The 280,922-nt window shown below is 44.4% G+C and overlaps 1 protein-coding gene across 2 annotated transcripts; it reads left to right on the forward strand.

The window, feature by feature from the left end:
* The first annotated feature begins 36,699 nt into the window (after window positions 1–36,699).
* Window positions 36,700–224,934, forward strand: GLI2 (GLI family zinc finger 2). Of its 2 annotated transcripts, none has more exons than XM_033065373.1 (14): window positions 36,700–36,729; window positions 84,956–85,118; window positions 157,295–157,400; window positions 183,738–183,940; window positions 185,613–185,804; window positions 195,586–195,787; window positions 197,851–198,064; window positions 199,610–199,723; window positions 203,152–203,283; window positions 206,836–206,985; window positions 210,528–210,692; window positions 215,067–215,348; window positions 218,369–218,705; window positions 219,748–224,934. In XM_033065373.1, exons 2-14 carry the CDS (start codon window positions 84,986–84,988, stop codon window positions 222,102–222,104), a joined length of 4,587 nt encoding a protein of 1,528 aa, XP_032921264.1. In that variant the 5' UTR covers window positions 36,700–36,729; window positions 84,956–84,985; the 3' UTR covers window positions 222,105–224,934. The 2 variants fall into 2 exon arrangements, with proteins under 2 accessions (XP_032921264.1, XP_032921263.1); XM_033065372.1 differs by lacking the exon at window positions 36,700–36,729 and adding an exon at window positions 37,040–37,104.
* Window positions 224,935–280,922: the final 55,988 nt, after the last annotated feature.

A 280,922-nucleotide genomic window follows, 5' to 3' on the forward strand; every position in this document is an offset into this window, starting at 1 on the left:
TAGTTCTAAAGCCTCTACACTGCCTGCTTTTAGACTTATTTCTGGGCCCAAAATAACAGGATTGCCCAGAGGAAGCACAGGGAATTTCTTGGGGTGGAAGTGTCTTCAAATGGGGTGGATGGAAAGCTCTCTGGGGACAGCACCACCTCGTATTTTGTCTGTTGAGTGCCCAGCTCACCAGTGACTTGCTCTGGGAGAAGAGATCTTGCCAAAAGGCATCTGGGTGCAAAGCAAAACAGTTTTAGAGTAAAAGAGCTTGAGAGTTTGCTTTTCCTGAAAGAAGGGAAAAGGCTGTAAAAATAAAAATTTTACTCGGAGGGGAGAGGGCTGCTGGATTTATTTATTTTTTTTAAACAGCAACATCATGACCCCTTCCATGTTCGTGTATCATTACTTCTGTCAAAACTTGAACTATCTCCTCTGTGTTCAGGTTTGCAACATCAAAAGGACCATAGAATAGCATTCTTTGATGTTAAATTTTTCTGCTGATGCTGTCTGTGGTCAGGTAATACCACATGATTAATGTGAAAAGATTCAATTTGCTTATTTTCCCATGTTCACGAGCAAAGCAAAGATGCAGTGCATCAGTGGGATATGAGATACAGTCAATCAAGAAAATCCTCAGAATTGGAAAACATTTTTGGCTTTTAAAAGATTAACCCTGATGCATTTTCTTTGGTTTTCTTTTTATTTATTTTATTTTTTTAATGTGTGTGTTTGCATAATTGCTTAATATTAAAGAGAGCGTGGTTTGGTCATTTAGTTAGTAAAATCAGGCCTTGGGACTGGGAAGAACTGGCTCCTCTCACTCAGCTGTACTATTGGCCAGGACAAGAAAGTCACTTTGCCTTTTTATAAAATAAGGATAATGGCTTCTCCATTGTAAAGATGTGAGATCTACTGCTGAAAAGCAGTACATGAGAGTTAGGTAATATTATTTCTGGCTCTCCTACAAATGTGCTTAGCGTTCAGTTTTCCCATCTGTAATGTGGGGATGTTAGAACTAATCTACCTCCCAGGGTTGTTTTGCTTAATTCCATAAAGTACTTGAAAACCTCACATGGAAAGAGTTATAGGAGCACAAGGTTTCTTAATAAAGCTCATTCATGAGTAATGTATTTTTGAAGTAAGTGACTTGAACCTTCACCCATAGTTGGAAACCAACATGAGCCAAGTCTTCTTTGTTGTTCAGCGAAGGTTGGTTGATTTCCCCCCCACCCTTACATATTTAATTCTCATACAGCTTCACATCTCTGGTTTCTGGCTATGATTGAAAGCAGAAATTCCAAATACCACAAGAGAAGACTGGGGTTTTTTACTTTTTTTCCCTGACCCTTCCAGAAGCTGGAAGTTTTGAAACCTCTAAGAGCCTTCCCTGCCCTCCAGTTCTCAGCCTCCCACCAAAGAGAGGTGTCTGGAGGAGTTTTCCCTGAAAACTGAGACTTCCCCAGACACAGCCTGGACCCTGCACCCTTGGGCACACAAGTGGTGCAGCAAGGCAGACAGACACTAGGTGCCCTATCAGTAGGGATCTCAGCATGGATCTCAGCAGGGATGTCAGCAGGGATATCAGCAGGGATCTCAGCAGGGGTCTTAGCAGGGATGTCAGCTGGGATATCAGCAGGGATGTCAGCAGGGATCTCGGTAGGGATCTCAGCTGGGGTATCAGCCGGGATCTCAGCAGAGACATCAGCAGGGATCTCAGCCAGGATCTCAGCCGGGATCTCAGCAGAGACATCAGCAGGGATCTCAGCCAGGATCTCAGCAGGGATCCGAGCTGGGATCTCAGCAGGGATCTCAGCCAGGATCTCAGCAGGGATCTCAGCTGGGATCTCAGCAGGGATCTCAGCAGAGATGTCAGCAGGGATCTAAGCAGGGATCTCAGCAGGGATCTCAGCAGGGATCTCAGCTGGGATCTCAGCAGGGATGTCAGCTGGGATCTAAGCAGGGATCTCAGCAGGGATCTCAGCAGGGATCTGCCCTGCCCTTAGCGGTACAGGAGCACATTCACATCCCCGGCACTGCTGTGGATCGCTGCACAGAGCACGGGCGGGCGCTGCACAAGCGCTGGGGCTGAGATGCTCCTTACGTCAAAGGGCTGCGAGAGAAAATCAGCCAAAACTCATTTATCTCACTGTCAAAATTCCTACTAACTGGGGAGGAAGCGAAGTTGGACCAGGCTGGAGGCTGCCAGGGAGCCTGGCCATCACACCGTGGGATGCATTACAAACCCGGATTTGCAGGATCTCTGCCTGCAAATAATCCACACTCGGAGTGCTCTGCACATATCATTGGATGTGTGTAACAGAGGGACGGTGCCAGGAGCACAGAAGCTAACTTGGTGCTGGGGGAAGTTTTCAGTCGGTTTTGCCAGGGTTTCCCTCGGTGGGAAGGCACGGACGGATTTCTCCTGCCCCCTCCTGGTGCAGCCCTCGAATGTGGCTCTGGCAGCAGCAGGCTGGAAAAATGGCACCTTCATTTCCAGGGGATTTGCACCTGGCATAAATGGCAAAGTTGGTCTATTTTCATGGCACGAAAAGAACGTGTTATCATTATTTTTATTTTTTTACTTCTTGGTGTTGTAAATCCAGTTGAGCTCTGTGAAACAAAACTGAAGCTGGGTCTCGTCAATGCCAGTTGAGTGTTTCAGGTGTATGATCAAATGTCTTTCATCATGGCAGTACATTGCCTTGGGAAATATTTCTATATTTCTTTTTAAGCTAATGTGATACTTAGCCAGCTGCAGAAAAATGTAGTGCAAATAATTTCAAGAAGGTAGATAAGATAACATAGTCTTTGACCAAATATTGTGACTGTATTCTAGGGGATAGCTTTAAATCCAAAGTTTGTCCTCGAGAGTGACATTTGTCAGTCAGTGCAATGGTCCCATTCTGCACTTGAACAAGAGGCAGCCCCTGGGCACTGCCCTCCATGGAGGAGCAGGGCTGCTGGGCAGTGCCAGACTCCCGAGCTCTGCAGCACCACTGGGTGCACTGACCAATGCAGCCTCAGCTTTTGCAATGGTTACCCACCAGTAAAGCAGTAAATCAGTGTCTAATCAGTCAAAACAGCCACTGTATGGAATCACTTCACACTTAAACCCTTTTGGCTTGAGTACAAGTGTGAATACAGTTAACACAAACTGAAACAGAGCTGCCTAAAAGTGGACATCCTAAATCTGGGCTATCATTCTCTCTTCACATCTGCATTAACTTATTTCACTTTGTAAAATTATTATCATTCACAAAATCAGGAAAAGCTATACAGGGATTTTCAGGCCTTTTGGTTATCGTATTTTAAAATAAATCTAAGATCTTCCTGACTCAAAATTGTGTTCTGCTCTTGACGTAAGTTCTCTGGACATCAACATGTTTCTAAAAAAATATTCACAAATGAGAGATTTTTAATCACAGAAAAAGAACTGATGAGTTTCTGACTGTTAAGTATCTGTTCCCTTATCATGCCTAACATTTGTCTATTGAAGATGTTGAGTCTTCTGAATTTTCTAACAATTTGGAAACAGCTTACATATATATATACACACACACACACACATATATATATATATATATTTATATGTAACTATCAGCCAGCTGTGGTTGTGCTGCATTTTCAGAGGCTGTTTGTATTTCCTGGAAGGTGTTAAACTTTCCATCAAGTCCCTCCTATATGATTGTCTACACTGCACAGCCATATCCCAAGCTGAGCTGAAGTTGGTGCTCAAGAGGGTGTTACATTTCTTCAATATAAGTGTTTGAAAAACATGTCTTGCAGCACAAATTATATAGATTTGTCTCTTTATAAATAATACTTTTTTCTGTAATGCATTTTGGCTGAGGAGAAATCGAGCAACTCAGCTGCTCTCTGGGTACCAGGCTCTCTGTACAGAGCTGGAGAAGGGTGGGTGATGCTTTGTGGTGCTCATGAGAGAGGAGAGAGTCTGGCTGCACAAAGCCTTCTCTGCCTGAATGTTTTTGGTGGTTTTTTTGAGGGAATTTTCCAGAAAGTAATTCCTTTCAATGAGTTTCTCTGGACTTTTCCACTGAAGCTTGCATCTGGCCAGTTTTTGAAGGGCTGTGACTCTCTGATGCATTTTGATATTATCTGGATCCACCAGTGTATCTGTTGAAGCTGAAATGCATAGAAAGGTCTGAGCAAAGCCACAAAAATTTTGGGAGGTGAATCATTTGTTCACCACTCAAAAATTCTGTTATGGGTGGACTTTTGAAGAAAATTTTTCCATAAATTTATGTTTATATGCAACAGACCACAAAGACAAAACAATTTCAAATCAAACAAAACAGTTTAGTCAGACTGATGAAAATAACTTTTTTTTTTCCATAGTTCTTTCCATCAACAAACAGACATGAACTTCACTTCAGGGCAGTGTGAATGTTTTTTCTCCCTTCAAGTTCACCTGGCAAACTGAAAAATTAGTTATTTGTACAGGCCTAGCTGTGAATCATCTTGACTCAGATGTGTCCCTGCTGGGGAGGACATGTTAGCCCCTGCCACCTTTCTGTGGTGCTTTGAATTTTCAAGTTCACCAGAATCCAATTTGGCCTCAGATGACCTGAAAAATGCCATTTCTCAAAAAGCACTTGAACTGCTACAGAGCTTCAGGGCAGGTGAGTACTGAGATAGGTATTAGATAACCAGAACCTCAATTTCTGATCTCTCTCAGACACTGGGATAACAAAAAACAGGCAGATGTACCTCCTAGGGTAACTGAGCTATAGAAGTTTTGTAACATCACATAATGTAATGTTCAAGTTTTCATTCTATTAGACCTTCTCCATAACAGATGTCCTCTCTATCCTCATTACTTTTAGCATCACAACCATGACACTTACTTGAACCAGAGCACAGAAATTATAGTAATAATTGGGGCCTCAGAAGGTAATCTAGTCCTATCCCTCCCTAAGCAGAATCAGTGGAATGGAATGGAATGGAATGGAATGGAATGGAATAGAATAGAATAGAATAGAATAGAATAGAATAGAATAGAATAGAATAGAATAGAATAGAATAGAATAGAATAGAATAGAATAGAATAGAGTATTCCAGTTGAAAGGGGCCTAAAATGATCACCTAATCCAGCTGTCCAGCCAGTTTGGAGTTGATCCTTGTGGGTCTCTCTCAACCCAGAATACTCTGTGATTCTTTGACCAAAAGTTAAAGCTTGTTAAGGACATTGTCCAAATATTCCTTAAACACTGACAGGCTCGGGGCATCGACCGGCTCTCTCGGAAGCCTGTTCCAGGTAAGGAATTGCTTCATAATGTCCTGTCCAAACCTCCTCTTTGAATAGTTTTGAAGCATTCCCATGTATCCTATCACTGGTTCTCGGGGAGAAGGGATCAACACCTTTCTCTCTGCTTCCCTTCCTCAGGAAGCTCTACAGAGCTAGGAGGTTGCTCCTTGGCCCTCTTTTTTTCCAAGGAACTAAAAGTGTTTGTATAAACAAGTCTCAAAAACTTCAAGGATTCTACAACTTCCCCAGAAAATTAGTCTGCAATGCTTGAAACTAGAAACAATTATTTCTCTGTCTCTTTCTGTCTCACATTTGCTTTTGGGTTTTTGGGGGGTTTTTTTTTTGGTGGCGGGGAGTGGATTTTTTCACCCTAGATGTAGAGTTGTTGGAGTTGTAGTACCATCAGGATGTCCAGTAGTTAATTAGAGTCATTTTATTACTAATTTTTAGCTGACTTTCAAGTTTGGTTTAAAAACCTTTCCCTCTACTACATTACATGGTTCTACCAGATTAGAGGTAACTTTCTTGCAGACATCCAGAGATTCTGCACTCAGAGAAGACCATGCAGTCATCACATTTTCTCTCCCACATTTCATAGACTTTTATATTTTGTGCTGTTACCCAATACTTTGCATTTGAATTAAGCAATCCTTTTATTTTGGCTAAAATATATTTTCTGGAAAAGCATCTAATTTTGATATGAATACATCAGGAAATGGATAATCAATCATTTCCTTTAGAAGTTTGTTGCAGTGGTTAATCGCTGTCACTGTTTGAAAAATTGTGACCGTTTTGAATTTCTGATTTCAACTTCCAGTTACCGGTTCTCATTATGCTTTTCTCTGCCAGATGTAAGAACCCTTTAGTATCCAGTACATTCTTTTCTGGAAGTAACTACTCAGTGCAATCAAGACATCACTCATCTTTTTTTTCACAATAAACTCAGTAGATGGGTCTTTAAATCTCTCGCAGTCAGGTGTCTCCTTCATTCATCAGGTCAGTCTAACTCTTGTTCTTTCTTACCATTTCAGTTGTTTATAGAGGTTGGTAAAAACTGGACCAGACTTCTGTGAGCTGTTGTACTGTGAGAGGATAAAAACCTATTCCTGTTTCCTGCTCCTGTGTTTGTGGGTATATGGATCATGGGAACAACTTGTCCTCTTTCACTCTTTCTGGAATTAGTATTTTTATGGGGTATTACTTGCCCACTGTGATTCCCTAGCCATCCTCCAGAATCACAGCATTTCAGCATGCAGGGTCCTATCAGGTTTATTTTGCTCTCTGCGTTATAGACCTTTGTACTTGACTGCGTTTCATTCAAATGGGCTCCCTTTAACAAGTGACCCAAAATACTCTCAGCATTAGTATTTTCTCCTCATCGTTATTTACCAGGCTGCTAATATTTGTGTCAGCCATCTGTCTATCAGTGCTGACTTTCTATTCCCTTGCAGAGCATCAGTGAAAGCGCTGAATAGCACCGAGCATACTTCAAAGCCCTGCGGAAAGCCAGTAAAGAATCCTCATTTGATGATGATCTGATTGACGCAGCTGGGTTTTGAGTTATGCTAAATAGCCATGTCTTAGCCATTTAACATAAGTTTCCTTCATGTTATATAGTGTTTATCTAGTAAGTATGTCATGCACTAAGTCTAAAGCCTCGAGAAAGCCTGCTACATCTGTACAGTTGGCTTTTTTTTTGCAGGCAGAACATGAAACCAGTTTTATTTGAGCTATTTTCCATAAACCCACATTGACTGGCAGTAATTAAAATCTTGTTCTTTCATGTTTTAGCAGTTCAGTCCTGTCTTAGTTTTTCCACTTTTTTTACCTGGGATTGATGTGAGGTTAGCTGCTCAATAACTCCCCTGTAATTGCACTTGGTTTCCTGTTCTCCCTCTCTCCCCTTTTCTCTCTTTATCTCTATCTCTCACTTTCTTTTTTTCCCCCCAGGTTACTACCCTGCTTCCAGTCACCTGGAATCCCTCTGATATTAAAATGTATTAAAAATTAACATTAGCAAGCCAGAGTTCTCCTCAGTCAAATATTTTAGGACCCCTGGGTGTTATTTATCCAGGCCTGCTGATTTAAAAATGTTTATCTCTACTGGACGATGTTTAACATCCTGCTTATTTCCTAATGGGCTGGAAAGTACTTATTCAACCTTGGTCTCATATAAACACCATCAAGATATTACTTTTCAAAATACCAAATGGAAACATTTATTGAACAAGTCTGGCTTTTTGTATTGTTGTCCACAATTCTATTGTATGTAATTCAAACACTCCTCACAAAATCCTGCTCAGCATTGCCATGGGCCAGTTTTTCACAATCTCTTTATTTTCCAATATAAGTTTCTCTTTGTTTCAAACAGTTTCTCTATTTTCCCTATTTGTTGAATATTTAAAACACTTTTAGTTTACCACTGGATTGGTAAACGAAAAGTGTTTTAAATATTCAACAAATATTTAGCCTTAGCCAGTCTGTCCTTGATGATGCTGATGGACTGACTATTCTGAAAGAACTTCTGATTTCCATTCATGTTTTCCTCTCTGATTTCTTCCTCCCACTCACTGTTTTCTCATAATTTTCCTCAGCTGGAGGATATTAGCCATTGGGAAGTACCAGCTACAATTGTCTTAATTTTGTCCACTTTTAATTACCAGCTCTTAGGATAATGTCACTTGCCAGCTGTATGACTGCTACATTCTCTGTTAATCAGAATGAGTTGCGAAATGAGTAGTTGATGTTGGATGCAGCATCTTTTCCTGATGTAAATGCGTAAGCGCAGGTTGTCATCCCATCACTTCCTCACTCTCATTTGGATGAACTGCATTGCACCAGGATTAACGAGATCATTCAGATTTCTCCAGAAACATGGGTCAGGTCTGGGAATCGTGCACTGGATTCAGGCCTGAACCTCACCTTCTCTGGAGGATAACAGACATCAGGCTTTGCTTTTCGTTTTGGCCTTATCTCACATTTGCTTCATTCCTCTCTGCCTAAATTGCTCCATATTCTGATGCCTTCCTCAGGGCTCACTGCTGCAGATGGTGTATTTATATTAACGTAAAGATTGCATTCCATTCCATCTTTCAAATGAGATTAATATATTTTTCAGGCCATTGTGGTTACCCGACCTGACCTCCCATAAACGCAGCCTATAATTCTTCACCCGGATTCCAGCATCTGGTCCTATAACTCATACTTGGAACACGGCATGTCCTTTTTAGAAATGCATCTCGTGGACATGTAAAGCCTCTGTCACCTGGATATTTTTCCTTATTTAGAATAAAATCCAGTCTCTTGATGATGTATAAACATTGCACTACCTATAAGTGTGCAACAGTGTCATACTTCCAACCGTGTTTCAGTACCTGCCTTCTACCTACCTAAAATACTGCCCTTAGTCTCTTCCAAGTGGATATTGTTCTAGCCATGAAGATGGGATCTGGAAGCCACTGAGACCTACAGATGCTCAATGAAAGATGTATGATTAAAACCAAAATAATCCAATTACATATGGTGCCAAATTTCTTAGACACGTGTAGGGGATGACTGTCTGTATCTCTGATTGCTATGTTTTACGTTTCTGTAATGTCTTTCCAGTGAGGATGGAGATACAGCTGCTGGAATTAGGAGGGCATAGCCAATTGCTCTGTAAAATGGACACACGTTTTTGTATGTATGATTAGTGTCAGAAAACAGGAACTGGAGTAGAGTGTTCAACATCTTTGCTAGTACTCTTGGGGTTTGCACTTATTTTTTATTTCATTTAATTTCTTTTTCTGTGGTGAGATTTTACACTGAACCCTAATATACTCCTGCAGAATGGCATTCTCCTGGGCCTATTTGAAATTCTTGATCTTTTCTGCATCTGTTTAAATCCTGCGTTCACGCACGTACAGTACAAGGTCAACCCTTTTGTTTGTTATTTTTATGGAGTTTAAAGAAAGTCCAAATACCTGACCGAGATACCTGTCTGGTGCAGCCTTGTGACAGTTGCAAAATCTTCAGGCTCGGAGAGTCACATGATTAAATGTTTTTTGAGGAACAGAGGGAACCATAAAATCAGGGGTGCACTTTGCAGCCAACGGGTGGTTGGGGCTGGCTCAGCAGCGACAGAATGCAGAAGGTGCTGAGCTGCCTGCTCAAAGGAAACAGCCAAGAACATGTTGCTGACTCGTGCTCCAAACAGAGCCCTGAGTACAGGGAGGTTAAGAGCTCACAAAAAAACCACAAAGCTTAGCTCTTCCTTAGGTTTATCACCTTCAAATTCAATCTTACCCCACTGCATAGCTGATCAGCTTCAGGAGACCAAAGGGTGTGCAAGTAAAGATGACCTGCCAAGATTATTTGGGGTTATTTCTGCCAAAGTTACACTTGATTCTAGGACTGGCACTTTCCAACTCAATATTGAACAGAGACTGCAGTGTTATTTGAGGTGTCAAACTCCTAGGGGGTTGCTGCTGATCTCAAACACAAAACTGGGCTGCCTGTTGTGCAACTGTCTGCACTGCTGAAATCCCAAGAACTTGCTCATGAAAGGTCTAGTTTTGGAATGGCTACAGTTAGCCCTGAAATTATAATTACTTTCAATTTTTATCTGCTTGTTTTTGTTTTTCTTCCCAAAAGATAAACTCCCTTCAGACATTTGAAGGGATTTTGTTATATTTCTGCTACATTTTATTGGTGTGAATCTTTGGGGAGAGGCTGATGTCTAAAGGAAATTTATTATTAAGAACTAGCTATACTGTTTCCCAGCAGTGAGCTTGTTACTGACACATCTTCGTCTAAACTCTGTAATTGGTAATTATGTTTGTCTGACCTACATTCTTCTGTGTAATTGTACTGAGATATGGTATCTTTCAATTCCTGAGTAAAAATGTCCACACCAGTTGTGAAGTGTTGCTGGGTGGAAGCTTTCACCCTCAAAAGGCAGTAGTATTTTTGTGGTGGAAGTTGCATTTTTTTAAAATGTATGTAGCACTAGAATCCTATAGGGGTAAAAAGCAATGCAGAAATAAGTTAGATATAATGACATGATTTTTCAGAACCTAGGAAACTAATGGTCAATTAAGTCCCAGTGGAGGGTGTGTATTAGCTTCCTAATTTGTTTTGGATCCATGGCTGGAATGTGTGCGCACAGGCTATTCAGTCCGGAGCATTCATGTGAAAGATCCTTTGGGTAATTTAACAACCACAAATGGTACTTCCATCTAAAATTGTTATTGTGTTGTGTTTCTGCACCAATTGAGCCTTCAGTAACAGATCTGATGATGAGGTTATAGAATTCCCTCTCCTATTGATTTTATCATTGCAAAAAGGAAAATTCAGATTCCTTATAAGGTTCTTCAGAGAATAAAAAGCCTTCCTTTCCACTTAACAAAAAAAATTTATTTCCCATAAATAACATGGGAAATATCTTTCCTACTGCTTCACCTCAGAAGTTTTTCAATGTTTTGCACCCATGAAGATTGGAGGAGCCAGTGGATTATTAGCATTTCCCTGTATGTGGACCAGATAATTCGACCAAAAACTTTGTTTCTGAGCCTTTCACTCTCTGGCTTATTGACCCAAAAGTTTTTCATCTGTTCCTTGGGGGCTGCTGAGAATTCTGATATTTTCTCCATCTGTTTCTCAAAATTTCCCTTGTGAGCACTCGGCATGTTTCCCTGTTCCTTCCAGATGACCCTCTCTTGCTGTTCCCACTGGGTGTCATAAACTCCATGACTCCTTCCAAGAAACGTTAAGGTGAGTCGCATTTTATTTATTGTGCTGAGTAATGCCATTAACGCATTCCAAATTGATCCATCAAAGAAATCAGCCTGGAGAGCCTGCTCAGTGAGCAACTTGAGGTCAAAAATCTAGGTGGGGCACTGCCTCTCACCTGAGCACTCTGTGAAGTTGTTATTGAAGTGTATCACCCAAAATACCCCTTTGGACTCTGCTGGAGTTGCTGGTCTATTCCATGAAGTCAGCCAGCTGCTCCTTTTAGAGCACCCCTCTGAAATGTGAGCACAGGACAGGGAAATTGTTGTCCCACTGGATCATTCGTCTGGAAGAGACATTATTAATAAAGGGTGATAGACTTCCCATTGATTTGGGATGAAGGGATGTCCATTTTATGGGTGGTTTTTCTCATGTTTTGAGCCCAGTGCTGAGCCTGTGAGCACAGCCTGGTAGAGGCTGAATCTTGCTTTAGGGGAGCTGCACAATGTTGACACTTCCAATGGCTGCAGAGAATGCAATCAGTCTAAAGGAAACCAAAGAAGTAGAAAAACCCCCAGAATCAGATCATTCCTTGTGATGTATTACAAATATAAAAGCTGCCGTCTGGAGCTTTTCATAAATTGCTTATTTGTCCTCAAGCTGTCTGTGGGGGACAAGAGACAGATATTTGTTCTCTAAAAACCCAAAGAGGTAAATTTAATAAAAAGTTATACTAAACCTATTTCTCCTTACATATTGTGCTAGGTGACTTGAAACTCTGTTGTTCTTCTTGATCCTGTTTTCTTCCAGCTGTGCATCCACCTTGGTGTGCACATACCATAATGTTTCATGATCCAGCCTTTGGGAGAGGGGGGAGCAACCCTGACAGGACTCCCAGCCACACGAGTGCTGGGCAAGCTGGAAGCCTGGCACACGGGGGAGAATGGGAAGAACAAGTCCACAGAATGACAGTGTTCCTGGTTACCAGGGAAACAATCCTAAATTGGAGCTTTTTTTTCAATCAGAATATTTGTTTTCATTTGAAATATTTTGATAAGGGGTTTAGTTCTTGATTTAAAACTAATAATTTTCATGGGAATGTCTGTTTTTAAATTCTTACCTTTTTAAAAAATCAGTATTTATAACATACAGATTTCATTTAGAAAAAATATGGTGAGCTAAGTCATCGTATTCTTTTCATAAACACCTAACCTTGTACATAATTTCACAGAATACAGCGATCATTGATGAGGCTGGAGGGAGTTAGAGGGGTCTACTGGTACAGAACAGGATCAACCACACCTGAATTTCCCCCACCAGGTATTTATTTAACATGCCTGCAGGAAAGCTCCCATTGTGGAGATTCCTCAGTCATCTTATGTTTCCCTACCCCCACAGTTAGTAAGTTTTTCTGATATCAATCTTATCTTTATCACAATTTTAAAACGGTTAAACACAAATGTTGACTTCACTCTGCAAAGCAACCTTTTGCATGTTTGCAGACCATTATGTATCCTCTGCCTCTTCCAAATACAGCAATGTCAACATTACTTTCTTGGTCAGAGGTCTATAAAACCATGACCTCTCATGCCTGTTCTCTTCATGCTCTGTATCTTTCTGGAAGTGTCATGCCCACGGCTCACATCAATGGTTTTATCCCAGCATGCACATTTCTGATTGCAGAAAGGATCCTACTTTTTAAGCAATATCTGCATCTTTTCCTTTGAGCTGAACAGATATCTCACTATATCCAAAACTGTGTGTTTAAACATATTTTACCCTTCATGCCTATATAACAACAATATTTTGACAATGTAATTCGTCAGTAGCATCCTCCTGTTAAGAGCTATCATCTATAATCTGAAGAAGTGATACAAATCTTAAGTACTCATAACCCTCTTGACTTGTTCATCGAAGATGATCTTACGTAGCCTTCACACCTGCCATTTCTCTGGCATTTTCCTCCACAGTATCCATTTGATGCTCATTAGGTTTTCAAGTTATTTTCCCAGCTTTTTAACTATGTGTGCAATCTTGTATTCTAAATAGGGTTGTTTATGCCCCATGTGTTTCAGTGAGTATTTTGGTAACAGTACACAAGCAGGCGATATATTTGTCCTACACATCTTTGTCCCAGCATTCTGCAGTTCCTTCCCACTCGTGCCTGAAAATTGGAGTACACTGTTTTTTTTCCTTCATCTCATCATTGTTGTTGTATTTTTTTTACCCTCTAGCATTTTTAGAACATAACATATTTTCATGTAAGTAGTGTTAATTATGTAACAGTAATTTATCTCAGATAAGATCTTTTATTTTTGTTTCAATTTGGCAATTAGAATGCAGAAAATTTCAGGCTTTGAACCCTGCCTTTTATGTCAAGTTGTCTGCCCACAACTGATGAGTATAAGTATCTTATTTGCTTCAGAAAAGGAAGTGAAAAAAGTACCATCTGCAAATTTATTGGGAATTTAAATATCTTGAAGGTATGGCTGAAGAAACAGACCACAGAGTAGTCCAAGAGTTGTTCTGTAATAGTGACCACAGAGTGCTTGGATTCAGCATCCTAAGAACCATTATCAAGGGCATCGAGAATAAATGTAGGTATTGCTTCAGACATAGGAGGTTAAAGCTACTGGCCAGTGTCTGATGCACAGAGAACTGCATGGAAGGGAACCTAAATAAACCTCTTTTGCTCAGGCATCACAATTTACTGGGGTTCTTTGTAGAGGTCAGCAAGCATGTGATAAGGGAAAGCAAATACATGCTACCTGGATGTCTAAAAATTATTTTTAACGCTTTTGTAGGAAATGAATAATGGTTGGAGAAGAGGAAGGACTGTTGCATGAATTAAAATAGCTTAAAATGTGAAAAATAGCAGAGTAAATGGCAACTCTTAAAGTGGACTGCTACAGGGATATGTAGAAATGTGAATGGCAACTCTCACAGTTGAATACTAGAGAGATCTGTTTTAACTTCTGATCTATAACCATCCCTGTGTTCTAATTTAGTCCTTGATCCAGGACTGTTGGTTGAATGGTAAGTTTTACCTCATTTAATCTAAATATGTTGCTTCTGCATGAACCTCTTCTTTAACGTGGCTTCCTAGAGATGGTGTTTGATAGGGAACCAAAACCAGTGGGGACTCAGTGCTCTGCTGCTTCGTTAGGAAGCTCAAATTTTAACTTCAGTATCAATTACAGCAGACAATTTAGTGCTGGGTACGCAGACAAATTTGATCCAATATTCCCTGGCTGCCTTCCTGCAAATCTGGATGTTGATCTTGTGTCATCTTTAGGAAATGGATGTTGCATTATCCTTAGGAGATCTTGCTGTGGTGCTACAGAGCAAGCATGCTAGGCTTCCCAGTAATGCTGAGGTGATCTGTTGTGCACTGCTTTATTCTTTTAATCTTAAGGAAAGCATCTCTAGATATTCATCTATCTCTCACCATCCCTCAGAATACCTTAGTGACAGAATTATTTAGGAATTCTTTCCATGTTGGTAGAACACTGTAAGTCCCATGTTCTCTATGAACTGCCATAGCACTGCTGTGCTATGCAGGATGTTACTCATTGCACTGTATCTATTGTTGGCAGATTTGACTGTCCTCATCAAACCAATCAGCTGACAAATAGAATGTATTGCCTTGAACGTCAGAGTAGATTTTTCTAACTAGGTCTAGCTACTGAGCATATGCAGGAGCCAGAATAGCAGTTGCCTGCCTTTATTTCATCCTCCTCCTCTGACAAAGCTAAACTAGCTGAGGCTCCCTACCCAACATGATCTTTCAGGCCTTTTAGCATCCTCTATTCAAACAACTCTGACTCTGATAAGGAGTAATTGTAGCTTCTTCAAGCCTTCTGGGAAGGGATGGTGGAGAGGAATTACCTGGGGTGGGAAGACCCTTGCACATATATGACTCAATAGGTATCATGTATTACCAAGAAAAATACCTCCAGAAATATTCAAATATGTACCTTTCTGACCTTGAACAATCACAGAACAGCATTCTCACGACACCCTCGGCTGCACATCTCAAAAGGAGTATAACTTCATCAGTGTCCACTAAAGCAGAGCATTTTAAACTGTTACTTTGCAATGCTAGCATTGCTGGCTCTCTTGGGGTACAGAAAGTCCCAGTGACACAGAGCATGATGACCATCACTCTTACAGCCAGGCAGTGGCAGATCTGGCTCAGCAGGGCAAAGTTTTGGTTTGGGACCTGAGTGTTTCAGAGAGGGGGACACTTCCCAAGGATACACAGTGCTGAGGGCCATGAGAGCACCATAGTGCTGTGAGTAATGGATCTATTTGGTGTTTTCTTCACATGGCCAGGCTTAAATCAGTCACCAAATTTGGGCTGAGTGAAGAGCATTTCTACAGCAGGTACCAACGCCTGTTTCTGCTTCCTACGGCTTTGTCCTTAACTGCAGCACAGTGCACGGTCCATTTCCCAAGCACTTTATGTTCCAAATCTTGTCCACTGTATCCACCTATATTAAGTGGCCAAATAACAGTTATCAGCATTACTAATCTGAGATCACCCACACAGTTTTACCTACAAATGCCCATGAGTCACAGTGAACCACCCCCCACCCCCAACAAGCTGTGTCATTAACTTATCCTGTATCTGTCATTTTGCATGGTCCAGTTTTGAAGTTTTAGATCTTCGATGAGAAAGTTTAAGTTGGGTTTTGAGAGCTGGTTTGTGATTAGAGATGTTTAGGGCTGGGGGGAAGGTAAAGGAGGAACATGTTTCTTTCCTTACTTGCCTTTTGTAGAAACCTGGTCCTGGTGACCCAGCTATAATGTTCCAATTCACTTCTTCCTCTCCCTTGAAGGACTGTAGCTCTTCAGCAAAAGGTAAATAACCCTTTTCCTCTGACCCAGAAATACTTACATGAGTCATAATGTTCTAAATGTGCCTGTTGGTGTAAAACTACACGCTGATGTGAAATCCTTCTTTGGCTTTCAAGGTTGTTTCAGAACAAAGAGGATTATAATTCTTCACAAATGTTTTACTTTATTGTCCTTAGAACTGGGGATGTAAGGACCTATATGTGATTTTATTAACAGAGAGCAAATATCTGACTGTTTACTTCCAGTCTCGTAACTGCACCCTGATGAGGAAAGGAAGGGGAGATGAGGAAAGGAGACTGCAGAGATTTAAACAATTCTGACAAGGACAGGAAAGAAATCAGTGCTTCTAGAGAATCTCTGTCTCCTAAATTTCTCTGTAGTGCCTACTGGACCATCTGTAATCCCCACAGAGCAGGATCTTCAGAACTATTGGAAAGGCCACCGAGAATTGAAGTCTTCTATAATTTGTCTTTGTGAGCCAAAGAGATTCCCCTCAAGTACCTACATGTTATTCAGAATAAGGTTATTCTGACTCAGTTAAGCAAAGGGAACTCACCTTCTAATGAACTCAGGTGGACACAACACCATAGTTAAAACTTATCTTAAAACTTCAAGTTCCTTGAAACAAACTCCTCCGTGAGTGGAATTAGAGTAGGAGAGAAGGGGGCAGACCAAACTGAACAATTGCTGGGAATATGAAAATTATATAGGGCCAATAATGTGTTTATCATAAAGAAGAGCTGGCTAAAAGCTGTGGGAGGACAGTGACAGCTTGCCAGGTTTTCTTGTGGTTTTTTTATCACTATTTTAAAGTTTCAGAAAAATTATCTGTTCTACAGAAATAATGCTTTTATGAACTTTAAAATGTATGGTAGCCAGCATAGTCTCTTGCAGCTCTGGAGGTGTTCTCTTTCTGTTTCTGGAGAAACTGTTACCCTGCAGGTCTCAGGTGAAGCCCCTCTGTAAGTACAAACAGTCTGCCCCGTGTGGGCTTTGCAGAGCTGGGAGATGGTTAATAAGCTTGGCAGCCGAGATCTGAACCTTGAGTGACTACAGGAGGGGAGGAGGGGAGTAGAGACACCAAATGGCTCTGTCATAATTATTCAGGAGGTATTTAAGGTAGTGCCATGGTCTCTATTGCTTTGTGTTCCACATTTGTAAGCAGAGCCATGGAAGATAAGAGTTCCTCATCCTACTGGAGATCTAAACTGGAGTTGTGAGTACAGGTAAGCAAAGTGTGAGGCAATCCTCAGTGCACCAAGATATTAGGACTAAAGAAACAATTGGATCATGATAGACCTCAAAAATTGCAGGCAACTGTGTTAACATACATGAAGGTTTTAAAGGTCTGTATGTGCCTCTTTCTCCTGTATCAAAACCCACATTAGAGGCCATAAAATACTGTCAGAAACTTAAGAGCAATAGCAAAGGGTGTGAAACAAACTATAACATGTTTCTGGATAAGAGCAAGAAAGAGACAATTCTGCTAATGTCCAAGGACCTGTGATAGGCAGAAATCTCCATTGGAGAAAACTCACCAATGGCTCCTGGGAAGTAGATTATGGTCCAGAGTGCAGAGAGGGAGGGGAACCAGCAGCAACCCTCCCAAAGCTCCCTCCACGTTCAAATATGATTGTCAGCTTGAAATTTGGGTCTGTGCATGGATACCCTGACTATGAACCAGATTTAGCAGTTGGGAAGAGAGCAGTACATGATGTTAATGATCTGCTACAGGCATGAAGCAGAGATGAAGAGATCCTGCTTCCTTATTCTTGTGCTGATTTTATAGAACGGTAAATTGAAGAAGAAAAGAGAAAAACTGATCACAGAGAACCTTGAATTGTGCTTACACCTGAAGGTGCAGGGATCTGGGTTTTGCTATGGAAGAATGATCATTAGAAAAGATGTTTTTGAGCCAAGATCAAACAGAAGGGCTGTAAACAGCAAGAGCAGTGTGATTTTTTTTTCCTTTATAACTGTTTTTGTGCGTACTGTAACTGCTGTACATTGGTGCCATCTACTGCCTGGCCTGGGGCTGTCCCTGCCTGGATCTCTGAGAGCATCACCAGACACAGGTGTAGCAAAAGTGCAACAAAGATAGAAAAAACTTTACTCTATTGATGTCCTGACAAAACAAGAAAAATCCTAACTCCCTGTCCTGATGAAAGCTGTGCTGATGAGAACAGAGCTGTTAACCAGTGATACAGCTCACTTACCTTGGGGGTAGGAAGGAAACCGTGGGTGAGCATCCCTTTGGCCTGAAGGAAACATAAAGGAATCGGTCCATGTACTATGGCACAATAAGTCTCATCTGATCCCATACAGATGCCAACAGCAGTCAGACACTCTGAGAGACAGGGGAGGAGATCCTTGCACAATGCTGAAGGTCTATGGCTGCTTCCCTGGGGTCAAAACAGAGGTTCATGTGGCATCTCTGCCAGGAGACTGGCACTAGAGCATAGCCCCCAGCTCACACCCTGCAGCCACTGTGACTGTCACCATGAGCAGGCTACTGTGCACTTCTGAAACTCCTCTTTGCATGCCAGGGCTTCTCTGTAGCCATGTCTCACTTCTAAGGTCATTACCATAACCCACCCATAAAGCTTTCATGGTGATCCATTACGCTGCTGATCACAGTTGCTGTAAAAATAATACATGTAGGGGGTGTTTCCATCAGCTGGTCTGAGCTGTACAGCACAGCTCACACCATCACAGCTAGCTCAATTGAGGCTGCTCCAGCAAACTTTGTCTGTAGGGAAGGTGGGAGAAGATCAAATGTGAGAGAGGTTTTGATTGTACGTAGGGTTATGCTATCAGGGGACTGAATAATGAAGCAGCTCCTCACAAATGGCAGATTGGCTCCTTAAGTAACCATAGGAATTGTGAAACCTCCCTTAATCTAGCAAAATTATTCAGATTAAACTTCAGTAATCTGCATATCTTGAGTTGACCTATAGGATCATTATCAAGAGCCATTTTGCTGCCTCACATTCAGCTGCAGTGGTGTTTTCAGTGAGCAGTGGCATCTGAAAAAAGATCCAAAAATTCTGGCAAGGGCAAAGAGAAGCAAAAAGAGAAGGTAAAAGTTTCTAAGACAAGAAGAGTCTGATCTAAGAGAATAGAAATTCAACAGAGTATGCTTTGTGCCTTATATCCTCAGAAAATCTTAAAGAGGAATGCTTCATAAACTTAAAGGACTGTAAATTTAAAATCTGAAATTAAATGTCTTTATATCACATATTGGTGATGTCATTGACTGTTTAAAGAAGTGTCTTAGAGGATGAGAAGGAATGATTGATTGTCAAATTACTCAGACACTCACTCAGGTGTGCACTGCAGCATCCAAATCCTCAGGAATTGCTCAGGCTGGTAACAGTGCTCCCTTCAGGTGGGACAGCCACAGGGATCAGGAGCAGGACCTGGCATCCTTCCCTGCTAGAACAGGAATAGGGTTAATGCTCCTCTCAGGCCAAGGCATTTGTTCTTATTAGCCATCAAACTGAACATTTACGGGGCCCTTAGCCCCACTGTGGTTAAGGGTTTCATCAACACACTGTGTGCTCTCCTCCTCTCACAGGCAACAGCAGCCAAAATCCCAAATCCCAGGTTTGTGACCAGCCACCAAGCCAGTGCCCAGGCAGCAAGAGCACAACCAGCAGCAGCAGAAAAATGCCATCTTCCAAGAGACCTGCCCAGAGGAAAAGGGGGAAGAGTACTTGAAGACAGATATGGTGTTTGCCTGACTCACAGTTCAAGGTGATGTCTCATTTAATGACACAAGTGACTATTTATTTTGCAACAGAGATTGTTTGAAATATTTTTAATCTGTGGGTAAATGCTGACTTTTCTAACATGTTATTCTGAAGCCTCGTTTGATCTTTATGTTTACAAGGTAATCTCATAACCAAAGACTATTTAAGTGCCTATGGAGTTCCTGAGTTCAAGAGGATCTGTCTCAGTTTCCTCTGCTTCAAATGAAAATCAATACCCATCATAAATATCCCAAAACCAGTTCCTATCCAAGGATAAAAACTTTTGTAGGTAAGAACGTATATATTTGTTGTTATGGAAATTATAATTTAAAACCACACAAATAAAAGGGGTTTCATTCTCTTCTTTAGAAGTTATGGAAAATTACCTTTCTTAATATTTCAGTTTTATACAAACTGAACATAAACTCTTTCTGAGAACGTGAGAAAAAAGAATGAACATTTTCTCAGAGTTGCAAACCAGTGGAGATTGCCTTTCAGGAGAAGAAACTTGAGTTTCCCACCGGGAGCTGATCCCACGTATGACTTTTAGGAAGACCAGCCATGGCCACCAACAGATACACTGTCAGAGCCAAACATAAACCTTTGGGGGAATGTGATCTGCCAAGCAGCTGCCACTGCTGAAAACTTTCTTTGTAGACCCTGACATCTGGCTTCCTCAGCTGCCAAGCTTGGCCTCCTCCAAGGTGCCACAGGAGACATTGCTGCAGCAGGTAGGAAACTGGGAGGACAAAGATCACAGTCTGATGTGACTGGGAAGTAGGAGATGAGCTTGGCTGGATGTAATGCACTAATTTGCAAGGCTTTTGTGACACCTTTTAATTTCTACAGGTTTGTTCATGAGTTTGCAGTTCTATATGTGTAAATTATTTTAGTAGAAGGTGGGAAAGGGGAAGAAAGGAATGGGAAGGGTCCCACCAGAACTTTCAATCTAAGTTAGTATATTCAAAAGATTGATATAATTTGATGTGGCTTCAAACCAGAGCTCCAAACCCAGTGCCTCCAGTGCCATCAAAAAGGATGTGCACACCAGTATTAAAGGTGTCAGCAGAACAAAATTAGATGGGACAAATGCATTAGTGGTGAGGGTTGACAAGGCAGTGGTCTCTTGAACCACCCTGAATATTGTGGAGTGCTGACTGGAGACTCCCCTGAGCTCTACAGAGCAGTGTCCTGGAGCTGAGCTCCCTGCCAGTCTGCAGTGGTTTTGTTTGACACAGACCATGAGCACTTCAATCCTTTATAAGGTGTGGGTGAGATCAAGCTGAGACTTTTTCAGATACTGAGTAAGCCAAAATTTTAATTTCAAGAGGGGGTCACTTGAGACCTGAATGGTGAGACAGGGTGAAGGGAAGTTCATGTTGCTACACTAGGTGTGACTGCAACGTCACAGTGAGAACAAGGTGTTTGTTTTCCCTGGCTTGCCAACTGCTAGCTGTACAGGGAAGGAGGAAAAGACCAAGATGAGTCACTCTGTGAAAGTAGGATTTCTTACCCCTTCCTCTGAAGTGTCTGTTCCCAGCGTGGGAGACAGGCTAGGTCACTGATTTCAGAGAGGAAACTACTTTGAGTTGAGTCTTGGCACTGTGCAAATATCAGTTTCCCAAAAAGGTTTAAATGGTTCTTTGCTTTATAATAATTTTTTGCATATAATTGACTGAACTGCTTTGTTCAAAACTTGGCTCCTGCCTAGACCTCAGTGAGGAGGAAAAGTAATTGCCTGAGTTTAAATAGTCCCCTGTTTATAATCCAAACACTGCAGCATGGAACCATTGCATGAGAACTGGGAAGTAAACCTGACTACAAGCCAGCTCCTCACAAATGTGAAACAAATGTCAGCCTTTCATTATCCAAGACAAAACATAAAGCAAACAGCTTCTGAGGTAATTCACTTTTTAACCTCATTGAAGGATAGAGGTTTTCCTTGCAGTGCAAAGGAGAATATTTACTATAAATACTTTATGATGGTGAAATCATAGAATGGTTTGGGATGGAAAAGATCTCAGACATCATCTAGTTTTATGCCCCATGCCTTGGACAGGAACACCTTCCACTAGACCAGTTTGCTTAGTGCCCCATCCAGTCTGGCCTTGAACACTTCCACACATGGGGCATCCACAGCTTCTCTGGGAAATTTGTGCCAGTGTCGCACGACACTCAGAGTGAAGAATTTCTTCCATTTATCTAATTTAAACCTGCCCTGTTTCAGTTTAATGCCATTGGCCCTTGTCCTATCACGGCATGACCTTGTAAAAGCCTCTCTCTACCTTTCTTGTGGGTCTCCTTCAGTTACTGGAAGGTTGGTACAATGGGTCTTCAGCAAACATCTTTTATATCCAGTATAGAGAGCTATCACCAGGAATTATGAAAGGTTAAACAGCACCTTTTAATATCTACCACAAGATGGCAGAGTTGGACTTAGAACAATTACATTTTTGTGTAAACTAGTAACTCTGAAACTTCACACTAAAAAAAGTCTTTGTGTCCTGTAGAAAAAAAACAAACAAACAAGAGCCACTTATTAAAGAAACATCTTCCCCTGGCATGGAATTGCACATCTGTGTAAAACCAATAGTAGTAAACAAACTGATCAGATCTGACTAGAGCTGAAGTTGGACAATGAAATGTGAGCTCCCTCCTGAATACTCTGGCCACATTGGCCACAGTGGAGAGAATTACCTGGATGGTGACATGTAAGAGAACTGAGGAGTGATTTGGTGGTATTTCTTTGTTTTCCAGGGTCAGACAAAAGCCAGCCAGCAGCAACTGAAAGTTAATTCCAAAGATGCCAGAAATGCACATGATGCAAACAGCCAGTCTTACCATTAAACTTCCACAAATACATTTACCATAAACAAAAAGTTTCTCACTTCCTGAGAAGTGCTGACCCTTATAGATTCTCTCTTGTAAGCTACTCCCTCCAAGAATACTGCTATCCTACAGCTCCAGTAGTGTCTCCCACACAAAAAAAATTTCCTGTCGTCAGGGGTATCCTGAGAATCACATTTCCTGTGCTTCAAAATGGTGCTATGATCCCCAGGACGCTAATCACCAACAGAATGGTACAGGATCCTATGGGGAAATTTAGCTCTGTATACACATCTTAGGACGGCTCAGAATCCATGTGCAGTCTCCCTTAGCTGTGTGAAGTTTTGTTGCTGGGTAGCTAGAAGGTGACTTGGGCTGTGTTAGCACATCCACAGGATGCTACATGGTGACTTTTAACCAAGTTCTGTCTGGTTCTGATGTAGATACACAAGAGCACACACAAGGAATGTTAGGAACATCATATATGGAACAAACATGTTATATGTTCTATGTTACACATTTATGGCCAGATTCACTGTTCTGGGGAGGTTAAAAATGCCAACTGAATCCATGGGGAGCCTTGTCTGTGCAACCCCCACTTTTCTAAAATAGGTCGTTGCACTCTTGCCAGGCCTCACAAAGGCTTTTTTAGCCATCTCAGTGCCTGTTAAGGTGCGAATTTCACTTTCCCACTAGGTGGCAGATTGTCATAGTTGAAATCCTCGTTCAGGTCCATTAATTGAGCATCATCTACTTGCCAGCTTTGTAGTTGAACTGTTTCATGTACGAATACATTGGGACCAGGATAGGTATGGTGATGTGCTCTTCACCAATTTGTTTAGAATTCAACAAGCTCGTTTACTTACTGATGGATCTCACCTGAGCTCAGTCTGGCATTGCAGTACCTACACGGCAGGACACATGGTTCCTGAGAAATGATGGGCATACATCAGAGGCACTTGGCATCTCCACAGGACCTACACAGCTCCTCCAGGGCTCTGCAGGAAGGAGTGTGTTGGTCAAACCACTCTCCTACAGATCTAGCATGTGTGTTGTGGCTCTTTGGGATTTCTGGACACAGGGCATCTCAAAAAGCCCAGCACTATGACACAAAACAATTTTTTCCTTTCTGAATGCTAAAGGATTTGAATGTACTAAGAGCTGGTAGCTCTCCTGGTTCCACACTCCAGAGTTTTCCACTGCCTTTTTCCCTTGCAAGTGATGAGCTCCTTTCGTTTGGGCAGGTCCAAGACTTCAAAAAGCCCCAGCAATAAAATCTGCAGTCCTGAGGTTCCTGTGCTCGCGTGAGGTTCTCCAGGTTCCAGTTCTGGCTTCAAAATTCAAAGCAAACTCTTCTGTCACTACCAGATTTTTCTTGTTTCACTCAGACCCAAAAATTGTTACAGACCCCTGGAAAGATAACCTTGACACACATCTAGGTGCAGATTTTCTCCCCTGGAACTTTTTATCTATAACCTTAAGAAATTCTACTGGAGCTTGTGCTAGTGTCACTCACTGAGTTTAATGGATTTTTTTCCTGCTTTAGTTTGGTGCAACAGTGATGGCAGCTGGTCCTGGTGACTTCTCCCTTACCCATGAGTAAGTTTGCTACAGTGCTCTCCTGGCTCTGCAGTCTGTGCTGAGGAAGTAGACGAGCTGGTTAAGGATCAAGGTATCTCCAGCTAAAAATGCAGCACAGATTTTCCCAACAGTCTTGGGGATTTAAGGTCCATTAGTCACAAAGTAGGCACTGGCATCTGAAATTTCACTTCTGAAGGAACATGTGTGAGCTTTGCATACAAAGGCAAATAACAAATTACACTTCTGGATGTGTTAACTTTGTCATGTGCTGTTGCTTCAGCAGTGGGGGCCTTTTAACAGTCCCAGAGAGGTGTGATGTACTCACACCTATCTGTATCTGTTTTTCCTAACTCTATTGCAAGTCTTTCAAACTTTCATTTGAGAGGATCAATGCTTCCTAATAGGTTTTCAAGGGCATGAAGCAATCTCCCACTTTCCTGTGACCTAGGTAAGGACCTTGGCATCTCACAGAGTCATCTGGAGCCTGGTACAGCTGGGCTGATCTGTTGTATTGGGGTAGCATCAGACACATAAAGGTCACACAATCTCTTTTTGAGAGGAGAATGATGCCCCAAACTCGCTATGTCCTGGAAGATTGTGATCTCACTTCTTCACACAACTAATTTGAATTACTCCTGTTGTGGTGGATTAGCTCTGACTGGACACAATAATCAGGACAATTCTGGTGGCCAATGCTGCTGGGAGCTTCCTTGCCCTTGTTACATGATAATCTTTTCCATGCATTTTGCAGATGTCAAGTTGCCTAAGCAATTCCCTGGGTTGGTTTGTTCTTTCCCTGCCCCTGGATCCTAGTAGTTTTTCAGTGTAAAAGGTGGATTTGCAGATCCATCTCTGGGGGAGGGTTTGGCTCTTCAGAGAGCTGTACAAGTCCAGAAAATACAGCGTGTGGAAATACTTCATTTCCCCCAGATGTAGCCTTTCCTTCAGGCTCCCAGCCTGCTTCGAGCCCATTCCCATTTGTGTCCATCTGCAATTTGCTGCAAGTCTTTTGTTGCCAAGTATTTTTGACTGCATACAAACAGAAGGTCCCTAGAAACTATCTGAATTGATCTAATGGAAATCTGAAGACTGTGGCAATGAAAAGCCCAGTTATATGGCAGTTACAGGTTTTCTGTGCATAAAAAGCTTGTGACTAAAAGTCCAATACTTCATAGACTGCAGAAGTGGGAGCTTTATATCATTTCCAGCTCACTAATAGTGTTGCCAACTCTCATGATTTTATCATGAGTCTCATGATATTCTTCTTAAAAGCTTAGTTTCTGAAGTCAGGCAATTACATGAGAATCTTTCTATCTCTCTCTTTTTTTAACATTCTTTTCTTAGCAGCAAGTTTCTGGCCCTGATGCTTCCAAGGGGTAAAAAAAGGAGGAAAGAAGAAAAAATCCCAAGAACAGTGAAAGCTTTAAAAGATGACCAAGGTTTGTCCTGAAGACTCAAAAACACCAAGAATGCAAACCGAAAGAAGTACATAGATATTACTGTTTGCTTGTTTCTTTTTAATCTTGTGGGCTTTTTTAAAGCCAGCCTTATGTCCAACTCATGATTTTTGAATGCCTGGGATTGGCAACTCTATTTTGACAGACTTAATGCCTATGTGTAGCACTGGAAGTCCTGTTATGGTATTTATTTTTAGAAAAACTATTTTAGCTCATTTGGCACATTCTTTATAGCTTCATCTACCTCGTGGAGTTAGACTCATGGGGCCAGATCCTTTGCTGGAGCAAATTAGAGCAAGACCCGTGATTTAAACCATCTGGAGATCTGCTCATGGTGCAGTCATCTGGCTTTACTGGCAAAGGGATACAAAATATAGTCCCAATAACATTTTTAAAAACTCCATAAACTGTGCCTAAAATAGTCTTCCTTCGTTCTGGAGCAGATGTGGTACATACAAAGAACTCAGGATGGAAAGCTTCAGAGGATTTCCTTGCTGCTTGTGTGAGTGCATCCCCATAGCTCACTCTATCAGGGCTGCCTCTCATGGGTTTTGTACTCTCCCCATGCACTGCACCCCAACTGAGCTGCTGCTTAAGCATGTCTGTGCTGGGTGCTGTAAAATCATCCTCACAAATGTGATTTCCATACAGGGAGATGCCTACTGTGCTTCCTTCTCTTCATTACCTTTTACCCATTGCAGTGGAACCATGTAGCCTGGCATGAATGAAGGAGCCCCTGAGAGTAGCTCAGATTAAAACTTCTTTGTGCTGGGCTCCCCAAACCCTCTGAGGTCAGACAAGGTCAGTGCCACTCCAGAGTTGGATACCTCAGGGGCCACAGAGGAGCTGCAGGAAGTGGTCTTGGTGACTCAGCTGATGGCAATCCTCCTGCTGGGTCAGCAGTGAGACGATGCCCAGCATGATGTGAGAAGGCAATGTTTGCTTGGGCAGCCTTCAGATAAAGCACAAGGTGGGGTCTCTGACCATTTATTTCCAATCCATTTTGTAGGAACAAAAATTGGCATACCCTTTCAGGAGACTGAAGTAGTCAAAGCTAATTCAAATCTAGGAAAATGGATTTTAAAAAAACAACAAACCACAACTCATTTCCAGCCCTTTACCCATATGTTCTACAGTAAAAGTCCCCACAGCACTGTGCAGATCTCCTGAATGTCACTAAACCCTTCCCCTTTACTGGCAGCACTTCATGAGGCTGAGCTCCCCTTGCTGAGCTGTTACCTGTGTTGACTGGAGCTGTTTAAAGCTGCTCTTCAGTTTCTGTGAGTGTTGTTGGCACTGCACTAGAAGTGTGTGAGCCCCTCTCCTGCTATTCAGTGATTCCAGTGATGGTCACTGAGAAAATGAAACATCAATGCTCAGAGTGTCTGCAGTACCTCCTGCTCCCTGTCCCAGCTGCTTTGTGGAACTGTTTCCCACTGCACAGGAGCTCGTTCTGAAGGTGGTGGTGGGAAGGAGCCACAGCTCAGCAGCTCAGCTGCAAATGTTCCATCTCTGAACCACACTCGTGGCTGGAGCTCTTTGCTCCCAGGAAAGGGCTGTATCTAGGATGACCCATTTCCTCAGGGACTGTAGCATGCAAGGCCTAGGGCTCACTGTGGTCTTTGGAGCTGCTGGGTTTGTTTATTGTGGGCTTTCTCGTGGTTCTGCTTGCGTCACTCCTTGACTGAGTTATTCTCCTACAATGCAGTTGGAGGTTTCCACCTTTGGACTACAGGGTGTGCACTGTCTCAGGTTACATCAGCTCCAGCCTTTTTCTGTGTTTGCTTTGCATTTTTCTCTGGACTCATCCAGAACCTTAAGATTAAATAACTTTATCCTGGGCAGTTAACTCATTAGAAAAGCTGGAGAGAAAGGGTATAGGCTAGAGAGCATTTGGAAATGAGGTGGGCTGTGCCTAACACCCGTGGGAGAGTGAGGGACCTAAGCCAGGTTGGTGGAAAATGCTCTGCTGTCATATTCTGTAGATTCACCCTCTTTTTGTCATGGTCTTCTCAAGTGTCACACACTTCACACGGCAGCTGTGATGTTCTGTCAAAGTTAAGGCAAAGGCTGGGCAAGGACAATCCTTCAGTACCTGAAGACTTTTACTATGATTTATTCTTCTGTGGTCAGAAAGGGAAAATGTAATTTAGTGGGGTAAGAAAATGTTGACTAGGTTTGTGTTCACTTCATAACACTGAGGTTTTCAGACAATTTGGGGAGAGTGTGTTGGGAGAAGTCTCAGGATGTAACAAACTCCTGGGCTGCACTAGGATCCCATGAGTTACCAACCCACTTCTGGGGGACCCTACTGTTGCTTAAGGGTGCTGCAACCAAGTGACAGAAGGACTTTTAACAGTATTCCTTCTGGTATTTGGAATATATCCATAAACTGGGACTACTGGGCTGTATTCAGTGTTTGTCAACTTCTTTAGATGATCTTTGAAGATAGGGCTGTTGTTCTCTGCACTGATTAGAATCTGCATGCTCAGTGTGGACCTGTTCATGCCATAAGCTCCTGCCTGGGGGAAGCTCTGCTCTCCTTGGGGCTGCCTGGGTGAGTCATTCTCACCATTTAGCATTTGGGTTATGTCATATCAGCTCTGCCAGCTGGAATTGAGAAATTTGCAGTGATACTAGAAGATTAATTGTCCTATTAAGAGGTCATATTATCAAAGAACCAGATTTGCCTCACATTTTTATATCAACATAATACAATGGGGTTTTTCCTCCATGTTTTATGCCAAATAATTATTTGATTGCTGATCCTGAGGAAATCAAAGGTTAATAAACTACACATTAGTAGCACAACCTCTCTCCTTGTGTGTAAATTTGCTACTAGTATATTTTCTAGGATTTGTTCACTCCAAATTTTGGAAGTCTTTAGGAATGGAATTTATTTCACCTTGGTTTGTTTATTAGTTTAAATATTGTAATTTTCATTTGGAAAACTTTAGTTGAATCCATGCATCAGAAATAATGGATTGAAATTAATGGATGGTTAGGAAGTGGTAGAAATTAATCTCAGACTTTTGGTGAAAGTTTATGTGGTCCTTGCTATCACCTTCTGCTAAATGCCATTGTTCTGTAAATGTATTAATAGATCTAAATTGTCTCAGATAATTAAATAGCTGCTGCATTTAGGAGAAAGGCATTATCATTGTAGTGTGATTCCATTGTATAGAAGTTGCATGTTTATCCTGTGTATGGTTATGTGACCTAGTGGATGTATTATGTTCCACTGAGGACTTTATTCCATCTGTTCCGCCCATGAGACATGCACAGATCACCTCCTGTGTGTGTGAAGCTGGGGGATCTAGGCTGTTCTGGAAATGTTTGGAATGTTTCTGAAAGAAAGAAATCATATCAGTATTATTGAGCTCCCTTTCTGTGCATATTCCTAAAAATCAGTAGCAGAGAGAGATGCTTTAATTCTGTGGAAAGGTTTGATGCTGTGTGCGTTTCAATGGAAATAACTTCTGTCTCTGTGGATGTGTTGCTTTACAGCATCAGTCCCCTAAGTATATGTAAAATGTATTCTGCCAGTAAACCACTCCTTGTGTAGTCAATATGCATATTTATTGGTAAAATATATGCACACTGTCATCTGTCCAATGTTTTACATGTTACCCAATTTCAAATGAATAGAGTAAAACAACTGCATTGGGCTGTGGTACATTGGTAAAAAATATTTATTCTCATCACAGGAAGTTCTGAAGCTCATGAGTGACTGTGGTTCCTAACACCAAGCCCAATTAAATAGGGTATAGAAGCTTGCCATGGTGGCAGTTTGGGTTGTGTTCCCTCCATGCAGAGCACAAAGTAACACATTAAGTTCAGCAGCGAATCCAGAGAAAAGGGGCATCCAAGCATTAATCATTCATTGCAGTGCTTCATGAAAGAAATCACAGTGAAAACAAAAGCAGGAAACTCAACTATTCTGAGCAGCACTTTGAGATAGCACTAGTTTCAGCTGCCAGGTATTTGCACTATCAATCAAAATATATTTATTTATCAGTTGAATCATATATTAAAACTCCCAGCTATGCAGAATAAGAGGCAGAAGAGAAATATTGAATGTATACATACAAAAATACTGAAACCTACTCTTTCTAGAAATAATACATAAATGTCATTTGCTGACAAGAAAAACAGATTGTTGTAAAAGGAACTCCAGCAATGACCTGACATCAGAATCACAATTTCCTGTGTCACAGGTTAGTGAGAAATTGCTTCTTTACAGCCTAACAATTCAAGGAATAATGACCTAACATTGTTCCACTGTGAATTGGGGCCAAGATATATATTTTTGCAGGTAGCAACAAATAAGAACAAACCTTTCAAAGAACTAGAATACATAAATCCTAAAGCACACCGGAGAATTCACCAGTTTTGACATAAGTAATCTATAAACAATATAACCAATTTGAAATATATTAGGTATGATTGCAAATGTTCCTTGTCTCTTCAGCAAAACTGGGCTGGACCTCTGTGGGCAGTACATAGGAGGGCTATCATTTAGGGATTTGGGGTACTTCTGATTCCAGATGTTTGTGCTTCTCATTTATTCAACAAATGTAATGGAAATTCACATTGGCTTGATAGAGTTTTCAGACACCTCCTGCTGTTCAGTCAGCAGTCTCATATATCTGTGTCCACATTCTTTGCTCATCACCGTAAGATGTTAGTCAAGATTTACAGCAAAGGATGGATATTTTGGATGCTTGACTTGAGATAATTCACAGACGACTCATTTCCGAAGAAGGCAGGCTACCCCTGAAAATCTGAGTACTGAAAAACTGGAGCCCTTTCCAGAACTCTTGGTATTTATACAACTTTGGCTGTTGTTCTGCAATGCCTGGAGGTGTTATCTGGAGAAAGGAGCCCTCAGTACACAAGAACTCTGAGATGTCAGTGATGTGGTCATATTCTTATTTCTAATCCTTTTATTCCTTTACAACCTCCTAAAACTAGGACTAGCACAAGAGTCCATGCTTTTGCTGAAATGTCATCCAGCATGGAGCATTTGTAATTCCTCCAAAAGACTTAGAAAAAGTGATTTACAAAAGTAAGTAAAATGAGATCATTTTGAATGCTTTATATACCCTTAAAGTCAGGGCAGAATAAAGCAGACTGAGCTCTGGCAAAGGATTCTTTGTGAGACAGTATTATCTAGTAGCCTGAATTTGGGTCTATGAATTGGGATTTCCTTTCTAGCTGTATCAGGGATTCTTTATCTGGCCTTGGATTAGATAAGCATTAGAGATCCTAATTAATGGTTATACAACTATGAAGTTTAAATGGATAAAGTTTTTTTTGGCTGGGGGAAAGCACAAACTTTTATTAGGGACACTGGCCACAGTAGATAATGTTTCAGCAGTCCAACATCAGGGTAAATCAGTGCAAATTATTCATCAGTATATATACACTGTGTATATGCAATATGGTTTAATGTGTACAGCACCAGGTTATTCATTTTGTACTGACAAGGATTTCTATTTTTCTGCAAAACCTAACAAATTTTCTCTTCCTGGAGTAGAGTGAAAAGTCTTCTTGTTAGTTTTCCCTCGTGTAATATAAATACAGCTTCCAACAAATCTCATTGACTTTATATCAATGTCCGAGCTTTGCTTCCTGTTCGTTGCCAATTCCAGTTTTTTGCAGTTCTTCACACAATGCCATTTACAGGTATCCATCCCAGTTACCATTCTGTGCATTCCTGTGCCTGCTCTCTTCCCCTCCTCCCTATAGGGAGACAACAGATTTCGAGTAACCCAATCAACCCCAGGCAAGAGAGAGTTGTTATCTGGGCCCTCATCAAATCAAGCATTTTGTGGGGACAGATGAAACCCAAAGGAGCCCTGCAGGGCTGCTGTGCTGCCCTGCTCCCTCCTCACCCCCCCAGGCAGGCAGAGCCCTGTAGCCCATCTCCTGGCTGGCAGAGGGGGCTGCACTTAGAGGGACATGGAGAAGAGGAAGAAAGAATGAGAAACTGCAAAGTATTATGAGAAACGACCATTTTTTTTTTAACATCCATGCCAAAGAGCAGTGCTTCCACAGGGTCACTTGTTTTCCTTTCCCCACGTAAGCACAATGCACTGCTGCTTCTCTACAACTGGAAACACTGTGAGAGGCATAACTTACCCCTGAGCTTTTAATATCAAACTTTCTGTAGTTTGAGCTTGGAGTTGCCAGCCTTAGAGGAAATTGTGTTTCATTTTTCAGACCTGAGTGAGGAGGGAGCTCTCACCATGTGACAACAGGCTGGGTCTGGCAAGAGCAGCCACAAGTGCAGCAATTCTTGAAAACCATGCAGACATGATGGGCTCCATGCACTTTGAAGAAGCTTCTGTCCTTCTGCTAAGACAGGTAAGGATGGTGTGTGTATCCCTAGTCCACTGTGAATGCTCATTCAAATGGTCTGCTTATCATTTTACACGCAGAAATTTCAGTGTATGTAGTCATGTGAATAAGGTCTTGTTCTAGCAGAGCATTTCAGTTTGAAGTTCAGTAAGATCTTGCATGCTCTCTGAAATGACAGGCAGGCTTCCAGGCAGGTTTTGGAGTAAATAGAAGTACCACCTTCTTTGCTGATATAGCATAGAAGTATCATTTCATAATCACAGAAAATCATTAGAAGAGTTTATGGTATTAGTTCAATATTCATGGTCCAACATAGATAAAACCTGTCAAAAATGGATCCTTCCAATGCAGCAAAAAAACCTCCCAATCCCCCCCAAATCAAACACAAAAACAAGCAAACAAAACCAAAGCAAAAACTAGAAGGAAATTAGCATTGAAGTTATAATTTGAATAGACTTTGGAGAGAGGTAAAATAAAATAGGGCTTAATCAAAATGTAGCATGCAGGAAGATGGCACCTGCCTTGAGAAACTTAACACTGAAGCTTTAAACAAGAGACAACACATACATGGAGGCAGATAGGAATCAGAGCTGCATATCATCCCCATGAGTATTGTCTCATTGTCTACCCACAGTTACAATTTCCCCCAGGTAACAGGGAACTTTAAAAAAGGAAAGGAATTTACTGTGCCAAAAAATCTTTCCCATTCTCATAGTAAAATTCTGAGCCAGCATTGCACATGACATTGTTAATTCATTAAATATCATTGTGATTAATTACATTCGGTAGATAGGAGGTGCATTCAGGTTCAGTGCAACTTCATTGACCCCAGAGCTGGTACAGCTGTTTAAATCAGGGCAGAACTGGTCATGTACTACTTCCCACTTGGACTTAAACCAGATATCATAAAGATAGGAGTTGTATGAAACATGGTTTTAGGCTTCTATCTCCTAGTGATCATCCCATATGTAATTATTTTCTACATTCTAAAGGAGAAGCATATTTAAATGTGATTTTTTTTTTCCTTGGTAGCTTCTACCTGTGAGTATCCTTTGGAATACTCAAATGAACCTTTTAATTTATCATAAGGATTTATGAAGATTTATAGAAATAAATTCTATAGACACGCAGAACAGAGTGGAGCATTCCCCATTGGTTTTTCAACAATTTTCTTTTAAGATGTATTTAATAAGGAATTACTATCCTTTTTCAGAACAATATCGAACATTTTAACAGCCACATTTTTGCCTTTTGAAGCTAGTCTAACTTTCAGATTCTTTCCATTGACCTAACAGAAATGGGACAGATCCCAGATTAGCAATCCTGGACTTGGTGGTATGTCAGTCTTTCATCATTGTAAGAGGGTTTTTTTAAAATTGTGATTAAAAAACCCTCTTTCCTTAGTCCTGAACATTTTGGAATGTATCTTCTATATCCACATGATCGTGCTACAGCAAGATACAGTAAGTGCACGTTGTCATGTATCTTTACATCCCTACTTGGTTTCATCCCTATCAAGTTGTACAAGAGCAGGAGGGGAGAGCAGAGGGAAGGTTTGCACTTTGACCCGTTGTTCATATTTTGGTTCTTTTATGTGTGCCAAATGTCAGTCATTCTGTCGTCTATTTAATCTTGGACACCTATGGAAGATTAAGAGAGGGCAGTTCAATGAGCAGAGCAGGAGAGGGAAGGATAGATGAGCTACAGCAGGCAGATAATGTAAAAACCAACTCAAAGTTCTCAAAAAGCTCCAGCCGTCGCCAGCCGTCATCCTTCAGACAAAAAGGAGGAGTTTCCATTCAGGCTTAAAAATCTCCATCTTCTAAAAGATTGACATGTGAGAATTCTAGAAGGGAAAACTGTCCTTCTTCATATAACTCTGATTTAATCCTTTAATTCTTTCTTGTTTTGATTTTAAATATGTTCTTGGCCAACAGTCTGGATGTACACGTTTATAACTGTGCAGCAAGAATTTAGAACATATCTAGTACAGTAATTTCACGAATACAAGCCGCACCAATTTGACTAAGATTTTGCTCCTAAACCGGAAATGCGGCTAATAATCAGGAGCGGCTAATACAACCTCAGAAGTGCCTGCCAGAGTGCTGAGCCGAGCAGCTGCAAAGTCGGCATTTTGCGATTGTTACAAATCGCTACTTTGTTGCACCGCGGGTGGAGCCTGGCTCCGTGTAGGCAGAACGGGGGGCGGGGAGAGAGGCGGGAGAGCTCTCTTTCCTCCTCTGCCACAGCCCAGGGGAGAGACGGGGGGGGGGGCCCGGCGCCGCCATTGCTGCGGCCCGGGGAGGAGAGGGGGGACCCGGGCTGGCCCTACCGCGGCCGGGGGAGGGGGGGGGGGGGACCCGGGCCGCCCCTACCGCGGCCCGGGGAGGAGAGGGGGGACCCGGGCCGCCCCTACCGCGGCCCGGGGAGGAGGGGGAAGCCGGCGCCGCCATTGCTGCGGCCCGGGGAGGGGGGGGGGAAGCCGGCGCCGCCATTGCTGCGGCCCGGGGAGGGGGGGGGGGAAGCGCGCGCCGCCATTGCTGTGGCCCGGGGAGCCGACGGGAGCCCCGCGCAGCCATTGCTGCGGCCCGGGGAGCCGACGGGAGCCCCGCGCTGCCATTGCTGCGGCCCGGGGAGCCGACGGGAGCCCCGCGCAGCCATTGCCGCGGCTCAGGGAGCCGACGGGGTGCTTTGTCCCCGCCCGCCGCCGCCGCGGCAGGAGCGGGGAAACTCCGTCCCTGCCCGCCGCCGGCGCCACGGGCGCGGGAAAGCTCCGTCCCCGCCCGCCGCCGCTGCCGTAGGAGCGGGGGAAGCTCCGTCCCTGCCTGCCACCGCGGGGCAGCGCCGACCCGGGGTGACCGAGCCCAGGGGCAGCGGCGGCCGGCCCCGAACTGCAGCACCGGGCTGGGCCACCTGGCCCCGTCAGCGGCCCCTAGCGGGCTGAGCCTGCACAGCCTTAGCTCAGCCAGTAAACCCCGCCCTCTCGCGGTTCTGTTACTAATTGCACGTGGGTCCTCGCTGCGAACGACAGAGCGGCTTATATTCGTGTGCGGCTTATCTATGGACAAAAACCAAAATATTTGCCAACACCCAGAGATGCGGCTTATAGTCAGTGCGGCTTGTATTCGTGAATTTACTGTATTAATGTTCTGCCAGCTTGTTTTGATCCATCCAAAACCCCATTATTCTAACCTATCTCCCAAGCTGCTGGGTCATCTTTCCCGAGTAAAGTAACCTGGGAATAAAAGTGGGCTTTGTTTTTTGGAGATCAAAGACCTTTTTTGATCCTTCTTTTGGTAACCATAGGCCCCTCTCCCTTGCATGGTGCTCATCAGGTGCAATGAAACTCCTCTCAGCACAAAATTGTCCACTTGGATGGGGTAAGGTTGTGCTGCTGTGCCAGCACCAACTGCATGCGTGCCATGGAGAGAGGAGGGAATTTCTTTGGAAATAGTGAGTGCATATTAATGCATGACTTTGACCAAAAAAAAAAAAAAAGTTGTAGTATTGGTGGTCAGCAAAATAACCTGCCTCACAGTCCTTCCTGGGCTATTTGAATGGATTAAATGGGATTTGGGAGTGCATGGTGAGCCAGTTGCCACCCTCATATACCTGCCTTCTAATGATATCCAAAAAAGAAAAGGAAAAAAAAAAAGAAAGAAAAAAAGCTATGTGTGCAAAATTTCAGACAGAAGGCACCCAAATTGGTAGCTGGTTTTTAGGATTAAAATTGTAGTATGGAGCAGTCCAGCCAGGTTGCTTTGCACAGGCTAGAAGAGGAAGGTTTCTGAGTGGTTTGTGCTCATTTTCCACTTGCCCGGACCTGGGCTGCGTGTCGGGCAAATCCGCTGGCAAATGTTAACACTGCCCAAGGGACTGAAAGTGAAGCTGGGGGCTGATGTGGCATGCGGTTGCCATGGTACTGGCCATAATCCTGCCGGAGTCAGATACCCTGATGATACGGCGAGTTTGAGCTTGCTCTGGGGTACAGCGCAGTGACCCTTCCCAGCAGCATCTGGTTGTGTTTTAAACTTTTGATAAATTCCATAGCCAAAGAAATCAAAACAAATCAAATAACAAGCCCAGCCTGGCCAAAGTCCAAGTTCAGGCTGCTGCGTTTCTCGTTGGTACTGTTGTTTAGTGTAGATCGGAGCAAAAGCTACGATATGCGGGGTGGGAGCGGGGCACTTTTTGGAGATTCTTTCTCCCCCTCCTCGCAGCCGCAGTCCTAAAACACGAGGATGAAACTAGATTATCGTGCTCCGGTGAGGTTGCTCATGGCGTTTGGGGAGCAGAGTTTAAGGAAGGCGTTTCTCCCCCGAGATGTTCCCGGCGGGTGAAGCCGCCCGTGTGCGGGGATGTTGGCGGAGCTCGGCTGCCTCCAGCCCTGCTGCGGCGGGGGCTTGAAAAAGTCGCGCGAACTCGCGGGGAAAAAGCAACCACCAAAGTTGGAGGAAAACCACCCCCAGCTGCATCCCCGCCTCTGTGCGAGCGAATCTGCACAGGCCAAACTTGTGCTGCTCGGGGAGGAGGGGGCGGCTTTCCCCGAGCGGGGGGATCCGTGTGGGCTCGCTGCAGATGCGCTCCAGCTGAGCGGGGGCTCCCGGCGGGGCCGGGCTGGCGGAGCGGACCCCACCGCGCCCCGCACGCAGCCCCGCACCCAAAACCCTGCGGCCCAGGCGAGATGGGGATGGAAGGGGGCGATCCGGGATGGAAGGGGCTGGGGGGAGGAGAGAGAAGATCCGGAGCGGTGCGCTGCTCCCGCGCCAAAAGGGTGGGAAGGTTTAGATTTCCCTTTTTTTCTTAAAGGGCGGGTGGAAGAGAAAACAGACCCTAGAGCCAGTTTTCCTCTTGTGTCAGGGCTTGAAAGCGCTCCAGCGTCTTCCTGCAGGCTGCTCAACTTCACCCATCGTGTGTATGCATGCGTGTGCGTATCTATTACAGACATAAAGTAGGTGTACGTGTGCGCGCCGTGTCCCGCCGGCGGCCCGGGCGGATGGGCAGCAGGAGCCCCGCAGCTCCGCTCGCCGCCCCCGGCCCTGCCCAGCCCTCCCTCGCTGGCCGCCCGCCTCCGCGGAGCCTCCGCGGCTGCAGCCCCGAGCACCGCGCTGCGCCGGCATCCGCGGCGGCTCTTGGCGAGGAGCGGAGCGGAGCGGAGCGGGGGAGAGGCACAAAAGGGAAGGACGGAGGGAAAGTCCCTCCCACGCCCCCCTCCCCCAAGTTTATGATGGGGGTCCGGAGGAGCAGCGCTGCTCCGCGGCAACCGCTCGTCTGCTGAAAACTTGCTGCTCCGCTTTTTTGGGTAAAGTTGATGCTTATTGTGTCTTTTCATTGTGCTTTTTATTCTTTTTTTTTTTTTTTTTCCTCCTCCTCTTCTCCCGCTTTGGTTGGAGCTGCCCTGCGCCGGTGGGGGGTGTGTGAGGAGGGTACAAATTTGGCGAGGGTCTCTGGTCGCCGCGGGTGCCCGAGGGGGGCCCGTCCCGTGTGTCCCCCCCAGCTCGCAGGTGAGCGGGGCGGACGGGGCCGCGCGTGTGTCCGCTGTGTCCCCCCCGTCCCCGTCCAGACCCCTCCGGGACCGTGCCTCCATGGCCATTGTTTTTCCCGGGGGCTGCGGTGACAGTCCCGGCTCCGGGCTGCTGCCGGGACCGCCCTGCCCTGGGTCCCGGAGCACGGCAGGGCTCCCCAAAGCCAGCATTGAGTTTGTCCTTTTTTTAGAAGAAAAATGAAGTTGCCCCCTCGCCTCCTTGTCATCCCCCCATCCGGGAGGGGCAATCTTTCGACAAGTATATTTGCTGAGGAATTTAAAAAATTCCCTGCTGCAACTTGATCCCTGTGTGATGAGGAGCGGCTTGGAGAGACCCGGACTCCAATCCTATTAAGGACTTAGAGAGTTGAGAGTTTTTCCCCCGGACTTGGTGGCTTTAAAACAATCAGGGAGGAGGGGAAGGGAGATAGGCTCATCTAGATGCCTTTTCTGCCTCAAGTGATTGCCATCATTTCCTGGGAAACCTGACTTTTCCAGCGCGGGGGCTTAGGGTGATTTATCGGTGGTCCTGCTGCCGGCTTTTCCGAGGTTTATTTATTTATTCATTTAGCTAACCTGCAGCCAGGGCTTCAAAACTTCCCGTGGCGGGGCTGCGGCTGAGGCGCGGTGCGGTGCGCGCAGAGCGGTGCCCGGACCGGCACCGGCACCGGGACAGGACCGGCTCGGCCCCGCTGCACGGCCCGGTGACCGAATGTCCGGGCGGGGGGGTCACCGCCGGCCGGGCCAGCCCAGTGAAACTTGTGTCTTTCTATAGCTGCCCTCGCTTTTCATACTGCCCCAGGTGCTGGAAAACTTAGTGCGCACAGAAATTAGCATTTTATTGGCGTATGGTGTTTATATTTTTACGGCCACAGATAAAGACACTGGTTGTAAAATCTTGTCTACCCCTCTACCCCCTACCAATCCCCTTCTTTTTTCCTTTTTTTTTTTTTTTTTTCAACGGAGGCTCTTGGGATGTACAAGAATTTGAAAGTAAGCGTTACTAGCATGTGCATAAAACAGCATTTAAACAAATATTGTATTGGCATGTGCTGTGGAGTTGGTGCCAAAAAAGTTAAGTAAATAAGCCATGAAATTCAAAATACACACAAGTGGAATAGACTGATTTGTTATAAGACTTGCTGATTGTATCTGTTTGTTTTAGCTACCTTGCTTTAAGAAAAACTTTGGAGGTCTTTTTGGGTTTGGTTTTGTTGTGGTTCTTTTTTAGTTTTAAACCTAATAAAATTAGCTTCATTAGAAAAGAAACTACATTCTGGAGAAGGGGATCTTGCTAAATAATTAAATAATTGTTTATGCTGCTGGGATGTTTGAATTGCATGATAATTGCTGCATACAGCAACTACGGTTGGTGAATTGGTTTGGTTCAGCTTTTCTGATGGGTGGATATGGTAATTTGTATTTTGGTTGGAACTTCAGGAAATGGTGACACCTGTCAAACTTTGAATTGCAATAAAAATGTGGTATTGAATGTTATTGCAAAACTGACAACTTTTAAGAAGCGAATGAAATTCATTACGGCTTTTCCACTGTAAACATCTTTTGGAAATTTGTCATTTGATTGAAAGCATGACCTATCTGTAGCACTGAAAAGTGCCTGATTCACTGAAGATGAACTTGTTAATCTATAGGTATGTGTATATCCAACCTCTGGTGTGTGTTTGTGAAAGAGTTGATCTTTTTTAAAGCAAGTTGAGGTAAGATTCGCTGCATCTTGAATGTTGCTGTTACTTAAAGTATGTGACTTTGAAGTGCTCAGAAATGCAACTGCTGTTCTTCAAAGGAAAACAGATCTCGAGGACTGTTTCCAACTTCCTTTCAATGTCTGTCTTTTCTTCCCCCCAGTGTGTCAAAGGGGATGTATACAGATGGACAAATACTATTTGTGTTAGGTCATTCAATTAGAGAAAAATTAGAGCCATAGAAGAATTTGAACTAGATGCATATGTCAATATAAATCTAACATAATTTCATTGAAGCTGCTCCAGGTTATACTTGGATAAAAGAGAACAGAATTTGACCTCAGACATCCAATACATAGCAGCTTGCATTCCCAAATGTCACACTGAAGTTACATTTAGAAAAGGCAGCCTTCTGGCTGCATATATATATAATGAGCAGTATTTTTGTCATTGTTTTAAAAACCAGCTTGAACTTCTATGTCAAAGAACCTATTTTGGTTATGTTTTCTGTGATTCTCATGATCTTACAAGTTTATACCACTACTTCCCTTTCAGTGGCACAGTTGTATAGAAGCTGCACAGGCTCTGAGACTGTGTGATCAGCTGTATACAGAAAGGGTTATGTGTTGTGTCTGACTTGCAAATATGTTTATTATGTTTATATGTTTATAAACTTTATTTCTATTGAGAACATTTGAATTTTTCAGTCCTCTGGACCCATCTTTTCTTTTTTTTTTTAATTTAAGAATAGGGAAGAGCATATGACCTAATAGCAGTTGCATTGTTCTCATTCCCTGTTAGCAAGTACGGAAGACACTTGGTTAACTGGCTGCCCTGGTTTTGGTGGCCTACTGTAAGCCAGTTGTTTGCCCTGTAGTCTGAAAGGTACACAGATACTTCATGCTTTTGTACTCTGAGAAGTGCTCTGTTCATAGGGAAGTTTCCAGTGCAGATTAGTGGAGGCAGTGGATTCAGTAAGCAGTCACCAAAATCTGTATGCATTTGTGGAGCAAACACCTATCTATTGCCCCATCACAAAGCCTCCACTTAATAATCTGGCCAAGGATTTCAAGGCAGTGAGTTTTTTCAAAGAGGCTACTTAGGAACATTAGATGTGACTATAGCATCAAACTAATTAGTTGCCACTCCATTTCTATGAAGCTTCTAGGGCTTTATAGAAATGCAATATTTGCACTTCTCACTTGCTGCTAAGGCATTGAGGTTAAGCAGTCTCTGCTTTTTGTCTGCTTTCTTACTGATGGGAAAGATTCCAGGGCATTGTTCGAGAGCTGCACAAACTCCTTATGTACCTGGGTAAATATTTTAAACAGTTGCACATTTGGACAACTTGCCACAAAGCATTAAGTGGTATTTAGGGTTTGCTTCAGCTCTGTTGCCAGGACTCTTTTAAAGAAAACCAAAACAAGTGTAGGTTGTAGGTATTTGGGAATTAATTAATACAACACTAAATAAAATGACGGCAAAGAATGAGTACTTGTGTGAATGGCAGCAAGAAGGGGTTGTGTTAGAAAGGCAGAAAATACATGTGTGCCTGTGCATATCTACATTTATGTACACACATTTGTGTGTGTGCATGGAATATGCACAATCCATGGCCTGTATATACAGCAGATTCCGTATATATGCATCTTCTAGAAACTAACTGGTGTTTGGTGTAAAAGGAATGAGAGTTGCATAGCGATCCTGATAATTCAAGAGGCAAAATTGCAGGTTTCCCTTGTGAACAAGTGAAATAGTGGGTAATCAGGTCAAATTTTCTACAGACCAGTTCCAGTTGGGAGTGAATACATGTTAGACGTGTGTAGTCGAGGAGCGGCCACAGAACTTTTGTTCATTCACTCTTGGCTACTGTAAAACCACACCCTATACCCTTTAACTTCTTGTAAACAAAGTGAACCCAAATACACTAAAGCTGAAATGTGTTGCACAAAGGGAACAGCAAAATTGTTGTTTAATTCAGAAGGTCAGAGCTGTAAAAATTGTTTGGGATTTGTGAATATTCAGTACCACAGCAAAAAGAGGCCTCGGTGCCTGGAAGTGGACACCCAAATTAGAAAAAAATTGAAAACAGGCTCCCTTGGGCTCCTATTGTAATGAGTGGAAGCGTTTCTGATACTGTCATGGGCATGACTGACCAAATACATTAGTCACTGGTGAATCTTTTCTCATAGTTTCACAATTATTTGTGATTGGCTGTCACCTTTCTGCAATTACAAATATTCTAAGAGGAAACAATACAAATTAGAACTGTAGGTACCAGGATCTTTGTACTGGATGTATTTCTTTTTACTTTCTAAGTGTTCTTTTTCATATGAAAAGAGTCTTGCAGCTTTATCCTTATTCAGGTCTTTTCTTTTTGTATCTACTGGGGAGAAAACCATTAATTTTGAGGAATGGTGAGAGTAAGCCTTAAGCTGTCTTTGACATTTTAGTTTAACTTGAATAGGTTAATTTTTTTTTTTTTTTAAAGAAAACAAGTTGGTGGGAAGTGTGTTTTAACTGTGAGCGCCCGATTTCGACCATTAGCATAAGAAAAAAAGTTTTAGTGCATTTACTATTGTATTGAATGAAGAGTTCCAACAGTCAGGGAAAAGAAAGTAAAAGGCTGTAAAGAAATGATGGTCTATTCAGATTATTCAGCAGCCCAGAGCTCTGGTCATCTGCCTCTGAAATCTGTGATCGGGATATCACTTTTATCTTCCTGTGCCTTTCTCTCGCCTTTTTCACATGTTCACTTTTGTCAAGGTTTATTGATCACGTTTTCTTCTCTGCAAATCTGTGGAAAATTTAATGAACCAAAAACAGCTGAGAAATAAAAGGAACTTTTTATTCATTAGCCACAGATTGAATTTTGTTCTACAGTCACTACCCTCTTGCCTCCCATGTGCCTCATTGTGTCACTCCTGGAGCAGTTACAGTATGTACAGTGGAGATGGCCACATTATTAATTCTCTTCCAGGGAAAAGTTTGTTTAAAGTTGTGAACTAATGGCAGTCCCACTCTGCTCCTTGGCTTTTCTCTGCCTTCCTGACATTTGGATTCTTTACTGTGGTGCTTCTGTCACTAAATACCTTTAAGTGTGTATTCCGCAGAGCATTTACCTCTTCAAGAATTAAATGTATTTGCTGCCTAGCAATTAAATCCAAATTTAAATGATTGCAGATTAGTAGTAGTTATTTACAGTCCTGATTGTTTTGGTGCTGTGATCCTTGTTCATTACACATCTGCTTTGCCGTGGTGCTGCCCCAGAGTGCTTTGTGATGCAAATGCTTTTGTTAACTTACAAATAGTTTCAGTATCTAGATCATCTCAGGTGACATATTTAAGTCGCTTCTTTTTTCCCAGATGGACTTAAAAAGCTGTAATTAAATGTGGCTTCCAGTATGATTAAGCTTTGCTAACATTTTCCATGGAACGATTTACTTGAACTCTGGCACTTTCTGAACCTGTCACTGGAAGATTTTTCAATAAACGCCCCTTTTAACATTAATTTCATTTCATTTCGTGCAGCCTGTAAGTGTAAGGAAATGAGTTAAACTGAAGCATATATCTGCCCGAGAGATTACTTGGAAGTTTCTTGATTCTAAAGAACTTTACTGCTACCCCATGTCAAATGCTAGTCTAAATCCCAGGGGAAGCAAAACCATAGAGTTCCGTAGAGTAGTCCCAAATACTGTCCTAATGAACAGTAGCATCAATCCCGATACTTTTAAGGGATGATCTACAAGCCACAGAAGGGACTCTCGACTTGAGTTTGTAATTTCAGCTACAGTGATGGCACATCTGTGACTGCATCTGGGTTTCTGTGAATGGAGTGACTCTCTGTGCTGTAGGAGTAGACCCTTGCAAGCTTAAACTGCCTGTAAATCTAGAGAGAGGACTTTGTGCCCAGCAGAATGAACCCTGCTGGGAAAATCTGGGCTTCTGGCGGGGTGGGGACAGAAATAGTAATATAAAATCTTCTATCACCTGTGAAATGTAGGATTTTAGTGTAGATGGCTCATTCACATAAACTAGTGAAGTCTCTCCAGAGGAAGATGCCTTCTCTGGGATGCTGTGTTGCACAGCGTGGGTCCAGCCCCTCAGAGGTGAGCATCCCGTGATCACAGCCCTTCACCCCTGCTGTGGGGTGGCAAATACCCCCAGCTGGTTCTTCTGGGACCATCTGGTTCTTCCCAGAATCTGCAAGGGATGGGCAGCTGCACAGCTTAATTCCTGCGATGGCAGTGCAAAAACTTCCCGTGTTACAAATGCAATTCAGAAGAGTGGAGATGCTGTAATATTACAGTGCTGTGGCTTAGATTCATCATTAGGAGCTAAAATATCCAGTCTCTGGAAGTGAAATCCTGTTTTGTTTAAATGTCCTGTATGTTTAGTTATTATATTCTATTCAAGCAAGCAGATCACCTGGAAATTGTTTAGCGTTGTGTTAAGCAGTTTGAGTCTATCGCTAAAATTAACTGAAAACCCTTGAAAACAATTCACCATTTAGTTTTTTTTCAGTTTGGAAAGTGGCATTCCCAGCTAGAATCAGTGTATTGCTCCCCTCCATGCTGACCTGAGGAGCTGTATTAGAGCCCTTTATCACAGTGTCTTTAAAAGCAAGGTCTGTTGATTGCAGCGGTGTTAAAAGAGCATCAGTTCCCAACACCAAGATCGCTCCTTTTCACAGCGATGCTCAGCAATGCCCCTTTGTGCAGGGGACAATGCAATAAGTCACACAGGACTTTCTGAGCCACCTCTATAAGAACTGTAAGGGCTGCTGAAGTACACTTGTGTTAAGTTGAATTGATTGAAATTTAATGGCTGTTAGTAGCTATGAATGGTAATGATTTTCTAGAGTATCTTCACCATGCTTGACATTAATAACTGTAGAGTGTGTATGTGTGACGCTAGTATGTTATTCATTTTTAAAGATGCTTTCTCCCAGCCCTCTTTCCCATAATTTAGTTGTTTTGATGCTTCAGAAAAAAAAAAAATCTTGTGCTTCGAAGAGCACGTACATCTTGTCAACATAATTTTGTGCTCAAGATTTTTATTTTTTCCAATTCTAACATAAATCAGACTACAATATAGTGAGAGTGATGAATTTGTTTTACATGCCATCATGAATTAATGTTATGCAAATAAAAGCTTTACAGGTGCCATGATTTACTTAATAATTTCAAGTTCTAATATTTAAGCTCATTCATTATGTTTGAGTAAAAAAAAAAACAACACAGCATGTTCATATTTTAAAACGTGAAATGTGAGATTTGTGTGCATTTGCTGTGTGTAGTTGCTGTGTAAGCACATTTGATGGCTAAGAAAGAATCAATCAGTGTTTGCATTCGGCATCCTATGCCTGTAGATGTTACAGAGACATTTCAAAGAGAATAATCAAATATTTGTATCTAAGGAGAGGAAGACGGTGGTAAAATATCCTTCACAGACACAAAGAAGCAGAAAACTGCCGAAGAAAAGTTTTTTTGCCTTCAGAATTTGAGCAGGGCAGCACGATTTTGCTATGCAAAGCGGCCTTTATTTCATCCAGAGCATTTGCTCCCAGACCTGGTGAGGGCTGGAGGCATCCTGGGTCACAGGTGAATGTGAGTGTGATCGCAGGGTTCCCAGGCTTTGATATCATTTTTAGTGTGCTTCCCAAAGGCTAAGGACAAGGGAGAGAAAGTTTGACACATAAATACATCTTGAATCTCTGAAGATAAGAATAGATTTTGACTTTATTTCTCAAAAATTGAGGTCACAGTGGTCTGATGACAGGCTGAAAGCCCATCACTCAATTTTTTTCCTGTTTCTTACTTTTCTTTGGTTTTTTTTTTCCCCAAATGAACAGACAGATTCTTATTTTTGATACATTGTACACATTGAGTTGGTGACAGCATATTCAGGTTGTGAAGTTTGTGGCCCTGGGATCAAGGTTTAGCACCAGCATTCAGGCCTCCCTGTGTGAGTGGTAGTAATTTTACTGATAATGCCATAAAAGAATCAAACCTCTTAAATTTGGTAACAGTCAATTAAAAGTTACATGTTTCTGTGATTCCCACAGCTGATAGTTGTGGGAGTAGGCTCAAGAATTGCTCCTTGACCTCTTCAAGCCCAGGGGACCATTGGCCAGGGAGCAGAGTGGTACTTGGCTTTTAGTAATTTTGACAACTTCTCCTTTTGCTCTGTGTTCTTGAGGAACTCAGAGGAGAAGTTCATTCAGATGTGCCACTCAAGCCAAGGATTTAGCTGGGTGTTAAAGGGCCATTTGGGAAGTGGCACACAGTGTATGTACCGTGATCAAGTTAATTATGTTGCTTTGGCAACCCCAGCTTTGGTATTTCCTGACTGGGACTCGTTGATGGAATCATATTCCAATATCTGGCGTCATCAACACTAAAATCTTTTACAAAACCAGGTCAGTGTTGTAAAAAAGTAGTGGAAAAAAGAGATGGAGGATTTTTCTGAGAGTATTAACAATTCATTGTTTTACAGGCTTTGTGTTGAAGTAAGTTTCTGTTTAGAATTTGAAAGTATAATTCCATTGTAGGAAATACAGTAGCAATATAATTGCTTTTCCAGTGGACTCCAAGTGATTGTTTTAGAACTCCTTTTGTGGAGAATTTCAGCATTTTGAGTTTTTATTTCAATTCACAATAAGTCAGATTTGGAAACCTTAAATTTCTTTGTAACTGCAATAACTGGATTCTTAACTTTGCTCTCTGCTTCTCAGGGCTGTAAGGGAACACAGGGTTGAGCACAGCACATGTGTTACTGAACCATGTCCATGGCCAGTTTTTAATTCTTTGATTTATTGTGTGTGTTGTTGGGGTCTTTTTCCCACTTTTTTCGGAGAAAGGGGAATGAGGAGGGAAAACACTGTGCATATTGGGATTACATTATCTCAGCAAAGCTTGCACTTCTTTAGAGACCCTGCTGCAGCACTCTAAATCTCCATTTTCTATTTGAGAAAATATTCCTACTACTGCATTTTACTCCAAGGCCTCTGGCAGGGCTTGGTGAAATTGAAACTATGTGTTGGACTTCTGAGAAATTCACTGATGCTGGAGGTGAGTTCATCCCTCTGGGAGAAAGCACATGGGGGACGTGGGCGGTGAAAGGCAGGTCTAGGTCTGTGTCGAGGGGACGGGGATGAAACAGGGCAGTGCTGCAGCTGCTGGAGGTTGCACCATTCTCGAGGAGTGTGCAGGCTGAGGGATCTTCCTCTTCTCCCTTCCACAGGACATTTCCAAGGTGCACATGGCAGGGGGATCTTTGCCAATGCATTTGTTTCCTTCAATCTCTTCTCAGGGTGGGGGACACCCAAAAGCCAGACTCCATCTGAGCTGCTGAAGGTGGGAGATGAGATGGGCTTTCTTGGTAGAGAGGAACTCCCTGCTTGTGAGTTGGTGTTGCTTTCTGCTGCCTGCTTTGGGCTGGCCCTGGCCCCTGTGGCTTCCTCTGGACCAGTTGGTGACTTTCCAGGGAGGCACTGCCTCAGATCAGGCTGGAAACTTTTAGTGCATTGGGTGCAGTCAGGCGATGACATGCTGCAGCTGTCAGGCTGGAGGAGGGGGGCACAAAACAACTTGGGACCCCTAACCCTGGTTATTTTGGTGTCTTCCTGCTTTGCTGTCGAAGATGCAGCTTTTCAGCTTAAGGGGACCTCCTGGCATCACCCCATTCCCTCCTCCTGTTACTGCATGTGGAGTAGCTACTACTAGGAGTAGTAGTGCATTCATGAGGTGTACCAGAATCAGATCTCCAGTGAAGTGTAGGACCCTGCAGTGGAAGTGAAGAAGGCAACCACTCAGGATGTCTTCAAAGTGACTTCTCCCTCCTTTCCTCAGTCAGTCCTTTCTCCTGGCATGGTGCAGCCCAGGGGCTGCCACCTGGGACTGGCAGGCTGTCAACCCTGCTGTAATGAAGGGGGAGCAGTTGTGGGGGGTTTATGTGGCTGTTTCCTCTCTTTCCATGTGTTGTTGGGTTGCTAGGATGAGGTCTGTGGTCCTGGTGTGCTTTCTGGGTGTGCTAAACCACTCATCCCACAAACCTCCCATGTAGGCTGGACTGGGAGTCCTTGGTGCAGCAGTTCAAACAGAGTGCAGTGCTGCAGGTGCTCTTTTGCTGGCGGATTGCTTCCAATGTCACACCTATCCTCGCCTTAATGTCTGTGCTGTTTCAACATCTCATGTGAGCTAATGCAGTTTAGGCATCACCCATTTCTCTCTCCCTGGAGGTTACAGATTTCCAGACATCCTTGAGATGAAGTTTCAAGGTCATCAGTGGCATTTTTAGGTCACAGAACTGCAGGACCTTGTCTTCTTGCCAGCTAATCAAATGACTAATTAGTTAATATATCGCTGCTGTTACCTTTCTCTCTAGCTTTGGTTCAGCTCTGCAGGATGAAGCCTGCTAGGAGATGACATCTGAGAATTACTTGATTGGAAACTTAGAGGCAGATATGGTCAAGAGACTTCATATGAGCAATCACTAGTGCCTGTGTTAGTCTCTGTACCCCAATTCATCCACATGTATCAAATGCATCTGTCAAAGCACAATATTTAAAAACAGCATTGCTCTAAGCCTTTCTGTAATTATGGCAGTGAATACTCAAAATATGCAGCACTCTTAATTCTGTTGTAATTTGAGTAATTTCCCCAAGACTGTATTTTTAACAGAGGTAGCTGTATACATATATTTTAATTTATTTTAATCTATGAGCAATTTTACATCGGGGCACTTTATCCTGCACCCTCTTAAATGCTCACAAATAGGGACTTGGGCACAGTGCAAGCCTTTGTGCGTACCACAGCTACATTAACCCACTTTATTTCACACTTCTCTCAGGTGTTGATGGCATCTGGTTGTGACAGATGCTTTCTGATAAAGCCTTCAGATCAACATGCCTTTGGAGACACCAGTGCTCTGTGTTGGTACTTGCAGACTGCTGTATCCAAATACTCTTCTTTAATTGTCTTATTAAGTAGAGAATTAAGCTGTGTGCTTTGACTGTTTTGGTGCCAGTGATTCTTATTGCAGGCTTTGGCACGGCACCACGTTGTGTTTTAAAGAGACAGCATCACTTTAATGATGTGGGAATTGAGTTGGAGGATAAAAATCCGCTGAGAAAATGGCTGACTGAAAGTGCGGTACGTAAAATCTGATTTTATGTTCTTCCCCTCCGACTATTAGGTGGGAGGTTTAGTTCAAATGCCTGCGATGATTTAAGAAATAAAAAGCAGAAATTCTCCCTGCTGCCAGACCACAGGCTCCTCAGCGCCAGACTTGCAGACGAATGTCACATGTTGCTGTATGTTTTGAAAGCATACCATGTGTTATTCTTTAGCTGTCTCAGTCTTCCCCCCCAGCTATATCATCTTCCCCCTAGCCAATCTCACAGAAAAACTTTTAATGAAAAAAACTTTCCTCTTTCCCCTGTCCGGCACAAACCCCAGGATGTGTTCCCCTGTACCTGTCACTCCATGTGACGGTCTCTGCCAGCAAACTTGCAGAAGTGATTTTAACTTGACTTCATGTAACTCTGCCTCTTATGCTTTAAATCAGGCACTTTTGACACTGATATTGCAGCTTATGTTGTGCGTTAGGATCAAGAGCTCACAAATGACTAAACATATGGTTAAAACTTTTTTTTCATGAAATATAATATGTTTCAGTTTAACTCGGCTGTGGGTCTAGATAACAAACCTCCACAGTTTGCCATGAGAATAATTGCATTTCCAGAAATAATTTTTTACTCCTTCTTTTCTACTGTCTTGGATTAATGTTTCCTCTAGCTAATGACAGGACTGGACATGCAACCTGGATTAGAGCATAGTGTGAGTAGTATGAGCTGAACATGCTGGCATCTCACTTTATTGCCTACAAGGTTAAGTGGTTTACTGTGAGGTAGCAAGAAGTAAACTGAAAGCAAAAAGGGAAATTAGTCCAGATCTCTTGGGTTCTGTCAGTGACCAGTGTGGCTCCCAGGGCATTTGCATCTGAAATGTTGTTTTGCCTGTCCCCCCAACCTGCAGCAGTGGAGCTTTCCCACTTACGGCCAGCTTGTGGTTAAATGGGAGGTCAGAGTGCAGCCACCCCTTGGTGCCTGGGTGTCACTCTGGCAGTGTGGCCACGGGATGCCGCTCCTCCTCCTGGTCTGCAGTGCCAGCACGAGCGTGGCAGAAAAGTTGGCAGCAGCAGCCAGGCGCTGTGGCTCTCGTGAATGGTAAAGGCTGCTTTGCATTAGAGCTGCTCCCTGGGGCTGCCTCCTTGCAGGAGGTCTGCTCCCAATTTCAGCAGGGGTAGGAAGCAGCCAGCACTTGTGCTCGACATCTCTATTAAGTTCACCGTACCAAGGAAAAAAACGGCTGCTCAGGAAAGCCGCTACTTGCAGAAAAGAGCGTTGAGTTGGTCCAGTGGCAGAACTTCAGATCACATCTCTGATAAACAAGAAACTGCTGGGAAGTAATGTTAGGATAAAGGATAGGGCTGGAAGACCAGAGCAGATGGGGCAAGGGATCATATGTGCATCACAGCTATGTGGGCTAGTAAGACCTCTGCTGAAAATTCATCATACTTCATTTGTATTCCTTCTATTTTTCCATTTATTTATTTTAAACACTGCCATGAATGGGATTTATGCAAGCACCTGCATCTAGCTGTACCTTGTAATTGTAGCTGGTATTTCCACCAGTCTATGAGCTTAGGTACTGGGTGTGCCCATCTAATGTCCCAGTTTGCAGGTAGACTGGTCATACTGGGGACTGAATGAGTCTGCTTACTTATTGTACACAAAACCTTTAAATGGATTTAAATCCATGTTGAAAGGCTGGATCACAGCCAGTGTCTTGAGCGTGTTGGGCTTGTAATTCTCATTTCAGTAGAAATGAAAGATTTATTGGTTTTCTATGAAAACATTAATAGAAAGTTTGTGTTTCACGTTTAGGTATAATTATGAGTGTGATGCTTGAATGATGAGGTGTACAGTATTAAGAAAGAAACCTGGCACCATCCCACGTGAGTGCAGGGTTTCCACCAGGCCGTGTCTCTGACAGATCAATTTGACAATTCCTGCTTTGCTGGGACCTCCTCCCTCACCAGTCCCTTGTGTTTCCTGGGGAGCTGCAGTGCTCAACTGGACTCAGCAACCCAGCTGTGTTGTAGTGGTAGAAATATTGCAGGGACACACCAAGTGCCTGTGCTGGCACCACCAGCCCAAGGCAGAGTGACTCCTGAGTACTGAGTTGACTGTATAGCTTGTATCTGTGGGGAGGAAAAATGATGTCCTGTTTCCTCTCTTAAAGTCAGTGGGAACTTCACCAGAGTGCCACAGCTTCTCAAATACGATGGATGGTGGCTTAGCCACTTCATCCACCAGCTCCCTCAGGACCCAGAGCTCAGTCCCTTAGAAATGTCAGGAAACGTGGCAGCTCTTTGTATCCCAAGAGCCAGTGAGTGATGACTGCTTTGTGAGACCAGGTATGACCAGGAGGGCACTTCCTGCCTTGTGTTACAGTTCCCTCTCACGTGGACCCCTGTGACCTGTTTGTACAAATGTGTTAGGTCTGGAGCTGTGCCTTGAAACCATCCAGAGGTTGTGCTGGAACAGAATGGTGACTTACCCTGCAGCCTTGCACAACCAGTGGAACACACTGTGCTTCCCTGTGCTTTGTCTGCATACAAGTAGGCAGACACTTTTCAAGATAATTGGAAACTGGAAATGTCCACTATTATTGGGATTTGTGTGGTTGGGACAGACCTTTCCTTTGTAACACTGTCATGGTGGCACATGAGAAGCTACCTGAACCTGATCCCCTTGATTTATGAAAGAACTGGTTGTAAGTTTGATTATCTCCCATGGGGCTTCTCAGAAAGCACTGCTTTCCTTGCCCTTTTCCTTATCTGAGGGAGCCCTTCCTGTGGCCTGCCAAGATCACCTTACTTTCAGGGCATGTGTGGAACATGCATGTATTACAGATGTAGTTGGTAACAATGCCTGTGTGGATTATCTTGTAAAAACTATTGCATTACTATGCAGGAAGTTCACAGAACTTTCACTGTCTATTTTTATAAGGGAGATTTTGCCTTAAATTCATTGCTCTTTAGCAGAAAAGCCAATGCCCCAAAAGAAGAGGAGTCTGAAATGTGAAGTTACCAGCTCTCTGCTCTGCTAGACCTGTACAAAACCACATTTAGTTCCCAAGCAGCCACTTGGCTCATGAGTAGTTAAGGGCCATAAAGGAGTCCCCAAGGAGACAGATGCACAGATAACCTGGTGGCAGCTGGGAAAATGCTGTGGGGGAAAGAAGGGATGCAAGACACCAAACCTGTAGGAAACCAGTCTTCATTAGTTCTGCAACTTGTCTGACTACTTGCGCTCTTTTATTAACTTTTTATTATGGTAAAAGTGACTAGACTAAAAATAGTCTAGGTGCCAAGGGGATAAACAGTGAATTAAAAGGATTAAGTTCTGAACACTTTACTGCTTTTAGAAAGATGTTATTTGATTTACTAGCTTAAGTTAAATGTTCATGGTCAAATTGCTTCTTAACTTAATAATGACTTTTGTGGGGTAAAAAACCCCATCTGTTTAGGTGTTTTAGAAGGACTTAATCCAGAATACATCATAACTCTTTAGGCCATTATGGAAGAGTGGAGCAGCTATCCTTTGTATCGTAAGCTAAATGAGTGCTGACTGGGATTTGAGTCTTCTGGAAGTCAGCATGACCTGCACGTGGTGTGGGGATTGATAACAACTCAACATGTGAGATAGCAAGGGAACTATTCCCAGTGTTACCTTAGCTATGTTGCCAGCTGTGATATTTTTGATTGTTTCATTTTTCATAAACTCTTGAGATACTTTAAGATAACTTTTTGTTGTTTTTTTTTTAAATATAAAAGTTTTTGTTTTCTAAGCACAGCCCAGGGAAAGCTGACAGTGGCAATTCTGTTTGAGATCACCTGCAATAAACTTCTCTCCTGATACCCGTTGATGTAGTCAAGCCAAGCTCCTGCCCTTTTTAAGGGTTCAGAGTTGCTGGCAGTTTGTGTTGGTTTCCTCTGAATCCACAGTGCTTGTTTGTGGCTCTTTCTTCCCCCCACAGCTCCTCACACAGCACACTTGCATGTTGGACAGAGTCCAAATTTCCTCCCTCCTGGGGATTCCTTTGCTGTTAATTTAAGTGATGGCAAATGCAAACTTCTTGCCAGAGCTTGCTGTGTGTTTTTTGGATGCTTTTTATAGCTGTTCCCTGAGGGGTCAGCTTTTGTCCTTCCCCACCACGCTTTCTGCTGTGGGGAGAGAAGCCTTGAACTGGAGCTGATCGGTCCCACCTGGCTTTGAATGCATCTCTGACATGGCTTCAGGACCTCACTGTCTTTCACAGTTTTCGAAGACTTTTGCTTTGTTGTTTGTAAAACCTAGGCTTTATAATAACTTGAGTGTATATATAATCTTATAAAAGCAGAATGAATCATTCATGCCTATAATAGAGTGTGTCTAAGTTCTTATTAGATGGTTTTCTGCAGCACTGTGACCTGATGATTTTAGATGCTATATGAAAGTTACAATTAGGGAGGAAAATTACTATTTTTAATAGGTATGCAAAATAGTCTCTCTCTTCGAAAGTCAAGTGGTGAAGACATGGTGTTAATGTGAGACAGAGTGAATGTGTTGAAGAGAAGTGAGTGCCCATCTGCTGTAAGCCTGAACTGTGGATTTATAGGATATCTTCTGAAACTGGGAATGTTCACACAGATCGAGCACAGTCTAGAAAAGCACTCAGTCTCCTTCCAGGTAGACCTGCAGTAGCCAGGAGAGCTGAAAGGCAGCTCTTGAGTTTGAATGAAGCTCATTTCCCTTGGAGAGGTCTGCCCTTGTCACCAGAGGGGACTTGAGCACCTCCCCCAGCCACAAGTTCTGCTTCCCAGGGTTATTCTCCAGGACCTTTGTCCTGCTGTGAGGTTTGTGCCTGCACAACTGAGAACCCGTTTAGTTGTGGTTTTCACCCCTGTCAGCTGTTTTCAGCTGTCTCCCTATGATTTGTCCAGACAGTTCTGTTGAGGGAGCTGTGCTGCAGGACATGTTCACAGGACAGGGAGGAACAAGGCTGGCTTTATGGAGATGCACATGTTGGAGGAATGTCATCTGTTTATGTTTCATTTTGCACTAGGGTCCTGCAGGGCACTGTGTTTTCTGTGATCATCTGGGCTGTTGTAGAAGGCAGAACATTTGGTTTAGCACAGAGGTTTGTAACGCCGGTCACTGCATAGGTTTGGTGTCCCATTTCCTGTTGAATTGAAAGTCTCTGGTGGAATCAGAAAATCATAGGAATGCTCTGTGATGGCACCTGGGAAACTGGTGGAAGTGATGGTGAAGGAGTTCTCCATCGTGGCATCCTGGATGGAGAAATAAACCCTTGAGTCTGGAAGCAGTGTGGTGGGCAGACTCTGTGTTCAGTGAAGGTGACTTGTGGAGACCGTGCAAGGAACAGCACAGCACTTCAAAATGGGATTCAAGTGGGAAGAACATCTAGATTATCGGGGGGAAAAAATCCAGAGGAGTGGACATCCAGGATGCAGCATCTATGGGGATACCTAGGTCCTTGGGAATTAGTAACTGAGCATGAAGATCTTGCAAATTCGCTGCTTTTGGTAACCTAAAAAGACCCCCCCCAAAAAAGGTTTGGTTGCTTGTCCTGTGCTGAGGCAGCAGATGGGACTGAGGACACAGCAATGGTAACTGCAGAAAGTTAATGCATTCAGGTCTGCTTCACTCCATTACAATAGAGATTGACAAATTGGAGAGAGTTCAGGAGAAAAAAAGAAGTAACAAGAGAGCTTGAGGGATTGACTTACAAGAGAAGACCGAAAGAGCTGAATATAGATAACTTGGCTAAAGGATGACAAATGGGGTGGTTGAGATATAAATCTACAAATATCTGAAGGGTGTAAACACCAAGGCTATGAAGAATTATTTAGAATGGTACAATGGGGTGTAACTAGAAGTAATGGGATGAAATTTAAGAGAAGGCAAATTTCAGTTGAATAATGGGAGAAGCTTTTTGACAGTGTGATGTATTAAGCCAGGGGCTGCTCTTCCAGCAGTAGTCCTGTTGTTCACTGTTTAGGGTACAACCCTGTTTGCTTAAGAAGCCAGAGTTTTCCAGAGTCTCTATTAAGGACAGTTTCAAATAATGCCTTTTGTGTTTTACGTATTTGATGCAGAGGCATGCAAACCATCCACCAAAGCTGCTGTGCCTCTCTGCCCATGCACCGTGTCTGGGTGTGACATAGCAGCTCCTGGTGGTGTGGTGGTGGAGGGGAGGGCAGGGCTGTGAGCAGCCTCTTGAGCCACAGCTCAGCCCAGGTGGCCCCGCTGGCATGGCAAGCTTTGCCAGGTCAGTACTCTCTGCTCTTTGATCAGGACCTTCCTTTACCCCCCGCACTTCTCCCATCCCGGTGCTCTAGTGTCACCTTTTGGGGGTAAGTTCACTTATGGAATATATATCAAAGTTATGCTGCTGCTCTGCACCAAGGCATCTCCCACTTTGCTGCAAAGCAATCAGGACAAATGAGATCCCATTGATGCACATGGTCTATGATATTTTACAAATTTACAATACTGTCCCTTAACGTTTTCTTTAGAAACTTCCATTTCTTACTCCACTTTTCGCTTCACTTGAAATGCAAACTAAGGTCAGAAGATCACTTTCCTACTGGCAGAACACAATGCATTGTCATTTTAAAATGTCCTCCACAGTAAATGAGAAAAGGTTCATTTCTCTACTCTTTATGCTTAATAGTGACTCTTGAATGCATTTTGCTTTTCCTAATCTACAAGGGCTAAAATTAGAAAATTAGGTAAACCAGCTGTGTAAATCAAGTTAGTTATCTCAACGAAAATGGTAGCATGGGAAGATGGCAGATTCATGTAGCTAGAGAAACAAATGCAGCTGTAGCACTTAGCACACACTGGCAACTTGGCTATTTTGTTGAAGAGAGGGAGGACAGAAAACTTTGAAGCACTGGCATTCTTGGAGCATAAACGAGACGAGCTGAAAGTGTCTTTCATAATCGTTCTTAAATGTGTTTTGTGCTGTCCCTGAAGAGGTCTGTGTCCATACGCTTCAGGGAGATTTCTGAATTATATCCTCTCTCAGTCTGTGGGAAGAATGAACCGCTGAAGGGTTTCATTCTCCTCTGCATGGGGATGAATATTTTTCTTGTTGAAAAATGCAGTTTTGGTCTCCTCAGAACTGGATTAATTTGGTGGATAATTTTCATGGGCAATTTTGTTTGTGGGGAAATGTCAAAACAATTGTGTCTTCATTGCATTCCTGTTACTGAGGGCTGTGGTGAGAGTACACTCCTGGAGGGGAGAGCTTGCTTTGAACCACTTTTCACATCCAGACCAAGAGTGGATGTGTGCTCAGGCCCCACCGTCTCAGGAGAGCAGCATAACCACTAAGCTACCTCAAGTTTGCCACCTTAATCTAAGTGGTTTCCATCCAGCAGAAATAAATCATTTATGTCAGTATGACTCCAGAATTATTTTTAAAAAATTGTTTGGTTTCTCTGCTGTGCGGGAGTATCAATTATCCTCCCTACCTTATTTCTGAGGCCACTTTAAAAAGGAATTTTAATTATGCAGCTGGGGGTCTCTAATAGCATTTGCAGGAGACATCATCGGAGGTTTTTTTTTCCTGGAGGTTGATTGATGATACTTTTGCACCACTATTAGTAGACTTAGGCCCAACCCATTTACAAGGCAGACTTTCCAGGCAGGCACTCCTCAAGAGGACAGTGTAAACCTGGTTAGGCTTCTTTTAATTGATGCTGCAGACTTCTCTGAACCTTGCTTGTGAAAGACATCCTTGCAAAGCCAAGCCTGGAGCAACTGAGGGAAGTGTTTGGGGTGAAAGGGTACCTCGAAATAAACTGCAGCCAATTTTGGGGTCACCCAAAACACAGGCTGGATTACCATCTGGAGCATTTGGAGTATTCCCTACCAGTTGATCTGAGTTGATAACACGCAGCTGAAGGGCCAGGGAGATGGGTGGGAGCCATGAAGTTCCAGCAGGAGCAGCAGGAATTCAGCTCCCAGAAGCCCTGGCTTGCAGGAGCCAGCCTGTGCAGACTATAAGGCACAGTAAGCATACTCTTTTTATCAGTATAAGAAAGGAAGAGGCTGCCCTCCCTCCTTATCTGTTGAAGGCAATGAAAAATCTTGAGCCAGCTTGTGCAGTGGAAGGATTAATTTGCTGTGGATGTTTGATTAATAAAGCAGTAGTTTATCTCATTACATTTCCCCATAGTAACTGCAAAGGAGTTTCAGATGTGCGTGGCCTTTGCTGCTCTTCCCCTGCTGTGAAACAGATGTGTCACTGACTGCCCCTGAAAAGGACAGATCAGCACCCAAACCCTCCTTCTGGCAGGACACGAGGAGAAGCCAAAACTGAGGGAGGGAGTCAGCCCAAGTGCAAGGAACATGCCTTTCTTTTCCTTCTACAGTATGAGAAAACATAAATGTGTGTGCAAGAAAGCAGGCAATGAAATCGGATTATTTTGACTTCAAATACAGTGTTGGTTTTCTTCAGCAGCATTTAAAGGTTGGAAAGTTTTTAGCTAATTTTACTGGACAGTTGAACAGTTTCTTTACTGCCTTTTGACGTTTTCCATCTATCCTTCATTACTCCATACTAGAGCCCTGCCTTTATCTCTTGCAAGTCCTGCTCCTTGCCCCAGCACTGCGGGCCTCCAAGAGTAAATGTTTATAATGTTCATTTAGCTTTCAGTGAAATCTCTTCCAGCTTTCAAAGAAAGCTCTTTAGTTTGGTCTGCACAGATGTAAGCTTTCGATAGGAGAAATTCCCTGTGTTCAGCTAATGGCTTCAGGACTCCAAGTGCTGCTGATGTGCTGTAGTTCAGTGTCCTTGTAACTTCATGTAAAAACCATGTGCTACCTCTGATTTTGAGTTTAAGCACTGCATAAGAGTGGATTTAGGCCTCCAATACATGCAGCATATACTAGCAGTACCTTATTTTTGTTTATGTATAAATAAGATGTCTCTCCGCAAGATCTGTTGGAAGCCAAGTATGGGGTTTAAAAAAGGAATAAATAAGCAATGGAACAGTAATTCTGTCATAAGGTGCATTGTGTCAACAGAAGATTATTTTATTTACCTCTTAGAGTAGGAAGTGCTCTGACTTGTTAAAGTTTGTTGTTGCTTTCTGATGTGTGGGGTTGTAACACAGTTCTCAGTGACTTTTGTATTCTGTTTTCCCAAGAAAAGCCTTATATCACAGTTTCAGTTATTTTCCTTGGCAAAACTTAGTACTTTATTTATTGTTAGCTGCCATAGGTTACAGATGAACTAGCTTATGCTTAGAGCTATGTAGTTCATTCTCTTACTTTGCACATTAATTTAGAAAACTGAGGAGATGGTACCAACCATAGCTGATGGAAGTTTTTCCTCTTATGCATTCTCATTTCACAACAAATGTAGCAGTGACTGAAGGGGTAAGGGATGTTTTTCCTTTCCATCAACACCCATACAAGTATTTTTCTCCCATATGTCTCAAAGTGCTTTAAAGAAATGCTTGAATATTAGATACCATATGTGTTAAGAAGCTGAGCCACAGATGGACAGTCAGGCGTGTCAGGACACCTGGTAATAGTATCAGAGGATGGACACCCTTTGTTCCTTGTCCTGGGAATTAGACCACTGCTTCATGGTCCCCACTTCTCTCCCACTGCAGAAGTGGCTTAAGGTCTGCCAGAATTTCAGGATCCTATATCCTAATGCGTAACAAATTTTCCAGGATTTATTAGGATGTCCACAAAATCAGCTGTCTTTGCAGTACGTCCCTCTGGATGAATCATTTTTTGTCACTTTTCTCTGACAAGATGGGAAACTGAGTGGCTGTAAGTCTGAGCTGTGTCCTCCACGTCTCTCCTGAGGGCCAGGAGGAAAGGGCAGTGCTGGGACTGGGTTCCCTTGGTGTGTGCTGTGGGGTGGGGTGCAGCTCCAGCACCTCTGAGCAAGTGATAAGGCAGCTTCAGCAGTGTCCTTGCAGCTCACTGAGGAGATTGAGCAGCCCAGTCCCAGCCAGCCCCAGCCCAGAGGTGCCTTAACGTGCTCCACACACAGCATAGCTGTGTTTGCAAATGACTTCCAGAGCTAGGAGGCTGGGGCTTACACTACACTAAAACTCCCTTAGGAATGTAGAAATAGAGGTGGAATAATTAGCAACCAGCCAGTGCTGGACCCCTGAATTGGTCTACCTTTGTTATGGTTTGCACCCATAAATTCTGATAGCTGTTGTAGGGCCATGTGTGTATGGGAGTAGGAGAGAATTTCTGGTAGTGATCAAACTGGATCTTAAACTCTGGTTTGTGTTGAGCCAGAAGGGTTTAATTATATGTATGTAACATGCAATGAAAAGCAACATGGGTCTTGGGTAGACCATGTGTCTTAAGTGCTGCTTGGGATGATTGAGAGCTGCAGAACCAAGCTTCAGATTTTGGAGATGTGGTTCAGACACAGAATTGTGTTGGTGTCCCTAAACTTTCCTGGTTTTGAATAACATTTTTGTAGCTGAGGTTTTGCAAGTATGAAGCCTGAAGCCAGCTTAAGAAAGTTTATGATGTGAAAATTAAGTTTTCTCTAGTAAGCTGCAGTTTGTCAAAACAACTGCACATATTCCTGTTGGGCTAGAGTTTGGCAGGACGCAAAGATTGCATCTCTCCCTTTGAATATCCAAAGAAAATGGAAACCTGGCATTTTAATCTTGCTGGATTTCTGCACATCCCTTTCAACAGCTGGGATAAGCTCCTCTGCTTTATCACACATTTTCCCTTGTGTTATGAATCACCGCCTTCTCTTCAGGCAGTTCACATACAGGATTCTTCAGTCTTTGGAAGTTTGTGTGTTTGACTAAGGGGAGCAAAAAAAGGTTGTAAAGGGACTTGCCCAAGGATAGGATGGATCTCAAATCTGGTTGTCTGACAAGAAATGAATTGCCATATTATTAAAGCTAACTGACATATCTGCTTTTGGGGGAAATATTTTGGGAAAATTCACTCAGTTTTCCAACAGAGCTTTTAAGAGGGTCTCACAGAGAGGAAATTCCATACATTTTTTTGCTCTGGAAGAGAAAAAAAAATAAAAGGAAAAAAAACCCAGAACTGGTTTTAGCTGATTACTCTGAAATGAAAGAGAACAGCTGTCTGCTCCAACTCCCCACTCCCAGGGAAGGAGGGCTTAAAGCCCCTCTTAAGCTTCATGTAAAGCTTGGATTCATGGAGCTCTCACAAGCTCTGTGCTCCTGCCAGCAGCCTGGGATGGGCATCCTGGCTCCCAGGTGCAGAAGGCAGCCTGAGGTGGCATTCCTGGGAGCAGAAGCTGGGGAGTTTGAGTCTTCCTGGACAGCTGCTGAGGAAAGAAGCAGCATTCTGACCCGCCCCACAAACAGTTACCTCTTACTGATAACAGCCATAGACGTTTCCAGTGTGGACAATCTGATGGTTTCCATGGGAAATCTCTTGTGACAGGAGCTCCTGACCTCTTTTACACAGGTCTGGGTATATATGACACGTGTAGCATATTGCTGATAAAGCTGAATAGTGCCATTAAGATTTGGAATATTGCAGGAGCAGAGCTCTGTTGGGGAATCTGCCTTGGAAGGTCACTGTTTGGATAGGAGCTTAATGGTGGTACCCAAGTGTTGCATGCAGGTGATCAATAAAACAGAAATGTCTGAGTTATTCCCTTTCTGCTGTAGCAACCTCACTATTTTAGAGCTTTCCCTTTTATGAAACTCACCCCGTGTGAATTTGCCCACAGCTGTAAGAGCGATTTAGTTCCACTCATTAGTGATGAAGCAAAGGTCCATAATAAAAAAGAAAGGATAATACATCACCTAATGTATTTTCTTCCTGGGCTTGATGCATATGGAGCACTTTAAAGTATTAGTTGTTTTCAGATATAGTAGAAGCATTGTGTGTTTTGGAAAACTTAACTGCATAAGTAATAGGAGACCTCAGCCATACGCTTCACTATTAAATCTTTTCTGAGAAGTATGGAGAAACGTGTTTGCTCTGTGTGTGTTTGTGTGAGTTATGGGCTGTGCAGATCAGCGAAATGCAAATTAGCAGTCCTCCACTGTCCTGTCATATCTCGACTCGCAATAGCAGAGTTCAGAAGTTCATTGCTTGGGGGAGGCAGAAAAAGAGGGGGAGAGAAAAAAAAAAAAAAAGCAAGTTTGCTCTGACTTACTTGTGCTTTTATGAAGACTGTCTGGAGCTAAATAACCCCTGGTGAACTTGTATCCTCCAGCCCAGCTGCAGCCTTTCAGCTCCAACAAAGACCACTCACTAAATCCAGGAAATGGAGCGGCGCGTGGGTGAGTGGCTGACTCCGCATTCACACCCTGCCTGTGTTCTGGGGAGCAGCCCTGCCTGCACAGCCCTCTGCATGTGCGCCTGGAAAAAATAATTCCTCACCAGCCGCAGAAAGCTGCACTTTCCATTGAGTTTTTCCAGCAGTGCAGCTTTGTAGAAACCACAACAAAAACATGGGGCTGCAGGATTTTTATTCTTTACATTCCTCACTGCACAAAAAGCAGCACCAAATGTTTTTCTGGAAGCAGGATTTCCAGCCATGGAGCAATGATTTAAGAGACTGAGAATATCAGTTTCCAAGAACATTTAGTTTGGAAAACTTGGAGATTTACTTGAGACATCACGGATCTATCTCCTCCGCTTTGATTACTCCTTTTACACATAGATTTATTTAGCCATTGGCTGTTGTTCTTTTGCCCTCGAAAAATGTGTTTTGATGCCCCTAAACATCGTCTTCTTTGTTATGCTAAGGCGGGAGATAGAGCGGCATGCAGAGAGAGAGAGATAAAAGCAGTGTTGTTTTATGGATCCTACGCAGTGTACTTTGCAGGAACTTTAAAAATAATTTGCACAGTGCTCCTCAGTGGGATAAATGTTCTCTAATGTCATTTACAAAACACGAATAAAAGAATATTAACAAAGATGAGTAAGCACAGATTTCCTCATTTCACAGGTGAAGAAACAAAGCTCTGTAAAACTTATTTGTTGATACAGGGCCTGGTCAGGGTTAAAAAGGGTGAGGCTCAGCCTGCAGGGCCATCATGTCCATATATCATGGTAGTTGCAGTGAGATGGGAGTTTAAAGTGGCTGAGGAAAGACGTGGCTGTTTAGTAGTTTAGTCATTAGACTCTGCTGCTTGTGTGACGTGACATGTTGGAGATGTGTTTAGGTGACGTGGATTTCTATCACTGGGGTATAAAAACAACCCAGAACCTCAACTGCCTCTGCCAGATGCTCTAATATTTTGTATTAGGGTACTTTATATTTTAAACAAAAAATTAACTGTTTTGGTTTTCAAGGAGCACAAGTTTTCTTGGGAGCTCCAGCACTGCAGCCTGAAATGAAGCTGTTGTGACAAGGGGGAGAAGGTCCTCAAAGGAGCAGCTCTGGAGGAATGCCTGACTGGCCCTGGCACTATCCATTTGCACTTTTTATTAAAACCAGAGATTAGTGGTTTAAAAATAGTTACAATAAAGCTTGTGAGAAGAGGTTAATGCACAGTAGTTAGAGCTTTGCACATCTCCTGCCTCTGCTGTTCTCCAGCTGCTGCCTGGTGGCCTCTCTTGGGAGGCAGACAGTTTTCAGACTCGCTGTACTCGGGGCAGTGCTCTTGGTCAGTGGCAGATTCACAGGAATGCTGTCAGGATAGCACTTGGAGCCACATGCCCTGCCTGGACACCATCATGTGTGCACATCCCCAGTGCAAAAGTGCCTGCCTTTGAGAGGCTGAAAAACTGTCCCAGGTGCCTTGTGGAGCCACATTCATGGACTTTTCTTGCCCCTCCAATTGCACCAAGACGCCCCAGTGTCTGCTACATGTGGGAGAATGTATATAGAATTTTTGCTCTGCAAGGTATTGGTCAAAGGCAACTTTGGTTGCCAGTGGTGTTTCCGTCTTTGCCCTTCTGGCACTCGTGTGGTCATACATTGTACACATTCAGATGCTGAAAACAGATTTTTTTTTTTTTTTTTCATTCCTACCAGATTAATGTTTTTTTGGCTGAATCAGGTCCCTGAACTGATTGACACTGTGATTGCATTAATGTGAGCACAGGAGAAGATGGGGGCAGGCAGGACAGTGGGATCACAGCATCCCAGGCTCAGTTTGGTGTAGGCTGTCTCCTTGGTTGCTGGAACAGGCTGTATCTGTGGTGGCTGACGAGGCATAGATTTGAAGATAATTTGTACAGGAGAGTACAGCAAACAAATCCATTGATAGACCTCTCAAGCCAGTGGAGGTAATCCTGTATCTCAGCTACTACATGGCCTAAGTAATAAAATTTTAGATGTTTTTATTTATTTATTTATTTAATGAGTTGGTTGTACAGTGGCTTCACTCTATGTCATCCATGCTTAGTAGGGCTTCTGCAGTGTGATCCTGCTTATCAGTAAGTGGGATTATTCTGTATCTGGAGCTGAATCTCTCACTGAGCAGCTCCAGGAGGAGGGCTGGTCCCCAGAGGCTGGTCTGAGCAGATGTACACCAAGAGTTTTGCAGCCTGCAAATGTCAGGCTGATGTTTTTTCCTTTTCTCACTGGATGTTTCTATGTCTTCATAACTGTAGGTACAGCTGCCTTGTCTTCAGTTGCCTACAGCATCAAGACAAAAATTACTTTGGCTTTCAGTGCTTCTGGCTGGGTTGCTTTTCTCTCTGCTGTTTGCAGGAACATCCTGGGACACTGACTGACTGTCCTGGTCTAGCCTGTCTGTGAGCTGCTCTCCTCTAGCTGTGCTTCACTCGCGTCTCCCAATGGGCTTGACAGTAAACTGGAACCATCTGTCTTGCAAATGGCCTTGTCTTTAATTAGAAAATCTTTAATGTCTGCAGAGTCACACATGGGTGCCAGAGTTTGCAGCTCTGTAATCTAAGTTCTGTTGACTTGCTGGTTTTAGGTGTAAAGTTTTAAAAAATTATCTATTGAACCTCAGAAAAGCAGTATCTGTTGAACCCTGCTAGCAGGTTTTCTTGAGTTAATTTTGACCAAAAACCCATCCCCTCTAATTCATATTTTTCCACCAGCGAAACTCTAAAAAAGGTCTTAAATTAATTTTCTTATCTTCATCTCCAATGACCAGCAGACTGTTTATTTTCACTGTCTCGGTACAAGTACTAATGCATTTTTTTGTTTTGTGTTGTGTTTTTCTGGTTTTGTCCAGTAGTTAGGTATCCTGAGCCTGTGTCATTAGCTTGTTTCCTATTAATGCCATGCTCTTCCTGGCTGTAGCTTTTGTGGTCTGGCTGCTGCTGCCAGGTTTTGTGCATATCGTGTGCTGGGTGGCACAGGGAGCAGTGTGTGGCTCCAAACTGCAGCCTCTTTCTGCTGAGGAATTCTGTGGGAATGCTGTGACTGGAGCCAGAGCAGAAACCATGCAGGCTTCTTGGTGTACCCTCCCAGTCTCTCTCATCCATGTCCAGCCTGTGTTGTGGGAACCCACCTTGCTCCAGGCTTTGAAGGAGCTGCGTCAAAGGGCAGGACCTTGGGTGAGTTCTTATCAGTAAAGCCCTTGAACTTTTTTCTAATGTTGTAGGAACTAGAAAAGCATAACCATGACTTACCTGTGGCATTGTGGAGGAGACATAGCCCAAGCCTAGATAGACCACAGCTCTCCTGTCTGTTTCCTTTTCCAGTCCAATAAATTGTTCCTATATATTGAAGAAAGGATGCTGCTTCTTTCCAGGGGATAATATTCCCAAATTTGGGAAGCGTTTTGCGGACAAAGGTTGTTGAGTTATGCAGAGAAAACTATTAATGAAATAAAACAGCTTAATGAGAAGCAACACTTAGTGCTTTGTCTGTGAAGGAATCAGTCTTTTATGAAAGACTTTGAGTTCCCTGATTTATTTATTTATTTTTCCATTGAATGAGCAAGATTGTTTAAAAAGGGTGGTGGGGAATGTCACTGGGGAGAAGCCCCCTCTTCTACTCACTCATCGATTCTTATAACATTAAAAAAATTAATTTAAATTGCCACTTTCCTCAAAATGAAGTGTAAAGCTTCCATAGTTCTGTTGTTTAATTTCCCAACTGGATATGAAATTAAGGAAATTGTAATTGTTTGACCTCTCGCATCAGGGAGTCTAGGTATTTTTTCATCTGTTTCACCGGAGTACATCTATATGAGAATAATGGCTTCCCTAGAGACTCCATTTCTTCTAAAATACAATCTAATGAATTAAAATACAATCTAATGAATTAAAATATATCTCCTCTTCTTGGTGCTTTTTCACACTGTGACCTGCCTTGGGTTTGAGTGTGGGGATGGCTCCTGTGGAATTGTCTGAAGGCTCTCAGCATACTTCCTCCTGCTGAATTGTTCTTCCTGAAGTTTGTCCGTGGTTTACATCCTCTGGCTTGGTTCAGTTCTCTTTCTTACACAGTTCACTAATTTTTCCTCACTAAGCATTGCTAATGTGCCTTCCACAAACTTGCAGCTTTCTGAGCTTTGATCCAGGAACCTTTCCAAAATCAGCAAAAGCAACAAAAAAGTGGGACTTTTTTCCCCCCTCCTCCTTTCTTTGTGTCCTTTGTTACTGAAGAGGACTGCAGATATTTAGTACCATTTAAAGCCAGTCCAAAAAAACAAAAACCAAAAAAACAACCCCCCCTCTCATTTGGTGATTTCTCCAAAACACCAGTTGATTATTGTTGGCAGGGATATCACACTGGAAAGGACTAGCTGTTCTGTGTGGTTTTGAGGCCAGAATACTGCTGGGATCATCCCTGGTGGCTGGGTGGAGCTCGCTGGGTACCTGCCTGAGAGCCACAGCGTTCTCATGCAGCAGATGGACCTCTCTTGGAGGCAGGGAATAAGTTGAAACCAAAGAACAAAGCTCTTCTCCCCCAAAAGGTAAAAAATTATGCTGAATATCACTGAGAAAGCAGCAGATATTGGTCTTGAGATCTCTGTGCTTTGTATGTCTGATCAGATGGATGCAAGATTTTTCAGAGGATCTAATATACTGTCTTTTAGAAAACAGCTGGGTATGTCAGAGTGTGAAGTAAGGGAAAATTCAGTTCAAAATTCAAAAAATGCATTCATTTTGAGGGCTCTTACAGAGACATTTTTGTCCCCAAAGTCAGCACTGGGAGAGGTGGGAATGGAGGCTGAGCTGACTTGCCACCAGAATAAGTGTATTTTGCTCTTGAAGAGAAAAGGTGATCAAATATCAACTTCATTGATATATTTAGCTGTCAGTGATTGCAAGGATGAGTTCAACTGGAGCTGTAATCCCTTGCTTAGCTCTTATTTCCCAAACAGGCCACACAAGTGGCCTCATGCACGCCCGTAGCAGCTGGTGAAACAGCTCCACTTGCGCAATGGAAGAAGTTGGCAGGAGAGGACTGTCAGGAAGGTTTTGCCAGGAGTGACTTTGTCAATACCACACAAAAGTTGGTCCAGATCTGATCAGCAGTCAGGATGTACTCTGTCTCATTTCAGGTATTAGAAGCTCTGGTTTATGTAGCATGTGTGTCTGAACTCTTAATATATAAAAATATATTAAGATAATTGAATTTATTTAATTTCTTTCCCTTTCTCCAATCCCTTTAAAAGGAGAGGAGCTTTTCAGCGTGCCCCAAAGAAGAACGTGACCAAAAGAGTGGCTGTGGTTCAGGGCCAGCCCCTCCATCTCAGGCTGGCAGAGGAGGCTCCCAGCAGTGGGGTGATGGCCGGGGTGTCCTGTGTGCTGCCAGACCACATCGGAGTGTGCTGGGCTGGGCTGAGCTGGGCTGAGCTGAGCAGCAGGAGCAGAGCCCTGCCCCTGGCCCAAGGCAGCTGCCAGACAGCAGCAGCAGCAGCCAGCTCGCTGCCAGCACGGCTCTGGCACCGCAGAGAATCCAACCCTTTGTATCTAACCATCCAGACCTAATACACTGACATGGTCGTCATCAGATACAGTTGACACATGTTTAAAGGGTGTATCTTGCTGCTTTGAACAAGTGGGAAAGTGTTCTTGGCCTGCTTTGCTCTCCGCATTTCTACGGAGTTTCCCACTGTCCATTTTCCATAGTTACTTACAGCAATTAACTGGAATCCAGGGCTGCGGCGGCTGCACGCATAGTGTCTCAAACCACACCTGTGGCTTTTTTGTGTCACATATAATTCATGACTGAGTGATGCTTCCTGCCTTGTCATCTTTAGTCCTGGATGAATGAATGGTGCAGCTAAATCAGCTTAGCGCCGAACTGAAGTGGTGGTTCATGTTCAGCTGTGGCTCTTGCACAAGTCGTGCAGAAACTTATTTGTGTTGGTATGGCTGGGTGTTCACTGGAGGCTCCAGCTCTTTTGATATCGGATCCACTCACAGCTTGCATGTCCTGCCTCAGCTTTATTTTCCCTTCCAGAGGCATAGATACTGCATGAATCACTGTGTCTTTGCAGAGGCTCCACTGGGCAAAGGTATTTGTGCTGAAACCTCACCAGGCTGTAATTAATCTGTAGACGAGAGGAAATGGTTTTGTGACAGCTAAATGAAGACCAAATAATGTGATGTGATGAAAGGTATGCTCAGCAGTCGGATTCAGGATCTGAAGTTATATAAGTTTAGCTTTATGGTGAGCTGAAAAGTGTTTGAAAAAAGAATTGCCTCAAGTCCCACTTAGCAGTAGACAAAAGCAGAGGAAAACCTGCATGTAATTATATATTAATATGCAGAAGAGTGAGAAGAGATTTTAAAAATTACACCCTGTTACTCTGTGTATTTGAAAACATTTGGGAAACTTATACATAAACTGTGTGTGAGTGCTGTACACAAAGGCATGTGCTTTTCTGCATTAGATCTGTGAGATCAGCATACGTGCCAGTGAACAGGCTGTCTTTTCTTTGGGCTTTAGTTATGCTGAGATAGAAGACATCTGATAACCTTAACAAAAATACTGCAGACTTTTGTAAATTAGGCTGAGGATTTTTTTTCTTCCCCCCCAATCTGAAATGTCTTACAAAAGGAAAGAAGTTGCTGATCATCTTGTCTGAAAGTTAAATATTTCTTCAATTAAAAATTTGAGGGATATCTTTTTGTTTGTTTTTAAAGAAAGAAGTAATATTTTAAAGTCATGTTTCAGCTTGCAGCTTGTTTATCATCAGTTACATCTTTGATGCAGGTTCTCTCACATTACTTCACATGTAGCTGGGATTGGTTTTAGCAGAAAGGCCCAATGGTAAATGTGGCAGCTTCCCTGCAGTTTGCTGACTCTGACCTGTGGAGCAGGCACTCAGACTGGTTGATGCTGAACATTTCAAGCAGCAACAGCAGGAGTTAATCCTTAGCTAACTGGGTGACCTTCCAAAGCATTGAGGTTTCTCATCTCCACATCTGCAGGATCACAGAACCCCAGAAATTTCAGGTGACAGAAAGCTGAGGGGGTGTCCTGGTTTGAAATGTTGGGGGGTTCTTTGTCCCCAGCCTCCAGCCCCAGTGGGACCTGCCACCAGCACTAGGTTAAATTGGTCATGACTTGTCCAGTGGAGTCTTGCAAACCTCTTTGGAAAGAGGTGCCTCAGCCTCCTGTGGGTGACCTGGTCCAACACTGCATGGTCTTCCTGCAGAAAACTTTCCTGAACAGCCAGCCCACTCTCTAGGGAGTGTTATGTCATTTGCCATTACCAGAAAAGGTTTGGCTTTGTTAGAGTTATAACTGCAGACTCTTATATTAGGTCACGTATACATTCTTATTTTCTATTTAATCCTTCTGCTTTGATAATGAAACTGCAGTTAGACTGTATTTAAGATAAAACCAGATTAGGATTACCAAATTTCAGTGAAATTTTAATTTCACTAGGGCTATGTCCTAACTATACTTTAGTAACCTCATAAGACTGTGACAGTATTGTTATTAGGAGTGTGATTGTTTTCTTCACTATCTACCTCTGTACTCAACAGGAACATACCATTTCAGCTTGCTGTCCCTAATTTTGATAGCAGAAAGCAATGATTTTTATGACTGGGCAGAGTTGTATACTGGTAGGAGAATGAGTTTGATTCTCTTATGACTTCAGCATCATCAACAAAATGATCAAGTGCTGTAAATTTACATTATAATTATGATGTCAGAAACAATATAACTTGGTTTTCAGGTTGACTGAGAATGTGCCCTGGGAATTTGAAGGAAATATATTTTTCTCATTTGGAAGCTGGATAAGTCCTAACAGAAGTATTTCAAGAATATTTATGCAGTTCAGTGATGTTACACTCAGCAAGTATTTTATAAATAGCTGAAGTTTTAAGACCAGAGCATCTCATTTTTAGTTCTCATTTTATTTACTTGTCATAAATGAACTCAGGACTCTGCACCTTTTGTTTTTTTGCTTCAATATGATTTGCATCCTACACATCTACAGCAATACTCACTTTTCTCTGAGATGGAAATTGGTTATTTAAGTAAGCGGGTTGTAGATAACTTGAATCTTGAGAAATTAATGCTGAAGGAAAAGCTGTGTTTCAGTACTTTGGTTAAGATGTAGGACAGTATAGAGAATTGGCTGCTGGAATTTTAGGGATACTTTGGAATAACTTGTATGTGCAGAGATGGGCCAGGTATCTTAACTCATTCTGGCTGTATAATTTCTTTAAAGCAGCTTCTCATGGACATCCAGAATCCTCCAGAAGTGAATGAAGGCAGTACCTGGGTCACTCTGATAGAGAGGAAAATCCAGAGCTGTACAGGGTGCTGGTTGCTTCTCCAAGTCACATAAAGGGGACTATTCTTCCTCAAACCAAATCTTTGTACCTCTAGTGACTTAGGGTGTCAGAAGGGCTTTGTCTTCAGGATCTTTCTGCTTATTCCTTAAGGAAGGCCCCTCTCAGTCCTGCTTTAGGGGTTTTCCCAGATGACCTGGAGGAAGTGGTGAAAGCAGAGGGCGCAGTGGTGTGGAGAATGATGCCATCTCTCATACCACAGTGGGTATGTGAGCTCATCTATTGTGATGGGAAGCAATAGTCCTTCCAGCAGCAGCTGGTTTTGTTCCTGTCAGTGCTGGTGTCCGATACCAGTCACCTGCTTTGGAAACAAGCAGCACCCACTGGAGCTGGGCATCCTGGCTGTGCAGCAGAACAACCCTGTGGGTTTTCTTTCTTACCTTCATGCCTCTCTCCTCCCCTTCCCCCACAGTTTCTACTATGCTTTCTCTTGTAGACAGCAGTATAGGATCAGACTGCTTTTCATTTCCATCACTTTTCCCTGCTGTGACTGAATCTGTTGCAATTAAATTTTAATTGAGATGCACACTGCTTAAATAGACACAAGACAGCTACAGCTATCGCTAATTAATTTTCTTCCAAAATGACAACATTTAATAATTATATTCCTTGTCACTTACATTATTTATACAAGTTTAACTCTGGGAATTTTTTTAAAGACACGTCAGCTGTGAAAGTGCTTTATGGTGTTAATCTCCTGTAAGGCAATTGTGATTAACTTCAGAAGTGGAAGTATGTTTATGTTGCATTTATTAAAATAGCATGTAGTTCTGCAAGTTTCAGGAAAGATTGAGGTATTTCTACAATAAGGTGGTAGTGTTTCTGGTTGCAGTATTCAAATCTAGAGAGACCCTAATGGTAATAATTTGTGTTTCTGTATTATCTTTGATCTGACGATCTCTAAGCACTTTCTCACTACAAATGAATATGCTCACACCTTCTGCAGAAATCCCTCCCCAGTTTCTCACTTCACCTGACATAGCACAAAGAGATCATCTGCTGCCCCAGCTTGCAGAAGTCCTTGCCCTCTGCTACCTTGCTCTAATACTGGGCAGAGAAAATGGCCTTTTCGTATTTTAGTCTGAGGAATCCATCACTGGTTGCTGTCAGACAGGGTGTTGGATGAGTGGGACCATTTGTCTGTTGCAGAGTGACAGTCCTTAGGCAGTGCTGTGACAATTTGGGGGTTCTGTCTGTGCTTGAATACATCATTGCTGCATCATGGCATGACTTTGGTGTTTGTCATCATCAACCTCCAAACTTCAAACGTTCGCAAAACAGGCAGAAATTTCTCAGGACAGCTGTGAGGATAATTTTTCCAGCCTCTCCTGTGGGGATGTATGGCCGTGATGTTCCCTCTGCAGAACAAAGGAGCTGGCTATTGAAGGTGAGATGCATCAGCCCTGGGGTTTTACTGGCAGATCAGGAAATTTTGGGAATGACTGAAGAATCGGAGTGCCTTTTTTTTTCTCAGTGAGGGTCCTGTCTAAGGTGAAAGTTTAACCTGGAAGCTGCAGCAGAGGGATTTTCTGGGTCAGAGAAATAAATGTGGGAGGGTGGGACAGGCAGGACTTGGATCTCTCGGAGGACCCAAGAACAGTAAAAGTCAAAACTAGATGTGAAAAGTGACTGCAAGTACCTGGGTGTGCGCATTTTCTCTATTAGCATTGAGAAATCCTCACACCTTTCTGGTCACTAGAAAAGTAAGCTACACTGGGAGCAGAGCTCTGGGAAAGTGTGTGTTTGCATTTATTAAGGATGTTGGGGATTAGTACTGATGTTGCAGAGCAGAATGAGTTGGATGATGCAACTCCATTCCAGGAGGTTTTCCAAGGATGGCATGAAAAGCTATTGTACTGGGTGCTGTTGTGATCGGAGGAGGTTAAGATGGTGTGCATCTGGAGGGCTGATCAACTGGACATTTTTGATGACTCAGCCAAAGGAAATTTAATTAAATATATTAAATGTGTATAGAAGGAAAATCTTCTGTTGGACATTTCAGACTATCATAATTATTACATAAATTGCAGCATTTTCTTGAAGTTATTTTGATGAATTTTCTAGTGATTATGTATTTTTAAAAATCCAAAACCATTTACCTCTGTATTTAGATGGATTTGAATGAAAAGCTGTCTGGTCATCTCTCTATCCTCATGTACTCTCACAGCAGCAAAATAGCATTACAAAAACTTTTTATTGTCACTTCAGTTTATTTTCCCCTCAACTTTGACAATAGCAAAAGAGACTAGGCAATATTTAGTGCTATTCTGGTATCTCTTTGGTTTTTTGTTGCACTGTGGCAGGGGTAGGTAAGCCAGGAAAGTGCATAGAGGACTTTCTAGAAACAATGGAACCTTTTTGCACCTTTATTTCTCAATAGGCTGTAGTTCACTACACTCTTCCTAAGAAGGCAGTGCAGTTAATGATTTTTGTGCTTATTGGTGATAGAGTCACCATTTGGCAGAGACACAGGACCGCGTGGCACAGTGGGGTGGGACAACAGCATCTTCCTTCCAAGTGGGCCTGTCTGGGAGCCCAGATCTGCTGCACTGCACCTGAAGGGACAGGAATCACTTATTCCTCTCACAAATAGATCTCTTCCCATGCGTGTTTCCCCTGAAGTTGTTTACACTGTTTACTCTGAGGTCTCGCATGCTCTGTGATTTGCGTGTGCGCGTGGTCGTTCCTCTGGCTGCCGGTTCTCACGGTCCCAGAGAGCCTTTCCTGCCACTGCCCTGCGTGGCTGTGAGGGCTGCAACCAAACACCTTTCCAGGTTTGGGAAAAGCTGTAGGTTTTCTCCATGACACACAGCATGAGTGTCCAGGTCCCAGGCAGCAGCCACGTGGCCTTGGGGCTGTGTTGTGTCGTTCCTGATCAGCAACAGGGAAGGACTGAACATTAAGGAATGTTCACAGCTCCCAGTCTTGTGTTCTAAAAATCTCAGTGGGCTGCAGCAATGAAAACCAACCCAACATGTGCTTCAGGTCTGTTTCTCTGAAGGCATCTGCCTGAACATATTCTCTAAATAAAGAACAATCACTGGTTGCAACAGTGCTAAGGGAAGACATCTCCTGTTTTCTCAGTATGCCACTAATGATTGGGAGATGTCCAACAACTTTTATTTTCAAAAGATCCGTTTTCTCTGTTTTTACTTTTTAAAAAATTTATAAACATTTATTAGCAGTAAACCTGTGAAATGCTGAATTTGCAGTGAAGATGCTGTCTCCAAGACAGAAATTATGTTGAGCTGTCTCACAATACATGAAAGGCTGGAAAATGTCCATGAGGACAAGGTGGTACCGAATGTTGAGTAGTTATGGATATGGTTTAGAAACAGTTGTGTGGTCATCTATAGCTGGTGACAAGTCCCCCATCCCTGTGCCTTCAGTTCTATGGAAGTTTGGACTCAAAAGGATGACTGTAGAGATGGGAAAAAAAGAGATGTTTAATTTCTTTGGTAGAGAAAAAGCTAACTGGCTTTTCAGTCAAGTGCTAGGTTATGACAGCAATTAAAATGCATACTTGAAGAGGTTTTTCAGGATTTCTAGGGTATAATTTTGAATGTCAAGATTCCCTGACACTGTGTGTTGTGCAGAGAGCAAGGGGGGATATAAGAAGTATAATCGTTTTTGTGAGGGACAAGTGAGTTACGATAAATGAGTTATGCAAGTGATTATCCCCTTACAGGAGGAAAAAAAAGAGTTAACTGTGGAACCTAAAAACAGAACCAGGTGTGTTCACTGGTTCTTGATTTTCTGAGGGGATCTAATTCTTATAATGGAGACCTGTAATGAAATAGAAGGTAGCCAAAGTTAATAGTTGCAGTGCTGAAAACTAGTTATGAGTGAGAGTGGGCAGATATCTCTGTCCTGTATGGCCAAACCCACTCAAAGAACACATATTTAGGCCCTGATGGAAGCAAGTGCATATGCATTTGCTGGAGTCTTCCTGAGGCCAATGAGATTGAAAGCATAGTGTGGTAGGCTTTGATAGGCTTTGAAAGAGGAGACAATGGCTGAGGCAAAACAAAAGAGCATGCCATCAAAGGATGTAAAGCAAAGTGACAGGAAAAAAGTGACAAGCTAGGAAAATGTGCTTTGTTCCCACATTCTGAATGGGTGTGAAATCAGCTTTGTACTCATTAGAGCCAATGTAAAGGAATTTGCTGTAAATGAAAATGAATGGGTTAGAGGCTGGTGTTTTGAGTTCAGATGTGTAGGTGAGTGGCAGAAAGCTCAAGGAAGTGCCAAACTCTGAGACACTCTGAGAAGGAAGAAGCAGGAGTCAGAGGTGGCCTAGAGGCAAAATCTTACAGTGAGGTTGGAGGAATCTGAGGACCACCCCAGGTTTCAAACTTGGATAACAAACAAGATGCTATCCGCTTCTACAGAGATTGGCATCCTTTGCTACCTTCTAACCACGGCCAGACTGCTGTGAGAGATATTTGAGAGACAGACTGAAGTCTCTGTGTGGTTGGAGGGAATTAGGTCCAAACTAGGTCAATCTGACAGTAAAATGTAGGTAAGATTGAGTGGAGAGAAAGCCCAGAGGCAACTGGGCTTTGAGTACTGCTTAGCTGTAGTGAACAAGAAGGAAGGTGGAATGAGTTATAGGCACAAGTGGGATTTTTGGGTTCAGAGGGAGGCAGACCAAGGCAGACCAGGAAAAAGAGGGAAAAAAAAAGAGAGAGAGCAAGAAAAATAACTGTGTCATGGTTTAGAAGATGATTGTGGAGGAGTGAGGTGATTAAAGAAAAGAATAGATGGAACTTCAGGAGCAGGGAGGGCGTTGTAGAGAGGAGGTAAAAAAGTTAGCTTGTTTTGACTGTTTTGGAAGAACTCAACAAGCTTGCATGCAGAAAAAGATAGGGATACAAAGTATAATTATGTGCATTAGTATACAACAGAAATAATGTACAGTAACTGCAAGGTAAATTGTAACTGTTTTAGTACATAGTTATATATTAACTTTAATTGGTTTAGTTGTAACTAAATAATAACTATAACTAAAACTAGGTGTATGTGTATGTGTGTATACACACATGCTGATGTACAAGAGTTCTGTCCTGAAGAATTTAATATGAATCCTTTGCGTTTTGTCCTAAATTAGAACGCATCAAGGAACAAAAGCAAATAAGGAAGCAGTATTTACAGAATCTTCTCAAACTAGCCTTGATAATCTGAGTCTTATGTAGTGAAATAGTTAAAAGAGTCTTCTTGTGTCTAGTGGGCACATCAGTCACTGTGCCCTGAAGTCTGGCAGAGCCTCTGAAAATCTGTGGGGGCTCAGGAGGTGCAAATGCAGTTTCCAGTGCTCGGCCCTGGCCTGGCTATCACCAAACACAGTTCTGCTTCACTTGCTTCAGCTGCACAGTCCTGTACCTCAACGTGGTCCCTGAACCTTTCCCCTGAGCCACAGCAACCTGCTGACATTTGCTGGAAATCCATTGCTGGCCTGTGTTTTGTTCCAGTGAGTTTTGGGGACAGGAGATGTTCCAGCTTGTCAGCCCAGCTTGTTTTTTATGTGAAGCAGACACTGCAGGGCTGTGAAGGACCAGACCTCCTTGTATTCCCAGTCTTCTCTCAGCTGTGGAGACACCACTGCTAGGGTTGAGAAGGGAGGTTTTCCACTTAGCTTTTTTAACAAGACAATGAAATAAATTACAATGATGCTTCATTCTTTTTTTTTTTTTTTTTCTTTTGATGCTTGCAGCTTCTTGCTAGATCAAGAAACTTAAGTGAATTCTTATAGGCCACAAAGGGAAGATGGTGTGATATTCTGTTGGTGAATGGTTTTATAATTTTTCTCAGTCATCAAAATATTCGTAGCACAGTAGACAGACCTGCATAGTGAAGGAATGTAGATTCTGCAACATTGCCATTGGCAGGACATAGACACCTATCCTAAGTCTTAACACAAAAGAAAAAAATAGGGAAGTTGGAAGGTAGATGTTAGTTTAGTTGTCAGCAGAGACAGACATGGTAAAATTTAATTGTAATAAATGCAGATGTTTTGATGTGTGAAGGTATGGTAAACCAAGCATTAATAATACCCTGGTACATAGGTGCACAGAGGATCATGGTGCTGATCTAGTCTAACCTTCTCTTTAATACCATCAGAGGATTTTCCTTTAGTTAAACCCATCCTGTGCTTAAAACCCATGTCCTGTGGTAAGTCTTAGACTACAGCAGACCTCCTGTAAAAACAAAATGTCAACTCTGCCATGCTAGAAAGTCTGGCACCAGCCTGAATCCAGTGCTCTTTTCTGTTGCAGCTGGGAGCCTTGTTTCTAATCTGAATTTCTCTACTTTAATTTCTGTCTCTTAGCCTTTCCAATTGTGTGTGTGTTGATATTACTGATCAAGTCATTGTGCAAGTGCCTCTCTGCTACCTTCTCTTTAATTTTTCTCATGTATGGCACAGGAGCCTTTGCAATTTTCATCTTTCTGCTTGCACTGTGGGCACCAGAACTGCACATACTGTCAATTCAGGGTTATTCAGAGAGGCATTACAACCTCCCAAACTCTGTAAACAAACACATATTGCTTTAATCATTTTAATATTGATACCCTCCATAGAGCTTCTCAGCCACTGTCTGCCCACCATAAATTTCAAGTCATCTCCAGTCAGCATCTCTGAGACAGTTTTCATTTTAATCAATTATTTTCCAGATGTGTGGCCTTGCTTTAGAACCTATAATCTTTATCTAGGCCATGTAGGCATGGAGAGCATCTCACTGGTATAAAGCAATCATCTTTATTTACCATGTCAACAACCATTTATCACTGACAGACTTCATGACTCTGTTTCCAGTCCCTGATACACAAAATGATTGTAACTCTCCATTCATGTGAATGTTTCCACCAGATTCAGTAATACCAGTCAGGACTAATTTGTGTATTAAAGGAGCTATTCCACTTCTTGTTTATTACTCGTGTTCGTCGTGTTACAGTCTACACAATTAAGGAATCTCTTCTCTTTGAGTCCCTTGGTACCTTGATTAATTTTAATCTTGACATCTTGATTTCTGGCTAAATGAGTGCTCATTTTCACCCTTGTCTTTTGTCATTAGCTTAATACCCTCCTGAATACTTCAGCCTGTCTCCTGAAAGACTTATTCCCATCCCCTGTAATGACAGCCAGCCACACTGTACAGTTTCTTTTCTCAGTAGAAGATGGACCTGCACTACTGAAAACTTAGGGGCTCTGCCATTCACCACTTACTTAACTGTTAATTTCTGGAAAAATACATAGCCTTATAACTTGAGTCACAGCTCACAGAAATTGAATACTCTTCAAAGTATTGATTTCATTCTTTCTCATGTAAAATTCCTTGCAAGGATTCTTGGTTGTTTTTGAATTTTTCTTCACCAGCATTCTTGTGTCCTTGCAGACTAGGCTTTGTTGTGGTTCATGGGTAAATCCCAGATAGCTCTGACCTGTCCTACTAAAGCAGCTGTCAGATATTTCAACAGTTTTGGGGTTTTCAAATGCTAGTTCTGAGCATAAGGCTGACCTTGATGACCTCCATGGGTCCTTTCCAACCCTAGATACTCTGTGTTCCTCTGAGAAACTCTTCTCCCATTCTCATCTGGATGAATTTTTCTCCATTCTCCTGTTTATGAACTGCCAACCATTTTATGTGGTCTGCATCCTGCCTTCAACTGGCAACTGGAGTCTTATAAAGACAATATGTGGAGTGGAATAAAGTGTGGAATAGCAGCCCGTGTGGTGTATGTGTTCAGCAGAGGAAAATGAGCCAACTGAAGTGTTGCTTTTTTGTTTTTAATTACATTCTTGTCTCCTTCCCAGGCTTCTCTCTTCTGCATGCTTACACGTGTGCCTCTGGAGGGAGAATTCAATAGGCTGATGAACAGAACTGTAATGTTTAAAAATAAACCAAAATTTTGTAATGAAACATGTTCTGAAAGAACCTAGTTGCTATAGGGATTTTTGCAAGGATGCAGTCCTTCATCTTTCATTGCTCAAAATAAAGATTTTCATTTCTTGAGCCAAATGAGGGGTTTCTTATCCAGGCTTTGGAGGCTATTCAATGTCATCTGGATGGACAAGTCACTACAAGACATTATTACTCATCACACCCCTACATAAAGCAAACCCATTAAACTTTAGTGCCATGTGGTTTGTATTTGGGGTTTCATTCATGAGAGTTGAAAGTGCCCAAACTACTCCAGCAGAGAAGTGAAACCCTGAGAGGATTCTCCTTCAGTCACCTCCAAACCAACAAAACATTCACGTGTCAAAAAAAAAAAAAAAGCACCTCTTTTCCTGTTAGCCAGATCTCCTGCACTGACCTTTCTCTGCTCTGTGGAATCTGCATAAACATCTCAGTTCAGAATCAGTTTCTGCTCCTCTTGTAGTGTGTGCAATTTACTTTTGTAGTATCTTTTACTCATAAACCTGATGAAAAGTCAATAGGTTATTAGTGATTTGCAATTAGAGTCTAATTTTGTTGTAAACAGTTTAATGGTCCTCCACCCTGGTCTTCATAGAGTCTGTCACCCACCCTGTTGAGCTGTAACCCACCCTGGTACAGCTGCCAAGCACCACAGATGTTTTCTCTGACATGTTAGTTATTAGAAGTTTCTGCTCTTGTTGAAGCATGAAGACTTGATGGAGTTTTGGGGGGTTCTATATTGCCTTATTTTTTTTTTTCTTCTATTTTGGTGTGCAAAGGTTTCCTAAAATGAAAACAATACTACTTCATTAGATACATGTGTGCACACAGAGGTACTATTTGTCTTCTTGGTTCTGTTTTTGGAAAAAAACCAGACAATTGTGTAAAAGGAAATTGAAAACTTCTTTGGATTTACATCAAAAACACAGACGATGCTTTGCCACAATTCTCTCACTCTTACAACAAAAGCAAACAAATAAACAAAACCCAAGTGAAGATTCATGGACTGGTTATAATGGTGACGCATCACATTTGAGCAATTTTTGTTTACCTGGTGGCATCCTCCCATATTTTCTGCAGCATGTTAATGCAGAGTCCGAATGCAGGAGTGTCTTGATTATCTCCTTTGACGGTTTTTCGCATGTTGGAATTTGCTTAGTGGAAATTTTCTCATGATAAAACATGTAGGATTGGTTTTGTAAAATTACAAGCATGACTTTGTTTTCCTGTTCTACCGCAAGAGACTCTTCCCTCCAGCCCCCACTCCTACATCTTCTGGGTTCTTCCAAAGTAAGAAACAAAGATAACTTCTGAGGGAAAGGAGGGAAAGTCAGGTACCCCAGCCTGCATGTCTCGACATGGACCAGTGCTACTCTGTGTCTGAGTTTGAGCTTTTATGTCTGTTCGCATGTTTTGATGATGTATCGTGATTGTTTATTACCCAGCATCTGAAAGATAATTTTTATTCAAGGCTCTAAGGTTGGCAACTTGAAAATATACTGGAAGTGGGGAAACGATTCAAATGTTCTGCTATTTTATAAATCAGACTTGTTTGTAATGAAGCAGCAATATTAAAGTGACATTAGTGTTTGTGAAAAATAGGAACACCAGGCTAAACCTGAAACATGGCTGAAATGTTAGTTCCTCTATTCAATATCATCTCCTTTCCAATAAATGCAGCCCAGGAAGTAAATGGCTTTAGAAAGGGAAAAATCATTTATGTTGCAATACAGTAGCCTCAGTGCTGTCATTTGGTGCCACAGAGTGTCCTAGGGTAGCCTGGCCTGTGGTTGACATTCCTGAGGACTCTCCCACAAGTGCTATTCCACCTTTGTCAGCCCTGCCCAGGAACAGGGGTCCTTCTGCATTGCACCCTTGCTGTGCAGGACCCATCAGTGACTGGCTCCTGCTGGAAGGCCTCCCAGGAGCTGCTGAAGGCTGGTTCTTGAGCAGATAGCTGAATATTTGCAGACAGTCCATATGGTGATGATTTCTGAGTTCCACCACTAACTCCACTGTCCTTGTTTGATGTAAGTGCAATGCTGCTGTGGTCCATGTAAGCAGGGGGGACAGCGCTTGTGACTCTCTTTGAGATGGTTCCCTTTCACATGGCTGGCACCACCTGCAGCAGTTAATTTTTTTTGTGCCTATACACAAAGTCTTAGGTACTCCGTGTACAAAGAGTGATGGAGCAGGCTGGAAGGCTGTATTCTTTGAAGGTGTTTGCAGGGTGTATTTCTTCTGTCAGAGACCCTTCCATGTCACTTTTCTTCCCTGTGTCTCTCTTCCCTCTGTGCTCTGCCTCCCTGTCCTGTCCCTGCCATTAGAGATGTCATGCTGTGCCTTCCCCTGCCCCAGCAGTGCGTGTATCTCCATTTCTTGGGGAATCAGGTCTGCCTGCAGTCTCTTGCTTCTTCTTTTCCATGCTTCTCTGTTTCCACAGGATTTGCCATTGTCTACTTTATTAACTCATATTCTTCAGTAAGTCTTTAAGGTCCTCCCCCTATTCCCTTATTTCTTGTTTTCCAAGCTCTTGTCATCTTCAGGAACTTGCTGCTCTTTCCACATCCATCTAATCCTCCCTGCAAACATCCCTCTTTCCCTCATGCCTCCTTCCTACCCTGCATTTTTCCTTTCTTCACTTTCTTGGACAGAGTTGTGTCTGAAATATCCCAGGACTTCTGGAGCTGGTGGGAGGTGATGTTACTGCACTACAGAGGGACACTACCAAGCACCAGGCAGTTCTGGGTGCACTTTGACCCCTCTCAGTATTGCAGGGCGGCTTCTTCCTCGTGCTTTTGGTTTGCTGTTGCCATATGGAAATGGCAGATGGTGTTGATCAGGAAGTTAATCTAGAAGCGTATCCGTTTCATGCCGTACGCGAAGGATTTGTTCATTAAACTTAGAACTCTAATTTAAAGCCAATTAACGGAGTGATTTGAAGAGACATGTTGTTTTTGAAGTTCAAAAGAGATGCTAAGTCTCTGATTTCAGCCTTTGTACATTCCAGAACCTGTATAACTATTGCAGTTTTGCCAACTCTACTGGGGGTATTTTTTGTCTCTTTTTTACCCCTCTCATTTTCTTTTTTTTTTTTTTTTTCTCTCTTTTCATTTTTTTGAGTGATACAACTTTTGGCATGGGCTGGACTTGTTTGGTAAAGCTTTGTGAACACCCAGATTTTAGCCTTACCTTTGGGAATAGGCAGAACTCATGTGTCTTCTATCCCATTTGCTGCTAGCACAGCTCCCTCCTCCATCTCTTTGGCAGCCTGGTATTTCTCTTCTCTGAGCAGGAGTCGGAGTAGGGGGTAGGAAAACAGAATAAGCCCTGAGTGCTCAGTGCCCTCCTAGCACTGGTTCTGCCAGCATGGGTTTGTCTCTGCTTCCTTCATTCCCAGAAGCTGGTAGGGACCGACCACTGAAGGTTTCTTGAGGGGAAGGGGCAGGGGTAGCCCCTGGACAGAGAGCTGCTGCCCCAGTGTGCTGCTCTAATTTCCATGTGTAATCAACCCTGCAGGAGTGGCCCAAGCTGACCATTCAAAGAAATGTCAAGATAGGAAGCCTTGTGTCAGGAGGACCTCAAAGTGATTAGTTCTGAATTAATATTTATGCTGCTTTTACCTGAGACTGATACTCTGTAAATACTTGTAGGTCCTTCAGCAGCAGACAGCATGTTTGGATAGTCCCAAGATTTAGTAGTGGCATTTAGACAGAAAAAACTTTTCTTTAGTAATTTGAAGCTGTTGCTGATATAAAAGAAAATAGAGGGGTCAAGTTTTGCTGTGGTATAGAGCCTATGACTTCACCGGGTTAACTGCTGCTACTTCCATGTAATTGAGAACATAATTTGGCTCAAACCCTGGGAGACTGAAAAGGATCACAGCAGCCACTGTATTAAGCCAATGTTCAGAGCAGCTGGCTCATGCTGAATTTCATAAGTAGATCATGTATTCAGAAGGCTTTAGCTGTGTGACACAGTCTGCTGCAAAAGAAGACATGGCGGGAGTATGTCCTTGTTTATCTTAACGAAAGCAGCACACCAGGAAAAGCTATCAAACCTGGGGCTGTGCCTGCATGGGGATGATGTGGCAGGATTGATTGTCTCCCTGTGGGTGCCTGAGCACAAACCTGGTGAGGGCTGTGCAGAGGCTGCCCTTGGTTATCCCGGTTCCCATCAGTCTTGCCAGGAGCCAGCAGCAGTGGAGCTGCACGCTGGCTGTGGTGCTGCTGTCAGCAGCCAGCACACCTCCAGTGTGTCCCCTGCAGGTGATGCCACCTCACCAGCACTGTCTGTGGGGCCAGCTGGAGATGAGCTCAGAATGAAGAGAGAATACACACTGGTCTGAGAAAGCCCAAAGCATTCCCAGAAGTGAGATGGTTTCTGGGAGCACGCTTTGGAAATCCCTTTCTGCCCCTACCATGGGGCTGCCAGGCTTGAAGGTGGCATTCAGGATTGGATCTGTGTCACAGCGTCTCTGGCAGTGCCAGAGAGCATCACTCCTATGGTGCTGCTTAATCTTTGAGCACAAATAGGCAAAATTGGTCATTCATTTTTCACAGAGAAGGAAAAAAAAATGTTTTCTGCTCTAGGGGTGGAGAAGGGGGTTTCCTGATGAAAGAACAATCCTGAAGAAGGAAGTAATTGCCTTTAAAAAAAAAAAAGGATGTGCAGAGGGTATTGCTGATGAGTATCTGTTCATTCCTGAGTTTGCCAGCAGTGCTACTCAGGCTGATGCTCTCCAAAAGAGAGGCATTTTCGGACAGCACTTCAGACCATTCCGCAAGCACTTAGCGGGAGGGATTGTTTTATTAGGAAAGTTTACGGCTTCTTGTTTTCCCTCAAAGGCAAATGTGACTTTGTTGTTTTTAATTCTGTTGGGATTTCTCCCTTTTAATATACAACACAGCTGTTAAAATAGCTGGGGTTGTCTAGGGCAAATCATATAGCACTTTCCTTGTTCAGATCTCAGATGGCTGCCTTTTTAGTGTCACTGCAGAATTATATTACAGGGCATATGAATAGTGCTGGTATTAGTGTCAAAATCAATTACCCAGCCCTCCTCCTGCAGAGAAGGCTACAAACCTTAGGAAAAATCTGAGTAATCCATTCTGGTTTTTTAATTCTGAGTAATGACGGAGGGCAGAGAGTTGTGCTTGAATAAGTGCATAGGGTCTTTCTCTGTATAGTCACTCCTAAATGCATGCTCTTTACAGGAAAAAGCAGGCTCCCTGTGAAACCCTTTTTCATGCCAAATGGCTTGCTGCTAAGATTAATCTGTCATTGAATTTATAAATTCTGTGTGGCACAGAGCAGCAGAAAAAGTTTAGCATTGAACAGAAAGCAAAGTATGCATTGCTTAAAAAATGAATGTTGTGCTCCTGGATAGTGTGGATTGACTGCCTCCACCAATATATCTTCTTATACTGGTAATAAAAACACTTCCATAGCCTTGTGCCTCAAAGGATCTCAAAGCACTTTGCAAATAGGACAAAGTACTATTTCCTATTTTATGGCTGTGGAAACCAGCTGCAAGAGAGAAGTTAAGCTTTTTGCCCAGGGACACTGAGGAGACTGTAGCAGGTCCATGATGGGGACCTAAATCTCCAGAGTTCCAGTGCTATGTCCTGGTCAGTCATTGGCTCTTGGCCGCTTGTGAACCCTCAGAAGGTGGGATATGAAATCAGTGTTGGTGCTCCTTTGCTCACTGATCTCTCTCCTGGTCTGTGGGCAGAGGTGCTCAGCAGAGCAGGATCTGGCAGGAAGGATGCTTGTATGATCAGCTCTGGCTGTTGGGTGCTGTGAAAAGAAAATGACTTTTGGTTGTTGCTGACTTGGGGAGAAGCTCGGAACCTCATAGTCAGCCTGCTTTGCCCCAGGCACCTTTACGAAGCAAAAAATAATTATAGACTTATTACCCTAAATCCTGTGAGATTACAGTAGTTGCATTTTTTTTTCCTAATCTGGTATTTGAGGATTTGCCTGTTTAATACAACCACTTATTACAAACACTTGAATATTTTTAAAAATTCATAATTCATCTGAAAAGAGAGCATTACAGCTGCAAAGACCAGATTTTCAAATACAGGCATGATCTCCTGTCACATTCCAGTTGGATAAATGACACATCTGAAAAACTGGGTCCCTACTGAGGTGTCTGTGGCAGGGAGGTAGAGATTTTGCTTCAGGCATCTCTTGAAAAAAAATACGGCTCTAACCTGCACGTTTCACAGAACAAGTCCTGTGACCAGTTCCTTCCTGCCCCTCGCTGGCTGCTGAGCTCTGCAGAGCCCGAGGATGCTCCCTCAGCCCCGGGGCTGCCCCCAGGGTCAGGGTACCAGAGAAGGGGGGCTGGGGTGCGGGGCCAGCGTCTGGTTTCAAACAAAAGTGCAAAGCCTTGAAAGGAGGGACTAAGAAGAAACAGGTGAGGGGTTAGTAATAGAGCCTCTGAAGTTTATTTGCTTAACGAACAGAAGCCCAGGCTGTCAGACCTAGGTCAAATACTCCTGCAGTTCGGGTGTATTTATTTCATACGTGGTCTGTAACCCAACCTGATTCCTGGATTAAACCGCTGTAAAGTCCTGGCCCCCAGGAACCCATCCCGTGTTTGCCATCAAGCCCAGCACATGCCGGGGCAGGACCTTGAGGGGCCACCTCAGTATTCACTGGAGCCTTGTGTCATCAGTAAAGCCTGTAATTGTGGCTCCTGTCATTTCCAGTGCGAGCTTTGCAGTTTACAGCTGCAGCCTGGGACCACAGATCCATCATTTCTTTGTCCCATGAATGCCTGAAGGCTCCTGGGCTGAGCTGCTGGGGCTGCAGCACACAGAGCACAGGCAGTGGGGACACTCCACAAGCACCATGAACCAGTTCCCTCACAGGGTGGGAATTCCTGAAATCTTTGTGCTCCAAAGTTTTTAGGAGAGTTTACCTGTTAGTCCAATATGTTCAGGAATCAGTCAGTCCTCCAGAGCAGAGGGAGGCAAGATTTGAACTGGCACAATGGTGATAAAACTACCTGCACACACAAAAAAAGTTTTCTGGTTTCCAGATATTCCCCTGATCCCATTAATTCCAGTAAGGTAAACAGCCAGTGCGCTCCAGAGTATTTCAGGAGCTGAAAAATTTGCATTTGAAAATTTGCATGTGAAAAATTGCAGATCTGCATTAAAATTAGAAAGGAAAGAGGAATTAGCAGTGGGTTTTCCCAAGACCAGCCTGAGGCTGGTAGTGCCAGGTAATTGTGCTGGTTATGTACAAGCAGGAGTCAGGTGGAGACATGTGAAATCAAACAAGTTAAAATGAGGGGAACAAAAGTATTTGCATTCAGAATCAAAATATGCCTCTTCACTTAAGAGAACGTTTTTACACTAAATTTGGGATACCTGTATGTTTGCTGTTGGGAGACCATTTAAGTCTGAATCATGCAGAAAAAATGGTCAAGCTGAAAAAAAGTTTGGGAGCTGCTATATTTTATCAACCTAAGTTAAAAACCCTGGGTTATTTGTACTTTGGCATCTTCTTGTTTTGTGGCTATTTCATGGCATTTAATTTACCATTTGTAATGGGGGTAAAGCTGTAGCTGATTTTCAGATGCAATTGGTCAGGATAGAAGAACTTTTTTGAGAGAGAGGGGGATTGGTGTTTGTTAGACTTCACCAGTGAGAACTTGAGGGGATGTGGCAGACCTGCTGTGGTTTATCTGTAAGCATTGCTGAAAAGTTCTGATCGTGACACTGGTTCCAAACCAGCACACAGCATAAGCACCCAATGTGGGAAAGAAAAAAAAATAGCTGAGTTTTTTCTTAGGACGGTCTAGGTCATGTATAGGAATGGTAAATCCGTTTTGTGTGTGCTAAATATTTGCATCTCACCTATCCTATAATCCTGGAAAGCCCTCAGGACCTGTAAACTTTACTGTATAGCCCAAGTTTAGCTGGGGGTTGTTTTTTGGTCCTGATCTTTATAGGTCTGTGAGAACACCCAGTCCTTTACGTGGTTGTGGTCTTTGTGCCTATGACTGCTGGGACTGGCAACACTGCTGGAGTTAGGAACCCAGGAATTCTTTGCTGCTTGCCATTTGCTTTTGAACTCTGCCAAGCCATCTTCCGCTTCACGGAGCTGATTTTGTCCGTTTTGTGAGTGGTGACCAGAATTTGGTTTTGTTTTATGTCCTGCAGGATTCCTGAGCTGGAAGATGCCCGTCTAAGATGGAAACTTCTGCTTCAACAGCTGCTGGGAAAAAAGAAGGGAAAGGTGCTGTTCTGGAGGGGAATGGCTTTACAGAGACGGGGAAGAAACCAACTCCTTTAGTGGCAGCAGGAGCAGCAGTGGCACAAGGAGGTACTTTATGTTTTCCACAATTTGAAAGCAGCAGGGGTGTTTTTCATTAGACTGTAAGAATTTAATAAGTATGGTGGCATCTGTCTTCCTGTGAACACGCTGAGTTTATTGGGGTCCTTGGCTGTCAGAGGAACTGGAAGCTGTGTCACTGCATGGTGTCCATCGCTGCAGTTTGATGGGTCACCACCACTCCCAGAGAGCTGGGCTGGGGTGAGGGAGGGGATGGCTGAGGGGTGGCTGTGGGGGATTTGGGGTATGCCATCAATGCTTACCACCAGCTGACTGCTGCTGCAAAGTGTTGGCAGCCTGTGCCCTCCACTCCTCCGTGGTGGGGTTAAAGAATGGCTGTGAGGCTGGCTGGAGATGGGGAACACCTCATTATCCTGGTCAGGAAGGGGTGTTGTGTGCCAGCTGTGATCCTGCTAATGAGCTAAACAGACTGCACGGTCTGCAGTCATTGCTGCTGGGATTTCACAGTTAGAGAGGAATTTGGGAATGTCCAGACCCAGTGCAAGAATGTTCATAAAGAAACCCCACCACTTGCGCCGTTCCTGTTCAAGTCAGTCAGTGTTAAGCAGGATTTTGGTCTTGCTGCTGCTGCTGCTGAAGTCAGCTGGGAAGCTCTTGTGGACACCTACAGGCATGGAGGCATTGCTGGTGGGTGTAACTCTGGTGTGCTGGGGAACGTGCAGGGATGTTGCTCCTGCCTCCTGCTCGCTGTGGCAGGCAAAACCCACCCCCATCTCTGGCAGAGGTGTGCTGGTGATCTCCAGAGGATGCCAGGGCCCGTGGTGGTGGCACAGCTGTGGGCAAGGCTGAGGAGCCACCACAACTGCCCTCGCTGGGGACTGGGTGTCCTCTCTGGATAGGGTATAATGAGACAAACTTAGAAGGGGCTGTCCCTGTTCAGATGTGACAAGAGACACCCCAGCTGTGTAAACTTTGCAGATAGCTTTTTTTTTTCCTTTTTGAAATATACATTATTGCTGCCCAAGTTTAACTCAAAATGACCCTGTCCCCTCCCCTTCCTTCAGTGCAGGGTGGTTTTTCATCATCCCAGGAGAACAGAATGACTCTTCTGTGAGTGCCTCTCTTTCTTACCTAAATTGGCTGGAGAGTTTGAGTTTTGTATTGCCTGAGTTTTGAAGATAGTTTCTGACCAAAAAGACTTAAATCTGCTTTTTATCTCCTTTTTTGTAAACTTTGCTGCTCAGATTTCTTTTTCCAACTGACCTGTGAAGACTCAAATGCACAGAATAAAGTAGGAGTGGCTAGATTATAATCTATCAGATTAGTTCATGCATTTGATAAACCTTTTCGTAGAAGCAACCAGAAAGTCTTTTACAAAATTTTTTGGAGGGAAACAGTTTTGTGGTCCTGAATGGGTCTGAGCCACTTTCCTTGTAAGCACTGCATGAAATGGGAGAAAGGAAGGCTTGCCAGAAAGCAGAAGTTTGGCATCCCCCAGCAGATCCCTGAAGAAGCAGAGGCTGTAGGAACTACTGAGGCAGCCTGCTTGAGATATCATCTCAGTGACTGGCAGACCAGAAGGGTTGATTGGCCCCAACACAGTCCAAGCATGTGCTAAAATTTGCAACCCATAGATGTGCTGTTATGAATAAACACCTTCTCCCCACCTGGCACTTGCCTTGGGAGTGCCTCCACTGAGGGAGCAGTCGCAGCCTTTCCAGAGATCCAAATGAGGATGCCCTGAGGTGGAGTGTCCATCAGCCCATTTGGCATCCCTGGAGACCTAATTGGTTTTTAACCATCCAGTATAATATGTTCTGTTAGCAGTGTGCTCTCACCTTTGGAAAAAAGTGATTAATGGGCTCAATATTTCTCCTTTTATTAGGAGGAAGTGGAGGAGTAAGTTGAGGATTGTTTGAAGATGTCAGGAGAATTGTGATGAAAGCGTTGTGTAATGAGATGTAAAGAGTGAAATCTGTGTCATGCTGTGAAGAAAAGTGCTCATAAATGACCCAAAATGGGCAGCAGCAGAGCAGCGTGTGGTCGGATGCTGGCCCTGGGACTCTGCAGGTGATGCACATGCTCCTGTGGTTCGAAGGGCTTTCCTTTGAACTCTGCCTAGACATAATACAGCCTCCTGGAAGTGAACAGCGTGCTTGTGCGTGTGCTTGAAAGTAGAAAAATTGATGCAAAGTTGTCTTCTAACATGAGTTAACGGCAAGGTGTGATTTAGGTGATAGCGAAAATGCTGGGCAGAGATGAGACTCCACTTTCATGGTATTCATGCTAATATACCATGTTTGTTTCCCTAAATTAGAGTAATTACTCACAACAGGCCAGAGCTATGAGTATTTATGCTCATATTTTTACAGAAGAAAGCAAACGAGGCTTGGAGATTAATTAGGAGGTTCAGCTTGAGGAAGGATCAGCTTTAAAGGGAAGGGTGGCCTCTGAGCTCCCCACCCTGCTTTGGGGCCATACGAGCAAGTCTTTATTCTCATCCAAGACAAACTCTTGGTTTCATTTATTGCAGAGGTTTTACTCTTTGTACTAGCTTGTGAGAAAGTGGCAGTGAGGCTCAGCCAGCGCTGCAGATCACCAAGCTGCTCTCCAGAGCCAAACAAATGTAATTCGCAACACATTTCTCCTTTTTTATTCTACTGAGTAACACAGAAGGAGTGCCATCATAGCATGTTTGGATGTTTCTCAGACCATAACATTTCCTTTTTTACCTGTAGGAATTAATAAATTCATAAGGTTTTATTTCTAATTATTAATTGAAGGAATAAGCTGAATAATAGTTAAATAATCGAAGAATAAATTTCATTATGTTCTTATTTAGACTGTATTATTATAAGATAGTATGTTCAGTCTGCATTTCTAGTTCCCTTCCTTTGGATACTTGTCCCAAATGTTTCCAACTTCTAACAAATTAAGCTGTGGCTGTAGGAAAAAAGATCAATATTGTTGATGCTGGCAGTAGAGAAGAGTCCTTTTGTACTAAAAATTTGCATCCCGTGTTTTTAGTCCTCTGAAGCTGCCATTTTAAACATCATCTGTGACAGTTTTTTATAGTAACTCATTGATCAGATGCTCAGAAATTGGCCTCACAGATATGACATCAGAGTAGTCTCTCCTAATTTTATATTTTTCCATAAATCATGTTGGCCAAGGAGTCAAAGCTTCTCGCTTCTCATTTCTCTTGCAATAGGGGAACGTGTGTGTGTGAGAAACTGTTTGTAATGACAGTGTAGGAACTATAGACAAGTTAGATCTGCAGAAGAGGCTCTTGGTTTTATTGTCTCTAATTCTGCAAGGGCAACCTGTAACAATTTGAGCTCAGAAAACCCTTCTGTTGAATGCAAAAGTCGGTACTGGTGTTTAGGGTTAGGAGGGTTTGGTGCAGAGCCCACGAGTGGGGCTGGGTTGTGTCCTCCAGGCTGGCACTGACACATCTCTGTACCTACAGGCATGAGGAAGCCCAGGCACATGGCTGAAGGGGAAATTTAAATGAGCCACTCTTTCACAGGCAGAGATATTTAGGAAGATAGGTTTCTCATCTCATAATAAAAATTAAATACAAATTCTCCTAAATGCTAACTGCCCGACTTTAACGAGGCCCAGAATGCACCTTTCCCTCTCCACCCCACCCTCTGCATGACACAAACTCCAAGTTCCCAAATTGATGGTGTTTATGTTTGAAACATTTTTCTGATGTCTGGCTCTGTCAAGACTAATTTTAGCATTTCTAAAGCTGGGTAAAAATACAGCCTCATTACTTTGATGTCAGAGCATAGTTTACTATTAGTATATTCTGGGGTTTATCATTTTAGTCATGTTTAACACAGCTACAGCAGGCATGCACTATTAAATCTGGCTTATTTTACATTCCTGTCCGAAATTATTTATTTGGAACAATTTCCTCTCTATCAAAAGACACGGCTAATGCTGAGTTTTAATGTGTTATTTACACACAAAATAACCTATTTACAACTCAGTATCTGCCGCAGGGAGAATGAATGGGGCAGTGCTCCCTTCATCCTGTTGTATCTGAGTTTAACAATCTGGATTGCTAATAGAACCATTTATCACAGGGTGGTAATTTATTTTATGTTAGCTGCACAGGTCTCCCTGCCTCTGATCTATGGAAATACTTTGTATATAATGAAGTTCAACAAGTCATTTGGTGTAAACATGGGGAAGCCAAGCTGCACAACTAGTAAGACTCTGGCTGTGCTTTTTTCTTTTTTTTCCAGGAGGTAACGACTCTCCTCTGATATTAAGGCTTCAGTTGATGAAATACAGCTCTTTGCCCTGTGTGTGCTGTAAAGGCGGAGTATGGGGCTTTTCTGCAGTGGATCAGAGATTGGGATGGAGTTTGGGCACTTGATTTATGGGCTGGCAGGAATGCTCAGTTCTGCAGAAGTAGCACACTCAGCCCTTTCATAGGCAGAGGAGAAGGGCAGGGAGCACCTCCCATCACTCTCCAGAGGTCTTCCGTAAGCAAGCCCCAAGTGGCATTGGCAGGGAGTCCTTATGCAGCTCAGCTTGTCTTAGTGCTAGATTATGGGAAGACCATGTAAATGAGGAGGAGGAAATGCCAGCATCCCAGCAGACCTCAGCGCACTGAAAAAATATATAGTTTGTGTGGCCCAAGACTCAGACAAATTAGAATGAGAACAGCCCCAATGAAGTCATCTCCTCTGTCCACCCTGGAGGGGCAGGGATCTTCTTAAAGAATGTTTTTCATTCAGTTCACATTTTCCAGGAAAGGGAACATAACCAGTACAAGCACATCTTAGCTTCCCTGCCCTGCACTGCTTTGCTGTGTACAGCTTAAAATGCTGAGAGATGTGTTCAGCTGAAAAGCTGGGATTGGCTCCAGGGGGAAGGGGGGCTAGTGGTTAAAACTGAATGATGGGCAAATCCTATAATTCAGACCGAGAAATTCTCCTGACAGCCACTGTCTATTCTTGTTCAGTGGCCCCCACCTTGGCTAGGGCTCCAGTGCAGTGCTGCCACGAGAGCGACTGCAATCAAGAACTCTATTTCTCCTCTGACTGTTTCTCTCAGCCTTTCATGAAACTAATTCTGTTGGGTTCTAAAGCGTATTTCTTTGCTGCTGTAGTCCTGACTGGACTGACCCACTCACGTCCCTTTGGGCAGCTGGATGTCTCGGGTGCTCAGACTGGTGCAGTGCTGAGACCGTTCCTCAGTCACGGGATATCAAGGACAGTGACAAGTTTGCCAGCTTTGTCTCATGCTGGTCACCTGGCACCTGCTCTTTGGGATAGTTTAGAAGGGTTCATGTAGAGATGGATGAAGTTAAAGCCATGCTTCACCATTTTAATGTTTCATAAGCAGTATCTGGTGTGTGGGCCTGGCAGAGGGCACTCTGGAGCAGCAGGTTTAGTTCTTCAGTTAGTGGCAGAATTTTGATAATTGAGATTGCCACAAACTGTACTACAGAAGCACAGCTTTCCTTCTGCCTGCCCTTTCTCTTTTATCTGTGGCTTGCAATGCAGTCTCCCTAGTTTCTTCTTCAAAAGAGTCAGCCTAGGTAATCCTCTCCTTTGCTTAAATGAGTGATTGGAATCTGACTTCTTGGGGGTTTTTTTTCCTCGTTTTTTTTTTCCTCTTTGCCCAAGCCTCTCTACCGACTTTGTGTGGTAGCCAACCCTGTGGGCAAAGGTGTTACCACAGAGTGGATAACCATTAATGTTTACAGACCTTTGGGTTCAAATTGTGTAGCCCTGACATGATGCAACAGCTTTATGGTTGCACTTGATGATGTTAAGGGTCTTTCCCAACTTAAATGATTCTGTGATTCAGAACATCTGCTGGCATTCCCTGACTGTATACTGCTCCCCCACACTGGTATAGCAAAAGTTCCTATAATTTCAGCTCGTTACAGATGCAAAAGTACTTTTGAAGACAGAGTAATTTTATCTCATTCCTAGCCACACTGCAGGTTTGCACACCAAGTTCAAAAGCTTTATGACTTTAAAATAAAAAAAGTTATTCTTCACAGGCCGATGATGGCATTGGTTGTCCCAACCATTAAGTAGCACCTGGAAGACCTTTGTATTTTGTGAGTGTATTATATTATCATTAATAATAGTTGTAGTGATAATCACTTCTACATTTCTGTTATTTTGTGAGCTCCATAAGTTTATTCTTGCAAATACTGATAAGTCTTTTTTTTTAGAGACCCAGCTTAGACTTCATTAAAGTGCCCCTCAGAGGGTACCTAAATATAACCTTTTTGACTGATGCTGAACTTACTATTGTGGATTGGTCAATTGTAGTAAAGTAACAAAATCCAGTGGTGATGATGGATTATCTCCTGGATTGTCTCCTCTGCCAGCATGTCCCCATGGTTTGAATTTTTAGTATCTCTGGCAGCTTTTTGCCTGAACACCTGTGAATTTGCATGGGTTTTATAAATCAATTCTCTCAACACCACCTATTAGCCCTGGGGTCTGAGCCTGCCATAATCATGGTAGGACAAAGGGTGGGAGTTATTTTGTCTAAAGTTGGCAGTCTGAGTGTTAGGTGTCTAGTTTGGGATGCTTTTGCATTAGGGTGGAGTGAATCCCATTGTGCAGGTGCCTGTTTTATTCCCTTGAGGACTTCATGCCTGATTCAATGTTAGGTGGAAAAATCCCAGTCTTCCCAACTTTGCCAAAATTGCAGAATGGGGTTAAAGCGAGGAACCAAGGTGGAACTAGATTCGTGCCCAAAAGCCTTTCATTCATGTTCATCAGCCCATAGCCTGATGAGCAGTCTGGGAGCCCTGACTGGCAGCTCTGAACTGAAATCTCACCCCATGGCTTCTCAAGTTAGAGGCAAACTCTATACCCAGATGTCAACACAGCCAGGGGAGCTCCTTCCTAGAGCTGCTCCTGCTTTACACCAGCATTGGCAAAACTGGTGTTTTAACAGCCCATTCAGAGAGATGGGAAATTTTAAATCCCCACTAAAACACAAGGGAAAAAACCATAGTAAATTCTCAAGGCTACAAAAAGCTCCTAAAAATAACCCAAATGGGGGAAGGGTATTAATGCAAAAGTAAATAATTATGTTAAGGGAAGCAACTAGAGAGGCCAGTTGTGTAAATCACTTTAAGGGGAACAAGCCATAGATAAAATCCATCCTTTTATCACACAGATTAAGTCTACCTTTGGATGCTAAATAATTGATAGGGTTTGGCAGAGTATTCCATGGCTGCCTGCACAGAGCAGTGGGACTGCTCCCAAGGTCAGACGAGTGGCAAAAAAAAACGTTCCTAGAAATGCTGTGCATCCAATACCAGCACCTAGAAACAGGGCTTGTATTCCCAGCACCTCCTAAAGAATTTCTGTGTGGCCTCGAGAAGGTATCCACAGACTTTGCAGTGAAAAGAGGACTTGGCATTGTTCAACACCTTGTCAAACTGCCCCCCATGAAATCAAGTTTTCTGTTTTCATGGTTTTGTGTGGTGATGAGTGAGGTGCCAAGGCCTGAGAGGACACAGCCAGTTCCACTACACTATTTTTATTATTTTTTATAATTAGAGAAGATGAATTGTGTTGTCTGGTGGCTTCTGGGAGGCCCAGGGCTTGTGGGGGCATTTCTTGCTTTGTGCAGCCCTCACACTGCCTCAGCACTTCAGCATCTGTCTGTGTGTGAACATCCTGGCAGGACAGGGACATGTCATTGCTCCCATTCTGTAGACAGGGAGCACAGGGGATTTTTTCCAGGGCCATAGTGGCTGAAATGGGTTGAGCTGTTTCAGAGAAATGCCAAGAAGTGATTATCTGTGGAACTTGAGAAGTTCATATGTGGTGTACGTGCGACATCAGGGACAGTACAGAGGTCTTAGCCCAGGATCCTTGGCTCACCATATCCACTACAAGCCCTTCCTCTCAATGATATGCCGTGTAATCATGGTCAGATGACTCAAATCCTCATGCCCATCTGCCAAACGGAGGCGTTGTTTCTTTCTCTTCAGGAGAGCTGAACACAAGTTGTCTATGCATCATCCAGAGCCTCTGAGAACATCACGATGCAGCAGTCAGCTTCGTTCCTCTTGGTTGCATAAGAGTATGAAAAATGCTCAGTAGCACAAATAGGTTATCACTGAATTTAAACTAATTCAGCAGTGCCTTTGTTCAGTACCTAGCCCAGTGGGCTCATAATTCGGGGCTACAGTTTTTTTCAGAACTAAGTGAGATAAAAGTTGCAAAACCCTTAAATTCTGAAATAAATCAATATCCCATTCTGTGTGGGGACTATGCTTGACAGGATGAGTTCTCTGATCTTAATGGTAATGACAGAGAATAAAACCTCAGCCAAGATTGTAAATTTAGCTCTTGAAGGAATGAAGGGGATATAGTATTTTTATGCAAACTTCTTCAAGTTTATGTTAAACTCGTGACTTTATATGTGTTATTATATGTTATTTAGGAAAATGACCTAAACTGGGTGTTCTGTGACTCCCTTAGTGGTGTTGGGTTGAAATCAGGCAAACCTGGCTGGAAAGAAATGAGCAAAACTTTGGGCACATAGGCTGAGTCCAAAGTGAAAATAAATTTTAAAAATTGAATGTGATCCCATATGATCACAAACTTGACTGAAATCAATTCTGCCTTTTCAGTAGTTTGTTAGAGAGCTCAGTGGGGGTTTCTCACCTCTTCTTTTTATACCTCTTTCCTTCTCTTGGAATCCCAGATCTTTTTAAGACCATCCCATAGAAAATGCTTCCAATTGTAAGTAAATCATGAATAAGAACAGGAGTATTGTAAGCAAAATATTTATATTTACTGCCACCAGTATCTGATTTTTAAAATACAGTGACATTTGCAGGGATTGAATGGTGCCATTTTAGCCAGAAAGCTGTTGTATTCTGTTCTCTTCTCTTACAGTGATCAGCTCCTGACTGACAGATTTTCAGAAAAAATCACAGCTTGTAACAGATGCACCCCTAAGTAAACAGTTAAAGTAGATGTTTTGATGGCTTCAGTTGTATTGACATAAAAGATCAGTGTCTGACATTCCTGAAAACTATCCAATAGAGGAGGTATCTTCATCTAAACCCCTGGTCCTGTGTGTGCTGCTTCAACAGTAGTTTAGTCATTTTAAGAAAGCAGAGATTTTATGCACCTAACGAGGTGCTCTGCGCCAAAAGAGAGCAATAGGTGATCAGCACCGCTGACCCTGGAGCTAGAATGTTGGGTAATATTTAGATTTTTCCAAAATGAAATTTTTGTTCAGTTAGTGAGGTGATAACTATCTTTCTTACTCACTTTTTCTACCTGAGGCTCTCCGTGGTTTGTGGCTGCTCTTTGTGGGATGGACCAGCAGTGATGGAGGCAATTTCCTACATCCTGGCTGGAGTGAATATCCCTGCCCTGTGTCAGTGTGTGCAAGTGCTTTCTTGCAAGTGAGGCTTGAGGTTAAGCCAAATCTGTTTGTGTAGGTTTGCAGGTACAGCTGGTGATGTTCTTTCAGAGGCATTTACAGGCACACTATAAAGTAAAACCAGAGAAACACAAAGGTGAGGACTTTAGGCATTGGTTTGCACGTCCTGTTTTAACGAGAGGAATTATTATGTGTTGTGGGAAGCTGATCCGACTCCCAGAGGCTGCTTGTGTGAGGATACCCAATTTTTTGGTGGCTCCCTACAGTGAGGGCACAGAACTGAGCCTGGAAAAAATTAGTTTCAGTTCCTGATGAAGTCCCAAACTTCCCTCATGATTTTGGGAAAGCTGCTTGACTTCCCTTCGCTCCCTCATTTATATAATGAACTGGGGTTGTTCTTGGGGCCTCCAGGTCCATCCATCAGCATCTGGTTAGCATGTTTATGGCATCGGTCACACGGAAACACTTAATGGGTCAGGCTGTGGGGAAAATACCATTTCCCACTCCCCACTGCCTGCAAGGGAGTGCTGCTGCCCCTGGGTGCTGCCTTACAAGGGTGACCTTGTTCGTATGTCTTAGGTGTCACCTGCTGCTGTCCAAAGGGGACAGTAAAACAGTTTTGCAGGGCTGGGAAAGGTAAGTTTAAGTTCTTACAGTGAAAGTGTTTTCAATACCTATAATGGAGAGACCATTTGGGGGTATAGAGGTTGAGTATTCCAAAGGGCCATGCTTGCTCTGAAGTGAGAAAGTTTTTCAGGTGATCTTACCTGGAACTCAGCTGGAGAACATCAGGTTGTTAATAACAATGTGAATTATCTATATCAAAACAAGAGAAAATTATTTTTCTTAGCTCAAAACAGTTACCTACATACATACCCTATGGGTGAGCTCCAAGTACCTGGGTGGGGCTTTAGACACACCTGGATGAATTTACAGAAGCCATGGAGAGCTTCAGGGTTTACCCTGACTCAAGCAATAGACACCCAATAGGCATGTATATTCACCCAGTTTAGCTGTAGACAGTGGTCTTAGCAAAGTCCTTTGTAATTAGACTCTTGGATGCCAGGTGATGGAAGGATAGAATCATTGTCATGGGGTTTGGGGAGAAATTTGCTTTCAGCTTACCTTCCCATTAGTCTGCTGTGCACATGCACGCTCAAATACTGTAATCAGCTGCAGGGGAGCTGGCAGTGCTCTTGTTTGGTGCAATTTTCTTCCCTTGGAAAACACCAGAGGAACTTTCCTGTGCTGTTACAAAGACGTCCTTAAAACATCTTTACTGCAGGGTTCTGTGTTTCAACTGCTGGAGCAGCGACTCTTAAAATAGAAATGAGATGCCTGAATGTGTGAAAAACATTTGCATCTCTTTTTCTGAGCTCTGTGCGTTCTGCATCGCTTCTGCAAGCAAGTTAAAAGGGTTGGGAGTTTTGCAGTTTTTTTTCCCTGCTTTTAATTCCACTCAGAACAATGTCTTTGCAGATGAAATAAGATCCAAGGCTATCTTTTGGTCACACAGAGTCACTGACACTTGAAACAGGCTGGATTTATATGTAGTTACTAAAAAATATATAGCAAAATTAAAGTTTCAGACACTGAGTTCACATGCATTGCCCATTGTAAAGATAAGTAACGGCTGTTATAAGAACACTTAAATGGTTACCTTTGGGACATAAAAGGGATCTTTGAAGACAGTAAGTCTTAATACAGAAATGTTTACTCATAAAAAATACATTTGGAATGGGGGAGGGGAACACATTTCCTATTAATGTGGGGTTTGCCTTTTATGGCAGGTTGTAGCAGGTCTTTAACCTCTGTAGCACTTGAGTGAGGATAGAAATGAGCTTCTCTAAGTATCAGCCCAAAGGGCCTTTCCTCAGTGCCAGTATCTGTAGTGGTTTTAGTTTATTCTTCCTTTCTGTGACCATAATGAAAAATTATGCTTTTCCAACCTCAAAACCTTCCCATAGTTAAGTCCTGAGGGCAGAATAGAAATGTCCTCCTGAATTTGCTTCACTTAACCTTGTGTTTTGTGAGATCCTGGGCTGATGGCCCAAACCAGTGGGGATTTGAAGGCAGTGTCAGCTGAATAAGGCACAAGAAGAGAAGAGGGAATTGACCCTTGAAAGCCATGGTTATGGATGCCACAAAGAAGGGTTGATGTCTCTCTGGACACTTACAAAGGGTGCAGCTGTGCCCAGCATTCGCAATCTGCCTCTGGGTGCACATGAAGTGGATAGTGGCTCATGGCACCTGGGAGTTTCCAGGTAACAGTTCTGCAGGTAGTTTTGAAATTCTTTTCCAGGTAATTACTATGTTGAGTGAGGCAAAAGAAAATGCCAGGGTCAGTGTGAACCCCATAACTAGTGAGGATGTGATTTCCGCTCCAAAGTTTTGCAAAATTATTGCTTGATGGGGTAGGACACAAGGTGCCAGTGATCTCAGAGTAGCAGAGAGAAGCTGAGAGTCGTTTATGGAAATCATGGTGGGCTATATTCAAAAGGCTTTACTCAGATAAAATGATATATAGAGCAGCAGAAGTAGCCTGGGCAAGTTGTGTGGGAGGAGGGCTGAGCTGTGCAGAGGGATGAAGTGTAAGAAGAAACTGGCTGGGTGCAGAAAAAGACAAAAGGTAGATAAGCTGGAAAAAAAGTACACGTTGTTGTGGAGATGAGGTTACCAAGGTGAGACGACTGGATTTCTGATGAGCCTTTTCTCTAAGCCCATGGACCAGTGCAAAATTAGTTCTTCACATGCCAGTGATAGGGCAGAACGATTGGTGGGCTTTGTTATTCTTATTCCAAAACATCATGCTCGTCCAGGCAGTAATCATTTAGGTAAGTAACAGAAATTAGGTTTTGAGTCACATACTGACCTGTCTTTGTAGTTAGTACAGCATGTTCTGGTCACGTAATGAGAGAGAAGACAGATTAAATGAAAGACAGGCAGGATTTTCATTCAGGAAATTGGTATGGTAATGACAGATATGGGGTCTTGGCATGTTTCAGATAGGCTTCATCTAGCCTCTTCAGGTAGCAGATACAAGCACGACGCTCACTTATATTCACCCAGTCAAGCATGAGGAGGTAACAAGTTCTCTGGGGAGACTGGTATTTAATATCTGCCAGATGCCTGCTGGAGAATACTAATACAGATCCCAGATTTAGTGTGCCCTGGGAATGCAGATGGTTGGTAGCAACATGCCTGGCCCAACAACCACATCTCCCTTAGCTCTATGGCAGAGCTGCCTGGATTTTTATCGCCTGCTACTTGGATTATAAAAGTGATGGCTTGGTCACAGAAGCCTTTTACTGAGTTCCCTGGGAGGAGGGTTAGCAGGCAGGAGAGGGAATGACGCTGGAGTTTCTGTCGCGGTGTCACACCCGTGGACAGGGGGAGCGGCGACATCGATCATCCTGGATGTCACCTGGACCGTTCTCTCGGGCAGGACAAGCCAGGTGCTGAGGGGCAGTGAGGACCACAGGGAGGGTTTGTGCTCGAGGAGAAGCTTCAGCCAGCTCCTCCAGTGTGTGTATTCCCCTCCAAGACCACAGCAGGGGCAGAGGGAGGGTGGCAGCCCTGCGGAGATCCCGCAGCTTGTCCTCAGGCTGCAGCGAGGAAGGAACTGCTGTGAGTTTCACTTTCTTACCAAATAAAGGGAAAAAAAAAAAACCCAAACCCCCACAAGGCTACATATAAATCAGGGCAATAAAACTGCCTGTGGTCACGATCAAATTATACGGTCTAAATCTATATAAAAGAACTGGAGCAGGTTCAGTCCAGCACTAATGTCCTTCTTGCTGTAAACAGTGAATGGGGGGTGAGGAGGAGGAGGGAGGGCAGGCACTGGGCTCCCAACACCAGCACACCGGGGAAACAATTTGCTGAGGTGGTTGAACTACATGTTTTCAAAATCTGTTTGTGTCCATAAGGGTTTAAGAAAAGGATGTCGTCTGCTTACTCGGTAACTTGTGTGTGGCCTGTGAGTGGTTTCAGATGCCAGGCCAAAACCAAATAATCTCTCCTTTTAGGAAATTTGAAAAGCATGCATGCGTCCCAAAAAAGAACAGAGATTTTCCCTGATGTCCCATGCTCCTGCCACAATGCCTTGTGTAATTGTGGTGCTGTGTGCTGTTGAGATGGGGGGAGAGAGGTTGCTGAGCTGTCTCTGCTAGAAACAGAGACCAGATATGACTTGGGCTTTCATGAGACCGAGTTAATAGGTTGTTTTTAATAGGAGAAAGAGCTACCAGGGTACATCATATATCTTCAGAATTTAGCTGAATGCTGCAAAAATGTCCATATTAGGACATGGTCCTTACTAGAAGTGAAATAACAGAACTAGTGAACTTTCACAGTATGAAGAACTTGTAGATGAAGTTGAAATTTCTGATTGTATAGAATAGTAAACTGAAGGGTTTTACTTCTTTTCTGAGTATCCTGGTCATGCTCTTGAGTTCATAAATCTCTGTGGAGTTTGACTAATATCACAAGGATACTGTCCTACTCAAAAGTGGTAACAGCCTTCAGTATTAATTAAGGGCTGTATTAGGGAAGAGCAAGGGGAGCAGGAGGGGTCTTTCAAGTCTGGCAGCCGCTGCTTTCAGAGGAAATGAGCAGAGGCTGCACACACACGGCCGAAAGCCAGCGGGACTGCCCATGTCTGCACAGCAGCTCCATGGGGCCACCAGAAGGTGGGAAAGACTCCTTGACTGGAGGGAGAAACTTAAAATCTTCCGGGGCAAGGGGGTAAAAAAAAACCAGGAAGCTAAAAGCAGTAGCAGGTTTAGGCACAATCCATCGAAGACCACTGCAGGCACCAAGAAATTTAATAACCTGTTATATTTATGTAGCACATTTCATCCTCAAAGCGTTTTGCGAACTTAATGATGTGCAAACTATGTGCACACGTATCCTTTCATCTGCCAACGACTGTAGCCTCCTTCAGTGTGAAGCCTGATGATGGCTGCTTTGCCATCACAGCAGAATAGAGCAGCGAGGGGAAAATGCCTGAAGTGCAGGCAGGTTTAGGGAGGCAAAACATTACCTTTGGGCAAGACAAAGGGATTGAGAACACTTGTGCTGGCAAAGTGCAAGTATCTTCTGTGACCACAGTCAATCAGATCTTTTAGCAATCCCATCAGATAGAGCTTTCTTTCGGGAAAGCTGGAAAATTCACCTTAGCTGTCTGGAAATCTGGTGTGAGCTCTCTTTTGTGCCAGTTGGCAGTCTCCCACCTCAAAAAGTAGTTGCTGACTCTGACTCACATGAGCTGCTTTTCCACCTGAGATCCAGTGGGATCAGATGACCACGTTCTACAACTGGCTTTGTGATGTTGTCCATTTCTTAAATTCCACTTAATGGCATTCTCATCTCAAAGGAAGGGTGTTTATTTTTGAGAAGGGTCAGTAAGTGAGCATTAGAAATCCTAGGAGATGTACAAGTTGATAGCATCTCGAGGTTGCCAGGAAAGGAAATAAAAGTGCCACACCAGCAGTTTTGCCTGTTATCATCCCAAGGAAGTTCTGTATTTTCAGGCGTGATAGTTTTCAATGTCACCTGCCCTGTAAGAGTTTTGGTGTGCCATTTCTAATCCCCCAACTTAATGAGTTCTGCAGGGATGCACCATGATAACTAAAGATCATTTACCTGAATTGCTTTTTAATTTCTGGAATGGGAAGCTGCTTGTGCAGCAGGATAATTACATTATAATTTACAGCAATCCAAAATCAATAAATTTAGTCATATTGGGATAGAGAAGGAGGATGAAAATCCCCCCACCATTAAATTATTTCACACTCTGTACTTGATGTTCCAAGAACTCAACAATAAACTTTGGGGGATGGTAGAGAGGGTTGGAGAATCACTGGCTTCCTGAGACTGGCCAGTAAATCAGCTTTGTCTGGTGATTTCTATAGTGAAATAACACACGGTGTGTTTGCAGAAGAGGGCAAATACAGCAGATAATGTCCTTTTTCTGATTTATTTTAATTATGGAATGTTGAATCAGAGAAAATGCTTTGTGCTCTCTGGCCCCTTACTCCAGTGGGGAAAAGCTGATGAGCCATTGCCAGCTGCAAGCTAAATCTGGGTGTCTACCTGAGCTCTGCTTCCTGCCTGAATGTGACAGTGGAGCTGAATAATTATTGGGATGAGCCTCTAAGGGAGCTGGTGGGGTTTCAAGCTTTTGATGTCTTCATCAAGATGAGATTGGAAGTTAGTATTTTTGCCATGTAGAAGCTATTTGGCTCATTGACCCATCTCTCGTAAGGAGAGTGGGCTGTGCAACATCAGTGCACCCTGAGCTTCCCTGTCTGGGAAGGGCCACTTGAGGGATGGGTTTTTCTTCTGGGGTGTTCCAAACACAGCAGTGCTCTGGTCACACTGAGAGAGGAGGGATGACTTCCAGTGAGAGGGGTGGTCTCAGTTGGTCCTTGCACCTGCTGCCAGCCCCGCTTTGGTGCAAGCCAAGCCCTGGCAGCACCAGTGCTAATCCAGCCCCTCCCTGGGCCGCCAGCCCAGTGCTGTCCACAGTGCCCCGTGTTTTCAAGGGTCCACCCTAGGCTCAGGTTTGGTTCTGGCAGGTGAGAGGAATGGCAAATAGACACAGGTAGCCCAAACACACTCCTCCCTGATGTAAGAGAAATATTATTGGAGCAGACAGTTCAAAGGAGTTGTGATTGGAGCTGTGGTTTTGGTTTGGATTTTTTTCCTTCTATTTTCTTTAAAATAAAGTTTCCTGGTTGTATTAGATCCCACCCATGTCTTCACTGAGGTATGGCCTGCTGAATTCATCTCATGGGAAGATGTATTAGGTGTTTCTGGACTTCCCCCACTCAGACTGACTCAATTTTATTTTTCCTTTGAAACCACAGAAAAGCTGTCGATGCTGCACCCAAAAAAGGATGTTGTATGAAAAGGAAATCACTTTGTCTCTTGTATTTGAGGAGGATTATGATCTGGCATGACCTCATTATGGGTTAGGCGAGGATATTTCTGGAAATACTAATTAAATACTTTTTCCATCCCTTGTGCCCTTGCAGCAAGTGTAGACTTTGTAACAAGAAAAAGAGGGGAAAAAAATCTGTCTGCAAGGAATTTTTTCAAGCTCTTTCTCCACTCAAATGAAGGAAGTTACAGTCATGATAGCAATATTACAAGCTATTAAACAAAGTTCTCTGAGTTGTGATGAACTAGAGGGAAATAATTATCTGAAAGAAGACAGTAAATGTGAGATTCTTTCGGTGCTTTTGTCTGTGTCTGACTTCAGGAGTCTGAATTGATCTTGTTATTTCAGCAAGATCGCTCTGGACAGCTGAAAACATCCTACTTTGCGCAGTTTTTTTGCTTTAGTTGCCCTTCCCCAATCAGGTTCAGTGAACATAAGCAGCAGTGAACAGCCCCACAAGGATCCCGTTGGCAGCAGCTGGTGGTGAGCTGTGGGATGGGCTCCAAATCTGTTACTCTGGCACAGCCAGGGGAGAAATTCCGTGGTACCATGTTCTAATGTATTTATTAATGGATCCTGTTACTTCTCATGGTGGTGTTTCCCTCCTGGGCTTACCCATTTTGCTGTCAGAGATCTGTTCTCAGCTTGTGGCATTTCAGTGGGTTGCAGCAGCTCCGAATTCTGCCCCGACTGTCTGAGCTGTTTCCTATTGAGGTCAGTGGGAGTCTTCCACTTAACTTCAATAGAACTTGGACTTGGCCACTGACAAAGTGTCTTCAAAAATTGCCTTCAGCAAATAAGCTTGTAAATGTTAGCACTAAAATAGCGACGTGCAGGCCCAAATATGTCTGTATTGAAAACACATGCTATCCGATAAAAATGTGTTCCTACAAAACCTTCCGACATCAAGATGAAGAGGCTGTAAAGATTTTTAAAATTTTTTTAATCATGTATTTAGTGCTTTGGTTTGCTAGTCCATTGTGTGGCATGTAGGGTTGAATCTAAAGAGGCAAACACCAGATTTGTTTGAACGAGCAGTCGGTGGCTTTTGTTTCCGGTTATTGTTCTAAGTCTAGAGATGTGGTTCTTCTTTTCTATGTGAATGTGAGATTTTGTCCAAATTTCAGTATTCCACTGGTATGTAACAATATCCAGTCCTGCATGTTGTTTAAAGTCTGGTTGCCTCCATGGGAATGAGACAGGACTGCAATATTGTACCCAAAGGAGGGAAATGGATGCTTTCTCACCATAACTTCAGGAATTGCTTCTTGACCTGCAGAAGCACAACCCTACATTGGAACATTGCAAATAGAGAAAATATATGGGGGATTTGCCCATATTTTTCCAGCTTTTCTCTCTCTGTATTTCCCAATGGCTAAGGTAAATGAAAGTGGTTGGGGTGGCTTGGGGCAGCTGATGAGTGACCATGGCTTGTCTGTCATGAGCATTCTCAAGTGCTGTACTTGAGTGATGGTTAAGGCAAGTGGAACTGGGTGATGGCTTAAATGCCTATTGGAAATTGTCGAGTCCCTGGAGTGGATTGATAATGAATAACTGGATTCAAAGCAAAGCAGGGCCAGCTGTGGAAGTGGTAACTTCATCAGCCATCCCAAGCCCTGCTGCCTCTGCCTGTCAGAGAGCCAGAGACACTTGGCCTTCAGCAGAAGAAATAGAAAAGATTTTATCCTGGCTCATCTGAGATGATTGGTGTAACCATCTCCATCCTCCAGATTCAAGTCAGTAATGTTTGAAAACTCCACCCAGCCACATGGGTGATGCAAATGCTGTTGTTTCCTTTGTTTCGGGTTCTCTTACAGAAGTAGGTCTTTGTAGGGGTCAAAATCAAAGCTCTTTCTCTAAAGTCTATTAAAAATTAGTTCTACCTGATTGCCTGGAACAGGGAAATGTTTGTCAGGGTAAACCTTCTTGAGGAGCTAATGGAAGCTAGAGCTCAATGGATAAAACACTGAGATGAGCAGGAGTTTGCCAGGACAAACACTTGTACTTTTCCAGACCGTGTACCTTGTCTCCAGTGGGACATGCTCACATATTCATATCAAGGTGTCTTGATAGGTCCCTCTGTGTGTGGTGGCAGAAGCAGCCTTTTGATGCAGCTTTTTTTTTTTTTTTTTGCCAACACATCTGTCTGTGCTCAGGACTACAGGAGGATGGAGCAGCATATACAGGAAAGGTACCAAGACCCATCCCACTGCAAGGGAGCTGAAGTCATCCACAGTGCTTTTGCAGATTGGATGTGGGGTGGCTGGTCCAGCCTGGGCCCATTATCTCAAGGGGAAGAGCACCAAGAGGCACTGTGCAGAGATTGAACCATGCCACAACATTTTTCACTTTGCAAGAGGAGGGGTCTCATTCTTCCCTTTAGCCTAGGAAGCTTTTGAGAAGCTCCAGCCTTGTTCCTCTCCTGCTCTTGAGCTGAAGTAGGGCTGTTCCTTTGGGTGAGTGCACTTGCAGGATAAAGGTGCAGATGGTTCAGGTCCTGGTCACTGCTGTTACAACATGCTGTGAGACTAAAGCACAGCTTGACACAGCCACTGAGCCCAAGCCGATTATGCGAAAACGTAACACATGAGCAAATTCAGGGTGAGGCAGAAGAACAGTATGGGATTTAAAAATCTCAGCCCTGTTATTAATTTCTCTGGAAAAGGTGAACTAATGATACTACTTTTAATTCATTAGTATTTAGGCTAAAAATATGTTGGCTCTGAAAGAAAATTATAAAGTAAAGGGGAAGATGTAATAAAATCTCCCCCCTCCTTCTCCTCTTAAAAAAATGTTTTGCACAAAGACAATTCACTGATTAGAAATGAAAGTTGTAGTCCCGTGGGGCCAGGTTAGAATTACTGCATACCACTTGCCTTTGAAATCAAGGCCTCCAACCTTAATGTCCAGGTGGGGAATTCCGGTGGCTTTACTCTAATCCAGGCAAATCTGAAATCCAACCCTGTTGGGAGGAAACAATGTGGGAAACAGATTCATCTTGATCTCGGCTTTGTGCCTTGGAAAACGATTAAGACCAACTGTTAAGCAGCTCCCGATAGAGTTCACAAACCTGCCGGCCTCTGTGTGACACAGATTTCTCAGTTCAGGCTTCACCCCTTAAAATAACAGATGGAACTGATATGGTCAAGCTACAGAGTGGGTATTCCGCAGTTGTTTAAATATTACGTTTGTTATTGAAAATTATTTTTTCTCTGATTGCTTTGCTGCAATTAATTTTTTTCCACTTTCTATTGCTGCTTTAACAAAATCAAACACAAACAATTTAATGCTACTGACAGGCAACCACTTCTGTGAGAGTGACTTCTGTGAGAGTGATGTCCTGAGACACTAAATCCTGTGGAGCATTGTGGAGGTCACACACATGGTCCTATCAAACCACGCAGTGGGGTTCCTTCTGTACTCTTTTTCCTGTCCCGATCTCAGCCAAGATAACTGGTTTTATAGCAGCTTTTGAGGATTTCAAAGTGATTTAGAAAATCAAGTCCTTTGAGGTAGAAAAGTATTCATGTTCTGCACGTAAATAGAAGCGGGAAGCAGAAAAGCTGCTCTTTGTTAAAGCTTATTTTGGCAAATCCATGAAGAAAACCAGGGACTTGCAAGTCCATTTACTGACTCAGTTGTTAAGAAAGTGTCCTCCAGAGAACCTGCTTCTATAAAATGTCAGACCTGGTGAATGCTGGAAGAACATCCTGGCCTTGCAGAAGCCTCCTGAAAACAAAACTTACGAAGTTTGGAGGTCTTCATGTTCCTGCAACACTGGTTAAGGGAGAGTGTTAAGAAAATAGTAACAAAACATTAACGTAATCTTTGTTATTATTATTTTTCTTATATTTATTGGATGTGGTTACAATCAACACCCATGGGTAGCAAAACTTGTTGCTGGTTTGATTCTGGAGTAATTTTGCAAGTAGTTACTAGTAGATTTGTGAAGTTTGGCACCAGACTATGCTATTTAAGGGTGGGATTTCAAAAGCTTCCAGTGGAATTTGGAGCACAGATCCCTCCGTTTCTCCCCTGCGAATAGATGTTTTATTCTTTATAGTGGATTTATCATTATTGCAGTTTTGGCAAGAATGTATCAGCAAATTTTGTTTAACACCGTTCCTCAGCATTCCATTACTTAAAAGGCATGGATTGCTTTGTTCTCCCTTTTTAGACAGCTCATCCAGTAGGTGATTTTTAAAAGTGCAAATAAATGTGCAGTATTATACACCTCTTTTATACCATTGCAAGGATAAAGGAATTGATTCTGCTTTTCTTTTTCTTTTTTACTGAAGGTATTTTGCTAAAGCCCTGTGTGTGTATGTGCATGTGCTGATCACCAGTCCAGCTCCATGCTGTAGGCACTGTTCACATCTCTTACTAGGACCAGGAGCCAAGAAACCTGAAGAATCATAGAATGGTTTGGTTTCAAAGGGACTTTAAAAATCATTGTGTTCCAAACTCCTGCCATGGACAGATGTAATTTCCACTACACCAGGTGGCTCAAGGCCCCATCCAGCTTGGCCTTGAGCATTTCAAGAGATGGGGTAGGCACCACTTCTCTGCAAGTCCCTTTCAGCCTTAAAATTGGGGCAGAAAGTTTGTCAGTTTATTGTGGGGGAATGTTTCTCCCATTAGTGGGGTTCTCAAGGTCAGGTTTGGTTTCCTCTTTACCAGCCCCTTTTTCTCCAGGGATTGCCCCATTTAACCCGTTGGAGGCTGCCCAGACACCACACATTTCAGCTGAAACTGGAACTTTCTGGGTTTGCACAGTGGCTCCGCAGCCCCACTCCCAGTGTCCAGCAGGGATGAGCAGGGTGAAGCCTCCCACTGATATGTTTGAGGGTGGAGGGCTGTGCTCTGCTGCCTGCAGGTCGCCCTGTTTCTCCTTGCAGGGTTCCAAGCCCTTTCTTCATCAAATAGCAATCCCCCATCCCATGAGTGTCGGTGCTCTGCTTCCACTGCACTTTGCTGTGGTCCCTGCTGAGTTCAGAGATATCTGAGTTGAAGTTTTGAGCACAAAAGTTGGACTGAATGGGGATGTCAGTGTGAAAGAACACTGTAAGGTTCTGCCTGGTTTTGCCTTTCACCTTTTCAATTTTGTGCAGTTGCTTGCAGTTAAGAATAGGCGTTTCCTTCTTCTTACATGCTGGGAACACAGTAAAAAACTAGAGAGCATAAAAGGGAACTCTGTTAGCACCAAGCCAGAAGTCCAGCCCAGGAGAAGCTGGAAGGAGTTTGAGAAAAATTCACATCTGTAACTGAGTAGGTTTTTATGTAGCAATATACATACTTAATTTATGCTTGCAGCGACAGCAGTTGTATATGCAAAAGCAGGCGTGCAGTTACATGTACACTTCTGCCTGGGATTCCAGGGCTTAAGAAAGAAGCGATTATGATCATGGATGAGTTATACTGTAACGGCTCTTGGTGTTGTATAAGCAGCATCTGTATGCTGTATCATGCACATGTGAAACTGTTTTTATTATATTAATTTGATTTCCCTGGGAGATTGCATAGTAACCGTTTGTGTTTCATGGCTGTACAGAAACTTGTCTTGCAAAGAGTCTGCTGTTTATGTACATGGCTCTTGAAAAGGCAGAATGTACCGCGATGGTTGACATTTACACACTTAGAGTTAGTATTTTTTACAATGAAAAATCCAGTTTGTTTGTCCCGGAGGAGATGCCTCGTGAGATTTTCATTTTAATTCCATAAATCTTGCCAATTATTCTATTCAGGTACATATCTTAATGAATAACAAATTTGTTTTGATAGAGTTAGTCCTCTGTTCAATAATTATGAGAGACTGGTTGGAGAAGATTGGCTGTGAAGGAGCTTTTGCAGTTGCCTGTGTGAGATCTCCATTTCTATTTATTTATTTACTTACTTTATTTATTTATTTTGTTATATGTTTTGAACAATCATTTCCTCTTAGACTTCTCCCCATGATAAAACTCATTTTTCACAGGATGCAATTTCCTCCTTTTCCTGATTCTTCTAAGGCTTAGGAAAGTATGGTTCAGCAGTTCAACCTGCTATATTGAGCTACCTCCTTAAAAAACCAGATGCACAAGACCTTGCCTCAGAAGCAAGTCCATCCTCCCTTTCCCAAGTCCATCCCCTAACTTGATTATTTACTGTCAGTGGTGTCATACATACAAATGTGCTCAAGTATTTTAAGACTTTTCCTGAAGTTTTGGCCACACTCATTTCTTACGGCAAAAGGTTCCCCTGGGAGCCACATGCTAAAATCTCTTCCATTTGCAGGCAGTGGTGAGTGGTGTGTTGCAGATCACCATCTCAAGTGGGGACTTCAGGGCTGCATTTGAGCAGCCGCTTTTGCTTCTGACTGTGTTTTTTCTCAGGCTGACAGCTTGCATTTTTGCAGCTGCCTCTGTCAAAACCAGGAATTTTTTAACTTTAAAAAAAACTCAGGAGGGAGGGTGCATGGATGATCAACTCTTCATGGCTTTCATTCTTTGCAACACAATAGCAGGATAAAGAAATTACACACAGAGAGATGGATTCTAAATAATTATGTTGATTCAGTATACAGAGATATGCCAAGCCTTGCCGCAGAGGTACTGATGCTCTGTTTTATGTGGCTTTTACACAGTATAGAGGAAGCCTCATGAACACCACAACAGGCTTCTGAAGTCTTCCAAGGGCTGTTCCAGTATCCTAGTAGTCCCCTTCCACAAGAAGTACTCGGGCAGAATGGTGAAAACAGGAGGTTGCTCAGGACTGCAAAGAAAATTCATGTGCTTTAACAGAGTGCAGAATTTTTTACAGAGGTTAAGGTTATTTTTGGCACTGGTAGAATAAATGTTCATCTCTGAGTTTTGTTAAAAGCATATTTAAAGTGTAGAGGCAGTCAACTGTTGACGTATATCTCCTTGGTGGGGCTCTTCCCATTCTTTTTCAACCTCTGGGTTTAATAATAGTAATGTTCTTGTCGTATATTTTAGATAATGGTCATCGTACTTCCTTGTCTCCTTAGAGACACTGTGGAAATTAATTAGCTAGTGTTTATAAAGGAGGACACTCTGATTCTGTTACTCTGACTAATTACTCTCTGAATACCTGTATTGATTTATAGGAGGAGTGTCCCCAGGATGGTTTGATGTTTTGCAGGGAGAAGAGCTTCTGTATCTGGCCAGAAATGCTCTGGTTTGACACATGCTCCTGGTTACCCAGCCAGCTCTGATATTGACAATATCTGATACTTATATTTGGCACCATACCTTCTCTGGGCTCTGCAGGATGCATTTATTGCAATGATTATCTCCCATGGTTTGTTAGATCACATAAAACATGACTTGAGGGGGAAGTCCTCAGGTTTCAGGGCCTGACCATTGGGGAAGGCAGTGTCTATTGTGGGCCAACATATTTATGAGTGCGTGTGTTTGGGTGCATAGATAATGTTTGTACATGTCAGATCAGGAGAAACTTATTTCAATATGTATATTCTTCTTCCTGGTCTAACAAGTACAAACTTCAGCTGGTGGTGAGAGCACCACTTTGTAATTGTATTTAATAAGGAAGTGGCCTGGAGCCAAGCACCCGGAGATCCCAGTGCTGCTGGGTTTGGGAATGAAGCAGGTCATGGTCAAAGCTCCATGGTGCAGACAGACACATCCTTTCCCTGCAGTCCATCCTGGCAAGGACTCTGGCACCTACTGTGGGTGACAGGTATTGTCAGCTAGACAACTCCAGCTAGATTTTCTCACCAGAGAAACCAGGGGTTCAGGCAAAAACTCCGCCTGAAGAACATGAGCTGGAAAAATCTGATTATTAAACAACCAGCAGGTTCAGTGGATCCCTGAGTTTAGCAGGTAAACCTATTGTTCAGATAGCAGCAGCAACTGAACTTTAGTAGCCCAGACTGCAAAATCCACACAAGCCCTGTGCAGAATTATCCTGTCCTGAGGCAAAGCTCCCCCACTAGCTGGGTACAGATGAGCAGCTTACCCTAAAAAAGGGTGAAAGCCATGCATTGGTACCAAGGGGCTGGAGGACAAACATCAGTCAGTGGTGTAAAGAGCTGTTGGCCCTGAACATCCCCAGTTTCATGGCTTGCAGTGCTCCAGGTCGTGGTACAGAGAGTGTACAGAGCAAGACAGCCCCTCTATGTCACTTGTACCCCATTATTTTCCTGTGACCAGTCTCAGCTGAAGAAGAGTGTATCCCAGATTAGATATGTAGAGAAGGATGAGTATTTCAGCCTGCTATGACTCAGAAGCAAAGTAACAGCCTTGGTCTGGCAGAGGTGGAGCTGGGTATATGTTGCAGCCCAAGCATAATAAAGGTCTGGAGGCTATAAGTGGGGAAAACCATTCAGTCCTGACTTGGCAAAGCTCTTTAAAAAAGAGCTCTTTGCCCCAAGCCACAGAGCCTCCCAAATCTCAGTTGGTTCCCAGAATTCAGACACCAGTGTTCCTACAAGGAATGAACACACACAGTTCTTTTTAATAAGGATTGAATTGGCAGCTGCATGGAGTATTAGTTACGAGAACATAATAGATGCAGTAGAGGGAATCTTTAAGCCACTAAAAGTGACTACAGGGAATATCCTGTCACTCCTGGAGTCATTTTCCTTTGGCATCTTCCAGTCTTGCAGCAGAAGTGTGCAGTTTCACGGAGGTGAACACATGAATACCTTGTCACTGGGACAGTGCTGCTCTTGAGGCTTTCACCACTTCCTAGATTGCATTAAGGGCTGTGCTTTTCTTCAGCTTTTAGAGCTATCTCTGCTTTTTTTGACCTATTCCATGTCTGAATGTATTCTGGGTTTTGTGACCTCTCAGCACAGCGTGGTTTTTGTGTGACTCTTGCAATACTGCCTTACTTAACAGTAACGTGGCATCATCTCAGTTTTGCAACCTCAAGGGTCAGATGTTGTGATGACTCAGTTTCTGCAGGGACAGAGATTATCACCATCATGGAAGTTTGTTCCTGCAGAAACTCTGAGTATGTGTCTCTATACATATATTTTCATAGTTTATTCTTCTTTAAGCAGCCTGAAATTTTTGTGAATTCCAGACTAGATGCAGTGAAAATGTAAATGTGACTCAATTCTAATTTTCTTTGGGTCTTAATGGCTTTCCTTGTTGGAGCAAGATGTATGTTGCAGAAGAAAGGCCTTGGATGAGATACAATTTCTGCGAAGCTGAACAGAGAAGCTTTCCTGAAACCACATAAAATCTCTATAGGGCATGCTGGTGATGATGTACAAATGAGCAAACTTAAGGCTGGAAAGATTAAGATCATGACATCAGGGGAAGAACATGAAAACTACAAGTTTCAGCCCATTTGACAGCGTGTAAGAGGAGAAACCAAAGTTACTGTTTCTCCTGAGTTGGCCACTACGTACAGCTGCTCATGTACTGCTGCAGCAAAGTATCTTCATCTGAGGCAGTCCCCTGCATTTCCTGGATAAACCACTGAGAGTTAAACCACAACAAAATATCCTCGTCACTAAGTCTCCAGATCTGGAGGGAAAAGAAGTGAGGGGTAGAAACAATGGATGTTTTTGCTGGTTGCCAAGATTTATAATGATGATTACGATGATGATGAGTAGCTGAAGGAATGTTGCTCGCATTGTAAACCACTGTTCTCCTGACACTCATCAGCAGAATTTCAGCTCTCAGATATTTTAGTGCTGGGGTGTTTTCTGTCCTTATCCGAGTGGTTTATTTAATACAGCTGCAACCAAACCCCCAGCATGGTGGCTTCCAGCTGCAGAGCCCCCTCCCCAGGCCCCCCCGAGCAGCTGCTGTGCAGGGAGCCCAGCAGAGAGGCAGAGGCAGATGTCGCCAAGCAACATACCTTGTTTATCTTTTATTTATTGCAGGTATTTATACAGGGCAGGTCTCGCTGCTCCCGGCTCACAACTTTGCACCAGTGGCGGCTGCCGCTTGCCAGGCAGAGGCAGGGGGAAGGCAAGGGAAGGGGCATGAATAATGCAGCGCAACATATTTATCGACATTGTCAAGTTGAGCCTCAGATCAAGTTTAGTGGGTAAAGAAGAGGCTTTGAATTCCTGCCGTACTACACATTAAGATTCAGATAACTTGATTTCGTGAAATAAACGAGTCCAAGAGGCTGAGACACAGGAATGCTGTGTACAAAATGCACCTAGTTTTCTTCTTTGCTTTTTTTCCCCTCCTTCTTGTGTTACTAGTGTGGGATTTGATGTGGGGTGTAAATTGCCTGAAAGATTAACTGGCCATGGACATGCTTCTTCTTTCTCCATCGCACACCTCTCCTGCCCTGCAGGACTGCTGCTGTGTGTGCTGAAAGCTTGTTCCTGTGCCTTCCAAATCCTCATGTAAATTTTGGCACTTCTTTGATAGGTGCCATCATTTGTAATTGTCAAGGCAGAAGTAATGAACTGTTCCAGTGAGTGTGTGCAGGGTACAGTGCAGCTCCATCGTGCTGCAGTGGTGGTGGAGCAGCCCTGCCTGCACCCCTGTGCTCACAGCAGCCTGGGCTTCCCTCGCTGCCCCAGGAATGGTACAGGCTGCTCAGGCTTAGACAACAGTGATTTATGTATTTATTTATCTATCTATTATTTATTAGAACACTGGACTAGGCCTCAAGAGTTATGTTCTGTCACAAACTACTCCAGTTGTTTTGAACGTGTCATTAGGACTGGGATTTCCTTAAAGCAGGTGGCAGCAGTTCAACTTTTCTGCTGTTTGAAAAGAATGACAGCAAGTCATGGAGAACATCAAGGGGTGGGGAGGAAGGAAAAGTGAAGAGCAAGTTAAATTAGCACTGAGTACTTCAGAACCCCCCACCCTTCATGTTCCTATTTTCATCCCTGTGTGACATTTCCTTTCAGCGCAGAGAGCCCGAAACATAAACCATCCTTAGCTGCAGTGACTTTGCAGCACTGTGGACACAAATAACTTATTTCAACAAAAAATTGGTATTTTTTTATGTATGTAATTTAATTTTAGTGTGAGTTGCCAGTTACATAAACTGCCCTTGTGTTTTGAGTCCTGGACACCAACATCCCTATGCCCCAGCTTTTGTCATTACACCTTGGTTTGTCCCCTCCTTTTGGGGAGCCAGGTGCTGGTCCTGGGCTCTGAGGTTAGGAATTCATCTGCAACTGCTCACCCAAAGGTAGTCAGTAATTCCTTAAGGCACAGTTTAGGTGACACTTATTGATTGATACTCCTTTTGGCTGCAAATAGTAATTGCAGATGAAAAAACCTAACAAAACTAGTAAAGGTAGGTAGAAGCCAGACTGGCCCTTGCATAGTGTGAGGTACTTTACTGGCTTATAGCCTCTGGTTTTTAAATGTCTGTGCAAGGACACCCTGTTGTGTGTATGTGTGTGTGAAATTAAAATGGGATTGTTATTCAGCCTGCATTTTAAGTGCCTAACCTCTCCATTTTGAAGACATCCTTCTGCTTTGTGGGAAAGCTCATACTCTTTAAATTGTATTTTTTTTTGGGGGTGGGGGGAAGAAGTCCATAGGGAATTTTGCAGACAGTTCACACTGTCAACTCAGCATTTCTGCACACTAGAAAAACATAAGTCTTCTCAGTCAAAAAAAAAAAACAAAAAAAAAAAAAACCAAAAGCCCCTGAAGAAATGATCTTAGTCCTAAGCAATTTTTTTTTATTTAAATGTGAAGGGTCTGGGATTTTTTTTAAATTCAAACAAATAAATATTTTCCAGAAAGCAAACATAATTTTACTCTGTCTACGGCACACAAGGGAAAGAAATAAATGATTACTTGACCCCAGGACAGCACGATGCTCTTTCTTTCTCCGTTGTCTGGTTGTGGTGCAGGAATGTGCAATCTGCAATCAGAACTGGCAGATGCACAACTTTTGTTTGTAAAACTGACTTCATTATTCCTGCTTTAGGGGTGGGCTGGCCGAAGACGTTTGGGATGCTGACAGTTTCTGGCCTTCCTGTTGAATCATCCCTAGGCTTGGCCTGGACTGAAGGAGCAGTAGCATTGCTAAGCTCAGATCCCGTGTCCTGGGAATCAGGGAGCAGCCAGCATGTTTTACCCTTAACTTTTTAGCACTAGTTCACATTATCTCAGCATTATCATGGTTTTACCCCACCCTGTCCCTAGGTTTTGTTTTGACAACTGCTGAGACTACAGACTTTCTTGGACCAGGGTCATCTTCTCACATCACATGCAAAGAGTAGAGCAGAGGTGGTTTTTACTGCAGCTTTACATAGCACTATCACATTACAAATAACTATGATCTAATGTTATATATCACCCTAGAGCTAAAAATCCCAGCCACCCACCAGTACTTAGCTATATTTTACTCCTGATGGCTTGTGCAGTGCTGCACCTCCTGCTTGTATCACTCTAATGACTGTCTTCCCTTATTTACCTTCTCTGATGCCTGCCCTAGTCTGAAGTGATTCCTTTAAGGTTAAGACAAAGACATTGGGGACAAAAATGGTGTGCGATTATGTAATTAAAGCCTGAATTAATTTATGCAAGGTAGTCTGAGCAGCCCAAACTTCTGCATTTCTTTTGGAGTTCTTGAATCAATCCTCCTATTTGTCTAGAAGGAATGACTTTTTTTTTTTTCATCATTTTCCAAAGTGGAATTTCTTTGTTTTCTTAATAGAAAATGCCAGTTCCACTGTGCCCAAAAATGATATTTCTGTTTCCTTTGCAACCACCCATGGGGTTTGAACCACAGACCTACAGCACTGTAACAGAGGTCTCTATCATGTGCTAATTAAAAGGATTCAAACCAAAGTCAGACAGAGGAGGAAAGCAGCAGCTTGGGGCCAGGTGTTAAGATGGGGGGTTGATTTTGGGACACATCGCATCCCCTCTGTGGCAGTCCCCAGCTGATCATACTGTTACTGACCTTGCCCTTTTGTTGCCTGTCCCTTTCCAAGTCTCGTTTGGAAACTTTCCCTTCCCAGTGCTATGGGACTGCCTTTCTCCCCCTCTCTCTCTGCCGTTATCTATCCCTTTAATTGAGTAAAACGTTTTGGGCTGTAGTTTCCATAAAGGATGCTATGCAGACTGAAGTTGGTGCTGCATATATGAAATCGTGATCTGTAATTTGTATTTTCTTCACTGTATAACTCAAGTTTATTAAATAAGGATGTGGCTGGATGTAGCTCTTAATATCAAGTAGACAATGCAATTTGGTTTTACCATTTCCTTTTGTTGATCCCTCTTTATTACTTTTCATCTCACTTAGAAGCACAGAACATTTGAATTGTGGCTTTGTCAGCATCATAGCAGTGGGTCAGAGATGCAGGAGATGGAGAGGAGGTCAGCAGGAGTTGAGTGTCTGTGACTCAGAGTGACCAGCAAACCCCCTGGGAAGAGCTCAGTGTCTGTGAATCTCATCAGTCTGTTTATTTTATTTTACCTTCAGAGTATTTGATTATTGCTAGCACTTAGAAATCCTGCACTTAGGAATCATGTTGGCTTGGAACCTGAAGTACTGAGCAGCTCATTACTATAAAGCTCAACTCCTTTATGTCTCGTGACACTTCTGCAGCTCAGTGACCTGGTTGGTGGCCCTAGCAAGGCCTCTGATCCTACCTTTTTGTTAGTATAGAGTGAAAAAGAAAAAAAGAGAAAAAAAGGCATTAAAATTAAAGTCTCATGACTGTAATGAAAAGGTTATTTCCTCTTCTCTCTCAAGTTAAGTTCTGTGCAATTGCAGCTCACTTTGTCCTGTCCATCTTGTAGTCTCATTAGCTGCTGGGCCACAGAGGAATTGAGGAGAGAGAGTTGGGGGTTTTATCTGCATGCCATACCAGCGTGGAAGATTCAATGAGATGATGGCTTGTCATTTTTTATTAATGAGTTGGAGCCTGATTCATTATAGATGTGTGGAATGAGCTCGGTGTGGCTGCAGGGGGAGGGGAGGGACTCTGCCAGGGAAGAGGTACCCCCTCCACGGGTCCTGTCCTGCCCAGCCCAAGCAGAGTGGCTGAGGAGTGCAGCTTTGCTGTTGTGCTGTGCAGCCCTGGTGAGCGCGGGCTCCGCTTCCCCAGCGCCCAAACCCGCGGCACCCAGCGTGTGACAAGGACCCAGAGGAGAAATTAGTGTTCAGTGGTGCTCAACAATTAGGTGTTAGTAAGAAGGCACTGTCCCTCAGGGTCTGTCTCTCTGGCAGGTTGGTGGCTGAGAAAGTTTCTGTTTCAGTGGTAGATTGGCATGGTGGGTTGAATTGTGTTCTCACCAATGGGAGCAAATAGCTGCGTGTCCTTCAGTGCTTCCTTGCGTGCTGGTGGCATGAGTCACATGTATGTGGGATATGTGTGCATAAAAATACATATATATATACATGTGCATATAAAAAGAAATTAAATATATCTTTTTATCAAAAGCCATGTGGGCAGAAGAATCCATTTGTGCTCAGAAGGAGGTATGCCAAGTGCTGGGGAGGTTGAGGGCAGGTGACCTCTTGCCCTGGAATAAATCTACATTCCTTTGAGTAGAAGTGGTCACTGACACTCTGAGGACCCCCCAGCCACACCACCAGAGGAAACCCCTCTTGGTGGGCTCAGGCAGAGGTTGGGTTGTGCCCTGGCTCTGCTGGCTTTGGCTCTGGCCACGCGGGCAGGCTGTGCCCACAGTGTGCTCTTCCCTCACTGACCACACATGCCTCTGTGAGATGCTTCCTTGGGGGGAGGAATTTGGATAGCAAGAGCTGTTGAATGTTGGAAAACAGGATTAAATACTTAAGGAGTATTTAAAACCAGTTTAAAGAGTGTTTAAGTCAGCCTTAAAAGCCCAGAGTAGGCTCTTCTGCTTGCACAAACTTAATTAATTCCATTTTTGTTGCTTCTGTGTTTATGCCTATTTCCAGAAGTCCTGAAAATCTGCAAGAGGGGCTCCTCTCTCTCACTTTTTGTTCTATTTCTATGGCTCAAAGAAGTGCAAGTAAATATCCCAGCTTTTGGAAGCGTCTCTGACAATAATCTGGCCTTTTGGAGAGTCATAAAGTTGTAGCTAGAGGCAGAATAGGCATCATTTAGCTTGCCTGTTGCATTTTGTTTATTGTGTGTTTAAATTTGTAAGCTCTATGCTCTTTTCAGAGATAGGTGACAATTGAGCATTAATCTCAGTGGAGGCTGTCAGAGTCATGCAGTTGCAGTTGTCTCTTCTTAATCTGCAGTGAAGGTCATGCAGGTGGAAGTTATCTGGCTGCTCTTTACACACAGAAAAGTGTAAATTTTGTGTGTTTGGCAGTGGTCTCCCTCTGGGAAGGTGTGGTGTGTCCCTGTGCCCTGCTGGTGCACCCACTGGCATGCAGATTTCTTCTCCTCATCAAAACACCAAGAGCAAATAAGGAAATATTCTCTAGCATCTTGGAGGATCGTTAATTTAATAGCTCTTGTCGAATAAGGGAAATTTTTCCTACTTTGCATTTACACTTGCCCTCAGATAAATTCTGGCTGAGGTTACATTCTGGTGATCTGCAGAAGACAGAATGTGCTGTTTTCCATTCTTGTTATTTATAATCATGCAGTGTGGTTCAAATATTTTAGAGGTAGCTGCACAACTGGGTACACAGGGAAATAAAGATATGTTGCTCCTGTCTTTGGTGAGAGTTTTCTCTTCCAACATTTTTTCAGGACCCACAAGTATTTTGAAATGGTTGGGTGTACTATATAGAAACTTAAATAAAAACTCAGGGTACTGTTTGTTATTCTCTGTTTGCAAGAATAAGAAAAGATCAAACTGTCCCTGCAGTAGAAGTGCAGGTTTGAAAGGGTTAATCCAACAAACAGACCTAAAGGAATCTTTTCCCCTTGTAAAATATGCAGCCGTAGTGACAGCAGTATTCCCAGAGTCAAGTTATCTTTTACATTAGTGAATGTTGTTCCTAAAGCTTTAGCTGGGGTAATAAATGATTCATGGTAACCACACCTTTGTGCACAGCCGTCCACTTGATGTTCAGTCCACATGCAACTTCAAGAAGCCTTGTGCAGGAGCTCCACAGCTCCAGTTCAGCAGCTTCCTCCCACTAACTGTGACAGGGAGAAAAGCATTTGAGTAACAAATGGTAAGTCGAAGGGAAAGGTTTCTCTTCTGCCTCTTAAAGTGTAAATTAGCAGTGTTTGCTTGTGCTTTCTGTGCAACCTAAGTTTGATGCATGTTCCTGAGAGTCGGAATGTGGAAAGGAGGCGGCTCAGTCTATTCTCTTTGGAAAAAAAGGAAAATAGGAGGGGAACTTGAAAAGTTCTGTGTGTCAGTTCTCCAAGCACATGCCCAACAGGCAACTAATGAGACCTCCCAAGTGCATTGGTGCTGCAAGACCCCCTTGCAGAGGAGCTCCAAGTCAGATGACATTCAGAGGGGGGCTGGAGAGCAGGTCTCCCATTCCCTGATCTTCTGCTGGTGCTGTTAAATGTCTCTGGGCTCCTCTCAGACCCTTTGTGCCCGTAAGAAGTGGTAGACCCAGGTTCTTTCTCCTAGAATAAAGTGGCTGACCCAGCTGGAATCTCAGCTCTGGATTTTGAAAGCCAAGGTTCGATCTCTACAATCTCTGTGGTTTGTCCTGCTGGGTTAGTTATTTGAAATTAGTTGTGTCTGCTGATTGAACATGTCAGATGTGTTAACTTAACCCGACACAGTTTATGATAAACTGGTTAAGCTACTGGCACAGTTGTAGTTGCACATCCAGAGAGTTCTTCATCTGATCCGGAGGATGGATTTCTAAAATGGTTAGGAAAATTGCTTTTGGAAGAATCCATCCACAGATGAAAGAGAACTAATAAAAAGTTGCACATACAAGAGACGGACCCTGTGTTTTCTATTCCTGGTTGCATTTACACAGCTGAAGAGATCAGGGCAAGACATCATCTCTGGTCCTGAAGTCCAGTAGTTCCCTGGTGGGACTGTAGCCTCACTGATCCTGCCCCAGTGGAAATGACTGACAAGGTAACCACTAGATGTTGAGGCCCTGTGATTAATAAAGATAGAAATTTCTAAGCAGTAGAACTACTGCAAGAATTAAAAAATCTCAAAGAATCTTCTTATTGGGAGAAACAAAGTAGATACAAGGTTGACCCAATTAGAAAGTGTTAACAGACCATCATGTCAGGCCATTGGAGGATGATTTATAACACTCATTTGTGTTCTGAGATCCAGTGAGAAGTGAGTGGAAAGAGGAGGTATCGAAAAGGAGTCTTGGACTAGCCTGAAGTTTTTCAGCAGTTCAGAGAAGAGCCCAGAATTAATAAGAACAGCAGACATTCCAGAATGACAAATACTATTGAAGGGAATTTGTCCCAGTTCGTTTAGTTTTTTCTGCAAAAAGGTGTGAGGGAGGTTTTTGTTTTCCATCTTGAGTCAACACTCTCCAGAGCAGTGCAGTGTATTGGAGATCTGTGTTTTATGTAGCTCTCTCTCCTGCAGTTCATGAATAGTAAGTACAGTGGGTTTTACAAGGACAGATATGGAATGGCCTCCATGGCATCTGAGTAGAAAGTACAGCAAACAATTGACATAGCTCAGTCTTGGGCATTTGCTGGTTCAAAAGAAAAAACAATTTCCAACAATTGAGGGGTCTTTTTCTTAGCAGACCAATCATAAACTTTTGAAGCATGAAATGAATTTCACTGGTCCTTGCCAATAAGCTTCTTTCTCTCATATTGGTTTTTATGAAATGGCTATAATCTTTGCAGGTAATGAATGAAAGCTACACTATGAAGTCCCACCTAACATTCTTCTTCTTGATTTATGGTGTATTGGTCAAAATAGGAAACTGATAATGATTGCAAAATAGCAATAAATCACTATGGAATGATGTATCAGAAACAATAGAAAATGTTCTGGAGGAAGAAACTTGGAGCCATTTGGGGAACAGCTGGGTGTTCTGCAGATATGAAAGATATCAGGGAGTCCTCAAAAATACAAATTAAAAGACTCTCTCCCTTTGTTTCTGTCAAGACTGGGCTGTTCCTTGCTTCTGTGTGAAATAAACTCAAGACATTTATGATGAATTAAGGTTCCCACACCCCAGTGTATCAAATCTAATTAGAAAGTGCTGGTGGAAATCAATTTAGGCCAAAATCCTGTCTGGATCTGAAGTTGAGATCTGGACGTGATCATTCCAGTTTGTACAATTCTGAAGAACACTGGTATTTAGAGCTTGCTCCTGCCAAAAAAAAAAAAAGAGCCTTCTAGATAAATTTATGCATTTAATAGTTTTTTAAAGATGAAGCGAAGTAATGTTGTTGTCTTGTGTTGCCTCAGCTTCTAGATAATGCACCTTTTTTTTGTCCATCAGGTGTGTTTTCAGACAGTCTGTATTTTTTGTTGGCATTTATAATTGTAATACATTCTGACTCAGATGTGCTTTGTCTAATGATGTGCCAATAGATAAAATAACAGATGGAGCAAAATCACCCCCACCTAAATGTAGATTGAAGACACCATGGTGTCTCCTGAGACCCAAAAAGTTACCCAATCTTTTGGGGACTTGATCTATCCCAAACAGATCTTCCTAGAAAGATTCTGGGCTATATTCTCCCTCTTGTCTTGTCTTGTAATGGAAACTTTCTTTGGACTTGGTGCTAATCATACCAATGAGCCAGCTCTGATTGGTACTAGCTTGCAAAAGGCCTCTTTTGTTCTTGTTAGAGTATCTAACCTCTAAATCTATTTAATACCCTTTCCCTGGTTGTCCATCATTATGACACATGATTTTCCAAAGGATTTACTATTAGTTAGTAGCACAGGGCTTTCTCCCTGGGGTAGCAGCTACTTGCAGTGAAGAAAATGCATGTTCGATGTAGCAATTTGTCTTTTTTTATATATTTATTATAAGAGTAAATGAGTTATTGTGGGGGACTTCAATATTATTGCAAATTAGGTGCTACAAGCCAAGCCATGCACATTTGTTATGTTTCCAGGCATACACAGCATGCATAGCAGTTCAAAAATCAGCAGTCATATTATATCTAGGCCTTTTCCTGGGCAGCTGCTACTTTGCAGGTATTTTTGCAGTGTGACTGTTCCATAACTCTGCTTACTCCAAATGAAGGAAGGGGGAATCTGTCACAAAAGTGATTGCTATAAAAAATGTTTTGATGAGCATGAAGGCATGAATTATAAAATCTCTCAAGATTTAGTTTCTAAAGTAGGTATGGACTAATGAATATATAGAGAGCATTCTTTGTCATATATTTCTTCTACAATACTAATTTATTAACTGGTTGGCTTGTTTGGATTTTTTTTTTTTTTACTTATGCCTTTCTGGATGTACTTGCAAGCTGGAAACTTACCGAAATTATAAACTGCTCCTCTATTCACAAAAGTGTGCAAATTCAAGCAAAGCACACAGAATCAAATCCTATCTGACATCTGTTTCAACAAGGGACATAATTTAATCGAACTTTAAATCAGCAGAATTAGTCAAATGTTTTGGTTTCAGTGGCTCACCAAAAGCTGAGGTATCTGTTTAGAGAAGGCAGTTCTGCCCCAGGTCACGCTTCTGAGTTTATGGTGTGGGGAAAAACAGACTCTCACCAGAAAAATCCCTTTTTGTGTAATTTCATCTCACAAGGATGTAGAAATGGACAACCAGGCAGGAGCCCCACTTTCAGATCTTCTGCTTCCCAAATTGAGCCCTTTTTTCTAGTTTAGCCATCAACTTAATCCTGGATTTAGAAACTAATCTGGATTCAAACTCGGTTTCTTTTGATGTTCCTGCAGGACGGGTGGTGTCTGGTGGGAGGGGAAAGCACCCTGTGTACAAAACAGTCAGGAAAAAATTCTGAAAATCTCTCTGGCTCTAACAGATTTCAAAAGAGAGGAATTGATAAGAATGTGGAACCTTTCTGCAGCTTTTCCACTTTTCTTTTTTATTTTTTTCCCTTCAAGAAGAGAGCTCAATGTGTCATGTTTTGTGTAACACTGGTTATATTCATCATAGGTGACCTGGATCATTTGTACTCGTGGTTTATAGTCTCTCGACATGCATTGTTTTCTCTAGCTTGAAATATAGCACATTAATGAGGAATGTATCTGTTCAGATGCACGCAGTCAGCTCATGAAAGATGCTTTGGTAGCACTTAGACTAGTTTGTCAACAGCGAGCATTTTGGCAGCTGCAGAGAAAAAAGCATCCAAAATTCATACAAGAGACTCAGAAAATCTGACATTAAACTTTTGTGAGCCATGTTTACACATGCTGAAGCTAACTTTGTAATTAGACATGTTGTAACCTCCCTAATCTAAGCCCTAGTGAAGCAGCTGTCATTTTACAGTTTTATGCACATCCACTTCTGATGGGTCTGTCTTGATACTTCTGTTCCCCCTGTGTTGGAAATGGACTGCAATTGGGGTAGCCAACAGCCTGAAAAGGTACAGTAGCACTGTAAAACAGCACCAAGGCTGCTCACAGTGGTTCATGTCAAGGAATCAGGGATGAGTGTGTTTGGTGAGAGCAGCAAGGATGCTGTCAGCATGGTGGGAGCCCCGGGGCGGTGGTGCCTGCACCAGCTTGGATACTCACACTAGCCTTTGGTCTGTGTGAGGTGGCCCCTGCAAGCAACCTGTTCCTCTTGCTCTGTGGCTCCCCATTTTGTGCTAAGCTGTCCCACTGAGCCCAAGTTCAGCTCTTGGCAGTGCCCAGCAGTGGCTCCCTGCTTACTGGTTCCTCTGTGTTCCTGATGTTTGCGATGACTGCAGTGGCATCTTTGTCCTTCCTTACTACAAAAAAGGGTCACCTTTTACTATTTTCCTATTTAAAATCTGGAGTTGTTTGGTGGTGATAACAGAATTACTGGGAAGTGTTGGGAGTCCTAAATGTGGCTCTTTATCTGGCCCCAGGTTGTTACTCTGTGAGTACATGCTTTAGCAGGGCTTTGGAAAGCTGTTAGTGTACCACTTTATAGCTGCTGACTTCAGTAAGCGTTGGACTAGGACCTGTGTGCAACGTGATACTAGATCTACAGGAACACTGGGAACAATTTGGATTGTGTTCCCAGTTACCAAGGCAAGCTGGAAAGACCTATCAGACAAATTTGGGAAGGGAAAAACATTGTTGCTATTTCTCCTTCAGACAAAGAGAAGAAAAAGAATTTCCTTGCTAAGAACTGGTGTGGTTTAAGCAGTTGTGGAGTAAAGTCCTATCACTGCAGGTGAATGCAGCTTTTTCTTATCAGTATACAGTCATCCTGAAAGCTGTCTCAGTTTGGCAGAAATTATTTTATTTGCATGCTGGTGTATTAATGGATTATGGGTGCCAATCTGAAGTGGCATCCTGAGGACAAAGAACATGAAAAACTACATCTTGAAATCTATCTAAACTTGAATAGTTCAAATCTCAAGAGGCAAAACTCTGTTATAAGTATTCCTGTTGAGTAGTAACAAGTCGTCCCATTAAGCAGGAGCTAGAAATCAGCATGTCTCTGAGACAGCACAGCAACATTTATTCAGAGGCTGAATTGTGGGCGAGATGAGCGGCGCTGCCTTTGTACTTTGCTCTGAAATACTTATCCTCCTAACATCCCTCTGAGCTCCTGGGCTTCCAGAGGCCAGGGCTGCCTCTTAATCTTTGTTTGCATTCACCTCTCGAAGATCAGTATTTTCTCATTACAAATTGCTGTGCTTTTTAAATGACAATAAAGGTAACTTTTAGCCCAGAGATTGAGGCAGTTGTTTGGTTTAACAGAACTTGGGGTATATATTTAGGGGCTTTCTGATTCACAGGATTTGTGTGTATACATTCTTAGGAGAATCTTTGCTGTCAGGGACCTTTTTTTCTTTGTAGAGAGATTCTATCAGAGCTTGTGCAGCACACTTTGTAGGAACTGAGACCATAAGGAGTTTCTCTCAGTACAGAAATCTTTATTGCCTTTAATCATTTAGTGTTCCACAGAAATAGTATTGTCGTCATCTTTTTTTTTTTCCATGCACCACTCTAATATAAATGCATCTTTTATGTTCACAGATTTGACCAAACCAGTATGTTATTTCAGCTACTTTTCATTAACAACTTGGGGTATTTTAACTGTGCTGCAGCTTTTTCATTGTGCTTCTATGCTACTTTACTGTTGAATGAAATTTAATACATTGCTTATAATTAGCAGTGAGGAATGTTACCCTCTCATCAGTTTGCTGCTATGAGGCTCGCTTAAGGATTTTAACAAAGAAAATATTCTTTACTCCTGAAATGTTTCGCAGCTCTGCTCAGGGTGCTCAAAATAAACATTGCTTTTGAACCAAACTCTTCCCTCCTACCCCTCCCCCCTTCCAAAACAAACAAAATATCTTCAGTGGCCATCAGATAGAAATTTGACCCTAATTACATGCTTTGTCTATTCATGCCATGTAGTGGGGGTCCAGAGACTGATAGTTTGAAACTGAATGCACTTTAACATGCCATCAGGTGCTGGCAGAAATACACAGCATGTGTATTGAAAGGTTTAATGAGAGTTATGTGCTCTTGGAAGCTTCAATTTGCATATGTGAAGTGGGGTGGATTTTTCTTCTGTAGTGATTAGCCCTTCTGAGCCAAGCCCAGAAATCCTTACTCAGCTGTAACTCCTGATGCTCAGTCATTGTTCACGTACTCGTGGTGTAAATGAACTTTTACATTAATTGAATTTCCAAAGATCATCCCATTTCCTGCATTGCTGTGGGTTTCAGTTGTCTCTGGAGCAAATCTCCCGTGCTCATCTCTGCAGATTTTCTTGTCACCTCTTGCTCCAGAATCAGGATGCTGAATTTCAGGGATGAGGATAGCAATTGCCTACAACTTTGCTTATGTCTGTGTACACCCAAGTGAGGTTGGTTGGTGTCACAGACATGGAAGATGCTGCAGGTTGGTGCTGGTGTCTTCTGATGAAGAGCTGAATCACTCAGCAGAAGGAATTCTTGCTCTCCCCGGGGTTTTATGGCCTTGTTGCACTGTCTCAGTTCTTATGCCCCCACTTCTCTTACTAAGCACAGTGAGCCATGCCAAGGTGCTGTCCTTCCCACACTCAGTGCCTCTTCTTGAACACAGATAAAAACCAGTAACATTAATGTTGTTCCTTTGGTGGTTCTTTTTTGTTTATTTATTTCCTTGTTTTAAATTCAGTTTATGGCTTTGGTTTCTCTGATGTATAGGAAATTGTTATGGTAGTTCTGCACAGACATTACTTCTAGTCAGTGACCTAAAACAAAGCAAAAGGAAGAGAGAAAAAGGAGGAGATTGTCTCTTAGTTACAGAACAGCTAGTTTGTATTGAGAAGGAGCCTAACTCTTAAAGAATGCACTGTAATTTGTATTGTAGATCTAATTTGTGTGAGTCTAAAGTGCAACCATGCATTAGTATGTTTGTAAAAATTAAAACTTGGAGATGTGGGAAGAGACAGAATTTAGTTTCTAATTTGTGCAAACATTTTAATCTGCCTCTCACAGATTTGTGAAGTTTTTTCAAGCCCAGAATGTTTAATTGTTCAAACAGAGCTTTTTCAATAGGCCCAAGGAAAGCAGGGACAAACTTGCAAATGAAAATCACATCCTTGGCCTCCTTCTTGACCTAACCTGCACATCAAAAAGCACGGCCAGCAGGTTGAGAGGGGTGATTCTGCCCCTCTGCTCTGCCCTTGTAAGACCCAGCTGGAGTGCTGGCTGCATCCAGCTCTGGGGCTCCCAGCACAAGAGAGCACAGAGGAGGCTACAAAAGTGACCAGAGGGCTGGAGCACCTCTCCTGTAAAGACAGGCTGAGAGAGTTTGGGTTGTTCAGCCTGCAGAAGAGAAGGCTCAGAGGAAACCTCAATACAGCCACTAAATACTTAAAGGGGGCCTACAAAAAGGATGTCATTCTACCAAGGACTTAGTGTACTGATTTTAAAGTGAAAGCGACTGTATTTAGGGTGAATATTAGCAGGAATGTGAGGGTGGTGAGACACAGGGGCAAGTTGCCCAGAGCTGTGGATGCACTATCACTGGAAATGTCCAAGGCCAAGGTGGATGGGGCTTTGTGCAACCTGGTCTAGTAAAGATAGCAGAGGTGTTGGATTAATTGGCCTTTAAAGGTCTGTTCCAGCAGAAAACAGTCTATGGATCTGTGATTATAGGTTTTCAGGCTTGAAGCATGAATGATGAATGTTTCATCAGCATGAGACACAAGCTGTCTGAAAGCAGCACAGAGTCTCAAACTGGAGTTTCAAAATCTCTTAAAATGCTCTTGAAATAATTCTGTAAGAGTGCTGAGGCTCATTGCACCCTCTTCAACCTGCTCTTAAGAGGATAGAGATTTGGAGTGTGGCTTGCCCTAAAGACTTCCTCCCAGACAATCTGGATACTGTGCTCCTGGTAATACTGAATGGTGTGCCATAAACAGGCTGTTTTCTGTTTTGCACACACCCAGTCATCAATGGCTTCCTGCTTGGGATCTGTGGTATTCAGACACTTCAGCAGGAGCAAAGGGATGTAAACACATTTACCCCCTTTAAGTCCAGGCCAGAAGAATGTTGGCCCATCCCATCTAACAACATCATAACTTACTAGCACAGGTCCAGCTCATGTACTGAGGAGTTTTCTGGAGTAGCCCAGACTGGTGGCCACATCCCAAGGAAGCTCCCTGATGCTGGATTTGACTGAAGTAAGGGCCAATTGCAAAACCATTGCTGTTCTCTTCTTTCCTCTGCTCTGTTGTGTGCTTGGGGGATGATGGCCATTTTGGCCATAGCTTATTCCAGCATAGTGTTTATTTCCCAAAGTAACCACTGGGTTACCAATTCCATTTCATAATGGAAAGATGAGCAGAAATTACGCTGAACCCCACCATCAGTATCTGCTTGGGCAAAGCCCTGTTATTTCATAATCAGCTCTGATGCTTTTGGCCCAGCTATTTGGGAATCAGTTCTCATCAACTTAAGAAGCCAAATTTCCTTTTTCTTGCTTGGTTCTGGCATTGCTCCTGCAGTACTGTTACGATGTCTGGCACCAGTGATGCTTACAGTGAGTTTGTATGGTCGAATGCTCAGGATGGAGCAGTCATACCTACTCTGTGTTCAAAGAAGCTACAGTGGAGTACATCACCATGCCTCTGGCTGACACGACAGAGTGACAGCTCTGTGTCTGCTGCATGGCAATCTTGCTTTGTAATGGAGTCAGTATTTTTGTACCTTCATGTGTGTAAGTGCCAGCAGGCAGCACTTCACAGGCACTTTACTGTAGTATCAGTGCTCACCACTGAAGATTAGAGTGTTCCAGAATAAACTCCAAATGGCTGAGAATATGGGCAGTGAAACCTGACTCTGTGTGCTTATTAGTTGATCTACTGATTGATTTTTAGTGCATTTTGAGAGTATTTGTGGTTCTTTTACAAGAGGCAACTTGCTATTGCAACTCCAGTCTCAGTGGCCTTAGAGGACTTCTGCACACATTTTACAATGGGTCTTTGAAGGCAGTGACTCATAAGTGGGTTTGGCCTGACTCCATGGAAAAGTGATTTTGATCCCTTCCAACAAGGGGCACCACAGCCAGTCTGTGTCAGCCAGCACACACTCTTTTCTCCTTCTGTGTGTTCATACATCCTGTGAACCCATGACAAATCTGAGCATGTGTGTGGCAGTGTTTTTCTTTTCTAAGCTAAAAAATGTAGTAGCGATGGTCCAAGTCAAGCCAAACCTAAGCACTTAGATACTTTGGGAATGTTCCCACTATAACAGATAGGAAAACTTCCATTGCATAGAAGGGATTTTGCAAATGCAAGTGAAAAACGACAAATAGAAAGCTCATTAGAATATAGTAATTAATTCTTAGTTATATTAACAAAGTTAAATATAATTCAGTGAGTTTCTCAGTGTAGGTCTGCCGAATTCATTAACAGGAGTTTAAAACAAGCACTGTGATAACCACATTTCTTAAGAGCTGCATCAAAAGTGCTTTGGCAGAAGGTCAGCCCTGGATCTGTGATATTTTGGGCTACCCCATGCTCATGGGACCACTTTCAGTGTTTAACATGCAGTGAATAAATAAGCACTCTGGATCTCTCTCTTTTTTTTTTTTTCCTTTGTTTTTTTTCTTCCCCTGAGTGTGAAAGGTTCTGAGAAATGGTATTGGCAGCAGGAACACCTTGTGCAGATCAGAAGAAAAACTGCTCTTCTGACTTGAGCTGACTCCTGCTAATTATATGGCTGGAGATGGACTTTAGGGAAGCTGCCCTGGGGCAACGTCCTGGACAATCCCCACCAAATTAGGGACGGTCAAGCCAAATATAAAGAGAGTGGTGATTACTGAGATTATTTTCTTTTCAAACTTGCTTCTTAGCTCTACTTTGCTGGGTGTTGGTTTTCAAAAGGGCCTTATAATAAATGTGGGCCATCTATATATAGCCCAACTTTTGTTCGTTTGCACAGTTCAGAAAGCCTACTGTTTGAGGTTAGCCTTGAGTAAACTTGTACCATTTACTTTGGAGCATTTCAAAGGGAACAAAAACACAAATCATGATGAGGCTAATAAGAAGTTTGGGTGTTTAGTTTAAATGTGTACACAGCAATCATTGTAGAGGAAGTCCTTCTCTTTGGGAGTACATTATTATTAAGCAGCATTGCTGTTTGCCTGGTTTTGTCTGGTCCGCAATTTGCATTCACTTGATGGATTGCCAGGGTCGGAGGTGCACTACTTGGGAAACACTGAAGTGCCGTCTCAGCAAACTCTTAAGAGGAAAGAAACACTAATACAAGCATTTGCCCAAACTCCTTGAGTCTTCTTAGGCTTCCTTAGGCTGTGCTAGATCAATATGACAGTTTGCTAAGAAGCTTTGGACATGCATTCACAAACTCTCTCTATTGGCTTTCTTGGCATGTTATTCAGGAGGTAGTTGCTAGTGAAACATGTCTGCTACAGCACAGAAGATTTATATGTGCATTTTCTTCTCCTGCTAAGTGATTTATTTACTAGCAATAATGCCTTGCAGAGCTGCTTCGTCCAGTTTGCAAGACTCATTATGTTGACCCTCAACAATCTATAGATGAATGGGATCACTATCGTGTTCTCTCTCTCTCTGGTTTCCCTCCCCCCCTTGCCTTTTCCCTTTCTTAAAACAGTGGTCACGTGGTTCCAATCCTCCTGTTCAGTGGAGGTGATCCCAAGCTGATGAACATTTCTTTCCATACTATGCACAGAGGTAAATTCTCTTGTGCCACCTGTCTCAGAGCAATGAGGGGTTTGCTTACTTACTTGCTTTAATTGTAGTAATTTGCTTTCTGACTGCTTACTGTCAGTGGCTTGCAAATGGATGGGCGTTTATGGGAGACCAGTTATATGACTTATTTCCCGTGATCTACAATCCCTGCAAAATAGAGCAAAAATGTAATTTTGTGGAAATTTTTAATGGCAAACACTTTGCACTGGCCTTTACTCACAGAGCACTCAATTCTCTTGTTCTTGGGCCACCAGAATCTCATGCTGGTGCTTTTCAGCCTTTCCACTCATTGTCTGGTTTTAATTCCTGCCTCTCCTGAGCACTTGGTGAGATTCAGCTCTTTTGCTTCCCGCTGGTGAAGGATGAGAAATTGGTTGCTCCTGTAGCTCTCACTGTCCATCCTTCTGCTGGGGAGATGATGCAAAGGTGAAAGGTGACCAGATGATTCATGTTTTTATCTGTGAAGCACTTGTGGTACTCCTCATGTCTTGTACAGAGCAGTGGAGGCTGTCTGGGTCTCTCTGCACCTGGTGTTCACCTTCCCCTTAAAGCCCTGTGGCCCCACATGCCTGGGAGATGCTGGCCCAGCTGTGGCAGGGCAGAATTCCCAGCACCTGCCACGGCTGTGAGCAGTGGGACTTCTCCATCCACCACACACTGAGGTTTCAGTTGGTGGTGGAAAGTGGAGTTCAAGATTTGGGTCTTCCCATCCTCCTGGGGAGTGGGGTCTTTCCACTTCACTCAAGTCTTTGTTTAAAGAGCTCCCCAACACTTTTGGCACCATCTCCTTCCCCAAATGCCTCAACAGATATATGATTCCATGGACATGTGATGTAAAAATGTTCCAGGGCATCTTAAACTACATTTTATTAGCCCTGCCAATTTCTAAGCACACCTTGAATAAATTCATAGTTGGTGGTTGTGGCGTATGTACCTTGGCTACCGTGGGTGGATAAAAAAAGTTTTATACCCCCGAGGAGCAGCAAAAGTGCGAGTGAGCTCCATGCAGCAAAGGGAGTGAAAAAAGTTGGATTGAATCATGTCTGTCTGCCTGTGGTTGAACTAGCAATGAGGCATTTTCAATCAGAGGTCAGGGCTGTGGTCACATTTGTGCTCCAGTTTTTGCTTGCCGTAATTTTCCCTTATACCAGGTTCTCTGTGAAACACCAGGAGAACCGAGACACTCTGTGTCTGACCTTTTGGGGCAGGATTTTTCAGACAGTCCTGTTTCTATTGAACTCTCTGCCAGAGCATGCAGGAAGGAAGCGACATGTGTTAGTCATACGCCCTGGTGTGTGTTTAGCATCCAATTTGTGTACAGTCCAGGAATAACCCGGCATAATTCTGTGAAGCTGGACTCACGCTTAGATGTTTTGATGTTTGGGCTAGGAGGGGATTTCTCCATACATGAAACAGGCTTTTGGTGCTCGGGAAGGATCAATACCTCCCCCGGGGAGCCCAGGCAATGAAAATATTTTTGTAAAAGATGCCAGAGCTCGTCCTCACACAAACGTCTCGTGCTGTGTGAGCGTATTTCAAAGCTGAAGTTTACCTGCCCTTACCCACCCAAGCCCACCCCGTCCGTGGGCACCCTGCCCCAGCTCCAGGGGCACATCCCAGCCCGGACAGCTGATGTGAGCCAGCCTGGGCGAGCGTGTGCCACAAAAGGCGGGTTTGACAAGTGTGGGAAGAGCCTGAAGCGCGCTCGCCTTGCTCACCGGCTTTGGAAACGGCGCTGGGGGCAGCCACGCCAGGCTTGACATCTTGAAACAACATTAATTAAAAGTAACTTTTTAATCCTTGAGGGAAGAGAAACTAGAAGTGACAGTCTCCTGGCTACAGCCCTTCAGTTTTAATCCCAGTTTTGACTTTTTGCCTGGGATCAACAAGCCACAGAGAACAAAAACATATTTTAAAAGTTCCTTTCAAGGCAGACGAATGTTAATCGTGAGGGTGGGATTTTTGGTTAGGGTTTTTTGTGTGTTTTCGGGTGGTTTTTTTTTTTTTCTTTTTCTTTTTTTTCCCCCCTTTGGTGTGTGGTTTTTGGTTTTAGGGTTTTTTTTCTTTTTTTCCTTTTTTTGGTTTGGTTTGGTTTATGTTTTATTTTTTACTGCTGCTGGTCTGAAGAAATTGGAACCCTAGAGTGCCTCACTTTAAATGGGTGTCATTCTGCTCCTTTATCTAGGACAGTATTTCTGCTCTTCGGCATTCGCAGTCATACATTCTGTCTGGCTATTTTTGGAACATCAGGCTGTTGTGCAGATTGGCCAGGACTTTGCATCTCATGAGATGATGCTGGGACAGTCTGTGTGAATTGTCCTTGACTGTGGTGCTCTGTGGTGGGAGGAACTGGGATGAGCTAGTATTTGGATCCAGGCGTTTGTTGTCATTGAAAATGGGTTCTGAAGCCAAGCTGGAAGGAGAGTGATGCAAGAGAGGTTGGAGATGCTGTTTCCCTTCTTGCTAAGAAATCCCATGCTGTTTTCCCTCTGACACACCATGCTAGTCAGTACATTTGGTCCCTCACAAGGCCTTGAGCCATTAGTAACTGGAAACACTTCAGCCAACCTTTTCTTTTCAGCTACCTGTTAGAGCAGCAAGCCCAGGATTTCCAAATAATCCATTGATCCAAAAATGTGTGTGTGCAGTACTGCAATTAACATTCCTTCTGAGTGCCTTGCATTAAGCATCTCTATATGTGTCTTGAAGGAATCCTCTGAGAGATTGTCTTTTATGGAGGAGTTATAAGAGATTTCTTATGGCTGAGTTCACCTATAGAAAATACAGAATTGTAAGTCTATGTAGTTCAAGAAAGAAACTGAATTAGCCAGACCCAGACAAGAATAAGTTAACAGTACTCACTAAGGAGCCTAGAGTGGAATTAGAAAAGAGAAAAATGGCATGCTGATAAAAACAAAAGCTTAAAAACTTGAAAACCTTCCTTCCCCCCATCCCCATCTAATCAGTCCAGGACAGAGCTGGAGCAGGGGTGGGAGGGAATGTGGGATTTACTGGATGTCGGTGGTGTATCTCCTCCTTCCCTTCTTTATTTGACCCTCTTTTAGAGGAATGTTTAGCAAAGCTGTTTATTTTGCATAAACCCAAGTAATAATGTGGCCCCGGGTGACAGGACCTGAATGAAGATGACAGCAGTTTGATTTAACGATTAGCCACCTGACCCGATAGCACCTCTGGAATCTCAACTGCAGAATAAATTCCCATTCTTCCCACATGGGCTGCATGTTAATCACGGGAAGAAAAGCAAAGGGTGGTTGCAATAGGGCTATTGTTCCTGGAGGCGAAGGCTTGAAAAGAAATTGCCCGTTCCTGCCTGCTTTGTGCTGGCTTCACGCTGAGTCTTGGACACTCAAGTTTCTTTTACTGCTTCTGTATCCCCCCTCTGCCAAAATGCTGGCTTCCAATGGGGTAGATTCAGTTGAGTTCATTCAGCGAGGACTTGCCTTCCCCCTGAATTACCACTATGTAGTTTCTAGTATTTGTTTCAGCTGAAAATCAGTGCTTGCAGCACAGGAGTCTATTTGAAGAGTTAGCAGAGCAAGTCGCTAAGGAATCCCTGCTTTTTCCAAACGTTCCCTAAAGCAGCTTAGCAAAGTGGTAGGGCTTTGTTTTGAGGGAAACCAATTTGGGGAAAATCTTGCTGTGCTTTTTGTTTCCTCCCTCCCCTCCCCCTGCCCTCCAAACTCTTTCAAAGCCCTCGCATTAAGTGCGGCTGCAGTGGTGCAGCCCTTGCCTTAGCGGGCTAATATTCACTTACAGTTCAGCCTTCCAGCTTGGTAGCACAGGGAGAGATGTGGCAAAGGGGAATTAAAAAATGATTGCAAAGTCAATGGTTTAAAGAGTAATTACAGAGTCATTAAAGGTTATTACGGGGAAATGTTCAGCTGAGCAGCGATTAGCATTCCTGGTACCTCAGGTTCACCATGGTTTGAGGACACCAGTGAGACGAGTTGTGGAGGTCTCTGCTGCGAGGGGATGCAGGTGGCAGTGAGCCCTGCAGCTCCTCAGGGGCTGGCAGGCTGCTGCCATGGCTGGGCACTCACTGCTGGCCTCCTGCCTCCCCCAGGCCACCAGCCTGGCCAGCAGCTGCACCAACCCAGTCATTCCAGCTCCAAACTACACACGGCCGTGCTCTGCCCCAGAGCAACACCCACTCAGCTTGGATTGTGGCTGCTGATTCCAGCCAACCGTTCAGACCTGCTCTGATTCCTTCCTGTGCAAAAACCTTCAGGTGCATGACGATTCAGCTCTCACTCAGCATGGGTCTTAGAGGACTGCATGCTGCCATTTACACCTGCAAATAATTTTTGGGATTAAAACTCCCAGCAGGCAAATGCTTAAAGCCAGCACGTGAACATTGCCCTTGCACGCTCACTGCAATGTACTTCTGAGGCTGTGTCACCCCAGTGCCCAGAGCTGCTGGAGTCTGGGATGCTGTCCCTGACATGGATGGGCCTTGCTCTGCCCCTTTGGGAAGCTGGGAAAGCCTGGTGTCCCTGCATACTGTAATTGTGCAGCAAGAGCAAACAGTGCTGTCTTTTGCTTGTTTGCATTTGTTCATATGCAGTGAAAAAAAATCTACAAATCAAAGTCAGGTCTGTTGTGTCAGTGTGAGAAGAGTGAAACACTGGCCAAAGTCCCTGATGTTATAGCATGGGGAAGGCCAAGTAACTACTTAAACAGATAAAACACATAAGTAAAATAAAACTGAGTATTAATTACAGCATTAGCAATTATAAATATTTAGGTACAAAGCAGGTACCATTTTCCCTGCTTGGGCGCTTGGCATCTGGTCTGTGCTGCAGTTTAGATTTTCTTCTGAGCCTTGAAAAGGGCATTAATATGTTGCCAGGAAATATTATTTCCAAGGTAAATTAAAAAAAAAAAAAAAAAAAAGGCAGAGGAACCCAGCTGGAGCCCTGGGATAAGCAGAGGCAGACCCTGCCAGAACCCAGCTCTGGGCCAGGAATGTGCTTGTGCTCGAAGGGGAGCAAAGGATGAGTGCATCCTAAGCAGGTCTCTGGGGCAGTGGGGTAGACTCAGACTTTCTTCTTGGGTGACATAAAATAGGATGTGTTTTCAAGGTTAAAAAGAAATGTATTTGAAAAAAAATCAGGGATGACAAAAAATTATGTTTTCCCCTCTGAGGGGAAAAAGCAGTGAGTTTGCTTACCAAGCGACACCTCAGGAGGAAAACACTGACGCCCTTTCACCGCGCCAGTGCCTGTGTGTCTCCCTGGGATGGAGAGACAAGGCAGGTCCTGCCAGCCCGGCCGGCTTCCCCAGGGAGCACAGCCCATCCAAGGAGGGAGGCTGTGCTCGGAGCCTGGCTGGACAGCTGGCGTTCATTTATGTTGTACAAGTAAGCCTCTCTCTGCAAATAGCTTTTGCAGATCTCTAAGATGTCGGAGCGGCACAGGGAGGGAGGCCTCACTTTCAACTGCACGGGGCTCACTTCTGCAGCACTGCTCCACACCAGGAGCAGAGTTCTCCCCATTGGATCCATCCTGGTCTGCTGCCAGTGGGGGGATTGTCACACTGACATGACCAAAGCTCATCCAAACACATTCAGTTGCTTTCATTATTCTTGTAGACTGCTTTGACCATGTCGTTGTAAATGCTGTGACATCTGAGATGGGGAATGGTGAAGGCAAAGTTTGTGTCCTGAGTTTTTGAGGCCCAGCAGTGGCAGAGAGATAGCCAGGCTTTCTGGGTGGAACATGGGGCATAATAACTGCTCTGCATCTGACTAGTGGCACATCTGATGCCATTAGCTCTGTCAGAGTATGAGGGATTGAAGTGCAGTCTCTTGCTGATGCAGAAGAGCCAGCTCCCAAAGTTGATTTGGGTCTGGGGATTGCAAGAGGCCACCCTTCAACACCCAGAATAGCAAAATTGAAGGATTCCCAATTGCTGTAGGCATTTGGAAATACTCCTCACCTGTTTTTTTCCCCCACTGGTGGAAATACGGGCAGCTGTAGATTACATTGGATGTTTAGCTGCACAAAATACATTGGGAATAAGGAAGACCTGACTCAATCAGGAATTGCCATTAATGCCAGGCTGGTCACTTCTAGCTTCCCCTGGCTTCCATGTGCTGCCAGGCTGTGTCAGGGAGGGGTATCCATGAAAGTTAGATCAGGAGCAGCAGCTTAGGTCGAGGTCAACGCCTGTCTACCTCTGACTCCAGCTTCAGAGAGGCAGGAGCGCTCAGTTGCGGTGCAGGTGTGGAAGCAGCTTCCCAGTGGTGTTCTCACAGCCTAGCAAATATTGCAGTTCAAGGACCAGCTGATTTCCAGGTGGCATCACGGGATCTTTCTTCTGTGAATTTATAGTCATTTTCTGAGACGATACATCCTTTTAGTGTGAGCACCACCCTACAGCGAGCAGTGCCACAGACAGGCTTTGAACTGTGCAGGGGAATGCCTTTGATCATTGTCACCTGCATCCTCTCTGTGTTATTTGGTGGCTTGCAGGTCTCCTGTGGGATGAGACTGTGAACTAGCAACCTGTAGTGCAGTCTTCATCCCAGCCACAACCTGCTGAACTTCCTTAGTTTCTTGTTTGGGTTTTTTTTAACTGAATAGCATAGGTCTGCTCACACTGTGCATTGAGCCTCATTGCAGAGGCAGAGCTGTGTGATGCTGGTCTCCTCTGAGAGTTCAGGATGTACTGTCTTTTCTGTTGGCAGCTAATGACTTGGAGTCCTGTATTCATAGTGATCCAAATGTATATCTTCATGTTGGGAGTCCCTTCTGCGTGGTTTACCCCTTCTGTTTGTATTTTGGTTGCAGGGGACTTGCAGTCCTTCCCTCACACCTGTCCTCCAAGGAGCAGTATGTTTTACCTTAGAAACAAGATGCAAACACAGAGTCGTGTTCCCTGCATAGTCAGTAATGCTGGTGACGCTCAGTGCACTGTGTGAAATGCCCAGGGCTGTACAGAGCTGCTTTGTGCAGACCTGAGACCTGCTGGCTGTCCACTTCTTTGAAAATATTATGTGTGCGTGACGGTGCATGGGGAAACTTGAGGAGTTGGAGGACGAGTGGGAACCAGGTATTTTTGGGCAAGGGCTCACCACGTTTCTGCCAGCTCAGCCCTGACCTTTGCTTTCTCCCGCCTTTTCCTGTCCTGTCTACCTGGGAGCAGCAGTGGGGCTGGGAATGCAGACAGGCGCCAGTGGGAATCTGCAGCCCCTCTGAGTGCAACCCACCCAGGCTCTGAGCACGGGTCTCCATGGGTGAATGATCAGTGCCTTAAACAATCGCACTGCACTCTCCCGGCATCTAATTACCAGGACAAAACAGTGCGTAATAATAGATATTGCAGAATAGCTCATTCTCCTGGGGGATTTGATCCAAACCCCAATGAAGTTGGCGGAAAGACTCCCATTGATTTCAATAGACTTTATGTCAGGCTGTTAGTGTGCTGTTGTCTGCTTTGCTGTTAACTGCAATGCACTTTTCCCAAACTTTTTCATTTAAAAGAAGATTTCAATTTCATAAATTATTTGAATCAAGGAAGTGCCATCCTTTTCAGAGCAGCTGCCTTTCTGTCTTTTATTGCAGTGGTGATTGCTAGGAAAATAGCATTGCTTTTGAATATCACCTAGTTTAGCTGTAGTGACAACTGATAGTTACTTGCATTTTTTTAAGTTCCAGTAAGTAAAGGTGTGCAGGATTTTATCCTAACATCATACCATTTCAGGAGCTTGGCAAAACATTTTGTTTGCTTCCTCCTCTGAAAGCACACATGAGGGCTGATATATACACTACAAACACTGTTCTCCTGTGCTTTCGCTCCTTGTGGCCGCAGTCTCATTAATATTGCTGCATGTGAAAGACTCCTAAGATTCTTTTTGTAAACTGAAAGTTTTCTCATCTGATATTTTCATGAGTATCAGGAAAATATTTCCATATAAACTGGTGGAGAAACAGTGAAAGTTGCTATAATTTGTATTACATCTTTTAAAAAATTTAATGCTTCAAATTTTTTTGTTGTCCCATGGGATTCCATAACCATACACTACTCTAGGAAAAATGCTTGTGTGTGACTAACACAACCATGTCCCTTAAAACAAACCATTTTCTTCAGGAAACTGAAATTTAAGAGTAGATGATGTTCCTTTGCTGCTTCTTGATTTGACCCTGGTGAGCAGGAGGGTGTGAGAATACCATACCTTAGTGAGGACTTTGGCTCAGGGATCAAAATGCAGGGAGTGAGCCTCAAAAGTGCTGAGGCAGACACAACCTTGACCATCAGGGAGAAGGTATTGGGAGGAATGGTGCACATCTGGTAGGGAAATGCTTTGGGGCACCTGATGCTGACGATGTGTGCCTTAGAGCAGTGACGATGTCCCTAAGAGATAGAAAAGGGGTTTGATGGGGAACCAGATGGGTGCTGGTACCCTCAGAGCTGGGAAAACCCCTGAGGAAGGAGCTGGAGAGGTGCCCAGAGATGGAAAAGGGGGACACCCATTGTCATCATTTAGGGAGACAGTAGAGAGGCCAGAAATGACGCAAAAGGAAAATATTGAGAGAAGGACATTCAGAGCTGCCCCAGAGGAAGGTGCCTGGGAGAGGACAACCAGTGGGTGGCTTTATCCCAGCCAGGTGCCATCAATGCAGGTTGTGCAGCTGCTGAGCACTGCCCTGTCCCAAATCCAGAATTTCATGAGCTGTCAAAAACAGAGGAAGAAAGTGCCATGAGGGAAGGTTTCACTGCCTCTGTTACCAGCTGGGCCAAGGAGGAGGGCGTATCAGCACAAGAAGAAATCCTCTTTGATCCCTGCACTGGAGCTTATCCCAGCTCAACAGGGAATATTGGGCTGTGTATAAACTTCAAATTACAGCCATCCTTGCACATGAGTACACAGGTGCCTGGGTGGTGTTTTCTGTCTGCTGGGCAGCCAAGCCTGGGGGGCGAGCTGCCCTGAGTACCACTCTCAGCCTGACATGCCAAGTCCAACAAAAACAACACGCTTTGCAGCCAAGAAAGAGACAGCTAAATTTGTCTTCAAACTACAGAGATTTGGAGCAGGATCCCTGCAAGGGGAAGCTGTTTTGTCACGGTTCAGCTGATTATTCAAAATGCATGAAATTTGCGTGGAATTTCGTTAATCTGCCTTTATAGGAAAATTCCTTTCCCATTTCCTGAGGGCAGGCCTATATTGTTGAAGGCAGCATTCTTCAGCAGGGGGATATCATTTATTATAAAGGATCACAGGTCAAAGTATCTTAACCCAGATCAAGGGCAAGGTCTGTGGGGACTGCCTGGAGCCTTTCGTGGTAACTCACAATAAAGAGCCAATTATAGAGCAAGCAGCTGACACCAAACCCACGCCATGGCTGCAGACAGTGAATGCACCTACTTGGGTTGTGCATCTTGGGAAGGGAGAAATTACTGTAGGTTCAAATTCTTGAGCTGGGTGACCATGGCTACATGGCTAATTATGCCTTTTGAGAGAGAGATCCGTGTTGCTTAACACTCGCTATATTTTTCTCAGTAGTTTAACCTTGATATCTTTCCTGGGATTAGAGAGTGATGAAAGGTTGAATTATTTGTCTCTGAACTCCCACCGCGAGCAGTCTGACTGCATCTGTTCGAGTTCCCGGTTTCTCAATATAGGTGTTGCATGCGATGCTCTGAGGGTGTAACACACCAAGATTGTATCACTCTAAACTACTTTTATTTGCTTGGGATACATTTTACTATTTGAAAGAGTCAGCAGTTCCAGGAAAAAAAGAATAGACAGGTGAACGCCATGTAATTGAAAGAAAACATCAAAATTAAGGGTTTTACATACGTATGCAGAGATTTCTGTCCAATCTTTCTTAAAGCTATTAGCAGGCACTGGTATTGCTGTTAAAAGATTCTTATAAAAATAAGGCAGCCTTTTTTTCTCCTGTTCTGCTGCTGGGGAAACTGAGGCACAGCTTGGAAGGGAAACTGCTGAAAGATCATTAAATACGAATGCACATCTCTGGCTCAGGAGCCAAGATGGGAATTTGCCTGTGGGGAGGACTCTAAAATATGATGTTAGGCATCTTCTGGCCCTCTCCCATGTTACTGCTGGAGATGGGGGCACCATGAGCCTTGTCTGACCTGGTGGAGCTGCTCAGAGGTCCCTGTGCACTGCTGGGTATTGCACTTCTGGTCAGGAGGTTGGGAGCGGGACACTGAATGTACCATCCACTTCTAAGTAGTAAAATCTGCTTATTGTGCTGTTTTGAAAACCCAAACAAAACTTGTGGAGAACTGTGTTTCATTCCTGTTTTGTGCATACACTTTTGCCATGTCCTGCTGCTTGGCCAAGGATGGTGTTTTTGGGAGCAGCCCTGGCACACAGAGAGCTCTGCAGGGGAGTGAAGGCTGAGGAAGGGTAGAGATGTGTGGGATGTCTAATGCTGCTCTCAGTGCCAGGCTGTGCTAGGAGGTACTGTAGCCTCTCCCTATGTCATTAAGGCATATCTTTGCCACAGACAGTTATTGGAAAAGGCTTTTTGCAAGGCTGAACTGTAAGCAATAAAACTTGCATTCTGATACAGGCATAGTGCACTTAGGTAATAAAAATAGCCTTGGTGTCAAAAGGTTTCAGTAAATGTGGCTAAAGATATTAGCAGTCACTGCATTCGCCTTTCATTTCTCTATAGACCCGGGATGAGGTGAGGTGATAAAAATGGTCATTTTATTTCCACTGGGAGCCAGAGTCACAAAAGTTTACTTAGGATGGGGAGGGATTAGTCCTGGTGTTTCTCAAGGCAGATCATCTCTGCTCTTTTGCCTCCTTTACAGCTCAAATACGCTTCCAGCTATGATAGTTTAAGGTAGAGTGTCCCAGTTTGGGCAGCAGAGTTGTCTCTTCCTCTTGACCCAGGGTGGAAGGCTGGAGCACAGGAGAGTGCCTGACAAGGGTGGATGGAGACCTGGTCCTGCCATCTCTGCATGGCTGGGGTGTGTTGTGTCACTTGAAGATTCAGGCTATGAAAAGAGGGGTAGCTGCACTGTGATGGAAATAAGGATATGCACCATCACTTTCCTGTACTGAGAGCTATTTTCCAAAGCCTGAATCTCCATCCATTCACAGCTCAAGCTCCCTTAGGTCAGTGAAACTGTTTGCAAACTATGGTACTACAGTACATAAGCAAATGTAGCAACACTTGGCTTACAAATAACAACTTAAGGGTTTCTTAGGACCAGACACTGATAAAAAAGAGAAAGATATAGTAGCTGAAGGTGAACAACAATTAATTTCCCTTATTTGCCCAGCTGCTAACAGATTTCTTTCATGTGAACACACAGTCTTTTGAGTTGGAGGAAAATGTATTAACCAGTTTGCCTCCATTTCCCAGTTGTATGTCAAGTACACGGTGTTTGCCAGGGGAGGTGATAGGAGTACCCGTGATTTGGATTACACTCTGGAAGTCCCTTCTTGTCTGGGAGCTGTGGTTGCAACAGTTTAATAACATTAATTAGTACGTGTATGTACTGTCAAAGCTATGTGTGGCAGCTCTTTTGGGCTATGGATGTGGCTTGCCTTGATACCAGATGAGATAAAGTCAAGAGAATGCATTCTGAGAAATGGAGAAAACCCAGTAATCTTGAAAATTGTTGTGCCCACAAATGCATTTGCTAGGCAGCCAAGTAACTGAAAATCTCATAGGCATGAGTGGGAATAATTAAAGATAGCCATAGTGATTTGTGGCCATTGGCATTCAATTAGCAGTTTAGAAAGGTGGCTGCAATAACCTGCCATCCCTTTCCTTCACATCACAGCTTCCTGTGCTCTATTTCTGCACCTCTTCTTTTTCTTTGCTAAGTGAACATGTCAGGGTAAGTACCACCTGATTCCTGGAGAAATGAGATGGGTGCTGTGACCTCTCCAGTGTGGTTAGGTCTGCCATGACCTCCACCAGTCGTGGCTTTGACAACCCAGGTGATGCTGACACGAGTTGTTCTTGGTGCTTTCTTGCCTTCCTCTTCCTCAGCAGCCCCAGCGGTGTTTCAAGGTGCTGGTGCCTACCTGGCACTGTTGTTCCCTGTGGAACAAAGACACTCTTCTTGCAATGTGGTTTCTTTGGCTCCTCAGTCCCTGACCCAGATCCCTTCTCCTTTTGAGCACACACAGGCTGTTTGTTTGCAAGTGAAGAGTTGTGAAATCAGGGTTGGTGCTGGGAAAATGATCATTTAGGTGTTCAAAGGCATCTGCTGCTGCAGCTTTGCTGCTCAAGATGCTCCCAGGCAGCAGGTACCCCTTCTGAGGGACGTACTCATACTGACACCTGTACTTTTGGGGCTGGGTGAAGGAAATATTCCTCAGATTGGGAGCTGGGAAGCTGAGCCTCGATGAGAGCGCTGACCGCTGCCACAGAGGTAGCATGGGTGACATGACATGTGAGGACATGAGTGTAGAGATTAAGGCTCTGCAGCTTCCTCAGCTGTCAATGCAGCCTCATTCACATGCATTAGAAACTCACTCACAATTTTCAAGAGGATAAGTGGAAAAGTTCCTCTGAAACGACTCTCCACAAGAGTGTCGCCAGCTCACAGGAGCGCTCATGTAGGCCGTATTTGAGTTATCAAACCCAACAGCTAGAGGCAAATGTCAGCTTATCATAACTGCTCTGTAAACAGAAATCATCACTAAGCTTTTGTCTCAGCCATCACATGCAGGTGACAGCCCAGGGAGCCTATTAGCACATGCCAACACACCCAGCACACGGGCGAGTTGCGTGCCTGCGTTAAACACCGCGAGGGGAGCGCGGAGCTCAGCAGGGGAACAGCAATGACTCACCTCAACTCAGAGAAGTGCTAAGTGATTTTCTCATGGGAAAAACTGAGAGCTAGCATCACTGGGATTGAAAACCTCTTCTTTTTTCTTTTCTTTATGTTTTTTTCTCCTTTAAAGTTTCTTATTGAAAATATCATGCAGGATAAAAGAGGGGCACAGAAGGAGGGTGAATATAACTCGTACCACTTTGGATGGGTGTATTACAGGCTGAATTTTTCCAGTGGGAAGATAAATTATAGAAGTAACCTGAGCCAAATGAATACCAGAGCTGGGAGTAAAATTGCAAGAATTACAGTACATACTTCAAAGTAAAGTGCTTGTACTAATAGCCTGATAGCAGAACCTGTTTCAAAGTTAGAAGTGTGTTGTCAGTAAAACACTGTGTTCACAGATGTTTTGATCTGCCACTACTGCATTTCTGAAGAACTTAATATACCCATTTCTGCTGTTACCCTAGTTTGTGGGAGCAGTTCACAAGTGGTTGTGTAGATCTCATCCTGAGTATTAAGTCAAAACAAATCCAAGAGTCTTCCCCAAACCTCTTCCCCAAACCTCAGGCTGTTTTTCCTGAGGGCACTGAAAACAAGAGTTCAGTTTGATGCTATATCCATTGTGCAGTGGCTTTTCAACTCAAAGCCAGTGCTAGTGTTGCTTTCAGCAGATGATGAATGAATAAATTAAACCCTAAATGATATCTGAAGCTGTTTGCCATAGGAAGTTCCCCATCTTGCAGATCTCTCAAGGTATCTTGAAGTTATCAGCACACATCAGCTGGGCTCTGAATTGAAAATGGGGAAACAACTCTGTTTTCTGCTCACTGATAGAGAGACATGCTACAGAATCATCCAACCTAGAAGTGTAATGAGGTATTTTATGCATGGGGAATTTGCTTTTAGTGATAAATAGAGTTTAAAAAAATAAATAAATAAAAAGGCAATACATTAACCACAAATTAATAAACCCATCCAAATTTATGCAAAATATGAGGTTCCAGAGACCTGGGTCACATTTTTAAGTGTTTGTTTTTTGTGTATCCTTTAAGATGAGATATTTTTTAATAAGAGAGACTCTACAAAACTAAGTGTGGGCTGAGGGAGTTGTGGTGATCATTAGGTTTTTTAGTGCAAATGTATTTTGGTTAACTGTAGCTTAGCTTTAGACTTTTAGTCCCCCACATTGTCACTTCTAACCCAAGAGAAAGGGGTTTGCACAGGTTGCCTTAAATAATAAACTGCACATAAAGGAAGCAGCACAGTTTTGTGGTTTGATCTGGCCAAAGTAATCTGCTTCACTTCCCAAAGTTATGGGATAGATTGACTGGCTGAATTAATATGAGGAGTGATACAGGATATTTGAACTCTTGTCAGTTATTTCATTCTGCTTTTTCCCAGCAGTAAAATGGATTTGTTCTGAAACCTGGAAAAGAAAGAAATAAACTTGGCAGATGTAGCCAGTTTATGATTTATTCTGAGTTTGTAGCCTGATCCAAAAGCCACTGAAGTCTACAGAAATCTTTTGGGGGATTTCAAAAGGAATCTCATCAGACTCTTGATTAATATGCTGGGGAATTGGGGGGCACATGTTTGGGGCCAAGGGAGTCTTGCAGATCTAATCCCTTTTTTTCCAGGGTTTGCATTCTCTTGGTGTACATCCTTTCATGCAGTCTCTCAGTGTTCCCTGAACCATATGTATTTGGATTAAAAGGTAATATGAGAAGTGCTAGGAAAAGCTGGAGCCAATTCCCATTTTATTGCAGGAAGGCCTCGAAATGATGTGAGGAGGGACAGCGTGTCTGACATCTGGGGCTGTGGGAACGTTTCTCAGTGGCTGCAGTGGAGATGGGGGTTTCTTGTCAGTCCTGCTTCCCTCGTGTCCAAACTCCCGTGCTCATGTGCCAGCTGAGAAGATTCGTGGGTGGAAAGGAAACGGGGGAAAGGAGGAGAGGTTTGGATCGTGTGATCTCCGAGCACGAGCCCCACTGCGAGGGATGCTCAGCAGGCAGCCAGCATCTCGGGGTGGGGGTGGAACAGGGCGAGTCCCAAAGCCCTGTGCTCTGCTGCGCTTTGGATCCCAGTTTCGTGGGGCAGTGTAAGTGTGTGTGACCTTAATCAAGCTGGTTAACCTTGCTGAAGCATCTGGAAGTGGAGATGAGAAATAACTGTTAGCAGAATTTAGCATGCAGCATCTTTTAACTTTGCAGCTATCTGCAGTTTGTTCTAGATGGGAAAATTTCCAGATTTTTGTAGGATGGGAAAGGCCACTATGTAATGTATGGAAACTAAACAGGCTTTGCGTCTTGATTTATTCCCAGTCTTATTATTGTGTGTCAGGATCAGTTATCTCTCAAGGGGTGGTATTAATTAAATGTTTACAAAACACTTGCAGTACTTGCAGGGAAAAATGCATCACTGAACTATGTTTTTACTTGAGCTTTTTATTAGATGGCACCCTAGGTGTGAAACCCCCTCCTTGTAACTGGGACCAGCTTTGAGTGTACATTGTGAGTTTTCAAACTCCTTTTGGAAGAGCTGTCTTTTAAAACCTTATTATATTTTCCTTTTTTTTTTTTTTTTTCTCCCCTGAAGTGGGAGGGAATCACAGATGATCTTTCACATGATTCTTCCAACACCCAGTCATTCATCAGCAGAGACTTAAAGATAATAAACTTTTTGTTTCAGGCAATTACTTAATCTCGACAAACTCCTGTGTTAAGCAGGGCTATTAACTGAGCAGGCCATAAATCAGCGTGTTGCCAGGTGGGTGAGTCTCCTGAACTGCAATCACTCTTCAGGACCTTCCAGAGACCCCTTACAGTCTTAAGCACCCTCATTACACAAGCAGCATGCTAACAACCAGCACTTTGCATGAGCTGCCCAGAGAATCTGCTGCAAACTGCACTGGGACCATTTTTAATTCCAGTCGGAAAATTTTCATACGAAGGCAGGATGATACATGGGAGTTATTAGCCTGCACCAAAACCACAGCTGGGTAAAACAGATAACTTCCTCACCCCTCTCCTCATCAGACCTTCTGCTTAGTTAAGAGCAGCAGGCTGCCTTGTGCCTGGTTAAAAGCCAGCTTGTGCAGTATCCTCTCAGTCTTTATCGGCCAGGACTGAGTTGGGGACTGGTGTCCTGAAGCATGAAAGCTCCCAAAACTCTTCTTTGAAGGCTGCCTAGATGCTTATCACTTGGGTATATGTGCAAGAAAGAGAAATACCCAGCCCTGTAATTTTATCACAACTAGTAGAGAGCAGACATATTTTCTTCCATTTCCAGCAAGAACTTTGGTCAAAATGCACAGCAGACGCTGCAAGGGTTTTTTCCAGGCTCAGTCTGTTCAATTTTACAAATTATATAAACAGACCTTTCATATGAAGGGGAAAATTTTCAAGCCATTGCCTATAGGAACAGTTTGATTTCAGTTTGTTTTAATGCCTGGAGAAGCATATGCATAAAGAAAGCAAACTGACTCCTGTGGTTTGGATTAGAGAGGCTCGAAATGCCAGCGCTGAATTTGAAGCGCAGCCTTGTCCTGAAAGATTGAGCAAGTCTTTGTGGCACGAGGCAGCACAGGTGTCCCCACCATGGCAGCAGGCAGCCCTGCAGTGGCAGAGACCATTCAGGTAGGTCTGTGCTCAGGGCGGGCTGGCATGCCCTTTCTTGTTGGCATTGGCACCTGTGCTTTCACAGGATTTAGGCATCTGCCTGGGAGTTTTTCTTCTGCAAGGCAGCTTTCCAGCTCCTGCAAGTTGTGTTGGCTGGTTGAGCAAACAGCTTGTAGCGTGCTACCTGATGGATTTGGGGAAGTGTATTTAGTTAGCAGGGGCCAGTCAGCCCAACTGCTCCATACGTGTTGAGGCAGCCATGCCCAGCAGGACCAGCACCTGGAAGCTGGGCTGTGAGCATCAGCTGCTGAGAAGGGGTCTGTCATCTCTCATTGAGATGTGCTCCTCACTCCAGTCAGCCCTGCAGTCACAGGAAAACACCCTGGCCACCATAATGGGGTGTGCTGTGTTGTGGGGACAGGTGGCCAAGGGAGGTAAGGGCTAATGCTTTCAGTGGCAGCCTGGGCTGGAAGTGGCTGCTGAGCAGCAGCCTAAGGGCTTTTGCTTTTTCTTCACCATTGATCTCATGGTGAACTGGTTCAGGGAGCTGATCCAGCCAAAACCCTGTGCAATAAAATTTTAGGTGATTAGTTTTCAACTGGATGAACTCCCTGAGCTGGCTCAGTGTGTGATTGAGTGAGTGCCAGTGCCACCTCAGGGGAGGGGTGTGAATGCGTGGATGGGGGTGTGAAGGCTAAAAGGCATATCCATCTGTGGATCCGCTCCTAGAAATGTGGCTTGGGATGAAACTCCTCAATAAGGTTTTATTTGTGTGAGTGGAAGGTGCATGGTCAGGGCTCTGCTAGATTTGGTGCTCAGATGTTATCCAGAAGCACTGTGTGATAGCTGATGTGCTCTCCCTCCAGCTCCATTCACTGCCTTGCCCTTTGGTCTTGCGGTTTTTAGTCTGAGGTTGCTCAGCTTCCCTGTCCCTCCACATCTCACCAGCAGAGATCCTGGCCAGGTCAGATGCAGCTGAGGGCAGCAGTGTTGTCTGGTGCTCCTGCTGCCTCCTGGTCATAAATGCCAATGAGTGCTTTCTCACATAATGCCTCAATCCAATGGCAATATGCAATTTAACCTTGTGTTATAGGCAGCCTGAAGCAGCTGCACTTCAGGGGGCCAAGGAAAACTCCTTTGGAAGTTTGGAAAGAAAACTGCTCAAATGTAAAATCAAGCTCCAGGAACACCTGAGCCATCCTGAACTACATGCTCAGGTAACTGTGGACTCAGGCTCTGAGAACTCTGGTTCTCTGCTCCCCAGAGTCACAACTGCAGGAGGCAGGACTGCTGTCAGAGCCATGTCTGCACAGGCATCAAATGTATTTCTCTCTCCTTTGGATACCCAGAAAAAGAGACCTGTTGAGGACTTTGGAGACTCTCACAGACAGGTATTGGGGACCATGGGAGAAAGGCAGGGGGTATTGGGGAATACTCTGGGCACCCAGCTGAGGTTCACAAACTCTCATTTCACCCGCTGGCTTGAAGTGAGGTGGGTTCCACTGCAAAATGAGCTTTGTGTGAAACAGGCAAGGTTTGTCATCCACTGGCCTGGTCCCAGAGAAGTCAGGGGCAAACCCTCTTCGCCCACTTTTTTTGGAAGTTGCTGGATCAGCTGGGGGTGCAGGCAGTTGCTGAATCCTACTGACTTCCCAGGAAGCAGGGTGATAAGAACTTGTGGAACATGTCTGTCCTTATAAGTTTTCATAGAAGCTTTTACAAACTGATTTTTCTCCTACTGCCTGTCCTGGCAGGCACAAGCTGAACCACCATCTGGTCTGCCCCACCTCCCTGCCTGCCCCTCGCGTGCCGGGATTTCTTCCTTCCCAGTTGGGATTTTTCTTCTTTTTTTTTTCTTTTCCTTTTTCTTCTTTCCATTCTCTGGCAGCAGCTGTTGGGAGAACAAGCCCCAAGATCCATCTGGTCCTTCGAGCTTATCAGGCTGTGTCTTTTTTCAACAAAGCAGCAGTGGCCGCGCTTTCATACGAGAGTTACATCATATAACAGCAACTTGCTTGAAAAGCAAACTGCCTTTTATTTGCTTGTGCTGCCTTTCTCCCTTTAGAATTGCAGCCACAGCCGAACCACAATGTAGCCTCAGATCTGAGTCAGTCTAGAGGGCTGCTTTTCTCTTTCTCTGTTTCTGTTCTTTCTTTTTTTCCCCTCTTTTTTTTTCTTTCCCTCCTCTACTTTCTGGAGGAGTTGGCACAATCCTGTGTTATTAGGACATAAGCTAGCTTGTTCTAGTGGAATTTCCTGTCTGATTTTAATTTCCCCCTCATTTTTTTTTCTCCCCTCAAAGTGAGACAGAAAAGCTTTTTAATTGCACTGCCGTAGGTTGGCCTTTCGGGATATTATTATTCTTATTAAGTACTTCCTGTTGGGAGGTGGCACATGAGTAGAAATAACAAGGATCTCAGTGCAGTCAGGGCTTGTGGCCTCTTTGTTTGTTAATAACTGTCAGATTGGCAGCGTCCTCAAAACACATCTTGGCCTGACAGCCTGGCAATTAAGTGATTTTCAAGACTCTCAGCATTTGCAGCTCACCTGTGGAATTAATAAGCTGCATTAGGCCTTTCCTTTTGAGTTGCTTTTCTGCCATTCAGTGGTCATATCACCTTACCCAGCTAATACAAAGGTAGCACTAGAGGGGAAGTCTCACTCTGGAAATGCTCAGCATGGATGTAGAAACTCCTGATCAGGTATGATGGGGTAGACTGGTGCATCCCAGGTGGGATTGGCATCCTGCTACTTCTCCAACAGAATGTGTGAGTAGAGCAGGTTTCCTTTGCAATGGAAATGTGCACTGTTGCTGTTTCAGATTTCATTGTGTCAAAAAATTCAGCGCTTATTTAGCAGAGAAAGGCAATTGTGATTTCTTTTAAATTTTCCAGGAAGCACAAATGCTCAGCAGTCCCTTTCAAATCCATTTCAGCAGATATTGTTGAAATAAAGTCAAGGTATTTCAACTTCATCACTTCCATGTTCTTGTAGTCTAAAATATAATAGATCTCAAACCATCTTAATCTTTTCTGTGTTGCTCCTTACAGAAGGTGCAGGTATGTGTAAAACATTAACTGATGAAAAATTGTTCTGCCTTAAAGATTCTCCCAGCTCTTTGGGATTGAAGAAGGTGGCTGGTGGCAGCAAGACTGATCAAGGCACTTTTCTAATTACTGCTCTTCAAAAAGCCATCAGAGATTTGGTGTTCAGGCACCCCACTGTGGGACTTCCTTGTGCTTGTGGGGTTCCTCCTGGCTGCAGGAGAGCTCTGCTTTCATCTTATTTACTCTTCCCAGAGGTATGAAAAAATAATGGTTTGTCCCCCTAAGGCTGCCACTTATAAGTAACCTGAAGATCCCAGGAATTCTTGTAGAATAATAGATAATGCATTGCCTTCATGCACAAATGCTCATCTGAATGTTTGAAAATACTTCCCCCCACACCATTTTGAAATTTTCGGATGTTTTCGGTACAACCTGTTTTGCACAACCAAATCCAGGACTTCCCATGTCAGCAGGCTTCAGAAAACGCCTGTTTTTTCACCAAGAAGTGAAATGCCCCATTTTTAGTCACACAAGAATGGTGATGCAAAGCCAGCTGCTGCATGGGGTCCTGGGGTCCTCATGTCCCTGCCAGCAGGAGCTGTCCCTGCTCCTTTGGTGGATGAGGCAGGAAAGCCCCTCATGCCGAGTTTCAGAGATGGTAAATAGAATGAAGGAATTTTATTCAGGGTTTGATTTTTTAACGACAATTCTGTGTTCTTATAGAAAATGTCAATGAACTCTTCAATTTTTAATCTAAATTTTCCATGTAGAGAGAAAGGCCATTTTTAGCCTCACTGTAATTGTTCCATCTCTTTTGCCCAGGAAAAGACTGACAGTTTTAATGCCCTTACCAAAGGTCAGGCAGTGCATGGGAGAGAGCTGAGTGGAGCTGCCAGGAACTTCAGGATGGGTTAGACATTGAGCTGAACAAGAATATCCTACTTCCATTAGGGCCTGAGTTCATTTAAGTGCGCTGTCTTCTTGGGGTGGGGAGGAAATTTATGGGCAAATTCCTTCAGTGTTGCCTCGAGTTGGCCACGGGGCTGCGGGGGGAGCTCGCTGATTTAATCTTGCCCCATCCCAGCTGCAAGAGCCAGCTCGCTCAGCAGCCTCCTGCCTGCCTGCCTGTCAGTCTGTCTGCCTGCCTGCCTGTCAGTCTGTCTGTCTGTCTGTCTGTCTGCCTGGCTACAGGAGCAGTGGCCAGGCTGAAATGTGTTCACCAGAGCTGTGTTTGTGCTTGCCTTGGGCCAGCAGTGCCCATGTCCCTGGGGAAGGACAGTCCCCAGCATCTTCAAATGACATTTTTTTTGTTCTTCCTCCTCAGCTGAAGCAGTAGAATAAACTTTGTCAGAGGATAAGCTCCTCTGGGCTGTCCCCAAGAGGATGGATGGTAATTGTGATTGCATCTGAGGCAGTTTCCTCTGGGACGGTGGAGGGACATCCTGCCATTTGCAGTGTCTGAGGGAGATGTTTGCCATCTTTCATGGATTTAATAATGGCATTTGTTATGCAGGTAACCCCAGGAATGGGCTTTAATCTGTGTCGAGTAAGTGTCCAGATCTGAAGTCTGTGTGCCTGCAGGAGCTGAGCAGGGAGCCCAGTGGCTCCTGGGTCTGTCCGTGGCAGTGAGGGCCATGCAGGGGCTCCAGCAGTGCGGAGACAGCCCTTACCCTCTGCTCCTCACTGCACCCCAGCTTCTCTGAGTGTGGAGTCACACTCTGTCCTGCAGGTGCTCTGAGATGTCAGAAAATAATGCTTTTCAAGGCATTACTTTTTGTGATTTTATAGCTAAAGGGCAATGTGTTTTTTATTATTTCTTGTTTACTTTTCGCATATCTGCATCCCAGCAAGGCCACTTCCCCTTCCAACTCTCCTACAGGGTATTTACCATTACTCGAGCTGTTTGCCCAACAGAAGGTAGTTGTGTGATCTTTATTTCTTATCTGGATGGGATGCTGTACCCAACCCATTGTTAAACTAAGCATGTTGTCTTCTCCAGCATCCTGATGTGCATTGTCTGTAAAACACAGTTTTGTAAATCAGGCTACCACCATCTTTGTCCATTAGTTTTGTTACGAGAAGAGAAAACTTGTTCTGCATCCCTTTGGGTGGCACCAGCTGGCTGGATGTATTTCAGAATGGTCTGTAGTGCCTGGGGCAGGAGAGAGGTCTCCCCAGGTGAGCTGGTGGGGGCCTGCCTCCTGCTTCTCCTCGCTATAATGTTCCCAGGGCCAAAATGAATATTTCGTATTATTATTCTTGTTTCATTCCTCTTTTATTTTTGTCAAAGCCATTGAGCAGGTAATAAAACAACAGAATAATTAACCAGTAATAATTGAAGTATGCTGTATGAAAACCAAACCAAATGCTAAGAAGCCAAACAAAAGGAAAGTAGGCATGGTGCAGCCCTGTTTATAGTGCTGTCTGCTGGAATCATTATAGGCGTTGATATAATAATACTGAGCACTTAATTACCACATCATTTTTAAACTGCTGTATAAACATTAACCAAACCTCTGAGGTAGGGAGGTATTATTATCTCCGTTTTAAAGAAGGAAATTCTGACAAAGCAAGGTTAGTCAGTAATTTAGTGTCGTGAAGGCGGGCAGCTGATGGGGCAGGAGCAGTGGTTGCAGCTCCTTCCACAAGTTTGGAGGCAGAAAAACAGAGATGCTGAAGCACCTCAGATGTTTGGGTTTTTTGTGAAATGCATGGTGCTGCCATTCAGGGAAGGGGACACACTTGCCCAGACACCTCTCTATGCTTAGAAAATTTTCAGATTGGTGTAATTGGCCACTGCATAAGTATCCCATTTTGAGGGAGGCACATGGTGTATTTTGCAAAGTAGCTAAACAACATTAAAGTGAATCTCTCAAAGGGGGACTAAGAGGTAGCCAACGTAGCCTTGTGTGTCTGTTCCTGCTCCTTCCCATATTGATCTGAGTGGTGGTTCTGGGAATGCCTGTCCCTGCAAAGCCCTTAATATTCTGCATGGTGGTATATGACTTCATCCGAGGAGAATCCCACAGACGCATCAGCGTGATCTGCTCTGTCATGTTTCTGTGACCCAATTTTCCCTGTTCTTTGTCTCAGACCTTCCCTGACCCCAGGCCTATTATCCCTTCCAATAATTCACCCAGACCATTATTAATGGTGCATTAACTTTGGCTGCGCTTTCAGTGAAGATGTTTTTCTTGTGCTCATTCATTCGCTCAGCTCACTTAAACAGCTAGATCATTATTCTGGGGACATCACACAAACACAAAAACATCTCCCTTGCCGACACCTACAGTCCTGCAGCCAGAGGGGCGGCCATCCAAATACAACAGTGAAACACCCAGGAGGGACTATCAAAGGGAGTCAAGTAGCCACACACAGACTCAGTCGCTCGGGGCTGGGTTTGCCTTCCCTGCTTGCACGCTGAGACTCTCCAGGGATGCTCAGAACCCACCAACTCTGGAGAGCTCTGATGTGAGGCAAATCACCACAGGAAAGCTGGGGAACAAAGCACAGACCTGTCTTTGGTGTTTCACTGCCACTGTGCTTGTTGGATGCCAAGATACATCTCTTTAAATATATACTGTGGATGAGTAAAATTGGGATGTTAAAAAGTGTAACATGAAAAATGAATGCTGCTTAAGATTTCTTTCTCACTTGATGCTTTGGGTTTCCTTGGGAGATTACTGAGTGAAGAACACTTCATGTTTGTTGCACCTTAACCTTGTTCTTGAGAAAGAGAGTGAGATTTGGATATCTGGGAGAAAATGCATACAGCAAGAAGGGTGTTTTCAGATATCCATTGTTTTAGTATTATCTTTTTCAAAGAAGCTGCAGCTGGGAGGGAAAAAAAAAGCAGCAAAAGTTGTTGTAAGCTGCTGTCTTGCACCAGGCAGCATCCCACCTTCCCCAGGTAGAGGGATTTGGCCTCTGACAGCACAGCTCAGTTTGCCTGTGGAATTACTGGCAAAATCTCACAAGCATCCTCTGGGACATCCCTTTCCCATTTTTTCTGTCAGCTGCTTGTGCACAGCTGCTAATGACACTGCAGTGACAGGAGAGTGTGAGCTGGTGTCTGGAAAAGTTTTTCTCCCAGTAACGCAAATCAATCCAGTACTCCAGGGCTCTGAAGCCTTCTAGAGATAAAGTTGATAAAGTTGCAGTTTCTGCCTGCTGTGATTGAGGTTCATTGGTTTCCTGCTCTTGTAGACTTGTGCAAGTTATTTTACATTAGCCTGCTTCAGCCCCTCTCGAGTTAAAAAACAGGAATGTGTTTCAAATGCATGTTTTCTTCCCTTCCTAAAGAGAGGCAAAGCTTTGTTAGTCTTTGCAAGGGAGCTTGTGATCCCTTCATGAAAGCTGTGTCCCATGCATCACTGACTCCATAGGAAATCAAACCAAAAGACATCTCAAGAAATCAGAATTTGTGTGTCCTCTTTTATAAGATACTAATTTTTGTGGGGTCTTTTTTTCCAAATTTGTTGAGAAAAGCACAACATGTACTGAATTATCCAGTGATATTTTACTTTTTTTCCTCAACAAATGACTTTCGCTGTTGATTGCAAAATATTCATGCACAGTTTCTGGTGGCAAAGAAGCCTACTTACAGGCTGGACTGCTTGTCCCGGAGAGAGGTCACTTAAACAGCTAGATCATTACTGGACACCTGTAGGAAAGCTGTATATTTTTTAGCCATATGGTGGCCTGCACAACTCACATGTGCTTCAGATAAGTAGGGGGAGCCCAGTACATTCTTTGTACTGGGTTTGTGGGGAGCTTCTCAGGGTCTCTTCCCAGCCCAGTTGCACCCCAGTTAAAAGTGGCAACTTCTTTAAGTCCTTTCCCAAGGGCTTTCTGAATTGTTTTTGTCAGAGCAAACTCCAAGTGAAACTCATTTCAGTGCCACGGGGTCTGATTTATTCTTTTTTTCCCCCCAGCAAACATGTAAGCTGAAGGATTTTGAATAGAAAAAGCTTGCTAGACCCTTCCTAATTCTCACTTTTGAGCTCAAAAATTTTTAGGTGCTGCTCTGAGTGATGCCAAAACAGCTCCTTTGCTGGCTGTGAAAACCCATACAGGCAGTCTGTGTTTCTCTTGAAGCACAGGTTTATCTTAGAGATAATCAAAAGCCTGCATCATCCTCAAATAAGGGCTGTTTCTGTGCCTCCCTCCCTGATTCCTGGGATTTTCAGCAAAGGGACATCCCCTTTAAACCTGCATTTCTGCCTCCTATCTTTTCTCTTTGAAGCCAGAGGGTTGGCTGGCCTTTGAATAGAGAAGGATGAGAGCGCAGCAGTGGGAGGTCCGTGTCTTGCTCGTAAACCTTGGCCAGAAAATCGGCTCCGACAAGTGGGGACAGGTAGCAGCGTCTTCCCCCTTATCAAATGGCAGAGCAGACACATTCCTGCAGGAGCCCTGGTGGGGTGGAAGGTGGGGCCTCCCGAGTGTGCCTTGTGCTCTGCTGCCCTGCTTCATTCACCCTGGGAGCTGTGAGCCATGACTTGGGGTAGAGCTGTGTAGTTTGTGTGCAAAACACGCTGTTTCTCACTGCCCCTGCCCCTTGGGTCCTGCCTTTGATGTGCTCTCCTCCTTCAGCAGGAACCAGACAAAATGTTTGTCTGTGGTTCCAGTGCTTGGAGACTTTCAGAGGTGCCATGTCATGCCTTTGCACCTCAGAGTGTTGTAGTGCATGGCTTGGTACAGCCCAACCTTTTCCTGGGGAAAAGCTTTCCCCAGGCCTGCAAAAATCCCCCTCCCTCTTGTGTAAAGCAATCATCATTAGCTCTAATTGGGCAGCTTTGGGGTTAAATCTACAAAGATTGCTTGGGTTTGGTAAATCCTCTGCCACTGCAAAGCAGATAATGCTAAACAAAAGATTGCCTTGATTAGATTAAAGTTGGCAAATTCATTGCCCTAATCATCATATTGCCCTTCGCGTGGCTATTCAGGAATACATCACCGTAAGTTACTTGAAGTAATTGAATATAATTGTCTTTTTAACTCGTATGTGTAAAACATCCATCTTTGTTAACAGCATGTGTTGCTGTCCTGCTGCCAGCTCACAGTCCTCTTCTGGAGGGGTGGGAACAAGAAGCAGAGCCAGGCTGACGTTTATGAATTGGTAGTTGATTGCCTATAAAACCATTCATTATTTCTGACCAAGCACCTGGAAGAGAATAAAAATGAACAGCACCAGCCATTGGAGCCCGTAGGCTTGGCTGGTGCTCCCAGGCAGGGAAGCAGAGGGGAACTTGTGAAGGGGAATGTTGCAGAGGGATGGAAAAAAAAAAACAACCCTTGCCTTTAGTAGCAGCAAAGCACAGGGCACATGGTGGAGCAGGAATTGGGGATGTGAAACAGATACCCAAGGCAGAGGCATTGCTGAGCTTTCCATGGGCCAAATAGATTGAAATGTTAAAAACCAGCCAAGAGTGCAGTGGGAAGGAGGAAGTTCATGGAAATTTTTCTCCCATTAATAATCAGAGGTGTGAGGAGGGAGAAATTCTCTTCAGATGTCAATTTTATACCAACAGATAGCTAGGAAAGGAGGCCAGGCAGCAAACAGCCCGTGTTTTCTCTTTCCCAGCTCTCCTGAGTGACAAGGATTGACTCTTTTAGCACAGAAATTTCCAGTATTATCTCGGCAATCAATCGTATAGAAATGCATAGGTACGAAATAAAACATAACTGGGGTGGCTTTTAAGATATTCAATTTGACCTGGTTTTAGTAGTTTTATCATTATTAATAAATTAAATTGCCCTAGGGAACAGGCCAAAGGATTAAGGCAACTCTCCACATCATTAAAACTCAGCTGCAGTGGCCAATACAGTTTCAGCCCAGGTCACTCTCACTTTGCTGCACTCTGGGGATTAACTCAGCCCCAGACCTGTCCATCAGAGGCACAGTGACCACCCTGTTTTGGGAGGTTGTTAATCTTCACCTCTAGGGATGCCACCAGCAGCACTTTGGGTTGATCCCAGGACCACGCACGTTTTCTTGCTCCTTTTGGTTTATTTGTACAGCATAAATACGGGGTGAGCACTGCAGGAAGCCCAGCCTGGGGACTCAGGCTGGAAGAGACGTTTGTGTTGTCTGCCATTGGATGTCTGTGCAGGGACAGTTGATTTTGTGACCATGCTTTGTATGTGATGATGCAAAAGCTCAACTCCTCTGATCCCCACAGCAGCCGTGGGTTGTGGCAGCAGCTGTGGCCAGGGACCAGCAGTGTCCCCAGGGAGGACAGCAGCTGTAGGTGTCTGCCAGCCTAGGTGGGCATTTGAACTGAGCATGGTTTGGGAAGACCAGAGGCTTTACTGTGCTATGTGAGCAGAGGATGGGGTGAGACAGCTAAACTCTGGCGTATTTTTAATCTGGAAAAACACTGGTTGCCTCTTAAAATGAAGATTCCCTGCAAGTGTCCTTATGTAACAGATTGTCCCTATCCAGGACAGTTAAAGGGTGAATCTTCCTCCTGCAAAAGCAAATCCTGAAGAATCCAAGTTCATTCTCTCCCTGAGCTGCTTTTGGGAGAGGAGGGGAGGGGGGCAGAAGCGGGGGAGGCGGTTAACAGTTACTCTACTGTGTCCTGACATTAGGCGAGCTGCAAAAATGCTCCCAGTGTATCAGGTGGTGTGAGGTGCCAGCCCTTTGCTGGAGCACGGAGAGCAAGTCTGCTGCAGAGCCTTAAATACTTTCCACCCCAACTACCTTAGCTTAACGCCTTTCAGCAGAGTTGGCAGGAGGGTTGTTTTTGTGTAGTCTCTCACCTCTCCCAGCAGCCTGGCTGACGCGCCTGTGCCGCGCTGTGCTCAGGGATTGAGCTCTGCAATGGGAGCAGGAGCCGCAGATCCTCTCGCTGATATGCTGGGAGAGACCTATATGAGGATTACACACGGGCTCTGCGCGACGGACCCAAGCGGAGCACAGCCCCGCCGGACAGAGTCGGCGTAGCTCTGGTGCAGCTGGAGTCACAGATGCTAAAGGATGAACTTTAAGTCTTTTGTAGAAAAAGAGTTTGGCATTTCTGAAGTTTGCTGAGCGACAGCGAGAGACTTGGCCCAAGCCTTGACACTTTGGTTTTGGATGGTGCTTCCCCAGTCTCCAGAGAGATGGTACCTGTCGCGGAGGCAAGTTGCAGTGAAATACCGAGCACAGGCTGGGTTTTGAATTGCTCTCTTAGGAGGTCGGGTTTGTTTAATTTTTGGTCTCCAGTTAGACAGAAAGGCCAAGACGCCAGAGAAAGAATGGTAAAACCTGCAACAATATTGAGTAATCTTTGATGAAGAACTTCTGACTTTTCGTAAAGGCAGTGCAAGACCAACCTTTTATCTTCAAGCTGGTCGCTGCCACAGATGTAGAAAGGGGCATCTTCACAGATGCGTGGAGCCCTGTCAGAGGGTGATTGTACGGGATCGCTGTTGCGGTTGTGCGGTATCGCTATCGAGGCTCTGCTAATTCTATTTCTTTAGTTTCTGTAATTTTAGCAGGAAAGGCCCAGGCGGCCAGGCAGCGTTGTCGGGGGTGGTGAGGAGAAATAACCTGATGAATTTTCCATCAGCTCAACTCACTCAAATATTCTCGCCGTTAACTTTTGGGGTCAATAATAAATATTAAAACCTGTAGATTTAATAAGTCAATGTAGGTGTTCGCTGCCTTTTGAGACCACTTTATCTTTCCATCAAAGATGAAACAAGCTTCTCAAATGAATAAAAAATAGGGCCTCAAGTGATTACAAGTGAGAGCAATTTGAGCTCCTCTCTCAGAACCTGGCAGTAGGCACTTCTGAGCCTCTTCTGACTGCCTAGACATTCTGCTTTAGTGCCGCTCTTGCTGTTATATTTTTAGGTAAATATTTCCAACTTGTGTGTACAGACCTTCAAGAACAGTGTTTGCTGCCACTCCAGGCTTGAGGGACGGTGCAGGTCTGGATCCCACCAGGCTCTGTTGAGTCTGATTTGCGTTGCAAGTCTAGTTTTCCTTGGTGCTTGCTATAATCTCCTCAAGTTCAAAGAGCGCTTAGCTGCTTGTCTTTGTCAAAAACCCTGTTGGAGATCTTTTATGTCGAAGATGTAGGATTTTTCCGCATGACTTTGATTATTTATTCATTCCACTTCTCTGGTGTATGATAGCGCTGATATCATGAAGACCCCTTGTCTTGCACTGCTCTTGCTCTGAAATTCATGGAGATTTAGTGCCTTTGAAATTGTTTTAAAAGGGAAGGAAAAGTTTTTGAAGTCCCTTTTTTTTTCTTCTATTCCCCATAACAGTGCCGCAGCACATTTTTCCGGCCTTCCACGCTCCTTTGCCAATTGACATGCGCCACCAGGAAGGACGATACCATTACGAACCTCACTCTATCCACGCTATCCACGGGTAAGTCTTACACCTCCACTCCCGTGCCTTGCTAAAATGTCAGCAACCTGCAGTATTCTGAATCCCACTGCTGAAGTCCCTGGGACTCACTGCCCTTCTGGCAAGCTGGCCCGACTGGCCACCCTCCACGCCATTGTCCCCATCCAGTGACAATACTGACCTGCCTGGCAGGAGGGCTTTACAGCTCTGTTAAGCCTATAGAAGTGCCCTATAGCAGCAGGATGGGAGTGTAGGGCTTCTTTGTCATTATTCAGCTCAGGTCCCAGGGACAGGCTTGACTTGTGTTTTCGCACCCGCCGTGTTTCTCACATCATGCCTTGCCTGGGTCATTTCTGTCACCATCTTGGCAAAGACCCAGCACTGCTCCCTCTCTTTGGAGACCTTGTGTACCAGTCTTCCCTGCCTGCCAGTTGTGGGGACAGTGGCAAAAGGCTGCCGGGAATGCCATAATTCAGTTTGATTTCGCTGGACAACAGCCCAAACGGGCTGGTGGCATTTTCTAAAAGCAGTAGTGGGGGTGTCCATGTCCACCTGGAGGGGCAGCACTCTGGGTTTTGGTGGTGACCTTCTCATGAAAGGTCTCCTCTCTCCCTGAGGCAGCTGATGGGCAGTGAGCAGAGGCTGGTCAGGGGCTACACCCTGAGAGGGAAGTTCGTGTTTAATCTCCTCATCCAGGACATGGCAGCTCAATCGTTCTTGATGTCTTGAAGGAGATGTTTACAGAGAGACCTGTTATCACTCCTGTAAGCTTTGATCAGGGCAAGGAAAATGGAGCCAGCAGGGATGTGAGCAGAGGTTCTAGTGACTGTGGGGCTGGAAGTGTTTCTTCTAGTCCCTGACATACACCTTTCCCATGAGAGGTGAGGAGCAGCGTGATGGGGTTGGCAGTCCCACGACCATCCCCAAATCCTTTCACCTGCAGCTGAAACACAGGGATCAGACACCAGCTGAGGGACACTTCTGACCACTGAGGGCCAGAATAATTTTGCAAGAAGGACAGGGAAAGAACAACTAGGGCTCATCACTTAAAAAACTCTCTTTTGAGCCCCTGGAATCCTGTTGCAGCCTTGCTGTTTGGCCCGGGAATGTGCTCACCCAGCTTTGAAGGGGCTGTTTGTGGAGCTGTGCTGCTTCTGGATAGGTGTGCACAGGGAACAGACCCTGGGAAGCAAGTAATGCAGACAGCAGCGGCCAGATCTGTGGAGCCCCACAGCTACCACAGCTTTATTCTGCTTCCAAAATACTGCAAGAAATAAATGATAGGGCATTCCCCAGGATCCTACCAGAAGACAAGTCATTGTCTTTTTGGCTGACAGTCAGTTTGACTGGATGTTTAAAGGGGCAGAGCAGCTTCTTCCATGCTGTGTGCAAAAGGGAAATGACAAAGCAGGTAGCTAACATGGGAACTGGGGGGAATTCGGGAGACTGCATGAAATAGTTCTGGTCTTTCATGCAAAAATTGTAGTAAAAAAGACAGAATAATAACTTGCTGGGAGACAGTTAATAAGCCAGAGCTCTGGCTAATAAAGCACGTACAGAAGAGTGTGATATTCAAAACAGTGGTTAGAAGAGAGGCTGGCAGATGTTCTGATGTTTGTCACAGGTTATTTGTGTGCCCCACTTGGTGCGCTCCTTCAATCCTCACGAGGAGGTTTGGGGGCACTGCATATGCCCTGGGGCTTTGCAGCAGTTTCTGTGGTGGGGCCATGAGGCAAGGTCTTCTACAAAATGCAACTGAGAGCTTGCCACTGATGCGATGTCCCTGTGAATCATATCCCCAGTATCCCCAGTATTTTTTCATATTGGCAATGCCCAGCTGATCAACCCTGGCCAAGTATACAGTGCTGGCAGATCAGGTTTCAGTTCATCTGCACCAATATTAATAATCTACTGTGTTAGCAGTTACCACATTTGTCTTTTAGTGGACCAAGTGTGCCCTGCTTAGTATTTGGGTAGAGTTGTTGGCCAATACCTGTTGCATTACTTCTTTGGGATTCCTCTCATTCCCAGCAGCTCCTCTCACAAAACCAACTTGCAAGGCACTGGAGAGAAAACTTGGTCTCGGGTCTTAAAGGGGAAACACAGTCCTCTTTGAAACTACCTGGGCACTGCACTGAAAGGTGCCTTTGTGGCCAGAGAAGCACCAAAGCTGAGCAGCCAAGTGCTTCTTGGCTGTGGCAATTTTTGAGGGTCGAGGAAATGCCACTTCCATTTGGCTGTTTGTCAATACCCTGCACTATGGCACAACCACATTGGGAAAATTCTCTGCAGCTGTGGTCACTCAATCAGTTTTCCTCTTCAGATTTTATCTGCCAACATCTTGAAATCATGTCTTGCCCTTAACTCCTCTTGTTTTTTACTCTTCCTCTCTTTTGTCTTCTCTCTCCTCCAGTCTGTGCTCTGGAGCTCACAACATAGCACTCACCCTCCTTGCTGGAGGATGTCCAGTGTGAAATCATCCAGATGTGGTGGTACACCCGGGCCAGAACACACCTGGTGATTGCATGGCTCTTGTTCAATACACTGGGTGGACTCTCTGGGCACAGATGAGCTTCTAGAAGTTTGTACTCCATCCTGGTGGTGCAGAAATCAATCCTTCTTGTTTCAAAAGTAAACAACCCGTAAAAAATCCCCAAGGGCATGTGCATATTTTCACTCTAGAAAATTACGGTAAATGTTTGGAAGAAAAATTGCGTCACTGAGTTTTGGCTTTATGATTAATGTGATCGGTGCCTGACAGAGAGCCCCCAATTCATCAAGTCTATATTCTACCTGTCTGCTGTCTTGACGGTACCAAATTTATCTAATTATGTGAACATTGCACGCCAAATTAAGTGCAGTCTCATTTGTTGCTAACTATGGGGTCTTATTATCTGCCTGCTGTATTATGTCGGAGGTTTGTTTCCTGATTGCTCAATGTGACCTGGCAGTGCATTCCCCTTCATCACTGTTTGCATTTGGCCTAATGAGAACATACCTTATTTTATCTCAACTGGAGAGAACTCATCTGCAAAGCTCTCTTGAGCAGAACCACCTGTGGCACTTTTTGCTGGGGAACGTAGATGGGAATGTGAAAAACCTGAGTAAAAAAGGACCCCCATGCCAAGCCAGGCCTGAAAGACTTGCTGCATTTCTCATCAGTGTTGTCGTTCCTTGTGTCTCAGTGATTTTCTTGTTAAGCAGCAAGACAAATAATTTTCAGGATTTGAGTCATCTTCCAAATCACTGCGATTTATATATGTCCAGAAGCAGATTATGTTGGGCTTTCCTTGAAGTCTAGTTTTGGTGTTTCTCCAGTCATTAGGACAACCCACTTTTCTGTACAACCACTGATGGTTTTAATTATTTGATGGTGAATTTTTTGGACATCTTTAATATTTGGACTTTTTTTTGGCATTAACAATTTGACAGAATCATGGCGCTTGCTTGGCATGTCTAGAAAAATAAAGTATCTCATTCAGATGACCCTTGATCTCTGCAGTGCAAACCAACAGGAATATTGTGGATTCAGGATATTGTCCTGGATTGCAGTGATTGTGTGCCTGTGGTAATATGGAGGATAGAGGGAGAGGCAGGATTGGAGTCCAGTGGACACTGTAAAGGATGCAGTGCAGAATGGAGTGAAACTGAATATGGGATGAAATCTATTCAAGGAATGTAGAACTAGAGCAGATGAATAAAAGAAATTGTGTTGGCGCGTATAAATTGTATGAGCCAACACTGCCACACCATAACATTCATTTAACAGTAAGTAATACTGCAATACTCAAAGGCTAAGAAAAGACAGAAAAATAAATTTGGAGGTTCTACATTATTCTGAAGATACAGGATCAAAATACAGAGCCACATACTGTTTCTCCCTGTGATCCTCTCTTCCAGAGCACAGGATGGCCCAGGCTCTGTGGAAGAGCAGTGGTGGGTCTTACATGCATTTGCTGCATGCAGCTTTTATTGATTTGTCAGAATTTCACTCTTTGCTGTTGGTTGTAGGTCAGCACTCTTTCAGCGAAAGTCATCAGCCAGGAGTGTGCAGGCTCAAAGCTGAACCAGAGAAATTCACTTCATAAGTTAGTACAGGTCCTTTTCTAACAAAAGGGGTATTTTGTATTGTGGTGAACTTCTTCACAAAAACCTAATCCACTGGGGCCTGGTCTCTGCTTAAAAGTAAGGGGACAGCATCAGCTTTGCAAGACCAAGCCTTGACTCCAGAGGAAAGTTGCTGGCAGGTATGGGAGGTAATTACATGCTTACCATTATTATTATTATTATTATTATTATTATTATTATTATTATTATTACATTTTGGGGGGGGCTGATTTTTTAAAAAGCACAACAAAAATAACTTAAAACTCCTTAGCTCAGCTTAAAAGTCCCTGCCAGTGTAAGAGCCTTTGGGGCTAACCCTGGTAAACAGCATGCCTAGGCTTGACTCAGCAAGAAGCTTTTTAACAGTAGCTCCTAGACTGTGGTTAAAACCCATCAGGCATTATGCACTGTAAAAAACAAAAGCAACCTTGTTTTTCTACCAACATCCTGGTGGTGTTTTAGGATGCAGTTCTGACATTATTTATTAACAAAAAATTGTTGTTGCTCTTCTGCCCACACATAAAAATAGTAAAAAAACCCCAAAAAACCACAAACCCTGAACTGTTAATCACAAATTCCATGTTTTTCAGTAGGACTGAATTGTCCCGAAGACCTAAACATAGAGATGACTCCATCTACATGATAATGTGGAGTTGCCCTTAATTTCCCTCTGGTAGGGATTTTATCTCATTTAATCAAGGATATTCCTCCATTTCCCTGAAATCTTAATATATTATTACAGATTTTTTCTGATATCCAGCCTACACTATTTTTTTATCTGATTCTATTACCCCTCCCTGTTGAAGTTTGTTTCCTTTTTACTGTGTTAAAAATTACAGAATACCTTTTCAGGACCAGTTAAAATATTCCTGAACTGCTTAGGCAGGGTGATTCACAGGCAGAGGAGTTGACTGTTAAACTTTTCATCATAAAAAGATTATGTCTCAAGTGTTTACAAATATACCAAATTTAATGTCAAACCCAAGATTTTCCATGTTGAATATCTGTTCCAGTCTGGTTCTCTCTTTCCTTTGTTGTTTTTTGTGAGATTCAGCCAAGGGAGGCCAAGTGGGGTTAAGGGAAAATATGTTGTTTAGCCATACAAAAAATAATCATCATAATCTTATAACTGCTTTTAGAAACACCAGTGTCTCTTGCTTCAGAGTTGGAATTTGTTATTGTCACAGATGTGCCTTTTGCTGTTCCCATTCTACAAAAACACACACAAAGTTCCATCAATTTTGCCAGACAGGAATCCTTTGAAAAGTTTTGCTTCCAATATGCGCGTTGAAGGGGTGTCAGAGTTTGGTGGTGAAATATTCCGAGTGCCCCGTGGCCCTGAGCACGCTTCAGCTCAACCTTGCAGGGCTCACCTGATGGTGCTCCTCATTCCCTGCTGAGGCCTCTCCAACACCCCCTCCATGCAGGGGATTCCTGGCTCCGTGGAGGAGAGGAGCCCTTTGCAGTGTGTGCTGTTGGAGCTTTGTGCATTATCAGGGTGCACAGAGCGCCTTCAGTTATCCTCCGTGGGGCTGCACTGGGATCCCGTCCCGTGCTTCAGGATGGGACCCCAGCGATGGTCGTTCCTGCAGCAGGGAGAGCCACAGAACATACATACCAATGAAACCTGTGTGTTTTCATATTTACTTTGCTACTGGAGTAGAAAATCTTTGGCAGGTTGTGATTGATGGTACTGTGCTGCTTAGGAGACAGAGCGAGCTCCCTCCGGAGTCAAAGCAAACAGCTGCTCAGAGAGGCCTTCTTGCGTGTTTTGCAGAGTTTTACGACTTTCACCAAATAGATACATTGCTCATTTGGGAAACAGGTTTGGGGGCTCCCACATCCAATTTATTCTGTCCCCTTCTTTCCCACATGCTTCTTTTATTTATTTAAGAAAATCAGAATGTGTAAGTTTTCAATGGTTTGCAAGGGCTGGTCCCCTCCAGAAGGCTGGTTCAAACCTCACCCTGGTCTGTAATTAGAGGAGTCTGTTGCTTTTAGGTGGCTGTTTGGTGACCTAAAGGAGGTGATTTGGGGGACTGTCAATTCCAGCATTAATACTTGATGGTTGCTTCATCTATCTCTGGGAGACCACAGATGAAATAGGCTTCTGCTGTCATGTTCTGGGAGCTAAAAAAATTAATTCCATCTGTGCTTTTTTCCTCATCTCTAAAATATTGTAACAGTAATACTCACCCTTCTGATATCTTGAGAGCTAAAAAAAAAAAGACTCCTTTGGGTTCTGAGGTTGGTCTTGTAGCACATTTTCAGGGACCAGGGAAGAGGTACACAGTGCTACCTGCCTGTGCAGAAACTGAGAAGGTACATACCTACATCTTCTGGCCTCAGAGGGAGATCAGGCTGATCAGGTCTTTGGAAAACGGGGAAGGCATAATCCAAAACACAGATTAGAGCTTGTGTGTTTCTCTAGGCTTTTCCAGTCTCACAAACTAGTCTGCAAAAAACCAAACCAAAACAAACCAAAAAGCAAACAGACAAACAAACAAACAAAACCAAAACCAAACCAACGAAATACAAACCCCCACAGCTTTCTCTTTTGAATCCTGTTAAATATTTTCAAGGATATTCCATTATGAGAGATTTACACATCTGTGCTGTTCTTTAAATTCAGGATAGTTTTGTCATGTATGTTTAGTTAAATAGCATTCAGAGTACTTTGAATAACTGAAACATGAAGTCCAGAGGGACCTGAAGGGGAGTGGTTTCAGACTCACTGTACTGTGCAATGAAATGCAGATTTGGGCTGTATCTCCAGTTGCTGAATGCTGTGACATCGGGCTGGAGTGAGTGGCCTGGCTGAGCTCAGATGGAGTCGTGCCCATTCACACTTAGTGAAGATCTGGGCCACCGAGTTGCTGGTGCTGTGAAAAACTGCACCTCTAATTTAGCCTAATCACCACCAGAAGTGTAAAAATGGCTAAGAGGTTTTAGCACTGAGAACAAAAGCATGATCTTTGAGGTCTTTTATGTAAACCTCTGGCATGTGTTCATTTAATATGATGTCACTCTGTAATCCACCATTGCTTTTAAATGTCATTCTCAGAGCTTCATGTCAGCGAGTCTTAAGTGATAATCCCTTTGCTTACCTCACTTTATAGTAGATTAAAAGTGACTTCATGCTTCCACCTTATCCACTGTTAAGCTTGTGCTTTAGGAAAAAAATTTATTTGAACTCTCTTCTCCTGCTACTTTCTAAAGAGTTTCTAAACAGAGAGTGTGTGTCTTTCAGAAGCCATCTCAATAGGATTGCCCATTCTCCACTGCTTTCAGCATCTGTGAAAATGGATAAATGTTCAGTGCCAACTCCGTGCCCTTTTAAACTCCAGTACTCTGAATTTGTTTCTCAAGTTTTCTCTCAGCTAAATGGGGAGCACTGCCCTTCCTGGCCTTTTCTTTTTCTTAATCCTAAATAAGTCACCTCTCTAGATGTTATTTCACCTCTCACCAGCTTCTTGCAGTCATGAACACAAGAGATGCTGAGCCCCGTTGTGGTGTTCTGCTCCTCTGTAACACTTTCTCTTGTACTGCACAGGAGTCTGTGGGTTCCCCCTTGTATTGCCTGGTCTTATATCTACAGGTTGAACTTTTACTCTATCCTGTAGCAAATCCTTTCTCAGCATATAAAGCTTTCCATGCAGTTCACCTTTCTGGTCCATATTCCTTTTTTTCCTCTCCCTAAATTTCACCCTCCTGCTGCTAGCACACCTCCTTGTGTAATACATCCCTCCAGATACTTGCTGCATGTTGTCATATCCTGCTTCCTGCTCTAATGAACTGGCCAAGCTGCAGCCTGCAGCATATAGTCAAATATCAATCCACTCAGCCTCCTCATTTTCACTGTGTTTCTCTGAAATCCTTCCAGTGTGAGGGAAGATAAATGGACAAAATGCATCCATCCCATTGGCTTGTGGAATGAAGCCTGAGGCACATCACTTTTCAGGTGCTGGTTAATCTGGATTCCCAGCTACCAGTGGCCATGGGGAGCAAATTACATAGGGTGCTGAGAGATAAAAACTAATGGCAGGAATGCTGGCTTGTGATACTGGAAGAAAAATGTCCATACAGAGCGGAAATTTTCAAATCTCATCCAAAAGTTCTCCCCACGCAGCAAAGAGCAGGGAAGTCAATTTACCCTGGATGGATGAAGGACTGAGTCAATTCTGCTGGGATTAGAACATGTGGTTCGAGGGATCCTACGTATTTTGGGTCTGATTCTTGGACCACCCAGATGGCTGGGAGGAAAGTTTAAAAAAAAAAAAAAAGCAAAGAGAAAAGGACCCTATTTGGCAGAACTGTGGATGTCTGGATACCCTGCGTGCAGCTGACACCGTGCAGACACATCTGCACAAACCAGAGGGCAGAAGTGGGTGCTGTTCCTCTGGCAAATCTCAGACATGCACATCACTCCCAGGGGAGTGCGTGTGTTTTAGCGGGCTTTCTAGAGCCCTGGCTCTGACACTAAACCACATAAGTATGTTTTTCTTCTCTGTGCCAGACCAGTTTGAGAATTTGTGATTTTACACAATTTTCTGCCTTGGAGACTCTTGATTCCTGTTCTTTTATGTTTCACCATTGATATTAAATAGACAGCTAACAGCTAAAATTTAGAGCATTTCTCAAGGGTCAGACTTTTAAAAGTGCCTGTGTTATTTCAGATCGTAAATCCCAGTGTACTGGGTCTGGCTAACAGCGTTTGAAAGTGGGTGTTGTGGGTTTCAAAACAGTGTTGACTCTTAGGGCTGGCTTGTCAAGTGCTGGTAATGCAAAGGCTCAATGGGTTTTTCAAACAAGCTGGGTCCTATTTAAGGTCAAACTACTCCAACCTCTGTTGAAACTCAGGACACTAAAGCCATCTCTAGTAAAGGAGTTAAGTGCCCAAAAATTCATAAAGTGGCTGGAGTGGAGTTAAGAAACACAGACATGTTAATGAGGTGGTTTGTGCATGCTTGGAGCCCAGTGTGCAAGCCCAGGCCATGCAACTCCTGCAGAAGCAATGGGGATGTTTTCTGCCCTGTCTCTTCTCTGCTGTAGAAGCACACACATGGCAAATCTCATGGGAGGATGTGCTGTGGAAAAAACATATTCAAGGTTTAGATTATATCAGTTGGCCAGGCTCCACTTCAAGAGCAAGTTTACTGCATTCCCTGCTCTCACTTTTTTGGTGTGTGTAGGGTTGGGTTTTGATATAATTGATCGTGGTAGCTGATAGTGAACCAGGAGAATGTGAACCTTTTGATGATTTTTTTAAAGGAAATACTTGTTGGAGGGAGGAGGGGGTGCCTTAGAGCATGGTAGGAGCTCTCCTTTTCCACCCTCTGGGCAGCAGAAGGACCTGTACCATGTTTTTCCTGCTGCTGAGCACATGCTGTTAGATTAAATGTGAGGATTAGAGTCCACCACCACCTCCTGCCCTTTCTCTGGGCACAGTGGAGGGCCAGTGTTTCTTTTGCACAGGCGGAGCCTCCTCACAGCAGAGGTATTCCTTTCTTCTCAACTCATTTTATCTCACTTACACCTCTCCCTACTCTGCACACATGAGCCAAAGTCACTTATAACAGTACCTGGGTGCAGTCAGGCAAGACTGAAAAAATATGTTGGGGCTGTATAAAATGCAGTCACATTCAGCTTTTTAAGTCCCTCAGAGACATAAATGTGCGTTCTTAAACCCAGTAAGGGCCTTTGAGATATTTTCCTTTTGATCCTGTGAAAGCATCCTAGATAAGAATTTGTCTTATTCTTCCCCTTGCCCCTTCACAAGACACTTTCCTAGTTTGGTTATGAAGCTACTTACATGGCTTTTGACTTGCAAACCAGCTGCTGGACATGGTACCTGCTGATTGAATGCTTCATCTGAAAGCCTCTTAAGAGCCCACAGAGTAACCACACATCCCAAAGTACCACTGGTAGAGGAAGTCTACCAGAGTGTGGTTAATACATTAAAAATAGGAAAGTTTCAAGCTTACAGCTGCATTAGGGTGATGTTCTTACATGCACATTCTTGTTTGAGACTGTTTGTCTTCACTGTGAGATAAAAACACTTGATTTCATAGTCTGTCTTTCATTCTCGCTCAAGTGAAGTATGGTATATTACAAGAGAAAACTGCATTGTAGATGACAGAAAGCAGAGTGTAGAATGATAGGGTGGTGAAGGAATTAGTGCATTCAGTCATCAAATCAGTAAGTTGAAGGAAGATCAATCTAATGAGGGCTAGCAAGAAGGAGATTTGTAGAAGATGCTTGAAAAGAAATGATGAGTTGTTGATGATGCAGAGGGTCACACAGAAAGTGCTCTGGGCTAAAGAACTGCTTTTAAGCCTCTTCCTCTTCAGGAAAACGTAAGTGTATGCTTAATTAGAAATGCTTGTTTAGGTCTGTTGACTTCAGAGAAACTTAAGTGCATGTTCACATGCTGTCCTGAGGAGAGTGCTCTTCTGAAGATACCACAGAATGGAAATGTTTACTAAATCCCAACTGTGTTTTTGTGCTGTAAAATTAGTTCATAATAGTAATTTTTCTTGTGTCAATATGGACTTGGCTCTTGACTTCAGACCTGTTAGAGTAGTGGATTATTAGCTGGTATTCTCATGAAAAGCTTCACTTCAGATATGGTTCTTTAGATGATTTTTGCAAAGTGTAAGTCCAGGTTTAATGAAGAGGGAATCTAGAGCTCTGGTGGTTACTTCCACACAGCACTGCTGTGACTCTGGCATGATCACAGAGGTCTCAGAACTGGTGTCAAACAGGCCAGTTTAGAGAAGTCTAGCCATGTTACCATGCAGACAAAATATCCCAGTGTCTGCTTCTTAGGAAGACCAAATTTTCAAGGAATTACCAGTGAGGTGCTGCTTTGAGTAACTGATGACCACTCAGGTCAGACTCTGTTGGTCCTGTTGTTTGAAAAGACCCTCAAGGAGTCAATGAAGTTTTCAGTTCTCTGGCCTCTGAAATGAGGCCTTTGCTGCTGTTTTACCCTGATTACACATATTTTGTGATGACATCTTTTGGGGATCAGGGTGCAGCATGAGAGCTGGTGTATTGTAGGGATCAGGTCAGGGTGAATAATTCTATTTTGTATAGACCAGCTGGAAGAATTTTGCAGTTGGTTCCCAGGAGAGAAATCATATAGAAGTTATTTCTATTTTTCTAATTTTTCCTAATCCACCAGCCCAACTGATTATCTGTAAGAAGTATTGCTAGGAACTGATGGACAGTGAAGTATCTGCAAAGTTTTATCCAGTACATTTTGATACTTCCATAGTTAGAACCTGTTTGTGTATTATTTCCAACAGAAGTCTCTAAACAGAGAAAAAGTCATAGTGAAACCAGTATCAGCAGACCCTAAACCACTTTATTGACTGGACAAAATAGATTTCCAAAGTTGAATAGATTTCTATCCATCTTTGGAAAAGAAATTGTACACAAACACACAACCTAACTACTTTTCAGGCTAGATCTGAGAAATTCAAACCCTCACTCAGGACATGAGATGACCAGAATGTAAGAGACTAAAATGGAATTGAGACAGCTTAGATATTTTAGAATTCATGTCTTTTAAGGGTTCTGGAGGATCTTTACAGAGGACAAATACACTGGACTTTTGGGCTTTAGTGGATAGCAATGAAAACTGCTTCATATTCCTCACCAGACCATCATCACATGGCCTTGCCTAGTGAGTCGGAGGGAAAGGCATTCTCCCACCATCACCACTTCCTCCATGTCCTGGGACTGTCTGCTCAAGGCTTGCCTAGGTCTTGACCTCTCTTGGCATGCGAGATCTAAACCTGGTCTGACCCCAGACTTCCCTCAACCGCGTCTGGTTTGAATCCTGTCAGTGCCCGGATGAGTGTTACCGCAAGAATAAGAATCTCTTCAAAGAGTTGTTTGTTTGTTTGTTTAAGAGACGACTTCTGCCAAATGTGAAGAAGGTAGGAGCTCTGTGAGCTGTAATTTCTTTCCCTTCAAATCCTGATGTGCTGCTGGAGCTCAGGATTCTGTCAACCTGGTTTCTTCTTTGCTTGATCTCTGCAGAGCAGGATCTGCATTTCTGGTGAATTATGTGATGGTTTCTGATAAGGATGAATGGTGAGCAGAGACTTATGCTTGATTTCTGTGCATGTATCACATTGCTTCATGTGTGTCACTCTGGTGCAGTATATTGGGTCAGTGACCTTTTCCAGGGTGACTCAGTGAGTAAATGGCACAAATTGAGGGACAGAAGATTCCTTAAGGTGGCTTGCACTGAAGAGCAGCAGACTGTGCTCCCTCCCAAAGTCTTGCGCTGGATGCAGTGGTTTCCTATCCCTTCATTTGGTTTTTGACTACATTGCCAAACTGGACTTTTTCCAGGATCTGGTTTCTGTGATTGACTTCATTACTTTGTGTTTCATAAACCCAACCCTTCCAGCTCTGTGTTCATTGGTGCTTTTTTCCCAGGCAGGGCAATTTTGTGGTTCACACATTCACCAGCAAAATTACTGCAATCTATGAACTTCCAGTGCAGTAAAGATTTGTGTGTACATGTGGGGTGTGTGTGGTGTCTTCCTCACTTAGCAGTGTGAGGTCTCCTCCTCCTACCATCGTCACTGGGTGAAAGCTGGGCTGAAAGTAATCTCCTGGCCTGTAGTGCACCATGGTCTGCATTCCCCAGTCACATTTGAGATTCATTTGAAAGAGCTAGTGATGTCCAGGAGGAAATCTTTGGTTAAAATGAAACTGTAGACTTTTAGAAACTGTTCTTGAAGGCTGAAGGTAGAAGGTGGACATGGTACAGCCAGACAGGCTGGCATCTTGGGAGATGTTACAAGAGCTTGACAAATATGCCTGTAAAAATCCATTAGTATAATAGTCTGAGCTGCATTTGTTGTTCATTTTTGACTTGCCAGACTTTCGTCCTCCTTTATTGAACAGCAGAATGAGAGCTTTCATGTGGGACTTTTGTACTTAAAAGTTGATCTCCTACCAACAGGTCCTTATAACTTCTTGCACTTGCTCTGTCCCTCAGATACTCTATGACTGACCTTAGAAAATGGTTTGTGCATTCTTGAATCTTTTTTTCACTGGCGAGAAACTCTTTTATAATAGGCATGAATGGTTGTATTAATCCTTACAGTTTTCATGAGTACCAAATGTGTACTGCATGCTGGGTAAGAGTAATTATATTGCCATTAGATTATGAACAGCTTTACTGTACTGTGATGTGACATGCACAAAGGGAATTGTGAATATAGGCAGTTCAGATCTGGATAGTTGAATTTTCTTGGTTACTAATAACACTTCAGATTACTTAAACCATAAAATATTTCTAAAATCCACACCGTTTTCACCTGTTCTATCCTTTGCTTATTTAAACAAATCAAGCAGATGATACAACTAAAAAAAAACCCCAAAACATGCAAAGTGCAAGATTTTAAATTCTATTTTCAAAGTAAACTCCAAGACAGAATTTCTTATCGAAATCCTGTCTACAACCTTTTCCTACAATGAAGGTATGTTAGAGCTTACAGCTCACTGAAATTATCTTGAGCTGCAAGTGCAAAAGAATGACTGATGGGACTTTCAAAAACTGCTACCACTTGGAAAACCTCACTACTGGGATTTCAGCATTGCTTTGATTGCCAGGCTTGGTGTGTTTGCCACTGAGTTGTCTAAAATTAGTAAAGAAACCCACTGCACCTGAGCAGTTCTGATTTCTCATTTCCAGACCACAGTACAATGGCGCTGTGTTTGCCTTTTCCAAAACCAGAGAGAAATGTTTAAATAACATTTTGTGCTGAATTATTAAAACTGATGGAAATGTTTTCATTAAAATTTGAGTATGTTTAATATCCCTTCTCTTGAATTTTAAATAGAACCAATACTTGGTGACTTAATTGCCCAGCAATATCTCTTTTTAAGATTTTTTGCCTTATATTAATAAAATGAGTGTATTTACATAGTTCCAACCTAAGCACATCTCGTTTTACTGACTAATTGCCTCATTTAAAGGGCACATAATGTTAACACCTTTTGGCTTGCCTGAGACTTTACATCATGCTACATGCTGAATCCCATAGTGAACTTTATCCTATGCAAAAGATAAATCATGTTCTCTATCCTTCTTGATGAAATGTTTTTAAAAACCCCTCCACAATTCTCTGGCATTTTAAACTGTCCCCATTGCATTGAGATTGTGTTCATACTACTGAGATGACATCTCAGGCTGCTGTTGTGGAAAGTGTGGCTGTCACCTGTGAGTTGAGCACCTGCAGTTGTCCATGCAGCCGTGTGTTCCTCAGCTCTGCATGGTTTGGGTGTGCACAAACAGGGCTGGGGTCTCATCCCTCTCACCACCTACATGCCACATGCTGGTTTCTGGTGAGGTGCAGGAAGGGTGATTTTTGAGGTTGTGGAGTGATGTGGATCTTCCTGGATCTGCAGTACAGGAGGCACCAGAACTGTTAGTGTGAGGAGGATGTCTGGGGGCCTTTGCCAGCACTGATGCTGCAAAAAAAAAACCCTGTTTTTCAGCAGCACCCCAAACCCTGCTGCACTTCCCTGGAAGGGGAAGCCTAAAGAGTGGCTGTGCCTCTGCCATGGAACTTTAAGGAGAGAAATATCTCCAGTGATTTCGCACCAACCTGGTGCTTCTGGGAATCAGATGTGGCATTTGAGGTTGGGTTGGCATAACTTAAGGGTCAGCTGAGGACTGGAGGTGCTGAACTTCCTGCTTTTACCCAGCTGAGCTTAGTGCCCAGTTTTAACCTGAGTTGAAGGAAGGTCTGGGGTATCTGATATTGATGGGAGGCACCATGCAGGCAGAGAGGCCAGTGTGAGCAATGGCCAGGAGAAGTGAGGCCATGGCACAGCCCTAAGGACAGAAAACACTGCAGGGTGGAGATGTGGTGGTGAGCTGTCTGTGCCCAGGCCTCCTCTCCTGCCAGACTGGTGAGCACCAGACCCACTGGACACCAGCACAGCCACGGTGGGTACTGGATATGCAGGGCTGGGTTCTTGGGGCTGGAAAGGCCATGTGCGTGTGTACATCACTCTCCAGCTACAATGACAACGGCTCTTTGAAATGCTTTTCTGCATTTGCATTTACAAAAGCTGGATAAGCCTTTTTTAAAAAAAAATCTGATAAGTAGCAGGCAATTGAATTAACCACTGTTGACTGTATTGCTGTCTCTTAACAAACTCCATCTGCATGGTCTCCCTTTGTAGACACAATTTTATAACTTAATTTCCCTACCAAAACATCAGTGTTTACTTAGTAAGAAATCTGTTCTTTGTCAGCTTAAAACAGTGATTTCTTTATTACCACTCTGCGCAAGGAATGACAGCACAGAGTTGGCACTGGAGCAAGTCTGGTTGAGTCTACAGCGTTGTAATGGAAACAGGGTGAACTGAGGGTCAAGTATAATGGGATTTGTATACAGAAATGTGTCTGCATAAGGAATAGCTGCATGAGATAAGAGAATGAAAGATGAGGCCCACAGGTCTCCCGTTGCGTGGTGTTGGGAAGGAGGTATTGCTGTAGGTGCACAGCAGGCACAGGAGATGGGGTTACCTCTGCACCAGCGGAGCAAAGTTCCCTAAATCACAGCTGGTGCCTGCTCCTGCACCAGCTGATGTTGGTGGGTGTAGGATGGATTGGGGCAGTCATCAGGGATTACTCTAAGAATATTTTGTGTGTAACTTTTACTGATTTTGGGAAGCATAGGGTCAGTGAGAGGTTTTCCAGCTATTACAGTCTGTGGCCTCCCTAAAAAATTTCTAGCAGAGTTGTTAAACATAGTATAGTGAATTTGGCCTGAATAACAAGAGGCTTGCAGAGATTTTTCGCTGTCTTTCACAGCCCCTAAAAGAGTTTTCAGTGTTTCCCAAGGGTTTTGCAAACCGCAGGTTGAAAAGCACTACTGTAAACTTTCAGCAGTAAACAGCTGGGGAACATCACATCCCTATTCCTTCCTTGATAAATGTGTTATATTTTCCTATGCCGTTGGAAAACTGAAAGAATAGGAGAGCAGCTGTAGTCAATGACACCAACAGATCTGGGGGCAAAGGAGTTGTGCCAGGAAGGTTTTCTGGGTGGTTACGTGGCAGATGAGATATGAAACACCTCATCTTTTCTTACCATGAGATGATGATTTGGGGAGGTGAGAGAAGCATCCTGGCTCCTTTCAAGTATGTTCAAGTTGTACAGTGCTGGGGTTTTACCACAGGACTGGGCTTCTGTTTATTGCTATTACTTTCTCCTGCTATAGAGCCTTCCTCAGTCTTACATTGCAGACTAGAGCTGGTAGAGAAATGCCAGTTGTTTGTTGCAGGCAATTTGAGAGAGACTCTGTTTCTCTGAATTATTTGTGCTCAACTTTTTCCTATGAAAAATTAAACCCTAGCAGAATACTGTCCAGATTTAAAAAAAAAAAAAAAAAAAAAAGTCTCATTCATGTTCGTTTTCTTTCTAATGTTAAAAAATATAGAAAGGGGGGGAAAGTGATAAGTTAAAAAAAAGAAATTAATATTGAAGTACTGATTTATTGTTAATTCTCCTATTTTGTACAGAAAACTGCCGATACTTCAAGGGAAAAGCTTGTTTGGAATAAAAAGGGTTTATTCCCTCAGTCATATCAGTGAAAAACTTTTACCTAGTTCTGCTCTTCACCATATAATTGCTTGCTTTTCAGCATACTCGTTGCAAAGCAAAGGCTGGTTAGATCAGCCAGTCTGCTGGATCAGATCTTATATTACATCTTGAGCTCTTTGAGTGCCATTAGCATTTCCTTTTAGAAGTGGAGAAATATTGACAGTTTGGTAGGTTATCTCGCATTTTACTGCACGTTAGGGCACTTCAAAGTCTTTATGTAGTGATGGGAGCTGTCATGAAGTAGATGTGAAAAGGGCCTTTGGTCCAACTAAACCTGTCAGCAAAAAGATTTAGGGCAGATGGTTATTATTAGAAATCAATGTATTTATTATATATTGTTCAGGAATATTTCCCTTTGGAGGTTACTGTGAGTGCTGTTGCTGTTTAAAATGTGTCAAATGCCAGTAAAATTAATTCCTGCAGAAAACCCAGGGAGCCCCAACCAAAAGCTTTGTTATTATGGGAAGGCATGTCTCTTTCTCATTTGTGCTGTGATGCATCAGAGGCAGGTACACACACAACACACCAGCAGAGTGCCTGGCATGTGTCTGTGTGTGTGTGAGATGTATTTCTGCACAGCTATCACAATCACCTTTGTACTGACAGAGCTCCTCTGTCTGCTGTGTCTGGAAAGGCTTTGTAGAGATCCGTGCTGTACCTGTTCCCATTTTGCTAGATTCCCCTTTGTAAACTATGGGGTTTGGTTACTTCCAGTTAGTTACAACAGCTTACTGCTGCTTAGGGCAAGTGTGTCATCTTTCTAAGGCTTGAACACCAATGCTTTTCCCTGTACTTTAGAAAAGAGAAGCAGGACGTTTCAGAGTTTTGTAATTAATTGGATGTAGGTTTTCCTTCATTGGTGTCTTGTTTAGATATCGGTTTTAAGTTACAGGACCTTGGATTATGGGAAGAGGACATTCCCAACAGAAAAGGAGCATATTAGCAGAAACATTAATGCTGAAGTCGTTGTCCTGGAACAAAGATTCATTTTCCATTCACCCTGTGATTTACAGCACATTCCAACCAAGTGATTTGGCTATGGTCTTCTGGCATAACATTGTTTGCCCTTTCCCTGACATTTTGCATATAAAGAAAAGTTATGAGCTTCTTGGGCATTCAAGGTACCAGGAAATGCAGGAGTCTACCTAATTTGTTAACATGAAATTATAGATGTCAGACACAGACTCTGTTAGTTAACGTTGGTTAGAGTAATGCTGCAGCCAGTTGATTGTATTACAGTCATGATGAAGAGGAATGGTCTTTTTTTGCTTTTCTGGGATATGACAGGTATGGAGCCAAGGCAGATTTAAAGTGTAATGAATGAATAAGCATTTTCTGTGGTTTGCCTGACTCTTCCATGAGCTCCATTGCCACTGCCTTTCTCTTTCCTCAGTGGGTTAGTGCTGGCATAACATGGAAATAGACTTTTCCAGAGCAGTACAGGAATTGTCTTTTAAATGCTAAACCCTTCTGTAGCACTTGAATGTTACAACCTTTTAAGGGAGAGAAGCCTCCACCCAAAAGTAGCATAGGAAGAAGACACTGGGCAGGGATTCAAAAACTCAGATTTCTTCCCCACAAACATGCACTTCCATTTGTTTTCCCAAGCCCAGTGTCTTCACAGCTACAAGCAAAGTATTCACTTGGAAGTGCTAATATCCTCAACATGTGTCCCAAGGGAAAGCAATGAGATGCAGAGAAATGGCAGTGTCACATCCGACACATCTCTCTGACACCCGCTTCCCACATCCCCTCACCAGTGCTGCCTCCTCTCAGATCTCCCTCCTCTCTGCCATCAGGATCTGGTCTGTGGCTACACCTCTCCCCATTTTTTCCCCACTGAGTCCCACCTGGCTTGCTCCTTCAATCAGCTATGCCACTGCCCTGCCTTCATCCCCTCCCCACCCTGACCCTGCAGAGTTTTGACACCTCAACTCTCAAAATTTTTGACTACTGGAATCAAGTTCTCATGCCTGGTGGTTTCAACCTTAAGCTTGCATGCCTCCAGGTTTGCCCTGCTCCTTAGGTTTGCTTCCTTTCACTGGCTCCTGCACTTGTATCCATGCTTTCCTTCATGCCTTTTCTCTCACTTTTATTCCTTCTCTCCCCCTCAGCTCCCTTCCTTGAAGTTCCCCTTCTTAAAATATGCTGTTTCTCTGAAGGCTTTCATCATTAATCTCTCAAGAAACTATCTTAGAGCCTCATCTGCTGTGCTTTGATTTATTCGTTGTGCGGTTTTTTTGGCAAGTATCTCACAAGAACTGAGCTGGTCATCCTTCTACCTCCATTCCTAAAGGAAAGCTTGTGTGAAAAGGTGGGCTTTCAGAACTTAAATTAAAAGATCATGTAAGTAAGATAATTGGATAAAAAAAAGGATATTAGGATCTGAAACAGAGTGTTTACTTGCTTTGATGTGCTTTGGGAACATATGTCTGCACAGTGGGTTGTGTGGCTGATTAAGTATAAAACAATCCGTGAAAAAATCACCACTATTAAGCTTAAATCAAAGATCTCTCCCTAAGACACTAATTTGATTTGGGTTTGAAGGTCCTGTATCAACCCTAATTTCTACCTTTGATGTCTTACTTCTTTGTGTGTTATATAATGGAGGGCAACCTTACTTAAAAAATTCGCAGTTTTCTTCCATTTTAAAAGCAAATATTGTTATTGTTGTTGTGTTGCAGTTGTGGCTACAAATGTCAGCCGATACTAGACCCTTGTTGTGGTAAATGCATCACAAATGCAGTGAGAAACCGTATGTGGTCAGGAGAGTTTTTAATCTGAGAACCAATTCCTGTGCCCGGGCTCCCAACTTTGCTCCCTCCAAAAGTTGCTCCAGTCCCCACTGAGGCTGACAATAACCTGTGAGCTTAAAAACATTGTTAAGTTATGATGGAACTTAGATGAAAAAGGGTTTCAAGCTCTAAAGCAAAACAATTTTGATTTCATTATTAAAAATAGTACATATCAGGTGAAATCAAATAGGTTGTTTGATTTGTTCTTGGGTTTAGATATTTTAAATGTAGGATTGAAGTCAAGTATGTTTGAATATGGAATCATCTTTCAAAAGTAGAAATGAAAGACATTTACCCCTAGGGTTTTTTTCCACTTTTGTAACACAAAAATATTTTTCTTACCTGGAGCAAGTATTATAAATTACTTATATACTAGAAGTAGCATTAAGTCTAAGGGATGGGAAAAAATCATGCAAATAAATTGTACCTGCCTTAGATTATGATACTGTGTAGATGAAAAACATTGGAATTGTGTTGGGGACCTGTTCTTGTTGCTCCTCCCATTGGTGGCAGAGTTTTCTTTGATTTCAGTAGTACAAGATTAGACTTTAGGCATGACAACTACCAGTGCCAATGGATGTGGAGTAGGATTTTCACAGTATCTACCTAAATCCTTCTCAAAGCACTGCCCAAACCACAAGTTCACAAATAAGGGATTTCGTATTCAGAGATTTTTATCTGTTAAGACCCAGTGGAATGACCACAGTTATCTGATCTGACATCTGCAGCACTGGCCACAGGATTCCCCTCTTTTACTTCTACAGTGGGAGAAATTACTATTTCCTACTATTAGAACTCCAACCCTTGCAGTGCACTTAAAGCCCATGTTTTGGAGAAGCATTTAGTTTGGCTGTACAGTCTTGTTTGCAATGCTGAGTTTACCAATTCCATCCATAAACCCATCTAATGGGAACTTAACACTGTTGATAAAAAGATCTTTATTAATAGATATTTTATTGTTATAAATATTTTTATTATTTTTTTATGTTTACATTTTTGCTCAGAGTTTGAGGGGGAAAGAGAAAATGCAAACTGCATGAAACACACCCATTAAATTTCTGAAAAAAAGCTGTAACAATATTTGTTCAGATTCACAATCTCTGTAACATCTTATAAGTGAGAGCATTAACTGCTGATATAGCAATGGTAGCTCTGATTTTCTATGTATTCATCTTTATGAGTATGAAAAAAAAAAAATTATTAACCTCTTTTAGAGCTGAGAAGATACAGGGGAAAAAGACATTCCTTGTGCTGTGTATCCCGATGGAGCGGGGGCTGGGAGTTAGCAGTGATGTCTCTTGAGTCCCCATCTCAGTCTCTTTGTAGAGGGACACATAGGCTGGCTCTCCAAGTTGATAGTCTTATATTCGACCATCAGGTCACATTCCTGGGTAATTATCAACTTGTTGCAGAGCTGGCAGAGCTGGGGAGCACGAGTGGTTCCCCATGGCCTCATTACCGCGCTGCCCTGCACTCCCTGGCCGCGGCCGGCGGAGAGGCGGCTGCTGCGGCACATCCTCTGCTCTCCGAGCTGAAAACACGGCAGGGAGCGAAATCCTTGTGAGTGATCAAATGCCATGTGAATTTGATAGTCGTGGCCCAGGGTTGACCTCTGGAAGTTACCTTGTTTTGAGGGACCTCGCGGGGTTTGATCCTTAGGGTACCGCACAACTGTTGCGACCTCTCGCCCTTCCTGTTGTAAGGGACTTTAAATCAGAAATAAACAGAGGTGAAGCTGAGGGGCTGGTGAGAGCTGTTTAGACTGAATCATTTAGCATGAATCCTGGGGCACTTTAGGTTTCCTGTTGAATACAGCTTTGGCCTCCCATCCATACAGTGTCTGCCATGAGAGCAGTCCATTTTTCAGTCATCTGTATGGCTTTCCTCTACCTCCTTCAGACAAAGGTGGTGTTCTGGGTACACAGGACTTGGAAAAACAGGCCAGGAAGTTTTATGCAAAACAAAATAGAAGCAAAGAGTTTTATGTGGGATTCAAAAAGGACTGTTGGCTTTAAAAGCTTTTTTTTAATAGCAAAGCCCTACCAGGGTATGATACTCCCCCCATGAGTAGTTCTGTTCCTTGCTTCCATTCTCTTTAGCAGCTACGCATTTCTTTATTGTAGAGCAAAACAATTGCCTTCAAGTGTCCATATTCCATTAAGCATATGGAAAAGTATTCAGCCCTTTGTTTTCTGCAGAATGAATTTATTTGTTACATAAGTATTAATTTAGACTAGTCACGGAACATTAGTGCTTGGTAATTGTCTGCATTTTTCTGGGGTTTACTTGACTGATGGAGATTATTTCAGAAATGTGCAACTTCTTTAACTGTTACATTCATTGCTGAGTGCCCCTTGCAGAGGCTGCAGACTCACAGCAGTGAGATGTTGCCTCATCTCTGCCACGCAAGGTTTTGGGATTGCTGATGTATATCCACTGAGGGAGAGCAGGAAAAAGCCACCCCAGGGCCCATTTCATAGCAGCCAGCACTGGTTTGCCAGTTCCTGAGATTTTCCATGCCCAGGAGCCCAGCCCAGTTCCTCAGAGAGGATGCTGCTCCTCTGCCATGGGACCACAAGTGTTCTTTCTCAGCACTGCATCCATCAGCAGCAACACAGACAAGCACCTGCCAGGCTCCAAGGCACACACAGGAGAATGGTGCTCTGCCTCACTGAAAAACACAGGCTGAGGTTTCTTTGCCTTGGTTTTCAAAGGAAACTGCCAGCTCCTTCCCCCACAGTTTGGGATGAGACTGCAGAGCTTCAGATGAGCTGTCACTCCTTTCAGCAAAACCCAAGAAGCAAGAAAATTAAGCAGATCTCTTTTCCCCAGTGAAGGACTGTTACAGAGTGACCAGCTCCTGGGACACCACCAGAAGTCTCCCAGTGTCCCACAGGCAGTGTGTGCCATGTCTCAGATGCTGGTATCTCTCCTTTTGCTGATTGTGCTCCTCTGCTGTCAGGTGTTACCACTGCCCCACTGTTCTGCTCTGCAGGTGGCTGAAGCCAGGTAAATTGTGCCAGGATTTCTACTCTCCCAGAGGGATCATCCACTGCACTGGTAAAGATCTGCTCTGTAAAACCTTTAGTAGCTTGTATGCCCCAGCACCATGAGGCCCTGCAGCTGTTAGGTGGCATCAGGTAAAGTCTCCCACACCTCAGTATCTCCCACTGTTCAAGAGCAGCAAAGGAAAAGCCATTCCTGGGTGGGGGAAGAAATGAATCCAGGCTCACGTGCTTCGTCAGAGATGCAAATTGCTCTACAAGTCCTGAGCATTAATTATAGAGCCTGGGCTTCTCGCTGGAGCCACAGGGAAAACAGACCCCTGGCTCACATTCAATTTAATGGCGTTTGGACACCCAATTCCCTTAGCCTATTTGAAAACCAGAATCCCACTGTCTCCAGATATATATGCGGTCAGGTGAAATCCCTCATCCCACTGCAGACAGTTACATTTTTACAGCACTGTGTTCAGCAAAGCCAGCAGCTCTCCCTCAGATGGGGGTGTTTTCCTCATGCTGTCTGTGGGATCCAGGGAAGAAGCAGGGAGTGACATGGATAGCAGAGGTCTGGACAGGGAGCACTATGGACAGGCTGAAGAACACAACCTGGCACCATGGTTTCATTGCAGAGGCTGTTTGACCACACCAGGCTGAAGGCTGTCCCCCTGCAGGGTCTGAGGGCATGGAGAGCCCTGAATGCCCTGGATGTGGGCTGGACATGGGGACAGAGCTCCTTCCCCCAGCACTGTTCATCTCTCATCCACTGCCTCTAAAGAGCAGGATGTGATGATTCTCCTCTGCAAGGAGCAGACCTGTGAGGATACAGCTGCTTCTCACTGTACTTGCAGTGCCAGTGCAATGGCTCAATGTGGGACATAAGAAATAATGCAATTGGGAAAAAAGTGGGGAAAAGTTCAAACCTTTGGGGAGTTAGGAACAGAGGATGCCTCTGGCTGAGTGAGTTGTTCCTGGTAGGCAGCTCCTGGAAGCCACATTATTTAGCTATGTGCTGCACTGTGGGATGTTGTTTTGCTAGAATTGTAGGTGTACAACAGTGAGAGGTGATCCCTGCCTGGGAGGCCTCACAGGAGCCAGACCTTGATGGAAGTATGGCTATCCTAGTCCACAGATGGACCAGTGAGCAAGGACAGGCTTTAAGCAGTGCCATGAGGAGCTGCCTGCTCTCTAGCCCAGCCTTTGTGCACAGGGCCAACCTCATGTTCAAACACCAGCTGCGTTTCCAGCTGCATGCATTTTGGGGAAATTCTTGATCTTTTTCCCAGTGTTACCTCTTTGTTCAGGGTGGAGTTTTCCTATTCTGAGGGACTCCAGCATTTCTGCCTAATTTAGCACAGAGAAAATGAACAGCAAACCCTTCATATTGTTATACGCATTTTAGATGTCGGCCTCACAGTTTGATCAGCAGAGGCTCCAAAGGCTCGTAAACCTGGTAATACATAGTTCCAGGACTGCATCAAAGAAGTTCACAACCCTTTTGGGAGAAGCTGTGAGTACTGATGAAAGAGGGAACTTATTGTATATGTAAGAAAACTTCTTTCATGGCTTATGTATTAAGGCAGGCTCTGTGGCCCAGGGAAGATTGGGGCTGCTTTTAATTTACATTGCCCCTCACTTATATTAAGTCTTCATCAGAAGAAAAATTAGTCAGATGTTTTCTTAATGACATCATTTTTTTTAATCCTGTTTCATTTTTTCCAGATGAGGCGGTGGAGATTATTAGAAATGAATTGAAACTAAATCTGGAACAGAGACTTTGATTCACTTCTCCCTCCTCCCCGGTAGAAATAAATTGGTCGGCTCCGTGCTCGGATGCCTTTATTAGCAACCTCGACAGAAACCAGCCCCAGTGGCCTCGGCTGCAGCTTCCTGAGCTCGCCGCCGCCACGGCTGACGTCATGGCGAGAGGCACCAGAGAGTGACTTTGGCCACCCCATAATTTTGGTAATGGAAGGCCATGGCAACACAGGTGGGGAGGTTATGAGGTCTGAAATAGCCATGCCATCATCAGTTTGTCTTTTAGTGTCATGAAAGAAAACAGGGTCGATGCTGGTGGGTGTTCCTCTGGCAAAACCCTGGCCTGGGTCTGACAAGCCACCTGTTTTGGTGGCTGTGCATCCCCACAAAGCCTTTATGTGTGACGGGTTTTCATTGCCTGGTATTTCACACCACTGAGCCACGGAGTGCATTGCTATGGGAAAGTACTTTGAACTATAAATATTTCAGAAAGCGTTTAATTTACTACCCATCAGCAGAAAGTGTTCAAAAAGCCACAAGGTTTACTAATTTATCAGAAAGACAGAGAAACACACAGAAGATCAAACAAAGACAAACATGCTCGTTAAATTGCTGAATAAGTCTGCAAAGCTTATATTACATTTTTGTGCGGTTTTGTTGACATGCAAGTATTACAAATAAATTAAAATGCACCTGAACTGTTGATAAGGCGGGGTGGGACTGAGATCCTGGGGTGCTGGTGGCGTGTTGAAACTGCTCAAACCGTCATGTTTGTGGTTGTCTGTGCACGGAGAGACAGATCTTACATGCACTCACTAACGGCATATTTGGATAGTCTTAGTGAAGGGCCTTTGTAATACCCTCCCTTAGATCAGCCCACATCCCAGATCCCTGACCCACAAATCCCTGTTGTCTTCTGTGCTCAGGGTGCAGCCCCATGGGGTGCACATCCATCTCCCTCAGCTTTGCCAGAGCACCCAGCCAGGGACGAATGCTGTCCCTGCTGTGACCTGTGTGTCAACACCAGCTCTGCTCCCAGCAGTCTGTGAGTACAGAGAGACCTAATACAAAGCAGATTTTGCTCTTTTGTTTTGCCTAATGACAGCTCTGCCTCTTTGGTGTCTAGCTCAGATTTTCTGCTTCTCAGGTCAGGGTGAGTAACTTTTTCTCCTTTGCACCCTCTGTGGTTTGTCCAAGAGGCTGGAGGGTACAGTAGAGCACGTGTCTGGGAGAAGTCTGCAGACTTTCTCTTCCATCCTTGTTCACCCTTCAAAAAACTGCTTAAGCACTGAAACATGCATGTGACTTTATTTTGTTACCTGCTGAATCCCTCAGTATTTACTGACTTTATTCTCAGGTAGCACTTGGCCTGAGGAAGATCTGAGGGATTTAAGAGAGGCGGCCCCCAGAAAGCATGCAGTAAAACCTCTCATGAACTTTTGCCCTCTGAACCGTCCCACCAACCTGTCAAGGAGGTTTGTGCTGGCCATGATGGACGCAGGAGGTGGGGCTGCTGCGCCAGCCCGGCCAAGCCACGCGTGCTGGGCTGAGCAAAGCACAGCTCAGGATCACATAAGTTCTCCTTACAACATTTCCATCCTTGCAGACTGCCCTGTCAAGGACTTTCTGCACATGGCAGCACTAAACATCTGGAGATCCAGGGTCAGTGAGGAGTTTGCAAACCCCAGGTTTGCCTCAAATATCGTGTGGCCAGTCTTCCTGTGCAAGATGGGGTGGGATCTCTAGCACAGGGTGTGTTCCATGCCTCCTCTTTGTGCAGGCACTGCCTAAAGCAGCTTGTGCCCCTTTCCACAGCAGCCCAGTTGGGGTGAGCCACCTTGCACAAATACATATTTAGTGCAATACTGGTGCGTGTCCACAGGAAGCTTGGGAACTTCAGACTCTGCCTATGCCAAGAAGAGAGGATTGTCCCAATATATGCTTGAATCCTGTCTTGTGGGCAAAGGTAGTGGGGCAGGACAGAGAAGGGTGGCAGGCAGCTGTGCCTGCTCTGTGGCTGTGAGTGACAGCGTGTCTCTGTTTTCCTTCCCAGGCCTCCTCCTCTGAGCGGCAGCCCCGTCATCTCCGACATCTCCCTCATCCGCCTGTCTCCGCACCCTGCTGGGCCTGGCGAGTCGCCCTTCAGCCCCCCACACCCGTACGTGGCGCCCCACATGGAGCACTACCTGCGCTCTGTGCACAGCAGCCCCACGCTCTCCGTCATCTCTGCTGCCCGCGGCCTCAGCCCTGCCGACGGTAAGACACTGTGCTACTGGAACTGCAGCGATTCTGTAGCTCACCAGGACTGAAATTCCCTAAAACCCGGGATTTACAGCTGCAAAGGCTCCGCAGCTGCTCTCTGAAGTGGGAGAGCTGTCTCTTTTTCTTTTTGTTGTTTTTTTTTTCTTCCCCTTTAACTACACATTTGTTTTGCATCATCGCACTGAGAAAGCCGAGCGTGAGAATAGCTATTACTGCTGGATCATATTATAAATATTTTGTTTAAAGTACGTTCCTTTCTGCGGCACTCTCTTTCTCTCTTAGGAGCTTCCCTGTTCTTACGTCTCTACTGGGACCCAGCTTTCCCTAGAGAGGGTCACAGTTGTTCTGGCTGCCTGGCCTGGCTGAGACTGATGTTGCAGAGGAGACAACGCCAGCTGGGTTATCCCCTTTTGGCTTTGTGTCTGGGGTCAGCCTGGCTCCTCAGTGAAGGCGAGGGGCCATGCTTTCTTCCTCCTTACTCCTGAGCTGCTCTGCAGCAGCCTTCAGGGAAGGATGTGTGGGAAGTTGGTGCTGGGTGCAGGCAGAGGCGATCATGCTCTCTGAGTCCTATCAGACCCCATGTTGGGGAGCTGGGGACAAAGACATCCAGCAGGGAAACGGGAAAATGCACAACACTGCTTCACTTGGCAAGGTGTAAGTCATGCCTTACTTCATCAGAAGAGCTTCATTACACAGTTGCAGGTGGCTGGCTCAGTGCCCAGGGAATGGCTGGGGACCTGGTCTCTGCATGCCCAGCAAACCCCAGCATCCCTCAGCTCCCAAGCTGCTGCAGGGGCCAGCAACCCTTCAACAAAGCAAAGTACACCAGAGAGCAACAAGGCCCCTGGATTAGTGTCTGGCAGCATAAAACTATCTTGTATGGCTGAAACAACATCACTGTAGTGATAGGGACATGCATAGGTCTTCTTCTTCCCTCCCCCTAAAACGTCATCCAAACTCTCAAGCAACCACCAGAGAGAGGTCTAATGGCTTGTGTGTGTCTGTTCTGCCTTGTCCTCTCCTTCCAAAACCATTTTCATTGTTTGCTGTGGAAGAAAGGCATTGTGTTTTGGGTTGCTTTTCTTTTCCTCCTTTTTTTTTTCCACCCCCTTGTATAAGGTGGTGGTAAATAAGTTAATGGGGCAAGCGGGTGGGGAGCCAGGTTTGAAAAATTACAGCTGGGAGAAAGTGAGTGTAATTGGCTTTGGCAGCCAAAATGGTTTTATGCTGCCAGACGCTAAACCTAGCTCTATGCATTAGACCTTGGCTTTAATTTCCTCACGCTGCTATCGGGAACTGGGCTGCATTTGTCTTTCCTTCCTAATAGGCAGGGATGTTAATGCTGACAGGGTTACTGCTGTCGGCAGCCTGGGCCCTCTCCCCCCTCCCAGGGGTGCTGGCTGCGTCCGAACGGGAGGATTATTAGAAGGGGGAACGAGAGATTGTTTATAAATTTGCGGAAATGGAGGAATGCAGAGGCCCCAGCCTGGTCTCCTTTGTCCACAGAAGCACGCCCAAGCGCACGTCACGCGCGCCCTACACGGAGCCGTGCGGCCGGGGCTGGCGGGGGGCGCGGGGGGAGACGGGGCCGACGGCAGCTCCGAGGTCTAACACTGCTCTGGGAACCTTCTCCCCATGTTTCTCTCCTCGCCTGTGGCTCCAACAGTGGCTCATGAGCACCTGAAGGAACGAGGCCTCTTCGGGCTGCCCCCGCCACCACCGGGAGCCAACCCTGCTGACTACTACCACCAAATGACGCTGATGGCCGGCCACCCAAACCCCTATGGGGACCTCCTCATGCAGAGCGGGGGAGCAGCCAGCACAGCCCACCTCCACGATTACCTCAGCCCTGTTGATGGTGAGTAGCAGCTTAGGTTCTTCCTGGCGTGGCTGAAATTTTGGGGAGATGGATGGGACTGACCTCCAGGTGGAGGTTGCTATATGTGGTCGCTCTGCCCTGCTGGAACCTTTGGGTGCTGCGCTATAATTTTTGGCTTAAAAGGTCACCTCCTTCCATAGACATATATAAAATATACATAACTTTAAATATGTACATCGTGGTGTCTTAGGGAGGATGGCATGGCCGCGGCATAGTAGGAGATGGGCTGGTCCAGCAAGATGGACATTGCTGCTGTCCTGCTGCATTGACCATGGGTGACCAGAGCGTGCCTGGGGACAAGCTTCGTCTCCAGCTCCCCATCCCACCCCGTGTTTTGCCTGCTTGGTGTCTGGGCTGAAGGCAGGCCATGTCCATGCAAAGCTGTGCTAGGCACAGTGAACTTCTCATCTTGGTTGGGACCTCTCAGGTCCACGAGGAGAGAAAATATTTGAATGGGGAGGCACAGTAGAAAGATTATACTAGTACTTTGTGCAAGGAAATTTAAAAAAGCAGTAATGTGGTATTTGTGGTAGTATTGGGTGTTATAAACCCAGAAAGCTCTCGCTTCTGCCTAAATGAAGAAGAAATAGAATCATGTTAGGCACTGCAGTGCTGAGTCACCCCTGTGCCCTGACTGCTGCCCTGGGAAGAGTCTATCTGGAAGCATATATGAGGTCCGAATGATTTTTAGAGTTGTTAGAAATGTCTTCCCTTTCACTTCATGCTGCATATTGCAAGAACTGGGGTTATACAGATACTACAGAGGGCAATTTTGGGATTGTTTCTGCTGCAAGAAAGAGAAGTCTCAGCTGAACTTTCAGATTCGGTGTCTGTTTCCTGGGATGTCTTTGGATTTGCCTGTGGACCATTACAGTTTTTGGAGTGGAGATCTGCGTCGTTTCATTACCGCTTCAAAGTTTCTATTGTTGAGCTTTTTAAGATGAAAAACTTCGTGGTCTTGCTGCTTCATAAAGTGACTGGTTTAGAATGATAAAAGATGTTCTCGCTGTTCACTGATGGGAGTTTAGATACTTCTAATGGAAAAACAGTTCCTCATCTGCGGCTGCTGTGGAAATTTTACCTGAACAGTCATTTTGTGCTGCCAATTCCTAGATAAATTTGGAACCGGGATCCTACTCTGAGAGAGAGAGAGCGCAAGCTCCTTGGTACCATCCTGCCCTCTAACACCCAGAATATATCCCAGGCTTCTCGGCTACAAAGCAGCTGGTCAGTAAGACTGCTCTGTCTCCTCTCCCAAGGGTTAATGCCTGTGGTTATAGCAGATGGGTCCAAACAAGCCCTGCCAAGTTCTCCTCGGGCTCATGAACAAGACTCCTTCTTCCTTGCCTCCTTATTAGTCCATCTCTGACCAGCAGTTCCTCGCTGAAGTGCCAGATAAACAACCAGTGAGGGAAGCAAACACAACTGTTTTCATGGTGGTACAGGCTGGCTCCCAGCACACCAAGATGCTCATCCTCTGGTTTGCTGAAGGTCAATCTTTATCTAAGGTACTGAGATACTCCCCTTGGCAGCAGACTCTCATACTGTTTGCCTTGTCCTGAAAACAACTCTACAGTGAATCATGTATCAAAGGTCTTGGTTTCATGCAGCCAAGCTCATAACCATGATTCACTGCAGAGCCAGGGATCACCAAGCATTTATTATGATCTTTTGGAAAAGCTTTGTTGGTGATTAACTGGAAAGCCTTTTCTGGGCTTTCACGTGTTCTGCAGGAGATGGAAACTTTCAAACATTACGAGAATGTGACATGAGACACTACTTTTTAAGAATCTGTAAAGGAGCACAGTACCAGTACCAGTCTCTGGTCCACGTGCCTGGGTTTATCCATCACCCAGAAAAAAGAAAGAATTGTACATTATTAAGGCAGAGAGTAAAATGGATGGCTCTGAAATGCTGGATGAGGAGACAGTTTCTACTTCTCTTTTTAGAAAGTTATTTCAAAAATTTAAATCAGCAGGGCCTAAGTAAATAGTTGAACAGATAATTTAATAAAGCATCCTCTTATGGTGTTTTTCTGAGACAAGAATATGAGTAGCACACATAAACCCCCAGTGAGTCACCACCTCACTGCATCTGTCATTCAGAGAGCCCTTTTCTTCCTAGGGAGCCCAGGAACATGGAAACTTTACAAGAATTAGTTTGCTGAAAGTGCAGGTAGCTCTTGTTAAACCACATGCAGGATCATCATTCATCTGCAATAACACTGGCACCTGCAAAAGGAAAAGCAGGAGATAAGCATATATTAAATCTGGCCTGTTCAGTGTCACGTCACTTCCAAACATCTGCAGGTTGGTCCATGGGATCTGTAGACACTGGGTATGGTTGTTCCTCCACAGACACATACCTGTGCCTTTCTGGTTCCTGTAATTGCGTCTCTGGGAGAATTTCTCAGTGCCTTCATGGTTTTTGTCAGTGTTTTTCACTCCATCACATGTCTAAGGTCAGGAGAAGTAATAGGATATGAATGTCAGCTGGAGCTTGTTGGTGCCAGCTCTGTGCTGGGTCTACTGGGTGTTCACATGGTGGCTGAGCTGGGCTGCCCAGGGCTGCACCTCTGCTGGGTTTTCAGTGTGCACATAGAAGTAGTTAAAGCACTGAAGTATACCAGATTTAAGTTTTACGTACCAGACTGCTGTGGTGTTCAGGTCAGTTCTAGTGGAGACTAAACAACCCTTCAGTTAGTTCTGCTGTTCCATTTCCTCATCCAAACAGGGACTCAAAATCCAAGAGTGGAGTTTGAATCCAGGCTTAATCCCATTTTTTGGAAAGCCTATACTTTCAAATAAAAATTAATCACTTTCTAATGTCACAGTGTTGCTGATGGGGTACATTTGAGACTATCTACAGGTTCTATTCACCAGATCAAAACAATCTTCTGCGTTTCTTTTTTAGAAGTAGTGCTACATGACGGATTATTCCAGGTGACAGAGTGGTTGTGCAAGAGCATCCCTGGGGCAAGAAAGACTGGTGGGGAACACAGTGATCCTGGAGATGGCTACCACTTTCTAAGTATGTTTAGTACTTCCAGCTGCTTTTTCCCCTAGGCACAGGGCTTCCTGTGATTACCCTCAGCCCTTCAGGAGGGGCCATTTTCTCTCAAGAGGAATCCATCCACACTGACTCAATGCTGCTACTGTTATAGCCCTGCCAGCAGATCTCAAAGTGCTGTACGGAGCAAAGCCATTTCATCACTGGAGACCACAAAGAAAAAGGAGATCAGGGAGTAGTGGCAGCTTTAGGAACAAGATCTAGATCTTTGGAATAAGATTCTTATGGCCAGGGTGGAAATCAGATCTTTAAATACATCAATTTGCACAGCATTGAGAGTGTGATTGGGTTGTCCATGCTGAGTAAGGGAATGGGAAGAAAACATCTTGAGTGCAAGTTAGGTCCAGGGTAGTCCCTCATGTCAGGAAGACTGTATAGATGTGTTTGTGCAACAGTTACCAACAGCAGGGATGACCCTGCACTTCTGTCATTGCATTTTGTCCAGTTCTGGAGCTAGAGGAGGGATCCCTGCCCTGGTTTGTGCTGCCTGGTGCCAGGTAGCCACAAATGTCTTGATTCACAATCAGCAGTTTAAGTGGAAAAGGTTTTGTTCAGCCCAGCAGGCCCACAGCTGGCACAGTTGCCTGGGATGTGGGCAAATCATTAAAGCAGGACTTTATTTTCCCAAGTCAAACAGTGATTCAGCTTCACCAGCCTCTTTCAGTCAGTGTTGTTGGAGCCTTTCTCCTTGAAGGAAAGGATTGAATAGGCAGCAGGGTAAGGAGCAGGGCTGGCAGTGCAGCAGGGTGGTGACTGCAGTCGGCCAGGAGAGGAGAGCTCAGGACCCTCTCCAGCAGGTTCGTGTGGAGCAACTGCTCCGCCAGGACAAAAGCAGAGAGCCAGGCCTTGTGGTGACCTGGGAATGAAGTGCTTCCCCTGGGGCTGGAGGGACAGCAGCCCTGGGTTTGCAGGCTGGATGTGCTGGATCACAGATGACATCCCAACCAAGCCAGCTGTTGGCTACTCTGGGCAGACGGCGCGCCCTGTAGTCGCTTCCTTAAAAATTCTCAAAGACCTATTCTTTTTTTTTTTTTTTTTTTGGTTGGTTTTTTTGTTTTCTTTGTCCCAGCATAGAATGGAAACTTGCTGAAATCTTAGAAAAGGTTCAGAGAATGGGAAACAATTTCCCACCCATTTCTAGCCAGCAGTGCTGTTTTCCTCCCCAGAAAAATATGTGCAGAAGAGAGAAAAAGTCCCAGAGCACCCCATAAGTGCTGTGTCTGGAATCCTGCTGCACTCTGGTTTCTAAAGAATTCAATTTACATATGCAAGTTGGGTCGACTAAACAGTTACCTTGTGGATTGGGAGTAGAAGAATGCAGCCTTGTCTTTCAGGGAGGATTTGAGGGAAGCATTAGTATTCCTTGAACTGCAAAGTTGATCTGCCTAGGGAGAGAAGAAAGAAGGGTCCCAGGACAGTGTCTGCTGCCAGAACAAATGTCCAGCATCTGCTGCAGTCTGAAAAAGAGGTGTGTTGCCTCTGCAGAAGGAGAGAGGGGAATAAAGAACTGGTTACACAAAGAGAGTATGTAGTTTATTGCTGCTTACCAATTTTGGGACCATCCTGTGTTTTTATGGGGCCCTTGGTTTTAGTTTGAAGATGGAGTGGGGGGGATATTTCTGTACGCTTTGGATGGAGTTTTCTTGGTGAATGATGAGGAAGAGGGACCATTTTGATAACACTGTATTTATCCTGGGGCTTGGCCAGGGGATGCAGGGGTAGCAGTGGCTCTGGCCAGGTTTCAGTGAAGCAGGAGGGGGCAGGCAGAGTGTGAGCCATCTGCAGCCCATGTGCCTTGCAGGCTCCTCTGTTAGGGAGCAGATTCCCCCAATGATCCTGTGCTGTTGAGATCACAGCAACATGTTTGTCTGTAAAAGAGATTTCCTTACCCTGAAGGAGCCTTGAAGGAGCTCCCACTGAGTGCCTGGCATTTCCTTCCAGGAGGGCTTTGCTGCCACTATTCCTAGTGCGACACAAGGTCTGAATGCTCTCTCCAGAGAGAAACATCTCTTGTAGAATCCTTCAGCAGGAACCTCTGCTCCCACCTCCTGGAGGAGTCAGGGTCTGATCCTGCCCTTGGGCACTGGGATCAGACACTAGAGTTGGTCCACAAACTGCCACCTATAAGAGCTGACCATTTGGTCATCACTGAGCTGTTGTGGATTAATGTGAATTTGGGAGCAGTATCCCAGTTTCTGAGCAACTTGTGGATGTGATAATTCATAGGCACCACAGGAAAGTGCCAAAGATACTCCTTCCTTCTAGCAAAGAAATCTGGACTTCTCTCCTAGCTCTGAGCTGTCTGGGGGACTGGGCTGGGACATTTGGCAGGCACTGCCAATGTCACTCGAAAACTCAGCCTTGAATTCCTGCTAGTTTAGAAATTAGATATTTAAACACACACACCCCAGGAGAGAAATGGCATTTGGTTGTGAACTGTGGCATTTACATTTACTCTGAAAAGATAGTGCTGCTGTAAAGTCAGGGTTGTTTTCTACTGAAAAGTTACTCCAGGCAGTTTTGAAAGATTTCCTAAAGTATGTGAGTTGCATTTATTCTCTAGCATGTAGACCTGACCTTGTGACAGTCACTGTATCTGGGTCTGTATGTGAAATGGTAAGGAAAAGCCAGTGCACAACAGTAAAAACACTCTAAAATGTCCCTGGAATTGACGTTTCGTAAGGAGAGGCACCAGGATCAAGGGCCTTTGGTAAATTTATTGTCCTTCATGAGCTGCTCTCCACAATGCTGCCACCGATGACCAGAGCTTTGAGTTCCACTCAGTACTGCATCCTTCCATTCACCAGTTCACTTTTTTCTTGTTTTGCTGCGTGGACTTTGGCCCATCACTTCCTTGTGGACCTGGGTGACAAAAAAGAGGTTTTTCCATATCTCAATAAGATTCAAGGAAAAAAAAAACTTACAATAAGGAAGGTTTCCGTTTGAGGAAGAGAGGCACAGAGAAATTAATTTTAAAAACTGAGGAACTGGTAGAGGAGTGGGATGAATTTTGAAATAATTTCCTACATTTATTTCAATGTGTAACTGTTTTAAATTCATGTTAACCTATAATGACTTCAGGTTTCTGAACACAACAACTTCCAGAACAAGAGAAAAAATGCCAATTTTTTTTTCCTTATAAGAATGTTGGAGGGGTGTACTCTCACAATTTGGTAACTTCCCCCAACATATTTTCCAAATACTAAAAAATTCTTTAACCTAATCTTGTTCAATTTGAGAAGCCAGCATTTTTTAAAGGGGAGAGGAGAGAGGAGTGTTAGTGATAAATGTTCCCAAAGCTTTCCACCTGTATGTCTGAAAAAGGGATCCTGCCTTTAGTTCCTTCTCTGGGCACAGTCCCTGCTGAGCAGTTGGGTGTGGTTTTTCTCTTGGAACTTCACTGGACCTCAGGCAGCAGAGAACTTTTCTTATGTGCCCCAGTGGCTGTCAGTCAGCCTGTGTTGAGCACCTTGCTGTGTACAGCTACACAAATGCTGACCACTGCTGCCTGGTACCATTTCACACTCGTGCTCCATGTCCTCAGATCAGGAGATTCAGGTCAGGCAAACTTCATTATTTAGAACAATCCCAGTGTTGTTAGCCTGCTTTTGAATAATAATTTTGAAAATATTCTCTCTTCCTAAATGCACTAAGTGAGCATTTCTTCATGTGCCTAAACTCCTTTTCTGTTTCCCAGACAATTCTCTTCCCAGGTACCTTGGGCAGGCTGTCATTAAGAAGAGAGGAATTGTTCATCCGTAGCACGATTTTAGGTCACAGCTTTCTGTGTGGAAGCCTGCAAGACTTAAGAGGCTTTTGTGTAAAGCATGAGCCCAACCTATTGGATCTGCTGTCAGACATTTCAGGTAGCCCACAGTACTTGCAGGATCTAAATTGGAGTGGACACTAACACAATGCATATTACTGGTTTTGGGCTGGAGAATTCCCAGGTGAGCTTGATAATCTGACAGCTTCCTGCAGAGTTTTACATGGGGAAAAAACAACATACCTGTGTGCAGCAGGGAGGAGTGCCCACGTCGCCCGCACTGCTGAAACCCAGGTTTCTGTTGGACATCAGGTCTTCTTCCCTCTGCAAATTAATGGGAACCAATGGCTGATCCAGCACTGTGGGCATAAATCATATGAAGGAACAGCGAGAAATGAGTACAAGGCTTTTCTTTCTATTTAGTAATTTATCAAGGGAAGTGGCACATTAATAAACAGATCTCCCTTGAGATGTGGGAGTAACAGAGATAAATATGACTGTCAAATCTGGCCTGCTTCCTTCTGTTAGAGAAGGAGGAGACTGTGGGAATGCAAATGCAGGAAACAATATCTATATCTGGAAAGATGCATATTATTTGTAGGACAGAAACCCTGACAACTCATCTGAGATGGGGCCCCATCGCACTTGGTGCAGTATGTACAGAATAAAATACAAGCCCTGTCTAAGGGAGCTCATCTAAATAGATGGCACTGGGAAATAGGGACACAGAAAGAAGCAGCAACTTCCTCAGGGAGGTGTGGCTGAGAAGGACTGGGAAGAGCACCCAGGTCTTTCCAGGTGATGCTTCATGTATTGAATCAAGATTTGGTATTGCCAGAGGACTATTATGATCTTGACCCAAGCAACCTTCATGTTGTTTGGTCTCTGGCAGGGCTAAGATTTCAGGAACCAGATGTGAAGTTTGGGCATTCTCCTTTCATTTCAGCCTTTCAGGCCAGCCTTTGCTGAGGGGAGTTCATTTGCTCCATTTGGTTTTGTCTACAGTGCCTCTGCAAAGTGGCTTCATCTTTTCTGACTTCCAGGGAAGTATCATGCAGGGCTAGAGTCTTCCAGCTGCAAGCATTTGGGAAGTTTGAACCTAGTCCTTCCAAATCATGGAACAGCTTTAACACCCACAAGGTGTTTTTATAGACTGCTGCTGTTTCTGTTTGCTGCCTGATCTTTGAGTCATGTTTTCCAGCATCTCTCTGCCCTGTGAGGTTGCACAGTGTAGTTGTACAAAATATTATAACAATATGTTAAACATCTATGCAACAATCTAATTTTAAAGAGAATTTCCCGGTATTGTCAGATTTTCAGTAAAAACATTGCATTTAGCAACTCTTGAAGCTTCTTAGGAGTAGAACAAAAGTCACAACAGTGCTTGGTTCAAGTACCAATTTAGCCTTGGATTTCCAGTGGGACACTGGGCGAGTCATTAATCTTGTGCAGTGAGGGTCGTTACGGGGGCTCAGAGGATGGTGATGCTAAACCCCATTGATTACACAGCACCCAGCCATGGTAATGGCAGAGCCACTTTGGGGCACAGGCGAGTCATGTGGAGACTGGGACACTGCAACTCAGCCACTGGTCTCAGGGAAATGCTGACAGAGACTGCTGTGAGCCAAGACAAATCAAGGAATTCTTTGATTGCACTAGCAGAATACATCTTACATCCCTCTACATCCCATTCACCCTCTCACACACCAGCACTGTCATCAGGATGGAAAGTTCATGCTCTTGCAAAGTGCCAGGCTTGTATTTAGTGATAGGCAACAAAAATCAGTGCCTTCAACCAGCTAGAGGAAAATGGCTCATATTGCCTGTCTGGGCAGTTCAGTGTTTTATTTGCAGTGTTTAACAGGATATACCCATAGGATGCTTTCTGGGGAGACCACCACTGGCAAAGTCAGGTGGTGATACATTGCTGGGCTCATCAAGGGAAGGAGCTGGAGCAGCTGAGCCCTCCTGCACCCCTGGGGGGATGGCAGGGATTACCAGCCAGGACCCATTGCCAAGTACTATATTTTACACTTAATTTTTTTTTCTTTTCTTAAATACATAATCCAAACAGTGCTTGCTTTGGAGGGGTGAGTCACTGCAGGCAGGGTTTGGATCTGGTACCCTGGTACTGAGGAAAGTTTTGATATGGCACATCTGCAACTCCTGTCCATGCCACCTCAGAAATCTGCAGGTGGGTCAGGCCTGGGCAGAGTTTCCTTTAGGTGAAGTCAGTTGTTCCAGTTAGCAGTGCTGAAATACTGAGGGATGCCAAACTTTTACAGTAGTAACCCGTCATGTATTGCAGATCCATAAATGGGCCTGGCAGGGCTGGAAATTACTTCATGCCTGAAGGACTGACAATTGCTAATAGGGTCCAGGCACTGGCAGGTCCCCTCGGAGGGGGAGAGCTTGAACTTTGTGCTTGAGCTGCCAAATTGGTTTTCTTAAAACTCTCAATTTACTTTCAGGGTTTCTGGAGCCTCGCCTCCTCCATTAATTGGACGGTCAGCGTTGTGCTCATGCTCGTTTGGTTTCCGTTCCCCGCACACAGGCACACTCTCACATTCGCAATGGTCGCCCATTGGATGTGCAGCTCCCCCGGCCTGCTGCTCCTGACACCGAGTCATGGAAACCTTGCAGAGCCTTCTCCCTTTTAGGTTAATTTGGTGCCTGTGAAAGGGGGTGATGGACAGGATTCTGTATGCCCTGAGGACAGCAGAGCAAGCGGGCGCTCATGGCACTGCCCGACCCCTACCCAGAAGAGAGAAAACCTCCCATCAAAGGGCAGTTGGTCCCTGCGCTGCTCCTGGCTCCTGAACATCCCACAGAGTTATGAGTGCAGCAGTTCTCAGCGCTTCCAGCCCACCTGCAGGAAGGGAGCAGCCCACTGGTCTTGTCTGACAAAGTCTGTCTTTCCTGCAGTGTCCCGGTTTTCGAGCCCACGGGTGACTCCAAGATTAAGCCGGAAACGAGCCCTGTCTATCTCCCCGCTCTCTGATGCCAGCATTGATCTCCAGACAATGATCAGGACCTCCCCAAACTCCCTTGTGGCATATATCAACAACTCCAGAAGCAGTTCAGCAGCGAGTGGCTCCTACGGCCATTTATCTGCCGGGACGATCAGGTAAAGCTCTGGGCTCGGCTGCACTCAGCTGAGGAACCATCTGCACAAAAGAACGGATGATCCTCCAGCCAGGGAGAGCTTCCCTTCCTCTCAGCCTCTGCTTTTGTGCATCAGGGCTGTGTAGCATAATAAATCAAAGCCCCCATCTGGTTTTGTATGTGGAAGGGTATTTTGTGGCATTTGGGGTGGGGTTTTTTTTTGACTGGATTGGGGTTATTGGCTACCATGTTTCCAGCAATTACAGTATGATCATGCCTCCCTGCAAGCAGAAACAGATAATAAATTTATCTTTAAAAATGCTCATTGTGAGCAGTTTGAATGGTTAAGAAACACTCTGATTTAAGAGATAGCTCTGAAGTACTCTCCAAATTATTGGCCCACATTCTTAGAAAAAATGTTGCCTGGGTGGATAGAAGAGCCTAATTCTAAAAGCATATTTAAACCAAATCTAAACCCTTGAGTAAAGTTTTGTTAAAATCTTAATTAAAAAGCACTTACATTAGGCAGCTGACTGTTGTCAATCCCTAATGTGATTGCTTCACCCAAGTTTCACAATGTTATTATTCTTTTTATTACTTAACTGTTAAAAATGTTAGATCTAATTAACACTGGTGTTGCAAAGCAAAGGGTTACAAAGATTATGCATGCTTAAAACTTGTGGGAGAAAACAGAGGTGTTGTTATTAATAAGTGTAGCATTAATTATGTAAGTTACTTTATCCAGCAGCATAATTTAGAAATTGACTGTAAAATCAAATATAAGGCTGACATAAACTTGCAAAACTTCTTATCTGGTAATCATACTTTTTCCTAGTCTTTTTACCTATTGTCATTAACTGGACATACCTGTGGCATCTCACCTTATAGTCAGATACTAAGAGTAATATCCGGTACTTTTGACAAATCAGTAGAGTCCAGGAACTGACCTAATGGTCAACTTTCAACCTCTAAGGGAATAATCAACTAATAATAAAGAATTTGGAACCCTTCTCAGTGTTCTAAAAATATACCCTAAATGTCAGGATTTGTAAAATGGGTAACATATATAGCAGCATAACTACCAGAAATACGACATGAAAAGACTTTTTTTGTTATTATTTTAACCGCATCTTAGAGGCAGGAATGCAATACTCTCTCCAAAAGCAAAATTGGTTATTAAACATGTTTCCAATTATGGCCCTATTCTCTGAGCACTCACACCTTGGGCAGTTTTAGTGATGTGAGAGAAAATACCATGAGGGTAAAGGTTCAGGGCAACCACTTCTTGAAGGTGGCAAATAATCAGTTTTTGGGCTCTCTGTAGTTTGTGCATCACACATCTGGGGTCACCACAGAGCATTTTCCGTGCTTCTCTCTGCCCAGAAGACTTGCCCCTGAGAGTGAAGCCTTTTTTTTCCAAAAGCAGAGCTTTGTTTTTACTGCTCCCCATGGCTGCATCTTGTCTTGGACCTGTTGCCCCAGTTATTGCCAGGCAGCCAGGGGCGAGTGGTGTTCCTGGTCACTGCTGACCTAGATCGGAGATGAACCAGTGACCTACATAGGAAGGGTGACATGCTTCAGCAGTCCCCTGAGCCAGCACTCCCCTCACCTGAATGCAGAGTAAATTGCATGGTTTTGGACTATGTTGAGTGGATACTTATTCATCCCTGCTGTAATCTGTGCCAGGTGAGCCAGGTGATGGTTGTTTTTCATATCCAGGTTAGCATAACCCCGAAGCTGCAAGTTTGCAAAAGAGGTCTGCCTTGGAAAACCCAGGAGCCTTAGGGACTGCAAAGCCAGATGTGCCCAACTCCCATCCTTTTCTGAACTCCCAAGGGCTTTTGTTGGGTTTTTCTTAGGAAGCAAAGAAATCACAATCAGTCTAACATTTGGGTCAAAATGATTCACAAGTTTGCTGAAGCTCACTTTGCAGTAAAGCAGTCAGGCTTATCCTGGCATTGAAGGCATCTGGGCATTGCAGCCTGGCTCGTGGAGTCTCCAAGAAGACTTGAATCAGTGACTGGTAATACAGTAAATGTTGTTTAAAATAACTCCTCATTATTTCTCTTTCTCCTGTTGCTGCAGTCCAGCATTCAGCTTCCCCCACCCGCTTAACCCCGTGACTTACCAGCAGATCCTGACCCAGCAAAGAGGCCTGAGCTCAGCCTTTGGGCACACTCCTCCCCTGATCCAGCCATCCCCAACCTTCCCCCCACGGCAGCACATGGCAGTCATCTCCGTGAACCCATCACCAGCACAGAGCAGCAGCAACAGCAACTGCGTCTCTGACTCCAGCCAGGTAGGGACAGCCATCCTGCATGGCACACGTGGGAAATGTTCTCCGTGGGAAGTGGCCTTCCCTTCCTGATGGCTATGGGAGTTTTGACAATTCTTTTTTACTCATGCTGGCCCTTTATGTTGCTTTTTCTTCTTCCTGGCGAGTGTTTCTGAATTAGTCACAGACAAATTTTGTGTCCATCTTCCTTCCTTGCACCTACCCATGCAGAAACCAAAGGCCTTGGTCCATTGAAGTATAGAACATGATGTACAAGGTCATCCCAGGCAGGAAATCTCCTTGAACACATTATGTCCTATTGAAATTGAGGGAAATCAGTTGCTGTAGTGTTTCATCAAATAAGTACCTGTGAACCAATCTTCTTGCTGGGACCATCAGCAATCCCTCCTTCCTTATTTATACTCAAGTGAGCCATGATGATGGTCTTAATCTTTTACATGTAAGTACATCCTATGTGGGATCCCTTCACATTTTAATTGCTGTTCTTTCTTTTTCAGTAGGTTTTCTCTCAATGTGCCCCTGCTGTTTTTTACTGCTAAATTGTGCAAAACCAGGGGCCAGATTTTGAGAACTAGGAATGAGATCCCACACCTTAAATACATCCTTACAAATACCTGTGAGCACATAAGCACATATATGTGTGCACAGGCCCTGCACATGCACTGGGTTAGTGAATATGCCTAGCACATTCTTAATCATTTTTCTTTTCCACTTACATTCCTTCGAAGTCTAAATTGCAGTTGCTTTTCTCCCCAAAGACGTATTTCACCATATGTCACACCCATTTCAAAGTGTTGTTTTAGTTGTATCATACTGAACTTTTAAGACTGGTTTATTGTTTTAGGGTTTCTCATGGCTGCTGCACTGCAAACTCTGTTTGTTATTGCAGGTTATTTGATTGATTGGTTTTGTTTTCTCCTTAAAAACTGGCTACCCAAATAATCTGGCTGGAAGGAGTTCTGCCTCTGTTTAATAATTTGCAGGACCAATCTTGAGCAATTAGCAGGACTATTTTAAATGTTAATGTTCCAATTTTATGCACATACAATGGGATGTTTTTTCTGCTAAAGTTATTCTTATTTTTTAAGAGCTTAGCAAATTACACACATAGTCTTTCATGGACACAACATGCCAGAGCCCTCACATATAACGGAGCCCCCTGCTTCCCCCAGGAATTCATTTTCTCAACAAATCCTTTCATCACATTGAGAAATAAAACTGGCTTGGGTGGGGGTTGTATAAGGCTTTGATGACTGTGCCATGGACTGAATTGCTCTGAAACAGGGCAGTAGTGGTGAGGCCAAGCTCACCAGTGAGCTGCAGAAGCTGGGGCTGCCCTTGATTCTTCTTCCCTCTCTCCCATCCCTCTGCCTTGCACAAACATGGGCTGGTTTTCAGTTCTGAGCTCCAGGCCAACCCTACTGTCCCCTGCACTCCTGAAACTCATCCTTGACTGATTTTAACGTTAATTTTTGATGAGGAAGTGGGCCACTGTCTGTCTGTCATCCCAAACCCCGGTGCCATTTCTCGCCTGTTTTTCTTTCCTAGAGCAAGCAGAGCAGTGAGTCGGCCGTGAGCAGCACCGTCAATCCAGTGATTAACAAACGCAGCAAAGTCAAGACTGAAGTTGAGGGCTTGCCCCCAGTGTCCCCAAACACACAGGTAACCTCCCTGCTGCCATCCATGTTGTGGGGTTGAGGGGGCGAGTTGCTGGGTCTCATCTTTGGGCATAATCCTCTTGGCGTCTTTTGTTGTAGCTGGGAGCAAGGCAGCAAAATCTGCCAGGCGGGCAGGTGTGTCTTGGAGCACAAAGCCCAGGAAGGAACAAGCAGAGCTGAAGTGACTGAGTGAAGCTTTCCATGGGTACTTGGGACTCAGCTTGCTCTTGCTGTGCTTGGATGGGAAAAAAATGAGAGAGCAAATATATCAAGTGTAATAATATAAAAATGATGTCTGAGTTTTCTGTGCTGCAAAGCAAGCAGCATTAGTGTCTCAGAACAAACATAGATTATGAGGGAAGCTTGCATGTAGGTAGAAAGCTTGCAAAAAAAGGGATGACTTCTTGATTCAACAAGGAATTGCTCCTAGAAACATCCTTTACACTGGTGACACAACATTTGACACCAAGAAGGGCCCAGAGGCCTTTGCTTTCTTTCTGGAGCTCTGTGATTGCAAACTGTTTAATGGCTGACAGTATCCATCTGACCGTCCTTTATCACAACTGTAAACTATCAGGAGTGCTCTGGGCACTTCATTTTCATGAAATATTAGGCCGTGTTATTGTCAAGCGAATGGAAGAGTTGATGACAAATTTCTCTTTCTGCCCTGGTTCAGGAGCAGGTCTCAGCATGATGCATGGGGACAGCAACGTGTGCAGTCATCAGGGGGCTGGTAAAATTGATGAAGATAGCGTATCAGGGAAAGATAAACATGCTGTAGTCAGCACGATTAGGGCAAAGAGGCACCTCTCTGGAGCTTTGAGTTTAGGAGTGCATCTACACACTGCTGCAAAATCACATGCCCTGAAAAACCAATCTGGCTACTGCCTGGGCTAATAGGGCAATGTGTTTATTTCTTGCAGCAAATGAAAAAATATTTGGAAGCCATCACTTTCATTCTCAAAGCATGTGTTATGGAGGAGCTGTGGGACAGACAGCTGCTTGCTCAATGGCTGCATCCACCCATCCATGTGCTGCTCCATGCAAAGCTGTGTGTGCCCAGCTTGGGAGTGCTTGGATAGCACCAGCCTGGCTCACCCCTGCAGCCCTGCTCCAGGGATTTCATCCACTGGCTCTCAAAATCACTGAAATTAGCACTGAGTGGAGCAGGGGAGTAGTTTAAAGTGGTGCAATGAGATTTGATAGAATAGCGAGGTGAAATTAGGAGTAGGGAAATGCACGCTGGTCATCTAATAGTTCCCAATGAGGTGGTATGTGAAGTCATTCCCCAAGGGAAATGTAGGTTCCACATCTTGCAGCATTTCAGTATTGACTGGGAAATTAGAAGGTGCTGTGTAATCGACAGCCCATTCTTGGAAAGGAGAACAGATTAAAAAACTGAATGTAGCAGGTGTCTCCTTTAGTCTAAGCAAGAAGAATTAATTAAATTTAGAAATTTCTTTTCTGTAGGAGACTGTGCTGAAAAGTTGTGTTACAGTCAGTAATTGACTGATCCATTTTTTTCCTGACTATGAAGTTCATCTGTCCCCAAAAATGTGTATGCATTGTTTTGGAAATGCTGCATCTGAAACACCCCATGCGAGTTTTGGTGTTCACAATCCTTGGCCAGACAGTATCTCCCATGATGATTTGTGCTGTAAAAAAAGCAATCAGACAAGATTTGTGGGACACAGTGATGTGCCAGGCATGAGGGACCTGAGTTAGTACAGTGCCACAGTTCTGCAGTGCCACAAGAGAGCTCCAGTACAGATTTAGACTAGCATTGAACTAGCTAGAAATTAAACAAGTTGATCCTTTTCAACAAATTAAGTTGTTACAATTCCACTTTTCCAACAGAAAGTATAAAAATTTTGGCAAAATAAGATTTTTAGTAGAAAATTACGGTTGTCTGGGGATCGCACTTTGCACAGAGACAAATCTTCCAAAAAAAAAAAAATAAGGTTTACAGCTCAACCAAATAAGAATAGGAAAAAGAAGCTGCTGTTTGAACTTTCTCAGACTGTTGCTCTGGGCTCTGATATAGTTTGAATCTCCAGAAGTGTTTCTGTAAATTACTGCAGTTTCCTGTCCCAAGAGCCACCTTTGCAATATCTTTTTTTCTTCTTTTTTTTTTTTTTTAATAAGATCTAATTAAAACAAATCTCTTCCTCTCCATATCTAAACTTTTGACTAGAAAAGTCACTGCTGGCAGGTATGTCATGAGCTAGTTAATGAGAGTTGTTGAACTTCAGTACAGCACATCTTGCTTTCCAAGCCCATATAATGCCATTGAGTCGTTAATCATTGCAGTTCCCCAGCAGGCGTTCGGAAGGTGCTGGTGGGGAAGGAGGTGGCAGCCAGATAGGTCTGTTTGGGCAGGCCAGAGACAGAGTTTGTGTCTACACACATATGGCTCCAACTGGAGCATCAGGTCGTGAGGAATGGCATCTGCTGTGGTCAGCCACCCCAGATGCCCGTGTCTGAAGGTATCCTGGAGGCAGGATGCTTTGTGCTAGGCAGCAGTAGTATCTGGGAGGAAAGGGAATGAAGGGGGGCAAAACCTGCAGGGTTTTGTCTTGCTGGATTCCCAAGCCAGTACTGGGTGCTGATGGCCTTGTGTGTAGTGTGGGTGTCTGATGCATGCGGAGCTAATGGTTGTCCTCACTTGGATTTGTCCTAATTAAGCTGTATGCTGCACTATTGTGTAGTTGCCCATTCTTTAATCCTAGCAGCCATAACAAAAATCTTCTGTGCTTCATTTAGCACTGAGGAGCTGGCTAGACAGAGAACTTAAGGAGAGAACTCACAGTGTACCCAACATTAAAGTAACTCATTTATGAGTCCAGAGTCCCAGGAGCTCTGTTCTGGAACTTACTCTTCACTGGGTCTTGCTCAAGCTTTCCAAATTCCCCTCTCAGAGAAGCGCTCAGCACTTTGTCCCTGTGGAGCATCCTGCAAGCATAAATATTTAGGTTAGATATCATTTTCTCATCTTCTGAGAGATGCAGAAAGCGGGAACCCCCTGCCCAGCCCATGTCAGGTAAGTGTGGGCTCTGGACTCTGACTGCTCTGTGATTTCTTTATGCTCCTGTTTCTCCACTCTGCCCAGATCAGTTGTTCTGCTCCAGCAAAGAGCACAACCAAAGGTCAGAAGCCAGCTCTTTCTTCAGATTTTCCTGGGACTGCCCACAACCCTGCTGAATCCAGGCACTGCCTCTACAATGGCTTTGGCGTATTTCATGTGTTGTTGTCAACTCTGATCCACTTCTGCCAAAACTCTGTAGCTCTTTATTTCACAGTAATTGTGGATGTTATGTAGCCACAACAAGCATGGTTTTGTGATCAGTTGATACTTGCCCTGTAATCTATGAGTGATGGAGGAATTCAGATGAAAGAAGTTCACCTTATACAATGCACCGTTATGTGTTGCAGGAGCATCTGACAGACCTGAAAGAAGATCTTGATAAGGATGAATGTAAACAGGAGCCTGAGGTTATTTATGAGACTAACTGTCACTGGGAAGGGTGCACAAAGGAATATGACACTCAGGAGCAGCTCGTCCATGTGAGTAATGGTTGGGAGGAAGCCCCAGCGATAAATTTGGGTTTCTGTGCACTTGTCCTCATTTTTTATCACTAGCTTCTGTACAGCCAGAGCTCACCCTGGGAGCTACTAAAGGTGCAAATCAGAGATACGGTGTGTAAACACTGCCAAAGCAGGTCGCTGCTCCCCGAGGAGTTCAGCTGAAAGAAGCCTCTCATAGATTATGTGATATTGCTCCCTTCTCAGCTGCTGAGGCTGCACTTTCAGTCTCCCTTGTGCATGGCCCAATGACAGAAGGCTCAGTGCAGAAGACCAGATCAGAAAATGGGGAAGGGGGCTGAGCCTTTCTCCCTCCACTGGCCATATTCAGTGAGCCTTCCCACAGAGCTACACCAGCTGTGGGTCAGGGATCATCCATGGTGTCCTCAGTCCTAGTCCAGGCTGGGAAAGCTTTTTATGCTGCTGTTAATGAGCTGTGGAGCTATATCACTTAGAGGCTGTTGACCTGCTCAGCTCATCCCTCCCACAGAAACAGAGCACTTCCAGAGTTTGGTGATAAGCTCTGAAATACAGAAAGTGGGTTGATTTTCTAAAACTTGGGAAACAGGACTTCATAATCACAGTGATGTTCCCAAACCAGTGTCAAAATTGCTCTCTGAAGGATCCCCAAACCAAGTCATTAATCAGATTTTCAGTTCTAATTAATTCCAAGAACCTTTTGTGTTCTGTGCTTCATCTGGGTATCCGCTGTTTGGTTTCCTTTGGCTTCTGGGGTCAGCTCATACTCAGGGCAGTGCCTGTGAAATCAGACATGATCTGTGTCTAAGTCCCATCTTGCTCCCAGCCCAACACCCTTGCAGTCCTTATTTTGGGTCAATGGTGTGAGTCCCATTTCTTTGAAGTCAGCCCACATCTACTGGGAATTCACCAACCCAGCAACTCTGATGCTTGCAGCAACGGTTTGGATTAAACTCGTTTTGCAACAGGAGCTGCTACCTTCTCTGTTTCCTTCAGCCTTTTGCTGCTTGTCTCAGCTGGGCTCCCAGCTTGCCAGGGGTCACCCATGTACAACTCACATGTAGCCCCCTCCCTGAGGGTTTGTGCTGCTTTCACCATTTTTTATATATCTTCATTTTAGATATGTTTAGATGCCCCCAAATAGGCATCAGTCACCATTTGCCCAAGTTCTGCACACAGAGGGACTAGACTCTAAATTACAATTTTGGGCACATGCTCTTCTTCCATCTAAGGCTAGTGCCTGCCCGCCTCTGCCAGAGGGCACTGGTTCAGTGCATCAAGTCCTTGAGGACAGACAGATTTGGAAATGGTTTTCAAGGCCGATTGAGTGATAAGGTGCTTAATGGGTTGCACATTGCATGCCATGGGGCGTTGCTTTTTTGGGGTTAAACCACAGCATGCCTGTCAGATGGGCTGGGCTCACATTTGTTCAGCAGTTTTTGTGTTTCCCTCTCAGATGTAAGAAAAACTGACTCATCCCAGAGCAAAGTGCAGAGTACCAGGCAGCTCAGCACAATTTATTTCCAGAAAAAAAAACCCAAAGAAAAACATTTGATGAAATATCCCAAGATTTTCCTAAATTTGGAACATTACAAAAATTGAGTCTTCTGTACTGTGATTGCCAGCAACACGGGGTTGTGGACTTGGAATGCCGAAAATACACATGTAAATGAAATACAAATGGGCCAGCTACTGAGAAGGTGCCATCTCACCATGCATAGAAAAACTTTAGTTTGTGTGCAGAGCAAAGTACCTGGGTGGGCAGGGTCTGTTCCCCATACACACTGTGCTTGTGGGAGAAGTGCGTGTCAAAAGGGAGCAGCAGGAGTGATGATATATTTTTGCAAGCACCGCTGCTGCTCCCAACTTCAAAGGTCACACTCAGTTTGAGAGAAGCCCAAGCAAAGCCTTCAGCCAGGTAGGGGCTAAGGAGCTGTAGCTGAAGTGGGGTGAGCTGTGCAACTCCTCCTACACCGTGTGATGGGAAGCAGATGTTGTCCAGACAGGGAGTGAATAGTCCTGAATGGGGGCTGCAGTTCCCCTTCCATAAATGTTCTTCCTCTGGCTCAAACAAGACCAGAAGGGTAAGCCTGTGCTCTCCCACACTCCCAGCATTGCTGTGTGTAGTCTTGGTTGCAAGTTAGACTCCCACACAAGCAGAGCCTGGAGATGTATCTCCCCAGTCTGGTCTGGACATGGTTTGGCATGTCCGTGGGTCTCTGGGGAGGTTCATCAGATTTCCACATCTGAGGCTAACATCTCACACCAGTGCCACGTTGTAAAACCAGAACTAGGGGCAACAGAACTCCAAACCCATACAAAACCTCTCCCAGCCCCAGGCTCCCCCATTTCTCCCAGCACACAGCTTTGGCTCTGTGTTTATGTGGTACCCAAGAGATCAGCTGAGCCCCACACAGCTCCTCTTGTCCCTGGGTAGAGCTGGGACCCCTGGCAGCAGGACCCTGACCCCAGGATTGGACTGCGGCACACAGAACTCGGAGACTGGGTTCAGCTGGGGCTGTGAAGGCTGGTGAATCTGTTTTAATGCACTTCTGTGTCCTTGTGCTGCCTCACTGCCCCAAGAGAGTCTCATCCCTAGCTGCAACATGTGTGCCTGGCCTTGGCCAGGGGACGAAGGCGGGGGCTGGAAAAAATCTCAGCACAAAAAAAGCCAAAACCCAAAACCAAAGTGGTTTATTTTAGGATTTCCTGTCAGTGAATGTCTTCTGAAAACACAGGAGCGAGGACAGGCATTATTTTTGGCAGTGAGACCCCATTCAGAGAGACAAGGCCGCCGCGGGAACGGCGCTGCCGACGGGCTGGCCTCTGGCTCTGTTTATTTTCGGCAGGGCTTCATCTGCCCTGTGCTGGGAAAAACGACCCACTTCTCCCTACCAGGGTGGAGGAAGGCACCATTCTGGGTCTGGCTTTTCAACACTCCAGCACAGAATTTCATGGGCCAGAGTAATTAGCAGTAATTGAGCTCTCCCTGCTGCATAGCTCTTAGATGCTGTCATTTCCTGCCAGCCACCAGCTCTGGAAGGCAGGTGGATGTCATGGGGCCAGCATATGGACTTAGAAGCATAGGATTATTTAGGTTAGAAAAGACCTTTAAGATTATTGAACCCAACCAAGGCTTGTCTCCTCCTGTCCACCATCCTCCAGCCGTGCCCCAGGAAAGGGTCTCAGGTGTGCAAATGCAGCACAGGAGGGTTCAGCAGAAACAAAAATTACTCTGTCATCCCCCCACCCAGCAGCTGGGGGCACACTGAGAGGGCTCCCTTCTCCCTGGCACCATGGGTCCCCATTGCTTTTGCCAACCTCCCATTTTCAGCCTGCTCTGTACCCAGTGTGCAGCTGGGTGCTGCACACCTTTCTCTGCAGGACACACCAGACCACAGTGCTGGGTCCTGTGTCCCTGGTGTCACCTGTGCACCTGGCACCCAGGTGCTGACAAGCATTGGGGAGGGAACATCTGGCTTTCAGAGCTCTGTGCATGATTCACTGCCATCAGCTCTTCCAGGAGTGACCTGGTTTTCCTTCCTCTCCTACCAGCACATCAACAACGATCACATCCACGGGGAGAAGAAGGAGTTTGTCTGCCGCTGGCAGGACTGCACACGGGAGCAGAAGCCCTTCAAGGCTCAGTATATGTTGGTGGTGCACATGCGAAGGCACACAGGAGAAAAGCCACACAAGTGCACGGTGAGCTGGCAGGGACACATGGTGCATCCACTTGGAGAGTGGGACACCGGGCTGGGGTGGTCACAAAAATGTGTTTGGGCATTCCTTCAGGTAGGCTGTACCAGCCAGACACTGGCAGCAGCTCAGAGCTGTGTCTGGGTAACAGCTACTTGCAGGTTAGACCCTGGGGACAGGACAAGAGGTCAAGGAGTGTGGTTGAGGTGTTAGTGGGCAAAACAGCATTCCCTTGGGAAGAATTATTTCAGATCTACCACAGAGATCCAAAGCAACACAGGACAAGTCACTTAAGGTGAAAAAACAGCCAATTTAGTTGCCTACATCCAAGAAAGAAATCCAGTAATGCCACAGTGTGGGGAGCTGCCTAACCCTGGTTGTGTCTAACCTGGCATCATCCATTATGGCTGCTGGGACTGCAAGATTCCCTCACCCAAGGACCCAAGCATGCACACATTCCTCTTTCTAGCCTGGGAATCTAGGCCAACACCTCCTGCCTCTGATCTCTTAATCCAGAGGTGAGGTTAAACCATAGATGCTTAAACCCCAAGAAGAGCTCAGTCCCCAGATCTTCTGCATACCAGCAGCACTGTGTGTAGGGTTAAACACTGCCTGAGCAAGAGTATGGGGCACTGTTTTGTGCCTCAGCCCTGTGGGTGCAGGCTCACAGACCACGTGGGAGTGCTGGGCTCTCCTGCTCCTTAACCTCAAGATATGAAACCCCATATGTGCCTTCACACTCGGAGCCTCCCACCACACTGCTGGTGTGGGGCAGCCAAGGATGCCTGATTCAGGGCACAAAAGGGAAGCAAGGTTATGGAGTTCAGTGACTGTGATCAGCTGATGGGAGGGTTCACAATCTACCTCCATCCCTGTCTTTTGATATCCTCTGCTCTCTGCCTTCTCTTCCTGATGGCATTTCATACCTCCTCTGCTGTCAGCATTGCACTCTTTCTCTCCCCAGAGTCTTGGGGACGAGTCTTTTCCTGCTCAGCAAATGTCTGAGCCCTCCTCCTGTATCTTCCTCCTCTTCTGCTCCGTTAGCCAATTCCAGTCCTGCTTGCTCCCTGGCTCTTCCCCAGCTCCTGCTTACAAATATTAGGATATGTATGATTTGCTTGCTGCCTGAGTCCTTTATCAATCTTCCAGCCTTGTGTTCATTTAATTTACAGCATAAGCTCCCCTGGGGCACAGGGCCATGTCCTTTGTTTTAATCTTCTAAAGCACTTTGCCCAGTCTAGTGCTTTACCAATCTTCCTTAAAAGTATCAAGAAATATTGATTGTTGGTGCATACAAAGTGAGCACTGAGGGCAAGTCTAGCCTGCCCTTGTAGGCAGAGAGGCTCAGGAGACAAAAACAGCAGTGGCTGCATCCTCTTTAGTGCTGTGGTGGAGCAGGAAAAAACACTGCTGCACAATCCTGACCTTTTCAAGCCTCAGTTTTGTCACACTGGAGCAATGGCAAGGCTGTGTTTGAGTCTCAAGTCATCCTCTGCCTCCTGGAGAACTGCAGGCCCTCCATGTGCAATATGTTGCAGGAACTGTCCCCAGAGCGGAGAACCACCGTTCTCCAGTTGTCTGGGATAATGGCAGCTCTGCAGACTGTGCCCTTCTGTGGCACAGCATTCCTTGCCCAAGTCTGGCAGTGATTTTTCAAAGCAACATTTGTTTCAGACGAGAAGTTTGTGGTGTACATAAAGCTACAGATGAGCCCAATTGCAGCCTGGGGTTTGGTCAAGGATTATTTCAACAGATGACAGCCAGATCTCCCACTGGCATAATCAAATCCACACTTAAGAGTGGGAACAACTGCTTTGAACATGAACAGGCTTTGCTGAGAAACTCTTATTTGAAAATGTGGCCTTAGAACTTGTGCTCTTAGTAACTGCGTTTTTGTGTCAGTATCCAGCAAAACTAGAATGGACACATGAGTTGTCTCACGCTGAGTTCCCTTTGTTTTCCAGCAAGAGGAATGATGTATTTCAATAACTGTAAGCGACTTGAGTTGTAAAGGATTGTTTGTACAGGGCAAGAGAAGAAAGAGATAGATGTGCTACCTCAGAGCTGTGGCATGTTCTGTGGGACAAATGGGCTAATGAAAGTTGTCTGAGGAAGAAAAACTGGATCCATCTCTCCCTGACAAAGCTGTGGAAGGAATCAGCTCTCACAGGATGCTCCTGCTGGTCCTTGAAGAGATGTGGATATCTCAGGAGCAGAACAAATCTTAAGGGGATCTTAAGTAATCCTTCTTTTCCAACACAACAAAGTTGCATGGGATCAACCTGTGCCTACATGCTTCATGGGTTTCATGGGCTGCATGTTTGCCCCCCAGCAGTCCAGCAGGTCCTGTGCATGTGGAGCACAGGGTGACAGGTGCTGTTGCTGTTGAATGCAGGTGCCTTTGACCAGACCTGTGGATGTGTAGAACCACTCAGCTGCCCTTGGGAAAATCACACAGAGCATGACCTGTCCTGCTGTGACTCCAGTTTCTTCACTGGCCAAGACTCAGAGCAATGTGAAGTCTTGTCACAACTCGACTGAACCTGTAGGCATGTTTAAGTGATGTGACTAAAACACAACACATACATTACAGCAGGAGGGGCTGCTTATTGAAATTTAAAGGATGTTTTTGTATAGGATGTACAGCCTGGGCTTTTCAATGCTCCAGCTGAACAGGCAGTACAACATTTATCTAGAATTTGCAAGGAAGCCTTGCATTTCTTAAAACCTCCCACTGGTTTTGTCAAAGAGCACTTAAGAGCCTCCTTGGTTTGAGGTGAAATCCTCCCATGCTGTGACAGGGCAGGTGCAGGGAGAAGCCTCCAGCCCAGCCAGAATGGAGGGTGGCAGGACTTACATCACCCAAAGCCTCACCACGTCTCCCAGGCTGCTCCTGCTCATTGTGTGGGCAGCTGGTTTCCTTCCAGGAGGAAGGTTCCTGGCCTGTTTTGTCATCCAAAAATCCATCTATCTTCAAAGCTGAGAGTCTTGTTTTTTAAACTGGTAATGTCAGACAGCCTGACCACAGCATCCTCCAAGGGTAGACCCAAGCTGTAATTTGGGACACTTTAAAGCTTGCTAGATTTCTGTTTGTGTGTATGGGAACTGTCTGCCCTTTCCAGTGCTGGTACTAGTGACGGTGCACAGCTGGTCAGACTGTGGAGAAGCTGCCAGTTCCCTGGATGGGAAGGAGGGGCCCCCTGTTTCTGAGTGTTTTAGATGCAGAGAGGTGGCAGGAGGGGTTAAGAGAGCTCTGGGAGGAGTGGAGGGGTGTTTAGCCTTGCTGGGAAAAAAGAGTCACTTGTTGAAATGTCAGGTGGGTACCCAACAAGGAGTAGTACCTCAAAAATGACTCACTGCTGAAACTCTCAGCCTGCCTAGGGAAGCAAATTCTCCCAACAAAGTGGATGTTGTTCCCTAAAACACAAGCCCTTTAAAAAGAAGAAAAAAAATGAAAGAATGAAAAACAGATGAGAAGGGTTTAGGCAGGGGGAAAATCAAATTTTTCTGGTTAATTAATCACTCCTCATGTGTTTTTTTTATTTTAGTTTGAGGGTTGTTCCAAAGCCTATTCCCGCCTGGAGAACTTAAAGACACACCTGAGGTCCCACACTGGAGAAAAACCTTATGTCTGTGAACACGAAGGCTGCAATAAAGCCTTTTCCAATGCCTCGGACAGAGCCAAGCACCAGAACAGGACACATTCCAATGAGGTAAGCCTGGGCTCACCACAGCTCAACGGAGGGCTTTTTTTTAAATTTTGCTGACAATAAACATACACTTTACACACTGGACACATGTAAAAAGAAACCTACTGTAATGAGAGGTTTATCTTATTTTTTAATGGGATTTATGTTGCTGGGGAGCCAGACCACATTAGCTTTATATTTATGAAAGCTGTGTTTGAAATCATAAACAGATGTTAAAGTATGCAAACTTTTTAATCGACTTTGGAAATGAAAACAAGCATTTTCCAAATCTATAATTTTTAATAGCACAGATAGTATAGTACAGTTGTGCAAGTGGTGTTCAGTTTTACTGTGGAGCAGACTTGCAGTAATATAACAGCTACCCTGGATCCTGATGCTCTGGAAATAATACTCCCTCCATCATTTGATGTACAATGATAGAGCACAATGCAATGCTTTGTTAACCTTGGATAATTAAGACCCACTATTAGTAGTTGGGGAGCAGAGGAAATTGCCTTTATTGTAACGCATGTGATGGTCTGTTGCAATCAACCACAGCCAACGATTGAAATTTATATTACCACTAATTAGCTGACAGGAGAAGAAAAAACAACACTCTAAAGTTCTAATAGTGTTTTCAGCCATAAAGAATTCAGTCTGTAGCCTAATTTGCAACAGTTAAATATAGACTATTGGAGAATGGAACGCAGTTGCCACGGTTGACAGCCTTTTGAAGCGATGCTGTGTCTACAAAGGGCTCGTTGGGAGTATTTTTATCTCTGACATAGTATCAGTCAGTGATAACCAAAGCTCTGTGGGTTTCAGAGATTCTGTTTGAGTCTAGAATCCTCTTCCATGCTGAGATGATGTTGAGATGGACCACTGAATGACCAGGATCCCAGGGTTGTTTGAAGTGGTTTGGGTATGAGCCCAAACATCAGGATTTTTCTCCACCAGCAAGACACAGGTTAAAATTAACCCATATCCACACTTAAACTGGATAGTTTGGAGTTGTTTTAGGGCTACACCAACCTTGAGGCCAGGAGGGACCAAAAAGATCGGTTGCAGCCTCTATTCTGCTCAGCATCCTGCATTCAGGTGTCTGACTACATCTTTTTTTCCTATATTAAAGCTTCTTCCCCTGAAGGGTAGGCAATTGTGGTTTAATCTCACATTTCAGGTGCTGGAAATTGCTTGTTCTCCAGCTCTGGATGCTTTTTCTGCCTTTCTGCAGTGCTGGATCCAGTGTCCCTTTCATTGTTGAGAGTGTTAAGCCACTCTTCATATTTTTGCTCATAAGCTGAATAAATCAATCAAGCCACTGAAGGTTTACATTTTTGCAACAGTTTTTCCTGTTGTAAGGGAAATTCGCGTTTCTCTCAGATTCCTAAGGATTCTCATGTGAATGGATCAAGACTACCAGTGCAGCTTTCAGTGCTGGACACAGACTCACTCAGCCCAGTCTGTGCACACTGACAGTATGTGAGCGACTTTTTTGCCCATAGACCACTTGAGCTCAGATCCCTGGAGTTTTACCAGGAGCTTTGCTAGGCAGGGCAGTTTCCCATCTGAGCCAACTAATGTCCCTTGTGGAATTTTCATTTTGAATGTGTTAGTAAATGTAATTTCCCCAATGGATTCAGATTCCCAAGTGATCCAGATCAGGAGCTGCATTGAATCTGGGATGACTCCTCAGTTCCTCTGAGCAGAGCTTGAGCACACTTGAAAGTCAGATCATTTGAGTTCCCCTTGTGCAAGAGGGTGAGCCTGTAGGGCAGGAACATCCAACTCCATGTCTCTTGTGGAACCTGATCTAAATATGCTGACACTTGGCACAAGGTGTTTTCAAACAACACAAATAAATCAAAGACTAAGATGACAGATAGGGATTTTATCCTCTGCAGTTGCTTCCCCTGAAGGACACCAACCCATTCTCTGGTGTAGGAACAGCGGAACCACTAGTGGAGGATCTGTACAGGAACTACAAGGCACTGCCACTATCCAAACAATCTTACATTCTGCAGTCATGCTCACTCCTGAACTGCTGTTCAGCTCTCCTTGATGAAGTACAGACACACCCCAAGACTTGTGGGAGATCTGTAGGCTGCATACAATGACTCTCTGGGCCATATTTTTGACACCCTCTTTCTGAGGATCCTATAACACATCCTTTACAACAGATGGTATCCCTCACAGCAAAGCTCATCACACTGGGCAGCAGGCCCAGGCTAGGGTCCTGTGTCCAGCTGTGGCCATGAGCACTGGCTTAGCAAACTGTACTGAGACCTTGGCTCACAAAACCACACAAATGCAAAGCAGAAGTTTGTGGCTGTGAATATTTCCCATTACCCATTGGTAACTCTATTGTGGTTCCTAGCTACCTTCTAAATATTTTCTTGTCCTTGCAGTGTTTACTTGGAATACACCAGTTTCAGAGTTAGTCATCCAAGTCTCCTCTAGGGGGGAGTTCCAGGTTCCCTGTATTTGTCACTATCATTGTGTGACAGGACGTAGGTGTATGGTCCAAACATGCTGAAGTTCAAGGCTGGGGATATGTTACCACACTGGTTTTGGTTTGATTGTTGAAATGTCATGCACACTATTTCATTTTAAACTTTCTGTGACTATTTGAATCCCTTCAGGGGATACCTTCAAAGTTACACCTGGAAAAAAGGCTTTCATCCTGTAGCACTCTGCAGTGCATACACAGAGGAGTGGCATGAGCTCATGGCCAGCCAAAGACTCAGAGTGACATTTTCAGCAACTCCAGCTGAACAAGGGTAAAACACAGAAATCCAGTTCTGCTTAGTGCGTGGGAAGTTCTCCAGTTCTCCCACCCTGTATGTGCATGAGAGTAGGAGGGAGGCATCTGGGGTAGCTAAACTCTTGACTTCACTAGGGTGAAGATGTCACTAGATGTCAGAATCTGGAAAACCCAGGGATAGATGCAGGCACACCAATGAAACAGCAATTCTGCTCAGCTCAGTTCAAGGGGTATGACCTGATGAAGAGAATGATTAAATCCCCTTAGGGGAAGTGTCTGCTGTCCAAGCAACAGTGATCATGTTACCCTAATTGCTGGGGTCTGAACAATCAGAACTGTTGAGCCTAAAGCATATTTATAAAAAATCTTTGAGTTGTTCATATACAGGATTTTTTCAGCACATATGGTGGGGGTCTCTATTATTTGTAATAAGGCTTAATAGCAGTAATAATATTTCTATAATGCTTGTCCAAAAGGTTGAATGATATTTTTAAACAAACTATTTTAATTTTTGTGCTTTGGTTTACCCAGCTTTAAAATGTATTAAATATTTACCTCAGTGGGGTGTTGCGTTGATTTAGCTGGTTTGAGTGATGTGCCAAGATCAGTCAGGAAGCATGCTTTTGAATAGAAAACAGACTTTCAGTTTTTCATATGATGATGCTGCCTTTCTGCAAAGAATATATACTCCTTTGTATTTTTGCAATTAAGTTCCTGGACAAAATTACAAAACAGATTTTTAAAAAAGCGAATAGGAATGGTCATTTTGGGTAGCCTTCAAATAACATCTGTCTGTTTTTTCTCATGGATCTATCCTAGTGCATTGGCAGAAAAATACATAGAGTAGTTGTGAGGCCAAAAGCAGAACTTGTGATGAATTCAGAGCTTCCAGCACCACAGCACCAGCTCAAACAACTGCAGTGCTAATACACTTTGGAATTGGAGACTCAGTAAAATAAAAAAAGTTAAAAGAACGAAAGTATCTGTTTGCTGACTTCTGTTTTCAGATGCATGGCTTCAACCTTGTTTTCCTATGGCAATCAATGATTCATGAATTCAGGATAGACTGCTGTCATCTGAAAAAAACATTGCATGCCTGTGGTTTGTTTTGCACAATAGCAGATTTCAAGGTGACAAGTGCTGGAGTGGTATGATAGATTGAGTAGGGTGAATCCAGTCTGGCTTGAATTCACTGGACTTCCATCAGCCAGGAGGTTTCAGACATTTTCTTGGTGCAGGCCCCACCTTAGCAGAGCGAATGTGTTATGCCCAGTCCGCTACATCACCTCCCTCCCATCCTTAATCAGGAAACATTCCTGTGGCCACCCGAGCAAATACATACATGGGAAAGTAATACTAGGAAAATATTTCATGAATTCTTAGCTGTCTTTTGATCCAGAAACTGAAAACAAGAAGTTTAGCCAACATGAAATGACCAGCCAAGTCTGTGTGGATCAGCAGCAGCCCATATATCACATCTTCCATATCTCAGTCTTACAGAGTCCTGTGGAGCAGATGCTCTACATTTTGCTTCTGCCTGCTGCTATGCTCATTGTATTTTCTTGGCCCATATGCTGTACCTGGAATATTTGGGCTTATTCTAAATATAACCCAGGATTTGCTTGCATTGCCAGAAACCGTACGTCTGTAAAATCCCCGGCTGCACGAAGCGGTACACGGACCCCAGCTCCCTCAGGAAACACGTCAAGACGGTGCACGGGCCCGATGCTCACGTCACCAAGAAGCAGCGCAATGACGTTCACCCGAGGCCACCTCCCCTCAAGGAGAACGGGGACAACGAGGCGAGCGCCAAGCAGAGCAGCAAGGGCTCAGAGGAGAGCCCCGAGGCCAACAGCACCACGAGGAGCATGGAGGACTGCTTACAAGTCAAAACGATAAAAACAGAGAATTCTGTGGTAAGAGCAGTTGCTTTTGACGTGGTTCCTGAGCTCTCTGATGCAGTGGCATGAAGCATTTGTATTCCATTTACGTCTCTGGGCAGGTGCCCTTCACCCCTAGAATTCAAATCCAGAATTGAAACTGCAGGTCAGGGCACAGTCCAGGACATTTTGTACCTTCCTACCCAGCATCATAAATTCCTGCCCTTGTAGTCATGGAGGCCATGTGATGCCCTTTGCTGAGCTTGGCATTCCTGTGCTGTGAAAGTGGGTAAACCCAAGAGTGTTGTGGTCAAATGAGCTTCACCTACCTCACCAGTTTAAATTGAGCAATGACCACAGGGCACAGATTGATGAACACTTCTCGAAGCAAAGGTCCTGGCTTAAGCAATCCCTTTTCTCCTCCTCCCTGCAACCTTCACTCCTTTTCTTTCTAGACTTATGCTCTTTGATGAAACCAGTGGAGATAAAACTAGCTGTTTTATTTTCTTGAGTATCTTAAAACAAGTTCAGTGTGTTGATCCTGTTCACCATACACAGAAGCACAAAATTACTGGAGTTGTCAGGGACCTTTTGAGATCACCTAGTCCCACCTCCCTGATCAGTCAAGGCTGGCTGGAGCAGATTACTCAAGAATACAGAAATTCAATACATGACTTCCAGCTGCCATGGAAAATTGTAGCAGGATGATGGGGCAGGGGAGTGAAATTAGGAATAAACATGGGAGCAATGCTGTGGCCCACAGAGTACAGGCTATCACTCAACCATGATCAGGCTTTACAGCCCCAGCACTTGAAGCAAAGACTGTTTATCAGCTTTCTGTCCATTACAGCAGCTCCACAATTGGCAGTAGCATGGTCAGCAGTACTCAGGAGCTGTGTATAGTGGTGGTTTCAAACACACCAAACCTCTTGCACCCTATCCAGGATGGAGGAGGAGATGGAGCCTTGCAACACAGAGATGGCTTTTGCCTTTGGATGTTTCTTTTCACTTTTGTACCCAAAGTTCTGGTCTGCTGCACCAGCTCAGAGTGGGACAGGGTATGGGCAGGATACAGAAGAGAAGACCTTCACCTGCAAAGGAGTGTTCACATATTCCTCAGAATTCTTACTTGAGCTGGAAGGATTTTGAGCTCCAAAATATATATTTTCTTGATTTGAATCCAGGCTAAAAGATTGTTATTCGTGTGAAAAACATGCCCTGGAGCTACAATTATTTTCTCAGAAGGGTTAGGGGATGTGTTGTTAGAAAAATTACTAATGAGCAGCATGTTTCAGTTAGGAAAAAATTTAGTATTTACACATCCAGAATGTCTCTAATTGACTAAAGAAACAGTTTCCTGTGATGAGGTTCTGTACTGTGTTGCAAAAGCTGAGTGTGAGAACCACTTGACAGAATGACCTTTCTCCAATATTCTTCTTCCATGTTTTTTATTGTTATTTTCCTAAGAAAACACTGACACGATTACAACTCCCCACCCTACTTCTCCTGAAGGTATGGGCTGGTTTTCCTAGCACTCTGTGCAGGATTCCAGCCAAGCCATCTCACTGCCAGCAGGGCCCTGGTCATGTGTTTCTCTTCACTGTCCCTCTCTGCACCGCATACTTCACTCGTGCACATCTGACAGGTGGCATCTCACCTGGTGGGTCCACATCCAAGTCCTGTGGTTCAGGTTGGGGTGGTGGGAGGGGTGAGATACCTCACTGGTTCCCATCATTCCCAGGCTCCTTGTTTTGATCCATATTTATGTCACCACAAACCCATGGAAAACAGGTAGAAAGTCTCTCCTAGGAGCTTTTATTTGTGTTCCTGAAGAGGCAAGGCAGGGAAGATGGAGTATGGGAGTGGGGGATATATTGGTAATTTGTGCTATATTCTGCATTTCTTTCTTCCCCCTTTTACTAACCTGGTCTTTTTTTGTTAATGCTGTCTTTGTCCTAACAACCTGTTCTTTATTCCCACTTACCCTTCCTTACTCTACCTTCCTAAGGACAGTCGGTACTAAGGTGAGCAAAGAAATCCTTTGTGTTAAAATAGCTGTATAAAGCATGATCTCCTGGAGATCTCTGTCTCCATTTAACCCTTGCAGGATGGAAGTGGAAGTATGTGGGGTAGTGGGGAGGGATAGGAGAAACTTGCTTGAGTGCAGAAAAGGGGAGGATGCAGTGCCCAAGGATTCCCTTTGCCACCTTTCTCTCAACATCACAACTTTCCTTCAAATCTTGGGATTGCAATCTCTATCATCTGGACTGAAGGGCAATCAGAGCCAGTCAGCCCTGCCCATGGGGGGTTGCTATGGAGTAAAGTGAAAACACTGCAGCACTCCTCATTCCCACCTTGGCCCAGGGCAGAGTACTTTGCCTTTTCAGCACTCCCATTTTTTCTGGAGCCTGGAGCAGAAAAGTCAGGCATCCTGTTTGGTAGCAGCAGCAGAGCGAGTTCAGACCATTTAGTGTCTGCTGCAAATAAACTACTCAATGTGAGTAGTTTACATTCCTAATATAAATAAAATAAATATTTATGGTGCTTATCTGCCTTATCTGCAAGTGGGAGTTTGCAAACAGTGAACTAGGTTTTTATCTGGTGGGGAAGTTTGTCAGCTAACCTAATTATATGTTAGGGTGTTTTAAAGACAGAAATACCTTGTGTCTGAAATACTTAAGCTTTGATCCCATGTTAGATAAGCCAGTGTTTGCTGCAATATACCTTGCACAACCAGGTGACGAGCTGCTTTTCTTCGAGAAACATCTGTCCTTCTTTTGAAGGAAGAGCATTTGGTTTCTCTCCATCTTATAGTGGAATCACCATGGTTTTTCCAGCTGTGGGATGCTGTCCCATCCTCCCCTCACAGGGAGGAGGCACCTGTCTTTTGGAAGAGCTGAGATCCTGCAGCAGGGAGGGGTAACAACAGGGAGAGGAGAGCCTAGGATGGGAGCTTTCCTAGCCTCTAGGACTAACACTGGGGATGTTGGGATCCTGATTTCTTTCCATCCATGTTTTTACCTGCCCAACTCTTTTTCCTCTTTTCCCTCCCCAAGATGTGTCAGTCCAGTCCTGGTGGCCAGTCGTCGTGCAGCAGTGAGCCATCACCCCTTGGCAGCACCAACAACAATGACAGTGGAGTAGAAATGAACATGCACAGCGGGGGAAGTCTGGGAGATCTGACGGCGTTGGATGACAACGCTCCTGTCGTGGACTCAACAGTCTCATCTGGTAACTCGGCGGTCAGCCTGCAGCTAAGGAAACACATGACGACGATGCAACGACTTGAACAGCTCAAGAAAGAGAAACTCAAGACAGTTAAGGATTCCTGCTCATGGGTGAGCCCAGCTCCACAAGCCAGAAACACCAAGCTGCCTCCCATCTCAGGAAATGGTAAGCCCTGGGTGTGGACCATGTCCTGTAGGAACCTTCCAGAGTTTGACTCTGGTTTCATAACCAAGAATCTGCCCTGGAGGAAAGATGATCATTTTTTATTGCCTCTGAGTCACGCTTTGATAGATAAAGATGTCAGGTAAAATGGACAGCTTGGGTGTAAACACAGCCATCTGGTGATGTGCAGAAGAAACCCAGGTGCTCAGTTCTACAGACCTATGGAGACAGAGGTGTTGGTGTCTTTGTTTCTGAGCTTGCCCAGAGCCCAGACACAGCTGTCCTCATTGTCCCAGTTACAGCTGCAAGGCCGCTTGTACTTCTTCCAGCAGTAACAGTTCCCCACGGGCTAATCTGCTTCCTGGGAGGCCACTGGAGCACAGCAGCAATCCAGACAAGACCTCCCTCCATAATCGTGCTCTGACAGGCCTTTTGTCACTCAGAAGCTCCTGGCTATTGCCTCCAGCTTCATATATTTGTTTCTCACTGGCTGGTGATTCCTGGCAAAAGCATCTTTTTGAACCCTCTAAAGATCCTCTAACTTGGCCAAGAAATCCAAGGGCGTAGTTCCTGGGTTATACTAGATCTCAGAACTTCTTGGTTTACTCTTGGAAGAGCCCTTGAATATCAGCCTTTAGGGTCTCAGCCTGCTCTCCCTGACTGCTGTGCATCTGTCCCGGAGAGTAGCTGTGGTTGTAGCTGTGTGCTGTCCCTGAGGCACTGTTCACACCAGTCCTACCTTTTTCCTACTGAGGGAAACCCATGTGGAGACATTTCCTCAGAAGCTGAGTATAAGGGGTGTAGATGTTACAAACGTACTGCAGCAGGGACTTTTTAATTTCTCTCCCAGACTTCTTGCTCCCTTTGCACGAACATAGGGCTAGAAATGAAGCTTTGAATTCACTAGCAGCACATGAAACTCACCACCACTCCCATGAAATATTTGGGGGTGGCTTTGTGGGTCTGTATTCTGGCACCTAGAACACTACAAAGTGAAATTTCTCAGCTAACCAAACTTTTTCCTTCCCTGCAACCTTTCTTTCAGGCTCTGTTCTAGAAAACAGTGGTGGTTCTTCTGCTATGCTGCCTAACCCCAGAATAATGGAGCTGTCTGTCAATGAGGTTACAATGCTGAACCAACTCAACGAGCGCCGTGACAGTACAACAAGCACCGTCAGCTCAGCCTACACTGTGAGCCGCAGGTCCTCAGGGATCTCCCCGTACTTCTCCAGCCGCCGTTCCAGTGAGGCTTCGCACCTCGGGCACCGCCCCAACAACACCAGCTCTGCGGACTCCTACGACCCCATCTCCACGGATGCCTCCCGCCGGTCGAGCGAGGCGAGCCAGTGCAGCGGGATGCCGGGTCTGCTGAACCTCACACCAGCTCAGCACTACCGGCTGAAAGCCAAGTACGCTGCTGCCACAGGGGGCCCTCCTCCCACTCCCCTGCCGAACATGGAGAGGATGACTCTGAAGAACAGGATCTCACTTATGGATGGACCAGACCCCACCTTGCCCTCCCTCCGCCTCCCGCCAGGCCCCAGGCGTTGCAGTGATGGTAACACCTATGGGTACCCTTCAGCTCCAGCATTTCCCCATGAGGTGCAGGGCAACTGCACAAGACGGGCAAGCGACCCAGTGAGGAGACCTCCCGGAGATCCCCCGGCTCTCCCACGAGTTCACCGCTTCAACAGCACTAACAGTGTGAACCCCTTCCATCCTCCACACCCCACAGACAGGAGGAATTTTGGTCTCCAGAGCTACGGGCGCTCAGACGGGAGCCTGCCCCGGCACACCTACTCACCCCGACCACTGAGCATCAGTGAAAACATCGCCATGGAAGCCATGCCTGGGGAGACAGACGCGCCCATTGGAGACGATGACATTATGCTGCCAGATGATGTGGTACAGTACATCAAATCCCAGAGCAATGGGACGGTGGCTGAGAGTACTTCCATGGGGTACAGCAATGAGATGCAGAACTTCCAAGGAGGTGGGAAGCTGCAGCCTCCAACCTTGCCCAGCCAGCGGAGGATGGCGGTGGCTGAGGCAAACATGAGCCACTTGGGACCCATGATGTCAGAGTGTTCCATGAGTTTTGATACTTCTTCAGACATGAATAAAAATAACATGCCTGTCCAGTGGAATGAAGTCAGCTCAGGCACAGTTGATATCATGTCCAATCAGTCAAAGCAGCAGTTTTCACAAGGGAACTTAGCGGTGGTCCAGCAGAAGCAGAACTTTGGTCAGTACCAGAACTACAACCAGCAGCAGATGCAGCTGCCAGACAACAGCATGAATGCAACACAGCAGAGCTTTATGCAGAGAAACATGGGCATGGATGGGCAGAGGCTAAACTGCATGCAGCTGCGGCAGCAGCCCATGAGCCTAGGTCCCAGCATGAACCCAGATATGGGCTTGCACACAGGGTATAACCAACCACATCAGATGCTGAGCCCCAGTGCAATCAGTGGCAACCCAAATCAGATCTCTCCTAATTGTAGCAACATGGCAGCAAAGTCTGGACCCCACCTTCACCCCCAGCAGATGGACATGGCGACCGACCCGTCTTTGATGGTCAGGAGCAACAGTGAGCGCACAGTGCTGGGACAGGTCATGCATGAACCGAGTCAGCAGAACTACTCATCTCAGCCAAACCACCTGAACTTCCCTGTGGCTCAGGAGACCTTTCCTCAGCCCATCATGACCTCCAATCAGCCCAGTTTTGAGCCTCAGCAGAGCGTGATGAGTTCAGCTGCGCAGGCGTATCCGCCTGGCATGATCCAGCCTCGTCCTCCCCCGGAGCCGAACCCGGGCAGCAGACCCCGAGGGGTCCGCACTGCCCAGCAGCTGGGCTACATGAGAACTCCCCATCCTACCAACACCATCAGCCCTGGCCAGGAGACAACGGAGGCCATGCATAAAAGAACCAGCGAGATGTTGCTGGCACCAGCCCAGCAGTGCGCAGACGGCACGAGGGACAACAACCTGATGTACTATTACGGCCAAATCCACATGTACGAACAGAACAACGGCTTCGATAACCACGCGGACTGTCGGGTCAGGCAGCAGCAGTGCACGCAGAACAGCAAGCCAGCCACTCTGCCTTCCCCAGGAACAAACCAGGTGTCCAGCACAGTGGACTCTCAAGGTCTTGAACCACCCCAGATAGATTTTGATGCCATCATGGACGATGGGGACCATTCGAGCCTGATGTCGGGAACCCTGAGCCCCAGCATCCTGCAGAACCTCTCCCAGAACTCCTCTCGCCTGACGACTCCACGAAACTCTCTGACACTGCCCACCATACCTGCGGGGATAAGCAATATGGCAATAGGTGATATGAGCTCCATGCTCACCACGCTGGCAGAAGAGAGTAAATTTCTAAACATGATGTCGTAATGGTAAAGCACAAGGCCTTGGTGCTATCCAAGGGGCTCTGCGTGAAGCAGTTGTATGAATGTGCTTTTCAAAAATAATCTGTTTCAATAGAGTAGGGTTTTTTATAAGTGTTAAATACATTAAAGGATTTCAAAATGAGAATTTTAAGAAGTCTGTGTACAGAATTATGTAAACTATATGCAGGCAGTTCAGTACCACAAGGGTGCACCTCTAGTATTATTTTTTTGGCTTGGTTTCCCAGAGCACTGAACGGTATCACCACCAAGCTCCTCAAGCTAGGAGACAGCATGAGGGTGGTTAGAGACAAAACCCTCCCTTCTGGGAAGCCCTGTAAATAGCACTCCCCATCATTTTCCGTCAGTTACATTTGCTAAAAAATTCTGTTTTTGACGCGCCCCAGAAAGAAATGGGAGGATGCGGTTTTGGTAAGAATAAAAGCCATACTATGTATTCTACTCTGATGAGAGTAGGGTGTAGTTACGTCTCCAAACAAGCCCTCTGCCAGCAGTATTGTTTTATACCATAAATACCTTTGTACCTTGCAAAGAGCAACGTTTCCAAACGGCTTCTCAGCAAAGTGCCTTACCATGCTTTCTTGTTAAGTAGCCAAGGCCTCTCTTCCTTTAAAAATCAAATATAGTGTATTGTCAGAAGCGTATATAAAATGTACATTTATAAAAACATAGTGGTGTTTCTGAGAAAACATTGGAAAGACACATTGATGAGACACATAAAAGGTGAATGCACACTTTGATCAGATGTGTTTACAACGTGGTTTATATCATGTGCAGAGTGGAGCAGAGGTCTGGGAACAGCAATCACTGGGAAATAATCCCCCGTGGCAGGAAGGCTCTGGCATGCAGACTGACACACATGCATAACTTTGCACCTTCTGAACACAGTGACTTTGTGCGAGTGCCCCACATGCATCTTTAATGTCAGAGTGTTGGAGCACACATTACTGTATCCCTGTGCAGCTTTGCAGCAGCTTCACTCTCTGGTGGGTTTTCCATGCTGAGGTGCTCACATAAACAAGTGATGGTGCTGGAGAGAGTTTTACAATCATTCCAGCCCAGTGTGCAGTGTGACAGAGTTGGAGGAACAGGTTAATTTGCCAGGGTTTGTCTGTGTGATGTGCTCAATGCAGGGTTCTGCCTGGGATCCATGCGCCCAGCAGGCACCTTGCTGCACTGTAGTGGGGCCAAGAATAAGCCTAAACACCCTGCCCCACTAGCAGGCTTGTTGGCATGCACCCAGTGCTAACTTAACATGTCCCACAGCATGAAAAAACTGCTGTATCCAAAAAAATGCACCACAGTCAACCTGAGTTGTTAATTTGACCAGCAGACTGCACCTGCAGCCTGCAGCACCCGCATAGCAGGCTGCACCTGCAGCACTAAACGTCTATAGTCTCAAAACAAGTATTTGAGTCAGAAGAGTAGCTTGATCAGGTGAGAATCTCTTGGAAACATCATTGGGGAGGAGATAGGAGGAGCAGGACCTCCCAAAGCCAAATTCTCTACCAGAATATAACTGCTTGTAGTAGTGATCAGCTGCTTCCAGGACAGTTCCACCTGCCAGTAAGTTGATCTTTGTTGCATTATTTATTTTTGCTGTTGTTAGACAAAAGAGTAGAAGCAGTGGGGTACATGTACTTGGGAAGAGGCCTTGCTTAACTTCAGACTGTGTTGGACAAGGACAATTCCTCTCATCCTGCTCTCATAGCCTCAAATACTTTGTACCCTGTTTGTTGAAGGGCAGGGAACAAGTGTGACATCCCCCCCAGGTTCTTCCAGCTGGACTGAGTAAGCATCTGTGAGCTTCACTCTTTCCTTCCCATCTCCCTGTCATATCAGTGTGATGTTCTCATTTGCACCTGATCCCTGCACAGGACCAGGACAGCTCTATAAAGGTGTTTTCTGGCGTCTTTGCTTTCCTTTTGCACAAACTGATGTCAGGATCACTCCTCCCAGTATGACCAGGGGCTGACATGAAAATGCCACGTGCTACCTCCGGCAAACTCTGTGATCTCAGACAGGCAGGAGCTGTGCTTGGCACTGGTGGGTCAGGACAGCTTTTCTGCCAGGTAGCCCTGGGTACAGCAGGGAGGTGCTGCTCAGCATCCTGCAGTCTCATCCATCCTCATCCCAAATGCAGAGGGTGCACACAGGGTGCTCTCAGCCCTGCCCTTCACCCCACAATGACTCCTGCTGATGTCCAGGGTGCATGAGGACAGGGAAGCAAAGCAAGGTGCCTGGCTGTTTATTTGTGTCTCCTGTGAAAGTTGTGTTTAAAGGGATTGTTTTATAGTCTGCTGTATATATTCTCCTGCAGTTACTGACCTTGTCCTTGCCTTTGCATTTATGAAAAGAGGGCAGTACATGTTTTAGGACATTGTATGTTGTCCTGGATGCTTGGAGTACAACTGGGCATCCCTTGTGCTGAGATGGATCAGGCTTTCGTGTGTCTTTTGAATGCTAATCTGACTTTTTCTACAGCTGCAAAGGCCAACGATGGCTCCTGAGTCCTTCCTCACAGATATCTCATTAGCAAAAGTTCAAATACAGAAGCAAAACCAAATCTCCAATGACTTGAGATTTTTTTGGACTTTCCAGTGGTGGTCTTCCTTCCTTTACTGAAAAAGTATTATAATAATCTTTCCAGCACTGTATATATTATGTATAGAAGACATCATTACTAAAAGTACTGTAGGTGAATTGTTCTGTCAAATTTATATCTTAAGAACATTTTTAGCTGTTTTCTACATCATAAGAATGGAGGTAACATGCTGAACCTGTATATAAACCTTTTGTACATTAAAAAGTAATTTTTTTTCATAACTCATTGTGTCTGTTGTTGTTTCTTTTTATTGGCAAATGATGGTCGGTCTTGGTCTGTCATGACCACACCAGCACAGTCAGTTGGACTCTGGTAGTGCTTAGGGACAGCTGGTGAAGAGCTGCTAGGGCAGGTGTGTGATACAGCACAGATGTGGAATTGTTTTACCTTGAAGAGCTTCCACTTAGCAGTGAGATGGAGGTGGCAGGAAGAGAGGCAGCAAGGTCAGTGTGTGCTGCAAGCACAGTCCAGGTGTCTTTCACTGCCTCTTGGCAGAGGTGATTTGAAGGACAGTAGTGCAGCAGGGCTCATACAGGAGAGGGGTCCAGAGCAAGGGCTGGACAAATTTGTCAACCAAAAGATTTATCATAAAAATGGCTTGTTGACTGACTTGGTCATTGTCCAAAAGGATACAGAAATAGGACAGATTAGCAGAGCTGTGATGAGCCATGACAGTGGCAAATTGAATATTGGGTTTGGAGAAAGGAGCAATTAATCTGTGCATTATGTATGTGATGGGAGGCAATTATTGGGTGAGCAACTGATAGATACATCAGTTGTGATCTAGTTAAAGTCTCATCCAGCTTCTTGATGAGAAAGATTTAATTTGGCTGCAGCAAGAGTTAGCTCAGCTACTCAAGAGACTGATTTTCAACTTGTTTTTGTGGAGGTGGGTTGGTGTGCACAGGGCTAGAGCCTTAAGGGAGGGTGAGGAGGCTGTTCACAGGTGATCCTCATGGGCACAGCAATGAGGTTGGAATGAAAGCTGCTGAGCAAAGCAGTTGGCCAGTGAATCAGTGAATTACACTTGATGAAAATGATCCAGCAGTTTCATGCAGCAGCAACTGAAGGGGATGCACTCCTTTTCCTCTCTGTGGGATCCCTCCTGAGCTGATTGGCAGAATCAGGTACGTAGAGTCAGGTACATATGGGACAAGCCCTCACCCCGTCTTCAGGATTCCTATATATGGGACAAACCCTCTGGATTCCTTCGAAGTCCATGTCAAGAGATTGGCACATCCCACTTGTGAAATTAATCTCTTCTGTTTTAAACTCTTGGAATGGGGTGGACTTTTCCTCTGAAAGACGTGTGTCACTCTTCTCATTGATTACAGAGAGACCCCAAGCAGCCAGCTTAGATGCCTTCTCCAATGGGGCAAGGTGAATCCCATATTCCTGTGGATCTCTCACACCAATCTGGTCACCCTCAACATGATCCAAGGTTGAGTCAGTGCATGTGTTAGTGATCCTGTTAGCCTGTAACTCACTGGATAAATACCACACCCCTCTGTACTGTCCAAGAACTACAGAAATCACAGTAAAAATGCAGTAATATTATTAAAAGGAAGTGGTTCAGATCTTTTCTATTGACAAGAGGCTTTGGAGAGTCATATCAGCTCCTTCTGCTTTTCTACTTCAAACACTTAAAGTAGGTTTCTAATCTAGATCAAATGCTGCTTTTAGCTGGTGTTTCTCTTCAGAGTTCAATCAGGGCACACCTCTGCCGTGTGAGAACATATTTATTACTTAAACTGGGCTAAGATTTCCTAGGAGCCCACCTGAGGTCATGTACCAGCATGTGCATTTTTACTGCTTTACCATCCTGGAATAAACAAGGAACGAAAGGCTCATTGCTCCAATTGTAAGCAGGTAATAACCCTTCTGCAACAAATGTTGTTTATAAGCCAGAGCTTGGAGTTTGTACTACTGTGGCAGCTGCATAATATTCAATTAACCTTCTTTTTAATCAATCATATCCCTTATGAAAACAAACCATCCTAACAGGTCTGATTCTGACCTTCTTTGGTGAGTGTTAACCTCACTCCAGTCCCAAAACCAGTGGGAGCACAGGAAGAGTAAGATCCCGCTCTGGGTGAAACCATCACAGCTCTTTAATATTGCACTAATATCTCAGGTTTTCCTGGAGGGGAGAAAAAAGCCCATAAAAGCTACTGTTGCTGGATCTGATTGCACTTACTGAGTACAGAGTCATTCCAACAGCCTTTATTGCAGTGGTCTCTGTAGGGATGACATAGGGGCTCTTGTTCTTTACGAGCTGTTGGATCTACTTGGAAGCGCATACGTGTGGTAAACAAATGGTGTGTTTTATATTATTGGAAGGACAATTTATGACCAACCAAGGCCTCTTGCAGACAGCCATTTAACTTGTAAGTAAAATGACCTAACACTTAAGAAATTTAGAAGCTACAAAACAACCCGTGTTGTGCCCAGTACACTTATTTCCTTTTGATTTATGCTTCATGTAAAACTTGAAATGGCCATATTAAATATGTTTGTTGTAAAAGAAAAAAAAAAAAAGAAAAACAAAAAAGAAAAACAAAGCAATGTTTTCACATATGCTGAAGGTTTGTGACTACTGTAGCTTCCTCCAACTGCACCAGCACTTCTGATTCTGCCTCCCTATTTCTATTTTCCCCACACTGACCCATCAGGCAGGTATGTAGGGGGCATGTGGCATGCCTGCTGTCACCTTTGGAAGAGCTGCTGCACACAAATACAGTGCACTTGCTGGAAACATCTCTCCAAGTGTCGATGGCTTACCAAAAAGCAGACTCCGTGGGTGATACCTTTTCCTGTCAGAGGCTGTTTTACCATCCCACCTTAATCATCATGTGTAGGGTGGTATCAGCAGACAACAGAAGGTGTAGCAACACACCACAAAAAGCAGCTTCTGCACCAAAAAACAGGGAATGGGACTATATAAATTTGTGATATACGTTCCTCTGTCTAGCCTTAACTCCTACAAGTACAGCCCAGGATAGTCTTCATAGAAAAAGAATATTCAAGAAAGCACTTTGAAGCAGGAGCTTGGTCTGATGCTCTGAATGTCTTCTAAAGGACTCTGTCTTTCCCTTTCTCCATTCACTGTGCAGAAAGAGCACAGATGAAGACCGCCTTCACAAATGTCCCCTCTCTCCCCTATCACCATCTTTTTTCTGTTCCTCTTTGAGAAGGACCCTGGAGTGCTCTGCCCATACAACATCTTCTCTGCCAGGCTTTGACTGACAGACATTTTTTGACTCAGGAGCACGAGGAACAGCTTTCCTGACACCTGCAGAGTGAATCATGCAGAAGAAGAGCACACATTTCACAGCTGGATGTTGGCCAAAGCACCAAGGTTTGTGTTACAGTGCGGTGGTAGTGGTTAAAATAGATCAGATGAAATGAGGAGAGCAGCAGGAAAGGAAGCAAAACTCTGGACAAAGCAGGGCTAATTGTCTTCATGGCTTTGTGTCTCCCAGTACGTCTTCCACTCTTCCACTTGGAAAATTCCATGGGCCATGAGGTGTAACTGTCCATGGCAAAAACAAAACAAAGAAGTGATGCTTATGGGGGTGTAAGAGAGATTTATTTTTGAAGAATTTAAATCTGTAGAGCTTCACATAAAGGACTTCTAGAACAAGAGTACCATTTTTAGCTCTGTTACCTCTTTTGCCAGCTACTGGGTTGAGCAGTGGTGCAAGCAGCCTTCCCCTGAAAAGGTGCTGTGACCAGAAAGCTTCAGCCACCTGCTCTGATGGAAATGACCCTGGCAGTGACAGCAGCCGAGGAACACAGCTGGGATGGATTTGCAGCAAGCTTGGAAAGGAGCTCCAGCCCCAGGCCTGGAGTCTGTAGGTGGGCTGCCCCACCCTTTGGCAGAGCCAGCATCCTGCCCTTAGCTGTAGAGCTCAGAGCAAAGGCACTCCCAGGCTCTGCAGCTCAGCCAAGCTGCAGGAAACAAACGTGCTTCTGCCTTTCTGCCCCTGTTACTGTACAGCACCAACCTGGTAATCTCCAGGTGGCTTCACTGGGCCCTTTTCCCAGCTGGCAAAGCAGCCCTCTGAGAAGGTACCTGCCTGCTGCACTTACCTGTCTGATTGGCACCTGAGCAAAGTGTCTCCACTGACTCAAAAATTATGTATTCTCTTTTTCCTTCTTTCTTTCTTTTTTTTCTTTTTTTTTTTTTTTTTTTTTTTTTTTTGAGCAAAATGTCTTGATGCGAATCGTTTAACCTCTGTGTCACTCATCAATAATGACGATAAGTGAAATTCGATGAAATGCACAGAGGATTAAACATCACTCCAGGCACTCTGAACGAGGGCGGCGTATCTGGGAGATCTCAAGGAGGGGTGAGAAAATGGCTTTTGCTGCAGTCCAAAAGGCTGAACACCCTGTAGCACCAGCAGCAGCTGCAGAGGGTGGTGATGGCAATCACATCCTGCAGGCCAGTGAATTTCCCTTGTTAGCAGCCATCCAAGAGCCAAACAGGTCTCGCCTTGCTCCAGGAGCTCCCAGGAAACGATCGCTTGTCTCAGCAACGTCAGGAGATTTGTCAGAGAATGTGAAAAATGTTTTCAGGGAATAGAAACTGGGGCTGAGCCAGGCGAAGGTTTCTATTTAATTGGATAAAAGAAAATAGATCCCAGCATTTCCATCATTAACTGGAAATAAGTGGGAGCATTTTGAACAAATCAGCAGTGGTCTATGCGCTGAAAGCACCAAGGACACCAATGTGTTTGAGAACCTTTTTCTTAGAGACGAGAGCCAGCTTTGTGGTCATTGAACACGTCCAAAAAATGGTCTGTATTTGCCCAAATGATGAGGGAAATTTATAACTTGAACCCATTCAAATGCTTTCCCAAAATTTAACACATGCTAATAATACATCAACAACTTTATTCTAAAACCCCTCCAACTCTAAACCTTGAATTTACAAGAGCATGGGGCTGAGACATAACTTCTCAAGTAGTCTTGTACAAAAGCGATATCAAAAAGATTTTCAACTAAACGATTATCCGCACATTTCTTCAATAATGTTTTAACTGTCATTTATGGGGTTTTTTTAAATGAAGATTTATTATGCAGAGACTTGGGCTGGTTTCATCACAGGTGAATCAGTACCAGAAAAAGTTAAGTCTCCAAGGAGCTCACATGGAGTTATTTTCCACTCCTGATCTTTCTACAGAGTTGTCTCACTCACAGGAAGTTGGGATTGAGCAGATCTCACAAAAGAAAAAGGTGTAAAATAAATTAAGGGACTGAAGGCCTTTTAGATTAGCATCATCCCTCCCTTTAACAGGAAAAACCACATTTTTAATGGTGTTCAAAATTATTCCAGATAACACACAAAATACTGTACTGTGTTACAATTAGATTAGCTGAGGTAAAACCTTTTTCCCAACCTTTATTTAAGTGCTGACAAAGTCCTTCAGGCAAAGCACTGGCCCCCAGATGTTCCAACAGATTCAGCAGGGCTTAGAAATGCTTTTTTGTGAGCACAACTGGTGAAGAAAAAGGATATTTTCTCCCCTCAGAATAAACACCAATGATAGAGAGGGTGAAGTTTATTATTTTGAGATACTTCAAACACCTTTAGTACTACTGTAAAAAAATTACATTTTTTTGAATAAAAATAGCAGGTGAACCATCAGGGGATTGCAATTGTAAACTAGGTCTTGTGTACATGCATCAGTGTTCTCTATTACAATAAACAAAAACTTACTCAAATTAGGGGGAAAAAAAGTTCTCAAATGACCTGTTTGGGATTTTTTTTTTTGGTAGTTGGTTTTTTTTTTTTTTTTAAGACAACAAATTTTGAACCTACAGTTTCTCACAGTTAAAGCACAGAGCAACAGCACTCATAGGCAAAACTGGTTCAACCTCTGTCTCACAGAGCAACCTGCTGCTTCCTTTAAGAGTGAGCTGATTTTTTGAGTTTTCCTACCATGTCTTGGAATTCTTGTTTTGGGGTTGCGTGTTTGGGGTTTTTTGTTTTATATATTTATTTATTTGTTCGTTTATTTATCTATCTATCTATCTATCTATCTATCTATCTATCTATCTATCTATCTATCTATTTATTTATTTAAAACTTTCTTCTCAGGGGAAACTCCCCTTTTACAAGGAAAATAGCCTATGTTCAAGTTGCCAACCAGCACTGGGAACTCTGGGAAAAGAACAAACCAGCTTGGTTTAGGTCCAGGACCCAAACAACACCAGTGTGTGCCTTCAATGAAGAAGTCAGAGCTTTCCTTCCATCTCTTCAGCTGCAGAAATCCAGCTCAGAATACAAAATTCCTGGGAAGAATGTGGCACCTGTTGAGAATAGTCTTTTTCACTGGAAGTTGAAATGAATGACACTACCATGAGCATTAGAGAACCACAGAATCATTTAGGTTGGAAAAGACCTCAAAGATCATGACGTTCAACCATAAAACTAACACAGCCAAATCCACCACCTAACTATGTCCTGAAGCACCACATCTACTCTTTTTTTTTTTTTTAATGCTTCCAGGGATGCTTATTCCAATGCTTCACAACCCTTTCAGTGAAGAATTTTTTCCTAATATCCTATCTCAACCTCCCATGAAATGCAGAAAGCAGACCAAGAAGCAGGAGTGGGTCTGAGCTTAGTGACAGAATTGCAAGCTGCATGCTCTGAGGGAGCTGTAAGTTGTGTAGCCCAGGGTGTGACACCAACCCCCTGCAGCCCCCACAGTGGTCACACTCAGAGAAGGACAGCTTGGCATTGCTCCATGTGTCAGGAAGCAGGACATGGAGCAAGCCAGGGTATAGCCCAGTTGTGTGGGACATTTAAAAGACCACTGGAATGTATTGGAGGCACAATGACATTGGGTAGGTTCTTTTGGCAGCCACAGGAGATTTTTTGTTTTATTTTGTTTTGCAATGTACCGGATGAGACAATGTGGGTACCATCAAGGCTTCATCTCATTTAAAAGTTTATTTTAATGAAGTCACAATAAGGCCTCCAGCTGGAAAGGTTATTTATTAACCTCTTATTTACAAATTGAGCCCTGATTTGAAAATTAAGGCATTGTAATTTAATATTAACCCACATGTCAGAAAATAATGAGACAAACTACAGGGAAAATTGCATTCCATATTGCAAAAGACCCATTTTATTTATAATGACCAGGATTACAAGTCATGCCAACATTGATGGATCATACTTTAAAAATCTTGATAGCTCATTCATTTCTATAATTATATTTATTACAAATTAAATAAGTTGCGGACACCCTTGATATACAAAGAGACAAAATTAATTTGTGAATCAGTATTAATCTGTCATCAAACTAAATGAACTCCCTTTCTGGCAGTCTACTGAATATAATGTACTGTACCAGACTACTCAGGACATGAAAGCAGTTAAACTGCAAGTCCAAGCTGTTGAAGGAACACCTCTTCAACTGGATGGATGTGATTTCTCAGTATGGCTTTTAAATCAAGAGATTAGACCACAATAGAAAACTTTCCTGACCAACTTCTGGAAAGCAAAACAAAGTCTGATGTTTCCAATCACGTCTGTTCTTTGCCTCTGCTCAGGTCAGTAGTAAGAAGGAAAATGCAGCTCTTGAGCACTTCTCCTGTGAGCCCTGTTCCTACATCATGCTGGAAGCTGAAAGGCTGGTACATTCCTGCTTCCTTTCCTGGCCATGCAGGTCCTGAGGCCCTGGGGCAAAGGGCAGCAGTGAGATGTTTGTGCTGGACATCAGCCTGAGCACCACAGGAGATGCCCAGGGAGAAGGGGAACGCTCAGCTGCTCCTGGATGGGATTCCAGACCTTAATGCTCAACAACTGCCACTGTGGTTAGCCAAAACCTGTGCCATCTGCTCAGGGGTTTTGTGACTGGAGACACGGAGTTCTGCCAGCTTCAGGAGAACTCAGGCTTTCCTCCAAAGTGTAAATTTGGAGAGGGGAAAAAAAAACCAAAAAGGACAAAGACACAAAGGCTCAGTGCTGCAGGTTAGAGCACATAGTCCCAGTGGACACAAGAAAAGATGGTTGTGGCTGCATGTCCCTCCCCTTGCCTACACCATTCCTATCCCAGCATCATCCAGACTCAGTGTTGACAAGATAATGCTTGGGCTGCTCCTCTTCTAAGTAGGACATGACTCATCCTAAGGCACTGGAAGTGTTTGTCTGTGGAGGAGGAAATCATCCCTGTGTTTACAGACTTATTATTTTAAAATTTCCACTGTATTATCTCACCCCCTTCCTCTTCAGTTAATCATCATCAACACCCCTTGTGTTCACATCTCAAAGGCAAATTTTCAATTCCAGCAGCTTGGGCCCCATCTAAAACTGGCCAAAACAACTGAACTCCCCTGCCATAATATGCTGATCTCTCCATGTCATTTAGCAGCTAGGATCAACTAATAAAGTGCAAGATGTAGAAATGTCATTCAGAGTTACCTACCCGTAACTAAATAACTTTGTAATGAATGAAAGGCCATTTTGAGCTGCTGCCTTAAAGACTAACTCAATCTCCATAAAGAAAGAAATATGACTCAAGCAGAGACAGCCTGCATGTGGCATTAACAAACCCTCTTTGTGTTTCTGTAGGAAAGACTGACACCAAGTGAGTTGTGTGCTTGCGTCATCTTCACCTTATTTTCCTTTCAGCTGATGACTCCACCTCAAAATATTCCTGCAACTTTAGGTCTGCTTCCAGGGAGCAGGTGGGCCCCTTCACTATGTAATAGAGAGCTCAATAAGCGTTTCTGAGCTCAAAAAATTGTCTCATATTAACTTCAGCTAGAGAACAAGAACAGTACCTGTTTTAGTAATATAACAGTAATTAATTCTGTCTGTTCATAGAGGAAAAACACAGTGTTGCCAAAAGAAATGATTTATACATCTTTGTATGACAGTGTTTTTCCATTCACCTTTTTTTGGAGCATTTCCTTCAAAAGACATTAAGCCCATACATTACTATTTAAAGAGCTTAATTCAACCCAGGCAATAATGACCCATAAATATTCATGATTTTGTTTTAACATTAAAATAACATCTGTTTCAAAACATCTGCAATCTGTTTTCAATGCTTCGGTAACATTTAAATTAACTGTAACTAATACAATAAACCGCTATTAGGGATAATGATAATGAAGGATGCCCTATTAAGAGACACGAACAACATGGAACTGAATGAAAAACAAAACAGAGAGTGGAGGGAATGAACCCAATGGTCAGATACCAAAGCTCCTTGGAACTTAAATGCACCATTATGGGAGAGTTTCCTGCGTGCAGGGCTATTGTTTAACCATCTCAGCTGCTGCATCTGTGCTCTGCTTGGGTCTTGTGCATATTTCCACTGCTAGAGCAGTAATTGATGGTGAAGGCAGTGTCACTACTTTTAACGATGGGGTGGAAGGGACACTCACTCTCCAACTGAGGGGGCCCACAAAGTGTTTCTGAGCTGGGAAAGCAACTCACAGTGTGCCCAGGGCTGTCCCAGCCAGATGTGCTTGACAAGGCTGTGAGCCTCCCACCCATGTCCCATCCCCAGCGAGTGCTGATGGCCAGTGACTGCGCTCATGTCTGCACCGTGCTCCAGGCCATGGGGTTAACCAAAATCATCAACCTCCCCCCAGAAGGGACCATTGTTTTCTGCTGTGATTTCTCCCTGTGGCCAAGACAGATGACGTCACTGCACATCTGTGAATCGTTGCAGGGGTGAAGGTGAAGGTCGAAGGAAGGTTCTCATCGTCTGCCAGTGGGCTGACACTTGGCACTCACCTCCGTGAGACCCACACGGACCTCGCGCCCACAGCCCCCAGCTGCAAAGTTTTACTCTCATGGAAAGCCTCAGTGGGTCACCTCTCATAAATTAAAAATTATATTTAAGGGGTTTTGTGACTTGTTTAGTTTTTTTAAGCCAGCCCTTCCTCTTTACTTCTCCCACTCCCTGACAAAAAATCCAGGAGGCGTTTGTAATCACCTGGACACGATGCAAAAGGCAAAGGAATATAGCAGCTGCTTCTGCTCTTACTTGATGATTTCTTTAGAAATTAATTCTATGTTAAAATACATTTTTTCAGTCAAAACAAAGCCAGGACTTGCCACACATCTGTACAACCTTGATGCAATAAAAACAGCTGTTCAGACTATCAGTGACATCTTTTAACACCAAAATGCCCAGGCAATCTAAAGAGACCATTGCATAGGTACAAACAGTTCCAGGGAGGCTCTTCATCCCCACTGGCCTGAGCACTGCACCCCTGGCACACACCCTGCATCCTGGCTCTGCTCCCAGCCCCTGGCACCAGCTGCACCAGGTCCTGGCAGGCCACCACGGAGCCGTGCCTCTGTGCCTTTCCAGCAGTGGCAGTAGCCCATGGAAAGCAGAGCATAAATCCAAACCATTTAAAGTGTGATTAAGACTTCCCCTGATTACTGCTCTGTATGATATTGAATGCTTTGGCTGTCGGTGATTTATTGAAGTAATATATAATATGCTGCATTCAGTTAACAGTCCCCATCAAGCACAATCTAGCTGAATAAAAAAAAAAGTCAGAGAGAGAGAGAGAGTGTGTGCTTTAAGAGGAAATCTCCCTGGATTTAAAGGAAATTGAAATATGCACATGGTAATCTGTGTCCAAAGCTTTTAGCACTTTAAAGAGTGCCAGTTGCTAATACCACTGGCTAAAATCAGCATTTCTTCAATCACTAATGGTCCCAGTGCCATCCTCACCCACCCCTTCCCTCCACCACCATCAACTGCCTCCTCCTTCACCTGCACTACTTCTGCTTTTTGCTTTTTTTTTTTTTTTTCCCAGTTTCAGGTTTTTTAGCAAAGGGAAATCTGTCCAACAGTGGTTTCTGTATCACACCAGCACTAAATCAGAGAAGAAGAAGTAAAAGTGGAGGTAACTGTAGTCTGAAAGGGAATAAACCGAGGCTGTCATTAAAAGGAAAAAAAAAAAAGGAAGAAAAAACAGCAGTATAAGCACTCAGTATAGTTCCAGTGCTTTAAATGCTTAGCTTTAGTAGCAGAAGTAGCTATTAGTTATGCAGGAAGAGGAGAGGTTTATTTATTTTCATATATGGTACTTAATGTATTACTGCTCCTTTAGGATCTAATTCAATGAGATACCTCCACACTGGGCTAATTTTGAGGTGTCATCTTCAATTAACACTGATCTCAAACACAAGCCTTCCCAAATAAGGTGGCTGGCTTAGAAATTATAAGATTATAAATAAAAGGTTTTATTTGACATTTCCTTTTGAGGATCCATGCCTCCAAGTTGTTGCGTGCCTTTTTTTCCCCCATGAAGGCATAAACTTTGGAAATTACTTTCTGAAACCAGCAAGAATGAAAGCAGATACTGTCACAAAAACACCCTTGCTCCACAGCCTGGGGCTTTCACAAAACCCAGATGCAATGCCCAGAAATCATAGGCTTTGCAGTGCACCACTCAAACGTCAGCAAAACAAAAGTGGCATCTGAAAACACACATGGGGTTGGGTTCAGTTCCCTTTCTTCAGTTTCTAAAACTGATTAAACAGTCCCAGTACCAACCCTGATACTGATGATAAGGATTTTGCTTTGGCTCTGACGTCCTTCACAAAAGTTGCAGAGCTGTTTTTGTGCACTGCAGCAGAGAGCTGACTTCCAGTCAGTCTGTGATGGACATCAGTGCCCATGCACATTTCCCTCTCAGTGAATGAAGGGTTCAGGTGACAAGGGAACATTCTTGGCATTTCCCTGGCTTAGTTGGCAAAGAGTGAGACTTCAGTTCATGTCTTTAGCTGCTCTTCATTCTGGATGCCAGAGAGACATCTTCCATGGCAACTGCCAGGAGACACAGTCCCTGGAGCAGGTTCCTTCCCTCTTGTTAGCTGAGACCTCCGAGTTTGGCTGCTGAGCTCTAACATCTCTAACACTGACAAACAGTTCTTTTTTTCCTGCAGTTAATGTGGGTGCATTTTGATGATTGAGGGCAGGCACATGCCAGCTGTGGAGTTCTCACTTCAAGGCCCTGGAGCCCTAGAGCTTCTCTGGAAAATGTCTGCAAGTATATTTTAGCCTGGGCATCATATTTTCCTTTAATCTCACTCTAACCAATGTCATCAACATTTTAGCTTGAAACTTTCCAAATTTAACTCAGCCCAAGGTGTGGACTGTTGAAAGCCTGGTGAAGTTGTAGACTCCTGGGTCTTCAGATGGGCAGACTCGAGGCAGCCTTGCAGAGAGGTGGAGGTACCAGCTCTGCTGAAGAGCTGAAACATCACATGCTCCCTGAAACCCAGAGAAATAGCACCAGCCCAGAACCTGGACATTAGAAACCTCAAAAATGTAGTAGCAAAAATATTGCTATTTCTCAGCCCAATAAAGCAAAAAATGCATATGCAATAAATTGCCTTTTTTTGTTGTTTTTTTCACAGTTTGATTATCCGTCATGATAAGACATTACTTAAAGCAGTGGTGACACTGTCTAATCATTCTTGTGAAATATAGACTTCTCTCTCCACTTCAGACAGAGCCTACATTAATACACATTTATGCAAAGCAGAGCTGGAGCTGTCAGGGGCTAATCTTTACAAGTATGATAAATGATGTTTATTTTCAGTGATGGAACGAAACACCCGGGCTGACAATAATTGTAATAAAAAGGACAGATCAACTTCTATAAAGTGATTGAATTACCAGTCTATTGCATTAATGCCTGATCTTGGCTCTGTCATAAACCTGCTTTAGGTTACCAATGACTGCACATTAGGAAACATCCACCTTCAAATCAACCTGCCCTTGACCTGTGGCAACGCAGGAGAGTCACTGCTGGATGCAAGGTTTGTCTGTCCTTACTTCACATTTGCTTACAGTAAAGTAATGTTTCCTCCTCTTAGGCCAAAAAAGCAGCAACCTGTGTCTCTTAAGCCTTGTAAAAAAGTTTCTAAACCTCAGCAGCTGCACACACCTCCTCCACACACAGGCTGCATGAGCACCCACGTGCAGGGATGCCAGTACTGAATGTAGTGCCTGCAGTGCAGGTCAGACTCACCAGCATCCACAGGGACCAGCACATTGGCTGTGGATCACCAAAACCCCCTTGAAGCAAAGAAATGGAAAGAGGTCAACCTTCCCCACCTTCCTGGGCAAATGGATGCTGCCACTAGATTTTCTGTGATTGCCCTGGCTGTGACATGAAAGAATAAAAGGAACTTGAAGTTCCATCATCCAAGGGATGGCCAAAACCTCTCATGAATAACTGGGTGAATTAATCGCTTTGTAATTAACTCCATCATAGGAAGTAAAAACAGCTTCAGTTTTCAGAATGGGATACAGGCTGTAGGAAAAAGAAGGAAAGAGACAAATAGAATAAAAACATACAGTTATATCTATGTATGTTTATAAAAACATTCATGCATCTGCTGCTCTGGATTTCCCTTCAGATTGGATTTCTAACATAAGATTAAAAAATGAATAGGAAAGGTGAAATTTGGGTCCACCAACAATCCCTTATAAAACAATATTCCGGAAACACTTCCTTTCAGGTCAACTGAAGTATTTGTGTGCATTTTTTGATTATTTATTTTCTTTTCTGTGTCATTATGTTTATATTTAATGTATATTTCATATTTTGAGTATTCCACGTTTCTATTCCAGTCCAGATTTGTATAGTATTATTCTGCTTCATAATTCATTTTGCATTATTTCATGTAAGAATTTGTACCCGGGTATACATTAATGCACAGTGGTGCCAAAGAGAAGGCATTTGAGACTGAAAACTTGAGATGTGCCATTTTGACAGCTGGCTGCTGACTGCTTTGAATTTATTGAAATGAGTTATTCTGATTTTTTTCCCCTAAACTTAAGTTTGTCCAAATTGACACGCTCCCATGGGGATGGCTCAATTTTAGCAGAACAGCGTTTTGTGACAGCAGACACTAAGCAGGCAACTTCCAACCTTTCTCAGCTGGGTGTATTTGTCAGGGCAGGGCCCCAGTGGGACTGGGAGCTGATGACCACAGCTGGGCAGCAGAGCATGGATCACAGCCCAGTGATGCTGTCCTACAGCCCTGGCTGAAGGTGATGATACTCCTGAAGGTCCTAACAGAGAGGGCTATGATTTTGAAACAATATTTTTAAAAAGTAAATATAGCTATCTAGAGAGTTAGCTGACTTTATTGAAGAGAATTTCCTGCATGATTTTTTTTCATGAAATAAGCTTAATTTCTGCTGGATCTGTTCCTAGCATTGCTGTCACAAGGTTTCAGCCTCTGCAGACTCACCTGCAGTCAGGAATGTGATGGTCCAACATGCAGTGTGGCTTCTGTGTGCAGACTGGGAACAGCTGGGAAGCCAACTTACAGGCAGGGCAGGTTCCTTCAGCCTTGGGGAGAGAGGAGGAGGGTGGGCAGCTGGACTTACTCAGCTGGTGCCACACAGGGGCTGAAGGCCAGAGACAATTCTGATCAATGGATCAGGGACAACACATACATGAGTGCAAATACTCCCTGTCCTGCACTGCAAAGGGCAGTGAAAGCTGATACCCCAAGTGCCTTTTTCTCCTCCTGTTTTCCACTCTGAACACAGATCTTCTAAATACTCCACTGTTTTAATTATTAAAAGGAGGTTATGTGCATTTGATGTGCATCTCATAAAGAGGGCAGAAACCTCTAAATTACATCATACCTCAATTTTACACGTCTCATAAATTCTACATGTCACTATATATTCTACAGGGTGAACTATTGTCAGAGTGAAAGTCAACCTCATTGGCAGCTAAAGATTTTTTTTTCCCCAGACAGCAGTGAGAAAAGATTCAACACAAAGTCCTGACCACTCAGCACTGCCTGTGTCTACACTTTGATGTCAGAAATGCTTGAGGGCTGAGTCAGAACAGCTTTAGCTGCTTCTGTCATATCCCACACATCAAAAAGACATGTAGGGGGTTGTTGCCCCATCATCCAATGTCAGCAAGACACTGGCACCTCAAAGCATTGCTGACCCCAAATGTGCTGGAATTCATGAGCCAGCTATGCAAAGTGCACATTTTAGCTAAAAGAAAGAAAAAAAGCATTTATTTTTAAAGTAATATGTTTGAGGTTTTCCTCTATCTGGCCTTAACTCAGTATTTCTGAGTGCACTGTAGAGTGCAGAGAAAGCCCTTGACAGACAGAGGCAGGAGCAGCCAGGCTACTGCTCCCACGGCTTTGCCCAAAACAGCCTGACCTACTCACATTCCAAAAGTTACTGGTCCAAACAGACTTGGGTGAGTTTTGCCTGGGAGAAACAGGAAGGTCTTGCATAAACTGCTCCACCAGCAGTGATACAACAACCCTGGAAAAGAGAATCACAGGATCATAGAATATGCTGAGACAGAAGGGATACAGCAGGATCATTAAGTCCAACTCCTGACCCTGCCCAAGACATCCCAAGAATCCACCATGTGCCTGAGATAATTGTCCAAACTCTTGGAGCTCAGACAGGCTTGGTGCTGTAGCAACTTCCCTGGGGAGTCTGTTCCAGTACCCAAACACCCTCTGGGTGCAGAACCTTTTCCTAATATCCAAACTAAACCTCCCCTGACTCACCTTCCTGCCATTGCCGTGAGTCCTGTGCTTGATCAGGAGGAGACACAACACAGAAAGTTCCTTCACTGGCACAGACCACAAGAAGGGAATTTCACAGAGCAACCATGGGAGAGAGCAGGGCCGGAACATCAGCGTGTGCGTGCGCTTGCTCACAGGCACTGCACACTCAGGGGATGTGTGGGGCTTTTGTTGGGACTGCCAGAGCAGGGAAAGAGACTTTGACACTGGAGAGGGTCAAAAAGCAGCGCCATCATAAAAACTGTGCAAACAGCAGGAACATTTCTTTAATAAGTCTCCAGACAGATAAATCACAGCTTAAGGAGAGATTGCGGTGCTATTTATTAGTCATTTGTGCATGATTTGCTCACTCCATTGGTAGTGGAATTTCTTTTTTGGGTATTTAATTTTCATCAGAAATGATTTGTGTGCTGCACAGCGGTTCATAGCGACACCACTGCTCTGCACAGGCACCTGTAACCAGCCACCTACAGACAGCTGCAGCCTCCAAGAAAAGTGCTGACAGTGACCTCCTAAAGGAGATGCCCCAGTGGTTAAATGCATCAACTTTCATCTTTTTCAGAGCCCTTAGGCTTCCTTGCACGGCTGAGCAATACCTACCAGGTAGCACACACTCCTTTGAGCTGGGTTCCCTATTTCCAGACATTTCCACATCTCAGTTTCACACTGGAAAACAACATGCTGGGTGGTAATGGGTGACAGGGCACAGAATGAGAGAGGTAAAAGGCTGGTGTAAGGAAGACAAAAATCATTAAACACAAACAAATTACTTTCTAGAAGACTGAGTTAAATGCCACCACAATTTGTACCTGCTGTTAATCCAAGCTGAATTTTCTTCCTGTATGTAACATCCAGCAATAAAACAGTGACAGGACTAAAGTGACAGTGCAGCAGCTCTAGAGCAGTTTTTGTTGTACAGGACAGATCTTGCTATTTGATTGTTCTCCAGAGCAAATATTCCCAGGTTTTGGAGAAGTAATTTAGCTGTCTCACAGAGATTCCCATTGTGGGACCTGATGGTTGCTTTGGCTGCATATATTTTTGGGAAATTTTTACATTTCCACTAGCAAGAGGTAGCAAAGCAAGATCTTGCATGGTTGCCAGAAATTTTCAAGCTCTCCAGGACTGGCAACAGCAAAGATTATTTGGAATAGTTTAACTTACTTACAAGCTAAAAGTTATCTCTATTTCTTGTTTTTCTGATAGTTCAAGAGCACATTCACTCCTTCCCTCAAAGCCCCATTTCTCGGAAGCAGCTATTAACCAAAAGGTTTGGATTTTGGAAGCCATTAATTTAGAAGCATGAGGAACCCCAGAGTAAGGCTCTGCCCTCATGTAAAATCCACTTTTAACCTTATTCAGACACAGAGAAATTCAGTCCCCAGTCTACTCCCTGCCCAAGTCCTTGAACTTGCAAGAAAGACTAGCAGATGTTCATTAGTGCATTGGTAACTAGAGAATCGGAGGCACTTGTCAACTCTGTGTGTGATGAATAAATGCTGGAAAGTTTCTGCAGGGGAATAGTACTGGTTTGGGGCCAACTGGATGCACTCAGAAAAAGTGTGTGAGGGGCAGGGGAGTTATGACCAGCAGTTCCACTTTGTTGCTTCTGTTATTCATTTTAATTATAAGTGTTAGCTGCCAAACACCTGAGGGTATCTACCCCCTACCTAAACTTTAGAAACACCAAATATTTGGGTGAAATTAATGATCTTTTCGAGGTTTCATAAAGATCTGGCTGCTCATAGGTATGTGTATAATGTTCTCCTGCTCCCTGTCACCACAAGAGCCTGGAAGTCACAGTGACCCCACAGACCAAGAGCCAAGGAGAGCAAAGCTCACACGGGAGCTCTGCAAGCTCCAGCGCCACACGAGGTTATAAAATGCTTCCCAAACTTGTCTTCAGACTTGCATTTACCTGACAAGTCCAGGATGTTTTCCTTCCCTGTAAATATGCCTCCAGAGCCTGAGCTTACCTCCAAAATCCAGCAAATATCTCCCACCCCTGGGTGGCTGTCACTCATGCCAAGAAGTCCCTTTTAAAAGGAAATAGTTATTTTCCTCAACATTGAACTATGCTGCATGTTTCCCAGGCTGGGCTGGGACTGCAAACAAGGTAACACTGCAAAGGAAACTGAGCTGTGCAAGGAAGAAAAGGCTTGGTGTTGGAGAAACTGCTTCACTGTGAAGCAGTTAAACACTTAAACACTTCTTGGTAAAGTAATTCAAAAGTGCAACACTGGCCCAAGAGGAGAGAAGGCAGTGCTTCTCCCCAGGCAGCTGTGTGAGCCAGAGCTCTGTCTGTATGTGGGAGTGAGCAGCTCAGCTCAGTCTGTAAGCAGAAAAACAGCAGAAATGATCTGTTGGAAGCTGTCTCCACACACAGGCATGCAGACACACAGAGCTTTGATATGTGGGTCTGACTCAATTACAACTGGCAAACACAAGGGTTAGATATGCTTGAGAATGACGCCTGACAAAACTATACCCCACAAAAGAGGACATGGTTTCCCAGAGTAAAATAAAGCAGATAGTGGCCACATCTGGACTTCTTCTCGCTCTCACATCAGTCTGCATTTCCTGCTTAGAACTGGGATTTCCCCAAGAGAGGCTTTTCTTGTGGTATTTCTAGCTGGGACTGGACGCACCACAAATCTCCTGAGAAGATCTTTCCTTCCAAGATTCATGAGCTGGAGGCTCATGAAGCACAGATAGTTCAGGGAAGTGATCGACTGCGTGAATGCTTTCCAAGCTCTCAGCCTTTTGGGGGGTCCAGTAGCACTCACAGTGATAGAAGATCCCCTCTCACCCCCTTCCCACCAGCATGGACACTTGACATCACAACTGTCTGGAAAGCTCCTTACTCCAAAGCATTACAAAGGAGACAAGAAGTCCTGCTGTGTCAGGGCAGGCAGGGCTTGCAGAGCTGCCTGGCTGCTTAAGGCCCTGCAGCAGGAACCTCAAAGCAGCTGGAAATACACCAAGAGCAGAGGGACACCACCAAATCACCACCTGCTGATTCCCATTTCCAGGGGATGCCAGCTTTGCTCTGTGCTGGGAGGTCAGCACAGTCCAGTGGGAGCCTCAGACTTTCCTTTGCAGGAAAAAACCCTCAGGTCAACACGAACTCTTCGGTCAGTTCTGGTCCAATCCACCTCCATGGCATACATGCCCCATTCTGCTGGACTCTGGGTTTTCAGAAAAGGTAAAAAACAAGCACTTTCAACAGCATTTAGTTGTTTGTGGAATACTTTGGATCGCTGTTCCCTATCTGTAAAAAGAAGAGGGAGAGATTAATGCATTAAAGAACAAAGTGCGTCAAGATTGTCCATAGGAAAAGCAAGTTAGGTCAGTGTAGCACTGAGGAGGAGTGTATTTCAACACAAGGTTGTTTAGTCCATGTTGTTACTGTCCAAGGGAGGTTTGGAGGTTAAAGCACAACAAATGCATCTCTCTGTTCTCCAGAGGGACTGTGCAGCGTGTGGGCATCAAGGAATGCTAGCAGGAACAGGAGGGTTGGAAACTATTGTGAAAACTGTGCTCAAGAAGAAGTGAAACCTACTGAATTCCCCAAGGAGCCTTTACTGCCAACCATTCAGAGCTCTCCTTGGGGACAGTCTGGTGGTTTCAGACCCCTCTGCTCTTTGACCCAAATGCAAAGACTGGAGCCACAGTCTGAAAGGGCTCAGCCACCAGGTGTCAAATGTGTCCTTCATCTGCTTTGCTCTGTTGTGGCTTCAGGGCAGCTCACACTGAGCCCCCCAAACCCAGCAGGCACTTCCTGGCACAAACCTCCTGCAGGGTTAGGGTTAGGGACCCCTTTGTTCTATAACCCCACTCCTCAAGGCCACAACCCTCCTTCCTTCCACTTGATCATCCTTCAAACCTGAAGGCTTGTGTCTCTGTGTGTCCTGGAGGAAATCTCACTCTAACAGTGTGTTTTGGCACAGTATGCACTGCCCAGGGTCACATCCCATGGGGACTGTGGTTTCATGTTTTAGCACAGGACAGTGAGGCTTCCAGGAACTCCCCCTTTCACATGAGGCAGCCACTATTCCAGAAGTGTGGAGCCAGCTGGGGGCTGAATGCCCTCCAGTTCAATCTGCAGCATCATGCTGAATGCTTATTTTCCTTCTGGACCCATGACAGGCATATTCCTGAAAGAGGACCTTTCTCTCCAGGCAAGTTAATACTCTACATTTGGGCCTCCTTTGACTGACAAAAAAACACCTAAAATTCAGGTCCACCATTTCTCAGGCTCTATTAGGAAATTTTTACCATTATCATGAGCCTATCTGAAGAAAATTGAGCTATTTAAGCACTTATCCTAGACAACTCAGCACAGAACACACTGCCTCTGAATCCTCATGCCATGAAAACAATCACCTCAGGGCTGCAGAAACCTTCCAAAGTTATTGCAAGTATCTTGAGATTGAAAGGCATTACTGGTACTTTCAACTGGGTCAGACTTTTCATCATACGCCATCCCAATCACAACTGGTGTACTTAGAAAAATGTTATGAGCCAGTGTTGTGCATCCCAGTGCAGTGCTGGGATCACAAGCACTGCAGGATGAGACCAGCCCTAACTGCTGGGCTGCACAGCTTCCATTCATCCAGTTTGCCCAGGAGTCCCTGGTTTCATGCCATCACATGCAGCTCATCCATTTAGACTTCAGGTCATTCAAAGAAACATAGCCCGTGCTTCAATCCTCCTGTGAATTACCAAGGTGTGCAGATATAAATCCAGGTAGGATGTTAGAGTGATGGGGTCCTGACACACCCCCAGTCTGCAGCACCTGTCACCCTTCATCCTTTGAACTATTATTTCAGATAGCGCAAAAAATTCCTGAGGTGAAATGTGATACTCCAGAGTCAGGGAAGAGCACAGAATGCTGGGGCTGGTGCCTCAACCTCTCACTGGGGGCCCAGCTTTCACAAAGAAGCCTGGAAAGCACAAAATAAAGCAAGCAGGTACTGAAAATTCAAGACAGTCTTTGGTCTAGCAGGAGTTAAGTGTCCTGGTTGCTGATCTGTGATTGTTTTATCACTTCACCTGGATCTGCTGAGCCCAAACCTCAAGGAAGATTTTGATCATGGGGAAGAGCACACAGAAGGGGTAGAGGTAAGAATCAGGAAATACTAGTGTCTAGTGCAGGTGTGGGTTTCAGATATGCAATAAGCTATTGTCAAAAGGAAAAACACTTTTCCAGCTGTCAAAAGGAAAAATAGAGGGTGTATTGCAAAAGATGTCTGGGCCATCAGGTGTGGCAACAAAGAGATTCTAGTTAGACAGCAACAAAATCTCTGTAAAAATAAGGTAATGCAGACTGGGGGCAAGCTGCAGAATTACCTAATTAGAGCCATTTAAGCACTGGTCAGATGAATAAACACCTGTCTAGCAAGAGCCAGGCATTTTTGATCCTGCTTTCAGGTGTGACTTCCTTAAGCCACTGCCACTCCTCTGATCTTTCAGGGTGTGGGAAAGGAGCTCAGGCAGTCACCTGGGGCAGCTGTGAATCCCAGCCCTGGGCTGTCTCTGGAAGGACTGGAGATCACTTTCTTGAGATAGCAGGGCTCCTCCTGCCAACATTCTTTTCCCTCTGTCCAGGCTGGGCATGAATCCTGCCTTGGAATAATTCCTGCACCTGCCTAAAACTGCTGTCAATGAAGATGTATTTGACTTGTGGGAGGGAAAAGTCAGGGAGATATGGGAGTTAACATCAGTGGAAAGCACTAAAGGTACTGTCACTGCTATGCAGGCAGTGCAGGCTTGTGGGCAGAGCTCACACTTCCCCTGCTCCCCTCTTTCTTTTATTAGATACAACCCATTTCAAACTACATTCTCCAAGACCAATCAGTAAAGGATCATAAAATATCCACAGATGTGAAAAAAAGTGTGCCACCAGTGCCTGGCCCAGCAGTGGCTGGTGATGGGCAGGACCCAGTGTTCGCTGGGTGGCACCTGTGCCCTGCTCAGCGCCCTGGCCACCCCCCAGCCCTCTGCAGTGACACCCCTCTTACATTTGGGTCTGCGGGAGTCCTGGCTAAAACAGAGGTCTTCGGTTTTATACAACCCCCCTTCCCTCTTGCTCAGCTGTGAGAAGCTGGAGGATTTTCAGCCAAGCTCTTCTCTACCACCTAGTGGGAACTGGAATTTTTCCTGTCACGCTGAGCGCAGAGCAGAGCGGGATCTTGCTGTGATCCTGAGCGAGCCCTTTGCAGCCCATACCCACGGCATATCCAGCGGCCCCAAGGCCAAAGCAGCCCCAGAAATGGTTCCTTCCCCGACTCTCAGCAGCTCCCTGGCTTAGGAGCCAGAAAGACGAGTTGGGAGAAGTTGTCCCGTCCATTACTCACTGTTTCTAGTGCAATTACTGATTGCCCAAGCCTATTTCCCGTCAATCACCAAGAAAAAGGGCTCCGAAATTTGCATCATCTCAATGCCTCTCAATGCAGCACCCACATAAAGCTGAATTTCACCCTTGTGCATAAACTCTCGGTGTTTTCCTGCCTCCATCCACCCCAGCCAAGGTCTGGGCAAGACCCACGAGGTCCCAAGCAGCCTGCAGAGCCGCGCTCGACCCCGCAGCAGCGTCCGGCCCCGCGGGGATGCTCGGGCAGGAGCGGGGCTCTGGCCAAGCTCCAGCTCAGGTAATTGCAGTCTGAGCGCTCCAATTGCCCCTGCAGACACAGCCGCCTTCATTTCCTGCCCTGAGCCGTGGGGAGGTGTTACAGCGAGCTGTTAAACAGCTGCCACGCGCTGCCCACAGCGCTGGGATTGCGGCAGGATGGGGGGCTGGATGCTCCGAGGATGCTGAGAGGCAACAAGGGACCGGCTCAGGCTGCTGCTTGCCTCCACACCTCCCCAGCACGGTTCTCTCTGCTCTTTCTCACACCCTCCCGTTTTCTGGGGAACACCTTTCCCCATTCCAAGGGCAGAGCTCGGCTTTCCTCCAGCAATGGGAGCAGGCAAAGGGTTAATGCGACCAGCGAGGGAGGGTTCTCCTGGCAAACTGGAGACCCCTGCCAGTTTTATGGGGAGGGCTCATGGGGGCGGAGGGACGCGGCGGGGGGAAGAGAATTTGCTTTATGGCTTTGACAGGAACTCCCATCATGGTATAATTATGGAAGCGAGAAGCCTGTGTGTAATGAAGACCATATGCCGCATTAAAACACACATGCACAAATATTAGGCTCCCGTGAGGCCAGTGGGGGAGCTGGGGAGTGGATCAGGAAGGGGTGGGGGACCCTGCCCTCCCCCCAGTTCTCCTTACAGATCTTCCAGCCACAGCCAGGGCAGTGGGGATGTGGAGCAGCTGAGGAGTTTTGTTTGGCTTGTTTGGGGTAAGAAACATCCAGTTTAAAAACATGGAGTAGAGTGAAGACCCTCGATGCCTTTACAAAGAGTGGGTTCACCCTGCATTGTTTCAGACAGCCTGAGAACAAGGTTTCCTTCAGCAACAGTTCTTCTCCAGCTCCTGCTACAATTTTTCCCTTTCCTTTCAAATGATGCCCTCACTGCTCTTCTCTCAGTGGAAAACATCTGCACACAGCTGCCTGTGGAGCCACCAGCCCTCCTCCTCGCCTGATCCAGCTGTGCTGCTGGGAGCAGCAGGGCCCACACGACATCCCCAGGCAGCTCCTGGGCTGGGGAAGGTGACTGCAGCCAGCACCAAGGCCACCCAGCTGCTGTTGGAAGCCCCCATGCCTTCCTCTCCATCACCCCACCTGCCCTTTATAACGTGAAGCTTTCTTGGCTGTGACATATTCATCTCTCCTTTCCTGATCTCACATGTCTTCTGCTTCACATCTCCTACTTGCTGTCTTTATGGGTCCTTTTGGCTCCTTTGGGGCTGTTTCTTCCTTTGCTGGTCACACACTTCCAAGATTACTTTGCTGCTCACTTTCTGCATCTGTCACCCTGCAAGTCCCTGTGACACCCATGCCCAGCAGCACCTGCTCACCTCAGCATGCTCAGCTACCCGCTGTGTCCCTCAGGGAGCCATTCTGCATATTAACATTCACAGGGATGGACAGAAGCTGTCCTCCACAAGTCTTAAATCCACTTGCTATGTCCATCTCCCCCATCCTTGTCCATTCTTTTCTCTGCTGACAGGACAGACTCTGGCCTGGAGCAGATGATCCTGGTTTTCCCCACTATGGACCATTTTCTCGCTGCTGGTGGTGGCTTAACTGGGAATCCCTGGCAGCCAGCCTAGTTTGCTCTTCCAACTATTTTGCCTGCAAAACAGGAGCTGTTGCTGCTGTGTAGCAGGGCTGGAGGTGAGAGCTGTGCAGGAGGTGCTGCGGGCAGCGATGCCGCTCTCCTTGCCAAGCAACATCAAGGGTGTCCAGCTGCAGGTCTGGCTGGGGTGAGCAGGGGAATGCAAGGCTAGGGAAAGCAAAACTGATTAGCTCAACATAAGCTCTCCTTGCATCAAATGAAGGAAAAACACTTCCCTCAGCCTCTCTGGTGGAAAAGAGAGGTGACAGGAAAAATCCCGTTCCCTGTGGAAGAAATACCAAATGCAATGGGGATTATTTCAACTGGTTTCACTGGGACTGGCAATGTGCAGGACAAGAGAGCCCATCATTTCTGGTTTTCTTATCTTTCATACAGCCTTTGCATAAAATACTTTTTTCATTCATCTATACATATAGTATTGACTGTCCTGCTAAAAAAAAATAGCTGCTTTCCACCACCCATAGCTGCAGTACAGATACAGGGAAGCACAACTCCCAGCATTGCTGAGCAGTGTTAGAAGGTCATCCACTCCAGGAGGGAAGAACCTGCGTTTCCCTAGCACGAAAAGGGAATCCCTCCAAGACAACAGCACAGAAAATGCCTAGATGAACGCTGCTGCTAAATGCATGTTCATTTTAGGATGTATCTGTCCTCCTCATTTTATCAGTCTAAGTTCTCCCCACACGTTTCCCACTTGCATCTGCTCCAAGGCACAGCAATCATGAACATTCAGTGTCAGGAGCAAAATTTTTAATTGTTGCCCTGATTAAAAGTACCCCTGACCACACTGGTTAAAAGCTGCTGATTCTCAGCACTCATCCTCCTCAATGCTCGCTACCCATGCAGCGAATCCTCCCCTCTGCTGCCCCTGTGCCTGAGCCATCCCCAGACAGGCCCATCCAGCCCAGCTGTGAGGCCGTGAATTTTCCAGGGTTCCTGCACACTTTTACATCCATTCTTACAGGGGAGAGCTGTCACATGGAGGTGAGACACAGGTGTAGTGCCATGGCCTCCCTCGCTGGGGACAGCAGGGCGAGGAGCAGCCCCTTCTCTTGCCATCGTCCGCCGCGATCCGCGATTCCCGTCATGCACAGTGTGTCATTTCCCATGAGTTCCTGCCTGTTCCTGCCATCTGCCATGATTTATAGAAAATGGGCAGTGATTAATAGCCCAGTCAATGCCGAGTGAAGCCATTTTCTTTCATTTACCTGCTCCCTGACCTCCCTGCACAGTCCCAGACAGGGGCTGGGAAAGTGTATTAATCATGCACTTAAAATATATTTAAAAGGGGAGATTGGCTGGGAGCTCAGTGGTATTTATGGAGTCATTTTCTACAGAGGATGCAAGCTAATTGCCAGATAAAACAAATGGGCTCTTTGAAATGGAAATGAGTCACTTGGAGGTACTCAATGTTTGGTCTTTGAGTGATGCCCCAAACCCACACTCCTCCTGGGGCTCTCTGTCACCTACCTGAGTCCAAGTCCAGTGGCAACTGCAGCTCTCAGACAGAAAGGATGGGGGATGCCACACCAGCTCAAAGTGTGAGCATGGTGCTAAGAGATCCTTGGCACCAGAGAGGTCTGTGCTCCCACTGCAGCATGGTCCCAGCACTGGGACAGGGGGCTGCAGGGGTTCAGAGAGATCCTGCCAGGCTACAGTCCCCCTGAAGAGTTCCTGCAACAGAGAAAGGCTGTTGGGGGAAAAGACCTTGAATTCTTACAACATGAGCTGTATTACTGGAGCACATGTTGGCATTTGGCCCCTCTCTGGGCCCACAATATTAACAGCCAATAGGCAAGCTTCAGAGCATCTCCCCAGACACAAGGCAGGCTCACTACATCATCTTTTATGAGCTCCAAGCGGCAGGACTGGGACTCTTCATCCCTCAGCAGAAGCAGATGACTTTTTGGGGGATAAGCATTAGTGTCCCTTGCTTTCCCAAGCTCAGAACTGGAGCCCATGTTCACCTCTATCCTCTGTGGCACAGAGCCACGATGCCACATCTGGAGGGGCACCCTGCACACTCCCAGAGCAGGTGAGGCTGGAAGGGACCACGGGAGGCACCTGGCCCAACCTCCCTGCTCAAGCAAGGCCACCCCAGAGCCATACAGCTCAGAATTGTGTCCAGACAGTTCTGGAGTATCTCCAGTGAGGGACACCCCACAAACTCTCTGTGCAACTTTTTCCAGTGCTCAGCCACTGCACAGCAAGGAAGTTCTTGCTTGTGTTCAGGTGGAACTTCATTTTCTTTCCTTGTGTTACAGCCTTGGGGCAGCACTTTGTGCATCGTATCCTGTCCAGTTTTGCATGACCTCCCAGAAAATGCTGCTGTGCCATGGGCCCCAAGGACAGCTGGGGTTGATAGCAATAAAAAGAAAATCCCCTGTCAAGCTGAACAAAATTATTGAATTATTCTCACCAGCCGGAGACCAAAGGTTTGTTGACAACTTAATTAACTGTGTTTGTAATGAATTTTTGGCCACATGCAACAGACTAATTATCAAAGCAAACATTAATCTCTTTCTAGGCACATCAAAGTATTGAGAGCGCAAAATATTTACATGAGTCTCAGATAAAATTCTTTGCACTAATTCTAACATAATTAAAATTATGTTGGGGCTAAGGTAATTATGCAAGGTGCTTATGTGGCATAACAATGTAATGCAAGATGATGCTTATTTTTACCTAGAGTCAATCAAAACGTTCTCAAACAAATGTAATGTCTTTTAAATGTATTTTCAAGGGAGGGAAAACAGCACCACTTTTGAGCTCAGTTGAGGCACTTTAAACAGCCCACTAAAGCTGGATGAGATAAGCACCTACATTATTTGTACTACCTGAGATTTTCCCAGCAATAACTACACATGAGTAAAATTGGTGAGTTTGGAAAGGACCTCACAGCATTTTCAGCTGTCTCTGTGCAATGGTTTGCTTTTCTTTCCTTCAAAGTGCTGATCTGAATTTGATGACTGAGAGGTGGAGCAGACTGTCAACCCATTACTTCCTAAGGGATGCCCTTCCCAAGAACAAGTTGCATGAAAGGAAAAGAGAAAGGAGAGAAGGGAAAGGGACTTGTCTTTTTCTGGGATGAGCTGTGGCAGGACACCTCTTTGTTCTAGAGGGGGAGACACTATGCCACAAAGTAAAAGGGGCTTTCCCTGATATCCCCATGGCTGTAGAAACAACCTGGCCACAGTGAGCTCAGCACCTGCTGCACATGTCACCAAACAGCTGCCTGCAGTGCCCCAGCTAAGCCTCTGCATGAGAAAATGACCACAAGGCAAGGTCAGTCCCAGGTCCCACCTGCCATCTGTGCTGAGAGTCACTTCTGCTGTCACAGGAGGTGACCCAGTTTCAGGGAGAAGGTCCCAGAGATGTTACCTTGCATCCCCCACCATGTCCTCCTGTCCCTGGGACCAGCACACCTGCGCTGCTGTGACCGAGGGCCTCGTGGTGTGGGCCATGCAGAGAGTCCATGGTGACCCAGAAAATCCTTCAGCTGATGAGATAAAAGTAGTTTGGATTTAAAAAAAGAAATTTAAAGAAAAATTAAATGCTGCCTTAGATCTGCATTACAAAACTGCAGAGACATGGCTCCAGAGGTCCCTGACTCACTTCATCCCTGATGTGCTTTGCATGTCTGCCTGATGCTCTGACCCATCAGGCTCACTCTGCAGCACTGGAGGGGAACAGCTTGTCACTTCATGCTGGCACTTCCCTTAGAAAATTGTTAACTCTTCTCACTTGTGTGTGATCTTCCTGCCCTGCCCGATGGTGATGGGCAGAGGTGGAAACTTTGATGGGCACAGCAGCCTCATGGATCTCATGGACATCTCCCAGAACATCCATCTGGCACCTGATCCCCCTCCTGATCCACAACAAGGAGGGTCATGTCCACGTGGGTTGTAGTGGGCTAGAGCCTCCAGGAGCTGTAAAAACTGCCCATTCTTAACAAAACAAGGAGCTCAGCTCCCTCCTGTCCCACCACACTGGGTAAACCAGCAGCAAGGGCACAGGGACTTGTGCTACAGCACATTCCATAGCTGCACCCCATCCCAGCACCATCCCCACCACAGGTGTCAGGGCACACGTTCCTTTTTGGCCAGCTACTAAAATCAGCTCCTTTCCATGGCCTTTGGAGACACTTGCTGGAGGAAAGGCTCCCTTTGAACAGATTTCTGCCTAGGTTTTCACTTCATTAATCAAATAGTTTCTTGACACAAAGCACTGAGGACTTGCTGGGGGTGCAAGGCCAGAGAGCGGGGTCACATCGAGTGGCTCTGAGGGGCTGCCCAGTGTCATTCCCACAGACACACAGCTTTGAGGAATTGGTCAGCTTTCAGCTTGATTTGCAGACTTGAAAAAAATTAACAGGTAACTTTGGAGCAACAACAAAAACTACTTTTGCAGCATCAGCTGGTGTAGCTATCCAAAAGACAAATAATTTACACCAAGAAAAAGAGATCAACATCACATCTCAAGATCCTCAAAAGGTGACAGAGCTATAGAGAGACTAACTGGATTTCTTCCATGTTGGTGGGACTTAGCCTAGAGTTACTCAGGAGACAAGCCCTGCTGTTTGGCCATATGAGTAACCAACCAGCTAATTGCCCTGATGAATCTGAAGGTGGGACACAAGAAAGCCTAGTCATTGCATCTGTGTGCAGGAGAGAGCTGTAACAGCCTTTCCCCTCCCTGAGTCTCTGGCCAAACAGTTTTGACATTTGTTCAGCATTTGAGTAGGTGAAGCCAGGTCTAAACGCTGGACAGACTCCAGTGTGGTGCTGCTCCTCAAAGTCCAATTGTCCAAAAGACATCTCTCACGCTCCTCAGGTTTCTGAGCAGCTTTGTGCCTGGGGTTTTCTTAAAACCTTCAAAGCTCCTATAGGATTAGTGCTTGGCTTAACCTCTGGCAAAATTGACAGAGGCTTTAGGAGCTGGAAAGATTTTAGGGCTTTTTCCTTGGCCTCTCAGCAGAGGCCAAAACCTTTATATTCAGGTCACCTTCCAGGCACAGAGTTGCTGAGGGTGGGCTCTAGTAAGAGCCTGCAAAGAGAGCAGAGGAGCAGCATGCAGATGTTACCCAACATCTGGAGCAGCTGAGATAAAAATACAGCTGTGGAGGGAGGCAAGCCTTTGGAGTACAGGGAAAATCAGAAAACATTAGCTAGAGGAGAGGCAGGCTGCAGACTGGTGTGAATATCTTGTGCTCAGGTTGCTCTCTACAAAAAGGCATAATAATTTCCATTAGTTGCCCAAAGACATTTGTGACAGCTGTTCAGCACACTGCTTTTTAGCTGCTTGCAAAAGGGAGCGCCCTTACTGTGGGAACTGAGCAGCTCTACATAGTTTTTAGGAGTCTTTTCATCCTGATAAAACTCTCTCAAGATTAGGAGGCGTTAGTCCCATTTTAGTGATAGGAAACAGAGACAGAGAGAGCTCAGATGTCTAAAGAGTTTTTAGCACTGGCACAGAGGGAATTACTCAGCATCAGTGGAAAAGGTGCATGGACAGCCCTCTGTATTTTAAGAAGTTATAGTAACTCCAAAATCTGGACCAGAGCATGGTGAAGGGTTGTTTTTAAATGTATGTTTGTAATCTTTTCAACATTATTTATACAAGTTATGAATAATAAATATTGGGAATTAAACAGACTCCTGGCATTGTCCCACTATCTAACAGGGGACTGACCTGAAAATCTGGTGGGAGAAGGGCTTGTAAAAAATGAAATTTAAAAAAAAATTAATCCTTTAACATTTTCCACTTTACAGCTACTGTTGGCCTTTTCTCAAAGGAAAAAAATCTCACGTTATTCCCAAATTATTACTCCCATCACCCTTTTGGGATTTGTTTATTTGACTAAAAACTATAAGACTGTAAACTGGGGGAGAAGAAGGTATGGTTCCAGCCTCTACACTAGTCCCTGCCACCAGCTGCCCCCGTTTTGAGGCCATAAATGAAAAAAAAAAGGGGGTCAGGGTGGTCTTCCCAACCAGGATGGACCAGCTGCTGCATCTCTGGATCCCAGGAAAATTCCCGGGGCAGTAATCAGCCATCTGCAGGTCCTGAGGATGCCCTGGACCTCCTCCCCTCCAGCCTTCCTCAGAGCCACACCAGTGCTGACACCAAAGGCTGCTGTGGGGATCAGAAAAGATCTTGGCGGGCTGGGAGCAAGGCTTGGGCTTTCCCTTCCAGCTGAACCAGACCTAAAACTTTTCTGCCTGCTGCAGAGCAGAAGGATGTTTACTCCCAATTCCTTGAGCCCCTTGTGGTGAGCAGGGAAAGCTAAAGGAGGAAAAGCCCGCAGCCGCGCTCCGGGATGCGCGCAGCGACAGCAGGTGGAGCTGCGGGACCGCGAGTGGCACCGGGACCGCACCGGCACCGGGACACCGGGACCGCGAGTGGCACCGGGACCGGGACACCGGGACCGCGAGTGGCACCGGCACCGGGACACCGGGACCGCGAGTGGCACCGGCACCGGGACCGGGACACCGGGACCGCGAGTGGCACCGGGACCGGGACACCGGGACCGCGAGTGGCACCGGGACCGAGAGTGGCACCGGGACCGCACCGGGACCGGGACACCGGGACTGCGAGTGGCACCGGGACACCGGGACCGCGAGTGGCACAGGGACCGCACCGGGACCGCGAGTGGCACCAGCATCGGGACCGGGACCGCGAGTGGCACCGGCACCGAGACCACACCGGCACCGCGAGTGGCACCGCACCGGGACTGCGCCGGGACCGCTCCGGCTGCAGAGACCCCTGGGGCCTGGGGAGACGTGGGAACTTCTTGCTTAGTGCGCCCTTTAGGTCTCCTTCCTTGTCACAAAAAGGGAAAAAGGGAAATGTTTGTTTCTAATCTGCCATCGGGAGAGGGCACATCCCGCTGGTTTCCACAGAAAAGACGGGTGCTCTGAGGTTGGGATGTGATGTTCAGCTCCCATCCCTGCTGCTACCACAGACTTGGTCTGCAGCCTTGCCTGCATCACTCGGGGAGCCCCCATTTTCCAGGGAATTCGGGTAATTGCCAGGCAAACGGACTCTGGAGCATCCCAGCTCATACTCCCCCACTTCCCCATCCTAACAGCTCCTGCAAAAGCTTCCAAAGGTCAGAAATGTCCTGCTTGTAACCAAAAGGTAGAGCCAAAGCTTACCCAGGGAATTTGGGGATTCCTGGGGGCTGCCCCCAGGACATAACTAGAATTTTCCAGCTCTGAGCCCCCTGAACAGAGCTCTGGTGCTGGCCCCAGTGGGTGTTCCCAGAGGTGCTGCTTTGGACACTTGCTTTGGCAGGTTATAAAACTCCTTACAAAGTAAGTGATTACAATTAACTGGGTTTTATAGATGTGGAGTGCCCTTTGATGGTGTTTGGCTCACAGGAAAGAATGAAAAAAAAAACCTGATGCAAGTGTGCCAGAGCCAGCAAGGCCAGGCTGACCTTGCAACAGATTCATTCATCTCCCCCACCACATGTTCAACACACCAGCACCCCAGGTTGTGAGGAATTTTATAGAAGAATAAAGCAATAACTGAAGTGTAATAAGCTGACACACAGCCGTCCTGAGCTTAATTTTTAACTGTGAGTGACAATTAACAAATGGGGGGTGGGTGCATTTGTCATCCTCAACATCAGATCCATGTCCTCCTGTGGGATTTTTCAGGCGGGAGAACTCAGTTTCTGGGGCAGGCCTGGCTGACATCCCAGTGTCTGCTGTGGATATACCTAGAACATTTTTAAAAGAAGTTCATTTAAAGATAAGCTGTATTTGTACTGTTAGATTTAACTCACTGCTTCTGCAATAACTGCAGTGCAGTTACATGTACACTATGCTGAGCTATCACTCCATCCTAAGAGCCTCAGTGCAGGGCTGGGTCCCACCCCGAGCTATCACAGCAGCCCTGCACACCCAGCAAGCCTGGATGAAGCTGTTCTCCACGCCAGGCTCAGGCCATCCCAGTTACCAACTGATTTATGGGCTCAGGGCAGCTGAAATGGGAGAAGATTTTTGCTCAAGGCACATGTGAGCCAGCATATGACTGCAATGGCTCCTTCTCACATTCACATCTCTGCCACACAACAGTAGGGAACTGGCTGTTTTCTCCACGAGCATAACCACAGCCTAACATCGCACGAAACACGTAGGAACAAAAATAAAAGCGTGTTCTAACCATGTCGCAGCTATTGTTCTTTCACAGGATTTTCATCTCGTGGCAATTTCTGAGGGAGTTGAAGTCTCTGTGGTTTCTTGCATTTGGGGGGGAAAGGAAGATCAAAGCACAACACCCTCTGAGATCTGGCCTGGGCGACCCTGTCCCCGGATGACTTGGTGTCGTGTGACATTCCAGCCTGCAAAACAGGCTTTAACAAGGCAAGACACACAAGTGGCTCAGTGCTGGCTGCCCCACCATGGGGATGAGCAGCAGGACAAGGTGGGTAGAGGCACCTGAGCCCTCCATGGGGTGTGGCAGAATGGACAGCTGCGTCCTGAGCGAGGGCAGCACAATGTGCTAACAAGCCCATCCTTTGGGATTTCCAACCTGGTGTATCCCAGTACCATCTGCCCTGGGACAGACAATTCCTTCACATCCCAGGTCAGCTCCTACTCACCAAGAAAGAGAGATTTTAAAAAGTTTCTTGAAGGAAAACAGCCTGGGAAGTTGTGGGCTCTCAGGTGGGTGCTCGCAGTGCCTTGCCCACCCCCACAAGTGTGGGCATCCCTGCACTTCCAGCACATTCCCTGCAAGGCCACGAGCAACCCGACCCACAATCAGCACTGATTAGAGCAGGGAGTTGGACCAGAGACCTCCTGAGGTCTTTCCAGCCTGATTTACTCTGCAATGCTACCTTTGTGATCCACAGGAGGTCATCCCAGACCATCACTAGCTCTTCCTATGCACTTGCCTTAAAAACTAAACCACTTGGTGCTCCAAACCTTGACACAAAGGCAGATATCTCCTGCTATTTAGCTTATCCCTTCAGCCAACTCAGCTGGTACAGATCACTGCCTGAGCTGGCACAGGATCTAGAAGAGCCCATGCATCACAGCTGACTCAAGCCCAGCCTTCCCAGGATTTCTTCCACTTGAGCCAAACCAGAACAAACCCACATGCCCCAGAAACATTTTGCTACAATCAACCAAGATGATGCAGAAAATCCAGGGCTTAACTCCTGAACCCCTGTTAGGTTTGCAAGGCTGAAGCCTGAGGGAGCAGACATTAAAATCCTTTATAAAGCAGCCTCAAGAGGCAAAGCAGAACTTTGAGCCTGGGAACTTTGATCACTTTGGTAAACAAGCAGGCAGGAGACTGGAGAAGGACTCCTCTAACATCCTGGTCTGCCCATAAAATGAAAGAATAGACTGTACTTTTAAGAACTTTGCATGTTTTATGACATTATTGTCTGTAAACCTTCTTAGTTTCCTTAGTAATCAGAAAAACCAACGCCTTTAATAGAAAACGTGGTGTACTTGCCACAAGAGCAGAGAATGAAAATTGGTCTCCTATGCAAATAGTTCAATTATAATCAAGCCCAAACACTGGAAAAGGTCAGGTTCCCAAAAGGATGTATGTTTACATTATAAATAAGGAACTGGGAAACAGGAACAATATGACAGCTTTACTGCTTAGGAGCTGTGACTTGCTACGGGAAACTTCAGCTTCACAAGGGGACTCAAGGTGTGACAAACTCCCAGTGGTGGCACTATGCTGCCTGTTTTTGTGTGTGAAAAACTGCAAAAATAGTATTCTCTTTCACAAAATTATGAGGTTGAATCTGAGAAAAGGTGTCAGAGAGTTTTTAATTTGGATTTGTCTTGAGTGTTTGCTTAGTTGACCTTAAATCAGCACAAGTAAGTCTGAAAAAAGCAGAATTTGTCATGTAAATTCTTCACTGCAGATAAAATAGTATCTAAGACGGGTCCACATTGTCAGGTATGAGGAGAAATCAGTTCCTTGTAATTATTTTTAACTCCTTTTGGTCCCTAGTCATGGTTTGTTAGTACAGTCTGGCTTTAAGTAATTTGAGATTTCTTGGAGTAACAAAATCAAAACCACTAAATACTTTACTATTTATAAGTAATCTGTTATGAGCAAGTAATGGAGTCCTACTATAGCTTTGAATTAATGTATAACTTAAATAATGACTAGCCTAGTGCTGGTTTACATCCAGGAAGGCTTTAGGCAAAAGCAGGGCCTGATGGGCATGGTTGAGTAATACAATAGACAGAAAGAAAGAAAGCCTAACATAAGAAGGAAAGCAAGCCCAGTATAGAGAGTTATAAATACAAGACAGGAAATACATAAAGAAATATAAAAAAGCTTGCTGTAAGCAAAGGCAAAAATCTCCCTCTGTCACCTCCCAAGAGGAACCTCAGGTTTTGGGGACTGCAGGCTGAGCACACAATGCAGATCTCAACTCCCAGCTGCAGGAAAAGGTAGAGACTGGAGATGATGTGCCACAAACACCATGTAGGCGTAGAGCACTCACCTCAACAAACATTAAAATGAGCTCAAGTGCCCAGCAATGAGCCATGACTGCTCTCCCATCAGTGCAGGAACAGCACTCTCCAACCCACCCATATGCACCCTAACACACCCACTTGAAGTGGGTGCTCCCAGACACAAAGCAGTACCCGTGCTCCTCCTGTCCCACCTTCCACACTCAGCTCCTCAAGAAACAGAGATCTTTCAGGAATGTTGCATCTGTGACAACTCATCCTAAGGAAGGCAGCAAAACACCTGCCACAGGACATCTCTGTCCAGGGACCCTGTCCAGCCTGCCCCAGCCCAACAGGTGATATGGTGTCAGCTTTTCGTGGTTCAATATGCTTGGCTAAGCAAGACAGGTAGTGATTATGCATGATTCATTTTATCAGTGTATTTTCAAACTGCATTATCAAAGTGTTTTCCAAGCACCATTTTATAGATGGAAAAACTGAAAGACAGAGATACCAAGAATCTTCACTTTTGATATACTTCACTTTTAATATACTAAGTTGGATATGTTCACTGATTTCAGTGCTTCTTTGGGAAAAATCCATGTGAGGAAGAACTGTATGTAACCAGTATCAGGAGGAACCCACACGAGTCGGTGCCTCTAACTCCTGAATCAACTCCCTACCCCCAATTAATCAGCATAATCACCAAATTTCCAGCTCACTAAAATCACATTAAGTATTGCAAACTTTCCTGAGCACTTCCAAAGCTGAATATAATTTCCACTTCCAAACAAACAGAACCAGACGTACAGTGCCTCCTGCCTAGGGCTAAGCTATCAACAACACTGTTCTTCTACCTCCCCTAAACAGTTCAGGGTATTTTAAGCTTTGGGAGGGTTTTTGCCCAGGTATGTCCCTGCTCTCAAATGCATGTTCACCTTGTAGCTCAGAGTGACTGGAAAGGTAAAAGGACACAGATCCACATGCCAGCTCTGAGTCTGCCTCCTCTCCCAGCAAACACCAGTGAGGTTTCAGCTTTCCCTGGGACAGGCAGGGATCAGCTGCATCAAGCACATTGGATCAGACTGGTTCTTTGCCCAGATGCAAATGTCAGAAAGGGAGGGAGCACATACAGACCAAAACTAGTTTATTGGAAATGTAGGGCAGTGAGACAGACCTGCAAATGCAGGAGAACTCAAGCATTGAAAATATCCAGAAGAAGAAAAGGGATGGCCTGGGAGGCTGAGTGTCTTTTCTCCTCAGGGTCTAAATGAGGAAAGTCAGACAGAGACAAACAATCTTGCTCCAGCTGAAAGAGGGATTAGGGACTGCTTCCAAGAGGAAGGACCCACCAGTAAATTCAAATATTCAGCAAGGATCACAGAGCAGGACCTAGGTCACTTGGTGATCTTTGTGGGTCCCCTCCAAGTCAGGATACCCTATGACTGACAGTTGTTTACTATGGGCAGTTGTTTACAAACTTCAGCAGGGCTCTATTTACTTCTCCTCCTCTCACACACATTACCTAACACTGCTGTGCAGCATTTACCAGCTGCAGCCCCAGACCCCTGGAGGTGCTGCACCAGCAGGGTGAATATCTGCACACAGCACATTAAATGCCATTAAATGCACACGTCTCTGTCTATGCATTAACCACTGCTCCAGGCTGGCTGCAGGATGACATCTGTGTGACACAGTGCCAGTGCTGCACGACCGTTTGAGAAGCTTGAATGAAGACAAAGCACAGATGTTTTCCAAAATCCTTCAGGACATTCTGACTGCTACCAACAGCTGGGTAGGCTTTCCCATGGTAACATCACAGCAGACAGTAATGCAGAAGTAAAGGAAGAGCTGGGGTCTGAGCTGAGCTGCCAGCATTCCAGCAAGTCATGTTATTTCAGTAAGGAGCACAAATGCAGATGCTGTTTCTGAGCAGAGCCATGGAGTTTGAATTTTCTGCCATCTCTCCCATAATAAATGAAGTTATTTGTGAGATTTTTGCTAGTGTATCAATAGCCTCATTAAAAAAAAAATAAAAATAAAAAGTGGGTCTTGCACCCAGGTCTGTCTGACTGCAATCACTTGGTCTCCAGGTGTAGTGGGAGATCCACAGTCCATGGTGGGCCCTGTGCCACACAGGGCAGTGGGGGTGCTGCAGTCAGGATCCCCCTGGGTTCCCAGGGAGGGAAACCCTCTGTGTGTGCATTATAGCCACAGGTGCTCTCAGCAGCAAAGCCATTCTGTAAATGCTAATCTTGTTTTCTCACACCCTGCCTCTCCATCACGAAGACAAAGGCTTGCCAAGATCAGTGTGTTTGCTGAAATAAACCGAGCCCTCCAAAAACTTCCTGCCAGCCACACAATACCAGAGGACCAGAGTGACCCCTCTCAAACAGGTCTTCAGCATTCTGAGAAGTGTGCAGTAGTTTGTTTCAAGAGGTGTGCTGAGGAAGGAGGGGCCGTTCTAATGGGGTTAGCTCTGTGCTTGAAGAGATGTAATTAAAGAGTGAAAGCCAAATTACATCTCAGTGCCACATATTAACACAATATATTCAAAAGCTCTGAGGTTTTACCAGTAGGGAAAAAAACAAAAAAAACAACAAATGTACTTGGAGCAATACAAACATGTATTTTCACATTACCACAGCTTCTTTCCAGCTAAGAAAAAAACCATCATAGTGAGTCAGAGCAGAAGAAAGCCTTTGGGTTTGGTTTTGGGGTGGGTTTTTTTTGTAATTAATTCTGCCTTGCAAACAAACAAAAATAGGAGATTGGCTGGATTTGTGGGAGAGTAACACCAGGGAACCCAGAGCTACACATTGCACCTGAAAGCTGCTATTTCTGTGCTTTTCTTTCCTCCTCTTCTTCAGCTGCTGTCAGGCTCTATACACAGCATTTTAATACAAATATCCATCTATCATTAATACAAATACTTATTCTACATATCGAGCTAGAACCTGGAGTCCCCCATCACAGACAGTGCTCTCACTGGGGTCAGTGCTGTGGAAATGTAGAAGCACAAACTAGTTCCTGACCACATTAGAGGTAAAAGCTATCCAACATGAAAAGCTCTATAGGACTACTCCAGTTCCTATGGAGCAGAGTCAGAAACAACCTGCACTCCTTATCTCTAGTCCATGACATCCACAGGCAGAGCACATGGGTCCAGCCAGCAGAGCTGCTTTTCTGGCCACGCCACGTCTGAGGCTTGGTCCACTGTCCAAAGTGCTTCTACTCTCTGTTTTAATTGAGAAAAATGCAGAGAGCGCCTCCGGCTTCGTTTGTACCAACCTGCAAAGCAATTCAGTTACAGTTTAACTTCTGCTTGAAAATGAGGTCAAGAGGTGAAGCCTACAAGTCAAGGAGAAGTCCTCCAGCAAGCATACAGCCATTGGGTGCACCACATAAAATCAGCTATGCCATCTCTAAGCACAACCTTATGATTCATCACGTGCACAAGGCTTTGCAGTCTGGTGAAGACAGCCATTGTCCCTGGAAATACCAGCTAAATTGGGTAAGAATGTGAGTGATGGCTTCGTTGTATTCATTAGGTGCTTTCTTCTACCAGATGTGGTACTGGGAACACAAATTTTGACTCAAAAGAAGCCAAACTGGCACATCAAAGCTTGCAGGGATCTGTATGCTCTCAGCTCAAAGCCATCACTTGTTTCACTCTGCCAAGGCTTTTGAGATCTAAAAAGTCCCAAAGGGACTCTCCTAAGGCATCCAAAATACGACTTTACAGACTGTGACATCCCTCTCTCTATTCTCTACAAGCAGGGAAAGCCCTGTTGCCTCTCACAAGTCTCAGAACATCTCGTTCACTCTGAAAAGCACAGAAGACCTCAGACAAGACCTCAGAGAGCTTGGGCAGAGAGGCACCTGCTGCTGGCTTGTTGGAGGGGAAAGGCACCATGAGTGACATTTGCTAAAGCAGGACACTGCCCAGAGAAAAGCACACTACCCACTACACTGCAAGAGACCTGGTTACAAGTGAAGCAAGCAGATGTGGAGGTACTCCTACGGGATTGCATCCAGCAAGGGACATGTGCTGTCCTTCTTCAGCTGACAAAGGGACATCAAAAATGCTGAAGCTGTGAGTCAAGGCTTCGTCTTTCTTTATCTGATCTCACACTTCTGTCAGTCAGTATCTTAACACAATCTCGAGCTTTTCTTGGTAAACATTTCCACAGAGCTGCAGTGGTATGAGCTAACTCTTTCCATTTGCCCTTTGTATTTCCCAGGGTTGCAGGCGATTTCCCATTCAGCAGGGCTGAGGAGGCTCCCCTGAGGATATCACCAAGCACAGCATGTTTTTCTCTCTCTCCCTTTCCCTGTGGTGATGGTTCTGCCCTGCTCTTCCATCCCTCAGCCAGTTAGACAAGTCAGTCAGTCTCCAGTCTGACCCTGCTCTGCCTCCCTCGCCCCCTGCACATCACCTTCCAGCATTTACCATGACACAGCTAAAGTGCATTTCTCCTGGAAAACTCAGCCTAACCCACACCTGCCCATGAATCCTTCTCAGAAACCATTTTCCAAGTTGGGTGGAGGGGACGCCTGGAGAGGATACCTGGAACAGAGGCTACAGAGTGTTAAAGGAATAAAGCAGGTATTTAATAAAAGGCCTTCAAAGAATACACCTTGGGCAGTACAAGAGCATGGCTGTGGCTCTACCCAAGATGGATGCAGAATGGATGACTGGTCATGAGTTTTCACCCTTTTATAAGTGTTGGTCCATTTACATATTGGGGTTAATTGTCCAGCTTCAGGTTATGAAGTCCCATCCTCCCAGATTGCTCTCCTCAATTTGCTGCTGTTTGCACTTTTTGGGCCTGAAGTTACAAAGGTATCCTTGGTTCTCAGGCTGGAAAAGGATTATTTTGTATAACCAAACTGTGAAGAGAACTTGCTAACACTTTATATGAAGTTCAGAATTATATACTAATGCAGTACAGAATCTGGAAAACACGAAAGCTGAAACCTAAGGCATCAGAGGTATTTCAGGATTACAATGCTCACGTGGCCTTCACCCACAAGACTGCAGAATGAGCTGACAATCCTTTGCATTTCCTGGGATCCATGGAAAAAAATGGGGATTTGACAATTATATCTGGATTTTTTACAAGATATTTCTGCATCTTTGAAGAACTATTAAGCTTGGGAATTAGCTGTCAATCTAAATAACATTTAACTGGAAGATTTCTCTCTCCACCCATCTCCAAACATCTGGGCAGATCTTCAGATGATGTAAATCTGTGTAGCTGTGCTCAGTTACTCCAGCTGAGAATCTGGCACATGTCTGACAGTTCTTCCACTATTAAAAACACATTCTCTTTTTATGTAAGCACAAATATTTATGTGATATTCTTTGCACAATTTTGGGCTTTTTTTGGGTGCAGATTAGTGTCCCCCGAAGAGAGGGATAAGTAAAATGATTGCAGCACTCAAGCTTTATTCAATCCCTGGGTTCTCTGTTTCTTCTGATTCTTGTTTGCATCATTGTTTTAATGATGTGAAGGGTACATGACAAAATCCATGTTTGGGAAAGGAACTGATGAAAGACCAAAAGCTGTTTACAGATGTAATGCAAAGTACTTAGTGGAGTTAATAGCAGCAGAGCCAAATAAGGCCAGTTGAGTTACATGGATGCCATTCTTGAGTTGAGAAGCAGATTTTGTGCATTTCTAAATCTTATGTGCCAGGTCACTGCACTGGAATATATCCACAACCATTGAGCTAATGGTTATAAATAAATAAATAAATGGCTCATTTACATCAGAGGATGATCTGGCCACTTATCTATATATGGAAATGTATTCATCTCCTTGAGATTACCCCACAAATTTGTCTTTAGACTTAGCTCACATGAAATTGAATTTAAAAGTTCTGTGTCACTGTAACACAGTTGCTAAAAGGATAAAATACAAGCTCTAATAATCTTTTGCAGCATTCCTGCCCTGTAGTCGTGCTAGAAGCTGGGGAAATCTTTCTTCCCCAGCTGTGAACTTCTCCATCAAAAAAGTTTTCTCCTGACTTGCACTGCTTTTTACATTATTTGATGGCTGTCCCTTGAATACAAGGGCAAACTTGCTTGATGACTTCTGCATCTTGACTGCAGTACATCACTGTTTTTCACAATGGTTGCTGAAACAGCTGCATGTTAACTACTACATAAATCTCCTATTTCCCCCAAACACAGACAGTTTGGAATCTTCTTCTGTGTGACTATAGAGTTTTTCCTTCCCATCAGTCACACTAGATAAGTTATTAAAAACAGTGCTTTTAATAAATCCCAGAAAGCTATGTATTTCCTGTACATGCCTGGCTAGCAAAAAAGGTTCCCTTTCAGCAGTGCCACATGCAAACCTTCCATCATCTGCCAGGAAAACTATACCTGTTCTCAAAGCATCAGAAGTGAGTGAACTAAAATAAGAACTTGTGCATATTTCCTTTACCAACCAACCTCCAGCTGCCTCAGAAAATTTACTAGGAACGAGATTTCTACGCATTTTAAAGCCCACAGGATTCCTCTGTCAGCATCAGAAAAAATTCTTATTGCAAAACCCCTCTCCATCTTGTCTTGTCTGCCTACAGAATGAGCTGGCTAAGAGACACAGTTTACTTGGTTTGTCACATCTGGAAGTCATAGTGACACATCCAGGCAAGTGAGAGCTGGAGACCAGCAAGTTATGGACAGAGTGAACGTGTCTGGCAGACACCACAGCATCATCAGGAGACATAAAGGGAGCCCAACAGGGAAATGCAGGTGCAAGAAAAGAGTGATGCAGGTACACTCATCTTCATCATGTCAAAGGTCCTGACTTCAATTTGTGTTCAGAAGGAGAGATGAAAGTTCATACGGATCAATATATACATTTCTATGCAGGAGGTTGAGGGAGATATCGAGAAATGCTGTTAGGAACAATTAGAGAGGTAATTAACTCCTAAGCTTTATTTTTAACTCATCAGTTGAGTTAAAGAATGGTCCTCTCAGCTGGCAGACTTCTCTGCCCTGAAATTACTGGTGACAGCAAATAAAGCTCTGTTTGTATATGGCATTTCTTTCATAGGGGCTACCAACTGTCAGAATTTTTAAATTTTCATACTGCCTCTTTTCCCAGCTCAGCATCACACCTTGTAAGATGCTCCAGCATCCATCATCATAATGCAGCACAGTACCAGCACAAACAGCAATTCTCACTTGATTTTATCCATATTACATCTTTAAGGGGATCTTTTTGCTCTTCCCTTACCCATTAACACTGTAACCCTGTTGTAGGGGGCTGCTGAATTTGTCAGGGTTCATTTGTCCTTAATGAAACCACATTGGGTGCCACTAACAACCTCCTCAGTTTCCACATGCCTTAGCCTAGTGTCCTGGTGGATCTGCTCCACAATCTTGCCAGGAGCAGAGGTGACACTCTGTGGTCTGTAGTCCCTTGGGTCTTCCCTTCTCCATTTTTTAAAAAATGGGGGTTATATTTCCCCTTTTCCAGCCAGTGGGAACGTCACCAAACTGCCAGGACATCTCAAATAAGATGGACAGTGACTTAGCCACTTCATCCACCAATTCCCTCAGAATATATGGATGTGTCTAATCGAGTCCCAGGGACTAGTGAGGCACTTGAGATTGATTTTAGGGCATTTGTATTCTGGCTAAATGTATTTTAGAGTTCAAGTTATTTATCAACAGCTTTTAGGGTACTGGAGACAAAATCTGACTCAAGTGGTGACATGCAAATTTGGGATTAAGGACCTGCCCCTGAAATGCCATCTCTGAATTAGATTAGAGAGCAGCATTTGGACAGGGGAACAACCATCTCCTGTGCAGAATTTCCTTGGAAAATGCACATTAAAGTGATTGATTTACAGTGCAAAGTTATTTCTCCATACAGCTGTGTCACAGAAAAGCAAAGTACCTTGTTTGTATAGGTTTTACAGGAAGTTTATTGTTTATAAAGAGTCCACATCAGCTCCTAAGAGCTAGACAGGCACTGCCCATCTGTATGTCTGCTGATCCCATATTTGGTCAAGATAACTCTGTTCTAGTAGAGAATAATTTTAATTTTTCATACCCAGAGGAAGCAAGGAGCTGTTGTAAAGGCAGATCTGGGCCCCAGCACATGGCCCAAATTGCCAACTGTAGAAATTTTGAGGGCAGCTCTCCACAGCAGTCTAGTGATTGCACTAAATTGAATTTAGGTTACATTTCAGGAGTTCACCTGAAGTTGAATGAGTGTGAGAAACTCAGCCTATATACTAAAAAAGTCAAAGAGCAAGTACTGCATAAAATACAATAAATTCCTTTGGTCAGATGGGCAACAGACTGGTCTTGATTTGACCCAAACTGTTGTAAAGCTTTATAGCAAACACTGCAGTTTGCAACACTGAAACACCATGCAGGTATTTAATTTGTTTTCACCCTTGGCTGTTATCATCCCTCGGGAGCTGGCTCAGGCAGAACCAGGTCAGTTGGTTCCAGTCTAACCTATCACAGGGAGAGGAAGAAGGAGGGACCCCTTATTTGCACTGCTAAGCAAAGCCAATCTTTCTATCACCATCTGCCCTGCTCTTTTGCTAGATGACTTTAAAAAAAAAAAAGAAAAAAAAAGCATAGCTAGAAAGAAAAAAATACATACCCCACCCAGCCTGCCTCCACTGCATAGCTGCCCTAATCAAAGGTTAAAAATGAACTCGGGCCAATGAGATGGAAATAGAGAATAAACATGCAGAAGCATCTGAGATTTACTACTCAGATAGGACTATTTTCCATAGGATTTGACTAAGAATTCCTGGCAGAGGAATGGAAGGTAAATCTCTGTCCTTTGAATGGAATGGGGATTTTCAGGTCTTTCTCTGGCTGAGTAAGTGCAGGCGTGTGCAGCTTTCTGTGGATGTGAGCAGATGTAAATACCATGTTCAGCAGTAAAAGGTACAAGCTTGCTGCTTTCTGAGGTTCTGAGATTTAAACAAAGCCCATGAAAGCAGCAGGAGCCTTCATTGACCCAAATGCCTGGTCCCAAAGCCTAGGGAAGCAGCATGTCACCTGAGTATGGATGATCTGCTCATTCTGAGAGTTTTCACTGAAATTCACTACAAATTTTACAAGAATTGTTGCAATAATTAGGGACAAAAGCTGCAAATTTCCTTTACTGCCCTTCATTTCAGCTAAACAACTCCAGACCTGAGCAAATTCCAGTTCTGCAGCTGAGATCCTCAGGAGATCTCTCTCAGCAGTCACAGACATGTATGTAGCTCCCAGTATAAGCCAAACCGATTTTTATGCAAGAACGGTTGTCATTAGAGCAGTGAGTCTTTCCCAGTCTGGGAACACCATCCACCCACAATTGGCATGTCACACAGACAGGACATCCTTCATTAAACCCCATATAATTAACTGTGCTTCTCTTGCCACTCCAGGCACCCGAGAGAGATCTCTGCAAGGTGCTGTTCTAAGAGATGTGGATGCACCCACCTGCTCCAGACTGGTGTGGGTACCTCCAAAAACCCTGCCTGGCACAGACTGGACTCATTCCCTTCAAAGAGAAGAGGCATCCTTCGATTCAGCCAGCCATGTGCACTCTCAGAGATTTCCTTGAAGCACAAGAGACCAAGTCCTCAGCTGGTACTGACCAGTATTGATGGTATTACCAGTAACTGGTGTTGACTGGTGAGATCCAGTAATAGCATCTATTTATCTGACCAAGTTCAGTGTATTCCTTGGGACTGCATCATGCTTGGCATTATCCTCCCTGCTCTATATGGGCTCTCAACCAGCACAACCCATGTTGGATGGAGGAGATTTCCAGCCAGAGCATTGTTAGGAGTTTGGGATTTGGAGGTGGCTCAGCAAGTGAAACATCCCACATGACTTCAGTGCACAGCAGTGGTCAAAAGCAGAGCTGTGCACACTGGCTGTGCCTGAGAAAATCCAGAACAAACAGCAAACAAGCCAGACCTTGCTGAGTTCAGCAAAGGGAAGCTGTGGCTCAGCCTTTCACAGTGCACTTACTATGTGGCCATCTCAGTGTGTCAAGTAAAGAGAGGGTGAGAAGGAGAAACTTCTTGAATACTTTTAGTTGAGCTATGAGGAATCTTCCCCTTGTTACCTCCTTCCCTCAACATATCTAAATTCCTAATATGGTTGATCCTATTAAATTGCTCAGTGGGGTGAAGAAGCCTCCTATTTTCAGGATACAGTTGCATCACAGATTCACAATGTCATCTTGAAAGCATTTAACATCCAAATTCTTATCAGTGCACCCAATTTTCTATTTAGGAACCTAAATATCATTGTGGAGTTTAATCCAAATTGACTACTTATTTTCAGACCTGCAGAGTCAAACATGGAACTAAATATTGCGACGGCTTATCCCTCAATCGTGGTGCATCCATCTGGCTTCAGTGGGCCACAAAGGGAAAAATACAGGAAGCAAATCTCATGTTCTCACATCTGGATCCCTGCACAGAGAAAAGTTCTCAGCTGTAGAAAGCTTAATTTGGTTTTTCCTGGAGCTGTGTTTCCACCCAAGTTCTATGCAAAGTGAGCTGAAGAGCAAGTTGCTGCACCTCCCATGCCCATCTGCCATCTTAAGCCTACAAGAGCATCTCTGGCTCCTGGCATTTTGCACCAAGCAAAGGTGAGGACAGGGGCAGAATTCTGCTTTTAGCCCATCTCTGCACATACACAGCAAACTCCATGAATGCCATTAGCACACACTCTGCTCCCTTCTCCACCATATTTTGACAGAATTTTGAATTGTTTAAATGCAGGACAACTGCTTGAACTTAATACCAACAAACACAACCAAGGATGATTTAACACCAGCATGGACATAAGACACCTACAACAAACACCACACCTTCACTACTCCTTTGCATGTCCAGCTTCTGTTCAGGTCTGTGTCCTCAGACAGCTTTGTGCTGCTCTGTAGTATGTTTACACTGAAGTTAGGAGCTTTTGTCCTTATCAGTGTGCTCTGCTAAATAATCTTCTTGTAACATGGCTTTTTTTGCAATGCTTGTAACAGAAATTCGATATTTATAGGCATTATGAAAACAAGTGTGAGTGAAAACAATGATCCAAGAAGCACTACAGCTACAGGCTGCTGTAAGTAAGCAATGACCTGAAGAATCTCTTTCAATTTTAGTGTAAATATTTAAATTTGCATGTCTTCATCTACCACACTCAGCAACATTTTTGGGTGAAACTAGGGCAGGAGGAATATGATCATACAGCCCTGAGGTGCATTACCTAATCTACAGCACCTATTCCATGTTTATCCCCACAATATTTATCTAGCCATAATGCCTACTTTCTACTGAGATTGCAAGCTTTTGGACAGACAGAGATCAACCTTTTGTTCCACCATAGTATTTCTTTGCTGACAGCCCAGCAGATCTTTCTGCATGGTTAGGAATCCTGACAGAAGGATAAAAGCCCTTCAGTGTATGTCAAAGTATCCAATAAAGGGAGCCAGGATCACAGTTCCTGGTTGACAGAGGGGGAAAGCTGAGAAGGAGAGGTCATGGTTTGAAAGAGCAGGTTTGAGTTCCTGCTTGCCTGTAGAAAACCCAGCTGGCTTTGCCTGGGGGCACAAAAAGCTGCTGTGTGTGCCTGGGTGGGAGAGATCAGCCTGCCCTGGATGATGCCTCAGGCACGGGGCACTGGCTGCTTGTAGAGCAAATGAGGATGGCCTCAGGGACATTGCCAAACAGAGCTCAGACATCCCTCAGACCCTTCTCTGAGCTGGGAGAGGGACTTCAGGCTCCAGGTCCTGTTCTGTCTATATCCTTCAGTTCTCCTGTCCATAGGCACTTAAAATATCCCCTCACTAACTTAGAGAAGTTTTATTCTTTACTGATATCCAATCTGAGGATAATAGTTCTTTAGCCAAGAGGTGGGCCAGAGTACCCAGCGTGTGTGGTAGTGACATTTTCATCAATTCACTGAGTGACATATCGAGTGCAAAGCAGGGGCAGGGTGCTAAGAAGGCAAGGATAATTTGCAGAAGGTCTCTAGTTCTCTGTAAAGCCAGCCCCCAAAATATGTGTACTCTGGAGCAATGGGGTTTAGAAGAACAACAGGGATTTACCAAAAAGCTTTTTCTTTTCCTCGTTTGTAAAGAGATCATGCATGACACTCTTGCATGTGCTGCAGTACATGATGGCAAAATACTGCACCATAGTGTAACACATTCCAAGTGCTAAAAAATGCAAGGACACCTGCAAAAGCTAAAGTCTGATGTTTAAATATCAGAAGTTATCATTTAGGCGTTCTGATAGGAATTCTGGCATGACAGAGGCAGTCAGAGCACTTGTTTCGGCTTCAAGCAATGTTCTTTAGATAAGTGTCTGCTGGATATGCTACAAAGAATTGCTCTAATCATAATGACTGTGGATTTTCTGTGCAGACTTTGAAGGCATATAAAAAGTCAGATTTAACCAGACCTCAGTCCCACCTGTGCTAGGGCATAGAACAAAGTCATGAATGCTACTAAGAAACGAATGCTATGGGGCAAAGCAGGTATTTCACACAAGTTGCAGGTCCTGTTTCCTCAATACAAGGTGCTAGGAATGTGCCTACAATAACATGAATGGTAGATGTGGTACAGGACTTGAAAGTTCATTTGGTGTGAACACCTATTTATAGGTTCTCTTTTTGGATGAATCACTTTGAACAAGAAGTCCTAATCACCCACCCCACATCAGACAATGTTCTTCACCTGGCTACAACCCCATGCTAGCTCTTTTCCACACTAAATTCATGAAACTGCTAGTGATTCACCCACTACTGGAACTGGTACAAGCCAAGAGTAGAGATTTCTCTGACTCAATTCGACATCCAAGAAAATCAAAGAAGAAAATCCCAGGTTGGAAGGACAGTTATCAGGACGATATTCACTTGGAAAGAAACCAACTGAGCTTTACTGTAAGAGATTAGTGTACCCTTCACTGTTTCATCCACAAAGATGACATCTTTTTATATAATTTTCAGTGCATCTCAAAGGATTGGGTTAAACAATCCAAAACTTAAAAAGCTTTTCCAAGTTATTTGACCTTCTGAAGTCTGCAAGGTCTGGTACCAAATACTTAGTCATTTACATTTCCAGCCAAAAGCAGGAGTGTAAAGACTCACACAGACGAAAAAAAAAACCAGTGGGGAAGGGCATGCCTTGGTCACTAGAATTGATTACCCTGCTGATTGTACAGAGCTGCAGAAGTCAACAGCCACCATTCCTTCTGATGTGACAGTCAAAATGAGATTTGTACAATTGAAGGCATGGGTGTAAGTACTACCAAAGGGCTTATCCAATTGGTTTCTGCCCCAGATTTTTTTACAAGACAGCTCCATCTTTTTTGGAAATTGCTCACAAATTTCTTCAAGGATTCCATTGGGAGATGAGGTTTTCTAGGCTAAGATTCAACCCAAAAGGTTTTAATTTTAGCCAAATTGATTTGACTGCTTTTGAGTAGTGAAGGAATGGAAGAAAATACTTGTCCCATGTGTTCCAGACAGAGGAGCACATTTGCTGAGAAGACAGGAGACTGAGGGGGAGAGGGGGCAAATATCTCTGAAGGATAAAAATATTCCCAGACACAACACCACCATGAGCTCAGCTCTAACCTTGCGTCAAAGAACACAGCAGCCGTGGCATTTGTGTTTACACCAGCTGAGTATCTGGCCCATAGGAATGGAGAAGAAAGCTTTCCATTAAAATCTTGGATAGGCTACATCAGAATCTAAACAACATGGCAAAAGCCTCATATGTAAAACTCCCTTCCTGTTATTTCTCAAGAGCAAACACAGAGTATTCCAACGCACGGAGAAGACAATCTGCTGCAAGCCTTGCCTGGACATGATGAGCTTGTGGAGTAAGTCATCTCTACTCAGACCTTCAGCAAGAGTCAGGGCCTCCAGAGATCTGGGCTCATGAACCCCAATGGTTCATGAATGGCTCTGCTCTCCTGGCAGATCAGCTGCTGAACCTCTCTGGATCAGACCTCCCATATCTGACCTCTTGCCTCTTGGCTAAAGTGAGACAATATGAAGCCCAGGAAGAAAATTTAAAAAGTCAGTGGTGAAAAGAATTCAAAATTAGAGTGGCAGTTCCAATATGAGGGAAAGGCAAATCTTAGAACTGTCAACTTCTTGTCCTGACTGTGGAAGCCCATGGATCTGTGTCAATAATTTGATCTATATAAAACAACCCATGCTGTGGTGCTACCTTAGGCAGAATTCATAAGGCTTGAGGCATGTCCTGTTAATGAAAGTGCCAGGTTCTCACAAGAACCCAGCTCCACAGCATAAAGCCTAGAAATTCAAAAGCATAGCTTGTCTCTTAACTTACCCTCAACAGAGCCTCTAAAGTTTGCAGATTTTTGGTGTCATATGCCAAGTCCAAGACGTTCCAGTTTCCTCAGATTCCAAAGAGATTCTCACCAAGAAATCATCATGAGGCTGTGGATAAATGAGAACTTGGAGTCATGAGCAGCACAGTCACTTTCATTTAATAATAACACCATTATTAAGTATCTGTGTTCCTCAGTGCTTCATCAAGATTGCCAGGTGCTATGCAAAAACTTCTGCCTTAAAGAGTTTGCAATTCATAAAGATGAGCAGCAAATACAGGAGGAACTAGGTGAGGATATAAACAGAAATATATATAATTCAATATCAGTTTGCAGTGTGCAAATCTATAGGTATGCTAACTAGTAGCTGTGCATTAACTCCATCTGTGCTGCCCCCTTAGCAGTTGCTAGTCTACTGGTTCTTTACATTAGTATTTATTACAGACCTATATAGACCTTGGAGGAAAAAATACCTGGTTTTGTTCTCTGTTTCTTACAGTCTCCTTTGACGGCCTGCCATTGGGCTGTGCTGGACACAGTCTCCTTGTAAGTGCACAAGAACAGCTGAAGGACATTGAGGATGCTCATAAGCATTTGATAGGGAACAGGTGAGAGGCAGGTAATGAAGGGGAAAAAGAGCAAACAAAGTCTGAAAGGCAAGACTCTCCCAGTTGGTAATGATGGACAGAGAGGCAATAATGAAAAAGGAGTCCAGATATCTACAAGAACATCATCAATCAGCACGTTTTCTTAGTGGTGATCCAATGTCCATACCTTTAGCATGAAAAAAGGAAAGCGTGGAGAAGGCTGAGAAGGAAGAGAAAAATGAGAAAAAGATGGGAGAGCACTGTCAACATAGTTAAAATAATAAAAATATTGACATAAGTTATACATGTGTAGCAGAAAAGAGTCGTATAAACAAAACAGTAGTCATTTAATAGCCAGGAAGATGGTAGGAAACCAATGGATGGTATTTTAAATCCCAGCAAAGTTTAATAGCAGCTGGTCCATGATGATGAATAACCCATTTATAGTCCATGCTGTGGACACATGGAGCCATGAGTGTCTGTAGGAAGAGAAGTCTATTCTAAAAATTTCTCCAATGTGACTCCACTAGCATGAAGACACACGTGCAGACAGCTTACAAAAGCCCTCATGCTGGGACAGGTTAGCCTGAGTGATACAACTCATCCAAACAAAAGCCTTTTTTGCCATCTTGATTTTTACACAGGAACTTTTGCCAGCACAGCTGCACTGGATTTGAACATATCTAACTACTGCTGGTGCACAGCCTAGGTAGGATCTTGGAAAATACACCTGAGGTCCCAACCCTGCAACAGGGTTGGCAATGTGACATTCTAAGAAACGTTTCCTGTATTGCAACCTGCTAATTTACCTGCTATTGACAAATCTCAGTGACTAAAGATATGACTCACACCCTCTAAGAGCAGTATGTTTAGGTTAAACACGATGGGGTTTTGAAAACATGTTAGGGAATAAACACTGGGCTTCTTTTTTAACTGCCTTTTGTTTAGGGTTGTCAGTTGTGCAGGCTAGAACTTTGATTAGAGATAAAGGTGATTTTTTTTCATCCTGGGAGCTGCAGCCAGAGCCAGGTGTGTAGTATTAGCTCCTTGCATCCCCAGAGCAGAGCAGATTGCAGTGTGAGCCTAGACTGCTTGACAAGCCACCCCTCCAGGTCCTGCCCCAGAGGGGACAGTGGCATGGGCCACACAAGGTACTGACCCTGAGTGTGAATGTGGTACAACCCTCTTTCCAATAAATTAGAGACCTCCTGTGCCTGGGTCAATGGCTCTAGTGAGGACACTGAGCTCCTTATAGGACCCTATATGAACTTAGTCATGTGTCTTTGTGTCCAAGTTCCCTGTCCCTCAAAGGGGACACTAATCCCCCGTGGGATCCCACTTGTCTCAGCTATTCAGAGCAGCTGAACAGTATGCAAAAGAGGTGAGAACTTCACCTGCAAACACAAGTCAGTCATGGTTATAAATTCTCTTTCATTTCATTCAACAGTATACTTGATTATGGTCCAGAATAAGCACATTGACTTGCAGACAAGCACTGAGGCACTGAGGTGTGATGGGCAGTACTTTGCCACTTCCAGAGTTCTCAACCCTTGTGAGACAGTTGTCTCCACATCAGAATCAGCTGCCCTGAAGAAAAACAGGACAGTTCTGAACCGTTGCTGCAGGGTCTGGGCTGTAGGTTGGTGAGGAAGTCCCTAAGTTTAAACTAGGAATACAGCAACCAGGAAAAGAAATCAGCATGAAAAGCAAGCCCCAAGCAGGAGAAAAGAAATTACTAACTTGCTGCAGCACTGCAGTATCTGTGACTCTTGAGCACATGTCCTCTGAGGACCTCAAAAGTCTCTGGAAGAAACTGGCTACCATGAAGTTTTGTGGGTGAAAAGAGAAACAGAACCCATAAATGATTCTACTCACTTGATGATGGGGCACACTCATCCCCACCCTTCATTTCCTGCACCACCAGCATCAAGGACTGTGTTGACCACAGAACTTGTAAGATCAATCCTGATATCCAGCCAAGAAGTGGAGAAAATCTCAGGTTTGGATTTCAAGGCTTGGCCAGAAGGGAGCAGAAGAGTCCTGCAGAATGCACGCCCCGGGCACAGTGCTGTCCTGCACGGAGCCTGGCTTTGCTGTCAGCGTGTGCAGCCAGGCTCCCAACAGATATGACAGCTGCAAGATTAAACAAACTCACCAATGTCACCTCAGCCTAGGAAATCGTAGCTTTGCAGTTCTCTACATGTGCAAGTTGTATGCCCATAGTCACACCAGTCCATGAAGACACTAAAAGTTGTCCATCTCCTTTCCCACTGTTGATAAACTTTCAGTTTATAAATACACGTACACCAGAGGATTTCAATCCTACATAAAAAGAGCACAAACCAAATGCAGTTTCACATACTTTTAGGAAAGTAGAACTGTATATATACATATTGAAAGGTCAGGTTAAGACCAAATCTCCCCTTCCCTACTGACTTGGATACCTTATCTCCTGTAATAAAATTCCAGTCAAGAATTGAAAAATCAAGTCTTAACTGCAAAACGGATGGCAAGAAGGAATCTGTTTCAAATAATTTCTAGTTAGGAGCAATATTTCAGGACAGGTTTCACAATAAGACAGAACAGTGAACACAGAAAACCAAGGTTTTGCCTTGTGCAGAAGAGTTTCCTAGACAGCAGTTCACGAGGCTCCATCCTGGACACAAGGCTCCAGTTGCTGTCTGGCACACAATTACAGAAGCAGTCCTGCAGCAAGTTTTACAACTGGTTTCTTGGAAAACCAACATTAGCAAAACATTCAATGTAAATATGCCAGTCTTTAACTGCTTGGACACCTTACAGCAGACTTTCACCTGACAGCAGCTCCCCTAGAGCATGGCCCAGGTCCCTCTACACCATCACTGGAGGGTCAGGGCCTTACCCAGGACATTTTCAGACTTCTACCAGGGAAAAGGAAGGTCTTGTCTTTCATGTCTGGTCCAAAATTCAGGGTCACATCCTTTGGGAAGGCTCAGAACCATGGGCTTTTCTCAACATTCTGCTACCACTTGTGTTAGCCACACCAGTGGATGTAGTAGCTGACAAACCTTGGGCATCCAACAGAAGCATCCAGGAGCGTGTTATGGTCCATCTGCCAGAGAGCACTGTGACCATTCACCTGGATCAAACAGTTCCAGAGGCAGCTCTGAGCTGGCCCAGCTGATCTTGCCCAGTGTGAAGGAAGGCAGAATCACATCAGTACAGGTAACACTCAAGTCTTGGCTGGGCATCCTCAGAAGCATGGTCAGGAGCCCTAAGGGATGAGCAGTGGACCCTGGTTATTCCTTAAAGTGGAGTTAGAACCCATCAAGCTTTCCTAGCAGCTGGGCTATATGCACAAAACTGGGTATTGATGTTTACAAGACCTAGAACTCACTTCTGTTTATTTCTACGCACAAAGAACAAAACATTTAGGTACTTTTCCATCTAAAATAGCTTTGCTCTTGTCTTTTTGCCTCAGCCACCCAAGAATGAGGGCTCTGTACGACCAGAAGAAGGGAAATGCTTGGAAATCCATCTTGTTCGATTGTGGCTGTTCCTTGCTGACATTTAGCCCAGACAATGTGAGCACCACCCTCAGTTACACCCAGCTGGGCTCAGTGACTTCACTGGGAAGCCACGGTGCAGCACGGCTGCAAACAACAGCAAACACAACTCACGCATTTCTCTGTGGAGCATGAGATTGTTTGCTAGATTGATTCCTGGCTCAGTCTGTTTTGGGTGCAAAATGTGCTGCCTCAACCTTGCTGCATTGCTCCTGGTGCCAGGGGTAATGGTGCAGGGAAGATGAGATGGGAACACAGATTCCCTCCTCCTGGCTCTGCCCCAGGGACAGCTCTCACCTCTGCTCTTGTGGCTTTGGCAGGACCTTGCAAGCTAGAGGTGAAAGAACAGTCTGAAGAGCTGTCTGCTGTAGCTGCTATCACTCACACCTTCCCAAATATCCACTGATAGTGAATCAGAGGGAGCTGTTCAGGAGAGACATAGTGGACCCCATGAAAAATGAGCAGGGATTCAGACTGCTTCTCCACTACTCAAGTCATGCTGTTCCAGTGCTTCAAACACACAAATTTCTGAAACCAATCAGTGTGGCCAAAATGCTGACTCAAACCAATATATGCCCCAGCTGAGCAGTAAAATGCAGCATCAGGTGGGGGATGAAGGCAGAAGAAGGCATCATCTCCCCACCAATCACCTCTAGCCAGGAATGAGCTGGAACTGTCTCAGCATTGCCTAGAAGAGAGCTCTAAGCCCCAGTGCCAGAGCCACAAACCCCACTGTAGGGGAAAGAAAACCCCATCTGCACCTCCCTCCAGCCCTCCCCACACACCCCACCCCACTGAGCCTCCAGGGATCCTCCCACTGTGATGGGGTTTGGTTCTTGCTGTGACAACCCAACTCTCCACACACAGGTACCAAGTCCTGGCCATGGGTCACCCCTGTAGGGCAGGCTACTCGTGCTGGCACTTGTAACACCCAGCACGGAGCAGCTCCCTGCCAGGACCTTCAGCAAAGCCAGTGCTCCTGAGAAGTAACAGCTCATTTTGCTTCTCTTCATCACTGGAAGCCCTGCTTTCAATTCTGGCCAGCCTTGCACTGCTCAGCTTCATGTGCTCAGGGCAGAGCATGTCTGAGCGCCAGAGCTCCGTGTGCATTTCAGCCTGTCCTGGCCAACAAGTGTCTCCCCTCGCAAAAATCTAGACATAAATAAGAAAAAATTTAACAGCTAGAACGTCCCAGTTAATGATTAAGCAGGGACAGTTGCACAACTTGCCTGGAATGTCTGTCTATGTCGATGGCTGCGGTACAGTGACGGGCTGGAATGGCAAAAACAGACGGACAGCAAGGACAGGATGGGGTCCAGGTGATGCAGCTGCCATGGCAGGGCTCAGCAGGAGATGGGCTGTCCTTCCACAGCACGAGGCTGCTCCCCCTGCCAGCCCCCAGCTCCAGGGATTTGGAGCACAGGGCTGGTGGTGACCAGCAGGTTGTGGGAGTCCGACCATCACGGAGAGCAGGAAAATACAGCTCTGCTGTGTGTTTTGTACAGCTGGTTCGTTTTCAGGCATGGGGCAGCACAAAGCAAATGCAAACCTCATGCCTCAATGTCCTTATGTGAGTTTAGAAGCACACAGCACATTTATAAAAGGGCTGTGTCTCCAGCCTGACCTATAACTGCCAAACAAAAATCCATCAAAATTGATGAGTCAGGGTTTTTTTACAGCATTCGGCACATCTGACATTACACTGGACTTTTAAAAGTCCTGCAAGAACAAGGGCCAATAAACATCTAGAATAAATACAGTCAAACAGGAGTTCAGACACTCAACTCTTCGTTTGCATGGGCATGTCCTGTACTTGGAAATGTGGTAAGCTTTCAAGTCAAATTCCTGGAAAGATCAGCCTAATGCACAACTCCCAGATCCCAGAGCTCATTAGGAGGAGGCTCTAATGCAACACCTTCCAAGCAGTCCGTGCAGCAGCGTGCTGGCAAAGCGGTTTCTTGCACACATTTGTTGGAGACAAAAGTCTGCTTGGCTGGTCATTGGGTCATTTCAGCTTTAGAGACATCACCCAGCCACAGACAGCATCCACCCAGCGCTCCAGGGTGACAAGGAACAGAGAAACCTAATGCTGCTGCTAGAAAATGCGTTAGTGGACTGATTCATCTGTAGCAATAGTGTCCTCCTGACACACCTTTTGCTGGTTCCAGCAGAGGGCAAAAGGGCACAGATGTAATACCAGCACAGCATGGGGGCTGTTTAATGATGTCCTGCAAAGAAAACTCTCCATTGCCAGCTTACTTCATTACTGAAAAAGAATATATGAATTCCCTGACACAGCCTGCATGAAGGCATCTGGAGGTGAGCAGGTCATTTCCAGTATAAGCAATTTTTTCCTCTAATAAATTTCAGAAGGGGGATTGCTGTAGGGGCTGTTGAAAAGCAGGCTCACAGAGAGCCAAGGCAGAGGGAGGGAGGTGGTCCCACTGGCAATGGTCAAGAAAGACCATTTTCAGGCAGACTCCAACTTGCAAGCTCAGAAACCACCCCATTTCTCTCGTGCTGTAGAAAACACAGGTCTGTGGAAGGACATCTGTTAGCAACAATCCATCTGCACTGCACAGATGCCAGACTCACCTTTAAATGAGAAAACTTCTCAGTCTTGAGACCAGTTCTGTCCTTCAGCCATGCCTTGGCCACCCACTGGTCCCTGCCTGGTTGGGACTGCAGAAATGCTTCATAACTAACAGCAATTATCATTCTGGTTTCATCACTGCTTTTCCAAGCAGCTTCTGTCTCTGCTGTTTGGAAACAATGCTCAAGGCTACCAGCACCAGATCAATAACTCATCTGGGAACAAACAACTGAGATGAAGGAAGATGGTCAAGGGAGGACCTTTTTGCTGAGGGAAGGTTTTCTGCCCCATGATAGGAAGCAGAGACAGTCGTGAGAACACAGAGAGCAGAGCACCAAGATGGGAGGCCAGGCATGGAGCAAAGTGCTGGGGGATTGCTAGATTCTGCTGACATTAGTGCTCCTCACCAGCTTGTCTACAGTCAGCAGAGGAGAACACATGGTCCTTGCAGCCATGGGGGCGTCATATGTAAACCCCAAAATTACAGAAAGAAAGCTGATTCAATTCTCACTATAATGAATTAATGTACAGTCATACACTACTCATCCAAGTGTTTCCCAATTACTTTTCACATGCTCTTGATTCTTTCCCATGTTCTGAAAATTGAGCAAAAGGTTTTCCAGTCTAATTTTTTCCTACCAGCACGTATGAGGATTTTTTACCAAATGGACAATTAAGGAGTGTGTTTGCCAAGAGGTGGAGTACAAAATACTGTACATCTGTAACACTATTATCCAAAGACTCAGATTTTGCCAAATATTTAGCCCAATATTCAGCACAGGGCTGATGTCTCATAGAAAGCTCAGCATGGGTCTCTGTCATGTATGCCCATCCTCATTGCAAGACACAT

This window comes from Catharus ustulatus, chromosome 7, assembly GCF_009819885.2.
Source record: "Catharus ustulatus isolate bCatUst1 chromosome 7, bCatUst1.pri.v2, whole genome shotgun sequence".
NCBI lineage: Eukaryota > Metazoa > Chordata > Aves > Passeriformes > Turdidae > Catharus > Catharus ustulatus.

Excerpts from the sequence above, each read along its gene's own strand:
- GLI2 (XM_033065373.1), top strand. The coding sequence starts at position 84,986 with ATGGAAACTTCTGCTTCAACAGCTGCTGGGAAAAAAGAAGGGAAAGGT. Across the intron at positions 157,401-183,737 it reads TCTATCCACGCTATCCACGG|GCCTCCTCCTCTGAGCGGCA; the intron begins GTAAGTCTTACA and ends TTTCCTTCCCAG. Across the intron at positions 206,986-210,527 it reads AAAAGCCACACAAGTGCACG|TTTGAGGGTTGTTCCAAAGC; the intron begins GTGAGCTGGCAG and ends TTTTTATTTTAG.